The sequence below is a fragment of the Lonchura striata genome, chromosome 3, assembly GCF_050655825.1.
Source record: "Lonchura striata isolate lonStrDom1 chromosome 3, ASM5065582v1, whole genome shotgun sequence".
NCBI lineage: Eukaryota > Metazoa > Chordata > Aves > Passeriformes > Estrildidae > Lonchura > Lonchura striata.
Genome location: NC_140705.1, coordinates 55,860,148 through 56,145,096, shown reverse-complemented (window position 1 = coordinate 56,145,096; position 284,949 = coordinate 55,860,148). Strand labels below are relative to the sequence as shown.

Here is a 284,949-nt window from a genome sequence, read left to right as displayed (position 1 = left end):
AGCTTAAAATAATCAGGGCTCAGACTATTCATATTTTGCAATATTTTTAGCAACCAATAAGTAACAGGCGTGTCTTTTTCCACGCAACCTTGATGAACAATTCTGAAAAGTAAAGCTGTGTCATAGATTACACCGGACCCAATGAGAATGCAGCAGTTGTGCAGCCCTGAAAGCTGTGGATTCTCTAATACTCGAACCACGGTGGGAGGCCAGACATTCACAGGATGTCCTGGAGCCTATGATTTTTTCAGTCAAACTTTTTAAGTCCTCCTGAAGAAGATGGCTGCGACACAAGTTGACCAAGCATTTTGTCCAATCAACATGGACAGCTGTGGCTTTAAACAATGACAGCCATTGTTAGGTCAATTTTAAAGTAGGTCCTTAAAGTTAATGTGATTATGCAAATGTTTCCCTAACTACCATGGCTGTCTTATATCCTTCACAAATGAGTGCATTGTCACTTTTCATTATGTGCATACAGTCCTGGTGGTTTGGTGGTATCATTGTATCTCTTGGAAATGGACCATGTAAAGGCCATTCACTGTTGGCACTGCATTGTGCTTTTCCCCAGGCAGACCAACCTTGACCCACAAATGAGGGTGGTAGAGTTTTTCAGGCCAAAACCTGCGTGTGTTATTCACATGATTACTCCCATTGACTCGGCTGGAAACTCTGGCAGCAGGCATGAAAGAATTAGGTTAAAATACAGTTGTGAAATTAAGTCCAGTCCACTCTAAACCACAGTGTATCTGAACCAACCTCTGACAACCTTACTTCTAAGGTAAAAGGTTTTGTATTAAATTACTTGCAGCATAAATTGAAAAATTAACACATTATTCATTGGGGGAATAAAACCCCAAGCATGTCAGACAACTTCTGTGTATGATTTTTTTTCCATAGTGTCTATATGATTACTATTATTAATTTGAATTGTAATAATGAAATACGCTTCTACAGAAATCTGTGATCACAAATGAGGAAGCTGAGAATTCTCAGGATCTGTGTGATCTGGAAGGTGGAGGATTTCAGACGACTCATCAGTTGGGGGACATGACTGATTTCAGACTCTTGGTTGCATTGCTTTCAATGAAAACCAGTGACTTGCAGTTTCAGTTCTCATCACATAAGATGTTCTCACAGCAATCTGTTGTTTGGATGGTTTTCTCTTTTTCTAAGTGTGGAGTCTCATGTTTGTCTGAGCTCTGTCTTTTGTGAGTTTTTGTTCCAGTGAACAAGAGTGTCCACAAAGCAAGCACATGATACTTAGATTCAGACTGCTGGTTGGGATTTGGGCCTCCTCAGTAAAATATCCTCTATTGTATCAATTATATATATATATATATATATATATATATATATATATATATATTTTTTTTTTTTTTTTTTTTTTTTTAATGATACAACAGAGAGAGAGATTTGCATTCACTTACCTAACATGAGTAAAGGTTCATAACCCTCCCAGGGAAGTCCTTTGCTGACTTGCAGCAGCTGTCTTATGAACACAAACTTCCTCAGCAGATTCAAGGGCGTGGAAACTGCAAGGGCAGCACACTCTGTTGCTTGGTTGTGTTATTCTACATGCAACTTCTCAAAACATCCTCATAACTGAAACATTTCAACATTGCTCCAGAACTTTGGTGTCCTTGGCCATCCTGTGTGTTCAGTCCAGAGAAATCTGGTCAGTCCAAATGTACACATGTAGCAGCTGGGCTCTTCTTCTTTCACAGAGCCTGGTTTTACTGGAAAGTTTGGATTGGGGTGTGGAAACCTGCTTTGGTGGAGAAAGGCTGAAGCTGTAGCACCCTCAGCATGGTCTTCAAGAGAGTACAGGGCTGCCTTTGGGACATCGAGCCTTCTGGAAAACTTGTGCTCTAGACAAAAATGGATTTCTGATATTGTAAATCCTTTGGAAAAAGACGAAAGAAGAAGAGTTTGTATCACTAACAGGAAGGCAAATGAAGGTATCAAATGAATTGCCACATTCACTCTGCTCAATCTGTCACATAAAAACCAAGTTGCTCCATTGACGAGCTGCCAGAAGGGATGGTAATAAGTATTTTTTGGATATCAGACAGACAGCGCAGCAAAACTTGGTAGTGACAAAAAGGAGAGGGGACCGCTGGAATAATCATCATCTTATTTTAGTCATCATGTTTTGCTGCTTTGTGATTTCTGTGGCAAAATTGTTGTGTAGGTGTATGTACGTTCAGTCCTCCCTGATCACGCTGGGTCTGGCTCGGAGATTCCAAGAGTAGCTGCTCCAGCTGGCTGCAATGAAGGTTTGTACTAGAGAGCCCTGGGTTCAGAGCAGTGATGGAGGAGTGACTGTCACTTCGGTTCTGTAGCTTATCGCCACAAAAACAGCGTTTCTATTTTCTATGCTCTTGTTAAAGGATGTGGCCACAAATCAGAGGTTGGCAAGACAAGGATTACTCCAACCTCTTTGATTAAAGAAAGAGTGTTTCTGTGTCTATGATAGCAGCTGTGAGTTGCTGCTCCTGGACTGCTACAGTGGGACCTTCATGAGGCAGCAGGAGAACTCATCCCCTTCCTGGACAGGTGGAAAGCTGCTGAGAGGGTGCCAAAGCTGGGTGTAACATAGCCTGTCTTACCTACTCCTGATGGGCCTTCCAGTCAGGAGCATATCACCTCAGGTGAAAGGAGGTGTACCTCCTTTTGTGTATCTCCCTGACTGGAGGATGTTATTTGAGATAAAATCAGAGCTTGCCTTTCAGTGAAGATGATCCTGAACCTGGGGATACTGAGCAAACCATTGTGAGTGTGTGGGGCCTCTGCTGAGTGGGAGAGGCAGGAGCACATCAGCCATGGGCAGGGAAATGATCCATGTCTTTAGTCCTGGGGCTTGGGTTCTCTGCTGTTATGGAGATTAGAGATTTTTATCAATTCTTTTGAAGCAGTGTTTGGGCCTGAACCCTATCAGGAGCATGAGCCTTGATGAAACAGAAATTAAGTGGGTAGGGGTGCAGAGGGGTGGCCAGTATGAGCAGAGCAGAATAGAAAAGCAAAGTATCATCTCTTTTCTTTATTATTTAACTGAAGGGTACTTTAGGCCTTTTTGACTACAGCAAACCACAGATGTTTCTTAGTTTACTTCTTTGGTGCAGCAAGGCTTGGCTGAGCAAGTAGGAGCTCTAACCTCTTGCAGATTTCTATTTCCCAGCCAGCAGCACAGGCTAGCAGCAACTTTATCTGTACAGGAAGGCTGAGCCAGCACCTCAGAGGTCTCTGCCTTGAGCTGGTAGGAACACAGATATCAAAAACCCTTCACTGAAATAGTGATAGCCTCCCTGCACCTTCAGATAACTCCTGTGCTGATGTACACTGATGAGAGAGTTAATCAGACACAACAGAGGCAGCAGGCAGGAAAGCACACCTGCAGGCACCCTTTCAGCTCTCTGGGGGCTGACTGTATCGGGAGGGCCACGGCAGGCTTGCAGCTGGGCTGGCAGGAACCGGGAGATGCAGAGGTGGTCTCTATGGTTAGTGTAGAAACCTGTCTGGGGACAGCTTCCTGAAACTTTCTTCTTCGTCTTCTTCGTTTCTCTGACAGATGTGTGCACAGAGCGCGTCTTGGAGCTGTGGTGATGAGTAGTGATTGAATCAAGGGGTAAAAGTTATTTTCCCCATGAAAAGAAATTTCCTTGGCTGTGAGTCGAGCTAGGCTGTAAATGTGGATTTGTGCAGTCTGAGAAGTGGAGGCTCTTTTACAAAACAACTGAAAATTCAACAATCATTCTGATACCCATATGAACTGGAAAAATGCCTTCTAGAAATGTCATGTATCAAGAGGGATTATAAAAAACATAAACAAACTCAACAACCCGATCATCAATAATTTATGGAAAAATAATAGCAGAGTGAATACATTTTGCAGCCCTTAACAATGAGCTGTTTAACCACTGCCAACTTGCAAACACAGCTGAAGGCGGAATTTGGACCTTTCTGGTATATCTTCATTATCTCACCTCCAGCAGTCACTGACAGCAAAAAAGTCACAAACAAGTTTATGCTGGTAGCGGGGTCTTCAGTGAAAACCACTGAAACATCAAAGTCACGTTCAAAGCAAAGAGGCAAACAAAGGGAACAAGTGCATTTGGTCAGGAAGCATGACTTCCTTTTGAATTAAGACATTAGACTGGAGATTGAAGGACGTGACCAGTGTCTTTCCTTGGCCACCCAGGCAGAACTCCACCATTGCTCCTGAGCAACGTCTGCTCCCATGACTGACTCCACCTGTGCTAGGAAACAAGGACACAGGCAAAATGCAGACCAGTGCCTCAAAACCATTCTTTCCCAAATTGAAATATTTTAACATGCTTATTAAACACAGAAAACAAAAAACAAAAACAAACACACACAAAAAAAAAAAAAAAAAAAAACTCAACACATTTTAAATAGATTTCTAGGAACAAGTATTTTATTTTGTGCTTTGCCATCATACCTGTCTCAGATCAGGAATGAGGTAGAAATAAAATTAAATGTGGCAGGAGTAAGAGGAGGTTATGGTTATGATGTCCCCATCACAATGCTATAGAAACACCCTTAGCCTGTGTGCCTGCCTGTGTGGGCTTGAGGGAGGGGTGATTGCCATTGACTTAGCTGGCATGGATCAAGATTACAAAAACAGAGAAAAAAAAGCTGGCTTTTTTGAAGGATCACTCTATGCTACAGAATAGTCAATGCTGTACTTGCTCTCTGCTTTACCATCAGATTTATTTTGGCTGCTAACTACAAAGTCTGACTCTTTCATTCAAGCTCTAATTTTTTTTCCCAAAACTTCAACCTCTGGCCCTTTTACAGTTTAGGCTTACAGATGTCACATGGGTCAGACCAGTGGGAGCTGAAGCCCCTGTATTCCCTGCACAGAAGGCTGAAGAATGACAGGGAATTAGCTGGGAAACACCTCACACTCAGGTACTTTACTTTTGTTTTCGCCCCGGTTCCTTTGCCTCTTCATTTCTAATTAGTAGCACATGCTGAAATGATAATCTAAATTCTTTTCAGAAATCAAAAGAATTCCCACTGACAACATTATTAATTTATAATTACAGAGGACAAAGAGGTTAATAGGAATTTGAGCCAAATATCTACTCTCCATTAAATGAGAACTTGACTGAACCTGCTTTCCTTTCATTTTGGTAGGTTACTCCAGGCTTAAATGTGTCCAGGATGGCCATACACCCGTGCAAAGAGCCACTTCTAGGACAGGTTGCTGTCACCAAGACCATTTACACAGACCCGTCTCAGGACAGCTCTTGCCTGACCTGATGGAATTCAAGATGGAATTTTCCAGAGAGGTGGAACTCCTCTTGGGCCTCTGAAAGATATGTGTTTCAAGCAGTGAGAAGAGCAGGGTCACACAGGGACATTTGTGCGAGAAAGGCGTGTAGGAGGTGGCACTTTGCTGCTAGGGAAATGCAGTCACTATTGGTGGAGGGAAAATAATCAGCTTCCTGGGTCTAGCATCCAAAGAAAGCCTCCTCCTTCACCCATGCTGGGCACCACATGTGTGCAGAAACAAATGCAAATCAGCCTGAACTACTGAGTGTTTTGCATTTTCAGTGAAATGAGAAATGGGGAAAATAAACAAATAAAAGTTTTCTTCTGTATTAGCTCTAAGTGTGCCCATCAAGAAGACAATTATTGTTATAATTTTACATGTTTAAAATGGATTTTAAAGCAATTGAGTGTGTAGGGGAAAAAAAGCCCACTCCTTTTTCTGGGCACCTGCAGGCTGAGCTTCCATGGTTCCCAGCACTGGGATAATGGTCTGTTTAAACTCAGCCAGGATCTGTGCAGCTACCACTGGAGCCATACAAGGCAGGAGTTTTGCCTTGAAGCCCTGTTGTAGGCTTGGCCTTTCTTTTTCCTTTTTAGCATTGCCTAAGCTGTGTGGCAGGCCTTTCCCAGTCCCCAGGGAGTCCCGCAGGGCTCCCACATCTTGCACAAGCGGTCTGAGGCGCGAGCCGGCAGCTCTGGCACAGGCTGGGCTCCCGCACGCTTCCCCTTCTCCGTGACCCAGGCCTGGCCCGGGGTCCTGCCCGCGGTGACCCTCCGGAGCGGCCCCGGCGCGGGCTGAGCCCAGGCTGCACGGGGGATGGATGTGAAACACACTGAACACTTGGACGGGGCTGCTGCAACCACAGTCCCGTCTCACGGTGGGAGCCAAAAGCACACGAGCAGGGAGCTGTGCAGAGGGTGGAAAAGGCCTTTTGGCTCCTCCTTTTCTCTGCACTGCATGGTTTGAGGGCCAGCTTGTGTGGCTGCAGCTGGGAGGGATAGGCAGGTGCTGGGGAAGGAGTAGAAAGGGCTGGAAGGCACCTCTGGGGCTCAGCACACACATGGCTACTCTTCCATCGTGGAGCTGAAGTCTGCTCTCACGAATATCAGTATGACTTTGAAGCACTTGCATCAACTTACCTTTCTGCAATTTATTTTCAAGCTGCTCAATAAAATGCTTTTTTTTTTTTTCTGACAGGATGCCTTTTATTTGTTTGTTTGTTTTGTCAGGAATTGCTTTTATCTCTAGCTTTGCTAGGGCTGAAAGACCCTCAGCATGTTAGCTGTGTGAGGCTCTTGCAGGTCTCTCCAATTATTTGCTGTGAAGCAAAATGCACCAGGATTTCAAAGTATACTCTCACCTCTGTTTTCTTAAAACAAGCATGAAAAAAACCTGTTCTACACTTACAAGAACTCCAGAATATTTTTTTCTTATTCAATTGGTTTCTGACCTGGTTGTCCTTAGATGAAAAAATAAATTAGCTAGCACTGTGGGATGAGGGCAGTTTTGCACAAAAGGTGCAGTGAGTCTCCCACTGACTGAAGCTGACCTGGACTTCGATGTCAATAGAGATGTGCCCTGAGACCACAACATGCTCAGTACTCGCTGTTTTGTGCAGTGTTCCTTCCACTTCCTTAACAATCGATGAGAACCGAGGATTTTGAGGCTATGGTCTGCAAAACTCTATTCCTTGCTTATCTAAGTTGGCTGGGAAAAACCTTCTTGGCTTGATTGTTGCCTTTAACACTACCGCCAAAAAACTGAAGACAAACAAGATTAGGAGGCCATGCAGGTTTAAGTAAAAAAGAACACACTTTATTTATCTACAAGGCAGTACATTGCTGTATAAAAAAATTAAGTGCAGATAAAGTTGCACCAAATGCTATTAAGGCAGCAAAGTCAGAGGCTGTTATAAAAACACAAAAAAAAAAAAAAATAAAATAAAATCAGTGTTTTGCCATATCAATAAAGATCTGATATGGCACTACAAAGAACCATGTATTTCTAAGAACCTGATTCAGTACACAAGACCCAAGTTAGGGAACAACTAGCTAGACATGGAACAAAAGAGACAACATGAACAAGACAGTGTTCTCCCAAACATATGAAGGTGCAATGCATGCTGTTACAAACCAATGAGAAACAAAACAACACATCCACACAAATAAAAATCTCCCAAGAACAGTGTTCAAAAATATTGCTTATAAAAAAGGGGAAAAATATAAATGATGTAAAAAAATTAAAACAAAAAGGTCTGAAATGCTAGTGCATAGTCAATTAGCTAACATCAACATTTGTTTTTTTCCATATAAAGCTCTACTGCTCCTTTTACACTAGCAGCATGTCTACACGCTAAGGTCTGTAGCAGCAAAACACAGTATTCATTTGGCATTTACAAAATTAAATTACTGAATAAAAATATATTTTTTTCTCATAAATCTATGTTTCATACAGTAATATTTTTTAAAGCAAGCTAATTACCCCCCCAACAGAAACACACAACGTATAATGGCCTAGAACCAAAACAGAAAGGAGTATTTCAAGAGGCATGGATGTTTGAGCATTCACGATCTTGATCAGCTTTCCCCTTTTACACAGACAAGCGTTTGTAGTAATGCTTTTCACTTCGGTATTTTACACCAATTCATTTTGTTCAGTGATTTAAAATATATCTGTGTGAGTACCTGCTCTTTTATTATTAAAAAACAAAGTAAAAAAAGAAACAAACTAAACCCCACCCCTAACTAGCACATCACTGAAATAACAATACTGGTGTATTAAGTCTGTTTGATCTCAAAAAGTACAAGAAAAATTACCTTTATTATAAGACTGCACTTAAGATTATTAATTACCGATTCAAACTCAATACCTAATAATTTAGGCAAGTATCATTAAAAAAACAAAAACTCTTAAGTTGGGTGAAATCCAACAAGAATATATATGCTGAGTGACTAAATGCACTTTGTGCTGCTCCCAACTGTTGTACCACAACAAAGATAGGCTCTTCTCCCATTCATGAAAAGTTCTCATGCAGAGGAACAGGAATTTCCCAGTGGAGGTGAAGTGTTCTCAAAACCATAATGCTTCTCTGTGTGTCGACCCTTTCACATCACCAGAGTCCGTGTGGGGAAGGTGGCCATGTATTTGCGTGCCTGATCTGCCAGAGCCATCTGATCCTCAATCTTCCCGCAGGACGCCGACTCCCAGGTGTTGTTCAGATGCTAAATTAGCAGAGAGAGAGATTTAGTTTGAGTGCTGTGTGATTTATCCATAGTTGTCCTGTCCCCTGAGAAATTGAAATCTCAACACAACAGGCAAAAACATGTCACCCTGACTTCTCAGTATTGACCACAGGGGCAGATAGACCAGATGATCTGCAGAGGGGACACCACAGGAGATCCAAATTTTCCTGCTTCTCTCTGACAGTGTCTTTTCTATAAGGCCATAGCTACAAGCCTTGCCTTTAATCCTTTAAGAAGGTCTAAATTAAAATGTACTTAGCAGGCCAACTTTATGGTCAACAGAGCACAGACAGGCTACAGCGCACAGTTAAAATATTCAATGTTACGACCATGAACAAATTCCTGCTGAACCTACATTCTAAAAATGCAGCTGCTCTGTCCTGGAGCTCCCTAAGGGGACCTGACAACCTCGGCAGCCTGCCCAGTGCTGCCGAGGATTCCCGCGCTCCAAGCTGCTTTCACCTGTGTGAGCGATCAGCACCCGCCCAGCAACTCGGCTCCTCTGGCAAAGGAGGAGGGAGGGGGGCTCGACTCTCGGCAGAAACAGCTTTTTAATTATCGTGTAAGCCATTTCACTTCTTGTGGTATTTATGGAGGTTGCAGACACCATTTAGTATAATGGTAAAATGAGATAAACCTATCTGCAGAGGGCTGTGTGTGCTGTATATATTTACTCACTACACATGTGAGACATTTCTCATTGCCTTGAGCTATAAACAGCAATGAAATTTCAAAGCTCCTGGAATTTACCAGGATACACACTTTTATTTTTTTCTATTGAACTTTCTCACTTAGTCAGTGTGTCTGCTTTTCCACACTGAAACTTTCTCTAAGACCTGAATAAAACCTCTATTATCACACAGTTAACTGTACAAATAGTCTGCATTCCAAAACTGCACACAATTGTGCTTATCTTTCCACAAGGGGATCCCAGCACTGCTGAATACTGAGAGGGTGCATGCTCAGGATTCACCAGTAAAGACAAGTCAAGAGAAACCCTTCTCAGTTCTCCATTGCATTTGAATAGGATCATCTTTGCAGTACAATAACTACATTGCTCAAAGAGACGTCCAAAGCTTTCCCAACCTCTAGGACACTGGATGAATCATAATTAGTGGACTGCAAAGCATCTGCAGAACTGTCCTGGCATGCCCATGGCTCTTTCTGCCAACTTCTAGTTGCTAACTTTGCAAGAGGATCCTTAAATTATTCTCTGGCCTAAATACTTACAGAATGCTCTTCTGACTGCAAACAGTGTTATCTGACACATACAGATAGTAAAAGGCTGGGCAACTATGAAATACAGATAATTTCATGTAACATGCCCTAATCAGGGTACTACTACAAACACAAGGGACCGAGGTTCCTGCCTTGGAGGGCTTAAAGTCTGAAAGGGACAAACCCAGTGAATAACTAAACAAGTGTGCTAGTCTTCTGCAAATTTCTGCTGGGCTTCCCTAGACATAGCTTTCTCTTCTCTGTAAGGAAGTTCCAAATGCTGCCTCTTCTCCTGGATGCCATTTTGCAAGCAAAACTGCTGAACTTCAGCAGGAGTTCCCTTTCTGAAGGAGAACCAGGTCAGACCTCAAATCATTATATTTCTGCAGTTTTTGTGGGAAAGCTGCATCTGTGAAGTGAACAGACATGCCATACACCTCTTTTCTAGAGCTGTGGACCTTTGTGCTGTGGCTCAGCTGTGGGCATATGCCAGAAAGCAGATGTGACACACTTTCTGCGTGCCACAGACCCTCATGCAACACACCACAGCTCCTTTCATGTTTTGGTTAAACAACTTCTAGTGTAACTTTTTCAAAGGCACCTACACAAGCTGGGAACCTACAACTCCCTATTGATCCTCAGCAAGACTCAGGCACCTGTGCATATTTTCCCCTGCTGTTTTAGAGGTATTTGCGTAAGGAACCAAATTAATGCCTGGTATAAAGCCATTGGTTCTACTTAGAAGTTGGATTTTTTTCTGCACACCTCAAAAGCAGCTGATAGTTCTCATATATCCATGATTTGCAAGGACAGAAATATGTGTCAAACCAGTATTTCCCCCTGTGATCCCCCAAAGCTTCAATGGACCAGTCTAGAAATTAGAGATCAGCAGTACCTTAAATAACTGAAAATATGTAAGGAAAAGTTCATTTGTCACAGTATGTCAATTTCTGAAAACTATAAGTAACTTCAGGTAAGGAGTGTCCCTATTTCATAAATTAGGCTTCATTGTTAGTATCTACACTGAGCTCTTTGTATTAACAGCCATGTGCTTAGTAGGAAAAAAAAAATCTGTATCCTGGTATCACCAACATCTCAGCAGGCTGCTACATGTCACTCATTCCATGGAAAGCCTGGTCTTCATCTTTAGCCTGATGTCAGTGTGGCAGAAGCTGCTCAGGCAGGCAGTAACCCTTTGCCCTCCCACTGGGCTTGGCTGCCCCAGGGAGCATTGGGCAGCAAGCAAGGAGGACCAGCTCCACCCCTCACTTGAGCCTGCTTGAAACAACTTCAGCTTTGCTGTAGGGACATTAAAGTTTTCATCCATGTATTATTTTTCCCAGTAAATTACACTACTTACACTTTTTCCCTTCTCCCTATTGTGACAAATTTATAACAAGAGGCTAACTTTGCATCTGGGTGATGATGGTGAGAGCTCTGCTCCAGTGAAGAAAGAATTGGACCCAAAGTAATATGTTTTCTGATGCAGCATATTTACTAACAGTTTTCCATTCTACCCTTGGGGAACTCAGATAACATTTAAGTGGGTATTTTTAATAAACATTTTCTGTCTGAAGCCCTGACTCTCGGCAGCCAACACAAAACAAAGCACAATGCCTTGCCAGCCCTGCAGCACAGTGCCAGAGGCACGTGTAAAAGTCATCCTGATGGGATCAGTTTTCCTTCCCTCCTTGGCAGGGAGTGCTGGGTCCTACAACCCAGGCAGAGTGCCTTGCTGGGCCTGGTCACACACAGCTATGGGATCTGTTTGTAAAAAGGAATGCCACAATGCTTCCTTCCACACCAGCATGGCAGCAGTACCCAACACATGTATCAGAAGCAAAGAGACCCAAGGCAGAAAGCTAGAGGCATGCAGGAAAATAGCACAGAAACACTCCTGTTGCAGAATGCTCATTGCATCCTCCTGACCACACTTACAAGTCTAACTCTGCAAATCAATGGAAGGAAACAAGATCTTTGTAACCAGATGCCAGAAGGTCTGACCCATACCTCACCAAAATTGATGGACATGTTTTCATTAATCCAGTGGATTCATCAAGCCTAACTTCAGTCAGTGAGGTGTTTGTTTTGGCACCTAAATTCCTAGCCAATGGGGAGTGAAAGTGATTTCCAGTGTAAATTCTTTCCACATACACAATTTTTTCATTGCCTAACAGGGTAGGAGACCAGTCTTAATTTTGCTGTCAATTAGAAGAGTTTAAACAATTTCAGCCACTACTTCCACTGTATTTTTCTCTTCCAAACACAGCAGTTTCTCTCTTTAAGTTAAATCAGGAGTGGAGGGGGAAAAGAAAGTATAGTGCTACAAGTTCTCATAGGATTAAATTACAGATCAGGGTACAATTCCAGCTATGTCATTCTCCCTGTCCCTTTTCTTTTATTCTCTCTCCTTTTTTTTTTTTTTTTTTTTTTAACCTCAACAATCCTACCAGCACATCCTTCTCCTGGCAGCAAAACTACTTTATTTATCCTGTAATATGCCTTCAACTGCCCTCAGGCAAATGTGAACTGTAAACAAACTGTCAAAGACGTAACTGGGATATCCAGTTAAAGCACTTTAAATAAAAACTTGGACCATCTAGAGAAAACAGACCAGAGTAAGGGAAGAAAACAATATGGAAAGGTGCTTTTCTTACAGAACTAGTCATTCTGCTCTTGTAGCCCAGACTGCTTTTTCATGTACTGTCTCTGTAGCTTAAGAAACCTCCTGTGTTACAACACCTTTTGTGTTAGAAGCCAATGCCAAAACCAAACACTGCTGCAGTCCTGCAGTGCCGAGCTCCTGAACTGATCAAAGTCCAGTAGAAATCCTTGGGCAAAGAACTCTGTTAGAAGACACCTTTTACATCTCTGCTCTGCTGGCAGGTAGCTTCAGCAACTCTAGCAAAGCTAGTGGTGTTACAAACATTACCACTAATTTAGCCAAGCTTTGCTGGTATTTAAAAAAAGCTACTGTATGTAAAACATTTTAAATGCTCAGACTATTAGAAGGTCTCTTATTGTGTTTCCCTGCTGCAAAAGCTGGATTTCTTGTCAGCTTTCCCTTAGATTACATGGTATAGATTGCCTGCAGAATGTGCCACTGAAAAGAAGGCTTGCAACAGAAATGCAGCACTCCTGAAACAGTAAAACAATGCACTAAACAAAACAATTTCTAGCAGAATACAATAGACAGGATATGAGTAATATGGCTTTCTATTCTGTAAGGATGCAGAACTGGTACGACAGTAAAGACTAATTAAAAACTAAAGTGACCATAAATTAATTTTTTATCTCATTTGACAAGACAGACCACTATTTCTACCCCTGCTGCTGGCTTTCCTCTGGGGCACAGGACAGACTTCTAAACTCTGGGGCTTTCTGAGCTGCTCAGAAATACAGCTTCCTAAATGTGAAAGAATAAGATGGTCTAACCTTTCAGGTTTTATTATAAGCATGATACCAGAGCTAGAAAGAGCTATTGATGGCATTTTTAAGAGCTTAACCCTGAAGTTCTTGCTCAGCTAAAACTCCTGCTTAAGATATATGAACTTCCCAAGTAAGATGAATGGATGAGATATGGAAGTGGGCTAATCATCTGCAACTCATACTAGGATATTCTTCCTCTTTCCAGTAATCTTTTTTTTTTTTTTCCCACAGATCAGAATATATTGCTGCAAATGTGACTAATAGTTAAGCTGTCACTTTTCTTCTTGAGAGACCATCGCCAAGTCAGGGCAGCTGTAACTTCCAATCGGTTTGCAACCCAAATTCTGCTGACCTGGGAGGAAAACATGCAATGACTGCCTGTAACTTTGAACCTTCTCTGGCTCCCTCAGCTGTGGCAAGCATATCTTTTTCCTGTATATCACTCACTGGGGACAGAAGGGGCAACACAAGTGAGAGAAACCTCTGGGGCTACCTTCCCCTGCTGTGCAAATCTCAAACACAGCATGCTTCCCCCTCTCCCTTGATTAAACAAAGGAAAATATGAGATTTTAGGACCTTTTTCCCTCAAAAAGCCATGGAGCAGAAACAGAGAAAACTTGCTGCTGTTGGAGAAGACCATGCTGCCCTCCTGGCCATTTTATCTTACAACCAGCTGCAAATAAAACAACATTTCACTTTTTAAACTGAGAAAATTAAGCTTCATGACAGCTCAAACACTTGAAAAAAGGTCAACCAAGTAACTGTTTTAAAATCCTTTAAACTTACTCTTTGAAGAAAATGGCTACATAAACCGCTGAAAGTCAGGAAATTCAAGCTGAAATGTGTCAGTCTGTGGTTAAAAAAATGGAAAGTGACAGGAGCTAGGGGTTGAAGAACATTCTCTTTAGCTTGCAGGGCTTCTACCTTGTGTTGTTTCCTTTGTTACTGGGGGAAGAAGATATCAAAGCAGTGCTATTTTCTTAAAAGGCTCCATTTCATGGTGTCTTTTGATAGCCTGCAGGGTTAGGTGGAAGGTCTGTGATTTAGCCTACTTTTCTATCTGTTAAAATGTCTGTGTTAGGATAGTTTGAATTATGTACTGCTACAGAACATAATGTGAAATAAAATTTAACTTTTACATAGGAAGGGCCAGAAACAGAGGTGTTTTTATGTAACCTCTTACAAGGCAAAATTCGAGCACATGCTCAGTACAGATCATCTTTTTGTCTTGGTAGTGGAGTATGTTATAGAGACCAAAATCTCCCTGACACGCAATTAAGTGACAAAAATATAGGGTGCAAAAATACAGGTTTTAACTCATCTCATGAATACAAAGCAGAAATATTAGAGATCCATGCAATGGAGAGTAAGTCCACCCCAAGGCAACATGTTGGTTTGGTGAGATGTTCCTGTTCCTGCCAGTCTGACAATACTCCATGCTCAACCATGAGATTTGACACATAGGACAAAAGAGCTGGCGGAACCTCCACGCCTTGCCGGAAAGATCTTAGACAAAACTGCCTTTACATCCTATGTCTTAGGGAGACTTAACAGGGGATTGAACGAGGATAAAGCCCAAACTCTTCCTGGGTCTGTGGCTCTTTTCTCACTTTGCTCTGTACAACATGGACAGCACCAAACTCCAGTGGTGTTACATGGAGCTACCTAACTTCACATGCCAAATGATGCAACATGCTGTTCCTGCTAAGTGATGATGAATCATATTGTGCTATCTGACATGGTCATCAGCTGCTATTTACTAAGTGGCATGTGATCAGTTGGGTATCCAAAATGCAGTAAAAAAATATCATTAGAGATGGGTTTGAACATTTGCTACTCTTGCCTTCTTTGGAACTTAACAGCAAGACAATAAGTAATCAAGGATTTTGATCAGTTTATCCCTATCTAAATATCTTTGTGTAAATGTAGTGCAAATTATTAAAGCAATGGAAACCTGTGGGCTGGTAAATATACTGCCTCCCTCTTTTCTAAGTTCAAATTTAAAAGAAAATGGAATTTTAGGAACCAAGCATATTAAAACCCCTAAGTTTATTGCTGCCTTTGTTTCTCTCTTCCCTTTCCATGCACAGATCCCAAGGCACAGAGATTGCTGTAATTCTTTCTTGGACTGAAGTCAATGAGAATTTGCCTAAGTAAGAACATTTGGATCAGGCCCAAAATATTAACTGCAGCAATGTCAACATACACAGACACAATTAAATTTCACCCACATGAGTTCCCTCATTCTTATTGTCTGCTTTCATGGGATCAGTGGATTTAGTCCAGTTACTTGTTTGTGTCCATGCATGTGTTCATGTATGAGGGTGAGACACCAAACTCTAAACCAGGAAGGGCAGAAAGCATAGGACAGTAACGTGCTAAAATCTGGTCATGTGCAAAAAGCAAACAGTAAAAACAATGACAAGAACAAAGGCTAATGTTTTCCATGGCTTTGCACCCTTTAGACAAGCTATGCCCAGGTCATAGGAGGCCATTTACACTGAGGTGGAGGAGGGGAAGCATTAGGGACAGAGCAGCAGCAGTTTCTGGTGTGAAACAGAGCCAGACTATACATCCTTTCTGAGCTGCACAGGGCCACACTCCTCCCCTCTGACATGAAGCCAAGCAGCTTTACCATTAGTTTTAACCATGATACCAAATCCAAACCAGGGAGTGCAGCCATTGGCAGACAATACTGCATTGTTATAAAAAGTCTGTATTTCATTCTGAAAAAGCTGTCTGTGCCACCATCACAGAAACCTCAAGCATCATTCTTCATTTAAGATTACATTTCAGCTGAAAACCTCAGTGTTCCACCAGCAGAGAGAACAATTTTACCTTCATACTAGTAAACCAAGAAGCTGCCTACTAACTATTCATTTTGGGGCTTTTCACAACTACTTTTTCTTTTTCACAACTACTTTTTCCACCAGCAGAGAGAACAATTTTACCTTCATACTAGTAAACCAAGAAGCTGCCTACTAACTATTCATTTTGGGGCTTTTCACAACTACTTTTTCTTTCAGTTCAACACACTTTAAACACTGAGAGGAGTTGGGAAGTCCTTTTTAACTCAGTTCCTACTTAAGAGAAGGTCCTCTTTATCCAAACAATGAACACACCTGACTTTTAACATGGTTTTCCTAAGCAAGAACTGAACAATTGAATCCAGAATGATCCACAAATTGACTCATGTAAACTTCCTGAACAAAATCAGCATGAGTGAGGACAGAAGGTTAAACAAGCCCTTTCGTTTATAGCAGCTTGTAAAGAAAATATTTTTAGATAGCAGGAAACATAACACCGGTACACCAAAGATCAAAAGATCCTATTTTACAGACCTCTCAGATCCTTCTTTTTTATTACAGCCAGAGTGCAGGAAACTACCACTAATAGGACAACACACAGCCCATGCTTAGCTACCTGAAAATCTTGCTCTAAATCTGTGAAGGAGCCCAGAGTTTGGCTGGGGTCATGGTTGACAGGCAGGTGTTGGGATGCAGTAGGGCTCGTGGGGACCAGCAGCCTCCTCCCACACACCCACTGGCAGCTCCAGCAACCCCCTGCAAAGCTGGAGACCCAAGCTCCTTTGCCATGAGGTGGGTCTGAATTCAGCACTAAATCAGGGGCAAATCTGCAAACCCTTCTCCTGGCTGTCTACCACAGTCCAGCCAAGAAACACAGTTCATGAGGGAGGAGCAGATAAACACTGAGTGAGTCTTTGGCCCCTACAGATGCCCCCATGCCAAGGGGAGTCCTAGCCCTGCTCTCCAAAGATGTTTTTCATCAAATGATTCTGCAGGACAAAATACAAGCCTACTCCATGGCAAACTGTGCCAAATGGGGATGTGTGTAAAGTTTTACTATCTCCTTTTTTAATGCCTGGCTAGAAATGCCTAATCAAAACCAGCCTGTATTTATTCCTTTCTACTGTAAATAATCCCTAATGTAAATTCTAGAAAGAGGGAGGAAAGAAAGGATTAGCCATGTGGACTGCCTGAAAGTCGGGAACTATGGAGTTGCAATTTCCTTCCTGACAGTGACTCACCCTGGGGAATGAGACACTTTCCTTTATTTCTCCCATGTGGAGAAGGGCTACAAAATCACTTAGTCATCTTCCTTGGAAATACAGAAATTATGTTTTGTTTTCTGAATGACTTACCATGAGTTTTACCTGCAGTACACAAGAGCTGCCAAACTGGCTTCTAATGACTTTGGTGGGCTTTGGATCAGCCCCTGTGCAACAGCTCTGTTTTAAAGTGCAGCAAATGTCTGTGTTTGTTAATCCTTGGCAAAAGCACAGACACATAAACCCCAGCCTCACATCTGACTTACATTACAAAATTACACATTTAGCCTTCACTGGAAAAAGCCATCCTGGTGCTGGGCTGAATGGGCAATACTGGCCACACCTGTGCCAGCCAGGCAGTGCTAGAGTCTCTCTTTTCACCCCAAGGCCAGTTACAAGTTCTGGCCACCACCACACCACTCAAATCTCCAAAAGCAGTGCCACCTACAAGAAGTCTATAGAAAAAACCCTCTGGTCCACATTAATTCTTAGTCCTACCAATTCCACACTGCACCCAGCTGAGTTACAACACCCCACAGACAGGGCACTGCCCTGTTTAGCTTCCTGGTTCTGCTGCAGCCACTGTGCCCTCATGCTCCACAGGCAAAGTGAGATCCTCAGCCACATCTGAACATTTCATTCTTCCACACTCAAAACTTAAAATTGCTCTGTGAGAAAGCAATATATATAAATATTTATATATATATATATATATATATATATATGCATGCATATAATGCATATATGTATTTTTATATACAGAGGATACTTTTATCAAAGAATAATTACCTGTAGAGGACTAGCTAGTGGCCTGTTTCTAGGTACTGCAACTGTTTTGTGAAAACTATCATCATCTTCAGACACAGGCATCTTTAAAATGGAACTGGTAAGAAGATTCTGAACAGGAAAAGAAAAAAGAAAAAGGTTTTCAGCAACTCTTGAGAACAACCTGAATTAGAATGCATGTAAGTAAATGCAGGCTGAGTGCAGAAGTTGCTACACTGGGCACAGCCACAGATGAGGAGCAGACCTCAGCCTGGTGTCCCTGGGACTTGGCTTTGCAGGAGCATTGTCCTGTGCAAAGGTTTTCCAGTGAAAATCCCAAATTCAAGAGTAACAGTAATTGAATAGTCCATGAGTCCTGGCAATGCAGAGGGAACTGTGCTCGTGCAAGGTCCCTTTGCAAAAACCACAAGAGTTTCTCTCTCTTTCACCACTTTTTAACTCCATGATCTAGTAATTTCTACACACAGGTGCAGGCATCCTCCAAGTGCAGGTTCTTCAAAGTCTGTGGGCTGCAAAATGACTGCAACTTCTGAAACCTTCTATAGGTATCAGAGTGATAATTAAGAGTAGCATTTTGCTTTTTATGCTTAGTAGATGAAAATGACAGAAATAAGGAATAAAGCCTACTAGTGAAGAAAAACAGAAAAAATATTCTCTTTCTCTTGCATTTAAGAATTGAACAGATGTAAAACAAAGAATGTAAATGTCAAACAAAGAATTCCTTTGATGGCATGAAAACTTATACTTACTGGCACATCTTCCATAGTAGAGCCAGGTGTAAAGAGCTGAGTGTTCAGGTTTTCTCCTTCCCAGTGATTTGAGCAAAAAAAATTTCCAGCTTTATCTGTTGGGGACTCCACCTGAAAGGAGAAAAGGCACGATTCAACCACCACATAACTAACCATGAGATTTCTGTCAGTTGCTTAACAAAATGAACAAATATTCTTCACAGAGGTGCATAATGCATGTTTACAGTAAGATCTTTTACAGCAGCCTTGCTCTTTGCAGAAGAAAAAAGTTCAAGGTTCTCCAAAAACCTCCATCTAATAAAACTTTGAATACTTGCACTCAGTGTTCTGTCAGTATTCAGGAGTTTAATCTCCTAGAAAGGATTGAGAATAAATGTATTTTTAGAACTTTAGTGACAAAGTAATATAATGCAATGTCCTCAAATGTTCAGGTTTCTAAGTCACTCCATGGAGCTTGGTCCCCATGGGGTTTTTCTATACTTTTCACCAATATTTGAAAGATTCAATCCAAATTCATGTCTAATTTTTCTTTTCTTTTTAAGTTTCAAATGAAAACTGCATTAGAACGGCCCAAGCAAACCCCTGCTGAAAACAGCAGAAAGACTTCTATGGAAATCAATGGGAGATGAATTAGACATGCTTAGTGTACTATATGGAACCGACACTAAGATCTTGGGGCTTACATGAAAGAAAAACAGACACAGCTATTTAATAGAAAAGGCATTGCTATAAGTTTCTCAGCAAAGAGTTCTGAATTAAATTGCCTCAGGTAAGTTTGAGATTTACCTCTTGTTTGATTTTCTTCAGCAAAGGGGGTCCACTTTCATGTAGCCCAGCCACTATTGCAGATTCCTCCGACTCCTGCTTGATAACATCCTGCAGATCTTCTACCAGATGAGTTGGAGTTTGAGGCTGAAAGAAAGAAACGTTATATCCAAGTCCCAGAACATCCCTCTGCACTAATATCAAAGCAACTTTTATCATTGTTTCCTTCTTACCAGCATCTTCAAAGGACCGTATTTGATTTCCTGAGCTGCAAGTGCGTTTTTGAATGGAGTGGGTGTTCTTGGAGAGCTTTCTAATATCGACCTCTTGATTGCTGGAGTCCTGAAACTTTAAAAAGAAGGAGAGGAACTTTAAAGGAAGATGCTTGGAAATACTAGCTCTTTACAGAAATGCATGCATAGAGACGGCATTATTGTAAGACTTTGGAAAATATTTCCCTGCCATCCTATAATTCATTTTGCTTTTACAGCAGAACATCCATTTGACTGTGATAAGGTGTAATGGCTTTATTTTAAAAACTGGTGAACCTATATGCATGGTATGATAACCCATCAATAGTCATAAAGTGCAAGTTTTACTCCCAACTAAGAAAAATCTGAATGTGTGAACGAACAGCTCTGCAGGAAGCACAAAATCATAGAATGGTTTAGGTTGGAACAATTCTTGAAGATCATCTAGTTCCAAACACCCAGTCACAGGCAGGCGCACGTTCCACGAGATCAAGTTGCCCAGGGCTTCATCCAGGGATAGGCCATTCACAACATCTCTGGCCAACCTGCTCCAGTGCCTCACCACCCTCTCAGTAAAGGTGAATCGAAACCCACCCCCTTGCAGCCTAAAGCACATGCTGACCCAGCACTTTGGTTGCATGCAAATGTGAAGACATGGACCCTCGTGAGTTCGACAAGACAACAGACTTACACGTGGTTTTCCTTCTGAGCTTTGAAAGTCTGGTCCCTGTGGAACGGGGTGGAAACTGCCATCTTATGGCCACACACCGGCGTGGAGGTAAGTGCAGGGTTGTCCAGGTTCAAGTTTTCGTGATTGGATGAGGTGTTTAAGAACTGCACATGTGGAAAGAAAAAATTAACAGGAACGTCCAGATTACATGGCAGACCTCTTAAGCTGACTTTATTCAACAAAGGAAAAATAATTTATTTTCTTCTGATTGACATGAGTCACTCTCCTGATCCTATGATGTGAGTAGGGGTATGTGGGGTACCTGACTACATTGTGAAAAAAATGGTTTGGCTCAGGAAGCTAGAAAGGGAAATTCTAAAGGAAATGGCACTCTGTTCCAATGAGAAAAACTTTCCATCACTTTCACAGTCTGATTTGGATTTTCTCCAAATAAATTTTAATTAAGAGCAGTGTGCCCAAGAAACTGGGTGAAAATGAGCAAGGGATGTTTCAAAAACAAACCCACAGGAAACAGGATTAAATTCCACAAATATTTATATGGGGCATCTAGGGGCTATTAGGGCAGTGAAAGTGTTGATGACAGGAAAATAAATTTCCTTTCACCTATCTCAAAAAAAAGTTCTTCATTTTCAGAGTATAAAATGAAAGCTGCCACCTGTGATGGGAGCGTGGAATACTTTGGAATGGAAACGGCTGACTGAAAAAGAGGCAGCATTATTTGTTTGGAGAAGATTGCTCTTGCATATGCTCTACCTAGTAATCTAAAATATTGTTTCTATTTCTAGTCTACAAACCTGTGAGCATAGTGGTATCCTATATTCTGACAACAATTCAATGTTCTTCTAGATTCTGTCACGTTATAAAAATGTGGCATGTAAGAAAATCTGGCTTTCACTGGAAAAATGACATATGATTAAAATAGCTGATAAGTAATGGGAAATACAGTGGGAAATCATTACATGAAATCTTTTACTATCCTTCATGAAATAGTATTTCTTTGACATCAAAGACTAAAGGAAACTAACACAAACAAACAAAAAATCCAAAACACTTTTAAATAGTGCTACAGCTGTGAAACAAAGCAACCATCATCAGGAATTTCAAACTGCACGCCAGGCCATTTTAACAGGCCATTTTCCTCCTCATTCCTATTCCACTCCAACTCTCATGGCCTGGGCAGAGGATGGCAAGTGTGATTTGAATTTTCTGGTTGTTGTCAGTTTGTCTCACAACCTGAATGCTATTTAAATGCAGTTTGGGGTTTTCTAGGTCAATGAATCATACTGTAAGTGGACAGAGATGGAAAGTATCACAGATGATCAGAAATGTTGAACTCTAGTAGTTGGAGTTAGCAGCAACAGTAAAGCAAGGAGTCACACTCCCCTAACAAAAAAGAGCCAAAAAGGCAAAACCCCAAAACACAAAAAAACAAGCCCCACAGATGAATTTAAAAGACAAGAATCAACAGTTAGCGTGCTGATTAACTAAACTCAGCAGTGAAGACTAGGAGCAGTGAGAAGATTCAAACACGGAATGAAATCAACAAGCACAACGGTAATTAGTCATTTGTTCCAAAGGATTAGTTTCTAAATTGTTAAGAGTGGGGTGACTTTTGAGAATTAGTAACATCTGTGCAGAAGTCTTGATCTACCTGCGAGGGAGAGAAGGGCAGGCTTTTGACAGGGGAGCACTTAGGAGGAGTTGAGCTGCTGACGTCAGCTAGGACCAAGGTGCTACCGTGGCCACTGGCTGAGGGGCTGCAGTGCCCTCTCCTTTTGCGAAGAAGGACCCACGGAGCCGCACTGCCCTGTGAGGCAGATAAGGTCTTTGGTGAGCCAAGAGAGCCCTGACTCAACATGACTTTGCTCAAATTTGTGGTGGGCTGTCCTTGAGGTCTACAAGCACTGCCCCCTCTTTGCTGAAGCTGAGCGACTTTGCCTGAGGGAGCTCTGCTAGCCGGAGTGTCTGTGTCTTCAAAGAATTCAAAACTGCTGAGATCACCCCATGATGAAGGATCCTGAAACAACGTGGGAGGCACGGAGCTATAAGACAGTGTATAGTGCCACCTCATGAAAATACAGCGCTAGGATATGTCTGTAACCAACAACAACAACAAAGACTTTCCCAGTTCAGTTTAGCCTGACCCTGTTCATAGGAGCAGCAACACTGTGAACACAATTTGTGTTTTCAATACATACCTTGATCTTATCAAACTGTCTGACATCCTAATAGTGTTGCTGGCAACTGAATCCCTAACGAATGAGTCAAATTATGTCCTTATTATTTGCCTGCCCAGTGTTTTCTGCTTGGTATGATGATGGTGCCTTTTGTTACAAAAAAAATGTGTGCTGTAGACCAAGACCGGCTCCTCCTAACATGCAATGCTGCTCTGGATGTGCTGAAAGGGAAATGATACCAAACGAAGCAGACATCTCTGCTTCTGAAGGAGGTTGTCACCAAAAAATGTAATTCAATGTACTACTTCTTTACATGTAGCATCCCAGAGACTGCAATGACAAGAGGTCCTTGTCAATGTCAGTCATATACTTGACATTTAGATGTGTGTTTACAATCCTTCACATAAGTCAGGGAAAGTCCCTTAAATTTTGAAAAGCAGCTATAGAGGCTACAACTAAAAATTCTAAAAAATGATGCAGATACATGAGCAGCCACACCCAAACCTATGGCATGTACCACTTCAAATATCAATAAATATCCAAAGCACTGTTTAAAATTTTTCATGGTATCTCTGATTGTATTATAAAGAGACTTAAAATTGAGAGATTGTCTCAAGCTCCTACTGTGCACTTGCTGAAACTCACACTCCCATTCCAAGATGTAGCAGGAAAGGGAGACACCCATAAAAAGCATATGCATCCATGCTTGAGGGCTTTGTTTGCAAGCAGCTGCGTTTTGTCATGTCAGAAAGTAAGTTTCAGATCCTAGAACAACTTGAAGTTACTCGGGGGGGAAAAAAAAATCAACGACCACATTTAGGACAATCCCAGCTCCTCACCCCTTACTCCTTGACCATGCACAAAGCCACCTGAGGCAGAGAGTCTACTTACGGAGTCTATTAACTGGAGTGTTTCAGCAAATTCTAAGAGATTCTTAACATTATCCAGGATGTTGCTCTGGTGAACAATCATGCACCGTGCAGGGGATGCACTTTCCTCAGGTAAGCAACCGTGATCCACTGGTGGAGATGGAGTACAGTGGTGATGCTCCCCCAAACAGGAAACAGGTGCACTGTCACCACTGGTCCTGGTACTGTCAGCAATTGTGGTGCTGTGCCAGCCGGGGTAGTTTGATGTGTGGTTCTGTGTCTAAAGGAAGAAGAAGAAAAAAAAAAGAAGAAAAGGGAGGGGGGAAAGGCAGAAGGAACTTAGCAATGAAATTGCACAAGGTGTCAGATGCCACTGGAAGAAAGATAAAAGTAGTTGCATCATCATCTAAAAGCTTATGCCTATGAAACAATTGTCAAGATGTTTCCTTTCATCAGTGCAAGATCTTGTTTTAAGTAATACTGGCATTGTATTTGTTATCCCAAAATTACCTCATAATTTACTTCCAGGATTATAGGCATATATCATTACTAGCACATAATCAATTCATACTTCGTTATTCCAAGTGCTCAAAAAGTGTCTGCAAGTCCTTTTCTGTAAGAAGCAAGAGGCGTCAGGATTTCCCTACTGAGCGCTCAGCACTGTAGAAGGCTAAAAGGTTTTAGAGTTAGAGTTGCTTTTGTCTGGTTATCTCCTTTTCTTCTGCTATCCCTGTCTAATGCTACAGCTTACACCAATGCAATGAAGGGGCTGTCAAATCAACGTGGTTAGGAAAGCAGAAGAACAAATTAACAGAAGTTTCTTTCCAGTGTGATCATGCAACAGAAGAAATTGCAAAACATTAACTAAAGTTAAAAAGTGGCCAAACTAACGTATCATGCATGCAATTCTTTTACTATTCTTTTAAATATTACCCAAAAAAAAAAAAAAGAAAAAAAGAATCTGCTGGCTATCACCTATCTTCAAAAATGATTTTCGGATTCTTGGCTTTGGTGACAGTGTTAAGTAGTTACACAAGGGTTTTCACACATTAACATCCAATGGCATATACAATGAGAATTCAGTAATAGCCAGCACTTGCTCCACACATGCAGTTATGAAGAATCTAACATTATTCAGAGGAGTAAATCAAATTCTCAAACATGCACCAAGTCTGAAGCTTACAAAGTGTATAAAACACAGCTGAAGGAAAGAATACAACAGAGAAGAAAAATCTAATGCACAGGCACTACATTTTCATCACATGAAGCATTGCACACTTTCAGAAACACAGATCCTGTTATTGCTTAAAGGTCTGTAGGATTTTCAACTTTTGTACAATCATCATGTTTCCAATATTACATCAAGTTATGGAGCCCAATTCTGCTCCCACTTTACAACGTAATATACATGCAAATTTTTTTGATTTTATTTTCCATAAAAGAATTTACGAAGCAGATACAAATTACATATGTGCTATGTTTCATCCTTTAAAAACGGAAATATAGAGCCTTGATTAGTACTGAAGGCAGAAGGGGAGTAAAAAGTTAAAAAGACAAGCACTGGGGTAAGGCTGCTATCCCTCCATCCAAGCACACAGTGACAATCTTACTGGTAATGCCTGCTGCCCTTTCAGTTCATTCTCAGTCGACATTAGTAGCAACTCTAATTCCTTTATTCGCTTTTCTTTCTCAGGGTCTTCATCATTATAGTGTCTCTGAAATTAAGAGTTAAGGGAAAAGAAAAGATAAAGGTCTGATAGGATGTAGCAACTAAAATGCTCATGGTTTGCCGACCTGTGGTTATAACAGCCAAATTAGATTCCAAGATGAAACAAATGTCAATTGTGTTTTTCACTACCAAAGTCTCTGCTGAATTTCAGTACAGACATTTGAAATGGAGAAAGTGAAGGCCATCACACCAGATGTCAACTACTGCATTTAAAATCCGCTTCAGAAGGAGCAATTATTAGCCATGTTAGAATTCCCTGACAGAGCATACCATTTAACTAAAATTCAACACCACACCCGACCTTCCCCATTTTCTCTTTTCATCACACTTAATACATTAAAATGTTCCCTTAATGTACAATGTCTGCATTTTAGTTTATCAAATATTTAAGAAATTGACTCTTGAAATAAGGTTCAAGTTATCTACCTGGATAGCTGCAGCAGCTGGCTGAGGTACATTGACAATATTTACATGCAGTGCTACTGGATACGGGATCTGACCAGGAACCTAGGTCAAAAAGCAAAACTCGATTATTTCCATCATTTTATCTGCTTGCAATTGTTAATTTGTATTAAACATACTTTGATGTTAGGTACTTAATATTTCTAGTCTGTGGAGATGAAATAGCAAAAAAAAATAATAATGTTTACAAGAAAAATAACCAGGTTTTTGGGAATATGACAGGAAGTATTAGAGAGAAAAATTAATATATGAAATATATACCCTTTCTGAACTAGAAAAGATGCATCATTTACAGACACATTTGTAAAGATTTTCTAAATTGAAGTGAAATAGCAAAAGACACAATTTATTACCATGTAAAACTCTACAATGCAACTGTCTGAAGCAGGAGCCTATTTCATTATTAATCATTAATGGAAAAGAAATCTGATTAAAAACAATACTTGTTCACTTGGTTCTGACAGGCAACCCACAAACAGAATACTACTAAAGAGAATGTGGGAGATTTTGATATGGAACACAGAATTAACGAGATTCAAGTTATATTCAAGAAATTTAATATTCACAACTCTAAGGTATATGTTAACTGCTCCCAAGACATTAAACCACTGTACCTGGTTCCACCACCTGAATCCCACCAGTTTGAAATGTATTTATTTTCACCACTGAACAAAGTACAAGTCAAAGAAATCCTCATCTGACATCAAACACATCCAAGTCCACCAAGACGAAGAAGATCCTTCGTGCTGAAACCAGGCATAGCTAAACTGGACCCATCTGTTCAATGAGGCAAAACAAACATCCCCCCTACACTGACATTTTCAGGCACTCACGTTCTGAGGCTCAGGGATGTGGTAGTAGGGGTAGTCACTGCTCAGCGGGGGCTGGCTGGCCACCGGCAGCTGGGCGGGTGGCGATGGGTTGTGAGCAAAGGCCATCAAGTGGTTGTTCTTCTGAAATCCAGCAGCTGCTGAGGAATGGCAGGCTTTGGAGGACTCCTGCAGGTAGCCCTCCTGCTCAACCTTCCGGCGCATGGTGGAGTTCCAGTGGTTCTTGATAGCATTATCAGTTCTGCAACAGAAATACAGATGTTCAAATATGAGCATTTCCAATTCAGACAGGTCAATGGGCAGGGAACTCCTGTTGACATTTCTGTTTAAATCCTGAGCAATTTTCTGACCTTCCTTCTACCCCCATCACTACAGATGCTATTTCCAAGAATGCTAGTCTCAGGAAAGATGCTCAGTATAAAAGTTAGAGAAAAAGAAAAGTGGGCTACAGGTGGTTACATACTTTTTAAAGCAATCTCTCATGACTTGCATCCTCAAATTGTAAGAAATTACTAATTTCATCTTCACCTCATTCCCATGAAGTGAGGAGAAAACAAAGGCTAATATCCCTTTGAGGTTATCCTAAAGGAATGCCAACATCATCTTCCTTTATCTTAATAATTCAGTGCAGTCTTATTGTGTCTCATTGCTGGAAAGAAAGATTGTGGAGAACAGTTGTGAATAGACTAACTTCCAAGCAATTTTCCAGCTGGTCACCTTGACAGCAACAACAACATGCTGCACACACAAAATCAGTAAACAAAACTGTTGGGATTTTTCTTAGATGCAGAAAAACTGAGATTCAAATCCTCACATATGAGTCAGGAAAAGCAAACTTACCAACTCTGTGAGATTTTAAAGAGTATGCTTTAAAACAGCTCTGCTATTTGAAAAACATCACCACTGCATGTTATCATTCAAAGTAGTATCTGATGTGTGGAAGCCACGAAAATATTTCCAAGGGCTAATTCCTTCTTTGTTATCTTCTAGAAGGTAAAAGCAGCCCAGGGAATGACTGTTTTAAGGGCTATCATGATCTTAGGCCTTATATTTAGGTCTATCAAGTAGCAGGAAGAAAAGTAGGAAGGGAAACCTCTCCCTTGCTTACATTATTTGCTTGCCCACATTTTGAGTCACTTTTAATCAAGCCAGTAAGACACTGAATCTTTGAGTTTATATACAAGCTGTACAAAAGGTTTCAGTGAGACAAGTATTTCCTAGACCAGAGTTTGACAAGAAAGTTTGTCCTCTTTTACACATGTTTTTTTAACAGGTCAAAATCATCTGGATGGTTCAAGAGCAAATAAAGAAGTTGAATAAGTCTTCTCTTAAATAATTTTGAATAAACAGACTGGACTTCATGTTGAAGGCATACCCTTAGCTGAGTGTAAATTATGCTCCACTTGCAGAGCCTGATCCTTCCCTGTTAAATTGATTTAAATTTTGATAGTCATCACAGACACAAATAAGACTGCATAGACATTTGGGAAACTGTTATGGTCTTGCTCCAGCTATTGGCTTTTTAACCCATGGCAAACATTAAAAGCCTGTAAAAATAACACACTGCTGTGTGTACTGACCAAACAGAGAAGTTCCCCACTGAGAAAAACACACACTGGTGTCACTGGCTTCCCAGGTTTTGATTCCAAAATTTTTTTCCATTTATACATTGCAGCCTGAGGCAACCAAAACAGACTACTCAGACCTGCAGCTTTTTCCTTTTTTAGGAGCTAAAAGCATATGTCATTACCGTCCAGGCAGCAACTTTGCAATCTCTGCCCATCTGTTTCCCAGTCTCTTGTGTGCCTGGTAAATAATTCTATCTTCCTCTTCTGTCCAGGAGGTTTTCTTCACTTCTGGATTCAAATGGTTGTGCCATCTCTCCCTGCACTGTTTTCCAATCCTTCCCTTCAAATGCTTAGCAATGACAGACCAGCGCTTTGGACCGTATTTCTGCACGAGCTCTATTACCTTCAAAGAAGGACATAAAAACTGTCTGTATTTAATGATGCATGATGAATCAATGAAATTATTTTCTGTGGTGAAGCAGTATTTTCAACAACATTTCTCAAAACTGCCAAAGTAAAACTTACAGCAATTAAAGTTCCCCACTTCCCATTCATATTTTTACCCAAAAGGAAAAATCTGGTAATAGTTAAGGCATTTCTAGGCTGCAATTCCACATTACAGTGCTGTAAAGCAACAGTAATTTATTTGCATAGCAAACTTTGAAAGTACTACACAAATACAATCTGCCTCTGGCCATAATAATGTTGAGACCACCAAAGTTTCCAGGAGTTTTGCCGCAGCACTTGAAATCTGCTTGTAAGGTATTAATCAAACAGAAAGAAAAACTGATTACCTACCCTTTGATCCTCCTCTTTAGTCCATGGACCTTTAATAAGTTCTGGGTTTAGTACCTTCTGCCATCGGTGCTGGCACTGAACATCTGTCCGATTCTAGTGAAATGTGAAATACACAAAGTGGACAACTCTTTAGAAAAGAGCAAAGTAGAGTGAGAATGCTCTTATTTACATACACTTGTTTTAATGTATTTCACCACCAGCTGAGACTACTAAACAACACAAAGTGATACAGTAAGTCTGAGAAGAAGGTGGTCAGCTAGCAATTTTCTCACGGAACAGATAAGGTTTCCATCACTTCTGCATTGAGGACTCCATCACCAAAACTACACAAATTTTATCTTCCCCACCTGCACAATATCTGGCATGCTTTCACATGCAGTATTTCAGCAACAGCCAAACACAAAGCTATTTTCTTCAAAATCATACTTAGAATTCACCAAAGTGTTGGTTTTTTTTTTTTGCTGTGCTGAGACATTTTGTTTCATTGTCTTATTGACCACCTACTGTGCAAGTCCTCACCATCCCCCATTTTTGCTTGCTTGATTTTTTCCAACCTTTTCTGAGAAGTACAAGGAAAAATAAATATAAGGGTTTTCACAGTAATCCAACTGAATTTCTAAGTCTCCATTTGTGGAAGTTTTATATCTCCCCTGAAAATGTAACTATAAAGCAACCACTCCCCTTCCCCTTTATCAAGGAAACCCCTTGATAAAGAGTTGCTACTAAGCCTGGAAACAGAAACCAATATCCACTTACAGGAAGGAAATTGGCAATGACTTTCCAGTCTTCTGTGCCATTCTGCTCCACAAGCTTCTTCAACTTCTCATCCTGAATCATAAATCCCCCCACAGATACAATTAATATTGCAATCTCTTATTATCCAAAAGAAATATCTTTTAAAATTCATTCTTGTAGCTTCTTATGCATCTACTTCTGCTTTCTGAGCATCAGGGAGGGTGTCTGTAGACTTTGCATGCTAATTCCTAAAACATAAGATTTTTCTACTCCTTTGGATTTTGGTAGGTTCTTTACTGCGTTGCAGGAGAAAGACTGACTTCTTCCATGCTGTTCTCTGACTCACAATATACATTCCCCTTTTACTCATCAAAGCAATGTAACTGTTATTCTTGGACTGGATTTACAGGAGGAAATGGGTGTTTAGATTCCAAGCATCAGAAAAACCTTGAAATTCAGTAACACTCAGGCACTCAGCTACCTGGGAACCTCTGAAAATCACAGCCTTAAGCTTTATATGTCTTGCAAGTAATGGGAGTTCCAGTGATTTGCTCATGGCCTATCCACCTACAATAAATGCACAATAAAACAAACAGCTCCTTTTTGCTCCTGCATTGTGTGAGGGAATTTTGCATACTTGTAAATAGCAAAAAATTTGGCCCAATCTTTTTAATATTAAGGCCAGAAATACAGCCCCTAAAGACAAAAGAAACCAATCTTATGTACTGGGAAAGATCAAGATAGAGTAAAACAAACCAGAAATGCCCGAAGAGATAAGAGGAGAAGAGTAACCCTCTCCTTCCCCAGTTAGCACCTCCCAGTATGCTCCCACTTCATGCAACAGGACAATCAATGGCCATTGGACTTCATGGCCATCCTTTCTTCCCTGGCCACATCACAACCATGTCCACCTTTGTAAGGGCAGGCTGTGGTTTAAAATAAATAAATAAAAAGCTTGCAAGGGGTGACCTGCCACTGTTTTTACATCAATACACATTGTTAGAGAAGAGAAAGTCAAAACATAACTCAAGAACTGTATTAATGTATTCCACAACAAACTCAAACCAGTTAAAAGGCTAAAGGAGAGCCACCTGGCAAAGGAGTTTGATACCACAATTTTCCCAAAAAGTGAGCACAAGGGTATCACGACTAAAGCACATTCTGACCTGAAAAGCAAAATACATCTTGAATTCCCAGTTTTGGTACTGCTGGATTTCTCTCCTCCAGCTTTTTCTTCGCTTCCACTTGGAATCATAACAGTTCAATTAAAGTGCAAAATTCCAGTGGTACAGAAGGACTGCAGCAGTTTTTGCCACAGTGGTTTGCTGCTGTGGGACACTGAACACACATTAGCTCTCACATAGCAACAGTTTCCAAACAGAAAGAGGCAAGTAGCAACAACAAAGCACTGCTACAGGTGATTTGGAATCTGCTTCTCCAACAGGGATTACAGTTTCACACATCACATACTTTAACACAGAGCATGGTGGAAATTAAAAGGTTGTGTTTATATATTTTATTTAAAAGTTAAGAACTATGCTCAAAGTTAAATAAAACACTGAATGTAGCTAGTGGGTCAAAAATGTTGTCCTCAGATATGGTACTGTCACTGAAGTAAGTTTGCAGATTAGCAATATGGTGAAGAACATGAAGTAACTTGGAGAAGAATGTGATCCATGCTCTCTCTTATCTTTATACATGCAGGAGAAGAATGAACTTGGATTTACCTCTTCACGAGTCCACCTGGTTTTTCCTAGGTGACGTTTTCCAGTCTTAGGAAGCAGACCATCATAGTCGTGATCATACACCTCAACATCTTCTTCATCATCATCACTACTATATATACTGCAAAAGGAAACACAGTGAGACAGAGTGGAGCATGAGGACTTGAGCTACTTAATTACAAAACACAAAAAGCCCCCCGCTACAATCCTTACAAAGGTTACACAGATAAAAGTTTTAAAACTTGCACAACAAGATTTTGTTCTGCATTCTGTTGTTCTAGTATTCTGAACTGGTTCTGCTGTTTTTGGTATCCACAGATACCGGCAAAGGGCTGGCAACCTTCGTATTACTGTGCATGTTTAGACCTGCTCCTAATGTTAGATCAGTGGTGAATTACATACACATTTGGCAAACTTTCAACCAATGAAGGTTTCAAATTAAAATACAATGTTTGGGACAATAAAGACAACTAGAGGCTGTGTCCAGTATGTGAGTACATGTTTAAGATCTTTAACTCGTGCCATACATTCTGAAAAACATTAGTGCTTTTGTGTTCTTTAATACAGCAGATTGTTCTACTGCTCCAAAATAAAACTGACCGTGTAGCAAAACAAAAAGCTAAACAATAACCTTGTCTGAGAAAATGTTTACGGGCCCTATATGAGAAGGCACAAGCTTTTACAATAAGCAAAGACAGTAAGTGGCAGCATTAACATGCAATAAGCTCTAATATAAAATATGCCCTCCATTTATGGGTTTGGACAGATAAGGACTGAGGACAAGTTTAATATCCTGCAACCAACAAATGAATGAACCCTTCTATATTCTCCATTTCTATAACTTTATTACCTCTACTGTATTTCTAAATCCCTCATACTGTTTTTGAAATACTTTGCTCACCTAATTCATGACTAAGGGATTTCCCCAGAGGCTATCTATGGGTAAAAAGGACTCCATGACTCTTCACAAACAGCACTTGCTCTACCTAGCTGACTAAATCTAAAAGAGAGTGTTTTGCAACAAGATGTACCTTTCTGGTGGACAGTATTTTACCTCTAACTTTTAAGGTATGAGCAGCAGTTCTGATACTTCAGCTAAAAGATGCTAGCCATGAGTGTTAGAAAGGAGTCAGTGTCATTAAGATTAAAAACTGTGATATATCTGATGGTATGGTATGGTATGGTATGGTATGGTATGGTATGGTATGGTATGGTTGGTATGGTATGGTATGGTAGTTAAAAGTATGACTAAGACATTAAAATAAAGTTATTTTGTAATAAAGTTAACAGGCACTGTTTATGCTGTTAACCTGTTTTCAGGAGATGACTTTCAATTAAGTTGCAGTGAAGCACCATGACTGTCAAGATGTGAACACCTCCAAAAGGCAAGCTACTGAACATAATTCTTTAAAGTACTGGACTAATCACACCCTACATCTTCCACACAGTTTTCTGGCCTGTGTAATGAAAGAACATGCTTACATGCTACATGTAAAAAGTTTTCCACAGCCTGCTGTGATGTGTGTGGTCATCCTGCAGCCTCTGCCGGGTGCCCCTGACTCACCCAACCAGCCCATCGCCACTACCCTCAACTCGTGCCCATCGCGCCACAGTCCTGCAGCCCCACGATTCGCTCCCTATTTCCCAGACCCCGGAACCTCTGGGAGTAAGCCCCGATGGAAGCTCCCACTTCACACGCACCCCTCGTTGGCAGCTGGAGCCTCCCGTGCTTGAGCAAAAGCTCCCACGCTCCAGCTGCCACCAGCGCGGCTCCGGTCCCCAGCCGCCGCTCAAAGCAGATTCACTTTTCTCAGTGACACACACAGACAGCTGCGCCGCTGCCCATATGGCAAAGGAAGTTTTTGTGGCACAGTTTCCAAGTAGCAGTTTGAAAATGAGTTTTCCGTAGAAGGCAACCGGCAGGACCGCATCCATCCGCGGCGCTTCCTGCGCGGCGGTGCGGGCCGGGCGCCGCAGGGAAACCCCGCTCTGCAGCAGCAGCAGCACAGCATCAGCGGCCAACACGTTTAAGGACTTCAGTGTGGGGCCAGTTCTGTAACAGGGTTATTTAAATGACTGGGGCCTCGCTGGCACCGCAGAACTGAGCAAACTCCACTGTACTGCCTGCGCTCTCCAGCAGGAGAAAAGTGTCCGGGGATTCCGGGACTCTCGGCTGTTTTTTCAATCAACTTGGCCTTCAGCGGTGCTCTAAAACTTTATTTTGCACCTCCGGCTGCAGCCCTGAAGCCTCCCCCCAAGCGGCTCGGCACGGCACGGCGCTCCGCCCGGCCGGGACAGCGGGAGTCCCCCGGCCCCCCATCAGCGCCGCGCTGTTCGCCGAGGCAACCGGCTTGTGCAACAATACACGGGGTAAAAAGCAGAAAAAAAAAAAAAAGGGAGAGGTTAAAAAAAAAAAAAAAAAGAAGGAGGTGTAGAGGAAATGACTCGCTGCTGTTACCGTGATTGAAGGAATTCGGGCACCAGCCCCGCGGGGCAGAGCCCGCGCCCGCCGGCGCCGCGCCCGCCGGATCAGGCGGACACCGCGCCGTGCCGCCCCGGCCTCCCAGTCCCGAGCGGCGGACGTGTCCCTGCGGGAGGCGCCCACGAGACAGCGGTAGCTGTCCCTCTCTTTCGGGAGAAACGGGCCGGGTGATTCACCGCCAGCTCAAGCGACAGCCCCGCTCTGACACTGAAAGTACAGCCCGGCGCTCGCCCAGCGGCTCGCCGCCTCCTTCCGCACCGCAAACCCCTCTTCCTTAGAAAGAACCCACCAAGCCCCCAGTCCCACCGGACAGGACCGGCGCCCGGGAAGCGACAGGCAGGGCTGCGACCTCTTCCCCTGTCACAGCCAGCCAAAGGGGAGGGGAGGAGGGGAGGATGCCAGGCTGCAAAGAGAAAAAAGCCTCCACGTGTCCGACCCGCCGTCCCTGGCTAATTAGACAACAACTCCGCTCTGTGCGCCCGCGCGGCAGCGGGGCCACGGACGCGGCCACGCGGCGCTATCGCCCTGTCCGGTCCAGTCCACCGTCTCCGGGGCACCACTGCCCCAGGGGCACCGCCGCCCCCGGGACACCGCCGCCCCCGGCCCCTGCGCGGCGTGGCAGGGATCGCCTTGGCCCGGGTGCGCGGCAGGCTGGCGGCCACGGGTGACAGCTGCGGCCGAGAGCTCCGTCGGACTCGCAGCCCCCCGCCCGCGCTGCCGCGCTCCTGCGTGTGCCAAGTGGCGTGTACCTGGAAAAAGCTAAGCCACTCAGGCCAGAGTCGCGCTTCCAAGGGCGAAAGGGCCGCACGAATAAAGGAAACAAAAAGTCGAGGGAGCGAACCGAGTCCCCGCACCCGCTGCCCACCTGTCGCCTCAGCCGGCCGGGAATGAATGAATGAATGGGACAAGGACGCGCTACCTGCCGCCGCCGAGCCCGCCAGACATTGTCCCGCCTCGCGGCTGCGGAGCGCGCAGCTCCGTCGGGCTCCGCGCTGGCTCCTGCGGGCGGCGAGCACTGGCCCCCGGCAGGCGTGCAGCGCGGGGCCCGAGCGCCCCGGCACCGGGGCTCCGCGGCGCGTCCCGCCGGGCTGCAGCTCTCCCGGCGCCTCCGGAGGAGGGGAGCGCCTCGGCTCCGGGGGCGGAGTAGACCAGGTGCACGGAGAACGGGGGACTGCCCGCCCGTCCGCCGGGCGAGCCGGTTGCCTGCTGCCGCTTTCCCTCTCTCCCGTCCCGCGCCCCGTCTGACAGGCGCGGAGCGCAGCCGGCCGTCCGCCGCCCGCAGACAGCGGGTTACCTGTGCCGGGGTCTCCGGGACATCCTCGCACCGGCCGCTGGGGGAGGAGGACGGGGGAGACCGAGCCCGCGCCCGCCGCCGCGCCCTGCTGCCGGGCTGCGCCTGGGCGCTCCGCCGCCGCGCACGGGAGTGCCGAGGAGCCGCGGGAGGAGGAGGAGGAAACAGGTTGAGATTAAAGAGTAAACTCTGTAAACAGAGATGCCATCAAACAAAGGGCCCTTGGACACTCCCCCTCCCGCCAAATCTGGCGCCCCTGCAGTGCGCAGGCGCCTGGCGGGCCCGTGCCGCTGCGGCGGGGCGCGGGGCGGGCGCACCGGCGCCGCGCGCCCCGCGGGGCCCTCCCGCCCCGCCCATCCCGCGCGGCAGCGGCGGGAGCCACCCGCGCCAGCGCCGCCGCCGCTCCCGCGCCGCGGGCCCTCGACGGCGCGGCCGCGGCCCCCCCGTGCCCTGCGGCTGTCGCCGATGGAGCTGTCGGGGCGGGGGGCAGCCCCTCTCCGCCGTGCACGGCGGGTGGGGAAGGTGAGGCTCGCCGTGGGGCGAGAACTCTCGGGCGAGACCCCGCGACCGACCCCCGGCCCACGCAGGTGCCTCCCGCCGACGGGGGGAGGGTGGGCCTCGGCGGGTGCACCTGCTCCGCTCCCTGCGTGGTGCGGGCTGCAGCGGCTGCAGCCCTCGGGGGCAAGCAACCCCCGCTGGCAATAAGGGAACTCGGAGGGGCCCGGGGCTGGACTGCGGTTGCCTGCCCGCAGGGGATTTCTGCTATAGTTCCCCTTGCTGCCGCCCGGCGTGGATGCTGCCTGCCGCCGCGGCGGCGGGAGGGGCGGTGGGTGTCCGATGAGCTCCAGAGAACACATTTTTTGATACAGAAATGAGTCAGGACGTGAAAAATGGTGAAACATGCAAAGTTCCCAGGCTGCGCTGCTGCTTGAAAAATCATGGCTTTGCAGCGGTTTCGGCACACTCGCCCTTTCCTCAAAGGCCCGCGGCTCATCAATGAGCTGCCGACGGGGCGGGCCGGGCCGGGGCGGGGCCGCTCCCGAGCCCGCGGCGCCGCTGGCGGAGGGCGCAGCGGGCTGCGGGGCGGGCCGGGGCCGTGCGCTGGGCGCAGCCCGCGGCAGCCCCGCACGCCCCGCCGCGGCGCCTTGCTCCCGAGGGCTCCCGCGTAACGCGAGTCGCCGGCTCCGGCCCCGCCGGGATGCATGGACACGCAGCCGGGCTGGATGGACACGCAGCCGGGGCTGCCTCTCCGAGCGGACGCATCCTTTCTCGGGATCACACCTCGTGCTAAATCAGCCGCAGGGTGCGCGTCGTTCCTGTTTTGCCCTACCCTCGGAGCCTCCGGTAGGAGGTGCCGTGCCTACCTGTGAAATGGGTCTGCTGCGCCGGGGACCAGTGTTAGTGCAGAGTCGAGGGGCTTTGTACAGTGCCACGTCTGCAAAGCATTCCTCTGCGAGGAAGTGGTGGGGGGTAGCACTGGTCCGGAAAATTGAAGACTAATTCAGCTCTGTTCTACACCTTTGTATAAAATGCATTTTGGCATCAGCTGAGAACAAGGTTGCTCCTATCCATTGGATTTTGAAGTTGTTTTCTAGTTTTGGGTTTATTTTTCCCCAGTAAATATGTATTTATCCTTTTGGGCAATGAAGGAAATCAGGAGGCCAGAGAAAATACAGAAAGATGTCTTAGTGTCCACAGTGTTGCTAGGTGTTTGGGATATTACTGTTGCAAAATCAAAACTGATAATAAGCCACAGGAGTGTAAATCCTGTGTGTGTAAAATGTTCCTGAACCCTTTACTGAAAGCTGTTTAGAAGCAAGAGACTTTTCTGAGTACTGCTCCAACAGTGAGTGTTGCTTACATACACAGAAGGCCCAGAGTTGGGCCTGTCGTCAGTGGAGCTCTAAGAAAATGACTGAATTTACTGGATCTGCTGTTAAGGATATGTACAACTTCTCTGTCATGGAAAGGGAAAAAAAAAACCCAAAAAACGAAAAAACCAAACAAAAAACCAAACCAAAACAACAAAAAACCCACAAAAAAAAAAAACCCAAAAACTAAAAAACCACCACCCATGTTTCACTGAAGCAGTGTGGTTATTTTGCCTACAGTATCCCAGAGAGGTACAAAAAAAACCTTCTTCTGCAGGAGACATTGATCAACATCTCTTATTGATTCTTGCAAATATTTCAGTATTAACTGAGATAAATCAAACGTCTTCCTGATTTGGATGTAAATTTGCTGAATAAATGCAAAGAATGTCTTTTATTGCTCTCAGGAGAGTTGTTAATATGCACAATTTTCTTCTGATAGTTTTTTTTTTTTTGCAAGGCTACATTTCCAGTGACTGAAGAAACACATTTTTTCATCCCAGACTGAGAAAAGAATCCTCTACATTTGGTTTATAAGATTACATAAAATTGCAAATAAAACACTTCTTACTGTGTTCAAAACAGAGAGAGAAATGACACCTCTGTTCCAGGTTTAAAGGTCAATCTTCCACATCTCACTCTGCATATATAAACCCCACTAAAATCAGTAAGGTGTGTGCATGCACTGCACTGATGTTCTTCATTCTTAATGTTTAAAATTTATCTAGAAACAAGCCACAACTCTACTATTTTGCTTTATTTCCCAAGCATCTGTAGCTTGGGGGACTTTTATGTGTGAGGGTTCTTTATAATATATTCTTGCCAAAACCCAAAAGAAAAATCACCCTTCTACAACTCAACTTATATATCATATGCCTTAGCAGATTTTTTCTTACATTACCCTTCCAACTTTATTAATTAGTGATGTCTTTGAGCCTATTTATAGTAATTGCATCAACGACAGAGTAAACAGTGTAACTGCATGTTCCAGAGGGTTTTTTTTTTCCCCCTTACATGAATTAGATAGGTAATTTAATAAAAGTAATTAAATAAATGGTAAATACAAGTTGAATTACTTGATTTCCTGTACCTCCACTACAAACATAAACCTCAAGATGAAGTTTAAAAGCATGTGAAGAAAGTTTAAAGAATCCTGGTTAAACATCAAATCTGTTGATGTCAATCAAATATGTGTTGTCTTCTTCCTTACTGTTTTCCTGTTGCTATCTGCTGTTCAGCTGGCATGGCTTGGGCTGAGGATTGCCAACGTCAGTTAACTAGGCATAACCAAATAGAAAAGGAATTATGAAGGAAGTTCAGCTGTGAGAAGAGCAGTAAGCCTAAACACCAGGATTTTCTGAATGTATAGGAGATAGTTGCATACTTTTTTTTAGGCTTTGGAAAATCTCAGCAGCAGTCTCTACCTACATGTTCCTATTTTTTTCTGTGTTTGTCACAGAATCTGCGAGGAAAAGAGTGTCTAACAACTTGTATGATCACACTTGTTTTTTTCCTATCAAAAGTCTTATAAATTGCCACCTTTCCCTCTGGTGCAAATGTATCTTAAAATTCAAGATACATTTTTATAAATATATGTTTACGTGTGCTTTTTTTGTTTACTTTCTGCATTTCTTTCAGCCTGTGTATCATAAAACAACAAGGAACTTTCACTTTTTTAGTTTCACTTTTAGACTGTAGTTACGGTAAAGTTTCAAATTAAATTGTGGTATTTTTATAATTAAACATCAGGTGATTTTTGGTATTTTGGCCAGAAATGTTTTTAATAAATATTGTTAGCACATCTGAAGCAAAATAAAAATGTATGTTTTCCTTTGATGTAGACTTCCTCACAAGTTCCTCATAAAAGGAGATAAGAAGATTGATTAGAGGTTATGGGGAAGGAGGCAGGAGACTGGGGTTTGGTGCCTCTTTTATCATGTATCGGATTATGTCCAACAGTGTGCATTAACATTTTTGTTACAGTAAACTGTTCAGGTGTGAGGGCCAGGCAGGTGTCTTCCTGAGGGATACCTGCCTCAAAGGTAGCTGGATATGTTAGCACCTAGATTTGCACGTGTCCTGGGACTCCAAGAAGAGCAAACACTTAGGTGTGAGTGGCAGCCACCTCCCCTGCTGAAAATGGGCATAGCCTCGTCCTGTGTAAGGCCGAAACTAATGGCAACAGATGTGGGCCAGCAGGAGATGCAGCTCCCTCCACACCATCACACTCACATTTTCTTGCTGCCAGGCTGGAAAGCAAGAGAAAGGGTAAGAAGCTGACTGGAAACAGCAGCTAGAAACAAGACCTCTCCTAGGATATGCATCCTGTGCTTAGAGCGAGAAGTGCTCAGCGGGCTCCTACCCCAGCAGTGTAGATGGCGTGGCATAGACCTTTGTCTGTAACCTCTGGTTTGTGCACATGCACATTCAGAGCCCTCTAGATCACTATTATCCTGTTTGTAGCAGAGCATCTACACTGGAAACCCACTGTGTTCTGATGTACAACAGAAATAGCAGTAGTTCAGACTTAACAGTTGATTGCATTATACCTTTATTTATTTTGAAAGTATAGTTGACCTTAGGTCAGGTAGCAATAAGAATTCAATGATAAGGTGAAACTGAATCAATTGAAATTTTATAGAACTTGATGAAATAAGGATCTTGAGTGAGCGAGCAAAAGTAAACCTTACACTCATCAGCAGAGGCTCTTTTTTGTGGTAAACCCTCTTTGTTTGTGTATGGCTTGAAAGGATAGTAATGCCTGAGGCCTTCCAACTTCAAAAATAGCTTACTATAGGAGCTGAACATATGTTGTACAAAAGCTGTTTTTCATTCATTCTGAAACAGGATGGTACAGTAGGTGCAAAAGGAGGCTTGGGGCAAGTGACACCAGATCTTTGGACTCTAGCAGAACCCCACGTCCAGTTGGCTGCCCAAGGATGGTGGGCTCAGTGGTGTTCCAAGTGCAGGGCCTCCTCTGAAAACTAGCCTTTCCATGTAATGCCCTGCAACATCACACAGAACAATCTAATTTATTTTTAAAACACACTGCTAACAATGAGAAGCATCATTGCACATATTGCAGCTTCATCTTAACCTGCAGCAGAGCACTGACATTCAAAGTAATAGAAAATTTGTGATATGGTGGGGCATTGACATTGTATGTTACCAGAATACCTGGAGCAACTTTTAAACTACTTTTATCACACATAAGACTGTGTGATTTCTTGACTTCATTTTATTGCAAGCAACTACTACTTGAAAGGCCATAATTATCTTTGTTTATTTCTTTTTTATATAAAACATGATGTGATAAAAATATTAAACAAATTTGATTAATAACAGGAGAGGACAAATAAGTGAAAACATATGCAAATAAGCTTATTTCCTTAAATTATTCCTTTAAGCATACTAATATGTCAAAGAACAGCAATATGCATTTCAAAATGATAAAGTAAACCCTATTCACAAAATAAGTGATTTGCTCCATGTAGATGTTTACCTACAAGGGTGTGGTTACTATAATGTATGCCTGGCTGGCAAGCAGAGAGGCTTTTGTTCCGTGGTTGCTTTTAAAAGTGTCCTCTGAGGGAGGTGCACCTTTGCACCAATTTAGCAGAGAATTCTGTCTGTTCCTTCTCTCCTGTTCTTGCTCTTGTAAATGCAAAGCAACTTGGGTGATGTTTCGTAAGGTTCTATAGATACACCTTGCTGTACCTGAAAGCAGAGTTTAATCTATAAACGGTAGCAGTGTAGTTGAGACTAAACGCATGTAAATGAGTTTAGTCACTTATTTGTGCAATGCACAACACAGCAAGCTCCTATGGACACCAACAGCCTACATTTAGCCCTCTTTCACCGTCATGCAGCTGGAAAGGCCTGGTTCCCCATTATAGCAGTCTTTCTTCCCTCTTGTTCTATTGACTTGATAAATTGGAAGGAAATACAAGGTGATTTACACCAATTTAAATAAAAGCATGAGCAGACACTTGTCAAGTCCATTGTCTCTAAAATTCATTACTTTCTCCTATTACTGGAAGATATGTAAAGGAGATTTATCCTGTGGTTCTAACTCACTGGTTGCATTCATTTCATACATGTTTTCTTTTAGATGTTAACCCATTATTATTCTCATTTTTTAGATTTGTCTTGGACACTTACACTTCTCACACAAAGCCCCATTTCTCATGTAGTCTTTTATTATCTTATTAAAATATTTTGTATTTTATATGGTTATAACCTTGCCCCTTTCATACCTTTCCCCATCATTTAACTGGCTGTATACTGCAAAATGGAATCAATCTCTTCTTTTTCCATTCTCCTATATACTTGCTCTATTGCTGTGGTAGACAACTGTAGGCTAGCTACTAGAGCTTTCATTTTCACCATATCTGTTTTACATCCTCAGGCCCTATGTCACTCCTTTCTGTATTAGTCAGTAGGAGATGCCAAAATATTGGCAAGAAAAGTAATTTTTTCAGGCCAAGACAGAATTAGTCACCTCCATTTCTGTGTCTTGAAACCCTTGTTACTCACTGCTGTTTAAGAGGTAGTCAAATTATGTTTGCAGAAAAGCTGTGTATATGAATACAGCAGTGCTCCCTCCTCTCTTCCTTGTGCCCATAAGGAAGGCCATTCCCTGTGCTGTCATTTAATTCCATGAAGTTACTCCTACATCACACTGTTAGCTTTTAAAGAAGTTTTCTGGATCTTAGAGGGAAGACCAAGTAGTTGAATAGGTGATTGCTATCACTTAGATAACTCTGAAGCCATCACTATGTTATTACTAAGTATTTGTGTCCAACAACGTTTGGGTATGAACTTTGAAAATGTGTTAACCAAATATTTTTTAGCAATAATTCTTCAAATTGCATGTTTACAGGTGCTATTTTTTCAGCACTGGAAATGACTTCTGTGACCTGCAAAAATATTTCCCAAGGTATCATGTAAATGTGAATTGACAACATGAGGGAACTTGTGGTTTGAGAGCTTAACCAGATAAGAAAAGGATAGTCAAAAATATTGAAAAAGGTTGTGCTCAGCTTCTTGAGGAGAGGGTACCTCAGCAGTGCTGGGTGCCCTCTAAGTTTTCTTTAGTGATTTGAACCTTTATAGGGTTTACATGGCAAAATTAGCTGGAAAATGATCCTTGGTGGCTAATTATAAAATTGAGGTGGTTCAGTAGACCCATAAAGAAAGTGAGTAGATCACCAGGTCTGTGGCCAGAGTGAAATGCTGGCAGTGGATGGCTTTGGGTTCTCTACTGTACAGTAGCTACAAAGATAAATATTGAAAATGAAATCAGCTTTGAAAGACAGGTGTCAAAGTGGAATTTTCTGTGCTTTCCTTTACTTCTCCCTTTAGTGAAACCTGGTGAGTTATATAGAAAATGATACTTGGAACACTCTTTCATACATTTAGATACCCTGTTCTTTTTCTGTGCACTCTCTCACATGTGTAAAAGAAGCCATTAACTTTCACATTCACGCTTCCAGTGCTTTCATTTCAGTCATTACTAATGACTGCACTTTCTGGACATGATGGTGTTTGTATCCCTATTCTTTAATGTTTTATTACTTCTGTTTTGTGCTTCCCATATGTTTCCGGGGAGAATTCCCTTCTTTCTTTTACTTGTCTTGTTTCTGCTTGCTCTTTCTGTGTATGCCAATTAATAATGAAGGCTATGCCTGTGTTTCCCCTCCCTATGGCACAATGTGGTTTTCTCTAGCTCTCACTTTTTGTGAAAAGTAGGCCATCTACTGTTGCTTTCTAGTATGGATTACAGATTCCCTAGCAAATGGCCATGCCATGCATATAGCTCCAAAGTGGACTTCACAAGTGCCTATTCTCTTGTTTATTGGCACTTCTTATTTCACAGACATATTGTGATGTAATAGTTTCAATAGCAAACTGAAATATCATTTCTTTTTTACTTCTTTTGAATAGTAACCAATATAATTGGTTCATGTTCATCTACTATAAACCAAGTTTTTTATTTTGTAATCTAGATAGTATTTAGTGTTCTGGTTTGCTAATCTAAAACTTTTCCTGAAATGGACATTTTTCATACTTATACATCAAGCACCTTTCCTCTTTCCCACCCCACTGAAGTTAGAGGGCAAGAGATGACCACCTATTGATTTAGGCAGCTATTAATGACAGTTTTTGTCAGTTTAGCACATCTTTGTTGTGGGGTTTTTTGTTTTAGTTTGGGGTTTTTTTCTTTTTTTTTTTTTTTTTTTTTCATTGTGGTTTTGAACAGAAAAGTGACTTTAAAAATTGAATCTTGGTAGTACACATTCTCCATATGTCTTCTGAGTCATATCTGGATAGTACACCAATGAAAACAAGTTCCAGTGCTTTCAGCACCGTAAAACACAAAGAGCCTTTTAAGGGGAGCTGGCCCATCATCTGCCGTACCACCAGATCAGCATTTTGGTTCTGCATCTGATTTCTCAGCTATATTTGGAGATGCTACAGAAACTTAGCATTGACAGCATGCTCAACTTTTTATCAAAGGTGAACTTGCTGTGGGGGCAATCATTTGGTCTTCAGTTTGATAGAGATATTATTGCTTGATTAGAATCATATGCAGCCCAATACAGCTTTTCTGGTCTGTACTTTTTGGTCAAAGTTAGATATTTCTTCCTTTCCTTCCTATGAAAACTGACTGAGGGGCTTATCATACAACATTACTTTTGTCAAAAAAATTTCTTTATCTAGTAACCTATTAGTCTTAGTTCTGCAATAAAATATTTACTGCTTGGTTCATTAAGAACAAAATGTAAGTATAATAATTTTATTATGCTCAGTTAATTTTTTGTTCACTTGCAATTACATATTGTTTTTCAGTGCCTTCTCTCTCTTTTCACATTAAACTGTCATTAACTTCTTTGCAGTTTTCAGGGATGTTCCCTTTTCTCAATTAGAAATATAAGGAATTGCAGTTCCTCTGGGAAAAGATTTTTTAAAAATACTCCTACTTTACATAAGCAAAATTACAGAACCATTTCATCTTCTCAAGTATCTGACTCTTTAAACTGGTCACTAACAGAGATGTAGCCTTCCACTGGGTGCAATTGCTGTGCAAAAAAAAAAAGGAAAAATAAAGCAGGTAAAGGCACCTTTAGTAGCTCTGAGAATGATAAAATTAGGTAGATCCTTAGTGCTTTGTGGGTAGAAATATAAGACAAGTGGAGACAACTCACGTTTCTTTAACAAGACAATTAGGGAACCAGCTTTAGTTATTCATTGTATGAATAAATAAAGCATCTGTCCTTACTGATCTATCACATGTCAGATGTTGTTTTAATTTGATGAAGAGACCAATATCTGGTTATGGCTCTGCTCTCTGCTCAAATATAACTGGAGAACAGGACTCAACTCTTAGGGTGAGGCACTAGAACTCAACAATGGCAACACACCAGCTAAGTGCCACCATGGAGCTGTGACAAATGACATTTTGATAGACACATAGGAGCTATTTGATTACACTGGAAGGACCATTAAAATTAACCTCAGATGCTCTAAATCTCAGTGTTGTAAGCTAACACACAGGCACAAATTCTCTCTTTCCAGGAGCCAGTGCCTTCTAGAGGTTGAGAATGAAGTAGAAGGCATTTACTCTGGGTTAAAGGAAATCTAAGTCTAGAGGAGTTTGGACAGAACTGAGAAACATTTTTAATATTTCCAGTATAAATGGTTAAGTATTCAATGACAATTCCTAAATGGTCTATCTCCAGTTTTCAGACTTAGTCAAATGAATGTCATGTGCTTATCACAGGAGCTGCTTCTTCAAACTGCTTTAAAAAGAGGTATGAATCCCATACCAGTTCATGCTGTTCAAATTAAACACATTGAAGCAAATATATATTAAACCTTTTATTACTCTATCACATGTTCCTTTGGTGTCAAATCATGTGATTTTTTTTTAACCTCAGATACCTCTTTGCAAGAAATACAGGCAATGTTGCTGTTTCTGTTAAATATACAGTTTCAGGTACTCCTGATAATAACAGACTTCAGCATTTTTTGTAGGAAAGTACTCACATGGTTTTGCTGAAACATACTGTTTTTGCTCCTCACATAAATTCTCATCTAAATGTTTCAGAAACAGCTGGACATTGTCAACATGGTCGGTACAGCCTCTATCTTCTGTAAATAGGTAGGTCGATATACAGAGCTTCTTGTGGTGTCAGTCACTGGGATGGCAAGTGCTTCTCTGTGAAGTCTGTTTTATTTAGCTGACATAACAGGAGCTGATCTGTACGTAACTGTGCCAAGGAAGGATCATCTTGTCTGCACATTTCTTCCAGTCTCTGCCTTTGCTTCAGGACATTGAGGGCTGGTGATAATGCAGTAGAAATTATATCTTGCCAAAAAAGCTTTGAAACCTTGCCCTATAAACCCTGTTGCTTTTTTTTTTTTTTTTTTTTTTTTTTCTTTTCCAGTAATAGTTCCTCTGGAATTCCCCAGTAAGAAAACATACTCTTAACCTTCCTAGTGACATCTTAGTTGTACTTGACAATCACACAGTTCATAAGTGTTTTGGCTAATATTCTAGCCCAGCTGGCTATTTCTCTCCCTCTAGCGCACAAAGATTGATATCCACCCTTCTAGTCTTCCTCAGACAAAGCTGGTATTATCAGAAAATCACCTTTGTTTTTTTTACTGCCTTACTAAAGTGTCAGAATTCAGAGATTCTAATACTTTTTTTACATGCTGTAGGCCACTCTAGAAATAGTGAGGTTTTCAGCAGTCTCTGAAGGCCTCAGGGCCATCCTGTCTTCTATTTTCAGCTTCCTCTCCAGGTTTTAGGGATTACCCATAAAAAATATGCTTTTTTTTTGCTTGTAGCTAGCAATTCACTACTGTTTGAAAAGGCAGGCATGACTGTTTACTCTGTAAGGTCCTGGTCAGGCAAATGTAATTCTGTAATAAGTTGTTTTTGACTTTCTCAAAGTTCAATGGCCCATAGAATTCCCTGACCCTCTTGTGTCTGTGCTTTCTTCCACACCATAAATATGTGAACATTTCTGTTTCTGTACCTGGGTGACAGGTTGGGATATCCATAGTTATCAAATCTTTCCACAAGAAAAGCTTTGGAGTACCAATACTGTATCAACAAAAATTTTTGTGTAAGGAACAAGTCATAAAAGCTTCACATGATTTCATATAAGAGAGGGAGGGAGGGAGGGAAGGAAGGAAGGAAGGAAGGAAGGAAGGAAGGAAGGAAGGAAGGAAGGAAGGAAGGAAGGAAGGAAGGAAGGAAGGAAGGAAGGAAGGAAGGAAGGAAGGAAGGAAAAGAAAGAGGGCCATTTTACTTTTATGTGGAAAGGACCAATACCATTCTTTGTGTTACAAGAAACATTTTCAGGCAATTTGCTACACTACAATTTTTTTTTTTTAATGGGTGTTGGAAAGGCCCCATCATTCTGGATTCCTTTGCTTTCTGATACAGATGAGCTGACTGTGCAGAATGACCGCAGGGTTACTGTAGTTCAGCAGTGAAACTCACAAAAGATTCATTTGTAGAATAAGTGTCTTCCACTGGTCTCATATCACACAACAGCACAAAGCCCACCAGCTACTTCCTTTTGCAGGAGGAAAATGCTCTCTACTTGCAGTTATCTTCTCCATCTTGAGAAATGAGATATGATCACTGCACCACTACTGCATCACTCTCCAGTTTTTCATCCTTGACACTTTCAAGAGATCCATATTCTTCAGATGTTCCCTTTACTTTTGTATCAGCTACATTGGTATGATACTACAGCTTAACAGACTGCAAATCTCTGTCTGTCCTGTGCACGGGGTCTCAACCAACAGACAAGGTGTGTTGTCTCCTCTGTAAACTGCCCTTTCCCTTCCAGCTTTCCTGCTGAGCTTCTGAGGACAACACTGGTATATTTTAGCTTGGAATGGTGATGAAGATGATTGTATACTGTCTCTGACAGTAGAAGTACCAAGCCTGTTTTAAAGCTCGAACTTGACACTAAGTAGGAAACATACTTTCCAGGGTTCATCACACTTAGAGATACAAGTAATAGAGCCTCAGAAGAATGGCTCTGCATGCTCCTCTTGGATGCCTTTTGTTCAGCACACAACTGAAAAATGACCCTTCTGTCATTTCCTACATTTTGCATTTCTAGCACATCTGTGATCAAGATCATTCTTTCAGTACTGCCTATTGATTTGATCACATGTGCTTGCTACACTTTTCTGTGTCCTTTGAGTAGCTTCAAATACTTTTGTAGCATCTGTCTCAAATACTTTGTTAAATGACCAACTTCCTATTTCATAGGATCATCTCAGTGGTGTCCCTTGAGTGCCAGTGGCATGTGACTAGAAAGCCATCCACCAATTCTTTTCAGAAACAACAATTACTAGGTTAGTCTAAAATTTAATTACTTTCACAGGGTTACGTTTAGCAAGAACTTTGCACTATCCTTTTGTCTGTATTACCATCTCATAAAGCTTTATTTAGACATTAAGCTATAGCTAAGTTTCTTGGTACTTTCAAGGCTTTCATTTTTTTTTTCTTTCCCTTCTCTTTGACTGGGAAAGCTGTGACTGGCAAACTAATATTCTCTTCCTATGCTATTGCAAACTGATGAATCTGACCCTTACATCTAACTCTCAGTATAAAAACTTGGTACCTGCCTGTGAGAACTCCTTCTATTTTGGCTATTCTGTAACTTCGTCAGCATTTTAGTGCTTTGGACTACAAAGGCCAGACTTTGATTTTTATCTTTACCAAAGTTAAGGTTGTTCATCTTGAAATCACACTGGAAAGGAAGTGAAAACAGGGTGAAATGTGGCAAAAAGCATATTCTTTTTTTTCAGCATGACTCATATTAATTTAGTTCTAACTATCCATTTGGGATAAAATTGATATGAATTATAAATTTCAATTATTTTTACTTCATCAGTTTAACTGAAAATGCTTTTAAAATATATTGTTTTTCATACAGACAAACCTCACTTGTGATACACAAATAATACTATTTACTTTCATTTAAATTTCCTAGCTACATACACTTAATGTACTGAGTTAATAAAACCTACAATCTGAAGCTCTTGGAGAAGTTACTAGATAATTATTAGAGATAATACATGGCCTACCTCAGTGTTTATTGATTAGCTGCTTCATTCCTGTATTGAGGTTTGGGCATACAAACAGTTTTTGGCAAGCACTCTTAGATTGGCAAAGATGGAAGGTGAAGGTAAGAAATCAGTGAGAGGAAGTAAAAATGTAGTCTAAGGAACAGGTTGTTAGATATCAATAGAAAAATATGTGTACAAATATAACTATATACATCAATTTAGACAGAATTTAGACTTACTGAGATGCAGCCCTGAATTTGGCTCTTGAGCAGGCTCCTTGCATATCATATTCCTGCTCCTATTCATAGCAGAGTCAAAAGGATTTTTCTGTTCATCTAAATGAGAAAAGGACAAAGCCCAGAACATAACATGTGAAGGTCAGTCCCTATTATAATGACTGCAAGAGTAATGGCCAACAAAAATTCACACAGGTACAACTTCCTCAGGTGCTCAGGTGTAATCCTGGGGCTGCTGAGCTCATTTGCCAGAGCTTAAAGGACTGCATGCTACAATTGATATGCTGCAGGATTCAAAGCATATAATCTATCTTCAGCAGGTCCATCTTAAGGAATCTTACAAGGGTTAATAACATCTCCATTCTTTACAGGACATTGCAAAAGTGAATCCATTAAAGTTCATGACAGTGACTGAAATTATTGCAATGCAAATCAAACGGAAAGTTACTGAAGCAAAAGAGGTCTGAGAGATATCCCTCTTTTAAAACAGTTTTGTTCTCCACTTTTTTTTTTTTTTCCATGCAGTGGAAGTCAACAGAGACATTATTTTTTCTGATATTTATAGATTTTTATTACACAGTTTTTAGGCAATTTTCTAAAACGAAAGCAGTATTTAAGCCTTTTTTTTAAGGTCTTCCACATCTCTGGCCTGAGAAAATTCAGCTTGGGTTTTTCTGTCAGATACTAAGGTCTGTTTTATTCTGGAACACAATGCAACACAAAGGGTAATGGTACCACTGTCACCCATATGAGTGAGACCTGATTAAATGTGGTGGGACTTCTTCTTTCATCTGGATCATTCCAAACTATTTTTTTTTTCCTTTAAAGCTTAATCACCACAAAGGCCTAAACTATTTGTGAGAAAAACTTCCTTGTTGATTTTTAATATTCTTATCTTTCTGTTGAGGCTTGAGAGATTTCAAAACATGGGGAGGACCTCTAACAAGGGCACATCTGATACATAAAAACAGCAAAGAAAACAAAGCAAACAGAAATTTGCATTAAAATAATGTTCTTTTGAAACAGCAGAGACAAACATGCAGTGCCATAGTTGTCTCCTAGTCTTACAAAACATCACTGCTCAGAGCCTCCGTTACAAGTGATAATGACAATATTAGTGTGGGTCCTTATCTGGGACTTGCTGAAGTCAGTTAAAGGCCTTCCATTGATTGCAGGGAATATTAGATCAGGCCCTTTCAGGACGTATTTTGGTCAACTCTTGTCCAACCGTTATTTCACATAGGAGAAATGGGGTTTATCTCTCTTCTGCACTCTGGGCTTCTATCAGCAGAGTGACATCCAAGTGAGAGATCCAAGCATCAGAAAAGTCCAGGCTGTCCCAGTGGTGAAATACAGAGAGTGTGGAAGTTTTTAAAGAGTCTCAACACAATGACACATGAGAGAGAAAGGGAGAGTGAAAATAAATCATAGAGCAAGACTGGAAGGCAAATATGTAGAAAAGTATAAAAGCAGTTTTTTCTTCAGCTTTTCTACCAAAAATAGCCCTGTCATGTTAAGACGTGAACAGGTGGGGGAAAGTACAGCTTTGCAGCTTTAAAATTGTACATTGTTTTCATCTGTAACACAAAAGGGAGTTTGAAAAAAGTGAAAAACGTTCCAGCAGGTTTTGGAGCAGGAAGGAAATCATGCCAAATTATTGCTGATGTTTAGTCTTTACAGGTGTGCTTTCTGCTTCACCTTGATGGGAAATCCCCTCATTTAATCTCATACAATGTAGCAGAATGTCTGTAAGCAACTTCCTACTTGGTGTCCTTTTCTTCTGCTATTCAAACCACAGTGAGGCAACAGGAATTAAGACCCTGCAGGTTATGGCATATGGATGAAATCGTATCAGCTTGCACAGCATCTCTGGCAGTGGGGCTCTGGAGGGATGCTGGCAGCCCTGTGCAAGGAAACACTGAGCAGAGCAGGGGCCAGCTTCAGCTGTTTGCTGTGGCTTGGTCTTCTAGCTCCCATACTTTCACACAAAATTTGCTTTCCTCCTAAAGGGTGTTGCATTTCAGTAGGGAAGTGTTTGCTTTCCATAGGTGCAATAAACATTTATTTGATATTATTTCAAAATAAAGAGGATTCATGGGGAAAAAGACCTTTGAAACTCTATTCTGTCATATCCTGTCACCATTATGCAAACAGAACTAGGTACTGGTGCATATTTTATTGTTCAAAAACCAAAATGACTAAAAATAAAAGGAAAGGACAAGCATGACCCAAATGTATAATTTCCTTAAGATCGTCAGATTCTTTAAAAATATTGAAAAATCAGAAGACACTGTTAAAATGCAAATATTTAAAAAGGTTTTATTTAATTTTTAAGTAGTTTGAATCTTATGACCATTATCTGCTTCCATGTATTATTTTTCTCCTGGTATTTAATTTTTATTCAATTTGTATTTTAAGTTTTTATGAACTTCTACATTAGTATTACTATGATGTCTGTATTCTGTTAAATATTAGAGAGAAAAATAACATTTTGTGCTTCTGAGTTGACATCATGTAGCAGAACCATTTCAAATGTATACTCTTTTGATACAGTTGCTTTGATGCTTTTCCAGAAGCCTTTGGGAATTTTTTTTTATAAAACATATTGCAATATTTTGACACTTTGCCCCAAATTTGGAAATGCACTTACCTGGCACTAAGCTGATCATCAGCACCATTCTCTTCTCAGTTTTCATGCAGTGCATATGAAATCAGATATTCTTGTCCATGCTCATTCCCACACGGATTGTAGAGCCATAAACCCAGCACTACTCCTCTTCCTGTGCACTCACCCGACCACCTGGGACTAGAGCTGAGACATTTTTCCCTTCCCATAGGAGTACAGACTCTGGGACCCTGATAAATCCGGAGAGCTGGAAAAAAACAAGGCCACATTTTATTCCACATCTTTTTTAGTAAGATACTGTATTTTTTTCTTGTTTTGTGATTTATTGGTATAAAGGACAGAATGGGAGATGAAATACAGCTTGTATTAATTTTGCAAACATACCACAAGAAAATGTATACCTCAGAATATCTGATAACAACTCACATATACATTGCTACTTCTGTATGTGAGATGAAAACATAAAGAATGACACTGTAATTTAGAAAATGTGAATTGTTGGAAAGATTATTATAAGTAGAGATAAATTTTGCATTAATTTTATTTTTAATCATTATTGGTTTTCACTGTTTTTTGAACTCAATAAAGTGTTATAAATTACAAATTTGGCTAGAGCACATTAAGCAACAAGTTAGAACAAGACTTGAGAAAAGAAGTTTATTCATTACTTTTGATCAATTTCCATATTGTTAGATTTTTGGTGTGATGAGAGACATAATTAAACAATTTTGAACAAAGGCCTGATCCAAAACTGTGAAAGGTAGTAGGTACCAGCACAACTTCATTAAAATTAATTGGCAAGCCTCCTTCATTAGAAGGAGCAAGATTTTGAGCATGGTAACTTGCCTGAGTTTTGAAAATTTAAGCTTTATGTTTTGAGATTAAAATTCCTGTTCATACAAGTACAGCTCCTAAAAAGGTAATGAAGGGAAAGTAGGGTTGAAATCTTGAAGTGCTTGTTCAATTAAACAAGGAAAAAGTAATGTTAATTACTGATTTTTGTAATACTTTGGTAAGAAATTACAAAAATGGTTGATCATTTCAATTTTCACATTCTGTATATCGATATACTAAACTGATGTTCAGATGAAATATTATAAAAATAATTTTTCACTGAGAGAGTGGTCAGGCACTGGAGTAAATTGCCCAGGGAGGTGATGGAGTCGCTATCTCTGCAAGTGTTCAAGAGGTGTCTGGATGTGGCACTTGAGGATATGGTGTTGGGGTGATTATGGTGGTTCTGGGTTGATGGTTTAATGAGATGATCTTGAAAGTCTCTTCTAACCTTTAGCATTCTGTGATTCTGTAGGCTAGCAGGGCATTCTATACCTACTATTGCAGCTTTTACTATTCATAGCATTAGCCAAAACCTCAGGGCCTAAAATAAATCTTGTCACATACTGAAAACAAACTATATTTCAGAATATAACAGAATATTTCAGTTTGAAAATAAAATCAAATATTTATCTTGTCCTGCTGATTTGTGATGCTCCGAGCTGCTCTGGGAGAGACACTGAGTTGCACTTGGGGGGCCACTTTCTGCAGTCACTGTCATGGGTTGCCAGTCCTTTTTCTTGAAGTCAGTGGAAATTTTACCATTGCATAATATAGGATGACAGCTTAGACTTTTATTGTCTTTTGGACAAATATCTTTCCCAGCATTTCTCTTCACCTCACCACCACCTTTTAACTCTTCCATCCCCACAACTATATTTTATTTTATATGGCTGCAGCCATTTAATCTCTGACAGACCACTGTCAGTCAGTGGGCTCAGTCCAGCTGGTTATGTGCCACATGGACTTCTTGTGATTGAAGTGTCTCCATTTCAGGCAGAGCTGTCTAATTGTGATGCCTCTCACAGCCTCATCTCTCTGTGATCAAAATCTGTTCCTGTTATGTGATTTCTAGCTGATTCTGACCAGCCAGGAGGAAGGAGAAAAGAGGAAGAACGTTGGTGCGGTTATGGTGTTAGCCAGAGCCTCTGGGGATGAACGTGTATTTCCCTGTTCTGCCACAAATGGCTATCGTGGCTTCAGGCAAATGACTTGAACTACTATACAGGTCCCTAAAATGTTGCTTAGGCAGCAGAATAATGCTTTAAAAGGCACAGTCCTGAAACCACTGATGGTTGTGGCCTAAGCTTCTGCATCTCTCTGCCTGTGTGGGAAATGCCTCAGTGAGAACATGACTGAACAATTCGGGGCCTGGCTCATGCTTGAGCTTCCCTGGCCAAAGAGCTTTGGTGCTTCTCTGCCTGCTCCTCCCGCTGTGACAGGGCCTGGCTGGTGGGTGTCCCTGCTCCCATCCCACCTGAGTGTGCCCCGGGCTGCACCTCGCAGTCGCAGCTTCCAGGGCAATGCCCTGCTCATCCTGCCCTGTGCCTGGGGAATGCAGAGGCTGGCTGTTCTCTCAGGTGGAAGCGAGCTCGGGATGCCTGGCAGGAGCTGTCAGCACCTGTTGCCAGACTTCAGCTACTCACAAACTGAAACCTCATGTAACATCCAGCAGGTGGGCATTGGGCCAGCAACATCAACATGCCATGCAGCACATCCATGCTTGTTGCAGCACAGGTCCCCACTCAGAAGGGAGGATTTCAAGCTCACTTTAAGTTGAATACTATCTTGCTTGAGTGAAAATTTTGTTTCAAAAAGAAATAAATAAATTCTCTCTTGGAACAAAAAATACTAGGCCAAATCCTGTGCTTAGTTAAATACATATAATAACCAAGATCCTGGGAATTTTCTTCTGCTATCTTTGTAGAAGGGTCAGAGAACCTCTTAATCTGCCCCGATTTCCTTTACTAAAAGGTAGACAAATATTGTCCTCTATTATTTTAACAAAATGGGTTGGGAAGGATGGGAAATGTAAAAGTCTGTAACAACCTGTTTTCAGTGTCTTACAGACTTTTACATTTCCCTATTTTTTCTTATGTGAACTCTTCCCCACACCTACTTTCTCACAGGTGTGAGAAACTGATGTACATTTGACCTCCTTTCTCCCCTCTGTTTGCACTCCACCACTGTCAGGTGATTAGTCTAACTTCTCCAAAACTGTCTTTCTGTCTATATTGTTAAAATCTTTTATTTTCATATCCTGACACTCCTGGTGGTAACTTGAAAAAAAAATTAAAATACAGACTTTCTTTCACTAAGTAAAAGGATGCATTTCAAGCCATGTTAATTAATCTTTGACAAAATCTTAAGGAAGACAAGACAACTGAAGTTTTTAAGCCCCATTAGCCAGTGAGGAGGGGAGAAAGATTTATGAGAGCTGGAAACACATACCAAAAAAAGACTAAAATATTTTGAGTTTTTAAATCTTGTGCAGTCAGCCTTTGAAGGAGATGAAAACTGAAGAAGAAATCTAGAATACTTCAATGGCTTGTATCCAAGAGACAACAATTTTTCAGAAAGTTTGAGATAATTAAAAAAACTAAAACTAGGTACGGTTTCAACATACTAGTCAAAATAACTGGAGTATGTTCCTCAGGCACTCCTTGACTAGATGAGAAATTATTAAAGATTGGGTTTTCTCCTTGGTTTCAGGATTGTAGTATAGATCATGAATGAAATGGATCAAAACCAACTCTCACTTTTTTTTTCCCCTTCTTCATTTTAGAGGAGACAAGGTCTGTACATATGGAGCACATACCAGATGCATACAAAAGCAACACATAGTTTCAGTATGAAAACTATCACCTCAGACAGGTGCCTCAGAATCCTGTAACATATGCATCATACTGCTTAATCTGGTGTATGTTATGATTGCCAATTTCAGGAGCATGAGAACACGAGAGTAATACAAGCCGACTGTGTCCTTCGGTCTGTTTTGGATTGGGCCCTTCGTTGTCCTTTCTGAATTGAGCACAGGCTCACTCAAAATCCTTGTACAAACCACTTGGGGAAATATTTTCAAAAAAGTCCCCCACATTTTGAGTTCTTCTTTTTTTTTTTTTAATATAGCCTAAATTAGACACCTGCTGGTAAGTCTTTAAAGCCAGACAACCGTAAACAGAGGCATGCAAAGTCAGTGAATACTTTTGAGTCCCTTCAGCATTACCTCTGTATGGCTGAATAATTTCTGGTGTGATTTGGGAGGCTCAGATGAGTTATATCAGGGCAAAATTGTGAAGTTTATGTTTATATGTATAAATTTTGTTAAGTTTGTTGGGGTTTTTTGGGGGGGGTTGTTTTTTTAATAATTTTTTAAATTTTGTTTTGTTTATTGGTTTTTTCCCTCAAAAAGCTGATCAAGATCTTCATACTATAAAGATTAAAGGTAAGTCTTTTGTCTACTTGCATACCTGTCTATGCAATATGGCCTGCTTGATGAGATGTATCTCTTGATCAAAGACGAAGGCAATGCATATCTAGATTCCATAACTTTAGGCACTTAAGACTGAGCTGAACCTCTCACTCCAGTGTTATTGCCAACAAGAAGACATGATTTGCAACTTAGTTCAAAAATGCAAAGGAAGGTATCAGGAGAAAACACATCTGGTGGTGACCTTTTTACTGCTAAACTTATCTCTGTCACAAGGAATTCAAAGGATAATCAATAAGCAAAACACTGAAAACTGAGAAATCCACAATAAAAAAGAATATGACTCATGAAAAGTATGATCTTACTTTCCCTTATTGGTAAAAATGAATCACAACTGTGTATGAGAGCTAAGTGAAATGAACAACTGTAAATACTGCTTTCTTTTTCCTACCTTTTATCATGTTCTTGTACCTATGAAAAAGAAATTACATTTTCTGAAGCACAGAAGGCAGAGGCAGAGTCTTCACAGCACTCAGCCAGCTAATCTGGAAGTTAACCTAGGTTCACTCATTTTGTTCAGTTGCCCAAGCTTTTGGTCAAAGCGAATGAGACCAATTTTTAATGTTCAGCTCATCTGCTCTTGTGCTTAAAGCCAGTATTTTGCTTTTTTGGGAAGCTCCTGTACTCAGCTAAGATGGAGAGGTGGTGTTTTGTCTGAGCATTCTTTTGAAACTTTGGTTCTGAAATCTCGTACTTGCAATTTTAGTTTGCTATGTTTAATCAAACATTCTTGTGTCTTGGATGCCTGTGAATAAGCCTGGCCTTTTTTCTGGGCAGTCTGTGATCAAAAAATAAAGAGAAGGAAGAGTGATTTGACTTTGAAGTTAAGAAAAAGTATAGGTATCATTCAGTAACTAAAAGAAGTCCTGCCCCTAAACTTGACCTTAGTGATTATTTGCCTTTGATATAAAATCCTGAGTATGTGATATAATACCAATGTTCAGTAAAACAAAAAAAACAGTAAAAACAAAAGTAAAGTCAATTCTATTGAATAGTTAATTTTTTTACAATAAAAGATGCCATATAAACCAGAAATGTGTGTATATATATTTTTTTCTTAAATTTTCTTAAATTCTTAATAAAGTCTCATAATACTCCCAGGTAAAATATTCACAGAACACGGATGGATACATTAATATTTGAACAGGTAGAGACAGATACATGATCTCTTATAAATCAGACAAACTTACTTTTCCCAAGTAGTGCTGCATCCATTTTTCTCTCATTGAGGATCAGTGCTACTGTAAATGAATGATGTAAGTGTGGAGCTACTTCCAGAAGATTACTGCCACTAGAGTAAAAACAATTGCAGTTGTGAGATTATCCTCCCACCTGATCTTTAAATACTTCAGTCATTCTTCTATGGAAATGAGTAAAATCTTTCAAAATCTGTCCAAAAGGCTTTTATCACCCATCTGAATACCACTACCACTTGTATTATCTGAAGTGGTCTTTGAGTCAAATCCATAGGTCCATTCATCAACTTCACAATGCCGTATGCCTCTTCAAAACTATCCAACACAATCAGTATCCTTCCACCTCTGATTTAACAGGAGAACCAGACTGGATTCCAGGCTTGGCAAGAAGGTTGAGAAGCAGAATACATCTAAATGCAAGATAGATGTGACTAGAATGCTTTTAAGGGCCTATAGTATTACACAGGTGGTGAAGGAACCATCAGAAATGTCCCCAGCTCAGAATAAACCAGTATTTCATTTTTCTCCCTACCCATGTAATATGTCATCTCTCTGCTGTACTAGGCAATTTCTACTGTACTGTCCTAGTCACTACGGAAATATGGAATACAAGTGGATTCAGTAGACCCAAAGCAGAATCACTTCCACTTGATCTACTGTTTTTGTTTGGTTGGAAGTCACTGATAAACAGATTTGAAACTAATTCAGCCAACCTTATCTACCTGATGGTGACCAAATCAAGATTCTGCTTCTCTCCAGGAATACCATGTGGACAATGACAAACATTTACTGTAGAAATACAGCCTTCTGCTTCTTCCTTCTGCGCTTCTTATGTCTATCACCTGTCAAAGAAATGAATTAATTTGGTGTGAAGTGAGCTGTTCTTGACACACCCTTGTTGGTTTTTTTTATCACTTTATTATCTTTAAGGCTGTTGACATGGATTGTTCAACAATTCATTACAGTTTTTTTATAGACTAATTAGTTTATGATGCTCGACATCTTCACATCTTTCTTTCTCCCTTTGTAAAAGACTTCTGTGTTGTAAATGCAGGAGAAGCTGGTGGGAAGAAAGGATGATGTTTGACTCCGGTTCAGAAGGCTGAATGATTTCTTTATTATAACTATACTATAATACATTAATACACTATATAAAGGAGATACTAAAACTACCTACCTACTTTTTCTATCTACCATATGTAACTAACCCACAACTCGTGACCCTCTCACTTGAGTCCAGACACAGGTGGATTGGATTTGCCATCAGGCTCAATCCTCACCAGAATCCAATGAAGCAATCACCCCAGGTAAACAATTCTCCAAACACATTCCACATGGGAAAACAAGGAGCAGAAATAGAAATTGTTTTCTCTTTCTTCTCTCTGTGCATCTCTATGAAAAATCCTGAGAGAGAGAGAGAAGAACGTGCCTGCCACACTTCTGCCTTTTCTCATTTAATAGAACTTCCCTTGTTCTCCCCAGGTTCCAACATGCAATCACTAATGTTCCAGAAAGTATCTTGGTTAGTTCCAAAATCAGCTAGTTTGGCTGCATCAAACTTTTTCTCGTTTTGTCTAGGGTAAATTTCATCTACTTCTGCTGGCTAAAACATTAATTTAAATTTGTTCTTTAACCTGCTTTTTATGTATTCTGTAAGGTACTCTTCTGTCCTTCTTAAAATATATTTTTATACATGTCTGATTGCAATGTATCTTTCATGTTTGTGTGTATGTGAAGCCATGCTTGCTTGTTTCCTGCCTTATTTAGTGAATCTATACATAGTTTTCTTCCTCTTTCTAATACATTAGTAGTTACTTTGTTTCCTTGAATTTTATGCCTCATGATAACTTAAATATATTTTCTATCTGAGATTTTTCTGATTTTTCCCACTTGATCATACTTGGAAATAACACTTATAAAATAATATGCCTTTCAAGAGTGCTTGTTGTAGAAGTAGAAATCCTAACATAAAGGCCAGGAAATACAAGTTTAAGTACTTAGCTTGCAAAATAAAATTCCCAAAGAATGAGAATTTAAGCAACTGGGAAACAGGCAGCAGTTGTTGTACAAAAAGAAAATTACTTCTTCTTTTCACTCAAAGATTAAAACCAGTAGCTGCATATTATATGACATTATGAACTAACTCAAATATATTGGATAAAATATTTGTAATATCAGGAAAATATAGAAAAAGATGACTGATGTTATTAGGAAAATAGTGTAAATATTATATAAATATTCTATTTTTAATATAATAATCAATATAAAACTTCTAATTTTTTTCCTATAGAAGATTGCATTTTAGGTTTGATGTACAGATTCTGTAGCTGTATCATGAGATGTATTGTGTTTATCATCTAACTGACCTAAAATCTTTGAAAAGTATCATATGTACTTCTCAAATAGCTTCTATGAGTACACATTGTCCCTTGTATGGTCATGTATCTTTCTCTCTTCTGTTTAGAAGCCTAGGCTTTTATAAAGAGTCTGTGTTTTCTTTTAAAACCTGCTGTGATATGCCTTTGAGCATGTTTCATTTGCTGTTTTGACTGGCTTGACTTTTCACTTCAACAATTGACTGAATTACAAGTCTTGCATTAATTTTAATTCATCTTTTTGATAACATTAATAACAAAGAAGTCAGTCTTATCAGGGGTAAGAATCAAGAAGGATTAAGAAGCTGAAGCATGATGGACAGAATAGAACATGAATCAGGTGTGCCAGATGGAAAATGAAATGATGAATAGAGAAGAGTAGCTCATGAAATAGAGAAGAATGAAATTGGTGTATTTTGTGGGAGTTCACAAATGATCAGATTTGCCTTCAGACATCCCAGCCTTTTCTGAGAGACACTGTGAGTACAGACACTGCAGTTCTGGTATTGATGACACAGAGAAAGGTGGCTGTCCATGCTCCTGTACTGCAGGAAACTGGGAGCAGGTCACATGTGGTTGCTATGGTGAGATCACATGTGATGAGCCTGTGCTGGGCTGGAGTGCCAAGTGTTCAGGGATGCCTACAGTGAAAAGAGGGAAGGTGCATGACCTAGCTCCAAGCCCTTTCCCACCCATTCCAAGAGGCAGTGGTACTACAGATGAAGGAAAAGATGCTTCACCTCCCACCTGTCACCACATCCTCCCCAAGATCCCTCTGCCTGTTCTCTGGAAATACATGCTGACCTTCTTGCCCTTGGCCACAAGGAAATTTTTTTAATTGGCCTGGAAGAAATAGAATCGGCCAAAGGAGATGAGTATCATACAGCCAAGGTCAAAGACTAGCTATGAATTTCTGGGTGCTGTTCTGGCCACATTAACTTGAAATAGAGACTGAATTTTTAACACGTTATTATTCATAACAGAATTTTCAAAACACTGAAGGGCAGTTAGTGACTAGTCCCCAGTGAACATCAGTGACACTCAACTCTCAGCTGCACCTCCCTTCTGCATCACTTACAGGGCTGACAGAAAGCTAAATCAAGGAAGAGGTAGACTAAAGACTGTTGGTGGTGTGAGTAGAAATAAGAAAGGGAAAATAGCAACAGCAGAACATACCCAGCTCTTTGAGTTAAAGGACTATTATATTTACAGGGGTTGGCAATCAGCAATGGAGGTATGGATGCATGACAACACTTCTATGTGGTTCTGAGAATAGAAGTAATTTTTTAAACAAAAGAGTATTTAATGTAATTGCAGGTTTCATGTGTTGAAATCAGTTGTTGTTTCATTAGAGTGTTTGCACTGTGGCTGGTTGCAGATATATAGATATATAGCTGCATACATATCTATATATCTATATCTATATCTATGTATCTCCTTGGGAATCCAAGTAGCTTTTCTCTGACTTCTAGTGTTATGTTTAAAATAGCACGATGGCTGTTACTATAATAAAGCTTTATAATGTGCACTATTTAATTCTGCCAAAATAAATGGGGATGTAAAGGAAAGAGAGGGATGGTGGCTGACTGAGTAATGTTCAAGCTGTCAAATTTCTCATGAACAAATTAGCTGATCCTAATCTAGTTGACATTGGGAAACCATCCAAGACTTTTTTATTACTTGGAGTTTTTGATACAACTTTTTATTGGAACTGAAACCATTGCTTCTTTGGCTCTGATTACATCCTTCCTCACCACAGAGTTCTTGGTGCGGCAAGCAGAGAGAAGTCTCATTCTTATGCATCCTGCCTGTGCATCAAGACAAAGGGTTTGAGGAATAGGATAAGAAAAAACTCTTTGCTGAAGGCAGCCTGGAGAAGAAAGCCTATGGTAGGCTGATGCACATGGGAGCATGCCAAAGCTTTGCAAGAAGGTTACGCTAGAGCCAGGCCATTCCATGATATAAAAACAGTCACAATTTTGTCATGATCCTTCTGAAACTGGGCCTTTCCTTTCCCATCTTCTTGAAATATAGTTGGGAATGTAGAAAGTGCTTTTACTTTGTCCTTGAACATCTTGGAATCAAAACCATGACAACTAATGCATAGAAGATAAGTTCTGTTGTAAAAGACTTCTGTTGTTATGTGGGTGAGCTGTGCCAGTTTTAAATTGTCATGGGAAATCTCTGGATGTGCATATGATATGCTTAAATGTGGTGCTTGGGAGAGCTCTTCAGAAGTCTGTTCTTCAAGTTTTGTTCCAGTTCCAGCAGGCTGGTCCACCAGCTCAGCTTTCTGGTTGAAGAATGAACAATTTGTTACTTAAATACCTTTGGGTTACAGATTAAAAGTGAGGTTTGGCCAAGTATCAGTGTGTGGTTGCTGGATCTGGGGAACTAAAAGACGACAACCAGAGGGAAAAGAAGGAATCTCATGTCTTCTGTTCAGAAACAAAGACAGAAAAAAGAAAACCCCTAAAAGGGGAAAATTAAGAGTTACAGCAACCACATATTAGAGCTAATTGCCCGGACACTTTACGAAATTTGATTTCAGTGTGGGGGAACTTAATTTGCTCTTGGCAACAGGGTAGAATGCTTAATTCAACTTAACAAAAATACGTTTTTTGAAAGAGGAAACAAGACTGACAGAATTTTGGCATGTCAACAAAAACCAAGAATACAAAAAGAAAAGGATTAGTGAAAAGAAGATCAAGAAAGGATCAAAAATATATTGGCTAGAGTCCAGGAAACATTTGTTACATTTTATAAGCAAAGCTATTCTTCCAAAGTGTGTAGAACAGAGGAACTAGCTGATCTTTACCTAAAGCAATATTGGCCACCCTGTGTGCTAATGAACAGATGTCTCCATAGGAATCAGAAAAGCGTTGATCTCCATACTGTAACTGAAATGGCATAAACGGCCAGGTCTACATGCATTTTCCTAAATGGAAAATTTATTCTGGACTTGGACATTTAGACTGATTTATAAGTAAACAACACTCCCCATATATTTAACATAATACAATAATTTTACATTTAGTAAAAGCTTTCTTGTTTTTTACTTCTATTTCTTGCAACATAAGGACCTGAGCCACTCCATAAAATGGTCAGCCTAATAGAAGGAGAATACCTTTTCCACATGATGTACCAGTATACTGTGTTAAAACCAGTGCCACAGGACAGCAAGAAAGTCAAAATATAGAATAATTAAAAGATGTCAGTCAAATCAACACATGATGGAACTATCAGGAAGTTTCAAATTGAGAGACCCCTCATTTGCTAATGGCCAATGCAGGTGTGGAACACTGAGCTAGATCAGTCATAGGTCTCACCCAGAACAAAAATTTTTACAGTCCACTCTTGCACTCCTAAGACTTGATTTTGTATTTGGCATATTTTTCTAACAAACTTGGGAAAAATTTACTCTTAGCTGCTATTTCCAGGTGAGGCTTGGTAACTAAATAAATAAGCATTCTGTTATGAAGTCAAACAGATTAGCTCAAGACAGGCTCATATTGGTTCAGTTAGTAGCCTCTTCAATATTGCACTGAAAGGGACTAGGAGTGTTTACAGGGTCAGCAATAATACAAGCAGCAAATAATCCCAAACCTGATGTTTTGTTTTTTTTTTTCAGGTAGTTTCAATCACTGATGTATGCCTTGAAGTAGAATGAAAACATAGTGCAGAATTACTGGAAGAATTGTCTGACTGTTGGTGCTGCCCAACCAAAATTTCAATGTTACCTTTGTATAATAAGATATAGAATGAACAGAGTAAAAAATTCTTCCTGTAGTATAAACTAGGAAGGGCATAATTTATTTTATTCAAATAATTTCTCTGCAAAGTAGATTAAACTTGAATGGCTTTACAAAATTATTCAAAGCTATTACAAAACTGTGTTATGTCAGTTTTCGAAAGTGTTGCCTGCAAAATTTGTCTGAATACCTTGATACTGCTAGGATACATTTTTTACCTTGCTTAAATTCAGATCAGCTGGGGAAAAAACATTTAGGACAGAAGACTGGGAACTGCCAAGAGGACTAGTAATTGTAGGTCAGAGCCTTTCACTACTAAACTGTATTCACATGGACACTGCTAAATGCATCATATTACTTTGATTTAGCTAAACTCAACGTACAACTGTCTCTTTCTGATATGGAAAACTTTTTTTTTTTTTTTTTCAGATTGTATTACCTCATTTGGAAAGGGATTCATGCTTGACTGGGAAGAACCTTCTCATACCTGACAGAAAGTTCAAGCTATTTTTATTTGAGCAGTGATACTGGCATAAGCAAGTGACTCAACCTTCCTGTGCAAGTAAGGCAGGAATCACAACTCAAAGGCCATGGAAGTAACCAAAAGTCATAATCTGGTGGCATTCTGGTGGTCTGCTAGTATGGGTTCTGTTCCCTTGGTCCAGTTCCTGGCAGATGACCATCACCACCAGAATTCCAAGTAATTTACTTGGATCAAGAAGAGAGTGAGATAGAGCAGTCAAGATCAACTCTCTGCAAGAGAAATGGCCTTCCAAGATAAGGGGAGCAAATAATGTAAGCAATCTTATCCACTAGAGCCCACTGATATGGCTCTTTAGAGGCTTAAAAAGAAGAAGAAAACTAAATCACAGGTTTTTGATATGAAAAGTTACTCCAACTATTTATTCACAAGAGAAAAAAACAGTTTTTGAAACAGCTGGATATTGTTGATTGTTATCAGAGTTTTTTAAATGGCAGTGAATCATCAGAAGTCACATGCAGTGACTCATACTGTGGTCAGAGCTTTCATATGTCAAACAGGTATTTTTCTCAAAGAATACCTTCTCATGTTTCTTTGTTCATATTCAGTTATTCAGGATATTGTCTTTGTCTTTAGTCTTCCCCACGAATCCATACAATGAACACATTCACTTCAGTCGGTCAGACTAGCTAATTGTGCAACATGACGTTCTGTAGCTCTTCTGGTTCAGCTATGGTAAGCCTTGGATGGGCAAAGACAGCTCAGCTTGCTTTTGGACTGCAGTGTGTAGGTACACAAGAACTCTCTTGCTGATTCCTAGCGGATGGGTTGTGTGGGCTTCTGCCCAAGCACTGAAAGCAGGTTCTCTGCTTCCTGCAATCTGTCCCTAAATCCAGTGTCCACTGAAGCCCACTCATGTTTGACTTCACTGAGCTTTGGACCTGGATACTCCTTTAGAGTGTAGCAACCATATTGTTATTTGACAATGCCCTCAACAACATCTTCAGGATGATTTCAGTTGTCTGGAGCAATGCTAAGACACTAAAGAAGAAGGATACAGTTGTACTCCAGACTTTCTTCCTTAGCTCCTTTACTAATGACGTATGCTATGGCAGTTCTTAGAGGTTCAACAGCAACTAGGTGGGTAGGATTTCATTTTCCTGTAATGCACTATTTAGCATGGTACCATGCTACCTGCTTCCTTCAGGATATACACCTAAAACCACTTCAACTCATTTTCAATAACACCTGTTAGTTATTCAGTAGAATTTTTTATTCTGACTGTACTCAGTCTCTGGGGAAGAGTCTTGCTGCTGATTTTAAACATAACTTTCCATTTGGCTTGAGTTTTAGTATTCTTTTCTGTATTGTGTATAACATGTCTGTCTTTGGAATTATTCATTATTTTTACTATTAGTGAAGAATTGTACCAAATAAATGTGATATATTAATGTTATTCCTTACAGACATATTTGGAAAATATGATCATATATAATGAAAAGACCAGAGTTTCTCTGAATACTTCCTTAGAAATTAAAACCTTTTTAAAAAAACAAGTTTTAAAAGTTGTTATATAAATTCTAAAATAAATTCGTTATTGGTTAATTTTAATGATGTTCATAGCATGGACTTGTGGAGAAGACTAAAGACAAAGAAATATCCTGAATAGCAACAAAGAAACAAGAAGGTATTCTTTGAGAAAAATACCTGCTTGACATATGAAAAGTCTGACCAGAGGTAATGACTTCTTTTTAGAGGAATTTATTTCTTGTTTGGTGATTAGGGGAGGAATATTCTTTAACAGTACAATACAGTGTTTTACATACGAGGCCTGATAATTTATAAAGGTTCCATTTAAAATAAAAAAAAAATACAGCTGTAATGCAGTTTTGACAGCAGTTGCCCCAACACTTCTCCCTCCTGGCGTTTTTGGAGAAATCAAGGATTTGTCACAGGTGGAGTAAGGGTGTCTTGGAAAAGGTTCCTGAGGCACCTCAGTGTTCCAGCTGGGCAGAGGAGTCAGGAGCACTGGCTAATCTACAGCAGTGACCAGGCTGACTCCCATGGCCCTTGCTAATGCTAGTCTTGTTTACAGTTCTGTCCTTTGTTCAACTCCCCGAAGCTTACATAGAGTAGCACTTGAAGAAGTGAGGAAAAAGTAATTTTGAGACTTCTCTTCTGGTATGGTAGGAAAAAAAACTGTGGAGGCTTGTAACAGTGTGGTCTATGGATGTGTTATCTCTGTTCTGGTGTTTGACAGGCTTTTGATGCTGTGATGACTCATAAAAAAAAGAGTTGGCAGAGAAGCCACGATGGGCCATGTGCCCCACTGGTGATAGCAATGAAAAAACAATGTCTTGGACTAAAAGTTTGTCTCAGCCTTTGTTTCAGAAGATACCTTTTGTTATCACTCTTTGCTTCAAAACATATATTCGTATAATTAGTTGTGCTCAATTTTGGTCTCGTACTAATATATTCATATACTTCTGTGACAGTTATTCTTTTATAATTGAACTTAAGATTTTTGTCAGTAGTCTAGAGAAAATTAAGAATGCTAATCAAACTGAAATGATAATCAAATTTTCTGTGTGCCTATATTACAAGTGCTGTAATTGTACATTGTATTTATTTATGCAAGTAAACATTTGAATGTTTAGAACTGATGGATATACATATCAACATATTCCTTATTATGTACACATACTTAATTGCATTTAAAGATGCATTTGGGGTACTTGCATATGCTTATTGAATAGCTTACTGCATGCTGAATATTTCTGATTGCAGGGAGGTTTTGTGTTTGTAATTAATAGGTGGTTCTATAAGCAAAGGAATTGATGGCTTCCTTCAGATTTGAATCTTTTGTGCCTTAGCCATTTCAACCTGTCTCAACAATAATTTTTTCATGGCTGACCTCTCAGGATTAATGTGCTCTATGGTCAGCCAGTTTGTGTAGGTTCATTGGACAACAAGGCAAATATTTATTGGAACTGCTGAGTTCTTCTTCCTTTTTCTCTTCTGCAGTATTAATGTATGATGGTTTTCCACTAAGGAGTTCAGTTCCAAGAAGTACTTAAGATCATAATTATCTTTGAGATACTAGCCACATTTTTAAATGTCCAGAAACTGGCTAGTGAAGTCAGAAGGTATGGGGCAGGAGATATGCAAAGGAAGAGATAGACCTCTTGACACAATCAAATGCACAATCAAATGCTCATCACCTCAGGAATTCAAGTTAAAAAAAGAAGAGTAACTTTTATGACATTTCACTTACAGTATCTATTGCAAGTTTTCAACAGCTCTAGGGCAGAGTTTGCCCCAGATATATGTTTACCCTGGAATCCATGTCCTGATATTAGCTTCAGCTGAAAAAGCAACAACTAAAACAACAAAGTGTTGAATGGCTTTACTGTTGAAAACAAAACCTTCCAAATAAAGAGCAGTAAATCAAAGGTTTTTTCTACTTGGTCCTAGAGAAAGCCTGATGTAACAGAGCAGGGAAATCTTACATGATGATATGGGCTATAAATACATTACTCTCACACAGTAGTTCCTCTGATCTAGCCAGAATGGCCTATAATTCTCTTTGCTTGGGTTGTTTTTACCTTGAAAAATTTTCAAAATTTCTGGTACTTTTGTATCTCCTTGGCCTAACTTTAGTCTTTTTTTTCACTTTTTTCTTGTTTCTAGTATTCAAGGTCTCTTAGCACCTGTTGACTGTCTCATTTCCCACAGTTTGTGTCATCATGTGATAACACCAGCTGAAGAGCTGCTTCTAAAACAACAACCACAAAAGCAGAATGTGGTTTTGAAAAGGCATGTTTTGCAGATGGTGACATCCAACACTATCATGATGCCACCTGCATCTATATTTGAAGTAGTCTCAAAAGTAATATGAATCATGTCCGATTTTGCGTGTCAGAAGTCCAGTGTATAAATTTGAAAAGAAAATTAGCTGCTTTTATAAAGAAGTTAAAGCACTGAAGTCAATTACCTCCACTCAGATAATTTGAGGCCCTAACCATATCATCACATACCATGACTTCTACTCCTTAGCTTTTTCCTTAGTACAACAGCCCCAAACTCTCTACCACATTTCCATCCTACCTTGTGATCCCAGTAGCAGCTGTACCCACAGAAGGTCTTTTTTCTTGGACTTGCCCCTTATTCAAGTAGAGTGGACATCTTGTTTCCTAAGCCTTCTTTCCCTGCCTTCAGACATATTGATTGAAGCAGGAAGTCACACCTGCTACCTGCCTGAGAAGAAAACTCACCATCCTTAGGGAAGACTTATGATTGGGCAGCAACAGTCAAAAACTCCCTCTTTCCTCCCCAAACAGCCAGACAAAACTGGGATGGTATCAGCAGGTGTCCTTCAATGTTCAAATACTTTAGCTAGAAGGGCTGGGTCTTTTACATCATTGTTTTCTCCTAGAGGATATGATACCTTTTGAAAGAAAGATACTGCCAGAAAAGCCCCCAGGCCATGAGAAATACTAAAAAAACAAACCAAACCAAAAGATGCATGATGACTATTTAAAAAATACTTTCTATTATGCCCTCACATGAATGGGAACAATGAATGGCCTCCTCTGCCTACCTGAACCTGTGAAGAAATTCAATGCCATAAAAATTAATTCTATACTTGAATCCATATTGAATAGGCACCTCCATAGTAGGCTTTGATATGCCACTCCCCCACCTCATAGTTCAGAAACAAGTTTGATTCTAAGACAGCTTCAGAAGACAACTGTGTAGAGTTGTGACAAGAATCATTCAGATCAGAATAATTAATTCTCCTGTAAATGCTCAGGATTTTCAATTCTCAAAATGCTACTTTGTCATATTATTACAATTACATTGATCCCACTGTCAATTGTACCAGTTGTGAATGTTTTCTCAGATGTTACTTTCCCTGGGATGGACAACAGCTCTCCTTTTCCTCAGCAAGGAGAGTCAGCCCAGCTAGCTGCTAGCTTATTTTTAAGGATCGCTACCACACCCCATATTTCCTTGGGAGAATAAACAGGAAACAAAATATGCAAGAACCGAAATGCAGCTTGAAAACATGAAAATACACATCTTGGAGATCCTGAGGCTATGGTATATGAGCTGTGCTTATTAGATATTCAGTAGTCAAGACAAATAGATGGGAGGAGTGGAGTATGTGGAGAGGGGTGTTGCATAAATGGCAGAGAAGTAAACTGTAGATGAAGAAGCCTAAGAGTGGCTGCAAGCTCAGATAAAGGTCACAGAGTTTTTCTTACACATACAAGTAAAACAGGGTCAGAGCACACTCATGAACCCTTCTGCAGTTTCTCTACAGTTTTAGCACACTTTGATCCTTGACAACTAGCACTTCTACCCCAGAAAATGTGTGGGTATCACTAAGTGAACAGCATATTACACAAACCTTTCCCATTAGTTCTGGATAAAATAAATCTGGTTGGGATAGGGTGGTGGGGATTTTTTGATCTTAATTTAGGCCATGTCATGTGTTTTCCAGGTCAATGCACAGTTTCCAATCTGGTTTACCTATAAATGTAGCCCAAAAGACCTGTTGTAGAAAGGAAGCCAGAACAGACTGGTCAGGGGCTGTTGGCTGCAGGCCTCAACCTCTTTTTCTGTCTTTCAAGTATTTACTCGAGATCAGGATAAAACAGTACATCTAAAAGCCGTGAGTCAATTCAAGTAATAACTGCTTCAGATAGTATATGTAGGAAGCCAGGTTATGTGATAACATTAGACACTTTTTGATTTAAAGTATTTAAAATTATCTGTATTCCTGGATAAGACAGAAAAAAATGTTTGTCGGAAAGGAACAATTAACTCACACAGAAACCAGGTAAATAATTTTTGTGAAGATGAAACTTGTCTCAAGGTTAAAGGTAGTTAGTTCCATTATTACTGAATGCTGGAGTTAAGTTGTAAATCAGCAGGAACTTGTGTGTGGGTTATAAATGAACATAAAGTATTGTCTTCCAGCTCTCACTGCTGATACCAGGAAAAGCCTTACAGTCTTCTCTGGCTGTTGAAAGAAACATAATGAAGTGTAATATTTCTTGTTAAACCAATCACACATGTTATTTTTGGTAATTAGTTGTCCTTTGCACACAGACAGGAGGTTTCATTCAACTTTTTGTAAATGTTTTCTTGGTTTTGCAGAGATCAGTGTTTCATTTTGGGATTTTTTAAGGGGAGACATTTTGATTTTTCAGAATCAGAATGGGGTTTTGAGAGAAGAGATGGAAATACTGAAAAATACTGAAATTAACTCATTTTTGTTTCTTAGTGGGAGGCCCAAAGGAAAGAGAAAAAACAAGTTTCCTCAGCCCAGACAAGTTTAGCAAGACAGTGTGAGCTGGGAGCTCAGACATATACACTGATCATCTGCAGGCCATGTATTTGATGAGCATAGAGCCCTTATTGTTGATGGTGTACAAATCCCCCCAGGAATTATCGCATAATATTGCATAACCAACCACTTTGTGCTCAGTAGAAAAAATTTGCGCTAATGAATGGGAGCACTCTTTGAAAAATATCATCTGAACGCTCATGTCCACAAATCAAACAATGAGAAAAAAAATACATATAGCTTTAAAAAAAATTTTATTTACTGATGGTGGCTTTGCTATAATTCTTTACCAGAAGGGACTGTCCTAAGTCATGACTGCAGCATTAAGGTAATGGTGTTACACAGCTGCCTGCAGATCACCCACATTTGTGTGTCTGTGTCCCTGACAAACAAACCCTGAAGGCCACACTTACTTCTTCCCGTGATCCTGTCTGCCTCTCCTGTCACTGAGTCACTTCAGCATTGTTGTTCTACCTCTAACTACTTTGCCACTTGAAAGGCAAAATGGGCTTCACTTCTTGGTTTTCCAGGCTAAGTTTAGTTCATGAGAGGCTGCTGAAGTACAAACAGGTACCATGGAACTGGTGCTCACTGCAGTTGTTAAGGGTGAAACCAAGGTCACTGACAAATGACAGCTTAAGTCACAATCACCATTAATATAAGAGATTTGTAACATATAGGAACGTATCTGTAGCTGGTTATACTCACAGAGGATGGATGGATGGATGGATGGATGGATGGATGGATGGATGGATGGATGGAAGGATGGATGGATTAATGTACTATACAATCCCCAGAATAAGCATAGCAGTACAGCTTCCCTTGCTGCTCATGCCTTCCCTAACTCCTATCATCAGAAAACCTAATAAAGACTAGTTATAATTTAGCATTTGCACACTCTGGCAACTGAGATCTACATTTTTAAGCACAAGCTTACTTTTCTTTACTCACCTGTTGACCTGTGGTTATACAAGTCTCTCCATACTTTGTTTTTCATCAGACATCCCTCAAGTAAAGAGGAAAAACAGAGTAAGCAACTTTGTCTGTGCTGCATAGAACTACTAGAAATGATTGCTCTTTAAAAGTAATTATTAAATCAATTTGCTTTTAAAAAGTTTTAAAGATTTGGATTTTTTATTATTACAATTGCCTCTTTGCCTTGAAGATCTGGTTGTGGGGAAAATGTATATAGAAGAATCTATTATTCCCTTCTTGCCTGGGGCTGCAATTATAATGCTAGGCCAGATAGTACCTATTACCTGCCTGCTTCCTGTTATTTTTGGAATGATCTTAAAGAAGGTGAAAGTGCTTATTCAGGGTGCGGGAATAGGAAGGTTTTATTTCACTTATCCAAATATAAACTCTGTATTTAGCCAGTATTTTACATGACAAGCTAAGGACCAAAATCAATTCATCTTTATGTGAATCTTACAATAATGTCAAATAAATTGGATGAGACCCTGAAATAACAAGAATTACACATCCTGTGGGAATCTGCAGATGTTGCATTGTTGTTCTCAGCAAATGCTGTACACCATGTGGCAGTGCCTGCAAGCAGCTCTTTTTTCACTTTCTAACCCTCACAAAGTATTTACTGTTCACAGTCAAGTGTGTTATGTCTGTATTAGGCTCAGCCTATAAATAGTCACATTGCTTATAACTGGAACAGATTGTTTGTTTGAACATTCTCATGAAATAAATCTTTTTACATCAAAGCAACACATTCACCCTTTCACCAGCTAAAACTTTCTCCTCAATACTGCTGATGCAGAGATCACATTTAAACTATATTGAAACTCTGTCTGTGTTTTGCTTTTTGTTGCTGGTGTAAAGTACTGTAAGAGACAAATTTAGCTTCCACAGAGACAGGATAGCATAAAAGTTATCAATCTGTTTGGGTAAAACTGAATGTAGACCTAGTTTTACAAATTTTGCCCTAGCTGAAGGAAGTATATGCAATCATTTTGAGATTTCTCAATTATTATTTTCCTTTCTTCATGTATATATCTTTTTTATGGCTATATTTTTCCTCCATTCTCAATTGATTGATTTCTTCCTGGTAATTTACAGCAGAAAAACATCACAACAAGATTCCAATAGCTCATTTTGTGCCTTGGAAGCTCAGAAGCAGTGACTAACCATGAATTCTTTAATTTACTTTGGTAATTAATACAATTTTGTACTATTTCACACATAGCTTAGGATTCTTTTCAGAATGAGAGCATGACATAAGAGATGGAAAAATCAGTTCCTCTGGGTCTATACCTGAAAATAATTTTTTTAGAAAGATATGGTAATTACATACAGGTTATAAAGTGAAAGTTTTAAATACTGTAAATTTAATGTGTAATCACATTACAGGTGTCTGCAGAGTAAAGCAATGATGTTCATTTGGACAACATTAATTTAGTTCAGGATCCTAGAGAAATCATGTAACATGTACAAGTGAAACTCTATTGTAAGACTTACAAATGGACTTCCAATACATTGACAGTGTTTTGACTGGTCATAAATACATATGTGTTTATTTTCATCTTTGAAAATATTGCTGCTATTGCTCTTGTGTGTCATTTCTGGAGAAGAACCATGCTGATATCAATAGGGTAAAAATACAGGAAAAAATACAGAAAATTCTTTTTCCAAACAGCCTACAGCCTGAGACAAGCTGTTTTTTTCTGGTTGAAGAATAGTGACTTTTCAACAGACAAGTTTTCTTTAAAATTTCAAATCAATTGGTTGCAAAATACCTCTTTTTTCCTCTTTGATTTGAGAAGTGATGTTTTCTTGATATGCCCTCAAATATAATATGTCAGTCTGTTTTAAAATACTGGAAATTGTCATATCTTTATTGCAAGGTGAAGTGCTCATACAAGCACAAACTAGCTGCTAAGTCCCCGTATTTTTGTAAACTACCAGACTTCCTCACCTGCCAAGGAAAAAAGTCCAGTACCATGCCTAGCCTCTTTAAGGCCCTTCCCTAAGGCTCAGTTCATTACCTGAAATGCAAACCCTACCAAGCAGCAAAACACAAGACATCTCCCTGGCTAAGGCCCCTACAATCAGGAGTCCCTGGACGCAGTTGAGTGTCTTGGTGCTTAGCAGAACTCACTTGATGCCTTCCCCTGTGGTCAAGTAAAGGCTCAGGACTGGCTGGTTCCAGTGCTCCTCTCCCACCTCCTCAGGCTCAAAGGGGCCCTTGGTTATTTGCTTCCTCTTTGCTGTATTTCACTTTTTTTTAAATCTGATCCTGTGTTTCCACAGAAAACATCCATTGACATTTTCTCACTGCCTGAGAACATAGATAAGAAATTTGCTATACCTATTATTATTATTATTATCTTCTGTTGCTCAGCTCATAGTTTCTCTAGCAGTAATAGGGTGTCTAATACAATTTACTCCACTGGAACTCAATGCAAAATTTTGTGCTTTTGTTCTACCAAAATTCTCTTATTTATATATTCTTTTGGTCTGGTTAGTGTCCGTTTGATTCATGAAAGCCAATCCACCTATCTCTTTTGACTTCCTGAAGGTTTGGACCAGGCCTCAAATGAATTTTTATAAAAAGATGATCAGTTTCTTGTAGTCAGACAGTATTAGTAGCATTCTGCTGTATCTTTTATTGGGAATGAAATGTGGATTTCCTCATGACCACAGATGAACTAAAGTGAAGTAGGAATATTTTTTCTGTTACTATTGCAAGGGCTACCCTTACTCATCCTGATGGTAACGTTTCCAATCGCTCTAAACTTTCCTTTAACAGAATTATGTAACCAACACAGAGGGCTGGCATTGCATCATAGCTGTAAATTATAACCTTGAATTTTTGAAATCTAGCAAATTACTGATGCATCTATCTAATGCTTCACCAGAATAAGGATTTTGAGTGGCAAGTAGACATTTTATTATTAAATTTATTGCTACAGGATTAAAATATATTCTTGTTTAATTCCACTTAATATGCTTTTATATTATGCAAAACAGATGACAGTGACTTAATTCACTCACTCTATATCCTGCAGAGGGTCAATTATTAAACACTGAATAGAAGAATTTCAGTAAGTCCTGAATATCCTACCATCAATTGAAGCAATGTGGATAGTCTTTGACTATTTCTATTAAATACTTCAGACAACAGGAATAATTTATGTTAAATAAAAGAGCTATTCTACAACCAGTGAAGGGATGAAACATGAATTCTTTTGCACTGTATCAGTTTTCCCCTAACTAATCTTCATAGCTGTAACCAGAATTGTCTCTAGATCTCTGACCCATCACTGGGCCCACACTATGACTAATATGAAACTCTGTGTACTCACAGAGCATGTAGCATTCACTTTTTTACACATTTTTTCATCTGAGGAAACACTAATTTGAGTCCCTCTCTTGCATCTTGCCACTGAATTTAGGATGATTAAATATATGAAAATTGTTATTTTTCATAAACTTTGCTTCTATAAAAGTTTGCAACCCCTCACCCCCCACCCCAAAAAGCCTCCACAAAAATCACTAATGTAGAAGTGAGATTTGTTTCATTCTTTATTTCCATGAGTGCAGGGCAAAGAGAGACTCTGTTGCTGCAGGGATCTCCTCCATTCCAAGATGATATAGTTGATATTGTAAGTCAGAGGTTTAGCCTCTGGTGTTAGACAGGTATTGTCTGCAGGAATGGTTGATGCAAGGTACCAGTATGAAGTATTGTGGGAACATATTTTATCCACAGCAGAGAGACAGAAAGAACCATTGTGTCTATGCATGGTTTGGGGAAAAAAAAATTAATGCTAACTGAATTTGGCTTACACTGCAATGCTGTTGTGTCTTTCAAGGAATTCATTCAGTGGATACAAACATAAAACACACATGGACTTCAATACAAAGATGAAGTCCACCACATCTGCAATCAGCAACAAAATCAATTTAAATAAGTATAATTTTAAGCACACTAAGCAAACATTTGTATAGTTAACCTGTCCTCAGAGACAGCTTAGAAAGTGACAAAATATTATTTTCTGATTATTTTTTTTTTTGAGGTAGCATGATGTTTAATTAGAACAGCCTCATCAGTTTGGCTTTGGACACCAGTATTAAAATACTGATTCATAAGGCCTAAGCCATGTTTGCTTTTATAAAGCACAGATATGAAAACTCTGGAGATGAGTAAGATATCTCCAGTTAAACTGAAATCATGCTGTCACCCATGAGGTAGCTGCTGCAGCACCCTAAAAGCAAAAGCTTACATGCTGCTGTTCATAATATATGGTGTACAAACTTGGAAATTTTGGACTGGTAATTTTATTTTTTAATTGGTGCTTCTCCTTTACACTTTGTGGCTAATGTTTTCCTATTATCGAGGTCTTGCATATTTTAAACACCCACCCAATTCTGTGGTATTATGCATTTTTTTTAAGGTCTGAGTGACAAGTACATTGATATAAGTGAATCATCATTTTGCAGGCATAAATTTTTATCAGATCGGTTTTCTAATAGATTTATATATTTAAGACAGGGCATCTGCCATAAAAGATTAGCTCCTGGAAGATAGGCTGTTGTTCTAATAGCAAGTGATAGAATTTTATACTTTAAATATGTGAAACAAACTAGATAGTAAATGAGCATCTTGTTAAGTAGCTTCTGGTTATCAGATTAGAAAAGAAAAGAACTAAAAGGATATAATTGTGCAAGATTTCCATTCCCTGCTTGAGTCACTGCTTTGTGGCAGGACTGCATTTGACTCTAGAATACACCAAATATGACGACAAAGCAAAAAAGGCAAAATAAAAGAGCACCCGAAGTGCATTATATCCTGTGATTGCAGGATGAATTAGCAATACCTGCTATGGGATTCTTACATGACAATAATTTGAGAGATAAAGAGAGACTTGATAATTTCTTGAAGAATCAGCCTTTGAAAGTGAAATCTTTGGGGGGAGAGGAAACAAAATACTTTAGTTGAAGACTGACATATAGTATCAGTATGAATGAAGCCACATTTCTTATTCATCAAATGATGCTCCCTGACACACTTAATAACACCGCATAAATCTTTTCAACCTGATGCATCCCAGTTTTACAGATTCAGTTCTGAGCCTCATGTGGGAAGAAATGTGACTCAGAATAACCATGGAGGTAGTGGATTTCTGAGAGAGGCAAGTACAGGGCATTTCCCTGACTCAGTGACCCAAAATATATAGCTGGGTTTGTCAAAAGCAGGTCCCAAAAATGTAAAAATGCAGAACACAGAAAACAAAATCAGAGTAATTCTAACAAAATTCTTAGACTTTAATAAACTGTCTTCCCAACAAGCTAAGTATTACTGTGCCTCCCAGAAGCACATATGTGTAAGCATTTGTTTTTTATTTTAAGTCTATAAGAAGAGATCAGTAGTGGAATCTCCCAGTCAGAATCATGTCATGAATTACTCTATATAGGAAAGTGATGATTTCCTAAACTATATTTACCCTGCTTTGATTTGCAGCTATAGATACTTGTGTAATGTCTCTCAAAAGACATTTACCAGGATCTAAGTTCCTTTTGGTGCTTTTTTTTCTACAGATGTAGTAGAAGAAGGTCCCACTGCTGTTACTGAAAGATTGATTGCATCTATAAGTCCTATCATTACAGACAAATTGATGAAGTCATTGTTTATGGTAGTAGCCAGGATCCATGACAAACTTTTAAAAGTGCTTGATAAAATGATGTATATAATCATACACAACGGAATGCTGCTAATATGCACTATAAATATATATATGTGTCACTATAAATTGCTTTAGTGTGGACACATGCATCATATTCAATCAAGTCCTAATGACAGCCTTCTGTTTTGCTTCTTCCTTAGGTCTGCAGTTCTCTTAATTTATCCTGTCAGTCACTTGTAACAAGAAAAGTAGATGGAATCTCTAATATGAAAATTTTCATACCTTGTAGGATTTTATATAGACTTTAAATATTTGCTGTGATCATGTTTAAGTATTCTTGTCATCTACACAAGGATGTAAACTGTTTGAATCCTGCTAATTTTTTAGCCATGATAATTTATTTTGCTCATGAACTTTGTAGTCTAATTCTGTCCTGAATGAAAGTTGTCTACTTTTATCAGTTTAAAATTTGCCTTCTTTCATGTTCAAGGAAATTGAGAAAAACTGTTACTATGAGAAAAACAAACCACAATGGTTATTTCTGAGCGACTCCTAGTATAAACTTAGGTCATGTTCCATTTTATACATCTTCTCTGTAAGACAAACTCTTAGTTCTTTTCATCTTTCTTCGTGTAAGATAATTCCCATACCCCTGATGATTTTCATCACTTATCTCTCTGTACCAACAATAAACTTCATAGACCAACTAGAAGTGAATGCCACTCTGTTGTAATAAAATATTGTTTTTATTCAGGGGTAAAACCAATAGATAATAGATTTTCATTGAGTACTTCACAGTGGCTTTAGCTACCATGCTCTTGGCAACCATGCTAGAATTTGAACTCCTTCTCTCCCAGCTGTGTGCTTCAGGCAGTTCCCCTCCTTCCAGAGACTGAACTTCCTTTTCTGGGCCAATATTTGGGTCACTGCAGATGAGAAGTATTCTGAGTGCCAGCAGGGAGGCAGCAGGGTGACAGAGGAATTTGGGATTGAAATCCAAGTGTTACAGAAAGTGTAGATTTACCTAAAGCCACTGAAATATTTTATTCATTTTTGCAACAGAAAGTTTACATACTTGTAAGGAACAAAAATGTGGTCAACTTGGCAGTGTTAGGTTTATGGTTGGATTGAATAATCTTAAAGGTCTTTTCTAGTTTTAATAATTTATGTTAAACTATACAAAGAACTCACTTTTCTAGACTGAATTGCCATTACATTACTGTTTGCCATTAGCTGCCATCTAACTTAGCTGTTAATAGATCCTGTTGAAATTGTGTAAGGTCTTGACTTAACATCAATCACTCATATGTGAAACTTGTTGTTCTGCATTGATCCATTCCCAAAGAAATAATAAATATATTTAACAAGCTCATTCATACTATGGAAAATTTGAGACACTTGCTATTTACCATATGTACAAAATGATAATTTATTAATACTCTTTGTTTTCTAACTTTTAAATCAGCTTTTGACTACATGGCATCATTTTAGACAAAAATAGACATGTATTTACATGTCATTTGAACTAGTCAGATCATTTAGCAGCTGGAAATGTGTTTACTGACCTTGATAATATTATATTTTAGAACTTAACAGCCACACCTGGTAGTGTGGTAAAATATCTGGAATTATGCTGTTTTTTTCCTAGCCTTCCTTCACTTTGGGTTAAAACGACAACACAATATTGAAATAGGCTGAATGCTTTGTAACTAAGACTATTCAATCACTAAAAAGCTTGGCGGTATCACTTGAAGAAGAAATAACATTATATGAAAGACTTTCCACTTAGCTAAAACGAAATTATTAAGTATTTTATTAACTGATTCTTACACTTATAAAAAAATTCATAGTGCTGAGGCTGGGAGTGCCCAACAGATTGCTGAAAAAAAGAGGATTATCAGAAATGCTGTCACCTGGATCGAGATCGGTGATCTTAGTTCACTTCTTAAGGCACACACCTTAAAGTAATATATAATTTCAGTGGGCAGGAAGCAAATGGATGCCACAAGTGACCTGGTTAGTCATTCCTTGGAGCTGCTGGAGCCAGACTGACAAGATTCTCTGATGGTGCTTTAATTGCTGCTGAAGGAATAATGTTTAGCTATAGAAGACTGCTTTGCTATCAGATGAATACTTTTCATGAACTTCGCATTCACACACAAGTAGCACTAACTGAAGTATAGCTAGCTAGGGCTTGAGGACTAAAGCTTATTATTTCTTGAACATCTTCCCCTAAAACATTTACATATGTCTCAGAATTAAGAAAAGGCAAGGAATAATCACAGTGTATTTGTGACTCTTTGAAGATACTAGTATAATATGAAATAATTATGCTCCTGTAAGAAATTGTTCTCTTTGGGTTCTTTTTTCCTTATATCTTATATAACTTATTACACTTTAAATGAAGAAAAATAACAACATTTTAAGTTCACTGTTAATACCATGGAAAGACTACATATTATATAATCTCATCCATTTGTCTTACCGTTATATTTACCTTTATATTTTACAACTGTTATTTTCCTGTTTTGAACTAATTTTGAAATCTTGAAATCAATCCTACATTTGATTATCAAGCAAATAAAATGAGCATCCTATCTGAGGAGGTCACAGTCACTGAAAATCAAGAGAAGTAATGAAAAAAAATTCAAGCATGAAAACTTTATTATTTGATAAGCAGCTGGTGATTTATGTAAAAAGCATCAATAAGAAGGATAAAAGAAATATCTTTGCAACACAATGGTCAGACGTGAGAAACAAGAATTGTCACTACCTGAAAGAAAAAAAAAAAAAAAACTAAATGTACATAATTAATATTTACTGGAGTTTTTAACATTTGAAGAATGGGGTTGAAGTAATTTCAGAGGCTGGAAAGTGTCTTTTCCAAAGTAAAGCCATTGGAGGCAGACTGGTATATATAGTTGTAATGATGAAGTGGCTCAAGTTACTTCACTGAAGGCCCAGAAAGCAGATGCTGGAATCAGGTTTTGAATTTAGAAGTGTGCTACCCTGGCTGTAGTAATAATGGATGATAGCAAGTCTCCACTTTTGTATCTTTGACTCAATGTCAAGAGATTGGGACAGGTAAGGATTAGCTCAACTACTGTCAAACCTGTGCTGCAGAGAACATTTGGGACACTAAAGGTCAACAGGACACAAGTATTGACCAGAAACCTTTGCTTCCAATTCTGTTTTAATCCTAGCACTGTATGAAAGTCATTATATAGAGCCTAAGCCTGTTTAGCTGCATGTGCTTCTCTGTAGAAATTAGTTAGAAATATGCAAATAATATAAGGAAACAATCTGCAACTTTGCATACTATTTGTATATGAACACAAACTTTAGGCTTATAGTTAATACTGTCAGTATTAACCTCTGGCAGTGGCCAGGAAGGATGTGGAGTGGTAGATAGTGACAGTTTTGGCATGTGGCCAAGGACAAGACAATAGTCAGGTGACAGGTACAGAAGCAGGGCATGTGTATTCGTAGGGATGTGTGGCTGTGTACTGGGGTATCAGAGGACAACCTGGAGCGTGCAGCTGGCTGGAGGGGGACTCGATTTCTGGTATTCTCAAGACTGGATGAAAAGATGGTAAATAAATTATTGAAGGTCTTAAAGAAAAAGACACCTGACTTCAAAAATATTAATGGTGTCATCTGCCTAGCAGCTCCCGAGCCCACAGATGAACACAGGTATCTGCAGGGGAACAACTGCGCTGGCAGATATGTAGACAGATTTTGCCACAGCTGGAGCTCATGAACTGGGATCTCTATCCCAACTCTCTCACCAGACCTTAAGGTCTTGTCTGCTTGTCCTCAGTTGTCTGCCCCAGCAAGAGGAGCAGCTGTAGGACATGCCTCGGCTATGCAAACACTTGGCAGTGCAATTGCTCCTGCAGGCTGAAACTTGGCATTAGAAAGTAATGGCACAGTAATGTGCCAATATAGTCAGATCAAGGCTCCACGTAGCCTAATGCTTTGACATTTTGCTTAATGCTGCCAACAGCAATGCTAATTATTACAGCTTGCATTTACCTACAGCAGCTCATTCAAGCCTGGCCACTCATCAGTCCCTGGATTGTAATGGCTACTTGTCATCAAAAAGCCAGGTCAGCTGGAGCTGTTTCAGATCCAGAAGTGAGAAAGGCCTTGTACTTAATTTCAAGCCCTGTTCCTGTGGTGGTACACACATCACAAACACTTACCTCAAGTGTGTTTAAATAAGCCTACCCTTAGTGAATTCAGGCCTATACAGAATACTCCCTTTTCATCAATGATGCAACTGCTTTTGAATAAACTTCAAACCACTTGCTTACATGTGCGCATGTAAAACTTGCCACTTTTGGCTTGAATCAAACTCATCATTAACAGAAAATGGGCATCTCACATCTAGACTGTCCCTGTAACTCACAATACCACACAGACAGCTACTACAGACAGGCTCCATGCTACCAGACCCTGCAGAATCGCAGCAACGTTTATTCAGGCTGGAAGACGCCTCCAAGGTCACGGACACCAAGCTCCGGCCGGTCCCCCCGCGACAGGCACCCCTCAGCCGCAGGTGCTTTCCCAGTCCCGCCGCCTGGCAGCCCCGCACTCCCGCACTTCCGCAGTCCCACAGCCCCGCACACTCCCGCAGCCCCATAGCCCCGCACTCCCGCGGTCCCACAGCCCCGCACACTCCCGCTGTCCCGCAGCCGGGCAGCCCCGCACTCCCGCGGTCCCACACTCCCGCAGCCCCATAGCCCCGCACTCCCGCGGTCCCGCACTCCCGCGGTCCCACAGTCCCGCAGCCCGGCAGTCCTACACTCCCACACTCCCGCAGCCCCGCAGTCCCACAGCCCCGCACACTCCCGCAGCCCCACAGCCCCGCACTCCCGCGGTCCCACAGCCCCGCACACTCCCGCAGCCCCATAGCCCCGCACTCCCGCGGTCCCACAGCCCCGCACACTCCCGCAGCCCCATAGCCCCGCACTCCCGCGGTCCCACAGCCCCGCACACTCCCGCAGCCCCACAGCCCCGCACACTCCCGCAGTCCCACAGCCCGGCAGTCCCGCACTCCCACACTCCCGCACTCCCGCTGTCCCGCAGCCCGGCAGCCCCGCACTCCCGCTGTCCCACAGTCCCGCACTCCCACACTCCCGCAGCCCCGCAGTCCCACAGCCCCACACACTCCCGCAGTCCCACAGCCCCGCACACTCCCGCAGTCCCACACTCCCACAGCCCCGCACACTCCCGCAGTCCCACAGTCCCGCACTCCGGCTGTCCCACAGCCCCGCGCTCCCCTCCCCGCTCCGCCCCCCCCGCCCGCCGCGCGGGCGGGGCGCGAGCGCCTCCGGGCGCCGCCCCCGGCCCCGCGCGACCCGCCGGCCCGAGCCAGGCGGGACGGGCCGTGCGCATGCCCAGCAGCACACGAGGGCGGAAGCGGCGCCCTGCGCGCCTGCGCAGGAGGGGGCTCCTCCAGGCGCCGCCGTACTTCAACATGGCGACCTAGGCCGGCCGCGCCAGCGTCACCGCGGGCGGGCGAGCGAGGCCGTCGCCGCCGCTGCTGCCGCTGTCGCCGTCATGTCCCGGCACAGGAACGTCCGAGGATATAACTACGACGAAGGTAGCGGTTATGGCGAGCAGGCGGTGGTGGCGGAGCTGCGGACCCGTCGGTCCCTCGGCGCTCCGCCCGGCCCCTGCTACCGGCCGGGCCACCCGTACCGTGGCCGCGGGCAGGAGGGTGTGGCGGGCCTCGCACGGCGGTAGGGGAGGGTCCGGGGGGCTGTCAGGGGCGGTGGGAGGGGAAAAGCCGCGCCCTCACCTCCCCTCGGCGGGGGTTGGTCGGGGCTCCGGGCGAGGCCTCGCCCCGCCCCGTTCCCGGCCCGTTTCCCGCCCGAGTGGGGAGGGTCGGGCACACGTGGCTGCTCTCCTGCTGCTGCCGGGGGCTCCCGGGAGCTTCCACACGGGGCGAGCGTGGCCTTGGTACGTGGTCCAAGCCACGGCTGCCTTGCCTTGAGCTGCCCAAATTTACTCTGCTTTTCAGTAGCGGCACTGACTTGAAAAAAGCCTCAGTATGGTTGAATCCATCCATCTTTAGTCTTGAAAAACTTAAAAATTTGTATTCAGGGCCAAAGTCTAGCCAAGTGTTGCTGATGTTAATAGAAATGGGTTAACAGCTGTTACTTGAGGAAGAAGTGTAATTCTTAAAGATGGAGTTGTGCATTTAGGGAACAACCTCTTTTTCAGGCACCTGTCTCATTTTACTTGTGCTTCTTGCATGGAATGAAGAGTTCTTCCATAAGAATATGGCTTGTATCTGCAGTACGGCAGCTTTCTTTGTGCCTTGGCCCCCTTAACTTACACAAACTGTAAATCAGAGTATTTTTTTTTCCCTGAAAGTCTTTATTTTTGTTGGTTTGGGCTGTGGAGAAATGGACACACTTTGGCTCATACTGATATTTTAAAGAGCCCTTTGCTGAGGGAGCAGTAATTTTGTTGCTTCACTTTGTCATATTATTACAAAAATGCAAGGAAAGCTTCAGCTTGCCTCTGGTCTTCTGTTGAGTAAACAGACTACATGGTTTTTATGTATTATAGTAGTACAAATTGGGTTTTTCACTCTGGTATTGGAATTTCTTGGAAGTTGTAAATTCATGTGAGCTGTGCTGACTGTGTTCCCACCTTGCAGTTTCTGCTAGTGTAAATTTTCCTAATATAGGCAAAGCCCTGAATTAGATTGGGAATTCTACTGCTTGATTTTTCATCCTCTAGAGACCATTTTTCATCACAGATTGGTTGAAACGTTGATTTCAGCCGAGTCTCTGGCTTTTGAAAAGTTGAGTGTGCAATCCATAGAGTCTTGATGCACTCATCAGACTCTCTTGTAATGAGTTTGTTCATTACTGCGTAATGAGATACACAGTAATCTTAATAGCTACGCAGTAGCTAATAAGGCACATTTTGCTATTGGAAATGTGACTGTGAGGTTATGTGTCAGGTCTTTACCCTTGTACCATATGTTTCTTCTGTAGTCACACAGAATCATTTATGACCCAAATGAATGAGACTTTGTGTCTTCTTACCTGTTAAATGCAATATGCTTTTTTTATACTGCATCTGATTCTGTAATGCCCAAATACAAATCCCATTTCTAAGCTGAATATTTACAGGTTTTTTTTTAGTTTCCTTTCATAGGAAGACTTCTGAGGCCTTAGATCTTCTGGGCTTTATTTGACTATGTTCTATGTTTTTCCCCTCTCCTTTCTGAGATACTGTGATCATAACCAAATGTGATATTCCATCTGCAAGTATCTTGGCAGTGCAGCTGGAATACTTCAGTAGCTTCTACTCTGTTCTCTGTAATTTATGTAATTTTTAAATACTAATTTTTATGGTCAGTGCATACTGGGGTCTGTCTTTTACAATAACAAATAGAGGTTACTTGTGAAACTGCCAAGTGTAGTAGTGTCTTTAATAATAGTTTGTTACTTTTTTCATGTATTTCATTATTACTTAGTGAAAATTACACAATTTTTTAAAGATTGGCATAATACTAGGATTCCTTTTTTGAGAGGAAGGCGCATAACTTATTATTTTTATTTCTGCGTGCCTTTTTTTTTTTTTTTTTGTGAGGAAAGAATATTTTTAGCTTTAAGTAACTGTATAAGATACCTGCTTTTTACCTGAAACAATTTTGCATATTCAGAGGGAATTGTGAATTTTTTTTTTGCTTGCTGAACTTAATTTGAAAGGTGGATAGATGTGAGCATAAAATAGAGAAGAAAGGTGAGAAATGTATAGGAATGGAGTAGAAATGCTGATCCTTAGCTGTTGGACTAGAAATTGTAATTGACCTGCCTGTCTGGGGTGAAGGCTGAGAGGTCAAGCAAAAATATCAAGAGAAGTGCCATGGGTAAAGATTTGTGGAATGTAGAAAGATTTAGTCGGTGAGGGCAAAGGAGATGCTGAAGGAGGAGGTGTGAAGTGTGGCAGCTCTTGAAAATTTTCAGCCTAATGAATAGAGTATTAAATGTTAAATTATATTATTTTAAGAAAATTCTGTTATTGGAGCTTGGAAGGTTATTTCTCACATAGGAAATACACAGAACCTAACTGTACTTCTGGAATACAGGAAATGTATTATTTCATAAAACCTTGTGCAGAACGTATTTGAATTATAATATTATTTAGAAATTGTGTAGATTAATCTTGCTATTTTTGCTTCATAGACTTTGAAGATGATGATGTGTATGGCCAATCAGTAGAAGATGATTATTGCATTTCTCCTTCAACAGGTTAGTTCAAATAATTATCAAGTATTATTCATTGATGCCTGTTTTGATATTTATTTCTAAATAAAATAAATTTTAAAAGCTAGTGACACTTTTGAAAAGTGCCTAGTGGCCATAATTCTGTTACAGTCAGTTATGTAGTGTTAGACATTGGACTTTTGAAAGTCCCCTTAGACAACTGGCCACATCTTGAGCCCTGCATATATATTACCTTAGATGGTTGGAATGTACTTGTTAATGTAAAAATCTGCTCTGTGGGAATGTGTTGATAATCTTGAAGCATTTGGTATCTTTTCCTATGGTTAGTAGGATGTACCTGGGCTTGACAGTTGTTATTATGCACCTGGTAGTTGATGTCTTCTACACACCCTTGGGTAAATATGGGACAGGGAGTCTTACTCTGGGTTGCAGTGCTGGTCCTCTCATGCAAGATCATGTGGAGCTAATCAGCCTTCCACCATTTGCAGTGCTGCAAAGTAGGTTTAAAAATAGCAATGGCTGTGTGCTCAGGTAAGGCATAATTGGAGTGGCTCATCCCAGCTCAATTCAGCCCAGCTGTAGAACCATTAAGTTGTGCTGTCCAGTCAAGTCTCTGGCAAGGTTATCAGTTTAGGTTTCCCTAGGTTTGGTGGCATTGTTTCTAGAGCTGAGTGGGCCCTGGAAATAGTACAGCTGGTGTTGATAGGAAGCTGTGCTACTGCAGGTAGCTGGTTTGGATCTAATCCACTGTGATGTAGGGTATGACCTCTGGCCACAGGTACTTGAGATAATTAGGTCTTTAAAAACTCTGGTGTTCTCCCATGCTGTTGATTTCAGTGATGAAAATGTGCAATGTGTACCTTTTGCTCAAGTGTAGAGTGATAAATGGCAAAATAAATTCCTGACTGCACACTAATTTTCCTAAGATCTCTTTGTGTGGAAGCTTCAATTATAAACTAATCTGATGTAGATTGTATAACAGTCCTAATAATTGCTTCAGTTAATGGCAATTGAATATGAAGTGTGTGTATGCATTTGGGAAACAGTTGCTAGGAGTTGCTAGTTCTGGATATACACCTGCTTTCAGTATGGATTTTAGAGCTGGGGAGAATATTTCATGACATAAGGCAGTTTGTTTATATTATGCTTTGCACATTTCTGAGAGAGTATAATGACTGGGGCTCTTGTTCAGCAAGGAGTTTTATCTGTATATACCTTAATGTTGCTAAATCAGAGTGAAACCACACACTTGTTTAAAGTTTTGTGTGACTATGTGTTTTTACTCATGGGCTGTATTTCTAATGAAATTCCAAGAAAGAAAGGATGTTTTCAACTCCATTTAATTCTTATCAGTAATTTAACAGTTACATACTATAAAAGCCATGCTAATTTCATGCTAACTTTTTAAAATTCAAAAATGGATATGGTTGAGAATTCAAATTCACAAATGATTATGTAAGGTTCTGAGGACATTAGGCCATAGATTTGTAGAGAAAATAGTGTTTTTTGAACCTGGAGTATAATCTTTTTTGTAATGCTGAATTTTGCAGAATTATTGCATTCCATGGATACAAGGATATTGCCCAGCCTGTAGTTTCACTGTGATGGCGATTTTTTTTTTATCCTAGCATGAGCTGTTGTATGCTCTGTGCAGTCCTCAGTTAGTAGTTATTACACAGTAGTGTCTCACTACCCCCTTGAAACCACTGCAACAGTTCAGCATCCTAACTTATTTTACCTTGAGTTATGTTTTGCTTTTGAAGGAGAAAAAAAATTGACTTGATTTTTAATACTTTGTTTTTTACCTAATGCAGCAGCTCAATTTATTTACTCCAGACGAGACAAACCAGCCACATTTGCTGAGCCATTAGAAGAAGAATATGGCTGTGAAGGTAGTGATGCTGCTGCTGATTGTTTTACACCCACTCATCAGTTGACTGAAGTTGATAGAGGTAATTATGGAAAGTAACTATCAGAATAATCTCTTACATTAATTAAGGATTTACTAGAATAGTCTTAAATTAATGTTTCTTACTTGACTGACATTGCTCACAATTTTAGAATCTTGTTATAAAACAATACCCTTCAGGGAGCTACCTTCAGTGGTCATTCTTCAAGTTCACAACAACGTTTTGTATACTTCTTGTAACTTGGATACTTGTAATTTGGTTGGATACATTGGATACAATGTGTTCTTAGTTTCTTACTAGAAATAATGAGACTTTATGTGAAGTGGAGACATTAGAGCAGCTGTACTGGCAGCTCAAATCTTGACTCTTGAATATTATTAATTGAGTATTAGTATTAAAATGATTTCTTTTTGTTTTGCATTCCAAAATACAGCAATTAGCAGTATTTAAGAGGTTTTCAAATTCTCTAATTTCCTTTTAAATGTAGCAAATATTCTGTACAATCTTTCCTTACCCTTACCTTTTTAAGTTTGTAAGACTTTTGTTTCCATTCAGTCTTGCAGCCATGAACTCCATGTTACAAGCTGAGTTCTGAGCTGAGTGGTTGGGGAAAAATACTTGCTTTTGTTTTTTAAACTTGCTGCCTATTTGCCTAATTGCTTGATTTCTGAAAAAGATTCACAAGTCTCTTTCCTAACTATTAATAGCTAATATAGTTTTTAATGATTTGGAAATAATTAGGGTTATTTTAAAAATGTTGAAAAGAACAGACTAAAGTGTGTTGAAATTTGGTACTTAAAGTTGCAGAAAACTCAACAGTTAATTAGAATTTTGATTCCATGTCAAGTAAATTGGTAGAAGTTAAGCTAATGCTTAGAGATATGGGGAATAATATACATGTTTTTACAACAGTAAATAAAGCTGTGGAGGGCAATTTGAAAGAATGAGCCAGTATAATGGTACAGGTGATCTAGACAATGCAGTCTTCTGGCTTTGCAGAATGCTTTTGACAGACTCAATCAGTTAAGACCTGGTATTGGTGCTGGAAGGAAAGTATCATTTTGGACTAAGAAAAGAGGGTAAAGAAACCTCAAAATACCCACTTCTACTGTGAAAACAGCAGTGATCTCACAAGACCTATTATGTTTCATACAGTATGTAGTGTTGGCCATTAATACAAAATTATTGATGTAGCCAGGGTGGCTGTGAAGAGTTTCACAAGGTTGTTCTTCTTGAGTATTAGATGGTAAAATAACAATCAGCACAATGTGTAGGGCTCTGCCTGCTCTTGTTTTGTAGGGCAAATGTCTGGGGGACATTCATTGCTATTTGAATTACAGGTAAAGGGTGCTAACCTCATGGAGGTAGGAATTCTGTAGTGTTGAATTCCCAAACTTCTTTAAATATATTCCAGGAAGTGTTGAAATACAAGTATGTAATTGTCTTCTTGTTCTTCATTTCCTGTTTTCTAAAATCTGAACTGGCAGAAGCTGGGATTTTTAGGAAGATTTTATTCTTTGTATGTTTGTATGGGTTCCAGTGAGTGGCAACCTGGTTAATTTTCAGTCTCTTGTTGTGCAGCAGGTATCTTAGTAAAGGCTTATAGTAGTTGCAGAAATATGCTCCACAGAAAATTTATTTTATCAGCCAAGAAATATATTACAGTTTTAGAAATGGTAAAAATTAGAAGTAGTTTCAAACCTGGTGTGTTGATCCAGGTTTTCAGTTTTTAAGGCCTGAGGACCCTGAAAATGCTGTTATACTTTCAGTGTTAATTGTGGCATCTGTAAACACTTAAAATGTGCTGTTCAATGGATTCTACGTTGACTTACTCTATTGCTTTGGATAATTTTAAGGTGATTGTATTTCTTCTCTGTGGTGAGGATAATTATTTTGCAATATCAACATATTTCAGTACTGGGACTTTCTAGATGAATAAATAGTCAGTAATATGTTCTTTATTGCTACATCTGAAGTAGGTTAAATATTCTGCAGAGTGTGGGAACAAAGCCTTTCAGGGCAGTAAATGGGATTGAAATTAATTTCTAAAGGTTTTAACCCTTATTGTAATGTTTTGTCCTTCTGTTTGCTAATCAGAGGTGCGGTGCTAGTGGTTAGGCCATTGGAGACATATTTTTGGGCAGCTTATAACAGTAATGTGTTTCTTTCAGCCCGTCTTAATTCATGCCTTGATCAAATGAGAGAAGTTTTGGCAGAGTCCATACCAGAACAAGCAATGGTGCAAGCAGTACTGGATACTAAATTTGATGTACAGAAGGCTTTGGATCTTGTGCTTTCGCAAGGCAGTAAGCAAAATGCGAAGACCAAGAATAAGGATGCTGTGATTTTAGCAAAGACTACAAAAGGTATACTTATATTTAATTGCTTACATTCAAGGTGATTAATTTCATTTCTAACTATGGTTTAATTTGGGCTTTACAAACTGTAAAGACGCTTATCATTGCAATAGTCATTTCTAGGAAAATGAAAGAAGACTAACTATATGTGTATTCTAAAACATTTCAAGGAAAGAGCTTTTCTTGAGGAGAAGTCAGAGTAACACCTCAGTGTCAGTTTAAATTCAAGCTGTGACCATCTGCAGTTCATGATAGATTTCTGATTTATAATATATTACTTAACTGAATTAATGCATGCCCTTAAATTTGGAAAGTATCTTTAAATTATTAGTGCTGTTATTTATTTGGTAAACTGACATCTTCCATTCCTAGTATTTCCTTTTTTGGGTAGTGTCTATACAGTAGCTTTCTTATTCTGATTTTTACTTAAATATTTGCCGTCTTTACTGGCATTCTCTGCTGATTCTTAAAGTTTTTTATGTATTTCAATAGATACCTGTGATTTACATGTAGAACATTCCTTACCTTTGGATGACACTTAATAATTGAATGCCTTTTCATGTTTCTTGATTTTTTTTTTTTTTGTTGCTGCTGTCAACTTTTAAAAAATGGGATATTTCATTGTGACTGGACTTCCATCTGAAAATTATTGGCTATTGTAAGGTAAGGAGACTTATATTGTTATCCAGAAATGTGTGTTGGTACAGACAGTTTCTCTTGTGCAGTAGACAATTTTGCTGACAACACCAACAAACCTGGGTTTGGAAACTTGACAGCCAAAAGTGATTCAGCTCTTAATTCTTTAAGTACAAATTTTGAAAAATCCAATATACATTCATGTGAAAGGAAAGGATTGAATTCCTCTTCACTGGTTCTGTCATCTGCGTTCAGTGATGATTTGTGTAAAGGATCATTTTGTGCACCTGTGAACAAACAAGCAGAGAAGCAACTATCAGAAAGTGCTAATGCAGTAAGTTTGGTTCCTGGCAGTCAAGATGTTTACTCTAGCATAGGAGGTAACCCATTGGAGTGCAAGGAAACACAGGACTTGAAATCCTTGATGATGCAGAATATGGTTTGTGATTCTCTGAGTCCTGAACACAGCATTCCTCTTTTTTCCTCAAAAACTTCTGATTGTAATAGAAATGCAAATTTTTGTAGTCCTTTATGTTTAGCAAGTGCTTTAGGAAACTCGGCTCTTGAGAATGAAATCAGTCATACTATAAATAAAAAGAATGAACTTCTTGAAAATTTTTCTTCACTTGCACAAAGTAGAAAGCAAGAAAGCCTGTCTTCAGACATGGCTGCTTTGCCAGTGTTAAGATCAGGAAGTACATCATTGGCTGAATTGCTTCAGGAGCACCAGGAAAGCAGTTCTAGCCACTGTTACTCTTTGGCTGATCTTTACACCCAGTCAACAGCAGGTCTCACTGATAGGAAGTTGGGAAGCTCATCATTATCACAGCTAGCAAGTCAACCCCAAATTTCAGGTGGGATGCCAGAGCTAACAGGATCTTTGTCTTCTCTAGCCCTTTCTGAAGTTTGTCCAGTAAAGGAGGTTGAGAATTTATCACTCTCAGATTTAATAGCAGAGACTATTGAAATAGATAAAACTCAGCAGAGGACGGACTTGCCCATGCACAATGTAATTGAATTGAGGCCCACCCAAGGAACCAACATTGATTTAAGTGTCCTTGTAAAAAGTGCAGATGTATCTACAGAGAAAAGTGTGGTAGGACAGTCAAATATCTTAAGTCCTGAAACGAAAATTATAAAAGAAAAACAAGGCAAATGTTCTGGTTTTGCCAAAACAAACAGAAGACCCAAAAAAGGGCATGGTTTTAAGAGGCAGGATTTGTCCCTTTCATGGATAAAGGCTCTGCGTGCAAGACCTTCAGCTTTTGCTTTAACCTTGTGCCTCCATTATCCCCCAAAAGGGTATAAGCGGCGCACAGTTGGGATACACAAAACTTTCCTATACAGTAGACAAGTACAAGATGTAAAACCCAAGGAAACTGGTCCTACAATAGCTATAACACCATTTGACTTCAAATCAGCATCTCCTGATGATATTGTGAAAGCTAACCAAAGAAAAGGTTTTACAAGACAGTAATGAGAAACAAAAAAAAGGCATCAGTGTTGATATTGAATTGTATTAAAAAAATTAATATAGGACCTACTTATGATCCAGAATTTATTTTTTTATTATTTTTTAAATTGGCATATTACAATTCTTGCTGATAGGTAGAAATTTGTATGTGAACTTTTAAAGTGTTGCACTGAATATCCTAATTTTTGCATAATTTTCACTGACAGTTTAATATTGTTAACTTTTGGAAAGTCTTGAACTCCACTATACAGATACTGCATGTACAAAATTCTGTAAACACCATTAGACTTCTTGAATTATTGCTTTAGGTGTTGAAGATACAGTTCACTGGGAAGAACAGTGAATTATTATTTTGTAAAGTAATTTACTTTTCCTATATGGTGTATAGTTTGGGAAGCAGGAGCCTCAGTTTATATTACAACTGTTTTATTAAATGTTCTTAAGGTTAGATTTTCTGATAAAGGTATGTTATTAAACTGCCAGTCTTGTAATGGATGTTTCCAGTCAATGTCATTATTCTATCTTTATACTGATCACACTATTACAACAGAAATGCCTTTAGTTTTTAAAAGCCTCAAGGACCTCAGGTTTTGACAGTTCTGGTTGTGGTTGTACATATGTAGTTTTTGATAGGACCAAATTTGTAGGGGAGCAAGCAATTAAATTGTTGTTGTGCCCCACAACTCCAGTTAGCTATCAAAATGTGATATCCAGCATTTTAAACCAGCAATTTTATATGTTTGTACATGCTGCATGTATTTAATAAGAAGTTTCTGTAGCATTCTGTTGTTTATTCTCAAGCTTTTCAGAGAAGTGCTGAAATTTCAGTACTTTCAACTGTAGCATGAGAGTCTTTGCTCAATGGAGAAAAAAAATAAGGCAAAGCCTAAGTGCTGTTTGTGTCTGTCTGCCTCTTGTGTTTTTTGATGAAAACTTCCTTAAGAAATGGAAATACATTCTCTTCTGCTGACAATGCAGAATCTCATGTTATCTTTTGAATAAATGAAATCTTTAGGTGAAAGATCCAAATCAGAACATTCTGGACTTACTATGGTGCCCTGTTATTCAAATTAGTAGCTGCATATATGTTTTAACTTTCCTTTTAATACACATTATGACCTCTAATGTATTTCCAGTTCATTGACAGTGTTTTAGATTCAGAACAGCAATAAGTTCAATAGAGATACTGCTGCAACTAGAAAAATGTGTGTTCGTAAACTTATGCTAAACTTGGCAGCTAGTATGAAACAGTAGATATGACTTTCATCTAGTTTTAATCCAATTTTTTGGAGCATATTAGATCAAAAAAAAGGCAAAACCTTCAGGTTTATCCCTGACTTTAGATTGCACTACGATTTTGTTTCTAAATAAAATAAAACAAAACATGTTCCAGTTTTCTCAGGTACAAATTTAATGGTCTGTATATTTTGCTTGTCTAGTTGATGCATCTGTCACTTAGTGCTAAGAGCTATGTGAACTTCAACCTTGTGAATGAAATGGATGTTTCTTACCCGAATTAATAAAAGTTTTATATAATGAGTGCTGCAGTGTTTATGTTCTAGTTGATTTGTTAATTTATCCTAACCTATTTGGAGTTCCTTTAAAGGATTAAATAATACAATCCAGTGTATATACTATGATTTGATAAGTTAATTAGCAGGAGCATAATTGATCTCCTGAGAAGACTTTCTATAAAAGTCTGGTGGATACTGATTGTTTTATTGATTAGTCATAATAGCAAATCCTACTATGTCAAAAATACAAAATGCTTTTCAGTGATCTTTTTCTCTGCAGTTAATCCAAGCTTTAACTTCCTCCCCGCTTAAAAATCCAAGTCTGTTTTTCTTACTGACCAAAGGGTCCTGTTAGCAGAGTTTGTAATTAAAGCTCACTTTTCCCCGAAATTGTTTGTATTTTTCTAGTAGAGAAATTCTAATTTTTCAAAATAAAATATGAGTGCAAAGTTTGGCATTGTCATGCCTGTTGTATTTGTAGGTGGTTTTGCTTTCCTGTGTTTCAGATACTCCAGAAGACTTCATTAATGTCAGTAATTAGAGATTTCTAATATGTGTGGGTCTTTTAAAATGGAATACATTTGCTTTACCATATAAATATTTTCTCTAACTTCTTATTTGTTCTGGTCTGTTTTCTCATTCCCCTGGCTGGCCTTATTTGCATAAAACTCCTTAGAATTTGTTATAATTTTAGACATGAACTGGACCTACAACTAAATATAGGTCCTGTGGATACCATTGGAACAAGTAGTAGGGGGCAATGTGTAGAAGCTCAGTTTTGGCATAGTTTTAGTGCTGATTAGAGCTTGAACAAGTGTCTGAAGCCAAAGAGCATCAGCATTTTATGTTTATCATGGATCTTACTGTGGGACTGTTACCTTAGTAAACAACTTTGGTTCTTGTTAGGCAGCTAGATTTTCATATATAATTACTTTCTCATTGGCATTTGACTCTGGTATTAGTGGTCATGAAGGAGCAGTATATGCTGCTCAGTGTGTAAATAGTAGGGGAGGGGTTTTTCCTCAGTTTACAATCCTGAATTCTGAAGTGAGCCTTGAATTAATACAGACCTGCAGGCTGAACATTGGAGAAGGTACCTAAGTGGTGGATTAACCTGAATTCCAATTTCAGCAGAGATTTATTTTCATGCCTAGACAATTTTATAGTTTTGTTTTTCTAAACAAAAAGTATTGTGACACTATATTTGCTTTTAAAATTAAACTGGTATTTTAATAATTTCCTGAATTATTCCTTTAATTATTTACTGAGAATGAGATATATGGTATCAAGGACAGGTTTAATTGTGTTAGAGTACTGCATGATATGGCATGTCGCATTTTTGTGTAACAACTGTCTGGCCTTTGCACTGAAGGATTTGTGCCTAATGAATATTAGAATTCTAGTAAACGAAATCCGCCTGTTTTATGTTTGACATGGTGAGCTTACTTTCTTAATTTATGTATATAATTCCCCCCTCCCCCTCCCCCCCCATTTTACAGCTACTGTCTATCTTTGGCTAATATGGTTTAATTGTGTTACTTGGTTTGGAATTCACATATTAACATTGCAAAGTACTTGTCTGTTTTTGCATATAAACAGAAAAAGATAATATTAAATTGCATAGACGTACTACTAGTGTGTACTCCTAAGGCATTTTGTACATCAAATCTATTCTGTGCATAATTTTTAAATGTCTGTTGATTATTTTTAATACAAAATTGACTTCTGGATGTTGCTTCATGTATGTAAATAAAATGTATATTATTAAAGGACTGAGTTAATTACAATTTCTTGTTAACTTACCTGATAGAAATAGAGTTGAATGTTCTGCAATGTTTATATCTATTGTGGAAACAGACTCCAGTTCTTGTCCAGGTTGACATAGGCATTCTTTGCACAGAGGATTCCTTTGGAGGAAGTAAGGCAAAATCTATTTGGACAGTTCTCAAGATCTTTAGTTTCATATGCAGCAAACTGCTTGAATTTCTAGAACTGTTGCACAATACTATTTCAAAATGTTATTTCTAAGAGACTACTTGGTGCAGGGAGTTAGTCTTTGCTGTCTTGTGTTTTGCCCAATTTCCTTACTGTGCCATCCAAAAACATTTTTCTGTAATCAGCAATTTCTAAAAATCTGCACTTATGCAAACTAGTACTGGAAAAATCAATATCTGGGTGAAAGATTTGTCTGAAGATAGGATATGCCTTGTATTTTTATGAAGCATACATACTTAATTACAGTGCCATTATACAAGGGTAGTAGTTCATATACAAGCTAGGGTTATACAGACAGTCACGTCTTTTTCCAATCTGAAGTACTCGATTTCTCAAATTTTTAAAATTGTTTTGTATTAGGTTTCATTATGGATCAATATCTCAAGTAAATATTTAATGCCATTGTAATTAATGTAGTAAACTTCCTTAAAGTGCTGAAAGGGGATGCTTCTCTGTTAGATTGTTGTTGGTTGTTTTTTTTTAATATAATTGAATTTTTTTGGTTATCTTTTTGTTTCATTTTGTTGACATGTAGACAGCTGATAAACTTAGATTTTATGTTCAATTTACTGCTTCCAGACTTCTAATTAGATGATAGGAATTGACATTAGTCCAAGTTACCTGTCTGCACTGGACAACAATGTGAGGAAACAAAAAGCCAATAGTGATTTATTTATTTATTTAATCACACTCTTTGTCTTCCCAAATTGCTATCTCATTGCAGTTCAATGGGAATATGTCTCTATTTTAGTATTGCTGTATTATGCATCAGTTGCTCCTTTGTGTGATCTATTCAAGTACACCATATTACCAAAAAGTAAAAGCTAATTGCAGTTTGTGTTTTTAGGTGATTCTTGAGATGAGCAATCTGTATGAAGCTGCTCATCAGCTTCTAGTTGTCATCATGGAAGTATTCTTTATCTGGTTTGTGGATTTCTTACATTGCATGCTTAAAAATGGCCCATTAGAAACAATTGTCAGTGACTTCTGAGGTATGTCAGTAGTTCATTGCTCAAATAATTGATTAGTATGCTTAGTATTGGTAGGATTCCTTTAGAAAATAACCCATTGCCCTATAAGTTTCTGGAAATAAGACCAGAAGAGGACTAGAACCTGTAAAATGGTTGTAGTCTGTAGAGATTAAAATTGTATTTGAAAGAGAATCTTTGAACCATTTCTTAAAAATTAGACCTAGGAAAATAGTGAAAATTATTTTACTCTTTTTATAATGAGATTATGGAGATTTTAGAGAAGAGTTGCTTGTGAAGTATTTACTCATCATCACTGAAGTCCCAGCTGACTAGAAGCTGGTGAGCATCATCCTACTTTTCAAGATGGGCATTAAGGAAGACTCCAGAAATTACAGGCCTGTCAGTCTCACTTCAGTGTCTGATAAAGTTACGGAAAAGATTTTTCTGGGGGGTATTGAAAAATATCTGAAATACAACACAGTTGGTGGTCACAGCCAGTATGGCTTCATGAAAGTCCCATCTGAGTTTTGTTTTATTACAAAGTAACTCATCTAGTTGGGCAAGGGAATCCAGTTGATGTAATATTTTTGGATTTCTGTAAAGCTTTAGATGCTGTCTCTCACAGGATTCTTCTGGACAAAATGTCCAGCATGCATCTGGATAAACACATTGTGAAATGGATGAGCAGCTGGCTCATGGATCAGGCGCAAAGGTGTATAGTGAGTGAGGTGACATCAGACATCTCTAGTGAGACTCCATCCTTGGCCCTGTGCTTTTCAACATCTTCATAAATGACTTGGACGAAGGACTGGAAGGGATAATGAGCAAATTCAGATGATGGAAAACTGGGAGGAGCTGCTGACTCCCTTGAGGGGAGGGAGGCCCTGCAGAGAGACCTCAATAAATTGGAGAGTTGGGCAGTCACCAAAGTGAAGGTCAGCAAGGGCAACTGTCAGATTCTACACCTGGGGTGAGACAACCCTGGAAGTACATACAGACTGGGGAATGAGAGGCTGGAGAGTGGTGCCATGTAAAGGGTCCTGGGGGTCCTGGTCAGTGGCAAGTTGAACATGAGCCAGCAGTGCCCTGGCAGCCAGGAGAGCCAACCCTGTCCTGGAGGACATCAGGCACAGCACGGCCAGCCAGGCAAGGGAGGGAGGGGATTGTCCCGCTCTGCTCTGCTCTGGGACAGGCTCACCTCCAATGCTGGGGTCAGTTTTGGGTGCCACAACATAACAACATTCAACACTGGAGAGCATGCAAAGGAGGGCCATGAGGATGGTGAAAGGGCCAGGAGGGGAAGCTGTATGAGGAGCAGCTGAGGTCACTTGGTCCGTTCAGCATGGAGGAGACTGAGGGGAGACCTTATTGCAGTCATGAGAGGAAGAGGAGGAGCAGACACTGATCTCTGTGGTGATTAGTGACAGGACCAAGTGAATGGCCTGAAGTTGTGTCAAAGGAGGTTTGAGTTGGATATAAGAAAAAGATTCTTCACCCAGAGGGTGGCTGGGCACTGCAACAGGCTCTCCAGGGAAGTGGTCACAGCACCAGCCTGACAGAGTTCAGGAGGTGTTTGGACAATGCTCTCGGGCACATGGTGTGACTCTTAGTGTTGGTGCTGTGCAGGGGCAGGAGCTGGATTTGGTCCTTGTGGCTCCCCTCCAACTCAGAATATACTCTAATTTTGTGATTTTATCTATATGTGGAGGTAATAGCTGATGAAGATAGATATTATTTTGATATTTTGAGTCTTTTTATCCATAACATGAAAGAATGAAAGCTTAATAAAGATTTCTCTTTTTTGACTGGTGGCGTATGTTCTTGACACGTGTAGCATTTCTCAGGTGTCCTTTGTTCTGTATTAGTGATATTCAGAGATTGCAATTTGAAGCACATTCTTGTAGTAAGTTGTTTTCAGTATAGTCAAGACAAGCAAAGATTTTTGTTTCAGGAAATGTAGCTGGTATTCACAGGTTCTCTGGGAAATCTTTCTTAAAATTAAAACTTCGAGAAAGTATTTATGTGAAAATGGTACCCTCAGTGAAAAACATCTGCCTTTTCATTTAATTTCTGCATCTTATTTTTCTGTCTAAACTACATTTTCATTTCTTTTTGCTTGCGTTAGTGTTACAGAACAAACAGATACTGGTGATTGAGGAAGGTTCTATTCCATTTTAGGCATCATTAACAGAATTGTAACCACTTTATGACACTAAGATTTTTGATTTTAGTGATGCTTGAGCAAGAAAGAAGTCAGATGTCTGTAAATGTGCAGTCCTTGCAGGAAATTAAAAGCACTGCAAACTGAATCTGGTTTGGTTGTTGTTGGGGCAGCAAGGAATCTAGAGTTGACCTGTCTTTGTGGTGGCACTGGCTATTTTCTTTTATGGTAGTTTCTCAAGAATAGCACCAAGAACAGGTCTATTTTTATAAATATTTAATAAGAAACAAACTTCACAGTAGAGAGTCAAAGTTGAAAGTAAGGCACAGGAAGCTGAAAAGCCTTACTCATGACATGCCAGATAATTTAGGAATAGAGCATGTGTCTCACATTTAAGTCTAGGTTTGTAGCTATTAGGCTTTACTACTTCCTTTTTCTTATAGATAAGCAGTTAATAGATGTTAATAGGAAAACAGGTATTTCTTCACTGACATGTATCTTTGGTTTATGCTTTTTATTCTGCATTTATTCAGGATTTTGACATAACTGGTAATACACTATGGGCAGTTTCAAGAAAAGAATAAAATCGGCAGGTGCTTGCCTTACATTTTGTTTTCATTTTCTGATTTATTTTTTTTTTGCCTCTCCTGCATAAGTGTTTTCCTTCCTTTTTGCTTTATACGAGTAGGAGTTAAAAATGAAAAATTCATATAAACATCACCACAATGTGACTTGATACAATTAGCTCTTCGGTTTTACTCAGCTGAATGAAGCAAGCTTTGGTTTTTGTTCAGAATGATACGTGTTTCTCTTTCCATGGACAAATACTTGCTTTCTGTCTTTTTGTTGCCGATGGTCATTGTGATAGTAGTTACTTCTTAGTGCAGAATGTGAGAATGCAGATTATTGTGCTTTGACAGATAACTTTTATCACTTCTGGTTGTGGTTAATGGACAAATGAAGTTGGGAGCCTTCAGTGACCAAAACAACCCAAGCAAAACCAGACAAACTGATACTTCTGGATTTTATTTATAGGGAAAATTCCAAAGAAGACCAAACTTTCTGAAGTTTAAAGGTGACGTACAATATATTTTTATTAGCTTTAGATTTCCTTAGGTTTTACTGCCATTTATCATATTAGGCTCTAGACGCTTTGATTTTGCTCATTGGAAAATCCATTATTCATACACTGGTAGCTGAGAAGAAATTTTTATTCTAAACTTCAGTTGGATGTGGTAACTTTTCTGTAACATTGCAATTCTCAAATGCCTGCTGCAGAGATGAGGACCTGTTGTACTTAATTATACTCAGGTATGTTATGCATTCTGTCTGTGACAAAGAAAATGTGTTCTTTTCTCAATGGAAATGTTTGAAATCTGACATGATATATCTTAAATCATGGAAAGTAAATGAGAATATAAGACTTCTGTGTTTTGGGTAAGAAAAATATACACACAGACTTTGCAAAGTTACTGAATCTTGACACAGAGATACTGTGTGGGTTTTAGAAAGGAAGTGGCTTATTTCAGGGAAAAATGTGTCACCAGCAATGAAAAGCTTTTTAAAATCCTTTGAAATACATTTTTGAGATTCTCCTCATACACCTACACTGGAAAAAGTGACACTCCAGGCTTTTTCTGAGTTTTCCTTTATGGTCCTCTAACACTAGTTTGGTTTACTTTTGTTAGGACAAAGTGTAAACCAATACAAAGTCAGTCATTTCCATAGTTGATTGTATCATGTATGAAAATTGGGTGTTGTGCTTGGAAACTAAGAGAACTTGGATGAAACTAAAAATTATGTGTCCTTTTTAGAACTTTGGGATTCCAGAAGAACCAGATATCCTGGGGAAGCCGTAGCTCCACTTTTTCTTACAATGTCCTATCTCAGTCCATTTAGGTCATGGTAAAGATCAACTATTGCTTGGTTTTCTCAGTGTCTTTAGAAGGTAAAGTGAAGAATTTACTAAATTCTCAGATGAGATTGCTGGATTGTTGGGAGTGTATGATTGGAGTCAGATTTTTTTTTTAAATCCTGTTTTAAGGATGAATGAATCACTACTGCTGCAGTGCTGTCATGTATCAATTTAAAGATTCAGTCCTACCTGAAGTTGTACTTCAAGTTGTACCTGAAGAGTACTCAAAGCAACAGAATGCTGTTGGGAATCTGACATGGTAGTGTTTTGCAGTTGAAAACTAATGCATTTCAGCTTTAGAAACCAGTGAGACATCTAAACATTACAAGTGGCATATACAATCCAAAATAGTGGGAGCAAAAGAAGCAGGCTAAAATACATTACCTACTGATAAAAAGGAGCTTCAGTGCTAACAGGAAACCTGGGAAAATTCAGAAAATAAGTTAAAAAGTAAAAGCCAGGATGGTGTAAAAATGCAAGCTTTAAACACAAAATTGTTTCGCAACGTCTGTTTATGCTAACAGTTTTTCACTACAAATACTGTTCCCTAGAAAATTTGTGTCAACAATGCAGACTTCATCTCTGTACAGTCTTTTGGATGTGCTTCTTCAGTTTTGTGGATTCAGAATTGTTACAAAGCACATTAGTTGCATAGTCTAATGTATTATGGCACATATATGTTAGACATAACAGAAATGCCACCACTTGTGTGCCTCTAGTTACACCTGAGCTGTTTTCTTCTTGGGTGATTATGACCCATTTTTCATCATATCAGCTTCTGTGTTTGCAGCCTTTCAGTCTTCAGCGAGGACACTTAGAAATATGTAAAGTACCAGTTTCCTCCCTTCTGTTACATCTGTGATGATTGAAATGGCCATTATAATAAAAACTCATGAGTCCACTGTCAGAAATTAATGCTAAAAATGCCAGAAGCCTGGAAAACTAGCTGACTTCATTGTGGAAAATACTTATGTCTGCAGAAGTTGTAATGCCATATTGTCAAAGACATGCAAGAGCTTTGGCTGTTGCTTCAGTTCTTTTTCTATATTTTTACTGCCTATATAGAAGCTCACCCTAAATGGAAATTTTGTATCTATTTTATTCCAAAATACGAGTTAAAGTTATTTTGGGTACTCCTTGCTGGAGTCCCTGCTGCAGCTTTTTGTGGTTTAAGAATCACATTTTCCTATTTTAAATGTTTTCCTCTTCCCTATTGCTGACCCACATAAACAGGAAAATGACTAACTTTGCTTGTCCACTAGGCAAGATAGCGTAACTGTGTGTATGCCAAGTGCTGTGCTCAGTTGAGAAAAAAGTGCTATCCAAAGATCTTAAATAAATGCTTTTCAAGGTAGAAATGTGCTTTAAATTTGATTCTTTTGATGCTATTTTTATGATAACATGTATGCAAACAAACTATTGCAAGATTGTAGATGCTATATGTGTACTTACAAGTGCTACTGTAAATGTGAAATGTAGAGAAAAACATGAAGCAATGAACTTGAGTCCATGTGAGTTCTCTTCTAAAGTCATGACAGAGTGAAATGCACTGCTTCAGGCTGGCAAATGAGATTTTTCTGGCGTTGATCCACCTCTGATAAATATTCTAAAGCTTGTCTAAAACTATAGGCTGTACTTTACAATATTCAATTTTGCTTCTTAACTCAGATATGCATTTTTTATAAATCAGTTTGTGTCTCTGAACTATTTTGGCAGAATAGAGCCTCCAGTCTTACGTTTCACGTTACATCTATATATAGGTTGTTATTTTCTAAATATGGGTCTCTCTTTTTCAGATTATAGTAATATTAGGTTTTAATTTTTTCTAGTCTTACTAAGCAAGTTCATCTTTGATTATGCTGGAAATTAGATAACCTTGGCTGACACCATATGAGTTCCTAGGAAAATGTGGAATAAATAAATTTTCAGAGTAATAATATATATAAGTATTGCAAGTGTAGGTAAGTAATGCAGATAATGTAAAACATGTATCAGTTAAAAAGAGAAAACATTTCTTATGCTGAAGTGTGGTGCAATTTTTGATTTTTTCCTAAACTTTAATACAGAACAGGTAGGGTTTTTAAAGTTGAATTTCGTGTTTCTCAAATGTGTGCTGCTATGCATGTCAAGTAGCTTTTTTGTGTCTTGTTTATTTCAGCTTGGCCAGTATCTGTGCTCTTCCTTGCAGTGATTTCCGTGATAAATACAGTTAGAGCTTAATTCTAGGATTTTGTATCAGTTAGCCATTCAGAGGTCTACTGTCAAATAAATCATCAAATTAATGGTAGAGTCTCTAAATTCTCAGCAATGTTAATTGTTGCTAGTAGCATCCATAATATATTCCTTAGGGAAATATGTATTTCTGGTATATAATCTGTTATAACTAGGTGTTTCTACAAACTACACAGCTGTGGTCCAGGAAAACTTCCTGGCTTTTCAGACAGCTTAAAACTAGTCTCTATATTTGTAGTAATAGTTGTATGAACTTTTTTCAGTTATATATAATATTTTTTGCTAATATGTTGGTTTTGATACTGTGGAGGTTCTGGACTGCAGATAAATCAAGTACCTTTGATCTGCCTACTGCATTGATGTAGCTTAAGTTTGTTTTCCAAGTTAAATTCAGAGAACTTTAGCAGTTTCACACCTAGCATTCAAATATTCTTTGGATTACCAGTAAGATATTTAAATTAGAAAGAATGCTGTATTTTTTTCTTTGTATTTTTATTAGCCATTGCTTCCTTTTAATTTCTGCTCTTCCTCAAATGTACTCTATTTATGAACAGGACAAGATGACAGTGTGGCAAGCTAATTCTGTTTATTTAGGAAATGTGTAAGGTGCTTTCCATTAGAATTAAAGGAAGCAGCAAAAGTAGATGTCGAATTAAGCCTGTTGATCTTACAGTGAAGACATACAGAAAATTTCACAAAAATAAACTAGAAGTAAATAATGTGACAGTAAAGTATGACTTAGGAGTATCAAACTTCCCTATCTGGGAGTTTCTATCTCAAGCTTTGAGAATGTGGTCATCCTCTCCTGTAGATGTATTTAGTTATTACTTATCTTTTATTAAAGATAGCTGCTGTTGAGTAGGTTTATGTGTGTGGTAATTGAGCTTTTATCTGTGTAGCACTGAGGCCAAAACTGAGATTGCACTCTTTCTTTCTAAAAGGTCAGAGTTGCTTGAGTTTAGGAGGTACATGCAAAAAAAAGAAGGTGTCTTTTACAGCACAGGAATATCTGGAAAGTCTACCGGCAAGGGATACTAGTGGTGGTGTAGCTAGTTATATCAGAAAAGCTGAGCTTTTAATGCCAGTAGTAAGATAGAATAAAATACTGGTTCACCAGCATCGTTATGAGCAGTCAAGGTCTCTTTCAGTTGTAAGTGGAGTAGCACAACTTCACGTGTCCCATTATGTTATAGATAAATTACCAAGAACTAGCAGATATGTGTGTGTCTGGACTTGAAACCTCATTTCCCTTTGTTTCTCTTCTGATGTTCCACCATGAGTGTCAAATAGTGTTGAGAGGGGAAGATGTTGAAAGTGGTATCTAGTAAAAAATAGGGAAAGCATTCTGCTAAATAATAGCACATTGTGAAATGTAATCACTAGTAGTGAATCATAGGTTGTGAGCATATTGTAACATATTGATGGTGCACCTGCAACCTTTGGTTTCATGATGTAAGAACACTGAAAATAAAACTAAGCTGGAAGGAGGAAATCTTAAGTGTTTTCTCCTGGTATTATGTTTTTAAAATTGAATGCCTCTAGAGTACTTAAACTGTCCCATGTACATAGAAATAATTTGTAATTCTAATATTTTAAAAATTATTTTAGGCTGAATCTGATATAAGAAAAAGTGTTGAACTTTACTTCACTTTTCTGAAATTTTTAGTGAAAAATTGTGATCCTGCAGTTATTTTTTTTAAAGTCCCCCACTTAATATGTTGATGTTGAGTGATAATGCAAAAATGAACCAATGGTATGACACGTCATCCCTTAATCATCCTTTAATCCTGCAGTTATTTTTTTTAAACCCTCCCACTTAATATGTTGATGTTGAGTAATAATGCAAAAATGAACCAATGGTATGACACGTCATCCTGTAATCAGAAATTTTGGAACAGTTAATGTGGGCAAGAATAGGTTGATCAATATTAGTCTCATTGGAGAAAAAATACAAAGGAGAAACGGGACCTTGTTAATTACTTTTCTTGGTTCTCTTAAGTGTTTTTGCTTCATTATTTTACATTTAATCCTTGTACAAGAAGCACTGTCAAAGGGTGTATGTTCACTCAGATTATTTCCTTTGAACAGATTGTGTGCAGTGTTTAAGTAACCTAATTCACATGTGCAAAGATCAATGTATTTTAATTCCTTTTGTTTCTGATTTCTTGTTTCTTAACATTCACTCTTTCTGAATGGTATAAATTCAAACATTTAACATTTAGCTTTTAAGTAATTGTTCAAATGGCTTTTAGATGTATGAAGTGAATCTATTTTTTAACTTTTTACAAGGTTATACATTTTCAGTAGCTGCCTAAGTTTTGGATATTAACAGATTAGTTAGAATAAGAAATTTTGGATGATAGATTAGTTGCAATAGCAAAAGAGCTAGGAGTTTCAATTTACAGTGCCTTTGAGCTACTCTGTTTTGTAAAACTGCAAATACCATATCTCCTACTCTATTGTATTTGATTATATCTCTGGTAATTAGGAGTCTATCAGCTCCTAGGTCTGCTAGTTCGGTATTGGCACATGTCACCTGTCAGAAGTACCTTTCCATTATTCATGTGTATTATTAGTTAATGTAAGCTATTTACAGTTGTTAGATATTTACCTGATGTAAAGTCTCTCTGTGCACTGCTACAGATACCTGCTCTGAAAAAAATTCCCATTTTCTTGGGGACATATGGGCAGGCCCTGTTCTTCTAGGTTGCTTTAAAAAGTGACCGCAAATATTAGGTCCTATTTAATTTCTTATTCTTGGGTTCTCTGAGCTAGCAGCCTTGCATAGAACACAACTGTTTCTGAAGGCAAGCTTGTTAGAATGTCAGTCTTGTGTTTTACTGGGTTTATCTTCACTGGAGCCTGCCTTCCAGCATCATTACTTCCATTCTGGTTAATACTGTCAGCTTTTTCCTTTTCAGTTTCCTCAATTTATTAAAATTGCTCCTGATCAAGAAACTCAAACACTAAACATTATTTTTTTGACAGTTAGGAAAATGACTGTGTCTAATTTATTTGATCAAAGCAATACCTTTTAATGATTTTTATTTTGGGATTTAAAATAACACACTTGTTTTCACTGTATTGGAGAGAGGTTTTTTTGTTGGCAATGATTTTTTTTTTTGTGTGTTCTTGTATCTAATTGTAGTTTTCAATATAGGGAACTGTAATACTATTTGCTACATTTTTTTATATTATGACTATTTAGAATATTATTTATGTTTCAGAAGAAAAGGTTCTGGAACTTTATTCATCTTTGTTCCTTAGTATCTCTTTCCTCTGTAGCAGTTTTCTTTCTTAGTGAAAGCAGCACAATGCCCTGAAGCAATTCTTCTTGAGTTCAAATCTCCACTATGGCTGTGGACTGTGGAATTCAAGAAGCATTTAAGTATTTGTAGCAAAAATGCAACTTATGTTTGCTTGAGTTCTTTATATGAACAAATATTGAACACAAAGATGGTTTTGAACTGAGGTTCAAACCCAAAGCTGGTTAGTAGTTGCAGTGAAATGCTTTTTAGCAGGAAGGTTGTCTCTTGCCTAAGTAGAAGAAAAAGTCCCCCAAAACATGAGTCTGAATGTTTGCTGTGGTATGGGGGATACCCATATAATCTACAATTTCTGTCAATTGTAGTAAAGACTTTTTACTTAGTTTTACCACATCCCTGAGAAGTACCCTGACTACCAGCTTGGGAAGATGTCTCCATCTATGTTGGGTAGGAGGTGGGTGGGCATGGCAAGGATGATCAAAAAGTCAGTTTCATCAAACCAAAGCAAAACCCCATGAAATACAAACTGTTCCACAGAGTGTGCTTCCATCTATTCAGTTCCATTTCTGCTGGCAATCCTGTACCTCCTCTTCTCTTTACCTTTAATGAAGCTCTAGTAAATACTGTCTCTTCCTTTATCTTTATTGTAGGTAAAGATTTCAAAATGAGGGTATTTGGCTGACTTTTTGTAAAATATGTAAGTACAATATGTCTATTATTTTGTCTTTTTAAGGGAAAAAGCCCCACAAACTGAAAGGGGACGTCTCTGAGAATTTGCTGCTTGAGTACCATAACCTTGCAAGGAGAAGTGCAAAAGTCAGTGTCAGTGAGTTTCTCCCTTGTACTCACGAACAACTCCTAGTTTTTTTTTATTGAATGAATTTGCATTTCAATTTACAGTGTTTGTGTGTACACGGTATTATGAGTAATTGCTGGATCTTTTTGTTTTTTTTTCATTTAACCTATACTCAACCTGTTGAACACTTGCTTCTTTAAAATCACATCTTGCATAAGACCCTGAACTGCTTTTTTCAGTAAGTGAAAAAAATTTTGATATGTGATTAAACTTTTGGCCTTCTGAAGCCACCAGTCTTCCCCTCTGAAATGTGCCTCGTGCTGTGGCATCGCCTTATGCTGTCTGCATTGCCATCCCTGAAGTCATGGAGAGGATCTAGTGTGATTGTAATGTCACCAGCAGAGTGAGAGGGTTGAGAATTCAGAGAACCAAAATTTAAATAAGGCTTTAGCTAGTCCTGCCTAGAAGTTCTCACCACACAAAATTTTTGCATTTTTTTGGAACTTAAAAATGCTAGAAATATTTGTAGCTTAAACAGTTATGTAGGCCTAGTAAATACATTTTCTTCTGCAACTTTAAAAGGCTGCCTCATTAAGCTTCTGGAGAAAATTTGTAGAATAGTTGTGGAAAAGTTGAAGAAATGTAAGATGATTTTACTCTTTAAATACTGTCAGTTTGGTTCTATGTTTTTCATGTTCACTGTTCTTAACCTTCTCTTTCATACTGAAGTAGTTTTATTGCAGAAATAAAAGTTGTGGATCAGGAAAGCTTTCCTTTTGTAAAATGCCTTGCACTTCTTCAGTACAATCAACAGGAATGTACTTGCATAAATAATATCAACATGTGAAGGGTATGATGTTTCTTAATTACCTGAGTGATGTGCAAATAGCACCATCCTCTGGAATTATAACATTAGTTATGAATTAAACCTGAAATTGCTATTTGTTATTTTTGGAAATTTGATATAATTGTAATAGAATGTACATACTGTACTTTCAGTTTTACATACTCATTTTGGGCCAAGGTTTAACAGAAATTCTGGTAATTTGCATGGACTCTGTGTCCTGTTCAATTAAGTTACTGGCTGAAGGGGATATATTTTTGGGGTTATCCTGCCCATAGTGCTGACTCTGCTCTTTACATGACCATTTATGGTAGGAAGTTGCACTTCAGAAATATCAGATTGAGTTTTTTGTAAATCTCAGTGAAAGACAATTCACAGTCATTTAAGAAAAATTCGTTGAGTTAGAAAACACCACCAACGACTTATGGTTGTGTATCTGGGGAACAGTAAAGGTGCTGTTACAGAGCAATTACAAATATCTAATAAATTATTTTTACAGGAGATTGTAGCTTCAGTTACAGATTGAGAATGGGTATCACTGGCATTGCTAGAGTGCAGAGCAATACACCTCCCACAAATTAGGTTTCAGTAGTTACAGGATGAGTTGTGCTGAGTTACGGTCATGTGAAGGACTGAATTTTAGTCCATTGAACTATAAGCAGTAGGTATGAGAAATATCACAGGGACATAATTTTGAAAAACTTGGTGGATGAGAAAGTTGCTGTTTTGATAGTTGAGTTCCTATTGGACCTTTACGTGTCGGAAACATCAAAAGGAGACAGCTGATGTTTGGGTACTCTTGAAAAGAAAACACGCACCACCCCCCAGTCTGCCTTTCTGTACAGGAGATCTCCGCTCTTTTACAGGGGAGGTGTTGGCTTAGTGAAACTGGAAATCTGAAGAGTTTTGCTGTAGCATCAGTGCCTGTCTCTCCCCTAGCAGATGAACCATGAATGCAAACCACACTAATTATCCATGTTTCTGGAAGGACTGTACCAATGGTCTACATAGAGAACTGGTCTGTGCATTTCTTTGCTGTCATGTGTTGATTAAACATAATTTCATAAAAATTGGAATGTTGATTTAAGCATCCAAATATTGAGACATACAAGTGTAAGTTGTGAAAATACTGAAAGCTCCCAGTTGTAATAGACATGAGTAAAATCTTTTATATAAAAATATACTTATACACTGTTCTCTGAGATGTGTTTCTGGCAACATTAGATATTCTAAATAAAATGTACATCATTCGATTGAATGATTGCAGTAAGGAGTCACTTGGAAAAAATAGTTTTAATAGGTAACATTAATTTTGTGCTGCTTGCAGGCTTGACTGTGTGTAAATTAAATAAGTCCTGATGGTCAGAAAATTCTCACAGGAAGATGTTTCAGGTGAGAAGAGCAAGGGAATGCAGCTATTATTGACTGCTGGGTTCTGTATTATTTGGCTTCATTTGGGGAGGTAGTATTAATGGCAAGAGACATGGTGAGACTCTAGAAATTTTGGCTATGTTTCAGACAGGAAAGAAAATGTGTTGTTGCCTTCTTTTAACACATTCCTCACCATCCACTTCAACCTGATCTAACATCTGTGTCTGTGTCCTTCTAATCCTCTGTGTTCAGTTTTTTTGTTTAATTTGTCTTTGTGCCCTCAACACAGTATTTATTTCCTCATGTAATTCCACATTTTTTATTGCAGTTGCATTTTTTCTACTTCATACTTTTAAACTCCTTATCTAGCCATTCCCAGTTTCCTACCTATTTTTCCAATAGTTGGCCATTATTATTTTCTATGTTTGCTCTTTTCCAGACATACTTTGCATTTGCTTTCAGTTCTGCTCATTTGCTGCTTCCTTTGTTCATGTTTAGCTCTGCATGTAACTTGTCATTGAGTATGTGGCCTTTTACTTTCTCCTTCTCCTTATACACAGTTTTTCCCCAAGTTAGGTTGTTCACTAATACTACCTTTTTTTTTTCCCATGGTCACTCTATCACTCTATTTCATCTTCTCTGACTGTTTTTTATTCTTCTAGTCTTCATCTGTTCTTGATAATCTGTCTGTGTCTTGCTGCTTGCCAGTTCTCACTATATGGTTTTCTTCTCTTGCCCTCCAGTTTTGTTTGTTTTTATGATTTATCCAGGACAAATTTATGCCTCCAGTTTATTGCTGTGGTAGGAAAGTATGGGGACCAGAGGAGAAGTAGAATTTGAGTTTAGGTGACACAGTTGTGTCCAGCCTGGACAAAACCAGTTGTAGCAGCTACATACTATGTATGAATGTTGATGAAGTGTTCCAGGGATTTCATTTTTAAAACTTAAGCCATAAGAGCATGTGCAAACTGTTTGCTAAGGCAAAATCAAGTGGGTTTTCAGAATGTGGAAAGATCACTTGAAGGATTTAGTTTATGCAAATAATACCTTCCTTTGGTGCCATTTTTAAAACCTTCTGTTTTATCTTTTATCTTCCAGTTTGTTTGTTCTCCCTGTTTGGAAGTAAAAAAAAAAAGTTAGCTCCAGGCAGGAGCCTCACTTGAACAAATTAGTTTTTGGACTAGAGATGTCAACTTGCTGAAAGCTGCAAACATTGAAAGGAAAGCCAGAGAGATGAGGAATGCCAGCTGGCTGTAGCAGGCTGCCAGCCCCTCTGACTGTGTCTGCTGCACACCCAGTGTTGCAGCTGCATGTAGTGAAGCAAACTGTTTCTGGAACTTCAGTCTTGGGATAGCAAGTTGTGCTGTTTGTGTGGTGTGGATCCCAGAAAACTGGTCCATGATGGAGAGACTCAGGAATATCACCACTCAAGACTTGCCATATCTCTCTTCCCTCTTATTGTATCAAACCTTAAGAACAAACCAAAAAATTTCTTGTAGTTAGGTGCAAGTGAACATTTTTATTTTCAGCATTTTTCAGTGAAAATGCCTACTCCCAGTTCATGAAAAAAAAAAAAAAATCATATTCACCCTCTGAAACTTTGCAGAGGAGGTAATAGTTGTAACAATGAGACCAAGTTACCTGGAAAGCCCTGACTGTGGTTTCTATTAGGAAATAACCTTTCTTTTAAAAAGAAAAAGTTCAGTGTTCTTGTTTGGAGAATTGTTTTCAGTAATATCTTTAGAATGGCTGTGTCTTATCACTGGGTGGTGACTTAGCAAGTTATCTTTTCTATTATTTTGGACTGTTGCATTGTTTTTGGAAGTGCTATAGATGTTCAGTAGCATCCTCTTGTATATTGTGATTCACAGTAGCACAATGTCATACGGTTTTCTAAAAGTGGCTATTTTGAACCAGTTTAATTTAAGTACTAATGTTTGTATATGGAAAGAATTCTGTAAGCTGAAGTTCTCACACATGCAGACTTTGTCACTGCTGTTGCATCAAAAGACATTTAATTGATGACCTATAGGGATAATGCACAGCAAATTATATGCAGGCAGAATGTTTTATAGGTTAGGAAGCTGTCTAAATTTAGGAAATCTAGGATGTCCTGAGTTCCATAGTAATATTATGTACTGATGGTACATTGTTGAGAGTCTTGGACTTCTGATATTGTTCTCAGAGTTGTGATATATTGATAAATACTAATAGTATTTATTAGTACTGATAAATACTAATAGTACCAATGCCACTGATGATAGCGTACTGCATCCCAGTGCATACTTAACTAAACTGCAAGTTACCACTATATCCTACAGCATTTTGTAGAATTAATGAGTGTGAAATAATTCAGTTTAATTATGAAACCAAAACAAATTATTTTCAGTAGCATCTCTCTAATTTGACAAATTTTGATACTTTGTTATTTTTTCCCATGTATCGTGACATTTGAAGAGATAAAAATAAAATGACTGTTTTTAAGGCAAATTAAAAAAAAAAATATTTAAAGGCTTAAAGCTCATGAGGTTTGTGGCATAAATAGAAAAATATAAACAGCTTGAAGTTTTTTAGGTGGGTTATGTGACAAGATGGATTTATTATTAGATATTAATATAAACTCAGATATATGTGGGCAAACAGGTGATACATGGTTCTGAGCATGAAATTCTGTGTAATCTTGTGGGTGTCTACATTTGGTTGACTCATTCCTGTGTAGTCCATATTTGAAATATTTTCACAGTTACAGGGTCTTAAAATTAGTTTAAAATCATAGCAGAGCATATAGGAAGGGAAGTGTATTATCTTGAGAGGAACCTTGGTTATTAATTCTGCTTTTCAGACAGAGCTGTGTCCTCTCATGGCATGTGCACCGAGCTCATGACATGGTGCCCCGTTTTCTTTTATGTAATTGGTGACTATTGCTGTATAATCAGCAGACAGAGGTGTAAGTGACTTGTTTGTGGTTATATAGAAAGTCTGTAGCAGAGGAAAGCATGCAAACTGTACCTTCTAGATTAGAAAGCATGGTATTGCATGTGTGTTTTTTTTCATTGCAGTGCTGGTTTAGACAGCATTAGGAGGACCTGTTAAAGTTACTTAACTTTATTCTGTCTACTAAGTGTCAGTTAAATGTAAGATCCTCAGCCCTATTCAAAATTGAAATTGTATGTAGCTGCCTTAAAGTGCACATCCAATTTTGAAAAGAGAAGGATCAGTATAACCAATACAAATATCAAAAGCATGCAACTGAAAAACTAACTGCAAGCTGCCTACAGTTAATTGGAACATAATTCCCTTGAAGGTGTGATCCTTTGCCTGTGCTTCTATAACAGTAGTTGGTTTGTGAGTAGACATTGATTTATTTAAATGGGATTGCTATCTGAAAAAGCATAGGCTTAAGACATGCCTGGGTTGACATTTGTCTTTGTTGTTCAAGCTGAATTCAGGCACGTGAAATGTTCTGGTTCATCTTTTCAGAAACGGGCTTCTCTGTGCAATGGGCTCATTGAGTGTAGAGTTTCAGTACCAATTTACAGTTTGATGGGTGAAAGACTAGTTGGGAGGAGAAGCTTCTGTGTATAGGATTTGAAAGCAGTGGCATTTTGTTTCTGCTGTTGGAGAGATATGGTCACCTGAGCAGTCAGTATGGATTTAAATACCCAGTGCTAGTGTGCATTTCTCCAAATACGCCGATATCCATTTAGTATCAACGTGTCTTTCTTGAGAGAGTGGCTGTTTAACAGATTCCTCTTTTCATTTACCTCTAAACTACCTAGGAACAGACTAGACTGTCAATCAACTCTCCCATTTACTGAAACCTTCCATAGCTCCAACAGAATTAGAGACAAGATTAATTTTTATCTTCTTGTTGCTTTCAGTGTTAAGTATATATATGAATCAAAATTGAAAAAAAGGACTTATCAGGCCTGTTATGTTTGATAATTTAGCCAGAGTAATATTTTGATTTGTTTGTACAGATCTTCTACAGGTACTGCTTACAACCAGTTTTAGAAAAGAAATTCATGGGGATTTGCTCACAGTAAAGGGAAGTGGTTGGCTAAATCTATGTACTTCTACTATTCCATCCTGAACATCTAGAGAGACTGTTAATTTTTAAAGATTGTCCCAATGTTTTACTTCCTTCCTGCATATGTATTTGTCTGTGTCATAATCATCATCATCGATTTATCAGACTGCACGTCAGACACAGTTCATTTTGTCATCAGATTTTGGGTTTGTGTTGCTAACAATTTTGGAGTTATATCAGCTGTCATTTATAATACTTTTTGAATAAGCCTTAACAGATTTTTTGGGTCTGTTAAGTCAGAAAACCAACTGGCAGTCACAAGAAAGGTAAAAACACAGCCAAGAAATATAGAAGAGAACTTTGTCAAGGTATCATGCACTCCAGTTGTATTGGAGTAATGGCTGTGCAGGCCTGTCCCCTTTGGTGTTAGGCTGATCTCAGTTTAATACTGAGACATGGTTCATCAGTACACTTTTAGTTTTGTAATAGTGTTTGACTTGTAGCTACAGTGTGCTTTAGTCTGGGTACTCTGATGTCTATGCAGTCTAAGTACCAAATACCTCTCTGGAAGCTACTTTGCTTAAAATAGGCTAGAAGTTTAGGGTTCTGAACATTCTGAATTGTGAGAATTATCATGCTGATGAGCCTTTAAGATTTTACTTTTTTATTTTCAATTTTAATTTTTATGATTTATAAATGTATACTATGTGTTTCTGTGGAAGGGAGATGTTTACATTTTCCTAGTGTTATATCAATTAGTGCATTTACATGTAAGGATACAAGAAAATTTATATTTATTTCATTGCAATGCTTGAAGTAGTGAAATGTAATGAGGTATTGGAACTTCTTTTGGAGTTTGTGAAAGACATATCTGTTTTTATTTTATCTATCTCTTGATTTAGGAAACGTATTGCCTTTGAATTACCTAGGCATGTGTTCGAGAATGTCCAAATGGCAGTAGGTATGAAGGACTTTATCAAGGCCTTCTTGGTAAAAATCTTTATGTCCTTCTAATCCTTTCCCTTCATAAGATGATTTTCCACAGCTGCTCTTGTCCTAATCAGATTGGGATTACTGTTTGTATGTTTTTTCTGGGTTTGTAGTACCCTTCAGCTGCTACAGGGTACCCTGCTTATAGATTAAGAAGTGTTTTAAGAATTGTATCAGCTTTGTGCATTGACTTCCTTTTAGTTCCAAGGTTCAATTTAAGGATTTGCATGCAATCTGTTAAGTGCCGAATAGCTTTTGCTTTGCCTGCTATAGCAGATAAGAATTTATCATGCAGTTTTCTCCGGTTCCCTATAGATTAGATAGTAAAGTATACTCCTTTCCCAGCCTTCTGTCCTTTGTAATGAAGCCATAATTATTAATCTTTAATGGCGCCTGCAATGCATAAAAGACAGACTTGGTCTTTATCTCAAATGTTCTGCTTGATTTTATTGTACTTGGTTATAAAAATATTGGAGGCTGAAAGTTGTATTTGATGCTTCTATCAGTAGTGTTACTAATAATTCTTGCCTTGCCTTTTCATCTGTTTGAATGTTGCCATTCTTGGATTATTCCTATGGTTTGATTTGTCTTTGTGTGATTGCAGTCTACTTCCTTGCTCCACCTATGCTTTAGTATTTATTTATTCATATAATTATTTATTATTGTTATTGTTACTTCTAAAGCTAAAGTATCCATAAATAAAGAACTACCCAAATGGTCAGCTTTAATGGACTTTTATTTTACTTTCTCTTGTTCTTTGTGATATTAGTTTTGTATCTTCTTTCAACTTGTAGTGTTTCCTAAATTCTAATTTTAAGGGTTTTTTTCTGTCTCAAATATTTCATTTGTTGAATGTGTTAAGTCTCCTTGTACAATGTAACTTCGAGTCTGTGTCAAACACTGCAGCATTATTTGTACAGAGTAAAGCTTAATTTTGGAATTTATTAGAGATGTGTTTTGTAAAACCTTTGGCTTTCAGACTAATAGATTGTAAGTTATTTTCAAGTTACATAATACTAATTTTTGTCTTTCTTTCAACTAGTCTCATTTCAATTTAATTGTGTTATTTGTAATTATCAGTTCCTTGTAGCCAGATTTCAAACATGGTATTTTCTGAGAATTCAGCTTTCAAATGACATGTAAAGCATTCATGTTTACATGTTAGTTGAAAATGATGTGTGCTTGAAAATTGTTGGAATTGATGCAGAAAATATCATATCAATTTGGCAACAAAAGTAATGTAATTTTTACTGTAACTGAAGTGTTTCCTTATTAAAAAAATGCTGTAAGCCATCTATTTAAGAGTTCAAAGATGAAACACAATCTTTATGCTTAACTAATAGTCCCTGTCCAGTGAGAATTTTATATTCTGAATATTTATATTTGTTAGTTACATGATTTGATATTCTTTAAAGCCATGCTTTCTGTTGCATTTATTTCTCTTAATTTTGTTTCTTATTTTTATGCAACTATTCATAAACCACACACAAGACTGTCTTGCAGAGAGCTGCAGGTGGCATATAAATAAAATTAATATCAGCAGATAAGGCAGATAAAGGAGATGAAGACCAAGTTATCAGATAAATAAGGTTGTCTCCATCTATATTGTGATTGTTTACTATTTTGGTTTGCTGTTGTAGACATGTCTGTGGTGTTCTGCTTCCTTGCCTGAAATCTTCACCAGCCTTGACCGCAATCATTTATGTAACCTGCAAACCAATTTGATCTTGTGGTTGAAAGGTGTAACCGTTGTGCTTTAGAAGGAAGTGCAGCATTAACATAAATGAGTATGGCCAAATGGCTCCAATAGTTCATCCTAATGTAATGTATCTAAAATACTTGAAAGAGTAACTTGGTATTCACCTGACTCTTGAGTATTCAAATTGGTCCAATACTGGAAGAGTAGTGGCGTTTTTCTAGTTTTCAGATACACTTGTAGGTAAACTGTATTTTACAATTGCAGCTTAATTCTGAATTTGGGTTGCTGTTCTGCTTTGTCATGTGTGTAACATCCTTCACAACACAATGTGCAGCAGTTGTCACAAATGCTGTAATGCAGGAAGTTTTTTTCCTTGAAGGAGGAAGGGATCCTGAAATAATAACAAGGGAACTGTGTAAAGAAACTGTTTTACTAGTTTACTTCTTTTATGTAAACCCTTCCTCTGCAGAGTAAATAATTTATCTTTTATTTACAGCTTGACAATAAACTAATAACACTGTAGTGCTATTAGTTGTGCAAGTAGTTTCAGAGAATTAAGAATAAACTTTTATTGTGTTTTCATTTAAATTATGGTAAAAGTTAATACTTTTAAGTAATTAAGTTACTCAGTTCTGGTAATTATTTCTAAATAATCTTGAAATTAGCTAGCTTTGCTTGGCTTCTTGACTGTAATTCAGTAGGAGACAAGTCTGTTTTCAGGTTTCAGGGAAGGCCTTGCAGCCCACACATAGCTACACATAGTGCTGCTGCTAGAACTGTCTGAGTTGGACATATTTTTTTGTTTTACAATGTTAGCAAATGTTAAGGCAAAAGAAAAACTCTGAAGAAAAATTAATCCAATCATCTAATGAGCAGCTGCAAACTATTTCTTTATCTCATGCATGAAATGATTCTGGCATCCTGCAGAGCTGCTTCTAGTAAAGCTGTTGTGTAGTGTAGGTGTCATGTGAATGCTTGGAGATAGAGGCTAGATTTTCACAATAGATCTAACTACGCATTATTTTCATTAATTATGTAATATATTCACATAAGACACTGAAATGTGAGAGTTGGTCATGAAGGACTGGTATTGTTGGGTTGGAGAGAAGCAATGGGACTTGTTAACTTTATATTTAACACGTGTTAGTCACAACCTTAAGTTCAAACTTACTTTTTGTCTATTACTAGGAAAAACAAGGGACTCCCAGTCAGCCAGAATGGAATCTGAAATTGTGCCAAAAATTACCAAAATGACAGTGTCTGGAAAGAAACAGTCTATGGGATTTGAAGTTCCATGGTAAGCCAAGCACTCATACATCAAGGTACATCAGCAGCTCTTCTTTCAGACTGATGCACCTGTAGCAAGTTTTCTTATTATTTTTTCTATTTTTTACAGCAGTTTTAGTGTCACTCTTCAGAACTAACCATCTCAGCTTCTTGTTTGACTCAGAATTACTTTCAAAAGATGGTACCTCACGTTTTGAGTTTAACAAATCCTTTCACTATGAATAGTGCATAGAGATATCAGGTAGTCAGATTATTTAAACATCCGCTTCATAGAATACTGAACTTTCTTGGTGTTCGTTTACTTTAAATTTAGTTCTCTAAGTGGAATTATGAAATCAATATATCTTAACTGTAATTGCTTGTTCTTCAAAGGAAGTAATGTATTTAAGAATAGTTGATGGGGAAAACAATCACTTATGGCTAAACCATGCTTTCCTCTGCAGCTTTTATTAACTTTAACAGGTGTCCAGGGTACAACTGTTGTAGACTTTGGTCCTACTTGTGCTATAGCTAAATGAGAGTGGTTCTAATTTTATCCTGACTTGGAACTGTTGAGGGGGATGTCTCATGAGAGCAAGAAGACAGACATCTGAATCAGAGTCTACCTACAGCAATAGCAAGCAGTGAATAGTTAAAGAAATATATAAGGACAGGCCATGTATGTTGGGAATATGGTCCGTGAAATATCATTGTGTAGTGTTCTATGGCTAGGTTTTGTCTATTTTTATTAAGAATGGTTAATGTATTTTTCTTACCCTTACTTTGTTTGTGAACCCAGTCTTAAAAGAGCTATCTAATCTGGGGCAAGAAATCCCATAGTTCATCCTGAGGTCAAAAAATTCTCAAGTGTAAATGCCAACATCCCAAGCTCATCCTGCAGTGTTTTTACTTCTGTTCTGGAAAGCATTTTTGGGAGTGAGAGGGGAACATAGTCTTTATCTTTCAGTATCTTGTGCATGTTTGATAACTGAGTGGAAAGCAAGCAGTTTCATCTACCTAAGCACATTTAATGCAAGGTGTGAAACTGATGTCATTTTTCATTTATGCTGCTGAATGTCATTGCTAAAAGACATCACCTTCATCCAGTCTTGTTAGATGCAATAAGCTCCAAATGAAAAATTGCTGGGACTTCCAAAATATTTTGTCTGTACTGTTTGAGATTTGCCATATATAAATTAAGTGTAATTTTTTCTTCCATTTGCTGTCTACTAATCAGTGACTCTGGGTTTGACAGCTGGACTCATGAAGTTCCAGGCACCTTCATCTCTTATGTTCTTATTCAACTTCTTAGAAGTTGGAGTTTTTCATGGGGACTTCTGTGTAGTAATTTAATTTGTAGAGAAGTTTAGAAAAAGAAAGGAATATTAAGTGAGTGAAGAAGGTCTGTTAGCTCATTTTATGTAGTTGTGATTCACTTTTTTTTTTTAATCTGTAATAATGGCTATTTAAAATGTTTCTTTCTAAAAAAGAGCAAATACAGAATTTTGTATCTCTGATACTTACTGAGCATGTGTGCCTGCTCCACAGGGAGCAGATAAGATGACTGCTTCCTCATCTGTAGACTAAAGTAAGATTAAGCCATCAGGACCTGTGGGTAAATCCTCTAGATAAATCCTTAATATTGCTCTTGTGAGACCCCATCTGGAGTGCTGTATTCAATTCTGGGGTTTTCAGCATAGAAAAGACATGGACCTTTTGGAGTGGGTCTTGAGGAGGCCACCAAGATTATTAGAGGGATGAAGTGTCTCTCCTGTGAAGACAGCATGAGAAAGCTGAGGTTGCTCAACCTGAAGAAGAGAATGCTTTGGAGTGACCTCATTGTAGCTTTCCAGTACCTAAAGGGGATGTATAAGAAAGATGGGGACAGACATTTTAGGAGGGCTTGTTCTGACAGAACAAAGGGCGTAATGGTTTTAGACTGCAAGAGAGTCTAGATCGTATGTAAGGAAGTTATTTACAGTGAGGGTGTTAAAACACTGGAACAGATTCCCCAAATAGGTGGTGGATGCCCCACCTGTGGAAACATTCAAAATCAGACTGGACCAGGCTCTTAGCAACCTAATATAGCTGAAGATGTCCCTGCTCATTGCAGGGGGGCTGGACTACATGACCTTTAAAAGCCCCTTCCAACCTAAACTATTCTGTCATTCTGTGATTGTGAAGATGTTTTTTAATTCATCTCACTTAGTGATACTGCTGAAATACTAATTGAAAACAAACTTCTTTTTACTGTAGAAATTGGATATACATTAGGTATTTAGCTTTAAGTGGGAGTAATAGGTAAAAAGTGGAATGATTTGTAAAAGAGCATGAGATTTGGAGCACAGCCAATCAATGAATATAGAAGAAGATACAATTTAAATGGTAAGGTTACCTGCATGTCTTAAAGACCCCTTCTTCAAGGTGTCTGATGAGGGCCTCCTTTTGTCTAACAGACTGCTGTGGAGGCAAGGCCTATGACATTGACTTTATAGAAGCAGAGAATCATCTGTTTCTAAACATGAAAAACAAAACATGAACCTCCACCTCAGTTCAATGAGTATTAGGGTTGGTTTTCTTCCTCTGCATTTACCTTCTGGATTAATGGCAAGGTAAGGATAACCTGTTAAGGCACAGAAAGAATCTGTGTTTATTAACACCTGTTCCTTTGACCCTTTTTATAAGTTCTTTATGTTCTTGTTTCATTATTAATTTACTTCAGGGTGTTTATAATAATATAGTTTTTTTAAGTATATAGTTTATGTCACTGACCAAAAGCACCAGTATAAATTATTCAAAGCATTCTAAATGGATTCTAAAATATCTCTAACTGTGCCCCCTACTTTTACTCCAAAGTATTTGGATGGTGCAGATAGCATTAGAAGGCAATTGTATAGTACATATGAACTAGTTTTTGTTGTTACCTATATGGGATCTTAAAGGTAATTTTTGGACATGTTTTTAAAAGCAGCAGGCTTGCATTAGCAAAAACCCCCATTCTTTGACTAACTATTCAGTCTATGATTCAGTCTTGTTTTGAGGTATAACCTCATATTAATTAGTGAATCTTATTTGAAATTCATGGATTATTAGAAATCATTAATTGCTTTGAGCATTGATTGCCTTTGTTGATAGGTATTAGTGGAATTTTCTACAGAAAATGGAGTTTGCTGGTAAACTGATGCTCTAGCAAAACTGTTTACTGGGCTTTTTCTTTCTGTTAAGTAATAAAGGAAGCCAGAAGAACCTGTGACCAAAAGAGGTTTGATTATTTTAACTAGTCTGACCAATATTTTGTAATTAATAATTTTGAAAGGGGAAATAAATGTAGACGTTTCTGTAATGACTGTAAGTACTCCAAAAGAGTCAGTTGTGTAAAAATAACTCACCCAGCATTGAGACTAGAAGATTGAAAATAATGTTTAAAAGCTAAATTCTGAAGAGTTAATATTGAGCAGATGAGCTTTCAGGTTCCTCTTTGAATGTGTGGTGGTGTGAACCTTTCAATACTTGTGGGAGTTTGAATGCCTTCTAACATGTCTTATAACAACATATGTTGTATTTATTATTTCCCAGAAAACAGTAATGTGACCATAACATTTTATTTGGTTTACTGTTATGTAAGACAGCATAAGAAGTTTCTGGCCTGGCAGTTTTAATTTTGACTAAATGTTGGTCTTTACCAGGCTTTGGTTTGTCTGCTGATTTCCAAAAGACCTGTGATAGGCTGTTTTGATATTTGTACCTGAATTGCTGATGTTCAAGCTTCCTTGAGTACATCATCTCAGCATGCATGCAAAGTTCATAATATAAGTTCAACGTAAGTTCTGGCCTTTCAAAGAAGTTGAGTTACATAATCAGTCAATGGCTCCATGTTACCAGACAGCAGTGGTTGGCAAACTGAGACTACTTTTGGTAGTTCCATCAACTTCTCAAAATGATTCAAGCAATGGTTTAGGAAGTGGCCTTCCTTCAATATAAATTTTTCTTCATATGGTAGGTTGTCATGGCTCAGACCAAGCTGGAACTTTGCTACTGAAGATGCTTTCTAGTGCAGTTGACTTGGTTATATTCTCAACTGCCTGCACTAGTGACACTCTAGTACTGCCTTCTGACAGGAGTTATCAATTCAACAATTTTATAAAATGTCGTGGGAAGAGGCTAGCTGAAGAGCATTTCCAGTGTCATTAATTTTTGTTTGACTGTCAGAAATTGAGCTCTTTAGCATTTTTCTGAGCCGTTATCAAGCTTTTAATAAACTACTCATTTGGTTGCCATGAAGCATAACTGTCATGGTCTTACTGTTGCTGTTGTCATTTCTTTTCATGTACTTCCATAAGACTGAAATTTAATCTGCATGCTTTCCTGCTTAGGTACCTAGCAATAAACTTGCTTTCCCTTTCCCTGACACTGGTCAGTAAAAAGCTGAATTGTGTTATTAGGGGTACTCTGTAAGTAGATCATATGCTCTCTCCATTCTGATGTTTCTTTTCTGAAATAGCAAGTCTAGGTTTATTGTGGTACATGTTGTTTCCAGGTTTCCAAAACATAGTAAACTTTTAAACTCTAGCAGTGTACTGACTGTACAAATACTGTACCCTTGAGAAAGTAGCAAGGCCTAATGATGGATGGAGCTTTATTTCACTAATTTATTTGTATCTAGCACTTTTTCTTTGCACTACCCAAAATAAAAGCTATTTGGCATCCTTAAGCAGTAGTGGTTGCAATAAAAGCTACATAGAAATGAAGGCATACTTATGGTCTCTGGCAATAACCATGGTTCTTTCAGATGCTGTAATTAGTTTGAAATTCTACCACACAAAATCCATCCTGCTTTGGGGAATTCTTACAGATGTAGGTTTTGGCCTGCAGGAAGATCTTAACATCTGGGATTACAAAAAGAATCATTACCTAGTTTAATGAAAAAAAATTTAGAAGCTTGCAAATAACCTCTCTATGAAAATACCTTCTTGTCTGTTAATAGGCTGATATGACAATGTTTGATATATATTTTGGAAATATATTTTGGAAAGCTATAGAAAAATAGGAGATTTATGTTTGTGACTCACATCTTCATCTAAATAAGGGCCTTTTAATTTTTTTTTTACTTTTGAAAATTTGGTTTGGGAAGAAATGCATACACTGAAAAGGAGAGAAAACTATTGCCAGCTGTAAAGGCTGTCTTGACTTCTTATACAAATAGTTTTCTCCAGAACTTCAAATATTAGACTTTCAAGGAAGAAAACTTGATACCAATGTAAAAGACCATATTTGCATTTCAGTGTGACCTTTACATATTGGCACTAGTCCTGATACTTCAATGTGAACATACTAAATATTATGCGGAGACTGAACTGGTATGTCTGAAGAAAGGGAAAAAAGATGGAAGAGTCTTAATCTTGATGAAAGTTGTCTAATGCAAATTAATTGTAAATATATGAGGCTTTCTTAAATGATTGAGACAAAAGTTATTTGGTATACTTGACATCATTCAGATGATTTTTATTACCTTATTACAGTATGTAGAAAACTTTGTTATCACAATTCTCTTATATTTACCCTCTATCAACTTGATTGTTTCCAGTCTGTTTTCATGAAGTAAAATTTCCCTGCAGAGACTGGCAAAAATAATTGTTTTGTCATTCCAAAGTAGGTTTTCAGCTAAAACTTAATGTACTATTTAAGGAATTTTAAAGGCAGAGCCTTCTGTTCAGCCTTATATAAATGCACTTACCTTTTCCAGTAAAAGAAAGCATAAATAGTTGTAGTGACTTTTTTCCCTGAGGAATGATTTGTGAGTAATCAACTTTCTTCATTGCTACATGTAAAGCAATGATGACCAGCTATTGCTTTGGTTTAAAGAATCAAGTGTTATCAAGGTTATTCAGGTTGTCAAACTGCAATGCTATCTGTAACATGGGAGTGATAGCTAGTGATACAGAACAGTTTGTTTTGTAGTGTGAATTCTAGAATGTCAAGATCGTGTGACCCAAGGCAGTAGTTTGATAAAAGCTTCTCCTTCTCCTACAAGTGGTTTAGAATATTTTGTAGAATAACTTCTTTTTAGAAAAGACTTAATACAAAAATAGAAATAGACTTTTTACATCTATATTTTATTTAATATCAAATAGACTTTATACAGAATTGTCTATCCATTATACAGAAGCACAGGTACTATCTGTACCCTGCAACCATCATGGCTGGCATAAAACAGGTTGTTTGCTTAGCTAATTTGGGAAGCATGCCTAGGTATCCAGCCTTGAGGCAAGAACCTGACCTTGGGTTTTGGGAAAAAAAATCTGGGTATTCAGCCTTGAGGCAAGAACCTGACCTTGAGTTTTGTAGCCAAAAAAATGAGTGTTGGAATTTTTGCTTTGGTCTCACAATCAAGAGAAAAACTTGGCTTTGGGCCTTATGAAAAGGGTCAAAATCAATCAGTCTGCTGCAGTACTGATAACTCGGGTGGGTTCTGAAACTTTGGGGAAGAAGGGGGAGCCATAAAATGTCCCATGTTACTTATTGAAGTAACGAGAGGCTAAGTTTGCATTTGATCTGAACATTTATAATGTTTAATTTTTTTAGATAATAACTCTTCAACAGCTTTCTTTAGTAGATTAACATGTTTAGGCTGTATTGGTCCATGAGATCTATGTAATTGAAAGGGACTAATGCAATGCAAATACTCCTACACAGACAGAAAATGGAAGTAATGTCAAATAAAAGCTGAGATGTCACAATGTGGGATTCTAAAGTACCAAAACAAATAGCTTGGTTTGTAGAAGTTGAAAAGATTAAAACTGGGTAGCTAATTGTTAGTTAATCTAAACAAAGTGGAGAGTGAAAATATCACTGTGGATGTGGAAATGCTTGACTCTTAAGAGCCTGCGTGAAGCTATTCCAGAGAAAGCAGTCTGCAGCATGATGGTACTAAACTTGAAAGGATTTCCAGTTTTCCAGGGGCATAAGCTTCTTCCCCTTGGATAAAATTTTAAGTATAATGTTCTCTAGGAATTTTCATTTTCTGAATAATCAGTGGTTTGTATATTGACATTTGCTGTGATAGAATGTTGGCAGACCTGTAATAACTGCTTCTGTTCCTGTCTTGTTTCTTACATTAATGCCTCACTGTGCAACTCTGTTAGGCAGTAAAAAAGCTTTTACTGTCTTTAAAATCTTACTTAGTGTTTGTTTTTAGTGATCATCTTTGTTATGACAGATAAAGAATAATATTGTACATTCTCAGAAAGCTTGTGTCAATCAGGAAAATATTTTCATTTTTAAAATGGAGATAAAAAGAGGAAGTAAGAAAATAATATGTTTGAGATTATTTACCATTAGGATTAGTATGGTGATTTGTGGGAGAACAGGGTGTTAGAAAAAGGGAGTTTGAGAATCCAAATCTCTTTAATCCTGGGTGTCTTGTTTGACGCATGAAACAATTTTTTTTCAATATTGATAAATCTTAACTTGTCTTCTGTATAGTTCTGTATAAGTATTGCACTTTGAATTGCAGCTCACATGTGCTTCATATCAACTCTTTATGTTGCTGTTCTCAGAATAAAACATTACTATGTTCAACTGTAGTAATGGTACTGTATGTGGAAACAGTTTCAGGATCTGTGCTTCAAAGTTGACTTGGGCTCTTTGTTCAGAGGAAACCTGCTCTGTGGTTGTTCTGCATAATTATCCTTTCCCTTCCTGTTAAAGGAAGGTCTATGGAAAACCTGTTTATCTGTTTCATATATTTTACAAGATTTCTTCTTATCTTGCTTTTGTAAACAGACAGCTTTTCAGACAAGATGTTCAGAGCTGGTATCTGTACAGTTTTTATCCAGCTGCTTATCAGTTCCACCGTAATGGGCTTATCACATACTTCTTGGGGCTTACATGATAGTGAGTTGAAAACTCAATTTCTCTCCCCTGTTCCCATTTGCATTTTTTGTGTTTTCTTTTTTTCCCCTAGTGCAATTGCTGAGGAAAATGGCCACATTAATACACCTCAGAAAGGACTGTTACCTGAAGACATCAGTGTTGCTTCTGGGGTACTTGAGGCTGTCTCAAAATCTACTCCTTCACCGCAAGTAGCACAGGTTTCAGAAGAGCAGAATATGGTACCCACTCCAGCAAAAAAGTCAAGCAAGGCAAAACCACAAATAGATGTGAAAGCAGAGTTGGAGAAGAGACAAGGAGGAAAGCAACTGCTGAATTTGGTGGTAATAGGTAATACTGTTAAATTACATTTCTGATAAACATAAAGTTTAAAAACTGCGTTGATAAAATCTGGAAGTGTTATAGAAGCAAAACTATCCACACTTCAGGGAATGGAATTTCATAAAGTCTTCAGAGGGAGTCCATTCAGATGTCTTTGACTTGGACAGTGAGGATGAGCATACAGAAGATGATTGGTTTGGTTTCATTTTTGCAGCATGTTCTTTTTAGCATGAATTTGGAGGTGCTCTATGGCTGTTAAGCTACCTGGCTGTTATAATAAGCTGTCTTCCTGTGTCTCTGTCTCACAGGATTACGAAGTTCTATGGATTACAGAAGCATTATCAGCGCATGTAATGTTTATATGTTTAGAATATTTCTTATGCTTTACCTAAATTGCATAAATGAATAAAATAATTGTAATATTTATTTTCTTCCACAGGACATGTTGATGCAGGCAAAAGTACTTTAATGGGTCATTTGCTCTACCTTTTGGGAAACGTGAACAAAAGAACTATGCACAAATATGAACAGGAATCTAAAAAGGCTGGTAAAGCTTCATTTGCCTATGCATGGGTCTTGGATGAAACTGGTGAAGAAAGAGAAAGGTAGAAATACATTTTGATGGGAGTTACCTTTTTTCAAACAGCATTTGTTAGAAAATATTAGTCTGATAAATGAAACATTGAAATGTCAGTTCATCATATGTGACTTACATTACTTTTGAAATAAAATCTACAAATTAATTAACAATTATATTTGTATGCTTTATAAAAGGCTTTATTAATTTGAAATATGAAATTCAAAATTGCATTTTTATATTGAAGAAGTGAGTTTTCTGAATTGGTATTTTGGTTGATTCTATTTTCTCTCTGCTCTGAGTTTTTTAATTAAAAAAAAACCTCTCTGGATTCATCTGTAAATGTTTGGGATTTTTGGGGACTTATTTTGTTGTTGGGATTTTTTGGTGATTGGAAGTAGCATACTAGAAGTCTCTTCTACTACAAGTTGTTTTGTCCCTTGAAAGTTCCTGTCTGTCTTGATTGTCTGTAAAGGGAGATGCAGTGCAGATGACTAACCCAGATACAGACATGTGAATGGTAGGTATTTACATTTGGTGAGATGGATCCTATCAGAACATGTGGAGGTTAGTGGGATGTGGAACTGAGTCCAAGTGTGTTGTGATCCTTCCTTGGTAATCAGGAGTTCTGACTGTGGACTTTGTAAAAGTGTAACTGCATCTTTGTAGTCCTATACCACCTATTTTTTTTAACTCGGCTATGTTTCTCTTATTCTGATACCTTTTTCTGAAGAATTAAATATCAAAAGTATAATTTGTAATGATTTAAATATGCAGTTAAATTTTCATATTTTTACTGTGCTTGTTTGGACATGGTCTAAGAGTGCATGGTAATACTGGGAATCCTGGGAATTTTTCTTCTCAACAGGATTTACTAAATGGCAGCTTTAGAGGTCTTCTCTTCCAACATTCAGGTATCCCTATGGTGAAGGCCAAATCAATGAAAGATATGAAAGGAATAATTTCATGGTTGTGTTTTTAATAGCTTACCTTATATCTTTGAAGTTTTAAAGCAGTTTTAATGGTGGACTGCATGTATGTTTTATTTAAGGGGAGTAACAATGGATGTGGGTATGACCAAATTTGAAACACCAACTAAAGTCATTACACTGATGGATGCTCCAGGCCACAAGGACTTCATTCCAAATATGATCACAGGAGCTGCACAGGTAAAAATGGTCTCAAATGCTTTCCCCATTATCAGTATTATTTGTAACTTCTTAAATATTTTTTTCTTTTAAAATCTCAGCTGGAATGGAATGGAATTATTGATTGTATTAACCTATCTTTGCATTTTCTAAACTTAAAAAAGAATGTGTTAAACATTAAAGGTAATTGCTTTTTTGATGCTAATGTTTGGGAGGAGGGTTTTATTTAAGTAACTTAATAGTAAGTTGCAGTTTGATAAAATCACTTGAGCTTTGAAAGCTATTCAAATGTGATATATGACTACTCAATGAGTAGTTCTGTGAAAGTCACATTTTATGTTAAGATTTTAAGTGATTTTGAGCTTAAAGAAAACGGATTTATAGTTCAAGCAAAACACATTTTTCTGTTTTACAGTGTATTTTGTAGGGGATGAGAAAACAGATAACAAAATTTATATAGAATATATTTATCTTGTCAAGAGGATATTTGCAGAGACTGCATGTCACTTGTTTTAGGAACAGTAGGTGAAGTCAGTAGCATTGGACACTATCCATTGAAATCAGTATGGCATTTACCATAATACATGAATAAGTATGTCACTTACCAGTCTCCTATAGATTATTATTTGTGGAAATAATACCTTAGAGATGGAGAAAAAATAATGTGATATAAAATAACATGATATAAAATGAGTGATTTTTTTTTTTCATTTATAGGTACCCTTCTTTAAATAATAAAATTGATTCTCCAAGGTAGAGCTTTAATCAATTTTTTTTTCCAAAGCTAAGCTGTGTATAGATTTTTGCTTTGCCTCTGTCATAACTGTCTGAAATATGGGTTATATCTGAAGATCTTTGTTGAGTACTTGGATGAATACTGCTGGTATGATCTAGAGAACTGCACTATAGGAAGACTGGTTTGTCCCAAGTTCTGCTTTAGCTCTGAAGCAGAGCCTGGTTGAGAATTCAGACCTTGTGACCCAGTGGTTAGGCTGCAGAATAGTCAGAAGTTTGCAAATTATGGTGTAGTGTTTATACAGCCGTCTATATGGGGGAATATGTATTGTAGTAATTTTATGAGTTTTAATTAAAAGTGACTCTTTGGTTTCAGAGCAGTGGGAAATACTGAATCAAATGTGCTATTTTTTTACAATTGTTGTTTAAATAGGTGGTTTTTTTTTGTTTTTTTTTTTGGGAGAAAAGTAACACAAGCAGAAGAGTTTTAAGTATTAAGTATTAAGAGAAGAGTTGAAGGTCCCTCAGCAATTGTATCAATTCAGCAGAAGACAGGGCTGACTGAAAGAAGCTTGGTATCTCTGTGTTCCAGCTCTCAGGGGATGAGGGACTGGTCTGTTCTGGAGCCTTATACAGAATCACTGAAACTTTGCAACTTTCTGTTGCCTGTTAGAGTAGGCTCAGTGTCTTATCAAGCCTACGAGCATCTGACCTTTGATACACATTCCATAAGTCCTTGAGGTACTGTTTTTATAATTTAGAAAATGCAGGATGTCTTTTTTTTTTTTTTTTTAAAGGAGTAATACACTGCAATGCACTTCTGAGACTGGGAGCTCTGAGGAAATTCATCAGTTATCCTTTTCCCATTCTTACACTCCTGCTGTCTCTGAGCTGTGGGGATTTCCTGCCTAGGATGAAGCCAGGGACATTCAGAATCAGGACTGTCTTCCTTTTCCTGGAATTCTGAAGCATAATAATTTAAGGAAAAGGGAAAAGTATCACTTTTTCTCCTCAGTACTCTGAAATTGTCTTACCCTTGCCTGTTGACACCAGTACCTTTGTTGTTCACTTCTGTTGCTGTCACTTAGTACATGACGATGATCTAACTAGCAATTACTTACCAAAGCAGGAAAAGGACCAGAAATATTAGCAGCATTTAAGGCTAACAGCAAGATCTGTGTTTTTCCCAGCTTACATGCTGACTTTTGTGCAGTACTGTAGACTGTTTGCTCTTAATGCTTTGGCAGAGGGTTTGTCTAGGTGATAAAATAGGCTACTTTGTCTTTTGCCATCTTGTGATTTTGGCATGCTCCAGTATGTTGAGTGGACTGTGAAGCATTCACATCCAGCATACAATCAACAGTACAGGAGAACTGGTTGTCCCAGTTGTATAGTGTGGTGATTTGTTTGTAATTTTGCAGCTTCTCACATAGAAAGTGTACAGACCAAAGCAGAGAGAAGTGGACATTGTGCTCATACATTGTGTTCTGAAGATTCTGAGCATAGGCTGCTTTTGTTTAGATCTGGGTAGATTGAAAGGGACAGGTTCCCCAAACCAGCAATTGTCCTATGTTTAACCAGGAGGTGCTGGTTTATGACATAATGCTGTAATATCTCACCAAAGTGGTACGATACAGATGGGACTGAGAAATTTCAATTACGTTTGGAGCACATCAGGATTCCTTCTGTGTAAAGTATGTTTTGTGTGAAATGTTATTGTTTGAGGAATTTACCCAGATTCTTTCTACATCAGATTCTTTCTACATCTTAACCACTTTTTTATTATTTTTATTTTTTTTATTTATAATGTAGGCTGATGTGGCAATTTTGGTTGTGGATGCCAGCAGAGGGGAGTTTGAGGCAGGGTTTGAGACAGGCGGACAAACTCGAGAACATGGATTATTAGTGCGCTCTCTTGGAGTGACGCAGTTGGCTGTTGCAGTCAACAAAATGGACCAGGTACACATTTAGTTTCTTCATTTAAGTGAAGGGTTTCTGTCTAGATTTGTAGATATTAAGGATCAGTATTGTGAAAGTTATAATAAAACATTGCTCTTTGCTTTCTAGCTCTGTCCCTTATGTTTAGACTTTACAATGCTCTTCTTTTTATTTATGGGTGTATTTTCAAAGTACACAGAAGGTTAATTTTGGTGCTCAAATGAGTATGGGTTGCTTTTGTACTTGTGGAAATCTGACATAACAGCTGATCTCAGTGGCATCTCTAAGATCATCTTGGTGGTCATTTAGGTCAAGACCTCAGTAGTTTTATTTAAATGTTTAAAGTGTGTTAAAGATTACTATTTATGTTTTAAGTTACTAATGTAGTGACTATATCTTGCTGAATCTGAATTTTGTGTAAACTTAAAAAAAAAGTTACTGTTCAAATTAAAAGGGCTTGCAATTTTAGTGGTGTTTGTGATCAGTAATTGCTAATGTGTATCCTCTTATATATTCAAGTATGAATGCACCTGGAAATCTCATGTTTATAAATATACACCTGTTTCTACTACAGAATTGATGACATGCAGCTGTATGTTCAAGTAATGGTTAAAAATCTATCATTTTATTATCATATCATAATCTGTACTTTATTTTAGGTCAATTGGCAACAGGAAAGATTTCAGGAAATTACGAGTAAGCTCGGCCAATTTCTTAAGCAAGCTGGCTTTAAGGTAACATATTTGTGAGGGCTTTGTTGCATTGTTCAAGCATTTGGGTGGGATGAGCTTTTTCTACAGTCAGGTTATTTTGTGTGACTTTCCTGCTACTGCTACATGCACATAATGTAGCAGATGCCTTTTCTTCCTGGTAGGGTGACACTGAGTCCTGCATAAGAGTAATCAGTTCTTTAATACCCTTTGTGTCATCATCTTTGTTTAGGTCTGTTGAATCTTTGGGGTATTCATATCACTTGTAGTTTCTTGGGATTATTGTCAACAAAGCAGAAGAGACCAAGAATTGTCTATCTTAATGTTCAGGATTACATGAATGACAGTAGAGTGTTTTATACTGGAGCAGGTATTGGTGTGGATTATGAGCTCATGAGAACTCTCATGTTTTCTGAGTTCCAACTACTGTTCATTCGGACTGGCTGTGGTCTTCCTGCAATCCCTATGCATAAAGTAGCAATTCAAACCAAAGTTTTCCTGTCAAACATGGATGAGTTTATTACCTGAACTCAGTGTCTAGTTGTCATATTTAATTTACTCCAACTCTTTGTTGGAGCATAGTTATCGGGCAAGAGGTAACCACAAAGGAATCCACTGAGTACCCTGCCTTCTCCAGGGGAAATACAAATGTGACAGCTATTCTTTTAAAGCTGAGATGCATAACATTGAAAAAATGCACCTCTCGCTTCTCTAGGAGAGTCTGCTGTTCATGTATGCTTCACATCTGTTTGTTTTCTTTATTAGGAATCAGATGTGGCTTATATCCCAACAAGTGGCCTTGGTGGTGAAAATCTAGTCACAAGGGGTCAATCAAGTGATCTCATACAATGGTATAAAGGAAAGTGTTTGTTGGAGCAAATTGGTAAGTGCACTTTTCCTCATTTAAAATAATACCTCTTAGTCCTGTGTGTGTTAAAACATATATGTTAGGGAAAACATGAGACAAAATCAATGGAATGCAATATAATTAATTTCTCTAATGGAGAAGTTGCTGAAAGAGTTATTGCATACAGACATTCTAAAAGATCTTACCAATTTATTTGCAGATTCTTTCAAGCCACCACAGAGATCAGTGGATAAACCATTTAGACTGTGTGTTGCTGATGTTTTTAAAGGTTGGTTGCTTTTATAGTGTTTTTACCAATCATTTCACTGATAGTTAACACAAGTATTAAAAAATGCTGTCAAAATAAGACTTAAAGTTGGAGCTCATGTGTAGTCCTAGACCAGAATATGAGGTTTTCAAGTTCTATTCCTTGCCAAATTTTAAATAGTAGTGCTGAAGGTGAAATACTCTGGAAAGAAATTGAAGAAGCTAATCTTCATGACCAGTTATTTGTCTGTGTAATGAGTTCATGGTTCTGTGGGACAGAATGTGGGACTTTCCCAAACTGGTTCTGCTGGACTAAATCAATATTTCTCAAACTTTTTATGAGTGTGGCTTTGGGCTGTTTTGCTTTCCAGTCATAGATTTTAAATAAGTTTGTCTTGTTCCTTTTCTGTTCATTGTTGTAGTTGTGAATAATGATACGTTCCTTAATTTTTGCATAAAAATTTGGGCAGATGAGGTGGAAGAAAATAGTGGTGGTGGTGAGACTGTTACAACCAGCCAAGGATTTCAGGCAGTGAGCTATTCCCTAACATTAGTAAAGATAGGACAGCAAGAACTATAAGTAGTTCTTACTTTGATTGTCTGGTGAAAATAGAGGGCATTGGGCCTATAAGATTTTCATGGTAAACTTGATATTTTTTTTTCCATTTAGTCATTTTCAATTGCAGGTAAGTTAGAAGAAATAAGGCTTCTAGACTCAGCCCATTTGAAACATTCTGTAGGTTCCTTGAGAAATGTTGCAAATTAAATGACAGCATGATTTGAACTGTTGGAAATATTTGTAATCAAATATGATTATTGAAATTCATATTTTGAGGAATTTGGCTTTCTATTTATAAGATGTTTAGAGATGAAGTACAAAAAATTCAGATTGAAATACTGATTATAAGTAATATAAACCTGGAAATACCAGGGTGTGCAATTTTTATGTGGGCCTTTGAGAAAACACTAGATATTGTGCATGCCCTTAGTTAGCTGATTTAACTGAAGCCATAATGCTAAATATTGAAGAGTTGCATGGGAAATTACTCTAGTGGTAATGGTAGTGGTATAGTTTTGTCATCTATGCCATTTCTGTGTTTATTTTTTCCTCTTTATTTTCCTGACCTGTGGGAAAGTGTGTTAGGATTATTGATTGAGATCTTTCAAAATAATATATCACAGCTTTTCAGCTGCAATAATAATTTTTTGGGTTGAGCAAAGTTTCATAAAATGGGCAGTTTTGACTACATCTATTTTGCTAAAGTATGCAAAAAAATAATGACTTTGGAAGGGACTCAATTTACATATAGAGGGTTTATCACTAAATGCGTCCTTTTAGGTGTTTTTTTCTGACTATTTTTTCTTACGTTATGATCTCAAAACTTAATCAACTTTGGTGCCACCAGAGGAAGTAGCTGCAGATACAAGTACATGAAGCAACAGTTGTTCTCATCTCTGTTGCAGTACCTGTGCATGCTCAGGAGGAGCTGTCCATAGAAGTGTGTAAAAAGTGAGAGTGCTGAGTGTACTCCTATACAGTTTGGAAAACCCCTTTCTCTATTAAGGATGCTTACATATATGATTCACCTGCCTCAGCCAGCTTTTAGCTGTTATCCTCCACATATCCTCCTAATATTCATTCTCTCCAGGCTAACTATACTATCTCTTGATCTGAGAAGTCCTGTAAATCCCTTTGCTGCTGCATCAGTCCCCGCTTACCATATTATATAATTCTGTCTAGGTTATGACTGTTCTGACCCTAAAATGCCTTGTCTACCAACCAGATCCTGAATACAAACATGTCCTGGCAGAACCCAATACCTTGATGCACAGAAATTGGGCCATTTTTTTATGCCCTGATTCTGTCCCCCACTGTCCATTTTGCGCTTGAACTGATTTCAGGGGGAACTGAAGAAACTTGACACTTCAGGAAGCAATCAGCATAGGAGCTGGTGAAGCTTCAAAGACCACATTGGTTTGCCAAGACAAACCTGGTGATGATGTGAACAAAAGATAAATGGTTCTTGATTTTGCTTGGGAGTGGTTGAGAATGTGAAATCAGCTTATATTTTTGGTTGCCACAAGTACTTGCAATACCAACTTCAGATTGTTTTGTGTACTGTATTGAGGTAGTGTCTGTAACATGACTTGGGTATTCTTTTTCTAGCCAGTACCAGCTTTGACAATTTTCTGTTTGACATTTGATGTCATCTATTAATTGTCTGTGTTTCATCTCATTTGCTGGAATGAATAGAGGAAAATTAGCATGCAGGCATACTGGTAATATTTTTCCAGATAGAAAGATTAATTTCACAGAAGCATTCATCAGTATCTGTGGTGAATGCAAAGAGCAAGTTGGTTGTAAGAGACCTCAAAATTTGAGATCAACTTGTTCTTTTAAATTCAGTTTTTAATTAGAGTCTCAAAATACTAAGATGCTTGCTTATATTGCTGAATTCTGATGTTCAGCAAAAGATTATTTTTTGCTTGTATGGATACTGAAAATGTCATTGTAGAATCAGTTCAGGGAGTTGTTTTTAAACACCTGCAAACATGTGCTAAGAAGATGGAGCATTTGTTAAAGTGTATGTGCTTAAATGTGTAGCATCTGTTGAAAGTAGCTGGCATATAGTTCAAATGATGAACAGACTGTTAGGATATTGAAGATTAAAACTTTGCAGATCTTTTATTCAGAAATACTTAAATGAGACAGTTATAACAGTTTCTCATATTTATTACTATATTAAATAGTACAGAATAATTCTTTGATTTTTCCAGGAGTAAAAGTAATATACAGAGTGTGTAGGATTCTGACTCAGTTAAACAGTAAATGGCATAGGAATTTGCACCTGTATGCATGAGAATTATTATGAGAGGTCTGTCATATTCCTTTTATCTGTAATCATAGTGAGAAAGTGATGAATTAAATAATATTGCTAGAAATTAAGGGGTTTAGTCTAATACTGAAAAAAGTAAAAAATACTTCTTTATGTTCCTACATTTGTTTAAAGAAGAATATTTCTTCCTTAGTTCTGAAAAACATAAGATCTAGACGTTTTGAATTTAATGTTTCATTTTCATTATGATGCACAGCTGGCTAACTTGCAAGTATTGAACATTCTGCTGAGAAGGGAGAAAAATCTTCATAATATTAAAAAACTTGTCCATGCATTGGTGAAGGGCTAACTTCTGATGGGAAATACTGACTGTATTATGAAGTATTTTAAAATTGTTGCTGTGTTTATTGCAGACCAAGGTTCAGGATTTTGTGTGACTGGTAAAATAGAAGCAGGCTATATTCAGGTTGGAGAGCGACTTCTGGCAATGCCTCCAAATGAAACTTGCACTGCAAAAGGTACAGTCTTCAGCAGCATGTTTGCTTTCAGGTCAATACTGGGCTAGAAACAGTTACTGAAATGGTAACAGACTGTCAAACTGATACTAACTGTCAAACATAAATTGTGAAAGCATAAAACGAATTTCTTTAGATGTGACTGTGTCTGTATAAATATGTCTGTGAAGAGTATGTGAAATCTTTCATGTTTTTTTTTACTGTATCACATAATCCAAATGTTATAGCCTTGTGGCTTTTGACATTGCTTTATAAAGAGCCTGTAAAAGCATTTGAGTTCCAGCAATGTCTATAAAGATATTCAGTACAGGAATCATTAGTATTCAGCTTTACTGTGGAGTGTTTCTGCTGTTAGGAGGTGTGAGGATGTTGAACAACCTTTAGAAATTAATCTTATTAATTGGTTGTGAAAAAGCTTGAGAATAAAGTCATCGCTCCTGTTTGATGTTGTAAGATTTGTCACTGATCCTTTCATAGTATCAAACTTTCAGGATATAGGTCTTTTGAACAATTAGAAAATAGAAGAAAATTTGATTTAAATTTCAATATGTTTGATTTCTGGAAAGAAATAGCTAGACTTTAAGTGCTGAGCTGTTTCCTAATTAAGCTTGCTGTCTTTGTACTCCAGTGTTGGTTTTGCTTCATATGCAAATAGAAAGATAAAATTATGATTTTCCTACATTGGCCAGTGGATAAAAAATTGAGTCCTTGAGATATGAGTAGGTTTTTGTATCTAAGTGTTTAGCCTGAATACAGCAATGTGTTGGTTTGGTTATTTGCTCTGTTCCAAACCCAGCTTGTTCAATGCTAATTTGGGAAGCTCTTCAGTCTATCAGCTTACACAGTTCTATGCACATCCACATGCACAGGAATGTTACAATAATGTGGATGAATTTGGGTAGCAGACCACTGTAGGCACTCCTCTGTGTGGGGAGTGGAGGAAGTACCATGGAAACAGATGTATTTTTTCTGAGTATCTCCTGCAGCGCGATTATATGGGGGTTTTTTTTTGTACTGCCTCTCCTATGACTGAAATGCAAATGAAGGTTGGGCATGTAAGTTCATTAAGCATTTACTATTTATATTCAGTGTAAAGAAGTCATAATTTAATTTAGCATACAGTATTTACTTAAGGCAGTGTGCACATTAGGATTCAGTTTGTTCATTTCAAGAGGCTGAATTTCTTTCATTCTGTGATAATGACAGATACATCACTGCTTAAAAAATGTTACTTAACATGATTATAGTTGAATCATGCTTTCTGGCATGTTTTTGGCAAGTGGTTTTGGGAGCAAATTTGCAAGTCAAAAGGTACAATCTGCAGCAAAATAGAACTAGATCCTATAAAAATATGCCATATTTCTAAAAAACCAGGTTTTTTCTTTCTCTCTTGGTGTCCACCAGAAATCTCAGGATGTTCAATCAGAGCTAACTAGCCTTGCCCTCATCCATCAGGCAGGTTGTCTTTTAAAGAAATTAAAATACATTAAAATCAGAATTAAATTGCCTGTAAAGGTGCTTTCTAATAGACATGATGTTGCAAACAGAAGGCTTCAGTTACGCTTTTTTATGAAAGAGTCAGCAAACCCACTCAAGGTAAATGAAAGTTGACACAGTACCATTAAAGTATATGAAAGATGCGGTCTAGGGTGTGCGTGTGCCTCAAAGGATGGGTGGGGCAGATACGGAGATATTAGTACTACAGCATTTTCAGGATTGCGTCATCTGTGCTGGTGACAAGGGCCAGGTCCCCTCCTCTGGCTCGAATAAGGCCATGTTATGGTGCAGGGTGCGGTGAGAGAGAATAGTGAATCCTTACCAAGGGGAAAGAAATGCTTCCTCAGTCTTCTCAGTTAAAAAGCTTTTACTCTCAACCCATTCATACTGAAAATTGATGAGTAATGGTTGATGAAGCACAAATGGCCCAAACAGAGCTGTTTGTTTGTAGCTCAGAACCTAGGTACTTCACTGTGAGGTTCTGTTCTTACTCATTTCCAGGAATCACACTGCATGATGAACCAGTTGATTGGGCTGCAGCAGGAGATCACGTTAGTCTCACTTTGACCGGCATGGATATCATCAAAATCAAGTGAGCAAAACTGGGTTTCAGTCTAAGTAACGGTTTGTTTTTAATGAAAAGCTGTATAACTATTATACTGGGCTATATTACAGCGGTTTACTTGAAGAATGATGTGGCTACCAGGATATTTAAAACCAAAGTGATGCCTATCACCTGGCTTGCATGTACAAACGTTGGAAACATCTGCTGCATGTGCAACGGCAGCCTCAGAAGAATACTGTCAGTTTCCATCCTTTGCCCTAGTGCTGACACCAGTAACCTTCCAAGCCCTTTTCTTTTAGACTACCCCTTGGACATTTTAATTGCCAAATAAATTAAACCCATGTTGCTAAATAAAACAGAAAATTGTTAAAGAACTTCTCAAGTTATCAATTATTCTAACAGGACACATGCAAACAACTGTCATTTTGTACCAAGTTAATCTGTACAAGTGGAATTGATGGAACCTGTTTATTCAACACATTTAGCTACTTGTAAGATTTATTTTCTTAAACATTTTACTAAGGGGTGGTCTTAATAGTGAGGTGAAGCGAATCTCTTTATGTCTTTCCCAGTCTGTAGGACTCATTATAAGCATTAGCCTCAAGCTTTTAAGTAGTTTTAAAGCCAGATAATTGGATCCACAATTTGTTCACCTTTTTTACATTTCAGTTGGACTTTAGACAGCAAACTTTCAAGCTACTCTTTGAAAATCTCCTTGCATTGATAGTTTTTCAAATCTATGCTCTGATTTAAGGGAAAAGTACAGGTATTCTCTGTTGCCATTTCATAGTGGGGTGGGAGTCTCAATGGTGAAAGGTTGAGGGAAGTCTTGTTCTAGTTGATGAATGAAGTCTTGAGTTAATATGTTACCTTGCTGTCATTCGTCTTTTGGAGATAGGTTAGGGTTGTCAAAAAAAGTTGTGAATTTTCAAGTCCTCTTGATACTGGTGAAATCTGATGTATATGTTTCATCATGCTGTTTTTTTCTCTTCTGTAATGTTTACCTGTGTGGAATTAATTTTCCTTTCATTTCAGATGGCTAAAATTAGCCCCTGTGAAAAAGCTATGTCTAGTCTACTTTAGCAACTTGTAACAAGCAGCAGCTTTCTTGTGACTCCAAGTAGAATTTTTTGGAAATGAGTGTTGCTGAAATCTCAGGTTTTGAATGCTGATCATGATGTCCGCTTATTATCCAGAAAATAGTCGAGCCACCGGCAGCAGTACTGCAATTTTGGGCACCCTGCAGTATTTTCTGCTGTTGAACGGAAACCCTGAATCTCTGAATGAAAGTCTAATTCTTAAAAATATCTACGCACAGGAAACAATGACATTTTCAGAAACTGATTAGCAATGGACGTAATTGTTCACTGAACTAGACAGAGCCCTTCATGCATACACACAAAACAAGGTAGACATTGTCTAGGAATGCATTTTATTACAGGCTTCAATACAGTGTTCCTGGATATCCACGCACCTACACCCCTGCACCACCCTTCTTATGTTAGTGTTGCTTTTCCTTCGCTTGTCTTAATCACTGCCCTGGAAAGGGATAATTATTTAACACTTCTATGTTAAGAGATATCTGTTAGATTTTTTGTTTTTTGTTCTCTCTTCTAGTGTGGGCTGTGTATTTTGTGATCCCAAGGAACCTATAAAAGTTTGTACTCGGTTCAGAGCTCGGGTTCTCATCTTCAATATTGAGGTTCCAATCACTAAAGGATTTCCTGTAAGTCTCTGTGAAAAGTGTGTTCATGGTAGGTTGCTCAGGGCTTTTCCTTTCTATGTTTGACCTCCTGAATACAAGATGCAGTCAGAATCCAGAAGTGGTTCTGTCTGTCCAGAGGAAACAGATTCTTCTGTAATTTGAAGAGGATGGAAGGAGCTACTGTGCCAGTTTATGTATATTCTTACTGGCTTTTAATTCATAGCTGAGCCATTTCAGAGAATGTGAGTTCCACCACAGCTAGGCTTTAGAAGCTTGCATCTTGTGGAAATATGGTGATGCACTTAGGTGTAAAATACCTTTTAAGATACTTTTTAAAATAAATAAAATACCAGTTCATGCTACAGAACTGCACTGAGGTGGCAAAGGCATAACATTAAAGGATGAAAAATATATTTATGATGACATAACATATGGCCTTTGTGTCATATCAGTTGTGATCGCAAAGTTCAGGAATGTGGATGTGAGGCACATACTCCTGTGAGAGAAATTTTATAGGTATTTGTTTTTAAAAAAATCAGTCTTAAAGCAAGCTGCTGTTTTCAACTATTAATATCTAGGATTGCTGATTTTATTATATGATGTTTAATAACTGCAAAAAATATTTTCAGGTGCTTTTACACTATCAAACAGTAAGTGAACCTGCTACTATTACAAGACTGTTGAGTGTCCTGCACAAAAGTACTGGTGAAGTGACAAAGAAAAAACCTAAGTAAGTGTTATGAATAGTTAATAATTACTCAAGAAATGGGTTGATGTATATCAGACAGGTTCTACTATGAATCAATTGTATGTTATAAGAATATGCTTTTATTGTTTTAGTTGGTTTCATGTTTGGATTTCAATGTGCTTTGCAAACTGAAAAATCTCCTGCCCCTTGATAACTGCAGAGCACCTGAGAAGTGTAGTGATTTAGGCCTAAGGTCACTTGCATAATTGGGAATGAATCCTAGGTCAGCAGTGCTTAACTTAAAGGATTTTTTTTCTCCCTCTCTTTTTTATTTGTTTTTGAAACAGTAATTCTTTTTTTACTGTTAAAGCATGGGATCCTTATATAATTCTGGAGATGGTTAACTGCCTAGAACACACTTGGCTAGACAATGTGTCATTGCAAAAGAAATTTAGAGAATCTTCCCATACAACTATAGGAACAGCCCTCTAGTTATTTTAAAAAATATTTTTAAATTAATATAGAAATGCTATTTGAGACATACAGCATTTTCAGAATAATCCTTTTCCAGAAAATTCATGGCTGAAACTGCTGGAGACTTCTACAAAGTAATGAATGGGCTCTTTAGTTGTGGGTTGAAACAAGACTTGATTTCCACTTGACATGACAAAACAGGTGTTAATGAGATAATTAGCTTCAAAACAATTTGTTAAATGCTGTGTTGTGCCAAGTAGTTTTTGAAGAAAACTTAGATGCCTTATTAAAATGTATACTCCAAGCAAATCAGTTTTCAGTATCAAGACTTGGGTTATACTTGAAATCAAGTTTGATAATTGTACTCTGGGCTTTCTAAAATGATTTTTCCTGTTTGTTCATTGTTTTTTTCTTCATTTATCTGTGCATACACTTCTAATAGAGTTTTCTGCTTTTCTACCTGCAGGTTCTTGGCTAAAGGCCAGAATGCTCTAATAGAACTACAAACTCAAAGACCTGTTGCTCTAGAGTTGTACAAAGATTTTAAAGAACTGGGGAGGTTTATGTTACGCTACAGTGGTTCCACTATTGCTGCAGGAGTTGTTACAGAGGTATGGCATTTTTGTAATAGACTCTTTGTACTGCAGAGGAATGATGTTATGGTTAAGACCTGTATTACACCCTCTAGCCCAAAGAGTGAATTTTTTTCTGCTAAAAAAGAGACAGTGCGGCAGGAAGATGTGAGGAAAACTTGTCATAATTCTGTTTAATTTATTAGGAGTAAAAATTACTGTGTTTAGAATTTCCCCTCTTTCCCCTTGAGTTGAAATACATCAGTCTTTTGAAATCTGCCTGCATGAATATACTGGAAGCAGTTTCTAAATAAGAAGTGTTGGCCATTTTAACTGTGTCTAGATTGGGTCCAACATCTTTTTCTGTTGTCATTAAAGGCAGGTGTACATTTGATTCTTACTGATGCCAAAAAACATTTTCTTATTCTGTGCGAGAGGAAGCAAAGACTGTGGGGCTAAACATAAATGTTCTATCTTCTACTAGAAGCAAAAAATGTGAATGTCGCTCTATCTGTCCCTTTAAAAAATCTTGTGCATTAACCAAGTTCTGGTACTGAGAATTTAAGCCTGAGTCATTTAATGTCAAAACTTAGAATTTGGGCATGAACTTTTCTGGTTTCTCCTTGTATGCATAAGGAATGATGTGCTAGGTCAGTCAGAGGCCTTATGGATGTATAATGCTCCTAAAAATCTGTCTGGTCTTAAATAAGATCCAGAAATGAGATGGATTTAACCCATTTTTCACTAAATTTTAGATGAGCGGGATTCTATTTAGATCTGCAATATTTAGAGCTAGATTAATGTTTGTAGAATTGAGACTAAATAACCTCTTTGAGATGTTATTTGGAATTTGATATTTTAGTAATTGTCTTCTTGTTCTGAGAATTTAAGTGGAAAAGGAATTATTTTTTCCACAACTATAAAATTCTGAAAAACATTGAGATCATTTTACACTCAGTACTTAATTTTCCATTTGCTTATATTTTTAGATTAAAGAATGACAGTGGTGACAGAATTTCCACCGTCCAAGCAAAACTCAATCAGATATCCAAACTTCTGTATAAGAATCTAGTTATTTCAGTTGAAGGAACAAGTGCAATTAACTGGGGAGAAGATAGTGGTGACAAAACTCAAATTGTTTGAGACATCTGGGGATCCCTTCATCAGGCTCTCCTGCTGCAGAACAAGATGCCAACTGACAAGGAACTGCAGGTGTTGCACTTCTTGATCTCAAGAATCTCATGAGTTTCTCCATGTGGAACTTAGCCCTTAGAGAAGTTGATCGAAAAACATTAGAAAACTGAATTAGAGAAAAAGATGATGAATTATCATGAAACAAGCTCCTTACTTCCAAACATAAATTGTTTACATGTTTTCTTTGATTGCTTTTTTGCTGCACATCAATTCAGTAAAATAACTTTATTGGTCTAAAATATTTTTAGGTTTGTGTTGAATGCATATTCAGGGAAAAAAACCCAACTATTTACCTTGTTTTCAAGAGAATGGCATGTAGTATTATCATGGGATTGTTTTCCGTGTCCCAAAATTTATTTAAGGAAAAAGAAATTTTCTTTTGCTGTGTAGTGGAAGCTGTGCCAACTTTGGCTAATTTTATTTTTTAAACAGTAAGAATAATAAAATTAATTTGTCTGAGCATTTTTCTCTCCCTCATCTTTTGTTATTTAAACACTCCTAAATCATGTTAAATCATTCTTCACTTACCATAACTGAGAAGTTTCAGAGTAAACTTATGACTTAAAATGCGAAACTGGCATCCAACTGGGCTTTCTGAAGAAATAATTTCAGTTTTTCACATGTTATTCAGTGCAGCCACTGCACATACACATCTCTTTCATCCATACTTAGGGCTCTTTTGAACAAAGGCTGACAGTTTAATCTTGTGGTGTCTGCTAAAGCCAAATTGTGCTGACTTATGCCTGTAAGTCCTTCCCGCTTTTCAGTAACGGGGCAGATGAAACCTCCCAGCTGAAAGGAGGGTCCTTCTGCCACCTCCAGCTCAGGACAGACACACTTTACTACAACTTGGAAGTTATGTTGGTAGGAATTTTGAGAGGACCTCAGGTATTTCAGGACCTGAATGCATAATGGAGACAATTCACCTTTGCCCCGAGTTAGTAGTTGGAGGCAGGAACTGAAGCACTTGCTCCAGAGCATCAGTCTAGGGGGATTAACTGAAGTAAAACTGTGTCCAGAGTAGTGAACACCACAAAAATGCTATAGTTCTTATTTAGTTCACAGGCCTTTATGGCCTGTACCTACTCTTCCCACGTGATTTTTTTTGGTAGATAACTTTTTTTGAGTTTAGGTACTTTAGCCTCAATTCAGCAGCTACCTGCACTTGACCACATAGTTGAATTGTACTGTTGACAGCATGGGTATTTGTAGAAGTATCAGCAATGCTTTATGTGGAAATGACTTCTGTAAAAGCTTATGAAACTGAAATACCTGCAAACTGTTACTGACAAGTTTATTAATTACCACTATTTATTATGTCTTTTTATAGACCAAAAATTGCATTTAAATATTTACCAGTTTCAACATGCCACTGTGAAGGTTTAGGTGCCCTTGTTGGATTCCAGAGGTTTATACTGCCAAGCTCCTGCATTGAACCGGTTCCACTTGAGCTTGCCTTTCAAACTTTGAAAATGTTTAGGTCGCCCTTAAGTCAGGGGGCAGTTACAGTCTTCAGTTCTAAGACTTGCATAAATTCCTTACTGTTTATGGACAAAGGCAAAGCTCTGATAACTCTTCTCACACATGTTTGGATTAAATTTTGAGGCTCACTTTTCTATGATGCCTGAAAAGCTACTGCATGCTTTCCTAGTTTGCAGCTTGGGAGAAGCAGAGGTATTACATAATCCAGTTGCAACGTGACTGCACTGCCTTTCAACACAGATTTGAACTCTGCCCAGAGGTGCCACTTGGTTGAAGCATAAATGATCTGTTGTTGTGCAATAGAAGTGTGTCACCTTTCTTCAATCAAAATATGATTACATGTTGATCCATGTGAAACTTGGTGGCTTGCCAGTTGTCTAGGATGCAAAATCTTCCTAAACTTCTGACTGAGATATTCACAATCTCCTGGTGAGAACATACTGCTCTCTGGGTGTAGTTTTTTGAATATCTCTGGAGAGCAAAGAGGTGGCACACAATCTTAAAGCAAGTTGATAATCCTCAGCATTGTCTTGGAGAAAATATCTTTTACACAGCTCTTACCGGGCAGTTTTGGGTCTTGGGAAGTTAATGGAAAAATTAATTATATGTAACAGGCTTCTCTATAGTAAAGTGGCTTCTGCTGGAATATCTATGGAAGGGAAAGCATGATAGTCAGTGTCTTGCTTTCTTTGGGAGAAAAAACTTGATGAATTTCTGACAGCATATAAGAGTGTATCAGGTAGGATTGTGCTTCTCAGCTGTTTGAATTGAGGGGTCATGAAGCTGTTGTTTCATGTTTGGTGATATTAGTGGAAAAGAGTTTCTTGTTACTTAAAATCTTTTGGTTCTTAGGTGCACTGGTTTTGGGATACAAGGAAAAGTATTGATGGAACAGTGAACATGAGCTGCAGACATGCTGGTCTTAAGTGTCTTTTGTCTGCTGACACTTAGAAGCAGGTTCCTGGCCAGATGTTTGAGTGATGAATTATTTTGTTCAGTTGTTGCAAAATATCTTCAAACTGTAACTTCAAAAACTGATACAGGTAGAAAATGCCTCAAACCATTCATTTTCTCTCTTTTTTTCAGTACTTCATTTCTTACAGACAGAGAAAAGCCGGCTTCCAGTAACTGTGCTGTTTTTCCCTCTTTGGTTCAACTCCTAGAAAAGAACTTATGTGTCACAGTAATACTAATTTTTTCCCCTTTGCTCTTTCCTGCTGTTGTTGCCAGGATTTGTTCCCACTTGTAAACAAGTGGTGCAGGGAAGATGGAGATGGGGAGGAGTTTGGACTCACTGTGCAAATACCTACAGACATATTAATCTAAATTGATGCCTCGTTGAAAAAAAAAATCACAGGTGAAGTAAGCAGCCAACAATGGCTCATTCAAAGGCTCTCTTAGTGCTGGAAAACTTCATAGGTGGCACATTTGTTCCTTGTTCCTCCTACATAGACTCCTATAATCCATCCACTGGAGATGTCTATTGCAGGGTTCCAGACAGTGGCAAGGGAGAGGTGAGTACTATCCACATGTACAGAAAAGTGAAAAATGTTAAATGCATGTAACAATAACCTTTTGAGTGAGAGACGGTGGAGGTGAGAGAACAGAAAAATGATGACTCCAATGCTTAAACAAGTAAATTCTTGATTATATTGTAGTATGGTGTAATGCACTGCTGTGGCAGCAAATGCTGCAATTTTTGTCACATTTTGCTATTAGAAAGTTATGGTCTGGATTCTAAGCTGGTGTGAATCAATAAAGCTTCAGTAATTTGTGTGGATCTCCTTTAGCTCACATGGTGGGAGATGCCTTGTGAGTAAGTTCACAATAACACCCAGACAGGCTGTAAATATAAACAATCTGTGAGAACAGTGTTTATTGATATCTTCTGTAAATAAATTTAGAGGCACCATATGCAACTGTGTTCTCCCTTAGTGTCTTGAAGATTTGCAGTTTTAATTTAAAAGGGTTTTTGGCTTGATGTCTCTTCTCTGAAGATGGTAAAAATCTTTCAGACCTCTGTGGTTTTGATATTAGCAGTTGGATATTCAGTAGCTGTGATGAGTGTGTTTCCTTATAACATACCTTGTCCTCTGCATCCATAGGGTTTCCTGGTCTTGAGCTCTCTACTGGGCTGAATGTTTCCTGGAACATTGTAGGTGTGGATAGGCAATGATGTTCATCAGGGGAGCTGCAGTTTCATTGATGCTGCTTTATAGGGGACCTACAAGTCTGTGTCCAAAATATTGTTTCAAACTTACTGAAGAGGAAAGTGACTGGACAGGCTTGGATAGCACACAGGGCTTGGAAAATATTGTCAAATAGCAGACAGCATTTTGAAAATGTTTTTTAAAACAGACTACTACAGTGTGTAGCTGTTCCCTTTGCTTGCATTTCAGCCTTATTGACAGCTTCTCTCAGCAGAAAACTTTGCACTCTAATTTCACCTGGGTAAATATTTGTTAGATGCTGATGACCAAGGGTTAAAGAATAACAGGCTGGGTTTGTTGGAATACATCTGTGTAAGTTCATTCCAATCCTAATTATGCCTGAAAAGTTTGCTCTTTGATGTGCAGGTGTAAATCTTCTTGTCTGTTCATTTGCAAAATCATTAAAACCAGAAAGATCTGAGAATGCCAGAGGCTGCTGGCCACTCTAGAGATATAGTTCAAGCATCCTAAGAGCAAGGCTTTTCTCTTTTAGCTATCTCAGTCAGGCTTTTCTCTTTTAGCTTTCTCTTTCTCTCTTTCTCAGCAATGGGAGCCCAGTTTAAAGACGTATAAATTTGGTGAGTGCTTTAGTCCTGCCTTCAGACAACTGTGCAAGAGGGTTGTGCTCTGCAGAGCTGGCATGTGCTGGTGACTGATGGAATATGCTGAAGAAAATGCAATCTCATACTATTTGAGGTTATCTAGAGATACCAAATAAACATGTAGACCAGAGTTCAGCGAAGGACTCAGGGTGCTGGTTTCTAGCAAGGCTCAGTGTTCAGTTGCATATTATCTTGGTAAATTTTATTGGGAACTTAGATGAAACAAGGGGAGACAGTGAGTTTGTTGCTGACCCCAGAGTTTAACACCAGGTCAGCTGTTGTGGCCATTTTAGCAACTTTCTGCCAAAAACACTGAGGAGTTTTGTTCCTAGGGGTTAGTTTGTTTCCCAGCTAATACCTTAAATTCTACATAGCAATACCACAGCAAGACAAGCAAGTGCCCTGCATATCCAAAAGACAGGCTGATGAGGACTAATTAGTCCTGGTAAATATCTACTTTAAAAACACTTCTCTTTAAAGAACCTGGCTACTGCACATCCCCTGCAAAAGCAAACATCTTGTCCTGAGGGCAGTTCGGCATGGGGTATTTTGATAGGAGCCTTCTATGGTGGGTCTGGATTGTGTGTTGTTTCTGTATGTCTGTCTCATGCAGAAGAGGAAAGCAGAAGGAAGTGTTTCAGACACAGGAGTTCATAGTTCAATTCTTATGTGTGCTTTCTTTGTGGCTTTACTTTTTTTGCTGGTTTTTGCTAGTCAAACTAAGTAACTGTTTAACCTGTGTATGCTTAGTTCTTCTCTACAAATCTCTCTCCTTTTTTCCCCTTACTTTTTATTTGATGAATCTACTGCCACCTAATTCCTTCCTTTACTGGTTTTCTCTTCTGCTGTTTGTGAAAAAGCAGTATTTTTGTCCTTCTTCTAAACCCACTGAAGGGTCAAAAATGCAGACAGTATTGACCGTCTCCTCTCCTGGCAGCAGCTGGTGGAAAAGGCCACAGAAGAAAGGACAGATGAGCAGCAGCAGCAGCACAAGATGGGAGGGTGGAAGAACCATTAGGTGAAGGTGGTATGGTTTCACAGAAGGTGAACATTTTTAGGGTAGCATGGTATCTGCATTGGACTCACTCAGGAAGCTGCAGTTCCCCTTTCCCAGGCCTAGTTTGGTCCTGCTTCAGGTGCTCAGTGGCTGACAGCCTGCTGCCATCGGCACATGAGCAGGAGGTTGTTGAACTACAGTCGAAAGAGAAGAGTCTAGGTTTCTGAGCTTGGCCAGTGATCCATGTGACTCTCTGCACGTTGGTTCATTTCCCACCTTGCCCCCTTAGTGCTGGTCTGGCTTTCAAACTCTGGGTGTTATTTTTACAGGGCCCATAAATTCTGATGTGTGTGGGAGGGGGAAGAAGGGGTAGATAGATTTTATTTTTTTGCTTACTTGAACTTTTGTGCCCTCATTAGTAAGAAAGTCTTTGGTGTATCTGTAAGTTATTTTGTGATGTTTTTTATAAGACCTGTCACAATCTGAAGGAACAAATTTTGAAACTCAGTTTTGTGGAATTGGTGGAAAGGAGCCTTCAGTGACTTCATGGGAACTAGCAATATGGGAACATTCAGAGAGGTCATAATAGTCTGATCAATATTACATCAGCATCCTCCTAGTTAATGATTTTGGGAGATTTCCAAAACTGAAGAAATTGTACGAGCAAAATTTTAGAAACTCAGCTAAGGCAGCTTTGACTAAACCATCACTTTGATACATACATTAGACATTGGGAGTATGGCATAAGCATTACATAGGAAGCAAAAGTAGGGAAATGGGGCAGTTAATTAAAATATGGAAGGATATTGATGACCATCTTTAGTTTGTGTGAGACTGGTAAACATGAAAAAGGAATTGCTTATAAATCAACAGATGAACGATGCAGGTAACTTCATTTAAGAGTCCAGAGGAAATGACTGATGGGACAGAAAGCCGCCTGCTGAATTCAATCCTTTGAAGATAGGTCTGCTTCAGAAAAGTGCTGGTAATCTGCCAATGTTCAGAAATGTCAGGCTGAAGGACTGTACAGCAGTCATGTACATCTCAAGCAAAATCCTGACAGGAGTGGTGTGTCTCTGTATGAACACTTACAATAATTCTTACCTGTAGGCTTTATTAGGTGTCTAGTAAGAGAACTCACTAAACCCCAGAGTTGAAAAAGGACCTTTTTTTTTTTCTGTGAGGGCATTAATGACTTTCTAACTGTAATCAGGTAAGATAAAATTTTCCTCTGAGTGTCCATTCCCTAAATACATTCTTAGTCCTTGCTTGATCCAAATGGTGGAAATCAAGAGCTAGCAGAGGATCCAGCCCCTTAACTTTCATCACTGCCTGCTGTGGCTGAGGTCTTATGTTGCAAGGGTTATGCATGGTTAGACTGAAGCTGCATTTGCTCTGGGGAGATTCTTGCTCTTTCCTCTATGAGAAAAAAGATACTTTTTGTTTTGGCCAGTGGCACCTGCTGGTTCCAGTTGACCATTCCAGCATTTCTTTCAGACCTGGAGGGTGGCCCACAAGTTGCTGTAATTTGGAGAAAAACAAGAATTCCAGATATTTTCTAGATATTCTGATTCAGTAATACTTATTGAATTATGAGGTAGTGTCTTGATAACAATGGAGAAGTTCTAAGGAATTGTCATCTCCCCAGCAATGTGGTTTGGATTATTAGTCTCTGAAATATGAATTTATCTGCTTATTGTTTAATATTTTTTTAATCTTTTCATTAGCATTCACCATCCTTATTTTGCTTTTTTAGGTGGAAGCTGCTGTCAAAGCTGCCAAAGATGCCTTCCCAATTTGGTCCTCAAAAAGTCCATTGGAAAGATCTCAGATCCTGAACAAATTGGCAGACCTGATTGAACATGACCTGGAAGCATTCGCACAAGCAGAGTCAAAGGATCAGGGTAAGAACTGGAACTGTTGATCTCAAATAAGTGTGCCTTGCTGAATATTGCAATGGAGGATTTGGATGATTTTTTTTTTTTTTTAAATTTTTTTATAGCATGAACTGTTGCAGCAGATTGGAGTAGATATGGATGAACCTTGAGGAGGTTTTGAATTTGGGATTCCTGGGCGAGTCTTGCTTTTCAGAATTGCTGACTTTGACTTCAGTTGTCAGATATTTGGAATTACTAGAGGGGAGCTGTTATCATTGACTACGTTTGTACTGTGCTTACTGTGATTACTTGGGCACAGGACAAAAGACATTTCCCAAAAGACACAAAAATCAACTTTCAGAGCAGACTATAGAGCAGTGTTTCTCTCCATGATGACAGCAACGTGTTTGTTTTTGTTTCAGGAAAAACTATTACATTTGCCAGAACGGTGGACATCCCTCGGGCCGTGTACAACTTTCGATTCTTCGCCTCTTCCATCCTTCATCACGTCACAGAGTGCACTGAAATGCCAGCCATGGGCTGTGTGCACTACACCTCGAGGGCACCTGTGGGAGTTGGTATGATGATCCTCACATGCTGAAAAGCTTGGCAGAATGTCTGCCTCCGTAGGGGCTCAGCAAAGATTTTTTTGAAAGCATTTATTATCTCAGAGTCATTTGCTAAACATGGGCTTGTCTGCTAATGCATCGGCAACTCCATGTAAAATCAGTTATGTAACTTCATGGTAAAAAAAAAAGAAAAAAGACTAAAAAGCTTAATCTCTTGCTCTCACCTTCACAATCTCTCTTGTATTTTGTCTCTGTGTGTCTGTGGGTGAGCATTACAGCTGTGGATCAGTGCGATGGGCAGAGCACTGAGCTCCTGCTTCAGTGGGGAGAGTGGGATCCCCCTCTCCTTTGGGAAAGCAGTAGGTAGTCTGTGACCCGAGTCCACGTGGATGAAGAAACCACTCTAGCTGGGGAACTGCTGAACTCGGCCACTAGATGCTGCTGCTGCTTCAGAAAACAAAGTGGTTGTCCTGAGCTGACAAGTAACCGTGTTGTAACGATTTCATTATTAGGTTATGTTATACATACAGTACACATAACATATAACATTAAATATGAGAGTTCTCCACATTTACACTTGAATTACGTTTAACATAAAATTGGCTATCTTAGAGGACCCATTAAAACTTCTCTTGATCAGTGAAGAACATGACTTTTTCTGGTAAAAGTATTCTCATAAGGAAAAGTCCTTCACTGAATCTGCTCCATCAAACAGAAAGAAATCATGTGGCTTTTGTAAGGAGTCACACATGACAATTACAGATTATTTTCATAATTTTCTATTAATATATAAAGTGAAAATATTCCTAAAGGCAATTACTGGAAATAATTCTGATTATTCAGCAATTCATAGGAACAACAGTTTATATAGAGATAAATTCTAACACTCATAAGTTAGACTAAAATTTATCTGGAAAATGTGTATTATATGTTATACAGAGTTTGTTTAATATTAAAACTGAAAAATAAGAACTAGCTTTAAAGAGCAGGAGGAAGCAGGAATATGATCTGAGCTGGCACATTCAGCCTGGAGAAGAGAAAGCTCTTGGGAGACCTGCAAGAAAGCTTAAAAGAGAGGGACTTTTTACAAGGACATGTTGTGATAAGACAAGAGGTAATGGCTTCAAAGTGAACAAGGGTAGATTTAGATTAGATGTTAGGAAGAAATTCTTTATTGTGAGGGTGATGAGGCACTGGTACAGGTTGCCTGAAGAAATGGACAATGCCCCACCCCTGGCAGTGTTCAAGACCAGGTTGGATGGGGCTTTGAGCAACCTGTTCTAGTGAAATGTGTCCCTGGGGCTTTGGAACCAGATGATCTTTAAGGACTCTCTCAACCCAAACCATTCTATAATTACTTTCACTTGCTCTTTGTTAACATAAAGTATTACCGCAGACAAAACTGTTGTAAATTATTGTTATGGCTAACCTTGCATTAATGTTCCTGCAAAACACGAAAAACTTCCTGAGAATATAAGATTCTGTCCTGAAGAAGCAGCAAAACTTATTCAGAGAGTTCAGTTGATCTCTTTTAGGATCATTTGCACAGGTCTTTTAAGAAGTTATCTCGCTGTGAGGAATGCTGCAAATTTATTGTACATTTGTCTGGAAATAAAAGCCATGGCTTGAATTCCCTTCATAGATCTGAACTGGTGTATAACTGCTTGAGGTCAGAGAAATGAGTTTTGTATCCCAGCAGACTGACCTGTCTTTGTGGTTTTATTTTGTAGCTGGTTTAATCAGTCCTTGGAATTTGCCATTGTACTTGTTGACTTGGAAAATAGCTCCTGCCATTGCATGTGGAAATACTGTGGTTGCCAAGCCAAGTGAGATGACATCTGTTACAGCCTGGATGATGTGCAAACTCTTGGAGAAAGCAGGTAAGTACTGTAGCATGCTAAGGAACAGGAATAGAGTGGAAATGTTTGTCTGTGCACCAGTTTTTTTTTAGTTTCCAAAATCAGGAGGTGCTCAAAGGCTTTGGGAAAGACTGCTGTAGCTGAATGTTGCACTGGAGAACAAAAGGCTTTCTCTGTCCTCATGCTATCCTGTCTTCCCCAGTCCAGCTGTTGCTTATTTTTTTCCACTATCTTCTGATGAAAAGTTTTGTGCCTCCTGCACTCCATTTATGGATGTCCTAAGTCTGTGGTGCAAGCAAAGGAGCCATGAGAGAATAAAGGAGTGAGAATCAGCTCTTGGTAACTGTGTCACGGCTGTATTTGGTGCACTGTTAATTAAAACTGGGAGAACAATTGCTTATTCCCTGAATGACTGTACACTGCATCTCTGATGATGCACGTCAGACAAGCTTGATTCGTGGAAGTGGTTTTATCATTTAACCCATGTCACATAGAGCTGTCTAACAGAATGGATTTCAGCTACTACTGAAGTTAAGGGTTAGTATAGTTCACCCATGAGCTGCTGGTAACTTTCTAACTTCAGGGACAAAACAAAGTGTAGTGACACCCTTGGAGCGACAGGAGGGTACAATGACCGCGTGCCTTTTTTCCCATCAGGGGTGCCTGCTGGGGTGGTGAATATCGTGTTTGGCACAGGCCCCAAGGCAGGAGAGGCCCTGGTGTGCCACCCTGACGTGCCTCTCATCTCCTTCACGGGCAGCACGCTGACGGCCCAGCGGATCGCAGAGAAGAGCGCTCCACACTGCAAGCGGCTCTCGCTGGAGCTGGGAGGCAAAAACCCCGCCATCATCTTCAGTGATGCTGACTTGAGCCAGTGCATCCCCACCACCGTGAGGTCCAGCTTTGCCAACCAGGTGCCTCCTGCTCCTATAACACATAAACCCCGTTGGCAGCAGGATGGGACCGTGTCTGAGGGCTTGTGTGTGTGCTGCGCCTACCTTTGGGTCTGAATCTCAAATTGTCAAGGTCTATTTCAAGATTGTGTTTGAGAAAGTCCTAAGTAGAAAAATATGAAAAAGGTTTCATTATTCCACAAGGAGGAAAACAAAGTAATAAAATGCTCGTCTTCGTACTCTCCATCAGAAGATAACAAGGTGTTATTGCTCCTCTCAAAGTACATTCGTTTCTTATCTCTCAGGGAAGCAGCTGCTTTAAGTCCCACTGTGTAAGTAAGTGGGAAGCTTGTTCATTTGTTAGAACTAAATTAGGGGACTTCCCACAAAATTTTACCAACATTATTCTTCCCTCACCATCACCCTCAGGAGAGAGCACCAAAGCCAGGAAATTGTATCTGGGCAAGTGTTAGAAAAATAGCTTAGTATCAGAAAATGAAGAGAGAGATCATTCAGAGTTACAAATCATGCTTCCTATAAAATATGTTGGAGAAGTAAACATGTAATTGATAAAATTAAATTTACTTATGGCAGTGATTGCATGATACTGATAGTGTTTTGCCTTTTCCTTCTCTCGTTTTTTATCTGGAAAAAATCCCACGTTGCAGTGCTGGTTAACGTAGTTTGCGCTCCTGAGGATGCGGGGAAACAAGTAATTGGGTTGTAATTCCTAATACATGTCAATAGTGCAATGTTATATGAGCCAATATAGTTGATATCTTGTTTGTTTCTTTCTTTTTGATAGGGTGAGATCTGTCTCTGCACCTCCAGGATCTTTGTTCAGAGGGAAATATACAGTGAGTTTTTGAAGAGGTTTGTGGCAGAGGCCAAGAAGTGGAAGACTGGGAATCCCTCAGATCCTACAATCGATGTGGGAGCACTAATAAGTAAAGAGCATCTACAAAAGGTGATGTTATATGGAGTTTATGTGACTTCATCTCATGTTTTAGAGTGCTACAAAAGGGAGTTTCAGGACTATGCAGGAAAGAATCTTGTCATCTCCAAGATTAGCTCTGAGGGATGATAACTCAAAGCCATTATAAGGTATCTTTTTAATGAAGTTTATTTTGCCTGTGGCTTGGGATCATGTGATTGCTCTGAAAAAAAGTCAAACTCCATGGGGAAAATAATTTAAAATAGCAAAAGAATATTTCCTCCTGTTTGAATGTGATAATTCTAATGGTTGAATTTATACTCACAAATAGTCCTGAATTTATACTCACAAATGTTGTTCAACAACATTTTCTTCAATTTTAATGATGCATTTGCTAAGATCACTAATTGGCCTAATAAGTTGAACTAGTTGACAAGTTAAAAGTTTTATTTTTATATCACTCTGGCAAATTTTGGCTTGTAGAAAACACTTTCCTAGAACTGCTTGCAGTAATTTGCAATGTGTGGAGAGCAGCTGAGATGGTGCACAGTTAGACACAGTCTGCTTTAGTGGCTTATATGAAATGAAAGTTGTGGTGTCAGAGTTCAGGGAGAGCAGATGCATATATCCCAGAAATCTCTGACGCAAGTAGCAGACCCAAAAACCACAGAGTGAGAGAAAGCCAGACCTTTGATATGCTTTCCTGATGCCTCTCCAAGTTCTGTTGCTCTGAAGTAGAGTGGTAGAAACACCCACTTCCTGAGGTCCTTAGTCTGTAGCACCACAGAGAGCTTCCAAGTTTTACCTGCCAAGGTGCCTAAAAGAAGAAAAAGCTAAGGAAGTCCTGTGGTATCTCTGTGGTCTTTCTGTAAGGAGAGAAGCCAGGCAACTGCAGAACAGCAGAAGCAGATCAACAGTACATCCAATGTGTTCAAGGTAGCAAGCATATGGTAGCAGCAGCCACGGAAACATCTTTAATCATTTATTGATGAGATTTTCTGTAGCATTCATAGCTTCATCATCCTAGTGGCATGTAACCATTTAAAAAGCCTTGCCTGTGAGGCAGGAAAATACTGCTGATTCCTTGGAGTAAATGAGTGAAACCATGGTGTGGGATACATGGCAGACTACCCAGGCTCCTGAGAGAAGGGAGGGAGGCTCTGGAACCACTTATATTTTCACCAATGGTCCTACCTTTTTGACAATACTTAGTGGGAAGGGCCAGCAGTGTTGTCTGCTAGGCTAGAAAACGTTAGAAAAGAGAAAACAATTACTTTTTTCAGCAAGAAATACACAGCTTTGCATACAAAGAAGCATAACAATGAAACTTAGGGAATGCTGCCCTCTATTGTAAAAGGGCAGCATGTTCCAGCTGGAGTTGTTCAGAGGCTCCTGCTGATATGTAAACACTTGGGATTTGGTGTCCTTTAGCAGTGATGTTTTTCTGCTGCTTCCCCAGGTAAGGAACTACGTGAAGAAAGCCCAGGCTGAAGGAGCCAGAGTCCTCTGTGGAGAGGGAGTGGATCCTTTAGCCCTCCCACCTGGCAACCAGAAAGGCTATTTCATGTTGCCCACAGTTATTGCTGAAGTCAAGGATGAATCTTGTTGCATGCAAGAAGAGATCTTTGGTCCTGTGACATGTGTGGTAGCATTTGATACAGAAGAAGAGGTGATCAGAAGAGCCAATGGTGTGAAATATGGCTTGGCAGCCACGGTGTGGTCCAGCGACGTGGGACGTGTTCACAGGGTGGCACACAGGCTTCAGTCTGGATTGGTGTGGACCAACTGCTGGCTTGTGAGAGACCTGAACTTGCCATTTGGTGGGATGAAAGCCTCAGGCATAGGCAGGGAGGGAGCAAAGGATTCATATGAGTTCTTCACCGAGGTCAAAACCATCACAATAAAGCACTGACATATGTCAACTGAAGTATTTTAGAGTGCAGTAAATGACAGCAATTTGAGTTACCAAAATGGCTTCTTAGAATACAGGCTGCTATTGTGGCAATTCCTTTCTTGAACTTTGGTCAAGTAATATCAATGACAGCTGAAAATGATCATCCCAAATGCTAATGTTTAAGTCAGTTTTTCATGTTGGATGAGAAAGTCAATGTAGACCTTGATATTTTTGACATTCCTGCCTTAAAAATCTGTCCCTTTAAGGCAGATTGGAGAAGGAGTAACATATGACAGTAACTCTGGTTTGTGAATTACCTTGAGGGACAAAGTAGCAAGCATGTGGTGAGACTGATATTGTAAAGGGGAATCAGCTCATTTTCACTCTAAACAGTGGGGTCCCATCCACCCATATTGCACTTCACTGATAATCAAGGATTGATATTACACTGAAAGCCTGAGGAACTATCTTCAACCTACTAAGTGGTTTTAAACTGTGGGGTCATTATATTCTCTTGATATTCATGATGACAATAAATGTTTTAATTATAACCTTCTTTATGGTAGGGAGCTGAATCATCCTAATACCTGTTCTCTGACTATTTTGAAATGAAATCCTTTTGTCACTTCAAGACCTCAGTGATGGTGGTTTTGACATCCCTGAACAAAAATATTGGCTGCATCACAAATAGCATCACTCTTCACTAATAGAACCCAGAATTTACTCCTGAGAGAATGAACTGTTGGAAATATTTGTCACCAAAATATAAAAACACTTCCAACTCTTCCTCACTTGTTTGCAGAGATTTTTTTAATCAGGTATATCACAAACTTGTTTGCTTTCAACAAAAAGAGAAACAGAGTTGAATACACCTCACATCTCTGGATGCCACCTGGTTGCAGAGCAGACCTACCAGCCAGGCTGGAACTCTGGGAATTTGATGGATTTGGTACAAGAACCCGAAGTTGAAGGCATGTTAGGGAAATATGTAAAAATGATAGGCTTAGTGAATTTATGCATTCTGAGGAAGCATTTTATTTTAAAAATGCCTAGGTCTATTCATGACCATGTGGTGGCAGCAGAACACCTGCTTTGGTGTTAGCTGGGAGGGGAATAAACAGCTATATCAGCGTGTGTTTCATTCTGCCAATTTCTTTTCTATTTACACATCCTGTTTGGAAGAGCATAAGAACTCAAAAGCTGTGAAACAGTTAAATAGTTGCGGGGTGACATGGGCATGTGGGGGGCAGACATTTTCAGCAACAGCAGATGGGATATTGCACAATTAGTAGAAATAAATGGATACATTCCCCCACCTGGATCTGGTCTAGGTTCAGTTTTAATGAGATTAATTTATTTTCAGGGGTTGATTTTATCTTTGCATTAAATGTGATGGGAGATTTCCAGATGTATTTCTCATGCTGGAGACAAAGGTGTGTGTGTCATCTACGTAATTCTGGGCCAATAGGAGTATTGGGGTGGGGACAGAGCTCTGCAGGTCTGGTGTGGGATATGGAGGTGGTGGCCCTGTGTCCAGCACGGCTGTGAAGATTTCTGAAAAGTGAACTTCTGGGAAACCCCATTCCATCATCCCTGTGTCAGCACCTCAGAGAGGTAAGGGAAGTCTGCTGGTGCTAATGATGCTGCTAACTTTTGGGCAGGAGAGAGAGCCCATGCAAAGATACAAAATATTGTCCCTTTCTGCATTTTCCATCTCTAATGGGTGGATTCCTTCCTTCTACAGTTAATGTGCAGTTCAAGTACTTTGCTTGTTCTGCTTTTTCTTGCCCTTTTAGATTCCTATACATTTGCACATGCACAGATGTGAGGGTGTTACCCAGTGGGGACATTTCCTGTCAGTAGTAATGGGTAATTCTTGCATTTCCCATGCCTACCTCTAGTCTCAGTTCCTAGCCCCAAAGGGAGCTGCTGGTGCTTGTGGCAGTGAAGCAGGTGCCATGGGATAGCTTACCTGCTTGTACCAGGAGCTCTCTGTGGGCACACAGAATTTTTCTGTATACCAAGAGTTACAAGCTTTCCCATGTATTTTATTCAGACTGACTTCCAGTGTAGCAACATGTATGAATAACTCTCTCATCTTACAGATGAAGCAGTCCAAGGACTTCTTCCTACAGATAATGAAGGTGTCTATTAGAGCTGCTTTATTTCTGAGTTTTCTGCTCTCATTCTAAGTGGACAGTGAAGAGGATATCCTGGAGGACAAGGCAGGCTGATCCAAGTTATAAAGCTGATGGCTTTTGCAGAGCTCTTCAGGCTACACGTTTTGGAATTTTCCAACATGACAGTAAAGCTTTTTTTTTTTTTTTTTTTTTTTTTTTTTTTTTTTTTGTAGAATGCACTGGCTTGAGCATGAAATCATGTGGCCATTGTGAGCATTTGTTTAATTACTGTTATGTAAATCTCAAAGAGTTGCTCCATCTGTTAATTCTTACTGATGGAGTGAGTACAGTTCAGTTTAACAGTAGCAGATTATCTCACTGGTGTGAGATGATTATTTTACATGGGGAAGTATTAATAAATTTGCCATCCTTTACAGCTCTCAATTAGCATAGGGTCATTTATGTTCTATTTCAGATCTTTCCTCAGCCTGTTTATGTCTGTACCCAGTTATTGTATAATGCCTGAAAGCAGCTTTGCTTAGGGAGACACAAAGATGCTGATGTGTCCCCTCTCCAGAGGGGACACATCAGCTCTAATGTTTATATTCAAATCAAGCTATGTCCATGTTCCCACAGTGTTTGTAACTTAGGCAAAGGAAAACATATTTGTAAAACTCTCAGGGATGAAAACAGACTTGACTTTTTGGGTCAGAGAAAGTTTCAGGCTTAACTTAACTGTGCAGATCAAGAATGTAAGCTAGACTAGTTTTAAACCCCAAGCTTTGAATTTCCAAACTTCAGAAAGCTGTACCTAAAGATTCAACTTCACAGATAGAGTCGGATACTTAAGACTTTCCTCTTAGTAACAACAACAAATAAAGGAAAAAGGGGGAAAAAAGACAGTGGGATTGTGAGGGAACTGTGAGGAGTTTCTTTCCAGGCTTGTCTTCAGGGCTGAGGTTTAAGTTTTTGCTCAGACTTAAAGCTTGAGCTCAACACCTGTCTCAGCTCCAGAAAGGATGCTCGCTGAAGTGTCCAAATACTTGTCCTCAAGCTTCTTATTAAATTCTGTGGTGGGAGAGAGGAAAATGAAAATGGAATTCAATTTTCTTAGTCTAAGACCAAGTTCTCATTTTCCACCCTAGATGGTAATTAAATATTCTATAGAAAGCTAAATATAATGAATGAAGGAAACCAACAACAGTTGCAGGAAATTCTGGGACATTTTCTTCATTGAATTCTGTTCCCCTCCTTTCCAAGCATTTGTTTTTGTGCTTGGAAGGTGATGTTTGTACTTAAGGGACAACAATGCACAAGGCTGTTTTCTAGAATATATCAAATCTCTGCTGGTAATAGCAGAGTAATTTAGGTGAAGATTGGGGTATGATGAGAAAAAGAGGGAAGCCCTGCAAGATTATAACTGGTTAAACAGAGTGCATCTTAATGCAGCTGAAGGCTAGTTATGCAGCCAGATGTACATCGTGCTGCCTTCTGAAAAGGAGCAGCTGAAATGGATTTGGAGATTATGAGGGAAAAGTGCAATCAGTGTGAGAATAGCAGTTCAGCCAAAGCAGCCTGACAGTATAGAACTCAGCCTGAGCTCTGCCATATCATTGCAATTAACAGGAGAATGACATGATGCTGGAGAGAATAAGAAGAACTGTGCTAAATCTGCAGATAATCTTTACCTTTGTATAAAACATTACTGTTATGCCGTGCAGCTGTTTCTGTTCTCTTCAACAGAAAGATTTGGAAGAAGAGAAATTGCTCCAAATTCTGAAAAAAGTCTTTCTAGTGTGGGATTTGGATGATGTGTTTTAACATCTTTTGCTTTCAGAAACATCTGTTTTACTAAGGCAACTAGTGTGTGTGTGTGTGTGTGTGTGTGTGTGTGTGTTCATGTGCAAGAAAGCAATTGCAGGGGTCAGTGATGAGTCCAGAGGGGCAGATGCACACTCCTGGGCTTCTGTGTGGAAGATCAAGTTTTGTCTCTTAAAACATAGGAGGTGGTGGAGAGCACCTGACAGGTGTGTTCTCTGGTGGGTGACGAGTTAAACACAGCACAGCCTGCCTTGTGGCATTTCTCTCTGGCATCACGTGTCCTTAATAATATCCTAGAAAATGCAGATGCCCCCACAGAAGGGAGCACAAGGGTCCTGGATGGGCAGTTGTTGAAGGTGGAAAGAGGAAGATGGAAGTTGTGACCTGTCAGGTGGATCAGGCCAAGGTTTCTCAGCTGGATGCTACCACTCTGGCTTTGTCCTGTGCTTTGGGAAGGTGTGCTGGACCTTGTAGCTTGGCTCAAGTGAAGGCAGGAGTGCCTGGTCCAAGGAGCCCAGTGGGGCATGAGGTGACAGATGCTGGGCTGCAGTGGAGGCTGAGGCAAAAGCACTTGTGCAGCTTCCCCATAGGTATGTGGGGCCTTTGTGCAGTTACATGAAAGAAGAGATAAGAACATTTCTCTGTGTGTAAGAGCTTCTGTGGGGTACCCAGATATGCTAATGAAGGGGTTTGTAATATTACTCAAGCTCACAAAAGGCTTCTTCCAGGGTATTGCTAATGAGAGCCATCTCCTGGTTTCAGAGAAATGGAAGTAATTACAGAATATTTATTGTGAAATGAGGACACACATTCATTCACAGGGTGCTAAACTTGTCCAATTAACTCTGAGCTCCTGAAATAATAATGAAAAGATGATGCTACCATTTTAGTAATTGGATTTTCTCTTCCTTTGGGAATAGTGCTTATTAAAGTAGTAGTCTATCCTTGGTTACAGAGAGATTTCATGTTTTTCTTCAAGTTTGGCTGACCCAACAAAAAAGTCAGGCAAAGTCACATTTTCTGCAGCTGTAAAATGACATTTTCAAGGGTTGATTTATTTAAAAAAAAAAAAAAAAAAAAAAAGAAAAGGAACATTTCCTAATGTTGCCTTAATTTTTAAAAACTGATTTGTTTACACTTACTTGGCTGCAGTGAATTGACTGTGTTTCACTGATGAAAATAGGATGAATGCCAAAATGTTTGTTGGTGGAAACAGCAGAATGTCTGTCTGGGATTCTCTTTGGGATTCTTGTCGTGAAATATCCATGTGGTGAAATACCACATGAGTACATATTATCTGAAAGAAGGTAATTTCAGTCCTGCTGAATGGCTGTATTTTAGTCACTCTTTTCCAAGGAGACACTGGAGTCAGTTTTCCAAGTAGAGGACATTGAGTAGGTTTGATAAGATACCCTTAAAAGTTTGATTAGGAAATTACCTCCTTCCTGTGCTGGTTTGCCTCCAGAACTGCACTAAGCTTTCTGTGGATGGAAAGGATACTTTTGTAACCCATAATTATATTCCTACAGTTAATAATTTTGTTCCAGAGTTGTCATTTTGCCTATTCAAGTGCATAGTGTGGAGAGGTTTTTTGAATGGTCAAATATATCTCTGGCCTTTGTGGCTTTGAATCAAATGGGACAGGGGTGAAAACCAGCATCCTGCAAGAGCCAGATTCACCAGAGTTTGTTGGTGATTCAGAGAGAAATTTGCTGTTACAGCGCTGTGAGATTCTTCTAATCAGTTGACCCCTGCAAGGAGCTTCAGGCTGCTTCCTCTGTTGGTGATATGTTTTGAAACCTTTGCTTTATGTTTAAAAAATAAGTGTGTGTATGTGCATAACCGTTCAGATATGCAGTTTCCATAGTGTGGTGCTTCAGTTAGAAGGGCAAGATCTAAGTACTTCCAAAGAAAATGTCACTCTGGTCTGAGACCTTATGTCCTTGTTCACTTTCTTTCCATGAGCTGCCTGAAAGAAAACAATTTTTTTAGATTCCTGAGCTCTCTATAGCACAATATGCTATATATTTGTAGTGCTTAACACCATCTACTCATCCAAATAATAAAACTACCTTATTTTGAGAACAAGGGTTTGGAGGAGGTCACATTCCTCTCAGCTGATACAAATCAAAGTCTACCTTTGATAGTCAGCTGGTGGTTTGCTTCTGGTTTTGCTGTCATCCTGCCTAAGACTCACTTTTCTACTCAGGGTCTCATTAATGCCTCTTTTCCACAGTGGAATTAAAATATGGTTTACCAAAGCAATTTGTGCTTCTTTGCCTGAGAGATGTAGCTGTTCACCACTGGGGGAGGAAAGTAATTCCTCCCATCATTCTTCCTGAGGTTTGGCTAAGTTATTGCAGTTCATGCAGTTTGGATGTAAGGATGGTAAGGACAAAATACAGCAAGAGGTACATTTCAGTTTGATTTTTAAATATGCTCATTCATTCCTTCCTAATTAATATTTAGAAATGTGCTGTCATGTACTCAGATTCACTTGTTTTGCTACTACATACCACTTCTCACCAGTGTTAGTCAGTGACATGAATTATTTAATGGGCATACTGTGCAACAGAAACAGCATTTTTAGCTGGGCTGTTATGTATTTGGACAGATACAGAAAAAATTACTTTTTGAGGGAGCTGTCAGAAATCTGCTTTTTAAACATCAAAACTATGAGCCCTGAATGCTGAAGAAATGTTGTAATGTTCCAGCCATATTGACTCCAATGTCCCATTTGGGTTACCTGTCAAAAATAGGTAGTGAAATCCCAACTCTGACTGAGAGACAGCTGTGAAATGCCAGTTTCGAAGCAACTCCTTAGGCCCTAAGAAAACTTAGATGAATAATCCTACAAATGGACAATTTCTCTGTTGTATGTGTTCTATGCAGCATTGATCTGCTTTTTATGAGGTTGGAAAAGATGGATTCTGGTTATCTGTTCTTAACACTTCCTTTGAAGGTCTTTCCACCTTCAAAGCAGTATATGAACTTTAGTTAATTAACCTTCTTTGCACATCTTACATCTGGAAATGTGAAGCATTTTTCTTCTTGCTGCTGAGGATATTTAAGGACAGACTCTACTGTAATGCCTGCAAGACATTTCTTCAAAGTGAATTGAGGGTAATTTTTCCATTATGCAGTCATGTTCTGAACAGTTTGACTAATCTCAGCAGAGAAGGAAGTTGTTTTGTACGGGAGAGGCAGAATATTCCTGGCTGAAATTGTCTTGCTTATTCCTTTATTTGGTGGTAATATGATTTACGTTGTCTTCAGGCATCCTGGAAAACTAACTGCTGGAACTCAAGGAAAAAGGTGTCAGCTGGTGTGTACTCTGGCTGCTGGATGTCTGGTGGGGATGAGTTAGAGCAGAGCTGAGGTAGAAAGAATGAAAAATTTCAGTGTGCAGCACTGGGAAGTCAGACAGTAATTCAGGTTAGTTCTTGCTCCACTGTAGATGAATCTTGTAAATCAATTTTTATACCTCTAAAGAATAAAGATACTAAAAGTAACAGCAGATGTAAAGAAGCAGAATATAAGTGAGGACGGGACTTGGGTGAAGCTCAGACAATTAAATAACTTTTATAGGGGGTGTTGGCTTTTGCCTTTGAGATCATTCAAATCATGTAGGAAAAAAAAAAGCAACTGCTGACACTCATCTGTGCGCAGGAAAATAATAAATCTATAGCAATATTCTGAGCAATACACAATTTTCTTTTGGATTTCACTGCCATGAAATAATATAAGAGCTTGATTTATTTTAGTTTTAGGAAACAGACATTAAGAGCTGGAGTTGTACTCCATGGAGTTGTCACTGGGATGCTGTTAGATTTTGAGTGCTCTTGAAAGAGCTCTGTTCCTTGAAGCTAAGTCAGGTAATTTTTATGATTAATTCACAGCACTCTTTCTCTTTCCACATGTGGCTACTTAGCTAACCTCTGAGTTAAGTTTAAGAAATGTGAACACTCAAAGTGTTGATTGTGCATGGGCTAAGCCCTGCATGATCAGAGCAGCAGGTGCATTAGGTGTGCCAAATCAGGGTTGTTTAGTTCTTAACTAAAGTGGAAGTTTCCTGGGGTTTCACAAATGAAACTAATGGGAAATTTGGTTTGGTTTTATTTTATGTGGCCTTGAACAATTTATTGTGCTTTAAATAGATATGATTTGTGGTCCTGTAGTTCTCCATGCAGAACACTTGGTATCTGAAACATCAGAATGGTAATAACTCTTATTTCTTTGTAGGGGAGACAGATACATACTTTGTTGATGGAAAAATGTGAATGAGGAAAGTGCTCTCTATTCCCAGGAAAGATGGTGAGTGCAGCATTTTGTTCTTCCAACATCAATGTGTGCCTTTTTACCATCAGGGACAGTTTTGCTCTGGATGGGTAACATGCAGAGCTGGGGGGACTCAGCCCATTCTCAATACTTGGCTTCTGGTCATTGCAATAGGAAGTTTGGCCAAGCTCAGCTCCATCAGCTCTTAACTTTCCACTTAGAGCAGCAATTCTCCCTGAGTGGGATGGAGCAATGGTAAAGAGACAGTCAGACTGTGTGACCAAAGTACTGTTTAAAGGTGACTGTATATCTCAGATCAGGGGCAGTCTCGCTTCCCCCCTTTCCTCCCAGAAGGTTAATACAACTCATGGTCTCAGGCAGCAGTCACACAGAGTGGCTCTGCACCCTTTCCTCAGGATGCATTTCGTGCAGTCCTGTCTTTGTAAAGACCAGATCTTGAACTGAGAGGTGAGGGTCATGTTGCCACACCTGGAAATGAGAAACCTTTTCTTACAGTTCTTCTAAAAATCAAGACTAAGTGATGAGCCCTGGGCAAAGGTGAGGGGAATCTCCCCACCCTATCCATGGACCTTTTGGCACAGCGTTGTGCATTGTGAAACCCTGGGTGATAAAGGGAGTGCTGCTATTTCTGTCTTTTGGCACTGCTGGGTTCCCACTGCAGGTTCACAGTGATAAACTGGCTGTGAACTGCTCCTACAAAATAGTTATGGTGATGGCTGTGCTTTGTCCTTGGTGGCAAGGCAGAGCTTGCCATGCTGGAATGAGGAGTGGCTCGGGTTGGTAACAGTGATTTGTGACACATCCCCACCTATTTGGGAGGATAAATATGGGCAGGGTCACACAGTCTTTCCTCAACATCCTCATTACCTTGAAATGACACTTTCCAAAGGGGTATTGCTCTTGCCCTGTGTATTTTAAAATGATGGCTCTGTGCCACTTTTAGGGTGGTGCATTTTCCACTGTAAAATGTTTGCATTGTAGTCATTATTTAGAGCTGTTTCCTCCACCACCCCTAATTCTGAGAAAACCATAGGTAAAATACGGAGAAATGCTGGTAGAATTTCCAGCGCAAGAGACAGACAGACATTCACTCCTCCCCAGATGGAGGCAGACCAAGCAGTGTCTTCTGCAGTAGTGCCTCATCTCTGTCCTGCTAGGACTAAAAAAATTCTGTGTGCCCAGAAACTACCAGCAAAGGTGTTGGCAGCCAGGTTAGTGCCAAGGCTGGGATCAAACCCATTCACTTTGTGCTGCTCCTCAAAAAGGCACTGGGCAGCTCAGGCTTTGAGCTACTGCACTAACTTGAATCAGGACTGTAGTGATAGCCCAGCTAACAAAAAACTCTGCAATTTATAGCTGCTCTAAAGTCCCTGTGAGCTTTCAAGGCCAAGTTGAAAGGGGTTCTGAGCAACCTGATCTAAATGCAGGTATCCTTGCTCATCACAAGGGGTTGGAATAGATGACCTTTAAAAGTCCCTTACGATCCAAACTTCTCTATGATTCTTTGATTCTGTTATCTGGAAAGTGAATAAAAATATTGTTGCTCCGAGCAGAAGGAGGTGTGTGTACACACTCACCACCCTCCTCCTTGTCCTGCACAGCAGGATTGCACCAGGGTCTTGCAGTCTCCCTTCTAATTATGAATCTGTTTTAACCCTTTAAGTGGCAGCATGTCTTTTGCTCAATAAAGTGGTTAACTGCTGAGGGATGTGTATAAACATGTTTACTCTTCCATAAATATCATTATCTGGCAATTCTTCACAGTAGCTGGAGCCTCATTTCATGCTGTTTTTTCTCCTATTAGAGGTCAGAGAGAGTGACTGAGCATATAAATAAACTTCCCAACAATTTTACACCCTGCTGTGGACCACCCTGAGAGCACAAGCCTGCCATTTGAACACTCTTTTCTTGTAAGGCAGCTGGAAAGCAGTAAAAATCCCAGTTCCCTCCTATAAGCCCATCACATTATTTTGCTCTTTTGTCCCTGTACACCTCCAGTCACATGTCTGCAAGTTCTTGTGAAGCTGAGGTAGACTGACAAAGCCAGCTTTGGATGGCCAAGGCAAGACATCGAGTAACTTTTGTTGCAATTTCCTGGGCTCCTGCTTAGCCATCGTATAAACTTGGCATCCTCAGTGCATTTAGCACCTGAATGTTCCAGGCTTCTCAATCCTTTCACATGAGTGTCTAGAAGCATTATGACTTCTGCCTCATGCCAACCTCACTGGCAGGGAGGGGGCATGGAAGTCCCTGATAAAGATTTATTTTTCATACATTCCCTAAAGGCAAACTGTGTCACAGTGGGAGAGCTAGGTACTCAAAACTCCTGTTTTCTTGCTGTCAGGACAGCAATTTAATGAAACATGAAACCAGTTTTTAATAGAAGTGCCTGTAATTGGTAGAATAATAAACCAGATTGGCTCTTCCATGGAGCTGTTGGCCACGTTCACCTTCTCTGGCCTAGTATCTATAGATCATAGCACTATGGATATTCTTTTGCATCTGAAAATTTGGAGTTATTATGTCTAGATTGTATTGAGGTTGTGAGTTTTCACATGGCTTCTTGAATGTTTTTAAAAGGTTAAAGCTGAGGGAGAAAATGGTGTCATTGTGGAGGGAAAGGAAGGTCACACTTTCCCTATCTCTCTGTATCTGATTGCCTGCTCTCTCCTTCCTCTGCCCTTCCCAGCCTATGAATAGGGAGTTTGGAGGTGTTTCCTGCAGGCCAGCTGTGGGATCACTGCTGGAAAGTCTCAGCTACAAGTGGAGAGCACGGGCTGGATGAGAAGTGATGAGTTACTGGTGACTGATCTCAGCTGATGGGGGAAAAAATGACTCCTCGGTGAACTGGGCTTGTTCCCAAAAAAAGAAATCCATCTCTTTGAGAAAGAGACTAATGGAATACATCCAGCAGCTCTGCTGGCCCCTGGACAGCAGCTTGCACTGAAGCCACCGGATGAGGCATTTCGTGGTGTCATCGTGCGATTATTTATATCTTCCCTTGATTAGCACATTTGTTTCCCCAAAGCAGAGTGGGTGTATGATTTGCTATTTTTTATTCTTTATTAATTTCTAAATATAAACCAGTCCTGAAGGGTGTGTAGAGCTGATTGATTTGTATGGGATGGGAGGAGGCTGAGGAACTACCCCTACCCGCAGAGGTCTTCTCTCCTTCTCAGCATTCACAAATTTCTGAGCCAAGAAAGGAATTTTCCTTGCTGCCTGGTGGATCTTTACTGGAGGAATCGTTTGACTTAGTTTGCAAGATTAAGATGGTTTTGTATTTCTTACCTTGAACGCAACAAAAATTTTATGAAAGTAATAATTTGCAGGGAGTGGTGGTTCTGTATTTTTTTGTTTGAACAAGACTAAATTCTGACAGTTGTAAGCTTCTGTGCAAATACATAGCAAGGAGGACTAAGTTTAGGGGCATTTTAATAATGACAAACTGCAAATGAAATGCTCTTGAAGGAAATTTGTTGATAGCTGTAGAAAACTTACCTGACTGAACATATATATTAGGAAAGTATTCTCAATTCTTTCCCTCCTGCTTTTGTTACGTTTTTTTTTCCTAAGTATTGTATGAAGTTACATTTCAGGTTTGTAGTAATTTAAATTTTAGAAGTGCAAAGTGATTTTTTATGTATTTAGAAATCTAATATTTATTTAAATTGAAAAGAAGTGAATGAAACTGCTCTTCTATTTCTGCAAAAGCTGATTAATGTTTAAACAAAAGGAACACCAAGTTCTCATACTGGGTCATGTATACTCATTTCAAACGGTAGAAGGTGTATGGCTGGAGGGCCTCCCTACTTTTGAGTTTGTGAAGAACATTTTCACAAGGCTTTCTTATGTGCCTGTCAGAGATGATTTCCCAGCAAGTAGCTCACAGGCATTTCTCTGGACATGGAGAAGATATTGGTTTCCATCTCAGAGCTTATTTGTCTTTATCACTGGGGTCAGTGTCCAGTGTTAAAGGCAGTGAAAGACTTCAAAAATATTTAAAAATCATAAGCAAGATATTTTTTAATTAGTTACTGAAGCTCACCAACTTCTAAAAATTAAATTCTGTTCTGATTATTAAAAACTCCCTTTGTGCTCATCTTTTTACAGTGATGTTTTTCTTATCTACTTTACCTTTGCCTCTGCAAGTTTGAAGTACAGTACAGCAAAAGGACAAAGCACTAAAAAGTTAGCAGGAAAGTTTTTCCCGTGGGGAACCCATGTACCTAAGGCTTCAGGTTCAGGTACTAGACCAGATCCAGATGTGATATACTTTGAAATAACAAATCTTTTGATATTTGCCTGAAATGTATGTCAACCTATGCCTATGAAAAGGTCCAGCCACTTCTAGTGGCAGATTCTGTTGGGGTTTTTTTCAGCTTGCACTTTCTATGCTGAGACTTAAAACTAGTGTAACGTGTAAATGGAAGGTGTCAGACATGTACAGTTGTGTAAGACCTGACTCTGACATTATTGAATGGACCATAGAGACCAGGCTTTATAAACCAGAGTTTAACTGAGGTAAGGTAAGCTCAGTTACTGTGTATGAAAAAGCTTATCAGTATGAAAGTATATAGGGAAAAGCAACAAGCATTTTATCAGCTGAAAACTGGAAAAATCTAGGTGATATGTTTTTGACAAGTCCAAAAATAGGTAGCAGAGGCAAAAAAGTTTTCCACTGATGTATTCCCATTTCAGAGCCAGCTGAGTTAAGCAGAGATAAAGTGGCTTTTCAGATCCACTGTGAAGTAGCTTTTACTAACACTCCTCAGTCTTTTTACTTATTTACTTTCCTGTATTGACATGTGGCCATCCTTTTACATGACAACTGTCAGAATAAATACAGATTCCCTGGGAACATGCTAGGAAAGTACCCACCTTTTTTCTTCCAGATATAATCTCAATGGCTTAGTGTGCATTTCTTGCTATCAGAGAAGCATTTGCATTGAATTTCAGGGATGTTGTGTGTGCTTTACTTTTGAAACAGAGCATCAGAACCTCCTTAATCCCAGGACACCCTTGGGACCTCACTGTTTGTGGGGATGTTGTCTTTTGTAGCAGCTTGTATTCAGATTGCATTTAAAGACCATGAGCCTTTGTGGTGGGTAGGTAGCAAGACACTGGATCCTTAATTATCCTACAGTGACCTCAAGGAAGGATATCTGACTTTTTTTATACTGGGCATGGTCACTGAAAGGGAGGAAGGAATATCTGGAAGTTGCAAAAGTCCAACTGTGCTTCAACTGAGTCATGAGGACACTGTTGGGGAACTGAGTTTTCCTCCTAAAATTCCCAAAAATTACCTCAGGAGCAGCCTTGAGATCACCTTATAAAAGCAAGGTAGTTTAAAAGGTCTCAGGTTTTTTCAACATAGCAAATAGTTTCAGAAATTGTTATGATCTTGCCTGTGATCTTAAGGCTAAACAGCAACTTCTGTCTTGCTAATCTGTCTGCTTTGATATTTTTTCATTTATTCTTTCCCACATATCTATTTTTTCGTCTGACTAGTTGGGGATGTTCTTCTGTTCTTGGTGGACAACTTGGTACTATATTTGTTCTTTGCTCCATAAAACTCTGATAAAAATTGAATACATACTGTGCACACACAAGGAGACTACAGATTTATGATCAGGGATTGGATATCCCTTCTTAGAAGTGCTTTGATCGTGATTAGCATTTGCGTAATAGAGTCCATCAGGTGTTCTTTATAGAGGAAGTGAATTAAAAGCTTTCCTTACCAAGGAAAAGGAAGAATGTTGTACATTAAACACCTGTTCTGTAGTATCATCTTTGGGGTGTTTGTACAGGGAGTGAAGGCCTTGTTAATTCTTCAGTGCTCAGTTACCTTTCCAGAGCAAGTGGGACAATTATTGTCTTGGTGCTGCTTATCAGAGCTAATAAAGACTCACTGCTGAGTCTGTTGAGCCAGCAGGAGGAACAGCAGCAGCTAGTAAAAGAATTGAATTCTGGAGGTGTGAATCTTCACACGACAATCAAAACATTCTGCCTTACACCACAAGTGCTCTGCTACTGATTATTGCCATAGCAACTATGCTGTATTGAGTAAAAGAAAACAAAGTCTGTGATTTACTTTTAAACAGAATTCTGACTGCTGTCAGGGGACAACTTGCATTCTTAAATTTAAATATATGTTTAAATACTTACTAGAGCTGAACAGCTCCCAGAGATATTATTATGCCTGGAGACAAAATCTTGCATTTAGCTGGGTAGAGATGCCTCTTTAATAGTCTGTTGTGGCAATGAATAATGGAAATCATAATCTGGCATTCAAAGTTAATAACCCAAAGTTAAGGCTTCCTTACTTCAGAATTATATTTTGAAACAGTGGAAATCAAGAAGCTTTGCTGGAACAAAACTATAGGACACAATTAAAAAAGATATTGCACTGCTCAAGCAAGAGCACTGCTGTACTGTTCAGTGGAAGCTGTCCTTGCTTGATACCCTCTCAGCTATGGGGAAGTAAACCCATGACAAATCAAGCTGTCTAGGGTCAAATGGCATCAAGAGTTGAGAGTGAGGACACTGACCCAGATACCCTTGGTAAGTTAGTGGCCATTGCCTCACACTTCCAAATACCTGGTTTGCAAGCTACTTATATGTGGTCAAAGGTTTTAAGGTTATTTGTTCATGCCTGGAACCTCGGCTTTTGATAGCCACAGCTTCAGGATGTCTTGCTTTGTCTTTGTGCTAAGTCCGATAAAGTTTGCTTTATCAGCTCCTGGCATATGAGTGTCTTCTTCCTGCTTAGTTTACTCACACTCAGCATTTATCTTCAAAAGTGGATTAAACATGAAATTGCACTTGTTACTCCTAGCATAAGAGTGTCCACACATGGACAGTTAAATATTATCACAACTACAAGGGATGATGCTCTTCATGCAGCCAGGCAGACTGTGCATCCCCTTTACCCCGAAGAGAACATATTTCCACCCAGCAATAGGTGATATTAGGCTGATCCTTGTCAATAAGTAAATTACCTCAAAACCAAACTGACTGCTCACCCTCCACTTTAAATAGGAAGATACTCCTGTGCACAATAAAAGCTGTCTATCCATGTACAAAGGGGCAGACCAGATTCTTGGGAGATGCTCGTAAGGGAAATCCACTGGGAGAGGATGCAAATGCAGAAATAGAGGTACTTCTTGGAGGGTGCTCACTATATCAGCAAGATCTCAGGCTTCCTGTAGAAAATATGGGTAATTATTAGCTGATCCCATTCCTACTGAGGCTGCTGAGAGATTTATTTTCTAGGCTCAGCATGGGCAGTCACACTGGCTGACTGTATATCTCAGAAGAAAAAACACAGATCTTCCAGTCATTTTCTGCATTCTGTCAAAAGTCCAGTAAAAGGAAATTAATTTCTAATGTAGTGTTTGGATTATCTGCTGTGATCTATTTTAATAACTTGGGAATATGCAAACCACCCTACAAATCTTAATGAATCATACAGCAGATGTCTGGGGTGAGAAAACTATGATCTCTCTGTTACAGATGAGCAACTGGTAAACAGAGAAAACAGAAGATTTAGCTAATCCCTTTGGTTTACTTTTTAATTAACACTTTTCCTGTAAAAAATTAGCCAGTTTAAAAAAGAAAGTTGTGTGAACCTGTTAGCCACAGATGGCAGAGAAACTGGTTTACTATGTAGAGTTTAATAAAAATAATCTATTCAGCTCCATTCTTCTATTTGTGGGTATAAAATATGGTGCAGGGGCATCAAATCAACTTATCTTTCTCTATCTAATATTTTTTCCACTTGTTACACTACTTAGATACCAGGGCAATGAGGTGATCATATCATTATTGCTATAAAACCCAGAATAGAACACAACAAAGAAACTAGAATATGTACAAAAAAATATCTAGAAATTGCCTTTTGTTACAGAAAAACCCATTAGTTTAATGACCTTAAAGGCCATATTTTTGGGCTTTATAGCAGTGTAATTCCAGTGCCCCTAGTTTAGTACCTCCTGATTTACACCAGCTGGTGTGGAATCAGGCTGTACTTGTATTTTGACCCTGCATTAATGGTTAGAAGGAAGCTCATTTTTTTCCCCCCTAGGCTAGAATTTTAACATCAGAAGTTCATGGAACAAGAAGGGTTTGAAGAACCTCATGAACTTGTCTAGGCTGTGCCTGTGGCCAGAGTAATTATCCCTGTATTTCTATTAAATTTGTTAGTAAGGATGTTGAAGGGAGTCCACAGCCTCTCAGACACCCTTTTCCCCTATCTCTACCTCTGCTGCTCAAGTGCTTTTTTGCTAGCGTGCAACCTGAATTCTCCTAACTGTGAATGAAGGACATTACATCTTCCTCCTATCTGTGATGGGCAAGAAAATTTTATTACTTCCCTTTTCAGTAGCTTTTAAATATATTTTTTAGGTGATATTACCTCATGCAAGCTTTCCTTCTATGCTATGCTTTCCAGATCTCTCATTGTTCACTGCTTTCCACGGAATCTCTTCACACACATCATGAAAGTGGCACCAAATCCTGGGTATAATATCCAAGTGAGAGCTTGCCAGGACAGAACAGGGCAAAAGTATTATTTCCCATGTGCCATGTAAATTGAAAATTACATGTTAGTGGTAAATATAGATCATCTTTGAACTATTAAAACTCTCAGGGTCTGCTCTTCTACTATTCTAGAAGCTTGCTCACCATTGTTTTTAATGCACCATCTCAGACTATGTATGTTCATGGTGTTGTTATAGCCTAATATGCAAACTATAGTATTCAGGAAAGTATTTTGAGTTTAAGGAAAAAAAAAATATGTTATCTTTGGGAAAAGGTAACTGCTGCACCAGTGCATAAAAATCAAACATGTGCAAAAGTTTATCTTTGGTTTTGCATTATGAATTGCTCTTTCTCACTGAAAGAATATGGAAAAAACCATCCGTGGGAAGCTATGAGGTGTATTTGGCACTTCTAAATCCCAGGCTTGTTGTCTGGTCTTCCTCTCACTCATCTTCCTTTCAGTCAGGAATAAGGAAGATGAAACATAGATTTGCTGGTGAGGGATGGCAGTCCCATATAGCACCTGCTATGGTGGTCACCTGCCAAAGTCACGACCATGAAGCTGCATCCCATTCCCCACCTTTTTGTGCAGCCTGCAGCTGTCTCCTGGCCAAGGGCAGCTCCACAGCAATACAAAGGGATGGGTGTCTTCAGGCCAAATGGGAGCAGAAATGAAATATGTGGAATTTCCCGGCATGTAGCCCAGCACTTAGCTAATGGGAATGTGTGGCTTCTGGAAGGCACCTGAACCTGAACCTCAACTCACAGGATGGGGATAAATCAGATTTAGAGTAACTGCCAGCATCCAGAGATCCCTGTATTTCATGAAGTCTTCTCTGATGAGAAATTCTGGGTTTATTTTCTTTTCTAAAAAATGTTTCCTTACTGTTTTTGTGGTTTTTCTCATCTGTGAAAGAAATATTTTGGGTTTAGCTGTAGTTAATTATCAGTAGTTGAGACAGGTAAGCTGCAGTGCTGCAAAGCTCATGGTAACAATCAGGACAGCTGTCATTTGGTGCTGCAGCTGCTGATTGCACCTGCCCTACCAGGAGGGGTAATGTAGTTTGGGTTTTTTGTGGTTTGTTTTTTTTTTTTTGTGGTTTGTTTTTTTTTTGTTTTTTTTTTTTTTTGTTTTTTTTTTTTTTGTTTTTGTTTTTGTTTTTGGTTTTTTTTGGTTTGTTGGGTTTTTTTTCCCTTTAACATGAAGGTATAATTATTGTGGTTTTCTTTTTTCATTTTTTTTGTTAAAGAAAGGAATCAGTAGGTGGCACTGCATTACCGCAGGACAAGCCACCTCTCTCTGTCTCTAAGATGGATGAAAGATATTGCCTACCTCTGAGTTTTCAGCTGTCTGCTTTAATCTTTACCATGAAATAAAAAAAAAACAAAAAAACCCAAAAAACCCCCCAAAAAACCAAACCCAAGCCCTCACAATCCCACAGCCTGGGTCTGTGTCACTCAAATGTGTTTTAGCACAGTTTCCCCTCCTCCGTCTTCAGGGTTGCTAGCCCTGAATCATTTCCCTGTGGGACATTCTGGTTAGAATAATAGACTTTATATGCCTTCATTTTTGTACTCTGTTCTTTTAGCTTGTTTGTCTCTCCCTGCTATCACAATTGTAAAATAATCAGAAGACACAGTGAAAAAAAAGTGGGATCAGATCTCTGGCATAAGACTAAGCTCCTCTAACTGCAGGTGATGTTTGGGAATGCTGATCCCCATCTAGCCTTCTAAGTTCTTTAAACAAGTGAAAATAAAAACTAATTAATGTGTTTAGCTACATGGGCATAAATGGCTAATAAAGGGCCATCCACTGACGTGTGAATGGAGATAGCATGTTCACTGAGCCATAGTTTCAATAAATTATTGCTATTATGTGCTGCAAATATCCTTAACCAGAGGCTTGACCAAAATTACCTTCAGCCACCAAGCTTGAAAAATTGATCTGTCTCATGATTTGCAGAGTTGCTTGCAAGAGCTTAACATTTTTATACATCCTTGAAATTCATAAATTCACAGTTTAGTGGGAAAAGAGAATAAACTAATGAAAAAATCATTAACATGTATAAAATGTTTACTGAGGTCTAAATGAAACATTTTTGGTCATTTGCTGTCAAATCAACAAACCTTTATATAGTAGTGTTTCTTTCTTTAAGAAACCTTGCTGAGTAGTAGCACTTGGAAGGAGCTCTTCTCTGCAATCTCACTGTGCTGTTCTTTTTAGTAGCTGCTGTAGCTGCAACAAAATTACAGAGGGAAGAAATCTAATTGTTGTGAGGGAGACCAACCTATTCAAGGAATTTGCAAGAAATTGCACTGCACATAAAAATCTGATTTCTGGCTTAATGCTGCTTTAATCCATTTTTGTGTTGCAAGACCATTAAGATGAAAAGCATTTGAATTTTGAATGTGAAAGTCTTGAAAGGAATGGTGCCACAACTGTGCCCAATTTCCTCTCTTTTCTTCTTAAGAGGTTTGATTTGGGTAGAGTTGCAGTCTGCTGATAACAAAGGATGATAGATTACCTTTGTCAAATAATACATGTTTGTTAGCAGTCACTGGACATAGATTTTCATAATTATTTCATTGTATTCCCCCTTTAAATTCACAAATAGATATTTATTTCCATGATATCTCATTGCAGTTGGAGGAGTGATAATTCCATACACTTCATTCTCTCCATGGCAACTGTAAATGGGTCAAGTACGGGCGCAGCCTGGCACATGGCAGCCGTGGGAAGGCAGCTGCAGTAGTCTTCCCCCACAGTGCATTATCCTCACCTGGAACTCCCATGGATGATAATTCCTAGGGCTGCAGCCAAGAATTATCATGGAAGAGAGCTTTCTCAGTGGTCCCTGAACCTTGAGCATCCCCTGGATATGCTGCAGGTTGTGTTGGAGACCATGTGCTTGGACACAGAGACCTGTGCTTCGTGTCTGTGTGATTGCTGCAGGTGCATTACCGTGCTTTCCCATTCCAGTGCAGAGCCTTTCTCAAGCTGTGTCCCAAACCCATGACCAAGAGAGCCTGGGCTAAGGCAGTCTGTGGGAAGTATTCAGGGGAAAAATTGTTGATGATAAGACTTTCATGTTGAACACAAGAAAGGAAGGAGAGCATGGGCACAAGGAATTCAGACTTTGCTCAGTATAGCCATATTCAGCACACTGGGATGCAGGGAGAACTCAGGATAGTGAACACAGAAACAGCAGCAAGGAGGGGTATCCTAATACTTTGGTGAAGAGGTACCTTGGCATTAGGCAACCCTAATGTTTGGATCTTGCATTATTTGGTTTGTGAGGCTACTTACCTTGCATGTAGATAACCAGTTACATGGTCTGAAGGTGGCATGATTCAGTGCTGCAGCTAAGAGGGACAAGAGGAAACAAGAATCAGAAATGACCCAACTTTGCAATATTGTGAGAGTAATTCTAGACTGGTTTTTGAGGGAGAAAACCCAGACATGTTTAGCTATAAAATTATAGTAGTGCTAGGCAGATGAGTTGGAGACATCCATTAGAGTTTTGTAACAGGAACACTGAGAATTATTCCCAATGCCAAAATGCAGCCTACATTTCTGAACATCTGCCTGTGCAAACTGGGATGGGTAACTCAAACATGGTCTTTAGTACCTGCAAGTTTTGATACCATATCTTTTAATTCTCACAGCAGTCTTGATCATTCAGTGTTTGGAGGCTGTCTGAAGGACAAGTCATCAATTTAACCACTTATTGTCTCCATTGCAGACTGGGGTAAATATGATGCATGGGTGGATGGAAAAGAGTTGTTGGGTGAGTTTCTTGCTCAGATAATCTAATTTGAATATGCTAAAAACACACTGCAAATCCAACTGACAGATGGTGAATTAGGACAGTCGAGGTATCACTTCAACACTGAACCAGAAGGGCAGTATGGGCACGACCTAGTAAACATAGCAACAGTGGGTTGTGAGGGTCAAATGCTTCTGGTGTCTAAATGGAGATGCTTTTGTTCTCAAGTCATTGAAAACTCAGCAGGGTAGTGGTTTTTTTGTCTGCAAATGTCTAAAGGATCACTTACCTCACCATGGCAGTTAATATTTTTTCCTATTAAAATACATGTCATGACACAATTGTTAGATCATTTGCCCTCAGGATGTTCTTCATGTAGTTTTTCAAGCCCTGTTAATTCAAATCATCTTCTTTTCTGAGTCTCAAAATACATACATGAACTTATCTGAGCCATACATACTCTTGCTTTTCAGCAGCATGCTGAAAATTGTTAGATTTATTAATTGATTTAAGGACCATTATTTCACATGCTTACAATTCCCTTGAGGTGCAGGACCTGAGACACATAGAAGCTGATTTTGGAGGAGAACGGAGCAGTCACAATTGCATCGACACCAGTGCAGGCGGTGTGGGTAAGAAACAGGAGGAACCAGAGGCCATCGTGCAGCAGGAAAGCCATGATATAGTTGCCATTAGGGAAATGTGGTGGGGTGACTGTCATGACTGGAGTGCTGCAGCAGGTGGCTACAAGCTCTTCAAGGAGACAGGCAAGGAAGAAGAGGGAGGGGGTGTCTCTGTACCTCAGGGAGTGCTTTGACAGCACAGAGCTTGAGGATAGTGGTGATAAGTTTGAGTGCCTAGGGCCGAGAATCAGGGCAAAGGCTGGTAAGCCAGATATCCTGGTGGGAATCCACTACAGACCGTCCAACCAGGATAAAGAGGCAGATGGAATATTCTATAGGCAGCTGGCAGGGAGGTCCCAAATGACTGGAATCTGGCCAGTGTGACACCCATCCACAAGAACGGCCAGAAGGAATATCCAGGGGACTACAGGGCTGTCAGCCTGACTTGGTGCTGGGAAAGGTTATGGAACAGATTGAGTACTCTCATGGGCATACAGGACAACTAGTGGATCAGACCCAGCCAGGATGAGTTTAGGAAAGCAGATCCTTCTTCACTAACCTGATCTTTTATAACCAGGTGACCCATCTGGTGGATGAAGGAAAGGTTGTGGATGTTGTCTACCTGGAATTCAGTACTGTCACCCACAGCACTCTCCTGGAGGAGCTGGCAGCCCACGGCTTGGACAGGTGCACTGTTTGCTGGGTTAAGAAGACTGGATGGCCAAGCCCAGAGAGTGGTGATGAATGAGGTTGCATCCAGTTGGTGGCCAATCACAAGCGTGGGTTTCCCAAGGCCCCAAAGACGTTAAACATCTTTATTGATGATCTTGACGAGGGGATTGAGTGCAACCTCAGTAAGTTCACAGAGAAAAATTATCAGGTTAGTCTAGTTGATAAACAGTTGCCAAAGGCAAGTTGCACTTCATTCAGGTTTGGTTTCACTCCTCCATCTTTTAGGGACAGATTCCAGAACCTATACCTTGACAAAAAAAAAAAAAAAAAAAAAAAAAAAAAAAAAAAAAAAAAAGTGGTGAGGTTCATAGGATTGTAGAGGAAGAAATTTGTATTGGTGGGCAGGAATGAATTAAAGGATGACATTTTTGCATCAGATCTGCAGAATATGGTTCAGTTGATAATCTATAGGGACTTTTTGGATTTACTTTGTCCCCCCAGTATTATCAGCAATAATATTATATCAAATTAAAAGTTTTTTAAGCCTGGCACTTAGCTTCCTAATCCTTACGTTTGGAAATTGGATTTTTTTTAAGAAGAAGGAATGTAGTTTTCATCTAGAATGAGTTTGCAGTGTAGAATATATATAGTTTGGGAATGCCTGAGAAAATAAAACCTTCCTGTAGCTTCTCTGCACTTATTTTCATTCCACATAAAAGGCTTTGAAATAGATATCAAGAAAACATAATATCTATTGTCTGCTTGGGGAAATTTAACATAAAAGCATCTGTAAGAAGGAAATTACATAAAAATGAGATGGCAGAAGTAATGGAGATTTAAATGAGAAGAAACCATTATGAGATAAGAAGATTGCTTATCTGGCTGTGTATTAGAATAGAGTTCATCTATGAGATTTCTGTTGGTGAATCTAGATAATGGAATGAAGATAATTTTCTTGCCTTTGTAGCTGGTAATTTCTATTGCTAGTGAGTGTAATGTTCATGTGTTTCAAAACATTATGCATATCACAAATAATACAAATATGGAATTCAGTAAACATGATTGATATAAACATTTAAAAAAATCAAAGTATATTTAAATCAGTTTAATGAATCACATCTTGACAAAAAAAGAAAGCAACTTACCAGACAACTGGGACTCAGAAAAGCAAATCTTCAACAATATTTTATGGAAATTATCTATTCTGAGATGCACAACATACCAGCTAAATAGATTGGATATACTAAAATACAGTCTTAAATATGATTCTTTGGCAATACTGTGAACTGTACTGGAAAAGCTGATTGTGGGGACACAGTCTCTGATCCTGCAGATGCTTATGGATGCGTTTAACTCTAATCACTGATTTCTGTTGAAGTCAAGGCTAAGACACATGCTTTACTAGGCCAAATTACATTGGCATTTGTGAGAGAACTTTTCTTCAGTAATATAAAATTTTTGTAGTGCTCATTAGTGGTCAATTAAAAAAAAAAAAGAAAAACGTGGATGACTGCCATTCCCTAGCATTATTTCCAGTGGACACATGCTGTGATTTTTTTTTTTTGGTTGGTTGGTTTTTTTACTACAACTGTTATCTCTGCTTTCATAGATTTGGAAGTTACTCCACAGTACTCTCTCAGTAGTCCAGTGTCAATTGAAAAGCATCATGTCAGTAAGCAACTTACCTGAGAGGGAATATGGGATAGATACCCTGCCCTCAGAGCTGTTCTGGCTCCCTGTAGTCCTCTGGGTGCACTTTGGGGCGTTGGTTCCAACACTAGTTCGACTGGGAATGGAGCCATGTTTCCAAAGCTGAGCCCTACTCTTGATTTCTCTTCCTGTAAAAGAAAAGGGATGGGAGAATGGGCAGGTGGGTCTCTGCCATAAACCCTTTGTTCTGAAATTCACTTTCTACTCAAGGCAGCAGCAACTGCTAACTTTTGGGGCAAGTTGCATGTCCCTGCTTGCTTTCCAAAACAGAACTTCACTCCCACCCATCTTCCCTTCCCAGTTTTAAGCTCCTTGTTTCCTTTAACACACCCTTAAGCAGAAGTTCACTCTGGCTCCTTCCTTCCCTTATTTTCCTGTCTGCCAAAATGAGGAATCCAATCCTATCCTTCTTCTTTCCTAATTGCTCTTCTTCTTTCACCTCAGGGGTAAAGACGATCTAGCCTTCCTTCCATCCTAATCCAATGATCCCTATCTCATTCTGCCAAGTTCTTGGCATTTACATTGTCAGTAAAGGCATGGATGTGTTGGTTGCTAATTGTTTCAGCTCCCAATTGCTCTGTAAGAAGCATGGGGGAATTACCCAGCAGCTCCTGGGGAAACATCCATACAGCTACTGTCAAGAGCTGCTGCTGCCACCCGTCCCATATTCACCATGGAAGAGTTTTCAACACCACTTGTGGCATGCAGACCATGGATGACAAACCTCAGATCTTGACATCTGTTGTGGGGGAGTGCCAGGAATACTGAAGGACTGGAGCTTTAGGTGGGATAAGTGCATGCTGTAGAGTGCCTGCATAAGCTGAAAAAGAATATATGCTTGGTTAGAGAGGTGGAAAGGAGGATTTGTACATAAGTTGCCAGAATGTGAATTGGGCATCCATAGTACTGTAGCTGTGCCTCACAATTTCCAGCATTATATTAACTTTATCTATGAAGCATGATTCTCCATTTAAAACTAATTCTCTGGGACCACAAAAAAAAAAAGAACAACAAAAAAAAAAACCCAAAAAAACCCAAAAAAACCCCCAACAAAACAAAAGCCAGCTATTGTAACCTTTTATAGATGCATGGATCTGTAGCTTGAAATGATCACTTTCAGCATCAAGATTTACAACTAGCTGGCTTCTCATTCCAGTGGCAATTGTACCTTTAACTTAATGGTTTGAGAAAGTCAAATGCACTGGAGATAAACAGCCCCAAGAAGAAAGAGTCTAGATGTTTAGTAGAGTCTCATTCACATTTGAAAAATTCCAAGTGCTTTGTGTTTAGGCCATGATTAGAATGGCTCAAGTAAACAATCAGAGGACATTTGCATAATCAGTTCATGGATTGTGAGATCCCTGTTGATTCTGTTACATTAGTCTGCTGTTTACAGCCATTGCCTATGCCTGCACGGAAAGTTTACTGCTAATGTGCTTCTCTGGCTCAGGAGGCACACTTGTCCTGTCAAGCTTTTATAAAGAAAGCAGTGTGTATGATGTAGAAACCTGATTGAAATCCGGGGCCCATTGTGCTGTGATGAGCTGCATTCAATGCAAAAACTTTCTGATACCGTAGTAAAACCTGTCCAAATAGCAGGGAAACATGATTTTTTCAGATCAATCTCTGTAAAAGCTCCATCACTATGTGCTCACAGAACTATTCATAAAAATGTGTCTGTGACTTGAATGTTTATTTACAGCCGTATTTCATATGTAAGCAGTATTATTTTTAATAGCTTTGAAAGAAAGGTATTTTGGAAAAGGCTGGATGATCAGTTTTTCAAACTCGATGATACAGGCACCTCGGGTCAAGGTACAAGGCATTGAACTAGGTGCAAGTTAGTTGAAGCTCATCTCTTCTCTGTGCCATTGTTCTCTTGAAAGGTGGAAGAGACATCTCTTCCTATTCATTGCTCTCCTTTTTCATGTTCATTAGGTTTCTTTACGCTATAACATCTTGGGACAGAGATTCAGGTCCAATCCATCAATATTACCTAAAATCTCAAATGACTTTCAGAGAGGCAGACCTTCTATTCATCCACCCTATCTTTTTAGACTGAACATGAAGGGAATCTAACTTAGATGACAGTCAGTAACAGTCAATATTCAGGTTTGCTGTAGGTGGATAGTCATTTGCTTTGTGTGGGCTCTCTAAGGACATGATTGCTATGCCTAGAAGCATAAAGCATTTACTTCCTAGAATATATACTAGCTCTAATTTGTTTTAGACTTTACTGCCGATTAAAGATCTTAGACAATATAAATATATTTATTCAAAAGACATCTGGGTGTAGACTTAGCAAACAACTCTAGATGACCCTGTTTGAACAGAGGGTTTGGACAAGATCACTTCCAGAGTTCCCATTTAATCTTGATCAGTCTGTGAGTCTGTGAAATACAACAGAAATCAGAGACTAGAATGCAGAAGGGGGAAAGCAAACCTGTAATATTGTGGTGGAATAGACAGAAGCGTTTGCTGCTTTCTCCTGAAGTGCTGGCTTCAATGTAGAGGAAAAAAACCTTTGGGGTTTATGCTTAGCTGTGAAATGTAGCAAAGTAGCAAATAGGGATGACTGCAGCCCATTTTGCCTTTAGGTGGGAAAGATGCAGGCAGCAATTTGGGCCTTTAATGTTTTTCACCTTGCATATACTGGTCCAGAAGTTGAACCCCGTCATCTCTGCCATACACTTGTCCTTTATTTATGCCCTTTTTGAGTCTGATACTGAAACCCAGACAAACTTATTTTACTCTAGCAATATATGTCTTATTGGGAGCTGTAAGAGAAAATAGGGCTTTTGTAAGTTTTAGTCTCTGCATTAGACTAGTATAATAATTGATAACCATCACCATATAGAGCAATTTCCACTCCTTTGGATTAACCTAGCCAGTTACTTTCCTTACTTAATTTTTATGCCTTCCAAATACTTACAGCTACCTCTGTCTTGGAAGTTTTTTGGCCAAGTCAACCATGCTTAATGATTTTATTCTTTCTACACAAGTCAGATTCACATAGCTATATACTCTAGGTATCAGTTGGAGGAGGTGAAGGAAGACAGTGTCATGGATTAACATTCCCAGCCCATGTGTGCTCATCTTGTTGGCAGATGGTCGAGAGAATAAATTTTTTATATAATTCTGGATAAAAACACTCCTGGTTGGTCAGGGCAGGAATGCTTTTTATCTCCTTTTAAAAATCTATATGGCCCAACAGTGAGGATAGTCCAGGACTGGAACACCAGAATTCACAAGCAAAGTGAATGGTTAGATTTATATCTCTGCTTCGTTTTCAACCACCTTTTTCCTATTACTGTTGGCAGACCTCTCAGAGGTGCTGTACTCAGATTTGCTCCTCAGTGCTGCAGGATCTGACTCCTTCAGGGCCACTCCAAGCACTGTGCTGAAAGTGCAGGTGCCCTATGCTGTGTGCCAGTGGATACTTCACAGAATTCCTATCTGTTTGCACCTTTTCCTGAATTGGTCTCATTGCTCAAGCAATATGCATGAGTAGCTGCTGGACTACATTGAAAATATCCAAGATGGAAAAGAGAAGAATTTAGCTCTTTGTATAACTGGGAGCAAAGACTCAAAGTCTTCCTCCTCTGGTGGGGTATGGATAAAGTCTCCTGCCACTCTGCTGGATGGATGTTGCTCTGCCCTTGTTTGGTCTGCTCATGGTGAGTTCATGAGGGACTGGCATCCCTTCATCAGTTCACCTGACAGATGGGGATAATAGTGCTTTGCTACTCTTAGGGGTGCCATAAGGATAAATAGATTAAAAGATTTTGAAGTGCTCAGAGATGTGTAATGGGAGCTGTGGAAGAAGTCAGGATCAGTAAGCTGGCAGCAGAACAATAAAAGTTCTCCTGTTTAAGAACTGCAATATTAATGCTATCTTGAAAGGAGTATCTATCTCTTCCTAACAGAAATATCAAAATATCTTTCATTTTTGGAAAAGAAGCATTTCTGCCTAGCTGAAACTGCATGTCTTTTTCTTTTTTTTAATGGCAAACTTATGTTCAAAAGCTGGGATCTCAAAACTTTAATTTCCCTCTTTTTGGGGACACACACAAACACACACACAAAGAGATATCTGAACTAGTCAGTATTTGAAAAAAAATTCCAATGTTGAGTTTTCCCACCCTGATATTCCCTTAGAATATGGGGAATTATTCTGAAGTGTTGATTGTTTATTTGATGCCACCTGACAAATTAGTAGGAGTATGCTTAAGAGCTTTGGCTTGTGTCTTTCAGCTTCACATCTTAACAACTTATGTGAAGAGAGCTACAATCCTCAGAAGATTTACCAAGAGGCTTGTAGTCACTCTGTTTTACACAGTGATGCTATTAACAAGCAGTCAATTTTTACTGTGTCATAGTTGCATTTGTAGTAAAATGTGGTAACAGTTAAAATCCTTTCTTGACTCCAGGAAAATAACTTTGATTTTCTATTTTTCTCTTTCAGTTTTATATTAACACCTGAGAATAATTAAACAAATAATAAAATAATAATAACAGTACAAAGTACATAGTTGGGTAAAGTTGTCAATTTTTCCTTAAGATCAAAACCTGGACTTTTTTTTCCCTCTTGTAATCTAAAAACAATGAAGACTGCTAAATCTTTTCTTGTTTTTCCCCTTGTGACCTTGATTTATTCTAATTCTCAGGGCATCAAACACCTGTGTTTGTCCTCTGTCACTCACTGGTATGGGTTGGATAAGAATCTGCAAGCTTTCTTTCCTTGAGAACACAATGTTGTCTTCCCCAAACTTGTCAAGCTTATGAAAGTGTTGATTTATTCTAATGTCATATGTTGAAGTAGATAAATGATGAACATCACTTCTCTCTTTTCAGATTAATGAGCAATTACACAGACATAATTAATGTGCTGTACATTTGTTCTGTTTCTCCTGTAGTACCCAAGCATAGCATGACTTTCGTTTACTGACTTTCTGCTGCTAGGCTCTCAGTAGTGTACTTTTCATGGTACAAGTCAAATTCAATTCAGCTTGTTCTTTTTAGCCCTGAGGGGATGTCTTCAAACACTTCTAATTCTCATTCTGGTTCTTTCAACAGCATGCCTAACAAGCAGAGCTCATTGCCTTAAGAGTGCTTAATATGGCTGTGTGGCTTTATTTTGGCCAGCATATTGCCCATCAGGTTTTAACGTTCACCTTGAGAAGAATAAATTGTCTCTTCAGATATTTGCAACAAAGATTACACTGGCATAAGGTGAAAGCAGAAGTGTTCTCAATTTTTGTCCTTCAGTGTCTTGGGAAGTAACTTTGCTCTCAAGTAGAAAGCTCCTTGCTTTATACAAATTGTACTATTTCTGTATTTTAGCAGCATAGATTGTTCCTAAAACTAAAATGCACACCTGAAAAAGTGAAATGCAATGTGAAAGAAGGAAAGTGGATCATCTGGAATAATGTTTTATAGGACTATGGAAGGGAAAGAAACAGAGGAAGAAAAACTGATAGAGCTCTGTTAGTTGAGGCTTTTCTTTATGATCCAAAGTCAAGTCAAGGAGCCTGAAACTGAGCTAGTGCTGGTTATGGCAAAATGCTCAAGAAGCCGGACGCTTTGGTACCATTTGATGGAACCTTTATACCATTATATGCCCCAAAGGAAAAATGGCAGGATAAATTCTGGACAAGTTCCTGTCTTCCACTACAACTTGCCTAAAATTTCTTGGTTTTGACTGGTCAATAGTCTTCAATAAAAATCTATTTTGTTGGGAAATTCCCCCGCAAGTGTAATAATACCCACACTGAATTATTGACGTGACAGCATATGAATGAGTAATAGCTTATTGCTCAAGTGGATTAAAGGACTGAGAACATCTAGAAAAGGCTGCATTGGACTTTGTTATTCACTGGACATATGACTTGAAGAATCCCAGTGTTGTTAGTAAAGACTTGCCGATTCCATTAAATGCAGATGAACAATTTTGCCTAAATATCTTCACAGTCCTTCCTGCTGCTTTTTGTTTCTTTTTTTTATTTACACTGATTTTGCAAGATAGAATAGGTTTTGCCCATGAATTCATCTGCTTTTCTGTTTGGTCACTGTCTGAGCTCATCTCCTGGGACAGCATTGTATTCCTCATTTCTGTTGTCACATGCTGGGATTAGAGGGTATTTTATTTGTCCTCTCTGGATCACACAGGTGGAAGAAAACTACAGTACCCTTGCAGAGCCTGTTTTCTAACTGAAGTGACATTCAGTTCTCTTCTGACTAGCTCTGGAGCCCATGGAAATAAATCACAGCAGTAGCTGTAGTCATTGTTAAAATCCTGACAGTGAATAACATGAGGGGCTAAACAAGTCTCACCTGTCTGTGCATAAACATCCTTCACAATATGGTGAGCCAGGTGGGGAGAAATCAGACAACAGGCAGGACTAACCCTGCAAGAAATGCCCTGAAAATTAGGGCAGCAGAGGTATAAATTTAAATGGGAGTCCTCAAGATTAGGAATGAAAGGAGAGGATATGGTTTTTTTCTGACAAAGTTGAAAAGAATTTATGTACAGTTTCATGCGCTCCTATGTATAGATATTATATATATATATATATATATATATATATATATATATATATATATATGTATATATATAACTTGAGTATTCAGGTAGGAGAGTTTCCTGTTGAAACATCACAGGTACCATGTAGTTTAACTGTTAAAAAGAGGGAGATTAAAAGGATTTCATATGTAGTTCTTTTCTTTCTAGCTTCCTTACTGATAAACAGGAAATAAGAAGTGTTGTTTTAAGAAATATTACAAAGATAATATAAACAATCTTTCTCACAATGTTTTAATTTTTCTAGTAAAGCCCCAGACACTTGCAGAGTCCTGAAAAACATGATAAGGAGCTCCTTAGCTCCTTCATGGCAGAGACATGGAGCTGCCTAAGGAATTCTCCAGCAAGTTAGCTGTGTAAAAAACCTCAGAGAAGAATATAACACAGGATAAGTCAGCTTATGGCAGCTTTTTTTTCCCCCCTCCTGGTATCTCTTCTGGGACCATAAGAGTTTGACAAGGAAGCATGAGCTTAAACCCTGAGTAGATCTGTATCTTCCCAAGGATCATATAGCCATGGCTTTGCCTCCTCTTTCCTTTTCACCAAATGGATTTGGGGCTTGGGAAGCATTCAGGGATGCTGCAGTTTAGAACAGAAGACTGTTATTTCAGACCTATAATGTGATTTTCAGTTGTGTAACTTTGAATGAAGAGAGACTTACGCATATTTCACAAGGCAGGAGCTGTGTTACCACATCTGTAGAGCAGTGGGTGATTTGGAAGTCACTAGTATAAAATAAACTAGAGTGTTTAAAACTCACCTCTTGAATCATGCAACATATGGCACTCAGAAGAGTTTAAGAGGTTATGAGCTGCCCAAATCAAATATTCACTGCTCAGTAGCCCTGGAGTGCACTACCTGTAAATACTTTGAGGTTTATAGGCATGCCAAGAAGGCAAAGGGGATGAAATGTACTTCTGCCTCCGGAAGGGGAATTAATGTAATAGCATTCATTCCTTTTATAGATAATACTGCTATTTAGGAAGTCCTAAAGTACATGATGTCTTTGCTGATTAAATTTCCTGTGTAAGCAAAATATTAATAAAGTTACATAAACGCATTTTTCTTACCTCTGGCAGCAGCTGTCTGGGTTTCTGGAGCACTGTGATCCTTGCTTTGCCTCCATTTCTTGGTGAGAAAAGAATGGAGTCAGAGCAGAGAAACTGAGAAGAAGTGATGCTGTTACACTAAAGCCTTCTGGTTTTCTGTCTGTCTACCTAACTAAAATCCTTTATTCCATGTGTGTAATTCATGCATACTTCCCACATCCTTTAACTGGTCTAAGCTCCCCATGGCCTGACGGTTCCCACCTGAGGTTGTTCAATACAATCTTGATGAACTAAGTGGCTGAAGTTATTTCCCTTTTTATCCCAGGATAGCTGAGCTGAAAAACCAAGACCAGCTGTTCTAGTGGGCTTGAGCTTGCTAGAAAACTCCTTCCCTCCCTCTTATGCCACAAATTCTCTTTTTCCACACTCTGGGACTGCTTTCCCATAATGTAATTTTCACTGTATTGGTGAGTCACCTGTCAAGTTGTGAGATAGATGTTTGCCAGAGGGTGTCAGACAGGCATCCCTTGCATCATCTTCTGCAAGCAGTTCAACAGAAAAAAATTGTGGTGGGGAGCATTGTGAGCATGTCCTCTAAGGGAAAAAAATAAGAGGGTAATTTTGCTGCCTCTGGAATGGCTTATCTGACTTTTGTATTCCTTCATTGGAAAGCCAGCCCTTGCCCTGAGTTTTCAGTCAATTTAAAGAGTGAGTCAAGGCAAGAGGAGTCTATTTCAAAGGTTCCATGTTGGAACTCAAAATGTCTCTCAGACATTTTTAGAGGTTCCAGGCCTTGGTCAGAAGCATTTTAGACCCTGGCAGGCAGCTGGAAACAGCTGTGATTTTGAGTTTGAGCCATGGAATGAGTTACCAACTTTGAAGGTGGAACAAGCAGTCACAAAGGGTTAGATAGTATAGTAAAAGTAATTACAAAATAGAGGGGAATTTTTTTAGTATTGTACAGGGGGGTTTTAACACTTGTACAGGGGGGTTTTTACTTTGTACATGGGGGTCAGAAGTTCTAAGATGGAGGAAAGTGGGCTGATCCTGTTCTTCCTCCTTCTTCTTCCTTGCCTCCATGTTCTTGGTGATTTTGGCACTCACAGATTGGTTTAGAGTAGAAAAGCACTTTGTAATATAGGTAGTAGGTATTGGGGGAAAATTATAAACATGTAATATGTAATATATCATATAAAAGATGGCAGCAGCTCTGGGCGGGGGGAGAGAAGAGGAAGACAGCAGACAGAGAGGATGTCAGGGTGTGTGTGTGTGCCTCTGCCTGGGCCACTGACCAAACCACAGCAGTCTGCAAAGACAATCTTTTAGATAACTCGCAATAAACTGCCTTGAGACCAAACAGCAAGAGCCTGCTCAGTTTTTCTTTGGAAGCATGGGTTGGAGGAGGAATTTCACCACCACATGGGACCCCAGAGTAAGCCTGGGGTTCCCACAGTTCCATATTAATTATTATGAGTCAAAGTAAAAATGAATTTAAGGTTAGTTGTTTTGCCTAAGTAATAATGTCTGGTATGATCAGTAGGTATCCTCTTGCTGACCTTCTAAATGTAAAACTTCTTCAAGATTAGGACCAAAAAATATGTACCAAGACACTTCTGCTGTTCGTGTATTTGTTTATTGTAGCTCTTCTCCAGTTTCCTTTTCTGCTAACAGCCTTTGAATGCAAAGGACCGAACTGTGAATCAAATTAATGGAAAGAAATAAAAGATTTTTAAAGAAAATGGTGGCAGTTCAGCTGTGGAGTGTATACAAAATCAAAGTTTTGCTGTGTATGGTTTTGAAATACAATTCCCTCTTAACAGATGGATCATTTTCCTACTATTTATAGAGAGTCAATGTCCTCAGGGCTGAACTCTTTAAGCGTTCTAGTGCACATAGATAGGAGAGCTTAAAACATCCTGTGCAGGGTTTAATAAGTCAAAATCAAAAGCCATTAGCACCAGAGAACTTTCAATCTGGAAATTAAGAAAGGGAAAAAATCTATGTGAGCAAAGGAGAAGCTTAAAAGACTCTAAAATTCCCTGTTTTTTACCAGTATTCTGTAATTATTATATTGCTTTTTGAGTCACATAAATGAGGCTAAACTGAATCTGCTGCATGGCTCAAGAAGCAGCTGGGAGTAAAAGGCTCGGCACACTCTGGCCTTTTATTCTGGATGAAAGGTAGAGATACAAACTGTGCTGCAAGCCCTTTGGCCCAAGAATCAGAAAAACTTGCTCTTTTGTTTTCCCTCTTCACAAATTAGCAGCAGCCCCCTTTCAGACAGTGCATGATGGAAGGGTCAATCACCTCGTCTTCAGTCTAAGATTTTCTCTGTAGTGCCATTTGTTTCATTTTTGACAGCAGTCATCAGTTTTGCTCAGTGTATGTGGGACATTGCTGTAGACAATTTACAAACATCAGGGGAAAGAAGGGAGTTGGTGGTGGTTTTGAATTCACAAAAGTTCTTAATCTTTTGTTGTTTATAATGAGTAGCTGAAAAACAAAATGAGTGTTTTGTTTCCTGATGTGCACAAATATTTGTTCAAAATAACTTAAATTGTTTGCTGAAGTTACTCCATTTGAACATTTCTTTTTTAGGCATCATGTGAAAGCTCTTATTTCTTCCATGATAGATATTTGTCATCAACTCATGTGAATGTTTTTACAAATCAAAGGATGGATTGTTCTGTTTGCTTGGATTGTAAAATAGGAATATCCATAACATGACAGGGCATGAAAGAGCCTGAAATGAATTAAAGCTGTACTTTAATGAATGGGTTTTTAATTTAGCGGATTCCTTAGAAACAAGTGTGGTAAATCCACTTCCAGTAAATCCAAAGGATGGTTGACACATATGTTTTGTATGGGTGGGTACTGGCAGACAAGAGCTGATGATTCATTATTCCAGATGGACTGTTTTTCAGCAGATGAGTGTTCTAGCTATCATATTTCCATTGGGAGAACTGCTCTGGTGTAGAGCCAATAAAATGTGATTATCTCAGCTCAAAACCTGGACACATGAAAACATTCTCAAGTTGGATACTTGAAATCATCCAACAAACAAGTATCTTTCAGCCTTCACTGTAAAGTAGGCAGGTTTCTACCTGCTAAATTTTTTGCTCAGGTTGGGCTGAATGAAATTAAGTCAATGGATATTCCATGATGAGCATGGAAGAGCTGAGCAGTCATATAAAAGTGAAACATGTGATAATACTTAGTGCTTCATTCAAAGCTGTGTGTTAATTCAAATGCTGCTTTTGGCATATGTTGCACCTGAGTGTTTTTTTAAATTTTAAACCATAAACAAAGATAATATCTATCATCCATTCTTAAGAGAAAAGTAGTGAGATCTGTATCCAAATGTGTGTATGATGAAAAATGTGACTGTGCATCTGTACTAAGTATTTAGAACCACTGAATTTTGTCAAGACAACTGTGCCAAAAAAATGTGAGTCTTTAGAAAGCAAGACCTGTAAGGGAGCACAGGAAATAAATTGGATCATTTTGCTCCCCTGATCTTTTCAGGAAGTACAGGTTAAATGTACTATTTGTTCCTTAAGGGTTTAGTAACCCACTAACAGAACCTGATGTACCTCTAACCAGCTGACGTCTCATGATGCAGGCTTGCATCACTTTTTGCTTTCAGATGCATCTCAGAGAATACCACCATGTCCATGTGCCAATTTGCATGGGAAGATTTCAGGACTACTGACATTCTTTGTGTGCTCCCATTCAGAAAGCACTTCAGAGAATGCTGGAGCTGAGCTCTGTAATCACAACCCAGAATAAACATCTGGGAGTCCTGGTTGCCAACAGTTCCCTCAGAAAGCCATCCAGTGCTAGTCTGGAGAAATGCTTTTGTGGGATATGTGACAAGAGCATGCTTAGGGACATTTGTGCTCTTTTCCTCCAGCAACTTTTTGTTGTTGAAGGTGCTAGCATGATTTTTAGTCCTTGGTGATCCCTTAGATTTTGTATTAACGTGCTGTCACTGACTCATCTCTGTGGAAAGGCCCCCTGCTACTCAGTGAGGCAATGTACTGTGAACAAACTTACCGTCATCAATCACAACTATTTCACAAACTGTTCCTAGCTTTTGTTGACCCTATGTTTTCAGAACTGAAAATGCAAAATGCAAACTCTGTAGTTCAGGACTGAAAGTTTGGATAGGATAAGACACACTGTTCTTTTCCACTCTAGTGTGAGAGAATTATTGTAACCAGGTCTCTGGTATGATGACTTTGTGAGGTAAAAATGTAAAACCATTGCATGTGTAAGCATGAACTCTATCTCTGCAGATGTTGTAACCTAATTTAATAGCTGGTTGACTACTTCCAGTAAGAATTTAGAAGATGTGAACACAGTAGTAAACAACTTTTCTTATACTTTTTAAGAGGAGCTAAGATTTTTACCCTAACATTTGCACAACTCTTGCTTACCATAATAACAGCAATACCTAATGCCACTGTAGGTTTACCATGCATTGAAAGACACCAGCCAGTGCATCACATACATTAGAGTGCTAGTGACTCAGTGAGACAATTAGTGTGCAGTAAACAAATGCCTGGAACTGGTAACTATCATGGAAACATTCCCATCTCCCCAGCTATGTTGTCATGTCGTGACAATATTTAAGGGGCGGAGATACAGAACTCAGCAAGGGGTTAACCTGGAAATTAGATGCCAGGGTAGATATGATGAAGCACTTTATCACATTTAGCAAGACTGTCCATTCTGGTCTGAGCATGATGTACACTGGCACCAAACTGGAGGTTATTGGCCTCACCTTGTTTGCATCTGACGTTGCTGCTTTTGAAAGCAAATGAGTTCTGGTGCTATGAGCTGGTAGGGCTGCCACTTTCCCAGCAGATTAACACTGGCTGACCTTCTCTTCCAGACTAGCTTGTGCAAACACTCCCCTAAGGATTCCCATAGATCATGTAAGTGGAATGAAATGGACTGATGGGAGGTAGTGAATACTGAAATGTAGCACTGGTCCCTCTGGTTGAGCAGGATGTGATGAGCACTTGCATATGCACTAGGCAGGCAAGTGCCTGCTCCTTCTCAGTCTAGGAGAGAAGAAGGCTTTATGCAGAAGGGCTGTGTGGCATTCTGGGCTGAGCCGTTGATTCTTTAACTTCTTTTCTGCCTCTGTCAAGGTTGGGATTGAAGGCACTAGAGATGATATTTCATGTTCAGATTCAGATGTTTATTATTTCTTATCTATATTACAATCTCACAAGTGGTGAGTTCTACAGCACTCTACTAACAAGCTACAAAATGGCTATCTTTCTCTACAAGGTCTTTTAAGGCTAAACTCTCCAATCAAGAAATTACACCTAAATTATTTTCACTTTTAACCCAATAACTGATCCCTCGTGTCCCACAGTGTGGACATTTTCTGTTCAATTACAAAACACCACTCAAACCCATGAAGAAGAGGTGAAGAAGAAGGGCCCACCACTGCCCTAAAACCTCCATCTTAGCTTTATAGATAATACTATTTTCTAAAACCTTAAACTCTAAGTTTTCTACCACATGATATTACACACTTCTATTCAAACTGCACATCTGTAATCCCAGTGCTATCAATCAATTTTGGAAGCCTTCTCCACAGCCTCAGGTCAAATGTAGTAGTCTCTTGTGGGTCTGTGCCTTTCAGCATAGAAAGTTGAAAATTCTCATCATCCAGGGTTCCAACACTGAGCAGTCCTGGAAGTCTGAACTGCAATGATCTTGAAATATAAGATTACTGCTCAGAAACAGAGCCAACTGAGCTTGGTTTTTCTAAGACGTTGATCTGCTTTACACTTGATGTAATAGGGGTATCCTTACATAAGCAAGGCATCACTGATTGTAATTAGAAGGCAAACAATCGTGTTGAAAATGCCCTCTTGTAACGCTGTGAAAATCTGGGGCAGTTTACTAGGGACTGGCTACCTTGGTTAAATTGCCAGGTGATCCTAATTGAACCCCAAACTTCCTGAAGTGCTGTAATTCTTCTTAGAATATGCATATTTTTCTGAACTGTTTGGGAAGTGCTACATGTGTCTGTTCTCATGTGCTTTGTCTTCCTCTCTTCTTTACTTTTTTCCCCTACCCCACCCTCTTCCGTCCTTCCTGACAAAACAATGATAGCTTATGTTGTGCAAAATGGACAGAATTTTAGCAAAATTTAATATGGGAAAAATAAATGTGTGCTTTCCTGTGCTGCCTGGTTCAGGGATAAAAATTACCTCCACCTTTTCTTTTCCCTGCTACCTTTTGCCCAAAAACTGTTAATACAAGGCAATATATTCCCATTTGTTAAAAAACCTCTTTATTTTTCAGATGCAAAAGCAGGGTCCTTTCCTCACCCTCCATCCTCCCCTGTACCAAAACAAAGCACAAACCAGTGGGACTGGAGTGTGCAAATTCCACTGGCTCCCTCCTCAACCATTCACCCCCATCCCTCCTGCTGGGAGGTGAACACCATCCACACATCACTCGAGACAAGAGCAATATAACACAATCTGTTTTCAAAATTTTTGAAATATTTCCCAACTACCATTGCAGGCTGTTGTCTCCACACCATAAATTTGTGCCAAGAACTCCCCAACAGCATTCTCCTCTGCCTTCCCAAATCACTCAGAGAGCAAGCAAACCTTTCCCTAGTCATTGATTTTTGCAAGAGAGCATTTTTATTTATTAACAATGAAGGGAGAATGGCTAGAATGCACAATTTACAGCTCACAGCTCTTCAGTGAAAGCTATAAGCATGATCTTTGACAGCACAGAGATGCTTTCACTTCTGTGTACTTCCACCCGTTATCAGGATTTCTCCCTGCCCAGAGCAGTCAGGGTACAGCGTGCTGGGGAGGAAACAACTGTCTGCCAGTTTTCTAGCCTCTCCAAGCCCAGAAGGCCCTGTTCCATCTACAACTGTTTTAACAGCCTGAATGAAAAGCTTTTGAGGTAGCAAACAGTATGCACAGGATAATATGATTACCTGTACTGCAGTAAGCTATACTGAATGGCTCAGCCGAGCTGGGAATGTGTTCAATTAGTACTGGAACAATTTAGTGAGCACTAGAATTAATTGGGAGGATTGTTTTCCTTATTTAAAATAAAAAAGATTAAGTTATCTAGCACCTAATCATTTCAGTACTTGTGATTAGAAGTACTTAAAATGATTTAAGGGCTAATATTTGTCTGTGAGGTCCTATACTCATGAGGTTGTGTACTTGTGATAGGAGCAATTTTTACCTGGACATGACTACATTTTGAGCAGGCATATTCCTTCATTGTCTTTATCTGTTTCATAACTGTTCTAGTAGTGTAGCATGTTTGTGTTTCTATTTTATCATCTGGCTCAACCCACCATGGATTTCTGCTTTTTTAAAGTGCCATTGGAGGAAAAGTCCTATCATTTGGTGTTTGTGTTTCAGCCCTCCCACTCTTCACTGAGCTATTCCAATACAGAAAGCACGATCTGGTGACTAAAGCAAAGAAAGAGGCTTAAAAGAGAGAGGTTCTGTTTCTCAATAGGACATTGGTGACTGTCACGTAAAACAAGAAAACAATTTTTTCAGTTCCCTGAGCCATGATGTAAAAGACTACATCTGCACTGTGATGTGACTCAGTCTGCAGGTGCACAGCATCAGGCAAGTAGAGTGAGTCTCCTTTCATTCCATTCAAAACTTGTGTACCTGAAAGATGTCTGGTCTTCTGTCCCTAGCTGTATCACCTGGTTTAAAACATAAAGAGGTCAGTATCCTTTCTGAGGTGTGGAGAGCTTGTATTTTCCACAGGTCTGAAACCATCTTGCCACTACCTGGTGCCTGAAGCCTGAAAACCTGTGTTAATATGTCCTAAATTTGGCACCCAGATTATAAGGCATCCAAGTTAAATGGCACCTGATAATTCTGACAATTGGTCCAATTGCCTAATAGAATAGACTACCACAAACTTTAATCTTTCATCCTTACAAAAATGAGTCAGGGTGCCTCTATATGGCTGATGTACTGATATGAAACATCATCCCTATTGCTGTGGTGTAGTTGTTTTGCAAATTGTCTATTACAAAATTAAATCACTGAGCTTTGCATGTTTGCTTGTTGGCTGGCTATTTGCTTGATCCAGCTAGAAGCAGAACAGTATTTCTGCCTGCTTTGGATACAGCTTGAGGGAAAGTCTGATAGAACCTGAATCTACATCTACACTGACAAGATATGGTTTGAGCTGGAGATATTTCTTCATACTGAAGTTCTCTGTTGCTGTTCATGGCACGTGTTTCACTGCAATAAGGCCTATTTCTGATCTTCATTAACAAGAAAATTTCACTATGACTGTCTGCAAAGGTGTGAGAAGAACAATAGGAAATGCTGTTATTTTACCTCAGGGAACTGAAGACCACCAAGCGGGCAAGTGAGACAAGAGAAGCATGGCAGGAGAAACAGAACATGTTTTTGATAACTTCTGGGTGTGTGACCAAGGACTGCATCTGTTCACCACATCTGCACAACTTAAAATCTATCCCAGTCTCTGGAGATCCAGAGCATCAAATATACTGGAAATATGTTGCAGACCCGAGTCTACTTGTTTAGGCAGTCTGGATGGATCAGAGGCATGGCAATCATTTCCAGATGTAATTTGTTCTCTTGGATTCAGGGGATGCTGCCACCTTTTAAGTGTTTGAACTCAGGTTGTGAGTTGCAGGTGCATGACTTAGGAGGATTTGGGTCAAACAAAGCCTGACATGTGGGCAAAAATTCCACATGCTCCTCAGTCGTGAGGAGCAAAAATTTTATGTCTGTACTTGAATCTGTTCCCATTTCCACTTACCAGTGTGTGATGGCCTTTCAGCAGAATTCCCTTCAGATTTCTCGCTCACTATGAGCTAAAACAGGGTTGTTGGCTTTCTGGGCCATGAAGACAATTCCTTTTGAGGCAGTATACTGCTAAACCTGCTCAATAGCTCTCAAGAGGAGTGTGAAGACTGTTTTTACAGCTGAATATGGTGTATGGCTTGAAATGCTGGCCTTTCATCTTAAAGGCTCCCTACCACATGTTTTTGTTATGAAGAACAAGGTCAAGTCTTCTAAAGTTTAGTGCTACGTAGCTAACAGTTTGCATAGGACTTTAGAAAAAAAAAAGGAATCTACATTATTATAAAAACAGAACTCGTACTTTTATGTAATGAGCTAAAGTAAATGTATTGCAGTTTAACAGCTGATTTGGAAAATCCTTTTCACAGTTTCTGTAGTCTCAAAGTCCAAACCCTGGGAGTATGAAGAATTTTTGAATACACTAAACAGCTCTAACCATGGTGGACAATTTCATGCAGATGATGAACTGACTGTTCAGAATAATTCCTGTGTTGTAGGAATATTTGCTTCTCTGTTTTCTATCTCCTTCAAACAAATTGCCTGTGTTGAGCTGGGACAGTTCTGTCAGGGCGTGATCAATATGCTGCCACATACCATCTGCAATTCTGGAATTTGCTACTCCCACCCACATCACGGTGGTTTCACAATGTGCTTTTTTGTACTGTAGCAGGGACAGCCTCCTCAGGACGTGTTTTTCTTAGTCACATGGATTTGTCAGCCTTTTTTCCTAATCAAATGAGCTTTTCATTGGGTAGGCAGCATTGGATAAGCACAAGGGCTTGCGGATGACTCTTCAAGGAGACTTTCAGTGTGTTTAATTTACTGCTCATGATTTCCTTTCTTGAAGCATATCTTACTTCCCCACTTAGACTGAGCAGTAGCTCCCTGGCACCTGTCCTGGGTGAAAATGACAGTGTGATCCTTTATCAGCAGTGAGCAGTGTTTCATGTGAATAATTGTGCTGCAAAACTGTACTGTCAAAGGAGTTGAGCAGGGGTGGGTAGACTGGGAAAATCTGTGGGACAGCATGAGGAATTACACGTGGGCAGTGTGGCCCACTTACTTGTTGTAGAGACCTGACAGGATCTGGTCCTGTCAGACAGAGCCTGAGCTTACATGGACCAGTAGAGCTCTGCTACATTCAGTGGCACTACAGCAGTTTGTGAATCATTACTTGTTTTTCTTTTTTAGTATCCTGCTCCCTAGTGACCACCCTGACTCACAATCCTTTTCCCAAGGGTGCATTTCCTAGCTGTTAAATGTCAAATTATTAAGATTTTAAAAACCTGCCAGTAAGGCTTTAGTTTGTATTGCTGTTGGTAGGTAATGAGCAATGGTTTGTGGCTGCACCATCCTCAGGGGCTTCATCTCCTCATCATGTTAATGGTTAGTTACATAACAGAGACCCAGTGAATGAATTTTCCTCTTGAAAAATTGCTCTCTTCTTGGTAATAGAGGATCTGCCTGAGAAGAGAGGCATTTTGTACAGCTGGTCAAATTCTTCAGAAGATCTTGAATTTTGGGAGGACTATAACACAGCATGTTTACTTTATTGGTGTCATGTGGGGACAATACCCATGTCCTGGGGACTGCCAGACTTGGAGCATCACTATGGACAGCTTCAGTCTGTGAGCAACCATCTTGCTGCTGGTATTGTGACCCAATGCTGGCAAGCCTGACCTCTCCAGAGTGGGAGCATGAAGTGCAGCACAGCCAGTTGGACTTGTTGGGCTGCCTGAGGAAGCTTGTTCAAAGCTGGAGGCATTCACTGCTATGCTGTGCTCTTGGCATGTGCTAAAGCTAGAAGAATACTCAGAAGAGGGAACTCGAGGTAACAAGAAGACAATACTGGTCAGATACAGTTTTTAACCAGTTTCAGTTGGTTTTTCCCACTTCTCCACTAAAATTCTGTTTGAGGGGGGAAAAAAAAGCAACACTCCAAACCTTTTTTTAGTTCTCCTTCTGTTTTTGTGATTAAAAATAAAAATGTAAGCATGTATGTGGCCCTCTGGAATCACATTTTCTTCTTAACGCTATTGAATTGGGCTCTTCCAAACACCAACAAAGTCTTTTCAAAAATATCTTTTTCCACTAATGTTTCCCATCAGACTGCTGCAGGCATTCAAAGAGTGACTGTGTAAGTAAAGGAGATAAATGACAATGCCAAACAATGCTGAATTGCTGGAGGTTAAAAAGAGAAGGATTTTGACAGCTAGTTGAAATCTAAGTGGTATCTTTCTGGTATGCCTCTTCCCCATTTGTTCTCTCTTCCCTAGCATTTAACAAGCCTTTTTTGATTACTGTGGCAGATTTGTACTGCAAATGGAATCTGAAGGTTACTTTTTGGCCCATAATCACTGTCTATATATATTTCATACCTATCTATCTTACATTTTCACAAATCAGTGCCTAGGAAAATCATGTTCTGGTATAGCTGTCTGTGAAGGTGTAATAGAATTAGTTATTTTTTAAATAATAAATTTCAACATCACAGTAAATTCTTCACTAAGATATGCAGAAAATCTCTATTACTGCTTCATGACCAGCATGCCTGAATCTAGAGATGAACTCAACTTCACAAGTGTTGTAAGTTCCCTCTGAGCCTTCAGTCAGGTCAGCTGTCTCTGCCCATCTGAAGAGGGAGTACTTCAAGTCTTATCTGTGGAAAGTCTCTTTCAGATTCAGCTGGCAGCTGCAGTTCTCTTCTGGCTTAGACTTCTCAGATTCCCATCTCCAGGGAGCCAACCATAAGGTCTCGTGTATCCTCTTGTGTCCCTGTCCCAGTCCCACATGGGGCTCTTTCCCTCTGAACCACCTGTGCATTGAAAGCTAATTTCCCAATTGTGCCTCTAAGACTTTTGCTTATTAGCTAAGGGTGTTAGTCAAAAGGGGAGAATTTATGAACCTGATAGAATCTGACAATGTGCGTATCTTCCACACAGTTAATTTCTTATCAACCAAACAATTACTATAAAAAACTGTTAATTTGCAATTTTTGTCATATTTCCCTCCTCCTATTTTCTTTCTTATGCTATTGCCAGATCTTCTATGTCAATCTGAACTTTGGCATCAAAGGCCATTTCCCTACTCCACAATACTCTTAATTTTAAAACCATATGAAACATCACATCCATACCATAAAGAGTGGCAGGCTCCCATTCTGGTCCTTAGTCTCCAAACTGAATTTTCAACCCAGTTCCACAGGGCATGTAAAACCACATCTATGTCACTCCTCCTCTGACAGCCATGCTATTGCCTGTGGGGCTGAAGGGCTACAGGTGCACTTCCTTCTTTGCAAGTTTGTACTGCTACTTCTCTTGATTTTACCAGAATTTTCTATACCAGTGCTGGGAACTTTTATCAAACAGAAGTGAAATCTCACTGGAATGTGAATTATTTTTCCATTTTTCTATTGCACTCCAATCTTGTTAGTCATAAACTCCTGGCCTAGTTTGCCCTAATTCTGTCTGAAACTTATGTCAGCTATAGTTAAATGAGTTACCTCAATTTTTGCTTTAGTAAAAAATAAAACACTGACAAGCATCTGAAATTTTCAGAAGTACGAAAATTTCTCAACAGCTAACACCTCATCCATCACTTTTGGCACTCCTTGGTATGAATTGTCTTGATCTACTCATCCATTTCTTTCTAATTAAAATTCTATCATATTCTTCCTACTTGGTTGCAAACTGGAAGTATTTCATCATTATCAGTCAGTTGATTATCCTCAAAGTAGCTATTTGAAAACAGAAGTGTGAACACTGTTGGCTGGGACTTTCTCTGATTTCCTTTGATTCAGTCACGATTCCTGCTTATGAAGCAAGGGTAAATAGTAGAGGGGGAGATGACCTGTTCATCCATATGTTGTACCCAAAAAATGGTTGCTCTCTGAATTCAGTACTAGTTATACATATATTGCTATAATAAGGTCAATAGCCATCTCTATTCAGATTAGAAAGTTGTCATCTAAGGTTTCAGAAAAACTGATTTATATTTCACTAATGGCTGCATGCTATTTAATAGCACACTCTGAATTTTCAGATTCGTTTCATTATAGACTGACACATAAGGAATGAGTTCTTGTTTTGGCTTGTCTTAGCACAGAGGACCCTGCCTGAACCCTGTACATCAGGATGTTGTTAAACACTCATGGTTTGAGATTTGCCTGAAATGGATCTGTGTGTGTATTTTAGAGTGCTAAGAACAACCAGAAATGGTAAAAGTAAGGAATATGGTACCACATGACCTGATGTTTCTTGGGTGATATTCGTCTCTTTACTTTGTCCCTCATCTCCCAGTGTGTTTTTCCCAGACTCTTAGCCTCTCTTATACACATTCCCTCTGCATTTTCTGCTCCATCAGTCTCATACAGTGCTGGGCATTGTAGAGTGGGATCATGGAACTCACCTCTGCTGGGAGCACTTGCTGCCCCAGTCCATATGAGTGCCCTAAACTCTTAGGGCACTTAAAAACTCTTACTGCCCAGCAGCCCAGGGCCACAGACAGGTTGCAGTGGGCAACCTGGACACTTAATACCAGGCATCAAATGACATCTGCAAGTGGGAAATGTAAAACATGTTGGTGTTCATTCTTCAGCTATAAATAATAAAAAATCCTTCAAAAACTGAGTATATCCTCTCTGTCATTGTTCTTTATTTCCCCTGCAAATAACTTGCAACAATAAAAATGAAGGGATGCCAAATTTATGTGGCTCTTCAAAGTAAATTCTTTACTTGAAATGAAGTTCAGTTGAAAAGCCTGACCCTTCTTCCAGCAGTTTTGCAGGCCAGATGGGTTACTGCTGTCCTTCAGCATGGAGCCATCCTTAGGGTGTGATGCTCTTTTTTTCTCATTAATCTGAAAGAAAGGGATGAGAAACTTTATGTCTCCCTCCTGTCTTGCAGAAACTTTCCCTGCTATCTCTGGGTGGAGTCCCTTAAGGCCATATACATAATGATCTGTTCACTGTTGTTGGCTAATATCCTCCTCTCCAGAGCCATTCAGTCATTGCTGACTTCCCTTACAGTTCTGTCCTCAGGTTCCTCAGACTTTTCTTCCTTTCTCACTAACAAGAGCTCATTATTTCTCCCTTAAGCTTCTCAGTATCCCACGGTGGATTTTTGCAACTTTTAATTTCCCAGGAGGGATATGAAAGGTCTACAAGTAAAATGCTTTGCTTGCTCTTATCTGGGAGATTACAGAGGGGAATCAGATAAAAGCAGGGGTTGAATACTCAATGCTTTGCCATTGTCAGCAGCAATGCACTTTTGGTAGAAAATGCCATTATCCTCATGCAGTAAAATTTTAAAAACTTTTAAAAGGCATAAAAAATTGAAGAATCAAATTCTTCGGGCATTATTCTCTGCTGCCCTGAAGTTCCTTTTCATTGCATTGGAGGTAGAGGAAGGAAATGGAGTGCCTGGATCCCTCCATTCCCATAAAATATTCAACAAAGAGAGGCTGTCCTTATTGCATACCTGTTTCCCCCTCATTGTGAGAGCTGGAGGGGGATGTGGGGAGCATGACTCCCCATCAGCAGCATAATGAGGTGAACAGGCTGGTTTGGTCTGCTGCTGTTCCAGTGTTGTGCAGCAGGAAGATGGGATTCATGCTGATGTCTCAGTTCCTCTAGCCTTTTTAAAATTGATAATTGTGAACATTATACACACTAATTATTTTTGAGACATTGCAATAAGCATTCTTGTAAGTGTTGGACTGTATTGACAATTAAGGGCTGCCTAGATGATAAAGATGGCTTTTTCTTTTTCAACAACACTGATTGAACTCTGACAAACCACTTTTTTCCTGTTTCTCTTGATGTTCCCTTATGCTATGACATGAATAAATACGCAGCGGGATGTAAATGAGAAGATTTCATACTGATAACCATGTCTGTGCTTTAGTTTTCCTTGTCTTACTTAACCATATTCCCTGCTCTAAAAGAATATGTGCAGTTACACATCTCTATTCTTTCACAGTATAAAATGGCCCTTCTTTTCCAGATGAAATTTTCTTGTCCCATAAAGATGATCTTCATTCTTCCTTCTGGAAAGGCTTGAGAAATGCAGAATTATTCTTAGAAATCTAGAGATGGTAGAAGAAATAATGTTAAATGTCTCTCTCAAGTCCCTGTACTTGTACCCAAAGCTAAAAAAGTTACAACTTAACCTTGGAATTTCACTGCCACCCCTTTTATGTATTTTCACACTTTCCTCTATTAAATGTTATGGATTTTGGGTTGCATATCATACTAACCATTATGCTAGGGGCTGAAATGGGTTACTGTGGAAATCACTTCTGTGCTGGTAGCAAGAATGTGCTGGTTGCAGGCCAGTTGCCTAACTTGCCATGAGGATCCTGCACATCCTCCTCGAGGGCGTGAGAAGGTCAGGCTGTGCTCAGTAATGAACTGACTCTGTGCCTGGTGTGCCCTTGCCACCACCAGATAGCCCCAGCTGAGCTTTGCTGTTTGTCTGCAGTTGGCGAGGGAACGAGAAGCCAGAGCACTTTGGGTGACCCAGAGGAAGGAGGGTATTGCCATTTGAGAGATGGGTGTATTACTATAAGGTGTAGTCTGAAGCCTTGTAGCATTTTTCATTTTGTTTCTGCTCATGTTAAATGGGAAGGCAAGGCTCAGATTGAACCTCTGCATGTAACATGCATGCAAAGGACTCTGGTTACCCCGGTCCTGTTTCTAGCCTGACACTGAGCCTCTCTGCTGCTGTTGCAAGGTCCTGTTACCCTCTGTGCTGGCATACAGGGCACAACATGCTGTCTTCACCAGGGAAGTGGCACTAATGACTGCAAAGGCATGGCAAGGCTTCACTCACTCAGATTTGCAAATGGCTTTGCTTATTTCTCAAGGAAAAAATAAATACTAAAGCTAAATATTCTTAATAGTCATAACTGACACTAACCTTTATAACCCAATTAATAAACAAAGGTTTTAGTTTGATCACCCTATACTGCATGTTAGAGGCATATATGTCTTACTGATAGTTAAATCAGGTTACCCCCAAACAACCTTCTGTGACCGTAGTTAATTGCATAAAAATTTTAAATTTGCAAAATCAGCTTTTGAAATTAAAAGACAAAACTGCCAGTCATGTCTCTGAGGACTGGCTTTTTTTCTCTAACTGTGGCTTGATGGATTTCAAAAGCTTCATTTCTTACTTAGCTTGATTGGTGAACCTAGTCATCATTTTGATTTTTTGTCTTATTGTCTTGATTATTTCTAAACTTGCAGATGCTTCCAGGAAAACAAGTTTCCTTAAAACAATGTGCCTCAGTAACAATATTTTACCATAGGAAACTGTAGAAAGCTTGTGGGTTTGAAGCAGAACTGATTTTCTTTTTAATCATCTTACGGCCAAACATTATACATACAAAATGAATCTACAAAATTTCAATTGTTCCTGTGGGACTGGAATTTTAACTAAAGGAAAAACATTTCTATAATACCTGCTCAATCATAATGCAGTTCAGTGACCTGCTTATGATCAGGTTAATTATCCTCATTCTTCCTTTTATCTTTCAAGGACAATCTTGCGTGAAAGTCAGCCCTGCTCTGGAAGCTGGCAGCTTTTTCACTCCTAGGAGGGGGAACCAGGCTCTAACAGCCACTGCCTGCTGGCTGCCAGCCAGAGGCACAGCATCCCATCTGGCATCACCTACAGAAGTGCATATCCACACGCACATATGCATATACATAAATATATGCATATACATATATCTCATAAGATTCCTTTTATAATGCTCCTTCTCTGAGGCTGTGCCTCTTGATAGAAATTCAGCTCCTCTCAGTTTGGTTGCAAGCATTCCAATCCATGTTACCACAGCAGAGTGACGCTGTGGGTGACATTGCTGTATGAGCATCATTTTGCTTTCTCCACCCCTCCAGCACACCTCTGATGTGATACACTTGTCAGCAAGGAAGGTGTAATGCTCTGGAAGATCCCTGCAATCACAAGCCTGATATATAGATGCTTCCCACAGAGAAACTAAAATATCTCTGTTACCTCATTGCTGGGGATTGCACTTGCAATAATAATTTCAAAATGAGAATCAGAAGTAGTCCAGTGAGTGGATTTCTCCTGACAGTGTGTGCTCAGGAAGTGGCAGCAGTAGAGTAATACTGCAGCATTACTTTATTGTGCACCTTTGTTTCATAAGCTCACTAAGAGAGCTGTTCTATGATATAGTTTTAAAGACTTTCTGTTGTCTGCATTATCACAGATTTTCTGCTTATATCATTAGGTATATGAAAATCCCCTAATTTGTTATAGCTGGCATTTGCCATACAATGATGTAGCAGAGCCATAAGAAAACCAGCATCTCTCTTCTCTCATGAGGCTTATGCTCATTTTCTAAGGGTCTCTGTCACAGTGTGGGTGGATCATGCTTCCTCAAAGGCTAAAGATTGATCACCTCTAATGCAAAGGCTGAACACTTAGACCTGCAGTTTTTTTAATGCTAGATGTCTTTATGAGACGCTGTGGAGAGACGGCAGCACTCAGGAGAAGACAGGCATTTCACAATTATATTTGCAAAACAGGGGTATTTTGACAACTAAAGAAGCCCTGGATATGCTCTGGCTCCCTTCTGCTATGCAGAGGGACTCTGAGGTGTAAGGGAGAGGGGTCACAACCATGTCTCCTTTCAGCATTGAGCTAGGACACAAATAGGGAGAGCACATGGTCCCATGCTGGGAAGTGCTCATTCATCCCACATCTTATGTCTAAAAACTTGTCTGAGCTATATAATTTATTTCCATGTTCACGATAAATTATACCTGGAGTACATTCTGATATAGCTTATATTAGGATGTGTGTAAAAACGCTGCCATTCATTCATTGCTCTGGCTGACAGGCCTGGGTGTAAGCAAAATAGAGGAACCTCCATTGTAACTTAGACAAAGCCAGCAGCGGCCAACACTCATCTGTGTACAGTTTAATGCTGTGGCAGAGGACTGTCTTGTAGATGTGGTTTTAGGAAGGTTATCTGTACTCTTATTACCGCTAGCAGTTGGGAACCAAAATTCAATTCTGCTCCCAGAGTCTGGGAAGTTCTCAAAGTTTTCAGCATCTGATTCACATTTTGGTTAACCATCTACTTTTGGATGTGTCTCTTCTTACTTGAAATGATGTGGATCAAGTATTTTTCTCTTATTATCGGGAGTACTCTCTCATCAAAACTAACTCGTTCATAATTTCCTGATAGCTCTGGGGGCTGCCAGTGTGGTGGGAATAGCAATAGTCAGGATGGTTATGATGTTCTTCAGAAAATGTGCCCTTCTTAGGCAAGGAGTGCTGTATGGGTGGTGAGACACTTTCTGCTATTGTATTTGTGGAGTCATGTCACTCTCATACTCTCATGAACATACAGGGAGGCTCAGCAAAATCATCAGAGGACAGCTGCTGTGAAAATTACCAATGTGTGGAATTAGAATCAATTGGACTTTTAACCCTGCTTCATACTGCCCTGTGTCTGGTAGATTGTGCAAGTACATGAAAGGCTTTTTGTTCATCTATAACTGTAGTCATTAACCAAGGGACGGGTAATTATGGTAAGCAACACAATAATCTTAAATTCCAGAGATGATTGCATAGGACACTAGAGAAGCACTGGATTATCCATGTTTGTCTAGTAGAAAACAGACCACTGAGAAATCAGATAGCAGTGAAACAAAAAAAGAAATCTCTGTTCAAAACCAGCTGTTATGTTTCATGCAAACCTAGGCAACAGCTCTTGGTTTCATATATTCTACTGACTGCACACTGTAGAATTGATGTGCATATGTGTCTGCTTTCCATCATTAAAAACTGTTTTTAAAAGAAGAGAGCAGAAGCCGTTCTGATTTTTCCTTTGAATTAACATGCTTTTGTTCAAAATGCTATATAAGAGCCCAGATATCAAGTTGGAAGTTAATGCCTCTGCAAAGTGCTTTTATAAAGTGCCTGTATCAGTAAAGCTGTCTGCTAGGAACAGACTTCCAAGGAGAATTGTAATACAGGAGGATCAGAGCAAAAAACGGTGATGTAAATGTTTCTTAATTGAATTCAGTTTCTCAAGGCACTGCAATAATTTGTAATTTATGAAAGGATGAAATGCACTTCTATGCTATTTGCATATACATTGGGCCATCCTTTCTTCCAGGATAGGAGTGTATATATAACCTCTCTCCTTTATTAAAGGGTGACATCTGCTACAATGTCACCTAGACCCACTAAGAAGGCTTGAAGCTGGCATCAGGGAATGACAGTGCTGGCAGCAGCTGCTGAGTGTGAGGGTAAGATGTGAAGCTGGCTCAGAATGAAAAGGTTGCAATATGCAAGGGCGGGGGTGGACACAGGGCTCAAGCAAGGGAACATCTGGACCTGGTTTAATGGAACATCACAATTACTCAGCACAATTTAAATGAGCCATTAAAGCCAGCACTTAAATAAAAGGTAAAAGTGCTCCATGGAAAAATAAAGCTTTCAAATCACTACTCTGGTTGGTCTCCAACAATGCTGCTTAGTTCATTAGAGTAGTTTGTTAGCCAGGGTTGTGCTGCCTGTCAGCCCTATGGGGTGGCTGGGGGCTGTCGGGGAATGGGCAGGTGAGGCAGCACAGAGCTCTCTAATCTGCTGTTTAAGAAGTGAGATTAGTGATTGCAGTGTAGGCAGAGCATTGTTTTAATTGGCAAAGATAGGAGATGTTCACAAATGCTCTGAAAAACCTATGATCAAAGTTGGTATAGAAAATTTTTACCATTCACTATACTTCAGTGAAAATCTTGCCTTCTTAGTTCAAAGTTTAAAGTTCCCTGCACCAAATTGCCAGAGTGGTATTTTCCATCTGTAATATATTGACCAGCAGAAGACATCAGAGGAATCTTAGGGCAAGTGAATATTATGCCAGCTGAAGTAATCTTGCTTTTTTTTTTTTTTCAGAAAGAGGCTTTCATCGTAATAGGATGAATAATATAATTAATCTTTTGGCTTGTTACCAATCAGAACAGTGAAATTTCATAATCTATCACTATTTTGGAAGGTGAATGACAGCACCAGATGTACAACATTGGTGACTCATACCTTAGGAAATAATAATGTTAGCTGAACAATTAAAAACCTGGTGTTAAGAGATGCTCGAAAGACAAAAGCACAATTCTTCACAACAGAAGCTCAAAGAATTGTAATAGCTATTGACAGATGAACTCTGCTCCATGGGCCTCTTGAAAATCTCTGAAACAAATGGTAGACCCCATAGCAAAACTTTTAGGAAATACAAGAATGTATTAGACAGATAACATTGTCCAAGACTCTGACTCAATTGCAAGTTCTGGAGCACTACAAATAATACCCAGAGGTCAGATTCATTCCTTTTCATGTGATGTAGCTCAGGAAGTTCAGCAGTATGAAACTAAAGCATTCTATTCACAGACCTGACTGAATAGAACCCGTTCTTGCTGTTAACTTGCTTCTTCTTTAATGCAGTAAAGCACTGGTTATCAATCAGTTAGCACTACCATATATTTGCCCCTTAAAATTGCCCCTCTAGCTACATCCCTGAACTATGAATATCAACTTTGTACTGTCAGAAGAGAATTAAGAGATGAGACAACTCATAAATTCTGTCTGAAAAGAAGTGCTATCCTATGTCGCTGCATAGCACCAGCAGCTGAACAAGTTTGAGCCCATCTTCAGAAGGGGTGTCTACAACCTCCTGTGTCTAAGAAGTACATCCTCAAAGCCAGTGGCATTGGCCACCAAGACAAGAAGATGCACTTAAAGAGCTGATACTTTAGGTGAGGCAGGTAATGCTGTCAACTTCACAGTTGTAGGTACAAGTTATGTCAGAAACCTTCGCATTGAAGACATCAGAATTCAGATTTGTCTGAAATTGAAACTGGTAATTAGATCTCCAGAAATTAAAGTTTCTGGCAACTTCTCAGCTTTGCATCATTTAGGAAAAAGAAGCCAGTCTTGGTATCAGGGAGCTGATTATTTTAAAGGACTTTCAGTTGAATGAAGCATTTATGGACTGGGCTAGTTTATGTAGCCAGCTATATCCCCAGAGCAGAACTGAGGCTTAGCACAGATAAAGGATTGATGTAAGTCCTCAGATGAATGAAAGCATGAATTAAAAAAAAAAAAAAAAAAAAAAAAAGAAGAAGGAAAAAAGAAAAAAATTAGTCTATTTGAAAAAAAGTTATCTGGGCTAGGAGAAGGGATAAGCGCAGGGAATTAGATGGGCTGGGGAAGCTCTGCACATGTGACCCAATCATGTATGACAAAATCTGCAACTGCTATTATTGAAAATGAACTATCAGTGTAACAAATGTCATGACCAAGGCAAGTTTGCAACACAAAGGTTAACAGAGACAAAACCTAAGTAAATTGTTCTAAAATGCAGTTAGAGAAAAATCTGTGAGAAACAGCACTATCTGAACAAGTAGAGCATATGTAAAACAATCTCCAATATCCATAAAAGATCTTTTTACTTCTCTACTGCTTACTTTTCAGATGTTCTCTTTTATGGAAATATAAAAGATATGTATACTGCTGTTTAATACATTTAACTGGTGGTCCTATGACCTATAATTGTCTCCTGAGGGAAAGTAGTTGCATAAGTTTCATAATAGTAGATTAATTTTTGAGTTAACACTCTAGTGGTTAGTTTTGTCACTCAAGGTTTTTAGTTTTGTCTTCTTTATTTGGGGCAGCAGGGGAGGAAGGAGGTGTGAGGTGGGTGTAATCTACTGAGTAATATAATGAGTGTCTAATATAAAATATGTAATAATTTCTGCTGTACTGCCCTATGGTTTTAATGTGCTGTGACCACTGATAGCTATGGCTGACGTAGGCGTCGCTGTCCACAAGTAGTATTTATCACTAAATTCAATATAAGAGTGGATACATAAGAAAAAACCATGGCAAAATCACAAAATATTAGAAATTTGTCACCCATTGAGAACACATCACCGCCTTCTGGACGTTATGCCTTTGGCAGCTACTATATGCACTTACAAGGTCTTGTAACCAGATGATCAGAACATACCCTACCTGGTTTATCTTAGGAGCAAATATTATTTTCCTCAGCAGGACTTATTGTTTGTTAGAATGTCCTTGCTATTATACCTGTCTGTCATAACTCAGCAGGTATAAGGTAATGCCTCTGCAAAAATAATGTAAATTCTTTAACCACTTCTATAAAGTATTCAAAAGAATGTCTTTATGTCTTTATGTTAACCTTATATTTTCCTGATACTTAATCAAATTTCCTAATGCAAACTGTACATACAAATTCTATATAACCATAGAGACAGATATATAAGACTGTTGCCTTATGTACTTAAGGTAGGAATTAGCTGGAACTTATCTGAAAAGATAAGCAATCCTGCCCTGCGACTCAACCTTGAATTTGATAATATTTCTTTAGAAGAGCAGAGCTCCCTCCCTGAGTGAATATCTGAGCTCAGGAATGTGGGGTCAGGTGCCCTGATCTGGGAAGCCAGGCATTTTGTGCTCACCTCAATATTGCCATGGCTCACACTTGAGGCAGGGAAATGCCAACATTGCAAAAGGCCCAGCTGAAAAACGAGGCCATGAACAGAGAAGGAGGTTTGTGTATGACAATCTAAGTTATGCAGGATAACTTACCTGGAAGTGCATGCCCACCACATGTGCCTTGAGCACTCTGACAGGATCAACAGCCCCATGCTTGCCCTACCTGGAGAACCCCACACCCTTCTTGTCCAGAGCCTGCTCCATGCAGGATGCTCTGCTTACAGGGCAGGGAGTGGGGCTCAAGTTCCCCTCTTAGGCTGCATGTGGTGCAAAGTGAAATAGGAACCCTTTCACATCACCCAGAAGGTGAAGCACTCTCTTAGCTGTCAGTGTAAAGGCCTGGGTGAGATGGTGAAAGCCAAAGTCAGTAGGTCAGACAGCACAGGGAGACTTTTAGTCAGCAACAACCTGAATAATGTGGGCACAGAGCTTAAATTTTTTTCATGCCAGTCACAGAAAAGTAGGAAACTGCAGAGAAGACTTCAAATAGAGGGTCCAGCAGAGGAAGAGTGTTAGTGATGCTATGGCCCAGCTGAAGTTTGAAGGAGAGACTATGTAAAAGATTAGCAGAACAACTCAAGAAACTGGGGACTGTTGAGTTTTGAAAGCTCTTATTGTAGTTGGAGTTAGCTGGAAATCTTCTGGCAAAGCACTTTAACCAAAACATGTCTTCTACCTGAAAATACAGTGTGTTTTTAAAAAGGTTTTGGATTCAACAGATTTCTACAAGGCAAAGCTCTGCGTCCTCTTGGGTTTTCCTAGAGATGTGGCAGGGGGAGGGAGTCCTGTCCCTGCTGTATGCGGTGGGACTTGCTCTGAGGCAAGGAGCCAAGAAGAGGTTTCAGACAGCAGGCATCTTCCACTTCCCACACCTGTGTGTCCCGTGTCACAGGTCTTTCTGGTCTTGCAGTGGGCACCATGGCAGCTTCCATGTTGGCCTGGTGGCAGCTCTGAGCTGTGAACTGTCTCTATAGTGCTGGCACATCTGCCAGACCAACTGGGAAGGTGCAGCTATGCTCACACTCCTACACTCTGTCCTTTGGGAGTTTGCCTCAATGCAGAGACATGGTTCTTCTTGTAGAGAAAGCAAAGCAATATATTGATGAAGGACTTTGAATCAATTAACATTTGATACATTTACTTGAAGATGTAAGTTTATCAAGATGCTTTCCAATCCTGTTCACAGCAGCCCTAATTTGTATTGGTCACATATTTTTCAGAAAATAAGGTATGTGCTTCTTTCTGTCATGCACATATAACAAGAGGAAGAGTGGGAAGTGATGTCCTTGTGTCTAATGGGGCTCAGCCTTCTCCTCTGATACTTTAGAAACAGCCATCAACAAGTCTAATGCTTACCCTTAGGTAATAAAAGAACTTTTAAGGGCACTGTCATGACCTTCAGCTGGGTGAGATTTTACTGACATCAAAACCCTTTGCTGGAGCAGACACTCAAGCCCTTACACAGAAAACTCATCACCCATCTTAAGTGTATGCTAAGGAAAAGTTGTGTTCAAAGTGAGCAGGAACTTTTCCATTGCCCTCTGGGACTTCTTGGCAGGGCCCAAGGGTGAGTGAGCCTTTCTTCTTGTTCCACAGCCCTAAGAATACCAACAACAGCTTTTGAAGTAAGCATGAGATGTAGGCACCCCACAGAAACACCCTGGATGTTAGGTGGAAGGCAGAGCTGTGTTGTTCCAGTGTCAGGCTACAAGTTACAGGAGCGTTCAGAGTTTTGCTATGCATTCCTGAAAGAGCCCTACCCCTGCTGCCTCTTTCCTCAGACTCTCTGTGTTCTGAACATATCCAGTGGTACCAATTAAATGCTTACAGATTATTAATTAACGAAGCAGCCTGTGAGGATTTGTGCTGCAAGGCTCCCTTAGCACTAAGATGGCTGTTCCAGACTCCCTGTCGCCTCTGAGGTTTTTGTTCAAAAATACTCCTTCATGTGTATGCTGAAATGGGTTAGAATTCGTTATATAGCTCAAAGTAGCAGTGATAAATAAATGAAAATATTTTAAGAAGTGGGTATCTGTAGAATTGACATTTGCAGGAGGAAGGAAAAGCCAGGGGGAAGTCTGGCGTTGGGGGAGCCACCTTCACGTGTCACGGGTGAGCGTTCCACAGGCTGGAGCCAAGTGCTCCTGCCTCACGTGTGTGAGCACAGGAGCAGCCAGCTTACATGTGACTGGGCAGGAATGTTGAGCACAGCTTTCAGTGTGCCTTAATGCGTGCCTGCAAAGTCAATTTCTACAGCTGTTGTATAGTTGAGTGGATTTCTTTTATGAAGTGCTTGTAAGATGTCATTTAACAGGGTTGATATTGAAAAACAACTCATGTTCTTTCTCTTCTTTCACGTCAGCAGGGGTTTTGGAGCAGGTAAGTTTTTGCAGGGTACAGCTTGTGGGTTTTTTAAGGGTCATTTCCTAACCAGGTCTTGAGTGCCTTTATCTCTTAAGAGGTCCAGAGGAAAGTCCAGGCTGCTTCAGAAGTTTAACATTTCCATATTTTCATCAAAGGAATATAGGAAAAAAAGCTGAAATCCTCTAGACAGAAAGCATCCTAAGTGTACACATTTGTCTGACTGCTCTCTGTCACCAGCTGCCTTTATTTTCAACTGCAGTTCTCTTCTGAGAAATGCTGGAGTTAGCAAGAGGAAGTAATGCTGGTTCCACTGCACAGGCTAGGCATGTAAAGGTTTGAATTTCTTTCCAAGATCAAGTCTTCAGAAGCAAATTTTCTAGCAATTTAATCTTTATTAAAAAAGAAAAAAAAAAAAAAAAAGCAGCATACCTGAAGAAATGCCAAAGGGATCTCAAATTGCATTTAGAGGTACATTTACTGTAACGATCAGAAGTTTCCCTTACCATTGTACGTAGTTGTGGGATTTAATGTTGCACTTGGCAGTGCAAAGCTCTTATAATAGAATAATTACTTTATGAACTCTTACAGTGAAAACTTTGCAGAGGCACTGGTGGAGGAGGTCCCACAGCCAGACATCAGACCGTGGTGCATGACAGCCAGCCTGGGGTGTGTGGCTGGGGTGACAGACCACAGCATGGGGTGGGTGAGCTCTCCATTTCACTGGAACAGGAGCAGGTCAGGTTTCCTACCACCAGCACAGGGCTTCTCCAAATTAAGGCAAAGCCTTTGCTTTCCTAAAGGAGAAGCAATGGGGCTGAGCTGGAGGTGTAGAAAGTGGATTTTAGGAAGGAGATGAGAGAGGGCATCCCTGAAGAACAGGACATAGCATGTGTTGCTGCAGGACAAGGGAATGGGAGAGAGGGAACATAGGTCCTGGCCTTCTTTACATGTCAGTAGAAGAAAAGCCTGATTTTCTTGGGTCCTGGTATAACAAAACTAGAATATGGTTTCTTACCCTGACATAATAGTCAGGGACAACTAATTAGGCCTATGGATAGTCCTGAAGCTCACCCATGCCATTATGCTAACATTTTGCATCACGCAGCTGTGCCTGATGAATTTCTTTTCCATGTCCTTTATATCCTTCTGCCTTTGGAGACTTTCAATGCAACAAACAAATAAACAAACTAACAAATTTCCTAGTGCGCAAGTGCATTCTGTATTGTCACTTATGGCTGCCAGAAACAGGGCTGAAACCACTGCTCTGCTTTGCACATGATATTAAACAGCTAAAAGAGATTAGTCATTATTATCTTGAGGCTAGTGTTTAATTAGTGACCTAGCAGCAAAACCTTCCTGCCTGATCATTCCAGCAGCTCTGAGAGCTCTCCTAGAGACTTATTCTAGGCACACTTTGCTGTGTAAGAGCTATTGGCATGCAGACAGTGTGCACACCAACTGGGAAAAATGAAGTGGTGTCAAGAATGCTTTGGCTATATTAACTCTGAGTATGTCCTTGCTGCTCTGAGATTTGGGGTTTAAATATAATATTGTTTGAAAGTACTTTGTAGCTTTGAATATCATATTCCAGTGAGAGGAAAGGTTTATATCATGCTGAAAAGCCATGATTGTACTTTGAAAGAAGGTTGTAAAAAATGTATTTTGTCTGGTTTGAAGATGTAATCAAGGAAATTTGAATTTTATTCTTGAATCCTGAAGATCATCACAAAGATCTTTATATATGCACTCAATGATTTATTGGCAAATCCAGTCAGCTGGCTGCCAAATATCAAGATTTTGGTCATGTTTTCATATTGATTCACCTGGTAAAGATCAGAAATGCTGAAAAGAGCACAGTCCATTCCAGCTGCCGAATTTATCCAGCCCTGACATGGACTGAGTTCTTCATCTCTGCATTTTAGAAAAATGTTCCTTTTCCCTCCTAAAAGTTTCAATGTTTCTCCTCCCTGATGCCCAGAGATAGATGATTTGGGAAAGTACCATTCAGGATACCAAGCTGCTTTTCCTTGTGTGTGGTCTTTGTTGTAGGGTTGTCCCATCATCACAACAAGTTTGGCACTATGCTTCAGAGATGGAGCTGAAGTCTTCTGAATAGCACTCTCTGCAGAGAAAATATCCTTAGATTGAAAGTGTGGTCATCCATTATTGGATGAACAACATGAAACCTTTGTGCAATAAGAGGATAAATATTTAATTGAAAGGCCTTTCATTCCCTCCATTTCCTCAATGCTCCCCGATTGTTTGCATTTATACATATCTGTTTTTTCCACATTCAAATTAGAAAAGAGATTTTTTGGACAGACAGTTCTTCTGCTTTAGGAAGATTCTATTTATATTCTTCCAAATGACAAAGCTGTCTTTGATAAATATGACTTACAGTTAGCATTGCATGCTCTGATTCTAAAATCGATGATGTGGTTGGTCCAATGAAATACTCATCTTTTGATGACTAAGATGATTATTCCAGCTTCCAGTTCTTAAGAAACCTCAAGAAAACTCCTTGCCTTGAGCTCTTAGTTGTGTCTTCATTCCTCCTGAGTAAGGAAGAATGTGAATCTGACTGGAAAGACATTTTCCACTTGTTCTGTCAGTTCCATTAAGAGTATTATCCCCCTAGAGGGTATCTTTCCTCAAATTAACAGAAGATTTATAAATCCCCTAAGGGATAACTTGGGACTGTATCATGGTCCAGTGGATTTTGATTTTCACTGAGAAAATGTGCTCCTCTAAATTACATACTTCATTTTCTTTTTAACAAAATATAGAAAATTCAAATGGCTTTCATAATTTTGCAAAAGGCTTGCCCCTGCACTTTCACATCCAACCCCCCTCCCCGGCCCCAGCAACCTGCATGAAGTGTAAAGAAAATTTTAAAAAACCCAAATGGATTTGGATTATTTTATATTTCAAAATCCGGATTAAATGGGCAAGTGATGTTCTCTAATATCTGGTGTAAAGCCAGCAAACAACCTGCTGGCAACAAGAATGAGTCTAATGAGGTAGGACAGGTTCTCATCTGCTATAAAGCAGTACTATCCTAGTGAGGTAGACTAAGATCAGGATGGCTTCATGTTTTGCAGTAAATAATCCAGCCTATTTCATCTCAGTGCATTTAAAGAAGGCTGAGGAAGGATCATGTAACCTCCAGGCCCAGGAGTCTTTGAGTGAGTCAACCTTCTGCCATCCACGTTCTCTGGCAGGCTCCTCAATCCTCACTTATTTTAATTTCTGTTTCCTTTTAAGAGCATGTTAATCTTGCTGTTATTGCTGCCTTTCTGTCTCTGCTGCTTTTCCATTCTTTGGGGAAATTCTTGAGGACACAGTACTTTCATTAAATTTCCTTCATACAATGAACTCCAGCAGAAGCCTTTGTTTATAATTTTTTTTGCATTTATTTACCTAATATGATTTTGATCACAAGGAATTTATTTAGAATTTGATGAGACTTCCGCAGCTAATTACTATCACATGTTATAATTCATTCTCAAGTGAATGAGCCTTTCAAATAAAGCAATGCAGAAATAACTGATGGGACCCTGCTGGGACTACTTTGTTTGGAAAACCTGGAATTCAAAGACTTGAGAATTGGAAAATACTTTCCAGCCAATTAAAACTGTACAAAATACACTGACCCTTCTTGCATGAGGCTGTTCAGATGAGATGCTCTGCAGGATGACTGCTCCAGAAACAGGAAGCAAAGAGTGGTAAAGCTTTGAGGTTTTATTTCCCTGTGCACTGCTGCCAGTTTTCAGTCTGGAAAAACCTCCCTGAAAATTTTAAGACTTATAATTGTGATCAACTGGACAGAACTTATTACCGTGGTTATTATTGCTATTATTAATGAAGCATGTTACAGATTGTTATGAAATTATGGTCTTGTAAACCTGCTGGCAAACCGTATTCAAAGAAAGGAGAGCATCGAACCCTTGCTGCTTCTGCTCTGTGCACTAATGACCCTAGTCTCACCCTCAAGAGCATCTGTTCTCCCTGACTCGTTTGGTCAGTCAGCATAGACATCTTCAGAGAAGTGTGTGTTCAAGACTGAATGACAGTGTGCCCATCAGGAAAGAATGTTAGCAGCAATAATGGACAGAGAATTAAAAAACATGGGACAAAAGTACTGGGAAAAGCACAGCAAAGTAGTTTGTTGGGATATGTGGCTGGGAAGAAGGGGGCATAACAGATGAAAGCAGGGGATGTGGGGAGGACCACGAAGGTGAGCAGAAAGAAATATGCAATGAAGGAAGCTGGATGAAGGATCTAGAGACATGAAGGGAAGAAGATTGTCAAGAACTCCTATGTCTACAGGATATTACTGTCAGTACGTGAAACACATTGAAAGTTTGAATCTGAAGATCCCAGCTGAATAGGAGTTGGCAGACAGATTACAGAAGAAAAAAATCAGAATTTTAATATATTGCTGCTTATCATGGGACCATTGTGCACTATCAGTATGTGGGGAGTCATGGGCTTTATTTTTAGAGATTCATGAAAAACAGTTGAGTCTTTATTGGCATCTGACAAACCTGGATGTAACTTGCTTTTTAAATTTTTATGAGAGTACTCTTGGAAGCTTTGAGAAATTTTTGGTAACTGTGTGGAAATGAGTACACCAAAAATGAACAGGAAATGCGCAACAGGAGCAAAGATTTGAATGCTCTTGTATTTTCCTGTTATGCTGTTGTAGTTACAGCTGCTTGGTTCTTTCAGCTGGAAAAAAGGAAAACAATGGCAAACTCAGTTTCTTTTTAACTGCTGGATGAAAGCACAGGGCATATGTTTCCTAAAAGACATACATGTTGACCTTGATTCCTCCTAACCATATCTGGGCAAATAATCAAGGTTATCCCCTCATTGACTGGCAGCTCCTTCTACAGCAAAGGGAGATCAATACCTCCAGAGACCGATTCAGGTCTTACATCAGGAATGTGCTAGATAAAAGCTATTAGTATTCTTTAATTATAATGCTAAGAGTGAGTTAAATGAGGATTTGGTAAGCTAATGAACTGTTGCTGTTTATGAGGACATTAATTTCTGCTTTCCTGAGGAAGAGTTTGTGAAAGTATGCAGCTCCGGAAAACTCACTAAAGGTTTAAGCTGCCTTAAAAGCTGTCCATGTTTACTTCTAATCCAGAGGAATAAACAGGTGAAGTTTGTTCCACTTGCAGCCATTATACTGATAACAACTTCTGATAACTGCGCAAGTCACATCCCACCGTGGGAGACCACGAACAAAATCTACTTAATGGAACAAACAGATCTGACACAGGCAACTTAATGCTGGAAAGATTAGATACTCTTAGTCCTTGGAGATTTTGAAAACGTAGCTTGAGGAGGTCTTCAGTAGACTCACTCTTGCTGTGAGTGAAAGATTGGACTGGATGACCTCCAGAGATTCCCTCCAACCCAAATTTTCTTACACTTTTAGTAAAAATTTATTTGCTGAATAGTGCCAGTAACTTCCATACCTCTTTCTGTTTTTGCAACAAACCTGCAGGGAAATAGCTAAAGCTTTTAATTAAAATTGATTTAATGTTATTTAGTCTAAATTCCCTAGGATAAAATTGTGCTGCTTAAAAAAAAAGTAATCAGTGATTAAAACCAAAGCAAAATGGAAAAATTTAATCAACTTTTTGTTGTTTGATTCAACACAGAATGCTTCAGTTTAAAATTGAATGCTTTTCTTATTACTTTCATTTGGAGGAACTTTGAATAAATATTACAGAATTTTTAAATATTTTTTAAATTTTTTATCATTCAAAATAAAATTCTGCTTGTTTTCTTGAGCATCAATCTTGCAAAACATTTCCTGTAAATGCCTTTCTAGAGATAAGATTTCTTGACCTGTTCCCATTCCCAAACCCAGAAACCTGATGTGGGCTGTGAATAAGGCAGCAGGCTGCTGTCAGTCATCAGAGCATGTCCCAACCAGATTCTGAACCTTTCAGTGCCAAAAACAAATTAGTGTTTTTTCTTGGGAAATAAATCAGAAGAGTGCTGGGAGGGATAACTGGCGAAGTGATGTATTTTTATTGGTAACATCATCTGCCTGTAAAGAGAGAGGACTGAAGCCCCTTCCCCCGCTTTACTGTGTGTGTTCAGCAGCAGCTCTCAGAGCATGCATACTGCACCATACAGAAGCTTTACACCAGGTAAATTGGCAGATGTGTTGTGAACACAGATCCTGTCCCAAGCATGATGACACTGGTATGGTTCTGTTTGCCTTCTTCACTCAGGTTGGAATGCTCAGTGTTCAAGACTGATTCTTCAATGGCGTCCCCGCTGTATAATTCCTCCTCACACTGCAGACATCAAGTGACTTTCTGTGAGCCAGCATAGAATCACAGAACCATTTAGTCTGGAAAAGGCTTTAGAGTCATTGAGTCCCACCATTAACCCAGCACTGCCAAACACACCTGTAAACCATGCTCCAAGAACCACGTGTGCACGTCTTAAATATCTTCAGAGATATTGAATCCTTGTCTGGGAAGCCTGTTCCAATGCTTGACAAGTCTTTTGGTGAAGTATTTTTTCTTGATATCTGATATAAACCACTCCTGGAACAACTTGAGGCTGTTTACTCTTGTCCTTTCCTGTGCTACTTGGGAAGAGACCCACCGTCACCACCTACCTTTTTTCAGGTAGTTATAGAGTGTGATAAAGCCTCCCCTTGAGCCTCCTTTTCTTCCTTGCATTACTATGGTTATTCTTCTTGTGCCATAGAAACTGCTGAGCTAGGCTTATTTGAGTAAATCTCAGATGATTCTTCTTTCTTTGACCTTCAAATACTCATTACAAAAGTTTGAAAGCATAGAAATACTGAATTTATTCATATGTCAGTAGGGACTCTGTTTAGGAGTGTAGGCACCATTTCTAAGCACTTGGCACATGTAGTATTTCTGGTAGTTGAATCACGAGAAGAGGCGTCTTTTGGTAATAATAGTTGATATTACTAGTCACTGAAGTAGATGCAGGAAAGTAGCTGCTACCATAGAAATGTATTGCCAAAGCAATTATAAGTTTCAAGTTGCAAGTTTTGTGTTGAGTACAACACTGTCAACCTATTGCCTTGCCAGCCTATCTGTGAGGGAGGTGTGTGACTGCTGCTGGATTCCCTTTTCACTGCTCAGCACTGACTGAGTCTGACCTACATAAGTCAATCAAACAACCAAAGAGATAGGCTTAACACAAAAGCAGGCTGGTTATGAAGTTCATTATTTGGTATATTTTCTCTCTTGATTTTGGGGCGCTGAATTTACATCTGTTAAACCCAGCATGAATTAAAAGTACCCAGTCATTGGTGTTCTCCTCTCTGAATTGCTCCTCTGGCAGCTCTCACTGCCACAGTGAGTGCCACAGCATATTTTTTTTTTTAAAGCAAAGCTGTAATATCAAACAAAACCAGAAGAAACCATCCCCAGTGCTTTTTAATAGCCTGTGATAAAATCTCAGGTTGCTGCCACAAGAAGACACTCTGAGCTGATTTGTTCTCCAGGGAGAGATACAGTGTAACCAGGATCTCATTACACTGTCTATACAACACCATGAACAGTTTGTCAGTAACTTTTCTTCCTTCATTTATAAATTAGAGTGTCTCAACAAAACAATAAAATAGTAATTTGGATAAGCTTGGGACAGTAAGATCAGACAGCACTATTGCTTTGAACCACTATATGAATTATGACCTCACCTAGATAAGTTTTATGGCAGAAAGGTCATTAGAAAGTTTGTCATCTATAGCTTTCCCAACTGAGTGTGTGAAGCTACCAGGAAATATGTACAAATTGGTTTCAAAAGATGCTCATTTTATTCCTCCTTTTGCTCTAATTTTCTCAGATTCTCATGAGGCATGAGTCAGTCTTTTCCCTTTTGGAGGAAAAGACCACTGGTTGGGATACTAAGCTAGTTGCCTTCTGATCATTGTCAGAAATTACAGAGATTATGTGTCTTAATAACTGGCCTCAGTTTACTTTGTTAGTACTATGGCTTATCCCAGTCACATCTGTGTAAAATAAAAATTCTCAGGAATTCTGCCATGTGTGGCAGTACCTTTGAGTGACCCAGACTGAGTGCATGACAAAGGAGTCCAAAATCAGGTCTGCTCAGCTTCTTGATAAGTACTTTAAAAATCCATTTGCATCAGTGTTGTCTTGCATTGCACGGTGGTGCTGTTATGAGTTTCAAGAGGTGAGGATCAAAGATTCCTCTCTCCTCATTCTCTACATTCCATTTTCTCATTGTTTTGGGTCTTAGACTGAGGGTGAGCTCAGAGCTGGGCAGATGTGAGCCTTGGATAGAAGCACCTGGATTTTGAAATCTGTTCCCTTGAAGAAAGACATTCATTAGCCACTGACTTCTTAGTGACAGATGGTTTGTACCAAAGGCTGGCCCATGACACTGGATTGCTGTCACCAGTAAATCTGGCCTGTGGGTTAGTGGCAGAGAAATGATATCTTGGAAGCCACTATCAGATTGAAGAAGATCTTCCCCCAAAGCTGGCCAAGACAAAAGTGATCAGCATACAGGGACTGGCTGATAGTAGTGGAGCATTTTTCACCTCCTGCATTTCTTTCAAAGTTTTGATGCTACCAGCTCTGGTGGCATTTTTCACTTGTTTTGTGCTGATGCAAATTGCTTCCTGAGGTGTACAGAAACAAGTTCCTATTTCTTCAAAATAAAGCCTTCATTTATTTGAAGATTTTCTTCCCTTGACAAGGACCATCTCACATGCTGGGAAAAGGAAATCTCTTGATTCATGTAGTAGGCTCAAGAAATTTGGTGGATACATGGCTCTTTCTCCCCATCATGCCAGTGCTGCTTGGGACAGGAGCTAGCAGCAAGGGATTTTGCAGGACATGTGTGCTCAGGAACAAGCTTTTGGATTCTGTTTTCTTCGTGTTGCTTTGTGGGAACACAAGTGATTGACTTTGTGGATCTGACTGCCTAGAGTGATGATTTATTTCATATGAACCATTGAACTCTGCTCATCTGGAAACAGCTTTGATTGCTAGTGACCTTAAGCTGAGTGACTGAGAATGAAATGTTCTGGTTCTCCTTCTCACCCTAGGACCTTTGCATACCTTTCTTCTTTGTGTAATGTGAAGCTATGCACAGGAGTAAGCACTTTTACAAATAAGAGCACTTGCACACCAAATATCAGTTGAAAACAGGCCTGCTGAAAGTGTTAATGTATGAGTTTAATATATGAAGCAAATTTGATAGCATATAATCATAATGTTATATCACTATTAGTTCAATATGAGAGCTTACAGGATTTCACTGCAGCTTCTTCTACAGTCTCTTACCTCTCCAGAAAAGCTTCCCTTCAGGGGTTTTACAGTTTTTGAGGGGGACTCACTTGATCTTGGAAAAATGTCTTGGTTTTTATTAGCATTATAGCAGGATCTAGTGGCAAATTAACCAGAGCTGTGGCAGATCTATCCATATAGAGGAATATTTTTTGGTTAACTGGGCCCTGAAATCTAATATAGTACATGGTGTAGGAACATGGCAGAAAAATCCTGGATACACAGAATAGAAATGAGCATGAGAAATGAGTGAATTTTCTGCTCACAAGTCTCTGATTTCTTTGCTTCTATCCACAAACTCTTCTCCCTTCGAGAGGACTCTCTTTAAAGACAGTCATATATTTGAAAGGAAAGCAAAGGAAGCTCAATCTACAGGAGAAGCATCACCCTGCTGCCGCCCAGTGTGCCACGCCTCCCCTCTCTGAAGGGCATAAACTCTTGACCCGAGGACAGATGATGAGCAGCAACCTAAAAATAATTTGCTTCTGCTGGCTACTCAGCATCTGGCACCTGTGAGGGGTAGCTGAAATGCTTTTGTTAATATCTCTTCCACATGTTTCCTGAGTATTTTCCCAAAGCAGCTTAGCTCTGTGCAATGAACTCTCATTTCCTAATGCCAGTGACTGAAAGTGTATATCAGGGGATAATTGCAAATCCATGTTACTTCATCCAGTCACATCATCTGTACCCACTCCCTGTAAATCCTTGAGAATGACTGGTGCAAAATGGTGACACAGGAGCATTGCATGATTTATAATGCATATTAAATAAAACACAGGGTTGCAGGGGGAGCAGGCAGTCCTTCTTTCAAAACAAGACTTAGCTTTTTAGATAGTGAGTTTACACAAGGCTCTGGTCAGATTAGGCATTTTTAGAAAGGACAGACTGTAATAAGGCCAGCTGACCCGCTCAACTTTAATTTAGCAACTGTGGGTAGTGTTGAAAATGACTGCATAGATAAAAAGTGACTTAATCTGCTGAATCTCTGGCACACTGTACAACTCTAAAATTCTTGTTGTCATATCTTAACTACTACTGTTCACCGTGAATGAGGGGTTGGAGCTACTGGAATGATGTCTACCTGTACTTCTAACACACCTTCATTTGCTATACAGGAGTGATTTTGACTGTTTCTCAGGCATTGAGAGATAGGTCAGGGATTTTTCTTGTGGATCTACAAAACACTTGCTTTGGGGAAGAGCTTCTGGGCAGAACTGTGACAACATAATTCTGGTTAGAGCTGAGACATAAACAGCAAAGTCGCATTCATGCAGCCACTTTGGGGTGTGAAATCTCATTGATTTTCCCCCTTTTAACATGGAAGACATTTTGCATTCTGACTTCCCCGACCTGTCTTTGCTCAAAGCCCTCAAAAATCAAAGTATGAAAATACACAAGTCCTTTAGAGGAGGAGGTAAAAAAAGAGCCAAAAAAGTCTGTTTTCAGATGAATCTTGTGGTAGTTCTGCTGGAAGAGTTCCTCCTTGGACCACTATACTAGTTATTTATGAACAATGAAAAGAAAAGTAGACAAAGGGGCACTGTTGCACCTGGCCTTGCTATTAACTTATCTCTTGCTCTTCTAAATGTCAAATCTTTATGTTTGGGATATGGAGCTTTTCATCCTGGTGGCGAGTAAGAGGGAGGGTTGGGAAGAAATTCATCATCCTTTTCAAATACTCCACTTCCTGATAATGAAGGCAAGGCCAAAGACCAAACAGAATAAAGACATTTCTTTCATGATTAATCCACTGCTTTCTTCCAAAAGCCTAAAATTATTTTTTTTAACTGGATTTGTTTCTGAAAAATTTGACAAATATTTGAGGTGAATGGAGAGGTTTGGCAGAGGAAGCTGAAGAGTGGGTGCGATATTCATTGCTTGTATTAGTAGCTTCTGTTTTGTACAGATAAATGAGTATGAGACACTGATAAGTTGATAATTGACCTGATAATAGTTTCCAGTATTTACAATATATCCTTCACAATTGTCTCCCCATGCCTTTATTTTATCCTGAGTTGAAATTTGTGAAATATTCTGTGCTTCTTCACTGGATGGATTAACTCTCCCCTGACAGACTGCAATACTTAAAAACTTGCTTTATTGGACACATTATCTGCACAAGGAAGAAAGTGACTTGTGTCTATGAACTTTATACTGGCCAGGGAATGGGTTACTTCAGCTTGGGTTTTGTATTTCCTTTGGCACATAAGCAAAGGCTTTATTCTGCTGCCTGTGAAATGACTTCTGAGCAGTTAATGATATTTTTCACCTCAGTTTCACAATTTATAGATCTTAAAGGTCTTGTGGATGTTGGTTTTTTTTTCCTTTTGAGGTCTCTCTTCCTGTGTTAAAACACTTTGTACAGTCTTGCAGACTAGCATTGCTTTGTAAGAAGGTCTTTGGAAGTGCCTGGCTGCAAGGAGAGGGCATTTAGAGGAGCAAGAAGAAAAGGGAATGCCTTTAGCCTCCTCTCTTGCTGTCTTTTGTAGTTCAGGTTGGGCCAGCGTATTGCAGTCCTAGGGAACTCTGTATGTCGTATTCTGGACTAGGAAATTGAAAATTCATGCAGTCATTGAGATTCGTGATTTTGTATCAGAGGTAAGGCTTTGCTAAGTCTGTGTCAGTGAAAACGTGTCCCTTGTTTAAGACACTACTGCTTTCTGTGTTCTTAGTACAGCTGTACCACTTGATAGCCCTGTGAAGTAGTAGTGTGCCAAAAGTCAGAAAAAAAAGACTTCATTACTCAAAGATGAAGTGGAAAAAATGTATATGTGCATATATATGTATATATATATGCACACAAAAAAATCTACAGAATTATATAGTAATCAAATAAATGGCAAGTTATGTAAAAGGAAAAAAAAAATACTAGGGAAATAAAATAAATAAGAGAAAAAATAAGTTTCATGAAAACAAAGGATTAAGAACATAAATACCCAAGCAAAAAAGTAAATTTTGAAAATTAGGTGATACATTAGTAGGTGAATATTTGGAAAGGGAAGAAAAATACCCCATTAAATATAGCTCTCTGTACCTGTAAAAAAGAATAATTAATTTTCACCTGGTGAAAATTACAGACCTTTAGCATCTGAGAAGGATGATGGCAAATATCTATGGCAAATCTTTTAAAACTGGTAGGCATAGTTAACTTGTATTAATATAACATGGAAAAGTTGGCTAAAGAGCAATGGCTGATGTACGTCAGTGTGATCGGTGACTGTTGAGATGCTCTGTCAGCAGTGTTGTGTTCTGATTTATATATTAGTACTGTTTTGTATAGAAGTGGTGTTATAGGTCAAAATCAAGGTAAATGAAAAATCCTACAACTCTTTGCAAATGAGGAGCCCTCATAGATTAAGCAAGATATCGTCAAGACAGTCATAAGACTGAAACTAGTGCTTATTTTTAGCAACAGTCTGAGTTCATTACTGAGAAAATGTGGAGATAATACAGGAATCAGCAGACTGTTAAATTGAAGGATAGCAACAATGTGATAAGCAAGGCTGTTCAGCCATTTTCCAATGACAGTACAATCCAGGACCAAAGAAAGCTGGGCATGACTGCAGACCATGGACTTTGGACCTGGAGAGGTGTCTGTGCAGATATTTCAGCAACAACCCTCTGCAGAGAATGCCAGCTAAAGCTGTGCTGAGCTGCTCCAAACAACAGGACCAGGGAGACAGCTTCTCCCTCTGTGACAATGCTGCTCGGCTTTGGCAGTCAACACAGAGGCTGTTTGGGAAACAGGAGGATGAGAAACTGAAGACAGCAGAATAGATGCATTCAAGTGATCTGAAGGCTGCAGAATACACCCTCCAGGTGGATATAGAAGTGTCTGGGATGTGGTTCGATTGAAATGTCTTCCTAAGCACATGCTAGCTATAAAAAGGCACAGAGGAGGAAGGGAGCAGAGTGAATGTTAGCAGCTGATCCTGCACAAATTTCAAGGTGGAACAACTCATTAGTGAAGTACATAAGCCTTCAGGACAAGCTAGGAAGTGGATTTGCTGCCCTTTAAATTCTTCAAATCAAAATCCAATGGCTTTCTTTTGGCAGGTTCATGAGTTTAGCACAGGGACAATTGGATGAAACTTACTCACATGCGATGTATTAGAGGGAACAACAAATAACCGAGTAGTCCCTTTAGGCCTTAAATTTTGTGAATAGACTATGTGGAATTTTCTCACTAGTTGGCAGCAGTGGAAGAGGAATGATCATATCTAATCATATGAGAAGTCTTAACTCTTTATTTCATATCACCTGAGATACTAATTTGAATAGTGATGGCAAATGGAGTCCTGGGGACTTATTCTGCTCCTGGTTCCAAGTGTGAATTTTTACCATCTTATTTTACATTGATTACACTAATGGACTGGTACAGCCATCTCTCTCTACACATTTTTTTTTTAAGAATTCACAGTTCATGAGGATTTTTTAAGTTTCAGGAAGCTGCTATTGTTTATTCTGTATATTTGCATTCACTAGAGTAAAATAATACTTTGTAAACCAGCAACCAAATAGTATTATATATTAAAATTTCTGGTCTCAACTAGGAAAGCAGTCAGCAGGAAAAGTTCTAAGGGTTTTTGCAGAGTAAAGATACCCTATGTTCCTACATTTTTTGGGGAAAATGCAACAAAGATTGCAGGATTTAGAAGGGTTTCTTGGTGCATATACTTATAAGGAGAGCTGAAGAATTACATTAATGATGTTAAACATTGACCTGAGGCTGAAAATTTCTGCATCTGATTCTATTTAAGTACATTGCCATAACATTTAATCTATTCAAGACTTGCATGGCTTGCTTTTATACATGTCTGTATGTATGCAGTACATAGACACATGTACCTGCAAATAAAGATAAATGTGCTACAGCCAAAGAAGGAAAACAAGAAGAATCAAACAAAATGTACAGGAAAAAATAAATTTCCAGGATGGCAGTGGGGTTCTGTAGTTCATTTCTACAAGTACATGGAACTTATCTCCAGTGCTGTAATGGACATACATAAAGCCTGTAATCACTAGGGTGGGGTTTCCCTACATTATTTGGGGGGTGTTTGTGTGAACAGATATGAAATGGTCACCTGAAAGATTGACAGCAGCAGTATAAAAACATGTTTTTTCAAAAATGTCAGGAATGTTTTGTGGTCTGATATTCTGGTACATTCCATGCTACTGATTCAAAGAAATGCAAACAAACAAGAACACCATCATGCAATTGCTTATCTAGGTAAAGTTAAAGGGTTTCTGACATGCTTCCATGCTAATACAATGGAATTCATAAGGGTCTTTTTGAAGGTAATTGTCAAAACAGTAAAATTAATGTACATATGTGTGTCTGTTGCATCTTCTATGGTGTAGCTTTATGCACCATATGTGGGCACTTCACTGTGATATTGCATGGCAGAACTACAGCTTCTATGCAAAGAGAACTTTTCTCTTTTCCATTTGGTTTTCTATACTAGAAATCTCAGGTCCTGGTTTATCCTGACTGTCCTTGTCAGCTTTTGCAGAAAATTTGCAAGATAACTTCACTTGTACGCAAACCTTGTGATATACTTTTCTTATCATTCTCGAGGACTGACAAAAGGGAATGAAGAGATAGGTTCCCACTCAGCGAAGCCACATGTGTTTCCCATGCACAGAAAGCACATCTAAGTCAGGGGCTTAGGTAGGGTAGGAATGCAAGGTATGTCTGCAAGCACTCTACAGCACACCAAACAGACACAAAGACAGCTTTTGTCTATGAGAATTTGGTTATTAATGCCGCTGTGACCGTGCTTGCATATGCTGCTGTGGAATACACACAGGGCCTAAAGCAAGTTGTGCCATAATTGTGCCAGTGCAATCCAAGTCTGATTTTTAATGGGCTTCATTAAAATGTTGGTGTTTGCAGCAGTATTAGTCTGAGGCTGTGAAAAAAAGCCTGTATGATCTTTCCAAGCAGTAAGAGGAAAGCAGAATCTGTTTTTATGTTTGAGATTGTTTACAACTAAGCATGCTACAGTCTTTCTGTTGGGTGCTACCAACTGTGTTGATGGAGTGTTTTTATTGGGAGACCACAGATCCCCAAAATATTAAACACACAACATTCACTGTCTTCTGGCAATTTTAGGCACCTGGGTGTGTTTAAGGGCATGGCCCATATACGATAGGTCATTGTGTGCACAGAGACTTGGGCACTGGTCTCTTTAGCGTTGATGTGTTTATTGAATAATTCCTCTATTTAATTTTTTTAATTTACTTATGATTCTGTGTCAGAGATTTCAAAGTAGTGGGGAGGTTTAAATCAGTGAGTGGTCAGATTTCTGCTTGTTTATCCAATAACTTTCCAATAGAAAATGTAAAAAACTTTAGTAGGTACAAGGATTTCCTTCTTCCCAGATGAACCTTGAAGAATAACAGTTCCAAATTTTTCCTTTGTCATTTCTGCCTCAATAAATTTTGACTCTTTCGTCTCATTGTTGCAGGGCTTCTGTACAGAGTTGGAAAGGTTTTCAGCTTGGTGCCAGGAGATGTGGGTTTGCAATCTGTTATGCACAAAAAAATGAACTAACCCTTCAAAGTGAGCCACAGAATGCAGAACTGAGCAGAATCATATCTCTAGAGACAACTTGAAATAGTTAGAAATAGATAACTCTGTCTCTGAAAACTGCAGACTTTCTTGATTTACCCTGCATAATTTTCTCAGTAAGTGGGTAAAATGGTGCCTAGTGGCGGAATAATGAATTCACTAAGGATCTTCAAAGTTTCAAGTGAGTGCTGTGAAAACTAGGCTATTTTCTCTCAATCCAAGACAGGTTTTTAATGTAAGTATTCATGGGCCAAAGTAAAGCTCCTCAGTATCAAAAACTTCATTTGTCTTTGAAATATTAACTTTTGGCTCTACTCTTTTTATATGGTTTTCTAAGATTTATTGAACAGTGTTCCAAGCTAAAAAAAAATTACCTATGCATTCCTGAATACACTAGCTGTGTAATTAGGTAACTGAAACTTCATAGCACATAGCATTTAGGGTAAGTCCCTCATAGCTCAAAATTAAACATTGAGGTCTCTCTGATGGAAGCAATTATTTAAACTATCCATTTTTATGCTTATATAAAAAAAATGTTGAGAAAATGCTGTGCTGTTTGGGGTTTTTTGTTTGTTTTGATCATGTGGCAGGTTCTCAGTTCTACCTGTCTTCCACAAGAGCTTTTGTATTTGAAGTATTTCTGGTAATATACTCCAATATTAACAAAACTCCTCAAGTTTTATACTTAATTGACTCTATGAGAGATCTGAGAGAGTAATTTTAAGCCAATTAACTGCTTGCTAAATCACTGGTTACCACCTTTGTCAGGCCAAATTTCTTCAAGCACATTTAATTATTATTGTTTTACAGTGATGCAGAGAATTTGCAGGGAAGCTTAGGATATCTTTCACCTGATAGGACTCATGCATGAAATACAGCCCAGAAATGGCTCCAAAGAATTTTCAGCACCTATCAACAAGATAAATGAAGAGGAAGGGAGAAGCATCACTACTTACCCACATATGAAGTCAAGAGGTGAGTGACAGAAAAGAAAAAGAAAATTATTTGTTTCAGATTTGTATGATTAATATGCTGTATTTAAAATCAAACTGAATTGCTTTGTGATAATCAAATAAGTAACAGAGGTAGGATGCTGAGTATTATGAACTTTATATAACAGCCACCTCTCATTATTCTTTTAAAACATGAACCAATTTGTCTCCAACACTCCCAGCACACCCCTGGATGAATAACTGCACTGTTGTTCTAAAGGGTGGTAAGCTTGAAACACATAAATGTAGGGGTGAAATAAAAGCCCAAGATTGCATAGGAACTGTTTTCCTGCGTCTTGTTTCACTGTGGTTGACAACAGATCACATACCTCCCCTTGCCTGCAGCCTACAATGAAAGTGGCTTTTTTAAAAAAGTCTCTGTTATTAATTTTCGATAAGATGAAAATGTCTATAGAAAAGCCAGTGTCACAGATGAAGACTGGACTGACCAAAATACATGAAGCATTATATGATTTATATTTTATACTGTTCAGCCAGTCACATCTTTCTTCTTCTTTGAGACAGATGCATTTTGAAAGAGATATACTAAGTTAAAAAATCTATGCCTTGTCTTAACTCTGAGTTTTATATCCTATCCATACATGTGTGTGTATGTGTGTCTGAGATTACTTTACTAACTACTAGGAAAAAATCCTTTAGGGGCTATATAAAATTTTTTATTTTGCAATCAGTGAGAGGGCATTTCAGATGATATTCAGTGATACTTATAATATGGCTTTTGCTGGTCTATCATCTCACCTATTCTGCTCCCAAACAAGAATAATATTCTGGCAAAAATAGACCATATCTGTGTTACAAGGCAGTCAATGGAACAAAGAAATTGTCTGGCTAGGACCTGGAACTGATGTGGAAAGCTTTTGTGTAAGCTCCATGTAGGGGAAATACTTTGCTGGCATATGACTCATTTCTACTAAGAGAGTTTTCCAGGATCGTTTGGCTAGTAAATCTCCTCCAGGGTATGTAAGGACAGTAGTGTGGGCTCTTTACTCTTGTCGTGGCTAAAAGTATACAGACAGCAGTGAGGCTTGCAAAGTGGTATTGCTACTGTGCTGTGGTGCTGCCTTCAGCTCCGTGAACACTGTATCTCCAAAGAATTTACTAATGGGTAAGGACTGGGTGTACTAGAATGATGGAAGGACAGAGAGAAGTAGAAAAGTAATTCACTCTGACTATAATTATTTCTGTTCATATAGAGATCATGTACAGATTAAAAGTCTTTTTACCAAAATCAATGTGTACAGAAAAAGTAAAATGAAGGATTATAGGGAGTCTGAAGTCAAGGCAGAGCTGTTGCATGGAAATTCAAGACTACTGTGCAGTTGATTTCAATGGAATTAACTCTGTACCCTTTGTATATGGGTTACAGTAAGTTCAGCTGTCAAGACACTCTGCCTTAAGGATGCAGGTGGTCCCATTGACATGGCATATTTATGCAGCTTAAACTGAGCATATTTCTTAGGCTTTTCCAAGCCATAACTTTACTAGGTGGTCTGTCCACCAAGAAAAACATGGTTTTCCATCTTAGGAATTAACTGTCACTGAGAAGGTGGCTATTGGATGTCCAAATTCTGCTTAGTTTTATATGGAATGACAGTGTGTTGGTTTGGGTAGCTCCTGTCCTGATGTTCTGTCTGCTTGTGTGTTTGATTTTTGTGTCTTTCCACCACAGCTTGCTGCTGCTTTAGTTGTGCAAGTACAGCTGTTTGTGAAGCTGCCTGGGAAACTGAATCACTGAAGTGATCCAGGAGAAAAAATAGTGTTCTGTAATAAGAGCTTCTTCACATTTCTCTTTGGTATTTTTCCCTGTGAAGCCACCACAATAATGCCTATATAGCTCCTTAAAAGCCACAGAGAAAATGATAAATATTTTTTTAAATTATTTTAAAATTTAGTTGGCAATAGAACTGAGACTCCTCCGAGAACTGAACCTACGCTGCAGTACGAAGTATCTGTAATCATACTCCAAAGATAACAGCTATATCCTTCTACCTTGAGGACGAGTCTAACCCATTTCCTTTAACAGAGCCCTTCCATCCTTCTTTCTTAGGATTTAAGAATAGAACAACTTGCACCCAAGAGACATGGGTTTTACTTCTGTAGATTCAAGTTTTCCATGGCTTTTCTGCCTTGCATTTCTTTTGCCTGAGCATAGAAGGCGCTCTGACACTGCTGTCTGCAGATGGGAAAAGCTGCTCCTGCAGCAACATGCTGTTTCAGCTGTTGGTTTTGGCCGACTAAAGCAGCCAATGGTCCTGTCCCAGGACACAAGGCAGAGTTGATAACAAATAAGCAAACACATTAATCTGTATTTCTGCAAAGGTAAATACCTTTCTGTAAAGGTAAATAAAGTTATTTGCATTTAGGGAAAGAAAAAGTCCATTGAGACCATTGCAAAAATGGTAAAAAATATTATCGTAAAAAGCTGGGAGTAGCTCTAACCCAAGATGTCTTATCCATGTATGAAATCCTGCCAATCAATCTATGTTTATTGATAGGTTTTCAGCTGTTAAAATTGGTTCCCTTGCACTGGTTTGAATTGTCTGAAATTGTTTTGATAGGCATGTAAGAATGCAATGTAATAGGTAGATATAAGTGCACATGCATATGTGCATGCACATGTATATACACGTGTGCAGATATACACATACATATGCATGTGTATGTATATCTGTGTATATACTGATAAGTAACTCTTCCTTACTCTCATGTTAAAAGCAAAAAAATTTAAAATTGATTTAGAGCCAGTTCTGAATCTTGACAAACATTGACTTGGTCTTAACTTATGTGGGTTGGAGAAGCAGGTGATGAGGCACCTCCCACTCTGCCTCCTGGCCTCCTGGGGCACATGCTGAATATGCCTGGAGAGCAGGACATACCCATGAGCCAGATCATACTAATGGAAGATATATATATATATATATCCTCTCCTCTCCTCTCCTCTCCTCTCCTCTCCTCTCCTCTCCTCTCCTCTCCTCTCCTCTCCTCTCCTCTCCTCTCCTCTCCTCTCCTCTCCTCTCCTCTCCTCTCCTCTCCTCTCCTCTCCTCTCCTCTCCTCTCCTCTCCTCTCCTCTCCTCTCCTCTCCTCTTCCAAAGTGAAAGACAAACATCCTTCTATGTGCAGAAATAGTATGAAAAGATCAGTGGGAGATTATTTTATTCCTGGGCTGTCATTTCTGAGGGAGCTCTAGGCCTCCCCTCTGGTCTTTCCCCCCATTAAGCCCTTATTACCAGTTCTTCAAGAAAAGAGGGTCCCTTTTTGCTTTGTAGATTTTGCCTCTGGTTTCTCTCAGGACTAGATGTGAAGGTAAGAGTGTATCTTGTATCCCATCCACATGGGGAAAAATCTGAACATCTGTGGGCCTTGGCACTGAGAGCAGCTACAAACAGAAGAGTCATTCTGTGCACTGGTGAGCTGTATCACTGCACACCATCAGAAGCTGGCAGGGAAGTAATGGAAAATGAGTTAAGTGTCATTCTGCCTTTCCATAGCTTGTCATTATGTTTTTTCGTCAGAGACATTAGGCAAGTTTAGCATTACTCAGCTTGGTAATAACAGGGGCTGTGCTCAGGTACACTGATCCTTTCTGGTTTGTTGTCCTTATTGTTTAGGAAACTAAGAATGTAACACACAGATTAGCATCTTGGAACATATCAAGTATATGCATCTCTTTGGACCATCAAATCTTTTTACATGTATTTGGAACCTTTGAAAAGAAAGTGGAGAATAGGACAATGAGCAGTTGAATAATAGATTCAGAGAGAAGCTGCTTGTGAAATGAATACAGATCTACATAAATGAAGAGAAAAACAATATGAAAGAACAAAACAAAAGCATCTACTGCAGAAAGACAGTGTTGTGATTATGCTAATGAAAAGTATTGTAATTAGCTCTTCCACTGGTCTTCTATAAGATATTAAACCAAATCAAAATGGACCTCTCTCCTTCAGCACTACTGAAACGAGGCAGTTTTTTTGTATAGTGACATTTTTTTGATGTCACAAAGTGAGGAAATTATAAGGATAGCTATAATCTCTTGCACTGTCAAAAAGGCATGGAATACAACAGGAAGTGAAATCTAAACATTCCAAGGCATAAAAAAAAATTGCTTTAAATATTAAGATCTTGTGTGTTTTCTGATCATTTCAGAACTTTTAACTTCATCTTCCCAAAATGTGGGATGAAGATATGCTTTCTTATGAAGCAGGAAATCCAAACAGATTCATATTGTTCATATGACTCCAGGAGCTGGTATTATCACAGAGAAAGTATATCATGGGATTCGTAACAGCATTTGCAAAGCTTAGTCACACTGGGTCATGTGAAGTTGTGATCTTGTCACACAACACAGATTGGTGGCTGTTGAGTGCAAAGGAAGCTGCCTGGATGTTTGAATCATCAACTTTTTATTATAGTAAAAGGTTTTTAAAAGTTTAAAGTGGAATCTAAAGAAACATAATAATTAGATAAACCTTTTTGTCTAAGAATATGCATTTGTACCATGTGCTTAACTTAATCTACATTCCAACAATGCTTTGATGATATATTAATTTTGCTCAGCTGTCTATAAAATATACTTTTAACTTGAGATGTTGAATTTCTTGTGCATCATGTATTTTGCCATTAGTGTAAAGACTGGGAAGAAAATTTTTAAAAGGTACTAGTGATAGCTAAGAACCTCACTATCAACGTTAAACTTCTGAAAATTAGGCGTGTAATTGCCATTTAGGTTTTTTGGGAATTCTGCAGAGATTGTAAAGTGTGCAGTAGTTTCTGACAGACATCAAGTCACCCTCAATCATTTTTATTTTGATTTGTTGTACCCCATATTCCAGCCTAAAGAGGAGTTTAAACTGTGTATGTTCTTTGGGTGTCTTTATAAATAGCAAAATGCAGCAAGGTAGCACATGAACGATTGTGAAGCACATCACAGCCCCCGCAACAATTGTTAGCAGGGTGTGTTGTAAAATTGATTGTGTGATCTTGCTGTCAAAGGAGATGTCTGCATACTCCTGCCTGACAGATGCAGATGGACCCTGAATTATAATGCAGTAATATGGAGGAGGCTGTGGGCTGTGGAGACAGACATTATTGTCCTTCAACAACCTCCTACCAAAATATTCTGCATTTACTAATAGTTCTCCGCTACTATGTGTTTGTAACTGGAAAAAGTGATCTGTACAAGTGCTACACTCCTACTCCCGTGGATTTCATAAAGCACAAAGTCCTAATGTTCATCAGAGGTCCTGGATTTATTAATCTTCTTCTGGCTTTCTTGGAGGGAAAATCCTCTCACAGTGCTGTGGGGATATAGACACTTTTCTTTCTGGCTCCATTTCAGCAACTGGCTCTGTGCTCAACAGCTGATTTTCTTCTTCCTCCAGTGTCTTGTGTGTATTCATCACATGATGTTGTTGGCTTGTTTTCCTTGCTGTGACTCCTCTTAAAGTAAATGCCTAAAGAATTGTTGTATTAAGGACCTTTGATATTGCTAGATTAGAAAAATAAAAACTGATATCTAATTAAGAGGTACCATTTTGTTTCTCCACCTTCAGTGTATGGCAAGGATGCTGTCCACTTTGTGGCTTCATGTGCTTAGAACTCAAAGAGTACAAGAAATTTTTCACCCTTCGGCTGTGTGTCTGTCTATGGTCTTTGCGAGGAGTGGGAGGTTTGGGCCTCCCAGAAACAAAAGCTGAGTTTGATTGAGGCAAATGCTGCCTGCATCACTAGCTCAAAGAGGAGACATTTGGCTCCAGACTGGCGGCACAGGTTAAAGTGACTAAAACATCCTGAAGTGCTAGGGGAAGTTCTGCTCAGCAGCGGGGAGGCGATGGAAGCCGTCGCTGACCTATAAACAGGATGAGGGAGCAGCAGCAGCAAAGTGCAGAGACAGTCGCTGGCGCTACGCTGACAGGCAGACACATAAACAAAGGGAGGGAGGAAGCGCTGTTTATATCTGGACAAGAAACCCCAAACTATAGGATGCAAATGATGGACGTACGTGGCTATAAATAGCTACAAAGCATAATGGGACTTAAAAGATTTAGTCGTGACATAAAGACTCCATGCAGAATGGACTACGTAAACTCACTACTTTTTATTTAAGTGATGTGCTTTTTTTTTTTCCTTCTCCCGTATTTAATATTACTGATTATGCTTAACTGGGCTTTTTAAAAAGGGGGGAGAAAATTCACATAAATCAAATAAAAACATTGTGTTCTTTTGTAGAAATGAAGCAGCTAAAAAAATTTGGGAAACTGCCAGACTTTTCAGTCAATTGTCTAAGAGATCCAGTCAGCAGTAGTTTTGTGTTTGGGTATGAAATAGTATTTTATTACATCATTAATAATACTTTGGAAGGCAAAGGGTAAGGACGAAATAGCAAGATTTTGTTGAGCTTTTAACTGTGTTATTAATCAGAAGGCAAGTGAGAGTGTCATGCACCATACATTATCCTGCCAGAGGAAATGTGGATGGGAAACAATCTGTACACAACCACTTCAAGATGCAGATGAATATTGTCTTTCTACCTACTACTTAGGTAGTTAGGGAGCTTCACCTGCAGCTTTTACTGGACTAGCAGATTCAGTTCAGTGGTTTTAGTGCCAGTTGTGGTAGTTAAAAAGGTTTTGAACAATAATAGGTAGAGATAATTTTATTACAAAAAGTTTTTCTGCTGAACTTGGTGACATAATGCTGAAAAAGTAGGTATACTTAAAAGATTTGTGAAGTGGTTATTTGTTTCTTAGTGGAATTATTTGTGCTAGAAAAGAAGAATTGTATTTTAAACACAAACAGTTACTTGGAATAAGATTCCTGCTGGCACTTTTTTACCAGATAACGATTCTGTGACCTTTGAGGAATTTGTCTAGAGGTCCTGCAATGGGCTATTGTGCTTGTAGATTTTAACTTGCCATTTTCATTTGTAACACTCAAACTGCTTTCACAATGGCTTTTCTGGCCTTTCTAAAAATCTAACAAGTATTATTTTTTATATACACAACATAAAAACCTGTGTTTAATAGTTTCTGGTATTGTCTGCAGACATGGATGCACAAAGAACTGAAGTTTGTCTCTAAAAGTCGACGAGAGGTAAACCTTTTTATGCCCTCAAGCCACCTGCCCTAATAGATATTGTATAACAACATCAGTTTCATTCAGGATGGCATTGTAATTTCCAACATGACTGTCAGATTAATTTCTTTCACAGCAGGCCATGTTGTGCTTTCTGCACTGTGCAACTTCCACAACTGAGTTTCTTTAGTAAGGTTCAGAGAAAAAATGCCAGAACCTCTAGAGCAATGTGCTCATCCATCCTACAAATATCCTCAGCCTGTCAATTCTTTCTCTCATTGTTTCAGGGTCAGGCTAGGAAGAAGTAAGACTTCCATTGTTTGATTTCTACAGGAGGTGTTTATACCCAAAAAATGAATGTTAAATTAATGTACTTTCTTTACCACTGTCTTGTCTCTGACTGAAGGGGAGTTTTTTGCCCTCTCCTATTCTTAGTTCCTTGCTCTGCAATGCAGCCACTGTAGTTTAAGCCTTCTGCTTGTTTGTGCTCAAGTGCTGTGTTCCTTATGACATTCTAGGGATCAAGCCTTAGGCTGGGAAGTGGGAGACTGCTGCCACAAGCAGCAGAATTCCCTACTAACCAAAGTTTATCAAAGACACAAATTGGTAGGTGACTAGGAAGTGCTGGAACTTTTCAGGGTGGTGTAGACTTTTGGGACTTCTTGGCCCAACTCAGTATTGGCCAGGTTCTTTTCTGAGGAGCTCACATGTTGCTGAGCATCTTTGAATGGTTCTGACATGGTTCTGACATGTTTCTAAATTGCCTGCTTGAATAAGCCCGTGATTGAATGACTGCCATTAAAATAATTTCTGTTGCTCTGCTACAGAAAGAAACGATGCCATTGCAATGCACATGTAAGCTGTGGCACTTGAATCATACTTAGAACTTATTTAAATTCCCTCTTTGTCATTTAATTTATTGTCTTAAGTAGTCTTAAAAAGTTAAAAATATGAGAAAAGAGAAAGCGCAAATAGAATGTTCTGAGAATTAATTTAAATTTTCTCTTCTGTTTTTCTCAGATGGAGGAGTCGGTGGTTACATGCTGCACTGCTTGGTGGATACGTGCCTGGCTATAGTAGGTTAAAAGGAAATCAAGGGTGGTGCTGCTAACATTCCACCCTCAGCTCCCTATTCACCTCTCATCATCCACCCTTGCATTTGAACTCAATTGCTTTACCCACCCACCTAGTTTTCATGTGAAATTGTGCTAATAGATGTCTGTCCCACAGTCTGCTGGGAGCCTTGAGTTGTTTTTTGTAATTTGCAACTTTCTTCTGAATTTCAAGTGTTTTCAACTTGTGAAATCCTGATTTGGGTCAACATCTGGACTCCATCCATGTGTGTGTAATTCAAGGATCATAGCACATAGAAGTAAGAGGTTGATCATCAAAACTTTTTTGTGGTTCAGGGACATTAGATACCAGGATTTTGGTATTATTCTGTGTCTAGCAGGAAGGAAAGGGCCAGAAAGGGAACTGATAATGACTTGAATGGAGTAGGACCTTGGGCAACTGTGCTTTGCATGTCCTGCAAGCTCTGCACAGTCATTAACACTGATGAAGCATTAGAGACATGTGGTGCCAGATGGAAGTCAATCCTTCCAGGAACAATTGCCATATTTTTATGTCTTCTCATCTCCTACCCGTGTCTTGGCAGAGCTGGAGCAACATAGTGGAACACCAGACATTATACACCTTATCTACATTACCCTCTTCCAAAGGCCTTTCTCTTACCCTTCTCAGTCCAAGTTTCCCTTTTACTTTGTTTTGCCTACTTCTTTCGGTTTCCCTCCTTTTTCTTCACTCCTTTGCTCCACTGAAAATCTTCCTCATGCCAGGAGAGACCAAAACTGAGCTAGTATCAACATGGCATCTTTCAGGAAAGCTGCATTGTGAAATTTCATGGTACTTGGAGCATAACCTGTTTTTACAATCAACTGCTGAGAGAAGATGTTCAAGAAGATGTGTTCGGCATCTTAAGTGAGATTCCTGGTGCAGAGCTGGCCAAGTCTCCCTGCCTAGGGAAAGAGAAACAAGTTTTACTCTGGGCCATAGAGGAGTCTTCAATTCTGACTGGATGTTTTCTGGTGTCAGGGCCTCACTTAAATGTGTAGGAGAGGAGCTAGGCAGAGGTGACAGCATTGGTACATTTGTATCACGGGTCAGAGCAAGCCTGGGTGCATATGGAGCAGCAGGGACTGGGCTCCGTTCCTTTCCTCTGTCTACTGTGAACTCACATTTTAGCTTGTGTGCACTGCCAGAGACTGTCCCAGCTCCTAGGCTGTAGGTTTGTTTTCTCTCTCTTTCTGGTCTAATAATTATTCAACTGGTCTATGCAAAGTGGATTTTCTTCAGGCAGAGCTGCCCTTCTGTGTCTGTTTAGAGAGTTCACTGAACATATGCTGTTTTAGGTATACTCAGGCTGAGCAAAACCCCTAAATTTAAGTGCTGTTCAGATGGATCAAGGATCTCAGCTACTGGCAGGGAGTTTAGGACAAGGACAATATCCTTGTGGGTTCACTTTGAAAACTCTTGCCTGTTCAATTTTTACCCTATTACTCTCAGGGATCCAGAGGATTGTTTAGGCACAGGTAGTCTTGGTCTTACTTTGATTTATATATATTTGGAGAATTTAACTTCTAGAGGTGTAGCAAGTAGCTGGAAGAAGCACCTGGGGACTCAAATGTCTCCAGGCCCAGGGCTGGGATCTTGAGAGAACAACAGACAGACACTTTTGTATTTTCAGTGCAGGGTGAAAGAAAAGTCACATAATCCCTTCACATTAACACACATCTCACTAAACTGCACATCCTCCTATTTCTGAGGCAAAGCAGAAGAATATGAGAGAACAGAAACAATGGAAATGTTAACAAATGAATAAATTTTATTCTGACATAAGGCCTAGATTTCAGAAGTGTTTACTCCATCCTTAAATCCTTCAGCTTTCATCCTGATCCTCTCCTATATTTTACCTAGTAGAGCCCAGCTGTATGGAGTAAAATAGAACAGTAACCTGCACACATAGAAATTCACCATGTCCTGTGACACATGAGCTCTTTCTGCAGAAATATCCAGTAATTTTTAATTGTCAAAAAACTCTTAACTACAAAAACATTAACTTAAGTGCAGTTTCTTATTCTAGCACTGAACTTTGGCCAAGTGTTTAATGCTCATAGCCATAGGAGGTTGTTTCTATCACAGGAAGCTTTTAAAAACATGACAAATAATAAACCAAAGAATGTGACAGAAAAGAACCAAGAAAACAAAATTAAAGAAGCAAACACCTAATCTAGAAACTGTAACACTGTTTGTTAAGTTTTGGTTTAAACTTTAGCCTCTGCATTAACAAAGTTAGAGTTCAAAATTTGCTTGTCATTTCTTTCTAGCAAAGTGTGAAGTGTTTATGATCCTCCTGGCTCATGTATATTATAGACTTGGCACATGTCCTTTTGAAAGAGTAAGATTTTGTAAAAAACCAATTTTCCATTGTTTTCTGTAAATACAATGTTGTTAGCCAGTCTCCTCAGGCATAAAAACCTGCTTTTATAATGTATGTTGAAACTATTAGGATAGAATAAGAAACCAGATGGGTTTTTTTCTCAGAACAGCTGAAGCTATATCAAGGTGATTATTATTGCTGTTAGTCTCATTTTGCCATAGACTTTGTGCCTCCTGACTCAACAAATATGAAAGACATCTAAAAGTCTCTAGGAGATGGCACTTTACAACTTCCAAATTTCCGGCAGCGGGAGACTTTCTGTAGTGACTAGAGTAGTAGATGGACATCACTGACTGCAGCAATTCTAACTGACATCAGTCACTTTATGCAAACTCAGTTACTTTGCATAACTGTGCTAAAAAAAAAGTCACAACTAATTGGCTGTAGCATTCTCTCTCCTTTGGCCACAATGACATGATTTCTTTTTAAAGATGGCATGCACATTTTGCTAACAACAGCAGAAAATTGTACTGTCATTGTAATTATCTGTTGTCTGGCTTCTTCCTCTTATGTGCTGAAGTTTTTATCCACAGTCTATTGTCTATTTTCAAAAGCCAAAGACAAAACCACAAGGACTATGTTCTATGTTAGACATGTCTTGCTGCAAAGAAAGCCAGTGGTATCCTGAGCTGTGTTAGGAGGAGTTTTGCCAGCATGGTGAGGGAGATGATCCTGCCACTCTACTCATCACTAGCAGAGCATAAGAGCTCTTATGTTCTACCACAATAGATCATCCCTACTTGGAGTGCTGGATCCACTTCTGGGACACCCAGTACAGAAAAGTCATTTACACACCTGAGAGAGTCCAGTGAAGGGCTACAATGATAACTGAGTGAGAGCATCTCTCCTATGAGGAAAGGCTAGGAGAGTTGGAACTGTTCATCCTACAGAAGAACAAGTTCAATGGGTCCTTAATATAATATAGCTCAATATATATTAATACCTGAAGGAGGATGTAAAAAGGATGGAGTCAGGCTCTTTTCAGTGATGACCAATGACAGAACAAGAAGCAATGGGCAGAAACTGAAACAATGGAGATGTCATCTGAACATCAGGAAACATTTCTCTATTATGAGGTTGACTGAGCACTGGCATTTATTGGCCAGAAAGACTGTAAAGACTCCATCCTTGAAGACATTAAAAAGCCATTTGGACATAGTGTAACTGACTCTAGAAGACCCTGCTTGAGCAGAGGATTTGGACTAGATGACCTCCAAAGGTCCTTTCTAACCTCAGTCATCCTGTGTTAAAGAACCAATGAAGGAACAGAAATTGTGTTTTGTATCTTCAGTGAGATGTGCAAGCATATGTTAGGTATAGGTTGAATAAACAACTAAATTTATCAACTGTCTTCATCCATACATGGGTACCAAGTTTAAAAAAATTCCTTTCCCTTCCCTTCCCTTCCCTTCCCTTCCCTTCCCTTCCCTTCCCTTCCCTTCCCTTCCCTTCCCTTCCCTTCCCTTCCCTTCCCTTCCCTTCCCTTCCCTTCCCTTCCCTTCCCTTCCCTTCCCTTCCCTTCCCTTCCCTTCCCTTCCCTTCCCCCTCACTCTCCCTCTCTCTCTGTCTTTTTACATAGGTTGAGAAGAAGCTTCCTGAAAAGTTTCCTGACACTCCATCAAAAAAATCACAGGGAGAAGCAACTGGTCTTTTCCCTGTTTCACTGTGACCTGATACTTATCTCCCATCAGACTTTTGTACTGTCCCATGGAGACCACAGTTAATTTTGGGAAACTTGTATCAGTGACTCAGTCTGCCCTGGCCCCAAATCAGACTAGAAACAGGAATGTCAGGCCCCTAAATTAGAAATGATAAAATGATGAAAATGAAGAAAGGAAAAGGGTTAAAAGTATTTATTTTGGGTAGGAGTCAGAGAAGCCTCTGACCTTGACCTCTTTGCTTACTGGAGAGGACACTGTACTCAACCCAGTTATGAGATACAGCTGAAATGCAATGTAAAAGTGATTCCAAATATCTGTTGCCAGGAAGCAGATGACACACTAAATTGCTCAGTAGATTGAGTACTTAATTCAGTGATTTCCTGCTGCAAGAGTTGCCAGTATACAGCCATTTTGTCTTTTTTGGCAAGGCAGCTGCTTTGGGACGGCTGTCTCCAGGAGTCTTTCCTATGCTTCCTGTTGTAGGAAGGCCTGTTTCCTGCCACGAGATTCCTGATTAGCCTCTGCACTATTTTTGTCTGCAAAATGCCTCTGTAGCAGGTTGCTTCTCTGCATTTGATACTGATTTGTGGGAAGTGAAGCCAGATCACAGTCTGGCCACAATAGAGCATCCAAATCCTTTGAGAAATCTAAAACAAAATGCTGTCCCTCAACTGAAAAGAACTGATGCATAATTAGCATTCAGAGGTACAATGGAGATACAAGTATTTATTTTTGTAGTGAAGTTTTACTCTGTTTGTTTCTTTTGGTATTGGAAACCAGGGCCTATCAGCTTCACCTTGTCTTTTTTTAAGCATCTACCAAGGTTAGTTTTCCTCCTGTAATGTTCAAGGACCTCCTGGTCCAGGTTCTCTGTACTTCTCTAAGGATAAAGATGTTTTCCATCACCTGATCAGTATATTGTAGGCTTAAATTTTTGTTTCTGCTGGTGGGGAGGAGGGCTGGGGAGGGGGGAGAGGGAAGAATAAAGTCCTGACATAATTGGGAAAATTTGGTAGCTAAACTTCTTTTGATATGGGAATATGTACTCAGTGTCAGTTATTAAAAAGAAGTAAAGAACCTTTTATCCCTCTCCTTAAGATCCAATACTGAGGTCTGAACAATCTATGATATAGTATTGCTTGAGTCTCTGAGGTATTTCTACTACACAGTTAAAAATGGCAAGAAATAAAAAAAGGCTTTGGCCTGACTGCTAGTGGTAACATGAACATAAGAGGGGAATTGTAAAAACAAAAATAATTTACTTTGAAATATTGTTTCATTCCTACATTTTGTTAATATACTTTAGTCCCTCCATGTTGGAAAGTTTCACACACAGGTACCCAGCTGCTGCAGCTGACTGTAGGATAAGGGTCCTTGATATCAAAGGCAGAGAGAAAACAGTTCAAGAGGACTTTATCTTTTCTTATTAATTGCTCTTCAGTGCAGATCCTTCTTCTCTATGCAGTCATGCATGCCTGCTGCTTGCTCTTGACCTCATGTTTTCCATATTTTGATGTGAGGACATAGGTGCTGACTTCATGACACTGGAGTTCATGCTTACTTGGCTTTCCAATGTAGGAAAGCAAGGTATATTTGCTGCCCTCAGTTGCAGCACAGGACATTCTTTCTCTAGGTTTCTTCCTTCTTCCAAACATTCACTTTTGTTTTTTGTTTGTTTTCATAGAATCATAGAATTGTTAAGGTTGGAAAAGACCTTCAAGGTCACTGGGTCCAAACACCACCATGCCAACTAAAGCATAGCAGTGAGAGCCACATCCACTCATTTCTTGAACACCACCAGGGGTGGTTCCAACGCTTAACCACCCTTTCAGTGAAAAAGTTCTTCTTGATGTCCAGTCTGAAACTCACCTGGAAGAGCTTAAAGGAATTTCCTCATCTTGTCACTGGTTGCCTGGCAGAAGAGGCCCACCCAACCTGGCTACTACCTCCTTTCAAGCAGAGATTATTATTGTAGAGATTATTCAGATCCCTTGGAGCCTGCTTTTCTTCCAGGCTATACACCCCCCAGCTCCCTCAGCTGCTCCTCATATGATGTATTCTCTTGACCCTTTGTCAGCTCCATTGCCCTTCTCCAGCATTCCAAAGTCTTTCTTGTTTTGTGGAGCCCAGCTGGGCACAGGATTTGAGGTGTGGCCTCACCAGTGTCAAGTACAGGGGGACAATCCCTGCCCTGGTGCTGCTGGCAGCACTGTTGCTGATACAGGCCAGGATGCCTTTGGCCACCTGGGCACAGCTGGCTCATGTTCAGCTGCTGTTGACCAGCATTCCCAGGTCCTTTTCCAAAGGGCAGCTTTCCAGCCACTCTTCCCATAGCCTGTAGTGCTGCACTGGGTTGTTGTGATCCAAGTGCAGGACCTGGCACTTGGCCTTGGCCCATGGATCCAGCCTGTCCAGGTCCCTCTCTGCAGCCTTCCTGCCCTCCAGCAGATCAACACTCCTGAAAAACTTTGTGTTGTCTTCTAACTTACTGAGGGTGGCCTCAATCTCCTTGTCCAGGTCATTGATTAATATATTAAACAGGCCTGGCCCCAATACTTTTTGCTCATTATTATTTTTCTTCATCCTTTTATTGAGAATTCCAACCTCTTTTTGCTTTGCCATACTTCAAGTCCCTTCACTTTCCAGCTCAGATTATGGAAAAATACAATTCTTTTCTTGGTGCAAACCTAAATTAAAGATTTTTTAATTTTATTGAAAAAATATGAGGAAATTAACCTTAACAGCCCTTATCTGATATTTTAATAAATGGGAGACTTAAGCAGAGGCCAGGAAATTCAAAGTTAATTTAAGACTGATCCAGACTGTTGTGGCTGTGGGAAATTCATGCTGTTCTCTGGCCCTGGTGGAACCCTACTTTAATTTTAGCTTTTCTGAAGCCTTTATAATGTTGTCTGCAGAATTGACTTGGACAGTTTTGTTGGTTAAATATAAATATTGGCTCTTGCACACCTTTGTTACTACAAATTACTTTTGTCAAGAAAGGATTAGGTTATATTTCAGCAGTCTAATGTAGTCACAGCCTGAGAGTCCCTGTGGTTGTGTCAGGAGCACACAGACACACGCACTCAATGATTTGCACTAACTGCTGGGCTGCAGCCTTGTGGCTTTTCTCCACAAGTCCAAGCCTGTTTCTGCTCCTGCCTTTGCAGCTGTCTGAGGGCAGCATGACCTGGACTGCTAACAGCAGATGTTCTCAGCTTGTCTGTGATAGTCTTTCAGTGAAAAGGTGTTGTCTTTGCAATATAAATGAAATCCTTATACATTAGAACATCTGAGTGTATATTCTTCTAGGATGAGAATCCTTGCAAAAAGAGCTAAAAAATGTATGCAGTCAATAACTCCAGGAAGTCAAAAGGTAAACAGCAACATTCTTTGCCATATGTTGTAGCTCTGAGCCCAATACACTATGTGTGAAGAATACAAGAAGGCCTCTGCATTTGTTCTGGTATTTGGAAGAGCAGACCCTAAAAAAGGGGTTCTAAGCTGTAAACTCTCAGATCAGCTGCAGAAGTCACCATGATTCCAATCTGATAAACTAGAAACAACTTTGCTGCTTTTTTCTGCTCTGCTGTTTGAGTTACCAATGTGCTGTTAACACACATACATCAGCGCATATGCTATCCCAGCAAGAGATGCATGTTGTCCAGTTGATCCATCCTATACTGTATGAAGAAGTTCTGGATAAGATTACTGACACAGACATTTCTCTTTTAAAGTGAACAACTGTCACAGAGCTGAGAGGACTTCAGCAAAGTCATTGATGTATAAAGTCACAATGAGACAAAAGTGGGAGAAATTAAACCAACAAAAGATTGAAGGGCCATGAATACATGTCTGGCTTGGGAAAAATGTATTATGAAAAAGGCAATTATTCTTACTTGCCAGAGAGGAAGAAGGTAACAGGGTAAAATTGCTGAAATGACTTAGTGAAATTGTGAGAGGAAAAATACAGCCTCCTGAGTCAGCTTAGTGCTCTTGCTTGGGAGTACAGTCCTATACTAAGCAGCAATCAATATTTTCTGTTTGCTTCCTTCATACGCCTGCCTAATTTCTGCTGCTATCTTAGGCTTGGCTTCCATCTCCCCTCCTATCCATCTCTATTAACGTCACTGGCATCCACCTGCAGCTATGTCAATGTTAGCTCAAGCAGCTGTGTGCTTGTTAGAGTAAACTACAAACTACCTGCTACACAGCCAAGGCTGGCTCTGCAGAAAATGTTCATCTGAAGCACTTTAGGAATTGTGGATTTGGTCCTCTGGTTCAGGGAAATGGATCAGTGGCTGCCTCCTAAGTGACTCATGACAAGACAATTTGATAAGTTCATCTCTTCACCTAAATTTTGACCTTTCATCTGAAGATAGAGTTATACAGTTAAGTGAGCTCAGCGTGACAGTGCAATTACAGGGGTTTCCATTTTCTTTTTTTAAATGCAAGGCTCAACGTTTTTGCCTTTTTTTCCACATTTCCATCAGGACCACCAGTCATGGAATCTCCTGCAGGATTGTTTCTCCCTCCTGTTGCCTTCCTCCATCTGTACCCTTTGCTTCCTGACAACTCAGAGCTACTCTGTCCCTTGAACTTACTATTTTGACACAACCCAGTCCTGACCTCTTGAAGAACAGAACATGATATTTGTGTTCTGTTTTTGATGTTGCTCACTGTTACAGCCAAAGTAGGTCTCAGTCTGGATTATAGCGCTGTGGCTACTTGGCACTAATTGTCCTGGTAGAAAACCATGCCATAGATAGGAAATAGTTGATTCTACTTTCACTTAGGAGACATGTCGTGCACGGCTGTGGTTGGGGAAGAACTTGTGCACGTGCTGGTGTTTTGGAGTAGCAAGCAGGCAAAGGAATTGCAGCTGGTGCTTTGATTGACAGGGCTAAACAGGCAGGCGTTTCTGTTTTTAATAACTAAATCCTGTGCAATGTAAAGACAGATAAACTGATTTTCTGTGCTTCTGAGCAGAAATGACAACTGTATCTTTTCTGCTTCAGAGAAAAAAAAAGTTTCTATGCATCTCCAGAGGAGCATTTATATCTGAATTATGAGACTTCTGCTATTTAACAGTGGCTTCCGGGCTTGTATTTTATAACCTTTGTGCTGGAACAAAACAAGTTTAAAAAATTCCAATATTTGTAACAAAATTAATAAAAACTATAATTCCTTCCATTAAAAAAAACAAAAAAAAACAAAAAAAGCAACCACCCAAACCAAACACCCTTATCAATATTTTAAAGAATAAATGCAAAACAAGAACAAATCTTTTGGTGGAGGTGCAAACCATGCTGTGTTAATCAGTATTTTCTGCTTGCTGCTTTTGCAGTCTTGGTACCTGCCAATATCTCAAGCTTTGCTTACATACACACTCTTATTCTTTCTCATTAACGTCACTAATGTCTACTTAAATTCCTTGCAAGCAGAAAGACAAAGTATCAGTGTGCACTGAGTGCAAAGAGTACTTGTCACCATGGCCAAGTGTTAACGTAAATCAGGAGAGTTAATACGTAAGCTTATCTGTTGGCTCCAAATGTGAATGAAGTCCTAGCTGGAAATACTGCTGCAGATCAGCTTCTGTATATTGCTAAAACACTGAGGAAGCAAAGAATTTTCCTACTTGATGTTATTTCTTTTTTTTTTTCAGGGAGAGGTCATATATGACCCAGATTGCTTTTTCTCTTTCTAGCCTTCAGAGGCTGAGGAGCTCTGGCAGTCATGGTAGAACAGGTATTTCTTCAGAAAAAGTAAAGAGGAATCTTTTCCTGGGTTTTAACGGGCTGCCAAAAGACAACAGAGAAGCCTGGATTGTATGCATGTTTGCTGGTAAATGGTGTGGGCGAGTTTATTCTCCTGTGCAGCCCACTGGGCTTTGAGAGTAGGAACATTAGTTTCGAGAACTGACTTTAAGGGAATTGTATCACCCTTGATCGCAGTGTGGTGTGTTTCCTAATGACCTCAATGTACAACTTTAGAGACCTCAAGGTAAGTATTTGTATGTATTTTAATAATTATAAAGGTGTCAGACCCTCAGTTTCATTTTTTTCCTCAAGAAAAAGCATTTTTTTACAGCAGATATCACAGGCCCTTTAAATGTAGGTTTTTGTTCTGGGTGCCATAATTCATAGTTAGGAACCCCCATTATTAATGAACTGGGTCGAGCATCCAGTACTGGGATGCATGGGAGAGAGGAAACAATGCAGGCAGCACTGAAGTAGGGCAGTGAATGCTGAAGGGCCAGCTGCAGTTCCTACTAAGCATTTTACTGTTAATATGGGCCACAACAAAGACCAAAGGGCAGGCTAGGAACCTAGTGACACTCTTCAGCTCTGGCTTAAACAGATGGAAAATGAGTTTGGGAAAGCTCATCTTCAGGTGGGAGAGGACACCTGGCAGATCCAGGGCTGCTGACATCAAGCTGTCTGCTGGGGATGATGGTCAGCAGGGAGCTAGGAGAGGAGATTGCCACACTGGACACTGCTCCGGTAGCTCTGGAGAGGATGCAGTGACCTCTGGGGCTGCCTGCAGCTGAGGGAGCTGAACATGAACAAAGCCTCAATGTCTCAGACTGTGGTATGGAAAAGCTCCAGCAGGACAGGACCAGAGCTAGGAAATGCAAGATCTTGCTGCCCAGTTATCTGGTTAGTTGCAACATAAATAACATTTAGTGCAGGCTTGATTAAAAAGTGGCATTTTAAAAAGGAATCCTGATGTGTAGATCAGAAAATGACATTCAAGTATTTTTGTTTCATACATACTTTTTCTCCCATGGTACTTGTTTATCATTTCTAGGTACTTTATTATCACAGTCTTACTGGTTGACACTGATATGTGTTTAATCAAATCAAAGCATCATTTCAGTGCATTTTAAGCATCCTCGTTTTCTCTCTTTCTTCCGGGTGCTGTAAAAGGTTGCACAAAGTTTAGAGATCAGCAGAAGGAAAAGTGCAGGAAGATGTTAGGTCCACTGTAAGCTAATGTTGAATGGTAGCTGAGTATTTTAGAAATGAGTGGAGATTATATAGCTATTCACATCATTGATAATGTCCAGCTTTCCCTAGACCTGTGAAAAAAAGATAGGTGCCAAGAATAATTTTTTTCCTCTTTAGATGTAAATAAAAATAATTATTGTAGTGATAAAGAAAGTAAGTTTCCAGTGAGTAAATCTCAACAATGATGTTATTCTGTTTGTAACATTATCTTTTGTCCTTCAGAGTTGTGGAACCATTGCTGAGACACTGGCATTTGGATCTTACATTGAAGCACTCATTCTCTTTTGCAAAACTTAGCTCACGTTTAAAAGTAATTTTGTTCTAGCACTGCAGTAAATTATCTTCCCCCAAACATCAATAAGCCAATGCTTTTTAAAAAGCTAAGAGAAATATTTATGACAGATCAAACAAAGAAAGTGCTTAAAGATTATAAAGTGAAAACAGCTGATTTGAGAATTTATAGTGACATACTTTTTGTATTTTTCTTGTTGTATCATGAATAATTGCTTACCCCCAAGGTGTGTGTGTTAGAAATCTGGGCATTTATTTGGGGCCTTAGAGAAAAATACAAATTCAAAGGTTCCTTGGGAGCTCTCCCAGGCCAGACAGGAGAGGTGGCTTCCCAACTCCTTTAGACATAAGGTAAAATAAAATACTCTGATCCATGGCTAAATACACACAGACTTTAAACATTGTTTTAAAGCAGTGTGTGATTTGAGACCAGACTGCACTCTGGAAGAGAGTAGAAGAGGAGTGTGACACAGTCATCTGTCATTCTCATCTTAAGGAGTATACTGAAATCCTCAAAAACAAAGATGATGCTACTTCTTCCCAGCTGGAATGTCAGATACCAGTTTAACAGGACGGTAAACCAGCTGAGTCAAATGCTTACCAGGACTAAATCTGGGCCTTTCATGAAATGCAGATAAAGCCAGTTCCACATGATTCTGTTTCTTAGAGGAAGGCACTGCCACGAGGTATATTCAGGTGAGTTCTTTTTGCCTGTAACTCTGCCTTGGATTATGTCACCCAAGCTGACAGGGAGCTTGAGCTGTTTTGTTTTTCAAAGAACATGTCTGATTACTAATTACATATTTTGCAAGCCATACATTACATTTCAAACTCATATGACTTGTGCTCTGTATGCAAATCTTAGAACTTACTCTACCTATGCCATACTTATCCATCTTTGATCTGTCCATGATGCAACTCTCCACTCTCACAAAAAATTGGGTTGGCAGGAGGAAATGAACATTTCTATCTTTTGGTCAGGGAGGTCTTCTAAGGAATATGGATATAATGCAGTGGGAAAGGGGTTGATTTGTCTTTTATTTCTGTCCATGCAGCAGGATTGAGTAAACGTCTTCCTGGAGCAGTGTAGTGTTCTACAATGTAGTGTAGACTTTCAGTATGGAATATTGAAAAGAGAAAAACATAGGCAGGGAAGTTAATTCTGGTGACATATGGCTCAGACTGCTACATACAGATTGAATTTTACACATATGTGTATTTGCCTTTAAGCTGATCCCATGAAACATAACAAAACCTCATATTACATGACACCATAGGTATTATGTCACTCCAATATTTAGCCAAAAGCAAGTAAAATCTTCTGCACATCTCCTGAAATCTTAAGAGAACATTTTATTGTTCTAATCAAGCTACTAATTTTGGTCCTTAAAAGCTGCTACAATATTGTTTTTGAGATAAATGTTCCAGCTGCTGCTTTGTTTGAATAGAATCAGTATGAGACAATGACAAGCATTGTCATTGGTTTTGTTGCCTCAGGACTGAGTTGACCACTCTCATCACAAATGTCAGTCTGGATTTCTTCTGATGCTTACAGCATTCCTTTTGCTGTTTGTACAGATATCAATAATTATAGAAGAGGGGCAGAGTATTAATTGCTTTCTGCACAGTTGGTAAGGAAGTACAAACAGCAAGAAAGATCTTTCCCAGACATCCTGCTAGATAATTGCCATGCACAACTGCAGTTCTGCATAAGGTCTTCCCTCCTACCCTTGTTGAATCAAAGAAATAGGACAGCAGGATGTATATTTCTAGTTACAATCAATGAAGTACCATCTCTGCTGCCAGTGAGAGGTAGAAACACATGGGAAAACAACTTCTGCTCAGGCATTAGGCTCAGGCTGCAGTGCATGGGGTAAGTTGGAGGAAAAGTGTCTGTCTAGGACCTAGTGCCACCCCATTTGATGGGAACAGCTTCAGAACTTCATCTTCATTGAGACTGCCTGCCTCATTGCACTCAGTACACCACCATTAAATAAGGGGAGAAGCAGACCTCTTTGTAGAGGAGTCCAAGGATTCAAAATCCATCCAACAGCTATGCAAGTGGCTGACTGAATGACCCATCTGTGAAAAGTAGAGATTTCTGTTTCTAGCTGCTCCTTATTCCCCACTAAATAAAGTCTGAGGCATCTTTGTCACTTCATTTATTACAGTTAGTCACCATAGTAACCAATAAAGTGCAGACTGAATTCCATGGAACTGGTAAAACTGAAACGAAATAAAGAAACAAATAAATCCTTCAGATTCCAGATACTTTACAGTTTCTGTGTGTTTGTAAAAGCAAAATAATCCCTTAACACTGAAAATAGTAGTTAAGACCTTTATTTTAATATTGTCCCAATCTGAAACATACTGTGATTATTCTGGGGTTTTCCACTTACTTTTTGTTTGTAATGAGTATCCAACAGTCCTATTTATGTACAATAAACAGCAGTGGTAAGTGCATTAAAAACCCAGGTGTGGTTTCTGTCCCAGGCCTTTTACAGCCTGAATTATAAAGGGAGGAGCAGACACAGAAATACAGTTGGAGAAACAAGTAGAAACAGCAACTCTCTACCTCTTGACAAATTCCTTTTATAGGCTATACAGATGGCAAGAAAGGGTTTTCAGGAGAATCCTGAAGAGGAAAGATTTGCACAAGTTTATAGGGTGATTTCCAAGATGTGGGAACAAGTTTGGAAATATAGCTCCTAGGTGTCATAACCTGATAGATACAGTTTATGAAAGGAAGAGTCATCAAGTCAGTAATTAATGAGATGTGGTCCTCAAGATGATTGTATCACACAAACACTGAGGTGGGAAGTGTCCTCCTGAGGTCATCTATTCTACAACCCTGTTCAAGCAGAGTCAGTGAGAGCAGTTTGCTCGGCGTGATGCCCAGGTGGGTTTTGAACATCTCCAGGAATGCAGCCTCCACAACCTCTCTAGGCAACCAGTTCCAGACACAGAATAAGAAAGTTTTTTCTAATGTTTGAATGAATTTTCTTGTATTTCATTATGTTTCCATTGCCTCTTTTGCACTTGATGGTGCTGAGAAGAGTCTGAGAAGAGGTGTGAAGGTCTGTGAAATGCTACAAAGATAAAAGAAACCTGTGTCTATTTCTATGTTAGAGGAAAACAGTGCTGAAAGGTATCTCAGATGAACACAGATTGTAGGACAGCAAGCTGTATGAATAGAAATGAGTGGAACAAGAAATACCTGTCCATGGCAGTATTCTAATGTGGGATGTGAGAACTACTGAGATGTGAGAATTCAGAAAAATATGTTAGCTATGTGAATAGACTGAAAGACTATCCCTTAGGAAGCAGTCTGGACCACATGGCAGAAAGGCATGTTAGGTTTTGATCAATCTGATTCAAATTAACTTGTGAATAAACTTGCCTATTCTTCTACTATGGAATCCACTATATAATTTGAAGATGGATATTTGGATCCAGCTCTGTGACCTGATATGGCAGAGCTGCAGGATCTCTGGCATGCAGCATTGTCTTCTATTCACTTATTGCTCACTGTCCAAGTCACTTTGGCTTGCTCTTTCCAGCTCACCAGTGAATTGTTGCACTGCCTCCTGCATCAAACACAGCCTGTGAGCATACTGTAGGAAGCCAGATGCCTTCAGGTTACTTTCTTCCTATCCTGGGATATGTGTCAGCTTCACACGGTATACTTAACCATCTGGAACATCTGGGAATATTAAAATCTGAGATAAATTTAAGATTAAATTAGCATCAAGACTATTCATATAGATGTATATGTATGTGCATGTCTGAGTATTTGTAAATATATTCATACATGTTGATGAGTGTAATAATGCATTACATATTAAAATAACTTTTGCATATTGAAAAATATTTTTAAGATAGTCTTATCTTGGTATTCATGAACCTCATTAGGCCCTTTCGACATCATTTCTTTATTATCCTCACTCCCAAGTTGCTTTTAAATGCAACCTGTTTTCTCTCTATACTGCTATTTAGCTGATTTAGTATAACTCATCTTCTTTTCCCTGGAAGTTGCTGGTCAACGGCTAAAGCACTAAAGAAGGTGAAGGTAAGAATGCCTCCCCAACACAGGATTTCATTAATTTGCTTTAAGTGATGTTTCCATTGTAGACAACTTTCTATGTTTGGATTAACTTTTGGGAAGGGAAGGGAAAGGAAGATGTATTGAAGAGGGCCCTGAATTAGACCATCTATGTGGACGAGACAGGTTTTCCCCCTAGTTTCCATGAGCAGAATCACTGTTACATTTTCAAACTCTTCATTAGTTGCTGAGCAGTTGGTCTGCAGACCCAGATGAAATGGCACAGCCCTGTCTGATGGGCTTTTCTGCTCAATCTGATCTGCTCAGTGCCCACATGACCACTGGCAGGTTATCAAGGTGCTGTTCATGTAACCAGAATCTGAAGAGAAATGTACCTAGGGCTGCAGATCTTCATAAGCAATACTTCCAGCAGGAGTTTAAATATCACCAGAGGAACCATGAAAACAAGAGAACAAGCAGATAAAAGCACCTCAAATTCAACATATACCTGTCAGAGCAGAAAAAGTTGGTCCACCAATCTCTAGTACAGTAGGTATGTAAGCTTAGTTATACTGCTTTGAATGAGTTTTTTTTTTCCTGTTGCCATTTCATAAAACTCTGTTTTGACTGTTGTGAAAAGTAGTTAAGTGCAGTAGCCTCTTTTGTCTTCTTTCCAATAAAAATATCACTTTTTAAATTGTTCCCTGTACCCACAGAAAATCCTAGTACACAGGAAATATAGAGGCACAGAGAGCCTCTATATTTCATTTTAAAAAAAGAAAAATTACTTTTTCTTTCATGGTCCTCCACATGTCTTCCCCAAAGATGATGGAATTATGTATATTCATGAAGGGCAAGAAAAATGACTACTTGTTATAGAAAGAAAAGTGAGGGGTTTTTTCTTCTAAGAAAAAAATATCAATCTATTTTTGTTTTTATTCTTCAGTCTTCAAAGGAAAAAAAAATGTAGCTAAGCTGATTTAAATTAAATTTTACAAAGCGTATGCTCCTGGGCAGAAATCTTATAAATCCACTTTCAGCCCAAAGCACATTTCTATGGTTGAGTTATAATAAACCACACAGAAGAGGGATTCCACTTGAATTGCTTACAGAATATAGTAGCACGAAAGGTATTATTGTTATAAAGCTTCCCAGTAATGTTTGAATTTAGTTGACAGAACCAGCAGGGCTGTTATTTTTAGTTTGACCTCTCATCATAAGAACCTACTAGAATCTCAGTCTACAGAGAACAAAACACCACCAAAAATTCAAAGCGGAGAAATGATTGAAATAATAAAGTGGAGGCTAGATTGTCCCAATGCTATAAAACATTTGATGCATGAAAGCTGCTATTCTGAGTGTTTTGGCACTGAAAAATAATGAAAAAAAATCAAAGCATCTGTGAAGTTCCCATTCATCAACATTTAAAAGCCAAGGTGATCTGCAATGGACATGGCTTTATTACAGACTTAATTTATCAGATACATGTTAGCTTACAGTGAAGCTCATTTTGCAAAATCAGGTAATCTGTCTAGCAACAACATAAGGTTGTATGGCTATGCACACATATAGATGAAAAAGAGTGTTTGAAAAAAGAATAAACAGGAGAGAAGGCTGGGCATTATGTGATAATTATGCAAAGAACATATTAAAGGGCTGTAAACTATTGGAATGAAATGTTTACATAAAAATTAATTTTAACTGTTCACTATTAGAATGAAATGTTTACATAAAAATTTCCCCATATAGGTACCTCTGTATACCCTTGGGGTATGTTACCAGGTAATGACCTAACTGCTCTTGTATCAAATGCAAAGTCTTTATTTCACATAGGGGAAATATGAATGCTACTAAAATTGGAAGATTTTTTTCTCTGTTATCAAATGGAAGCATCTTAGTCTGGCTCTTGGGAGGAGGCTAGGGTCACACAGGAAAAGGTGTCAGAGGGAAAATGTAGACCGTGTGGCTGCATCCAATAATCCCCTATGCTTGCCATTCTCCAAATTAGAAACAGTGCAACTGGTACAGCTCCAAGTATCAACAGCAGCAGCTTGAAAATAAAAGGTTTGTCTTGCATTTCAACAATAGCAAATCTCTGTTTTGGTCTCAGTAGTAAAGACAAGACAATGCTTACTTTTTTTCTATAATCATTGCTACATGCAAAGCAAAGCATTGAATTTGGGTGAAATTCACCCTAAGCAATGCCTCATACCTGCCAGAAGATAAAGATATTGTGATCAAAATTAATTTTAGTAAAGGAAATATGCTTGGGATAGGTCACACACAGGGTTGGAAATGAAAGAGAAGAAGGGGATGCTGAGGTGGATGGAGAAGTGTTCTTTTGTGGACACAGTGGCAGCTTTTACTAGAAAGCCGGATTCTGACTCACTGATGTGATAGGAAATGGGAAACAGACAGCAAGTCTGAAGGTGGAACAAGAATGATAATTTGATCACAAGGAAAGGATGGGGTGTTTCCTTGCTTCATGTCTGAAAAACCTTTCAAACTGCCAAGGAAATAAAGAAGGCACAAGAGATGGGCAAAAAAGTGTCAGGAGAGATGTACCAATGTCATGTCCTTAACTGAGAACCAAAAGGGATAATGGGATCAAAGTGTCTGAAACCAAAAATGCATGAAGTGATACAGGAAGGGGCTGTCAGTCATGTATGCTTCTGTGATAAACTCTTTGAACAACTTCTTTCCGCTATTTGAAATAATTCCAAAGTATCACGCCGTAGTAAGGGTAAAATGACACAGTGGTTATTCAGGAAGTCTGCTTGACTATAACTCTTCTGCTAATAAGTCAATGAACATGCACAATGAATAATTGTGAAAGAAGAGGATGATTGCTGCCTGCAGGATGAAATACTTACTCTTCATTAGGGGAAAAGCTAGCCAGTTCTGTTTTCCTGGTTACTGAGCCAGAGAAAACTGATGGTGGAGACTTTAACTACTCTACTCACGGGTGACAATTTAAAACCTACTCCAACCAGCATGATATCTCACTCCTTGTCATCAGCACCTATGATAAAATCATAGTATCAAAGAATGTTTTGGGTTGAAAGGGGCCTTCCTTAGAGGTCATGTAGTTCCAAACCCCTTGCCATGGGCAAGGACACCTTCCACTAGACTGGGTTGCTCAAAGTGCCATCCAGCCTAGCCATGGAATCTTCTAGGAATGGGGCATTCACAACTTCTCTATGCAACCTATTCCAGTGCTTCACCAAGAAAAAGTCTGCTCTCCCGAAGGCCAGGTTGGGGAGCTTGTTGTGCAACCTCCTTGTCATCCTAAGGATTTTGGACTTCACCAGTTCATCATCACTGCAGCCTTGGCTGCACTTGAAGTTCACATTGCCCACCAGTCTTGTCCTGTTGGTGAGTACAAGATCCAGCATAGCACCTCTCCTTGCTGGTTCTTCTGCCACTTGGAGAAGGAAGTTATAATCAATGCAAGAGCTCCTAGACTGCTTATGCCCTGCTGTGTTGTCTCTCCAACAGATTTTGGGGTGGTTGAAGTCCCCCATGAACACCAGAGCTTGTGAATGTGAGGCTGCTAATGTCTGTCTCTAGAGATCTGCACTCACTTGGTCTTCCTGGTAAGGTGACCTACAGCAAACCCCTACACTTCACCTGTCCCTGCCCTCCCTTTAATCCTGACCCATAAACTCTCAATCAGATCCTTATCCCTCCCCAGGTGGAGCTCTATTCTCTCCAGGTGGTCACTGGCATAGAGGGCAACCCTGTCTCCTCATCTTCCCTGCCTATTTTTCCTAAAGAGCCTGTATCCCTCCATTCCAGCAGTCCAGTCAGAGGAGTTGTCTCACTACATCTGTGATGTCAGTAAGTCTTAGCCCTGCAGGCATGCACATGTCTCTAATTCTACCTGTTTATTCTCCATGCTGCTTGCCTTTGCATAGAGGCATTTAAATTTGGCCACCAATGAAGATGACTAACTGACCAGAGTGTCTGGGATTCTTCTGTGCTGCTCTTCAGATGCCGACCTATTTGGCTCCTTTGAGGGAATTCTTGGTACTTTGGAGTCATAATTTATATGGAAGGATTTCAGGTCCTTACCATTTTATTTAAATTTCATTATTTAATTTATTTTTGTTTCCAGCTCTCAGACAAAGAGAAGCCAAAGTACTTCTATAGAGTAACACATGTTTTTTTAACTAATTAAGTTTCTCTGAAAGTGATTTTGAACATCTTAGCGGTATTGTTGGCTGAGTCAAGTACAAGAATAAATCCAGGGGCTTGGCTTAAGTCCATAAAATATGCAGCTAATGTGAAAACTAAGTCATTCAAGTTATTCAGACATCCTCAACATGCATGATTATTGTCAGAATCATCAACAGACTTTTATATAATTTCTTATCAATTCTTTGATAATTTCTAATACTCCTAATTCTATTTTGGGATTGCTAGGAAAATACTACATAGGTAAAAAATTCATTTTTGGTATGGACAGATAGAGATTAGATTTTTAAAGTGTTCTGGGCTTTCAACATGTTTCTTTTATTCACTACATGTATTAAAATTAAAATTAGAATTTGTTCTTCCTGACTTCCTGCCTTCTTCAGAAAGATACTAAATGAATTGGTAAACTCTGGGGGAAATCATACTCCCGTAAATCACACACCTTTCTCTAACAAGCTTTCCTATGTTTTGGAATGAATGTGGTGGCTGAGATGGAGCATGTGTGCAAGAACAATAAAGTCCTAGTCACAGTCTAGCTTGTGTTTTCAGCCCTTTCAAAGCTGCTTCCTTGCTGTCCCAGGAGCAGGACAGAGAGGCAGCAGCACACAGCAGGAGATCGACTTTCTGAGACGTGGATGCAAGTTGGCAGGTGAAAAGCAATCAGCTGTGCACTCACTCCTGCTCTTTGCTGGGGCTCTGTGTGGTCAGAGCTGGTTCAGGGAGTGCTGCAGGCTGGCAGAAAGCACCAGCTGAATCCAAGAGTCTTTGCAAAACCCTGAGAGTTGGTTTCCCAGACTCCTTGGGACAGCAGGTTTTTCATATGTGCTCTACAAGCCTATAAGTGCAAAACTCTTAGGTACTTTGTGCTTCTGAATGGTTCTAGGGTTCATCCTCTGACTCTAGGGTAAACCTCTGTGATGAGTCTGTGCATTCATAAAGCTTATTGCAATGCTTTCAAGAAGTACTGGGACAATCTTCTGTGCTTAAAGGCAGAAATTCAGTGAGTGGTTGTCTGAAAAACAAGACTTTTAAAAACCTGAACTACTACTGCAGATAACAAAAACATACTTACAGCCATTTTCTTCATTATATGAATATTTGATTACTTTGCAGAAGGTTATTATTAAGAATATGCCTTAATCTGAGTGCATTTTAATGCAATGAAAAGTTTTAAAACATCTATAGACTGCTTCAGAGTTTTCTTGAATAGAAGTAAAGAAGACCATTATAATCTCAGGGAGACAAAAAGATACATCTGCTTGCTTCATTGGCTTTTGTTGGGGTTTTTAATTTTTTTTTTTATTCACTAATTAAAACGAAAAAGCCTTCTGTCTTTTGAGATATTTCATGTTTTGCATTGTGTGCATTTAGGAATGGGAACTCCTTGCACCCACTGCCCAATAGGCTGTCTGGAAGTCTGTATTCAAAGCAGAACACTCAAACAAGCTGAGCTGACTCATATCCAGTCTGCTCTATAAATGTGATTTAGATTGCAAATATTTCCACCATTTCCAGCATCAGAAACTATGCAGCATGTATACACAGTCATTGAACCTAATCTTTGCTGTGTCTCACTCTCTTCTCTCTGTACATCTCTTTTTGTCTCAGGCGAACAAATTCATTGACATATGGTTTATTGGGCAAGATGGAATTTGGTTGAAGGTCAGATGATGATATTGGAGGTCTTTTCCAACCTTAATGATTCTATGAGTCTATGAAACAGGGAAGGCCTCTCCTCAGCTGTCATTTAATTTCCATAATTTGCAAAGACTGCAAATTCATGTTACAGCAAATTAATATCTAAGCTTTTTTTTCACCACTGGCAAGCCTAAGTGAAATTTTGATAGCAAGGCAATGTTATACCTTGTGCAGGTGTTGGTGATGCAATGCAGAGAACCAATACTGGCCGCACAAAAAAAAAAAAAAAACAGCTGAGTTTAACTTTTCAGCTTGAAACCCTGACGAATAATGAATCTTTTCATTGGCAATAGCAGGCTCAGTGTCCTCTGCAGCACATAATGGCTTTCCTCCTCTCCCTCACTGCCTGGCTGCAGGAGGAGGAGAATCAGTAACACTAATCTTTGAATCTGTGTTAATTAGTAACCAGTTTCATGACACAGGAATCAAATGTCCTTAAGAAACTCTAAAGAGAAATGAATATGACCCCTGTGTACTTGGAGACCAGTTTTGTACATGAAAGGCTCCTGCAGGTGCTGCCGGGCATGTGGGTGCCAGCAGCCAAGGGTCACATTACACTGCTCTGAAGAGAAGGAAAGAGAAGGAGACAAAGGGGAAAAAAAAAAAAAAAAAAAAAAAAAAAAAAATTACAAATAGGCTGTCACAAAAATAATGTTTCCCTGTCTGTAAAAAATGACTGTGGAATGAAACTGGTTTAGAAGGAAGGCCCAGAGGCTTATTCATTAGATGGATTTTGGCACAGAAATCCTGGCCCAGGTACAAGATACCCAAACCCTTCTGAGCAAGAAGCACCAGCCTGGGGCAGGCACAGCCTCCACATTGCCACTTGTCAGCAATGTCTTCATGGTGTCCTGGGCAAAAGTTCTCCCCTTGGCCCTGGGGACAGGGCCTTTTCTCTGGCCACACAGAAATGCAGATACATGAAGTCACCTTTCCTCTTGACTAGTAGGCAATCTGGTAACAGTCTATCCCATAGGAAAGCAGAAACCTGCAGGCTCTGAACACATTTCTGAAACAAATTACCTGGCTTTTTAGTTTTACAGAACAAACCCTCATCATAATTTCCATCTTGCAGGAAGTATTACTATTCCTTTTAATTGTGACTTGAAGCACCTGAAAGAGAATATTGGAATTCCCTAGGAGACAGAAATTTTGAGCTTATTCAACTTTGCTGTTCATGCTTCAGCTTCTGCAGCAACTGAGGCAGAGAAATTGCAGAGAATAACCTTTGTCATTGCACATTTCATTCATACCAGAAGAATGTTATGTTATGTGCAGAGACTGAAAGAAAAACACCTGTAAGTAAAGAGCAGATGACCAAGCAGCTAATGACATTACCATGATGCATGCAAGAGATGGATCTATATTAAATTTACTATGTTGTCATTTTTTTCTGGCATGGCTTCATTCCTTCTGATTGCTGGTCTTTGCAACTTTAACATTTTAACTTGGGAATGGTTTTTGTTTTTTGAACAGTTCTTTAAAAGCACATCCTAAAGGAATTTTAAGCCATCCCATTATGATACAAAGAAAATGGGAGACAAAAATGGGGACATAATAATGCATACCTCTAAATTAAGGTTTGTACTTGTGTTAAGTACTGCTCAAGAGTTTGTTTTCAAAATTCATGGTTGTGGTTTTTATGGTGGAAAAATGATGGAGAAATAAAAAAGTACCTAATAGAGTAGCACCTAAATTGCAAAGGGGAAAAAATTCTCTTATTGTGAAGTTTTCAGATGGCAACAAGAGTGCTGGTGTCTGGTTGAAAGGATGGTACAGTCTCCAGAATGTGAAGAGCTCAGCACATAACTATGCTGAGTCTAAACACAAAACAGACTAGTTTTATAAAGGAATTCTGAAATAGGGGACATCTTCATTGTTTTGCAAAATCAAGTAAATATGCAATATATAACTTCATATCCAATATAGCCTGACTAACAGAAAATGTTCTTTTGAGAGATGATGTGAGACTTCTGAGATGTATCATAGATAAATTGGTTTCAGCTGCCTGGTATGAGTTTGCTGCTGTTTTTGTATTCATCTAAGCATGACTTTTATGTTCAGTGGAAAGGGGGAGTCTTAATTATTTATGCTGCTATAAATCTTTAATTGCTCTGGTGTCTGTAGTCGCTTTATCATTTGGAGCAGTAGAATAGCTCTTGCTATGGTAGAAAAAAAAAGGGATGTGACTGAAATGAAAGCTGTTCATCACTGCCTTGTATGGGAGTAACCTTGCTTTAGTGGGCCTATGATACATTCAGTGACAAGCAGTCATTTTGTAAGCAAGCAGGGTATGTGCTCAGACTATTTGCAGTACACTAATAAAATACATCCTGAATAGGATAGCATTGTGTATGATTTATTGTGTGTCCCTTAATAGCTGCAAAGGCACATGTCTCATCCCATGAAGACCTAAGACTAGGCAGAACATCATTCAAACAATCTCTCCTGGTTCACTACACTTAGTGTCAGGCCCATAAGTAACTGCCTTTTTGTGCAAGGGCATGTCTTGGTGTTCAGGCATTTTTCAGCCCAATTTTGTATAGGATTCAGATATCATCATCTTCATTACAATAAATGGTGAGTGAAATGAAAATAACAAGCAAAAAAGGGTAGCAAGCTTTGTGACTTGGCTTTTATTTTGCAACTGTAAATGCTCAGCCTAGCTGGGGGCCTGCATAATTCATGCTGCCTATAGCTAAAGATAACCAGGGAAGCAAAGACGGAACACAGCATATTCATACTCTCATTTATATGAAGTTGTTGGCCCTGTTAGTGTGAAATTAGATCTGCCATATCCCAGGTGGTTCTCTCCTGTCCTGTGTTACCCTTTTTCTCATATCTTTGCAATAATTCTTCTGTCTTGCTCTTCCAATATTTTGCTATTTATTAAGGATAACCTCCTTTTCTTCAGCATAGGGTCTCTGCTCAGATCAGCCTTAGCTTTCATCTTTTTGTGAACAAAGAGACTGTGGAGCTACTTTCATGGACATAAGCATTTCTCTGACTCAGAACCACTTAAACAGGGCTCTGGACAAGAGAACCATACCTATTACAAAAATCACTTTTTTTTTCTTTATCAGACTCATGTTGACCCATGAGACAATTTTTGCCTATATGCCAGAAACACCTCAGGATCTAGCATTTTTCTTTTCTTTGGAAAAAAAAAAATATGTTTTCTAGCTTAGATGGTGATGCTCAGACAACCTAGACTGTATTATTGTGATTTATCCTCAGACATGATAATATATGAAACTGTATAAAACTGTTCTTTATAGGGACTCAGGAATTCTGCATTTTTTCTTTTTTGTATTTTTTTTTCTTCAAAATGACAGCAAAGTGCTGGATTAGACTGGTTGGGGAATGACTGCAAGTACCAGGAGGTCCCTGAGGACCCCCTAGGGAAAGGCTCTGAGGAAGCACCTCATGTACCAGACGCCTGCCCTGCCCTAGGAAGCAGGAACAATCAGTGATGTGTTCAGCTTCCTGCCAGACTTTTTTCTGTTAGTTGAATCTATATGTCGCCTTTCTCTCCTCTATTCTGGGACTTCGAATTGAAGATTAATTCCCAGATTGGGATGTGAAAGAGACAGCTATCTTTGATCAGCGGCTGAACCTTGCTGTTGTACCTTACATGCAGATTGTGGTGGCTTTGAGACATCCATCAAACTGAGTTCATCACTCTCAGGTGCACTTTGTTGTGTCAGTGCTGGCTTGGCTTAGTTTAAATATAAAATACTGTAAAAGCAGATTTTTAATGGTATACAAGTGGAACCATTAAATGTGCTAAAATTTGTGGACAATGTTACCTCACTTCACTGAAGTGAGTGAACTCTGATACATTTCAGCTGAGTTTTTATTTAACTACTATCCTGGTTCTGGCCAGGACAGTTAATTTTTGCAGAGGCTAGGACCCAGAGGTCATTCTATATCTCCTCACATCATTGCCTAGGGTAGGGAAAAGGGATTCTCTTCTGTGGAAAAGGGGCTCTGGTCTAGTCAAATGTGGCAGAGGGAGTAATCTGATTTTGTCTATTGTTGGGGGGTGGGGAGGGTAGAATGTTCCATGTGAATTGTTTCTTTCTTGTACTCTGTCACTGGTATTGTTGCTGTTGCTGTTCATTGTCTTATTTTTGTTTCCATTAAATGGTTGTTATCTCAGCCATGATCTTTGTCTTTTGTGCCCCAATTTCTCCTCTCCATCCCACTGCAGAGGAGAGTGGGAGGAGAAATCAGGGGAGTTATAGAGTGGCACATGTTTTGGAGAGTCTCAGTGGGGGCACTAAACTGAGCAGTACCATTCCTAAACCAAGACAGCCACTTATTTGTAATGTAGTTATTTATAACACCACTTAGGATTGAAGTGCCATATCACTTTCAGGAGGTCTTTTGGCTGTCATCATCAGAACATCTTTGTTTATGGCTAGGGAAAGATTTTTAAAATCCTGCACTACATAAATAAGAGTTTGTTTCACAGAGTATAAGAGAAGAAGTATCTCTAGGGAAGATCTCATATCTTCTTTGACAGTTTCTCTAAACTGGCTTTCTTTTTGCCTTCACTCTCCAGTGGTCCTTCATGATTCAATATTGAAGAAAAGTAGTTCCTCATTATTGTTGTAAATATCACACTTGAAATTATAAAGGGAAAAACTTCTTCAAGACCTTGAGAAAGAAAACTGAATATGTTAACTTAGAAAATGGACATGTATTTGAATCGCTAATTAGATGAATATTCATATGTTTTCTTCCACTTTACTTATAAATATGTAATGCTCTATTTGCTAAAGATGTGATGCATCTGTTTCTTCTGTTTGCTGTATTATATCTGTTTGCCAAGCAGGTGGAAGTACAGCTTTGCTTCATATTTTCACATTCCATAACCTATCACCATCTTTTCTTTGTACTTTCCTTTCTTTCACTTTATTTTTATTGTCATCATCTGAAAAAGCCCAAGAAATTGAAAAAATGATTGGTTTATAACTGATTCTTGGGCTTTATGATATACATTTTTTTGCAAGAACAGAAATATGAAATATGACTATTTTTCTTGGTCATCCCAGAAGGAGCTGTCAATTACAGTATCTGAGCATACAAACCTCTCACAAGAACTTTAGCCAGATATATTACAATCTTTTTTTCACATGACTGCATAAATGGCTTAGTGCAAGTACTTTGTGGAGGACATATGCTTGAAAGTACAGTCTTACCTTTGGCTTAAATTTTTGCCATCTAATCTTTTTGTTTTTTTCTTTCAGTGGTGTCTGAAGTCTGATTGCTACAAACCATCTTACTCTGGAGTCATCTTACATGGAGTCTTACATCTTACAAACCATCTTACATGGAGTCTTGTTGCTCACGCACAGATCTTTTCTCAAAAGGATGGTCTCAGTTCAGAGCTCCCTGCTACAGCAGCAGTACATTTCTTGAGCAAAGGCTACATTTACTGTTTGGAGAACAGAGGTACTATGTTGAACATGTGCAAGAGAGTAAGGGAAAAGGTCAAATTTTGTTACAATCATGCTCTGAACCTTCATAGAATGATAGAATACCCTGAGTTGGAAGGGACTCACAAGGATCATTGAGTCCAGCTCCTGACTCTGCACAGGACAGTCCCAAATATCACACAGAAAACAGCGTGTAGATGCTTGGTAATTGTCCAGTAGTGACCCTTGTTTCTTAAGGATTATGGCTGGCTTCTTGAGCATCCCTTATATTTCCGCAGGAATGTAGGCAAACAGTAAATTTTAATTTTGACCTTGGTTTTGTGACTGAAATAGAAATAGAAGACCCACAAATAATTGTCAAACTTACCAACATTGTAATTTTTGAGCAAAAAGGGGAACCCTATTTTACAGGGCAGGATCCAATTTGTTTTGCTGGGAGATTAAGCAGAACATTTCCTGGTTCATTCCTGGCCAAAGTGAGCACAGAAGGAGCAATGGTCTTACATCTTATCTGAATGAGTTCAGCTGAAAGCCACATCTGTTCCTTACGGTGTCTATATTGTTCTGCTCATTCACAGTGCTGAAAGGACCCCTGCTTTTGGGGCTTTTTGTGTGTATGTTGGAAAAACATTTGTCTCTTTCAGTACCTAGACAATGTTATGTAATATCACATCAGCCTATGCAACGTGGTGCAACATTGTGTAAGGCTATTACATTTGCCCCTTGGCATGACAGAAAATAAAAATGGCATTTAAATTGCTCCCTTCATATTTGAAATAACCCAAGGCATATTTTTGAACTAAAATTCTAAATTATGTGAAGAAAGGCTGAGTGGGTATTAGGTAACCAGCAACATCCTGGACATAACAACAGAGAGAAAGGCTTCTACTTTCTTTACAAAAAGAGGAATTTGTGGGCCAAGACAAATCTGTTGTGTTTTAAACCTCGTCATGGACCTGATAGTATGATTTCTTTGAAGTTCATCATGCTATTTTGCACTATTATGCTAGGAGTCAAACTTATGGTCAGATCTGTGTATTTTTAGATATATTCAAATCAATACATAACAATTATTTGGATTCTGCTAAAATATTAATGCATTGTGTATGTATTATTTTCGTAATTTGATATTATATATTTGAGAACTATGAGTCATTTTTAGATGAAGTTTATTTATAACATCTTAATCATAGGGCATAGTGCAATTATGCCAAGGAAATGAGCTAATAAATAGGAAGACTAAGTACTAACCAGCTCAATAAATTCAAATTCAGATTTCGAAAGTACAATTCCTATCACCTCTGTTCTCCCAAATATTTCAGAGTAAAATTTCTCCAGTAAGAACTGAGATACATGAGCTATAAAATTAAGCAAATCTTTCCCCCTATGTTTCTTCTGTATACTTTCTCTGCTGTTTTGGATGAATACTTAAGTCTTTTCCTGGGGTCTGGGTAACTGGCTCTGTTGATGGTTGAACAAGATGACCTCCAGAATTCCCTTCCAGCTCTGACCATTCTGTAATTCCAGGAATAATATGGATGTGTTTATTGTTCTTGCCAATGATTTAAAAAAAACTTCCACCCCATTAGTATTTCAGAAATGTTGCTGCAGCTGTCAGGCTTGACTAAAGCTGGTGAGCTGCTTTGAAAGCATTTGTAAGGACTCTCAGAGTTAATGGCACTGGAACATTTTTCTCAATTCCTAGAAAGTGGAGTCACAAGAATATATAGCATAAAAGAATTAAAACTGTTACAAAGAGATAAGACAAAGGATCCATCTGGTCTTTTATCTTTTTTGCAACACTGGACACAAGTAAGTACTTCAGGAACAGCAGTAACAATATAAACTTCTTTGATAGAGCCTCCAGAATAGAAGGTATCTTTTCTATGTACACACCAAGTTTCCTGGAGAACTCAGCTGATCTGTAGTCTGACTTCTTTGGGCAGTGAATTTTATAGTTCTAGCACCTGCTGCACAAAAAAACACCTCTCATTTTACCTTGTTTTACCTCGCTCCCACCATCTTCAGTTGATGGACCCTTGATTTTTACTGCGAGTGGCTAAAATCCTGATGCCTCTTCACTCTCTCCAAGGTACTTGTAACATTGGTGTGTTGTCATTGTCACTTGTTGTCATGAATTCTCTCTTCCCCAAGCTGAAGGGGCCCAGCCTACTCAGACATCCTTGTGCCAAACCAACTACCTATCTTAGAAAGTACTTGTCCACTTTTAATTTTTTTGGTTATTAAGAAAATAAGTGACATGAAGAATGACCGAGAAAGAGAGAAATGGTAAATAAATCTCATCCTCACATGGGTCTGGCCATGTGTTCCTCCGTGACAAAATTACTTACATGTCTTTGTGCAGTATGTCTGTCTTTCAGACATTCCTTGCACTATTTGAAAGTATGGCTGCAAATGTCTTCTGTGGCACAGAAACAATTTAAAGCTCAACTATTAAATAAATGGGCTACTGAGTGTGTGAATGCCTTCCAAAGCATCTGAGGCATGGCAATGTCTGGGATTTTACACTGAAAATCAAACCAACTTTCCAATATGACATAAATTAAAACATTGGCTGTGCTATATGAACATAGCTGGGAGGAATAAAAGGAAAATTCTATCAAAAGCTGTCTTAATTGATACAAACTCATAGGATGAACATCTTATTTCTTCCTTGAACTCATTGGATTAAATACACTGGATTAAATAAAGCATATGTAATCAAGAATTACTTGAATTTTTGCTTTCAGTTTATCCTAGAGTACTACCAGAAGTGATTCAAAGGATACGCTCTTCCATAAACTGCATCTGTAGTGATTTGATCAGGATTTGGCCATGAGTATGCTTTTGCCAGTGAAAGCACAAAGCTTTGTCTTGGATGATGACATATGGAAACTGACCAACATACTCTGATGTTCACTATAGCACTGGTTAACATGAAGAAACAGCACTAAATGCAGTCATTGGACACAATTCAGACAGCTGAATACCCAGTTTTGTTCAATAAAAGTGATGTATGGATAAAAGGAATTGCTTTTTATGTATGTACACCCTAACTAATTTTGTACCTATGCTGGTTTGCTTCCAAGTCTTTTGCATGAGCACTATAAGCAATAACATTGTAGTTACTGATGTCCTAGTGCCACCCATTAGTGCCACAGATATTACAGGGACACAGTCTTCAGGAGTTTATATTGAGACAAATCAAAAACTTAAATAGAAAAGAAGGAGTGTGAAGGACGAGATAATGGTTATAATAAAACCAATCTCCCATGGTTCTATAATGCACAAGCATACATAATTCATATGCATTTTTCCAGGTCCTGCAATAATGTCTTTGGTGGTTCTTTTTTCACAATAATGAAATTTCACTGATGAAGCAATGGGTGCTTTATAGGAGGGACATGAATAAGAGAAGCTAAATCCAGCATATTTCAGGAAGGCAAAGAATTTGGAATTTGAACTATTTCTTTTAGAAAACAGAGGAGAGTTTAAAGCTTTCCTGCATATGAGGTGGATGATATTCCTTAGTATGGATTTGGGTTTTTTTTTAATAAGAAGCAATTTTAGTGGAAAATACTGATTTTTTTTCCAGAGTGCTTGAGAATATGCCTGTGAAAAGGGGGACAGAACAATATTTTAGTAAGCTTCATTGCTCTGTCTAGTTAAGCTCTTCAAATATTTCTGAGGAACAAAAAGAGGGACTAACTTTATATGAAAGAAACATTTGATACAGTTTCCAGAGCACTGATTAATATCATTACAATTAACAGAATGTGTCAATTAAGGATTTTAGTATGATCTACTGTACTTCTGTGTCACGCAATTATCACCTCTCCCTAAAGAGTCCGCAGGATTTTATTCCCTGGGGCTGATTATTTTTCATGCTGATTATTTTAGGGTGCTGCTGCACATCCATGACTCACTGCTTTGGAATGAAAAATGAATTTTATACAAGAACAATTCATTTTATACAAGACACCCACTATGCAGAGTGGTCTGGCAAAAAGGTAATGTGATGTTTCTGTGTAACATATTGGTGCAACACCTAATTAATGGGGTGCCCTTATAGCTTTTATCACATGAAGTCCGAATCAAAAGGACAAAAAGATGTACAGATGAGGCCTGAAAAACAGACAGATTCAGTGATGAGCTACAAAACACCTTCCAGTTCATCCTACCTGAACAGAAAGATCAGTCATATCAAGATACAGGAGATTAAATTTAGTGAATATTATTGTGGTGTGGTGACTTGACCTTGTCTAGATGCCAGACACCTTTCCATGCACAATTTGTTTTCTTACTTCCTCTTAAGAAGTCAGGGAGAGAAAATAAGATGGGCAATCTCATGGGTTGGCATCAAGGCAGTTTAATGAGAAAATAAAGAGCTGCACATGGAAGCAAAGCAAAATGAGGAGATTAGCAGGCAATGGGAATAGAGCCAGCCGCTTCCTGCAAAGCAGGACCTCAGCACAGGCAGTGGTTACTTTGGAAGGCAAATACCTTAACTCCCCCCTCCCCCAGCTCAACACCCTTTCTCTCAACATCTGTTGCCAAGCATGGCACCACATGGTATGGAATATCCCTTTGGTCATTTGGGGTCAGCTGTCCTGACTATTTCCCCTTCCAAACTTTTGCTCACCTCCAGCCTACATCCTTTGGGGGGAAAGGCTGGAGTGACAGCCTTGGTGCTCTGCAAGTATGGCCGAGCAGTAGCCGAAACACCAGGGTCTTATCAACACCACTCTAACCAGAGATGCAAGGCACTGCTCTGCACAGTGAAAGCTAATTCCATCCCAGCCAGATCTTGTACAATCACAAAAATGTAACTGCACACCTTTTTTACACCAGTGGGCTTACACCGAATGATGTACCATGGTTATTTGGAAACCTAGATATGAATTCAGATCAGACTGGTTTCAACAGTTACAATCTCTGTTCCCAATCACAAAAAAAAAACCCCAAAACCAAAACCAAAACCAAAACCAAAACCAAAAACAAAAGCAAAAGCAAAAGCAAAAGCAAAAGCAAAAACAAAAAAAGCCCAAAGAGCCAAAAGAACCTATATGTAAATATATATATATATTATTGGCAGTTAAATTTCTTTGAACACTAGTTTACTAAATGAATTCCACCCTAGCTTTGAGGCCCTGGGGTCAATAGACAATGTCATGTGTTGTATTCAAATGGTTCTTGTCTCAAGATGGTTAGTGTCTCCCTTGGTACAGAAAAAATGATGAAGCAACCACTCAATACTTGGAATGTGCCTGCAAGGTCTGGAAGAGAAGGTAAGTTTTTAAAGCGCTGTTTACACTTAACCCTACTTGGACAGCATGAGCTCTCTACCTCCTTCAGTGTATCTGACAGCTTCCTCTAACAAATTCATTCTACTTAGGCTCATAAACAGGTTCAACTCTGCATGTGTTCCACTGGTGATATTACAATTGCACAACACTTTTCCAAGCTTTAGAAGGGCTTTAAGCTTTAAGCAAAAGAACCTAGTAAACTAATATTGAACTGTCATTGATGACTACACTTATGATCTGTGTTATTGCGAAGGGTTTTACAATGAGAAAACATTCTTTAATCTGCTGTTAGTTTATTCATGTATTCCCAAGAAATAAATTTCTCAGCACTAGTAGATTTTAGATTTATATGTTGATTTAATTTAAGTATTGAAAGCATACTCTTTTCCATAAGCTAATTCTGATCATGTGGACAACAATCTGATGATAGGACATACAGTTAAGAATATCAATGAGAAATGTATTTTATGTTTGGCTTTTCCCACATCAAAAGAACTAAAAAGCTCATGAAAAGGATATACTTATGAAAAATAAAATGCATTTAGCAAAGCAAATCATACTAGAAAATACAGAGCACCAACTGTAGAGCATGGAAAACCATGACAGAGATAAACAAAGAGCTGCTTACGAGCTGTCATTAGTGCTGGAGAGTGAGAGAGAAGTGCAGCTAAATTCTCCTGGTTTTTACACTAATTTTTATTCAGTAGCTTTATATTTTGGTGACAAAGTTCCCAAACGATATTAATTATTCTGAAGTGACTCAGCTAAGGCACGCATTTTTAAAGAAGATTTGGTAACACAAAGTCTTGTCAGCTATGGTGCAGATATACATGGGTGCAGTGTCCGACATCTCTTGTCTTGCTGTAATTCCTCCCACAGTGGATGATCTCAGCTGCAGCTTGACTTCTGTCACGAAATGGTCCATGTGTGCCCACTAATGATGGCAGCTTACTCTCAGCAAGCTGCTTGTTTGATCAGATGACTGTTATTACACATTACACACAGACAACACCATTTTATAAAAATACAACAAACAATTATTTAGGGAAAGCGTATTTGGGTATATCACAGTTGTGTTTAGGCTCCTTCTTTTTCTCTACAACCCTAGTAAGACAGTTAATATGTAGTAGGTTTAACTTCATGGATATGGAAAAAATCCAGACCTGGTGGCTAAATGGACTAACAGGAAGAGCAGACTGAGCCTACTCACTGCATCAATAAACTGCAATTGCTTTTTGGTGGGCGTAGAGGAACTTCTCTCTGACTTCACTGCACTCCACTATGGGCAGCAGCCTCTGAGTCACTGCTTTGAAGAGATAGTGACTTGTTTTAATTACCCTCAATGAACCTTACATTTGCAGGAATGAGTCATAGCCTAATGCAATTTCATAATAATTATATAAGAAGTATTTTGAAGTGATGCCTTGTAGCTTTGCCTATTTTATTCATTCTCCAGGGTGACTGGAGAACATGATTCATTTTAGATGAGCTAGGATATATTATTTACTAGTAATAATTACTTCTGTTATTTATAGACAGAGAGTGTGCCTGGCTCTATACAGATTGACATTATGATAAGGTTCATGAGCCCAAGGGCATGCAGCACAAGGGTGCAGACATCAGAGTGATTAAAAATATGGTGGGTGAGATTGGTGCTAAGATAAGCAGACAGAGCAGCTCCGTGAAGAGTGTTTTGCTTACCTTTTAATGAATAATGTGAGGTCAGGTTAAGTTCTTCCAGTCCTGCACAGGGGTAATGGCCAGGGGACCAGAAAGGAAAGCATTGCTGTTTGAAATAAAGTGGGGTAAAGAATTTGAACCACCTTTTTACCACTGGCAAACACATCTTCTCACAGTTGAACTTTGTGGAGCACCATCAGGTTGGGCAAAGCATATTTGCTGTAAAGGATTCCAAGAACTTGCTAATTGGAGAGGATGCTTGGTTTCCACTTGGTACTGGGAAGGACATCTTTTATTAAGCAACTGATTTGTCAGTTCTCTGGTAACAATGTGCCACTAGGAGGAGGCATAAAAGGTTTTTAACATGCTATCTAGGGATTTTTGCCTTATACTTTTGAAGGAAAGTGAGGGAATTATCACACAGCAATGCAGCATATATGCTTGGATAAGAGCACATAATTCTTGTAACGAATTCTTGTAAAGAATTCTTGTTGCCAGGTAGAAAAGTCTGGAAGGTCGGGGTGGGGCTTTTTTGAAATGCAGAAAGCTAGTTTAGGCGTGTTTGTGTGCTGCTGGGGAGGAGCTCGTTTATGAAAAAGGAATTTTCTTTGTTTTCTATCCAGTTGCCCATTGCCTTGGGCTACTTTCCTTGGGTGGTGCCTATCTACTTACCATAACAAGGCTTGGTCTTCTTGCTCAGCTGGTGTTTGCTTGCCCAACACCCTTAGCACAGATACATACTTTAAGGAAAGTTTGGTTAAGAAAGTTGCTGTAGATTACTCATATCTGCAACTAAACCTGGTTAATGTCCTTTTCATTATCAAAATGAAGTAAATACTGGCATTGTCCTGGGGTTGTTCAAAAGCCCTGGTGCCATAATGATCTCTTTAGGAGAAGAATCAAGAGAAAAGGCAAGGTAAATAGTACAAGCTTGCGCAGAAATCATGGCTCTGCATAAAGATGAGACTCTGTATGTCTCCAGTCAGAGGAAAAGTATTGTAACCACAACACTATTCTTGGTCCTGTGCAAACAGCTTGTTTTCATTTCTTTCTTGTCAGAAGTTAGGATGGACAGCTCATGCACAATTGTTAGGGGCAGAGAATTTGCTGTAAGAAACGTGATGGGAGCAGAGATTGAAAGATGAGCTAGTCACTGGGTTCACAGCAAAGAAAAACGTTTCCATTTATATGAAGTCTATTATTGCCCAGTATGTCAGTTTTATTTCTGAAAGGATTAGCTTGAGACGGGAAGTTTAAACTGTGAATCAAAATGCATGCAGGTATTGTGAGAAACAGGAATGAACAGACTTCTTTTTAAATCATTCTGTCTATTTGCATATCATTATTATGAAGTAGTTAATCTTCCTTGGATTTAATCAGGAATATTTCTGAATCCTTTATTGCTGTGTTGCCTGCGCAATTGACATGGCAGAAGAAAACACTGGCAAGTTTCCAGAAGGGTTTGGTCTGTCAGCAACTGGTTATGGTTGTGGTTCCAGATTTTTCATTTTGTTGTGAATCCTTGAAGAACATGTTGATGAGGAGTGTCTCTTCCTGTGCTGAGATCAGTGAGCACAGTAATATTTGCAGTTACATGGCATGATATATGTTTTATCTCTGGCAGAAGGATTCCTACTGAGCATTCACTGAGTGGGATGGCGTGTCATACTATTTAATTCACATCTGACTTGACTACTTTCACCATAAATTTCTTGTCTGCAAAGAGATTATTTTTTCTGTTCTTGGAAGTGACATTCAAGGATATAGAGAAGTGGCAAAGACTGGATTGCCATTGGCAAACACTATTGTTTTTAAATCCCATCTGAAGTTCAGGGAAGATCAATATTACAGCGTGCAAAAGTATTTTCTTGCTAAGTTTGCATGCTTGCCCTGAAAATTGCAGTTTCTGTCAGAGCAAGTTAGAATTGCTGCCCAAATTGTCCTCTGACCCTCCCCATGTCCTGGCTAGATTTGATACATGTTCTTTTCTGAGTGTTAACAGCAAACATTGCAGGAATGCTTGTAATAAAGATGCTTGACACATCAAATTAAACTGCATAAACCCAGCCCTGCTTTTGAACTGCTTGCTCCCGTAAGGGGGGCTGTGGCCACTGGCGCCTGTGGCCGGATGACAGCTCAGTTATACAACGGCAGAACAACAAAGTTGACTCCTGAGGAGCCTGGTGCTTTGTTCTACAAAGACTGGGGGGAAAGAAGCAGCTGCTCTGCTGCTTCCGTGCAATAGCTCCATTGTTAGATAGACAATACTTGGACACAAAGCACACATAACATTTGAAGCCTAGGGGTCCGACATCACTCTCTTACTTTCACTGTAGGAAGCATGTGACATGCTTGTAAAAAGAGGCACACGCATCTGGCAAAAGCTAATTGTGCAGAAAAGTTGGGCTGATGTGTAAATAGCTTCTTTGACAATGTCTTTGGCTCTGAGAGTGGCTAAACCACAATGCCGAGTAGATGCAGCCATTTCTAAAAGAATTGCCTTTCCTTTTTCCTTACTATACACTGGGAAAAAAACCTGCAAAGGTGGAGATGAGCTAGAAGAGTTCATGGAGTGAATAAATGTAATTGAATTTACTACATTGATTCTTGAATTTTATCTAATGTTCTACTGCAATGATCCAAAGGGAAGCACATGCCAGAAACAGAGGGTACGAAAGTTTTCAGAAAAGTGAGCACAGCTAATTTTAAGTGCAGTGAATAAAGTGTTTGAAAACTGAAGCCTGAATATGTTTGTCCATTTGCTTGCCTTGGCTGAAGACAAAAGGTTGGTTGGAATACTTATGAACAAACTATGAATGAATATTTTTGTTAGCATATGCCATTTCACCACTGCCAAAACAGCATTGCAAAGCAGTATTGGCAGTGTCAAAGTCAGAGAAAGATGCGAAGAGTTAGAGATGTAAAGTAAGAAACTTTGCTTCTCCTAATCTAAAGAGACCCCAAAGCAAAGCTTTTCTTTTAATCAGTGCCAATCTTTGTAATAAGCTTACCCACATGTTTCAAATTTCAAACTGAAAATAGGCTTTCTGAAGCAAATGTGCTTGTGAAAATAGATGAAGAGGATTGCTTTCAATCTGTGCTTTCATGGAGTTGGAAGATTGTTTTGGATTAATGTGCTGGTTCACTAGTATGGATATTTGAACTGGATCAGTCCTTTAAAATGATGAAATTCTCATATCTCTGAAAGCATCGAACATGCTGGTGAGGCCCAAGTGTCAAGATAAGGAGAAGCTGTGAGAACAGAGAATACATCCTCCAGGGTAACTTGATCCTCCAGTTTCATTGCATCTTGCACTGCAGCTTGTCCTGTGCACTTGGACTTCTCTGTCACAGCTCTGGCTCACACTTCTCCCAAAGACCCAAGCCTGGCACCCACCACAGGTGCTGCTGTAGGAGACCCTGGTGCTGTGTGGCGAGTACAAGCAATGCAAAGCTGGATCATCAAATTGGGATGTAAAGAAGATGATGTTATGTTCAGTCAGTGGGATCAGACTTGCTTGAATATAAGGTTTGTTCCTAAACGCTTGGTTTTCGAAGCCTTTGGAGTCTGACACGCTGTTCTGGGTTGGTTCAGCTTTCCCTCTGGCATCCTTGTTCAAGGTTTGTAATGGCATGTCCTCCCTCATTGTTTGCCCAGGTAGAACATTTACATTGACCTTGGGCAAGTTACAGAGTGACTTAAACACTTCCAGTTTCCCTAGTAAACTGTTTCTGGCACAGAGGTTGCTCCTGAGGTTATTATAAACAGGGCTGGGCTGTGCAAGTGCCTGGACACTTAGAGTACCTTTTTATAAGAACTCAGAGTGCTCCTGCAGAAGAATGTTTGCCTTGTCTGATGACTACCTCAAAAACAGGCAGGTAGAAGGAAAAGAAAAAGGCACAATCTTTCAAACCATGAAAAATGACATCACCATAAACATCAAACATCCAAAGAGAACATAGTACTGTAATGTCATGAATCATTTGAATAAAATCAAAACCTCTCCCTGAACCCAGAGGGATGACTCCTCAACATGGTTCCTTACACAAACAGTTGGAGGAAACCCTCCTGGTCAAGTGTCTCCATCTAATGACAGGTTCTTTGTGTTAATACAGAGAGCTAAGTCTCTCTAGATATTTTCAGCAGCTGTCATTTAAAACCTAGCTATTCATTAAAAAAAAAAAAAGAAAAAGAAAAAAAACCAAAAAAAACAACAAACAAACAAACAAAAAAAAAAAACCAAAGACATGAGTTTTGAGTAGTTTTTTGAGGGTTTTCAATTCTTTCCCTGCTTTTTTTCTCCTCCCTTGCCCCCTTTAACTTCACTTAGGACATGAACTGTGTGTTAGCTTTGCATTGTACCCAAGGAGAACAATGAAACTCTTGCTGTAGGGTATGTTAAGGTGAGAATCAAGCAGCTTGGTTTCTCATGTTTGACGGAAATGCCTAACTAGTAGGCTGTGGCCAACTTCAGTCAAAATTTTAGATGGATCACCTGGTTTGGTTACTTCCCGCTGTTTAAGAAAAATGGTGAGGCCTGTTGCCTCAGTCATTATGGTGGGTTTTGTTCACTGACTTGATATAAGGAGCATGTATATCAATAGAAAATAGAAACTCAGGCCTTATGTTGCTTCAGACAATACTCAGGATGTGAACACAAAGTTCTTGGAGGTGAAAGGAAAATGCTTTATCCTGCCTCTTCAGTCATCCCTCCATGGACTGACAGGAAATCAAAGTACACAACACCCTCCTGCAAAGGGGCCCTTATGTTTGGAAGAAACAAAGAAATAGAAAATATTATCTGTAACATACACTACTGGTTAAGCACACACTAGATTATCCATGGGGATGTTCAGTAAAACCTAAAAAGGCGTTGCAAAATTCTGAGTTGAGTGGCCCCATCCCAGCACTTTTCTAATGATGCTTTGCAGAAAACAGGCCATTCAGTTGCACTTTTTTTTTTTCTGCAAAAGCATTGGAAAATATTAACTGAGTTAAAATCTTTCAGAACCAGCCCAACAAGCAGTTAATTTTGAAAGCTCACTATCCTGAGACTTCAAAATAGCTAAAAAACCTGTACCTCAAATATGACTAATCCTGAAATCCGTGGAATGATTGGAATATTCCATTGTAGGAGTAAATCTTGTGAGATTATCTCCTTCATGTGAGAGGCAAGTCCTAACAGCAACAAAATAAATCCCTCCTGTTCCCTGGGTTGCTCTGTTAATTTGTGTGCCAGTGGCAAGGGAAAAGATGCACAGTCTAGTTCTTGCTCAATTATTTTGGTGCAGTTGTTGGGGAAAGCACCATTTTGCTGATGGTGCTTTCTCTAGGCAAAAAGACTAGTCTGAACTGTAGTTACAATATCCCTTCTAGAAAAGATCCTAGGACAGAAATTACATGTTTTAAAGTCAAAGTTCAACTGTTGCAAGCTTTTAAGTTTTCATGAAAATTGTAAATTAAGTGGCTTGTAAGAAGATATTTTCTTTGTGAGAGCTGCTTAAAATTTTTGCTGTTGCTTGTACGTCTTGTCACATGGTGTTGCCAAACGCCAGCTGTGCTTGTCCTGGGGCTGCATGTCACCCTGCATATAAACTGTACATAGAGGGCCTGGACCTCTGGTTAAGGGCCAGGTTTGCTGTGCACCATGAAGTTGGAATGGCAACCTGAAGTTTTGTGTGAGGGATCTGAGGCAAATATATCCTCACATGTCCTGACAACTCAAACTCACCACTCCCTTGGTCAGTACTCTCTGCAACCCTTGCTGGGTCTCCCAAGTCCACAGATGACGTCTTTGAATTTCTCTGTCACCTTATTACCTTTCTTTGTAGAAACTGAAAATAGTGTTATAACTACTAGCTTTACACACATTGCTCTTTTGGAAGTGACTGGAACACATCCAACTTTTGTCTTCCTTGATGTTCATCAGATAACAACCTTGCTGTGGCTGTGTGTGGAATATTTTTTTCTCAGAGGCCTGGAAATGAATGGCTCTGTATGTTATTACAGTTTTACTGAACCATTAAACATTGCCCCCAGTAAAAAAATCAAAATTCTGCATTGCAGCCTTCATCCCCATAATTATATTTGCATCTTGTTTAGCCCAAAGGGATTACTTTCTGTAGTAATGTGGGGTTCTTTTCTTGGAAAAATTTAAGGGAAACCTCTCCTACATGCATGTTGTATTTACGCTGGTCTATTTGTCTGCACTCTCTTTTTTTAATCAATGTTGAGACTAATTGAATTTTATAAGTATTCTGATGGTGTCATCAAATTAATGCTGCCTGTCAGCTGATAAATTGTACCTTTTATTGAACATACTGCTAATTCAGAAAGAGTGATGCTTAAACAGTATCTCAAAGCAGGTCTGACACCACAGATCCCTGAAACAATGCTAGTCCTTCAATCTACAAAATATTTTATAATGGGAAGGGTTTAATTTCCATACTATTTATATTTGTGTTGAAAGTCATTCTTCCAGTGACCTCTGAATTTAGGGGTAGACATGACAGATCAAGAATCACTTCTGTGAGAAGAATTTGGACTAGATATACACTGCATCAAACCCCATTGGTTAGTGCCAGCATGCTGCATTAAATCACATAAACTCGTGGAAAATACATGTCTGGCTTACAAAATCTGTCTCAGGGAGAAGAGTCTGTTTTGGTTTCATATAAGCAGCCATTCCCACTGGATTAGTTCTTTGCTTAATGGGTTCCAAATGGAAGCAAGGGATTTAACTCCAGAAATGCTTGAGGAACACTTTCTTACCTTAGTGGTTACAAAATTTCATTAATAGTAAATAATCTTTTTACAGATTGCCCATAGGTATTCTGCTGGCATTGCCAGCTGCCTGTGGAGGGGCAGCTGATTAGTGAAGAGGGACTACCCTTTATTCCCTCTTTCCTTGTGGTAGACCAGGATCCTGAACTGCTACTCTTGATCGATTTGTTCTGACAGTGCATGGAAATTACAGCACAGACTTTTCTAGGGCATTCTCCTGTTTCAAAAAAGCATTTTAATAGCTTGACTGGTCTCCATGGATGTGGATATGTCCTGGTAATTGGACTTCTGTGCTCCCAATATTGCATTCTAATGTTCCACTGTATGCAATAGACTGAGAAGTACTGAATAAATTGTAAGGATAATTGGATTAACTGCAAAATGACAGTGATTAAGATCCTAACCTGGGTTCTGGAGCCTCTCTTTTAGCAACAGCTTCCTCTATGATTCAAAGGAAATCAATAAAGGTTAGGTCACTGCATACCCTTGAAGACCTGGCCTTCAGTTTCTCAGTGCACCCTGCAAAGTAGGGACCACAGCGCAGTTTTTAGAGAGCACCAGCTCTCTAAAAACATGTGTTTGGGGGGGTCTGTGTTCACATCCTGATGTTACAGAGAGTATCTCCATCAATCAGTGGGTGAAATTGGGCTAAATGGAACATAAATCCTGTCTTTTCTTGTCTGTTTCATATGGTTTGAGAGAAGCAGGGAGAAGCAAGGGGCTGAACTGGAACAGTTCCTGCTGGTGTGGAGTGAAGTAGTTTATGAGGAATGTCCTCACAGGCAGAAGATTTGATTTTACAAAGGCACAGGCAGGGACAAGAGGACATGATCCTAAGCTGTGCCAGGGGAGGTTTAGACTGGACATTAGGAAAAAGTTCTTCACAGAAAAAGTGATTGCACTGGAATGGGCTGCTCAGAGAGGTGATGGAGACTCTGTCCCTGGAGGTGTGTAAGGAAAGACTCAATGTGGTGCTCAGTGCTGTGGTCTAGATAACAAGGTGATATTAGGTCATAGGTTGGACTCAATGATCTCAAAGGTCTTTTCCAATCTAGTTGATTCTGTGTGATTCTGTGGCTCTGTGATTGCACTTTGACTGCTTGCAACCTCTAACAAAGCCAGCTCTAGAGCAGTCTCTGCCTGTGAAATTCTCTCTGTGTATAAAATTCTCTCTCCTCTGTGCACCTTCTTGAAGTGATTACTGGCTGCTCTGCAGACAGCAAAGACCTGAAGCTGTCATGGAAATAGCCAAACATGCAAACTCTGAGCAAGTGCTGAGGTGACTAATTCCTAATCCATCTCTTATGCAAGATGTAACTGTTTTGTGTGATCTAGTATATTAAAAAAAAAGCCAACAAAACAAACAAAGAACAAGCCACCAACTACCATTCACCAGAAGTCTGTTGTCTTAGAATTAGCTGCTGCTGACTGTGCTGAATGCAGAGCTGCTACCCATGGCCAAAAAATGATTAACTATTTGTTTATCTCCTTTCTGAGACATTTAAGACTCAATGCATTTTGTTTTGTACTGCTGTGTGTCTGTGCCGTATCAAATGGCTGGACAGGAAAGGGCTTACATAAGGTTATTAGAGGACTGGGTAACACTAAGCTACAATTTCTCTTAGGAAGACACAGCAAGGTCCAGCAAAGGTGCTGTTTGTCTTGGTGGCCTCTTCCCCAGGCCATGGCCTAGGTGTGGCAGGTCAGAAGAATGAGGAATACACTGACAAACTGGTTTGGGGTCTTTTGTGTATGTGGGAGGGAGGTTGTATTTGCTTGGATGTTTTTTTTTCCTGTTTGTTTGTTGGTTTTTTTGTTTGTTTTTACTGGATAGTGGGGGAAATCAACATAATTGCATGAAGAAATGTAATGATGAGAACCTAGCATTACGTCTGTGAAATTTTCCTGGTCTGACGATGTCTCTGTGAAATGACACCAGTGCTCACAGGAGTAAGGCCTATGCTGTTTTTGTTTTCTTTCATCAATCCATCCAGAAAGAGTTGCCAATCATATGGTACAGTGCTGTGCTTTACAGCATACTGTGTAGGTATTTTTTTCAAATAAATCACCAGTAAATTAGCTTGATTTTAGTAAATCAATATTACTTTACCTTATCCAGATAATTTATACCATGTGAAGATGAGCATTTGCAAATTCAAGACATTTAAATGCTGATTAGTGTTTCCTGCCTCGTGTCAGTGAATTTATGAGTTAACAGTCAGTGAGAGCTGAGTGCTGCTTTCATTTCCAATCAAGGAGGTTATGCTTGGCAGGCATCATAGTTTTGTTATGTTCAGCCAATGAATACTTTTGTATAAACCTGTACAAAGCAGAGTAGAATATGAAAATAATGTTTTGAAGTAAAAAGTTCTGTCTAGAACTGCCTGGCATATGAGGGAAGGTAAAAAAAAAAGGTTGGTTGAATTACTTTTTCGATCACAGATGTCTGGGTACCTCAGTTTAATATGGTAGCACTTAATGATTAACAGAAAAAACAAATAACTTTCCTCAATTCATCCACTCTGCTTGGGTTTCTAAACTTCTGTCGAAATGAACACATGCACACATGGGCTCCTATAGCAGCAAAATTTGAGGTTTATTAAGACGCAGAATTCATCAGTCCTGTGCTAAATCTTTGGTAAGAACCATGAAAAAGGCTTTTTAGATACTTCAGTCAGATTTTCCAGTAATGTATGTCTAGGCAAACTTTTGCTCTGTCTTGTTTGTTCTCATACTTTTGTTGACCTTCACTTATCAAGAGGCTTGATTTTCTGAAGGTATATTTGAATATCTGCTTCCATTGTTTTATCCCACAGGGGTAACAGAGATTGCATGTTCTATGATATCAACAGAGGATTTGCAATGTCAGGCTTTTGGAAACTAAATTATGTGATCCTTCAAGGTATTTTGCTGAACTGATAATTCTAGTAAGATGTATCAAGTGCAATTATTTACATGTGGGTACTACAGGGTATGTATTGCTACTTGGGTCTATTTCATTTGAGTTTTAAAATTTCTTTTTGTTGTTGTTTAAGGGGAAGCATTCTCAGAATATTCTGAGTTGGGAGGGACCCATAAAGATCATGTTTCAAGCTGAAACCTGAAACAACTAATTTCTACTCCCTGTTGATTTCTTTTCTAACTATTGGCCTCTTTTAGCTGCTCTGGATCACATTTTCTTCATTGATAAAATAAGATAAAAATGAAAGAATGTGACAGAAATTTGACTCTGTAATTGTTATTATTGCTGCTAAATTGGTTAGATCTGAGGATTTCTATGTTACTCAGATGGATGATATAAATAATCATAAGCATTTAGTCTCAAACTTAACACACTGCAGAACACCTTGAAAGTTCCAGATTCACAATTTCCTTCATGCTCACAACAGGCCCTAGTAAACCAACCAAACAAAAACCCCCAACAAAACAACAAAAAAGCCCCCGCAATTAACAATTAAATCAGATTAAATAAAAATCCACTTGAGATAAAATGCTTAGTTTGCCACTAGGGAAAAGCCTGACAGAAATCTGCCCTGGCTTTCACAACACACCTGAGAATGAGTCACTATGTTTTGATAATCTTATATTTCCAAGATATTTTATTTTTAATTGCAACAACAACTAAATATATTTAAAAGAAAGCTACATCTTCTAGGTCTTTTCTTTGGCAGAATTTAGTAACAAGTGTGCCACATGGCTGACTCTCGGATCAAATAGCTTGTGCCTGGGTGCTTCATTCTAGTCCCTCCAAAGCCAACAGGGTCCCAGTGTAGAACAAATCACAGGGTAGCAAGACCAGAACTGGTCTGGCTTCTTCCTTTCCTGCTGACGACTCTCACTTGATCGACCCTCACCTTTTTCCTCACCCAATTTGCCTCACATCAGACTTTGAGGGAGATTCCCAAGAAAGGCCACCAACTGAATGTCTGCTCTTTTCATAAGCTTGCTGTAGTCTTAACAAAGTATGCCTAAAAATAGTAAAAATAACAATAACAGTCATATTTTGTATGTGTGCCATCAACCCTAAGGACATGAAAGCCAGGCACCCATTGTGCTGACTTAATGACTGTTATAATGATTGGCATGAGAAAGGAACATCACAGTTCCTTTGATACTTCAGGGAACAAAGGCACACTTTTCATCCCTGAGCTTACTTACAAGTCTAAGGGATGAGACTGAACAGTGCAAAGAGCTGGCAGTGTCAGTGTGGGGGCAGGTTGAAAGGGAGAAACCCACAGCTTTTGTTTCCACACATAAATAAGGCTTGTTTTTATTAGTTCTCCTCTATGAGTTGAGCCATGTGCTTCAGCACTGTATCACTTCAGAGTGATGTTGTTTCAACAGGAAAAAAAAGGTATTTTGTACCTTTAATCCACTCATAGAAATATTACCACAAAAGCTCCTTCTAATATGCATGCCTCAGGAAATAAACATTTATGATCCCTGATGGTAGAAATGTGCTACTAGTACTGACATGTTCTGCTTTCCCCTGTCTTTGTTTGGATATTTTCCATTTTTTGTTTTGTCCTCCTTGTGGTTATGGGCGTAACCTTATTCTTACACTGGTCTGCTTCATCATGCTCCTTTGGATGAACTTACAAGAGAGCTTCAAATCTCAGCATGCTTCAACTCTTGGATTATGCCAGCATCCATTTGAATTGAGGCAGACAGGCTTGGTCCTGGGGCTTTGGACAGAGTCTAGAGCTGAGATGCAGTGATAAACTAGGACAGGGAGGATGTCACAGGCTATGAAACTCCAAAATGGCATAAGATGTAAGTGGAAATAGATGAGGAGTAGGCTGCAGGTCAGCTGTTGCAAAATTGTAACCAGATTGACTGCTCATCTTATTTCAAAACACTGGGTTCTCCTTTTAGACTTGAAAAATAATTAAGCGCAGAAATCTGTTCTGCTTTCTAGAAATGGAAAGGAACTGGAATATAAGCAAGTTTAGTATCCTTAATAAAAACAGAATTGCCATTAATTTGAGCAGAAGATATTAGCTATGATATTTTACTTGTTTCCCAAAAGACTATGAAACAAAAATATCTTGATGGCTACAGTTATTTCCATATTTTACTGCATTTTATTTTTCAGTTGCCTCAAGGTTTTATTCTTTGCCAGTAGTTGTAGAGCATGGGTAAATGGAATTATTCAGCAGATTACAGATATATTGCTGATTTAGCACTTCAGGAAAAAAAATATTGTAGAGTGAAGATGAAGTATATTGTTTAATTACTGCAAGATCAAATTGCTTCAGTCAATCACTGAGGGAAAATACTCTAAAGCTTTTAAATCAAAGGTATACAGTAATTTTCCATGACCCCACCATGGAAAGAGCTTCCAAATCATCATGACCTAAGATCATACAGCCTGGCTATAACAGACTAGTATCACCTGCAAATTGTGTTTACAACTCAGCTCATTCAGCTGCTTATTTGGAGTCCAAGTGCATCTCACCAATGTTTAGCCATTAGGCCATGAAGGCAACGTTTCTTCAATGCATGTACTGAAACTCAGCCTCTTTAGTGTGATGACTTGATAAATGAGAAGCCCTAGCCAGTCTTCCCAACACCACCCAGGGTCGGCAGGGTGGAAAGACATTGCACACTGGGTGCATATCCTCTCCACCACTACAAGCAGCAGCATAAGTACACTAGCATTTGTTTGAGAATTTATTTCCAAATGAACTCACATAACTTGAATACTAACTTTCCAATTTCTTGGAACCTTCCAAAAAAAGCCCTCACTTAGATGCTATTTATTTTTAATGTTTTAATGATGAGTTTTAGCAAGGAGAGATTAAAGTATGACCTCTGGTATTTATTGCCATTTATGGTGACTTTTGGGAGAGACCTATCTTTTGGAAAGAAAATAGAATGAAAGAATGCTTTACCAATATATTTTCCCCACCTTATCTCTTTTTCTAAAATTCCATTTGACCATTCGCCATTACAATCTGAATATGCTTGTTGCTGATTAAAATAATTAATATTTAATATGAACATTTAAAGTATAATCCCTTTAAGCACCTCAAAAGAGGGGAATGTAGAATTGCAGCAGTCTGCTCTTAGGTGTTTATGACTGTCTTCCTGTTTAATGTCTGCATTTCAGTGTCTCAGAAGGAGAACACTGGAGAGTAATGTTATGGAATACCCAGCCTAAAGACTGAACTTCTTGCTTGGGTTGCTTTAAGGCATTTTGAAAAAGAATACAATGTCATACTGAGCCAGAGAGTTTCCTGGTCCTGACCACTGAGAGCTGCTGGTATCACTGTGTTACTGGAATAGGAATTGTGGCAAAAGGAATTGAGGAACCTCTCTGGTACCAGTACCTGTTCTGCAAAAGTGCTGGACATGGATTCTTCTGGCTTCATGTCCTGTATCCACCTGACCTCAACTTCCCTTTCTTTAGGGCCCAAACAAGGCAAATTGCCCCATTTTTTTACTGAATTGTATTTTTAACTTCACAGGTAGTCTTTGATTTTCATTTTGGGTATGTCAAATAATTTCTACCTTCTTCTTTCCTTCCTTTCCTTGCATTTTTATTTGGAATAGAAAAGAGTATTGCATGCATCTTGGATCTCCAACATTGGAAGGACACCGACTTGTTGGATTGAATCCAGAGAAGGGCCACTAATTTGATTAGAGGGATGGAGTATCTCTCCTATGAGGAAAGGCTGAGAGAATTGGGTTTGTTCGGCCTGAAAAAGTGAAATCTTTGGGATGACCTAATTGTGGCCTCCCAGTACCTGAAGGGAGCCCAAAAGAAAGATGGAGAAGGGCTTTTTACAAGGGCATGTAGTGACAGGAAAAAAGATAATTGTTTCAAACTGAATGAGATAAGGTTTAGATCAGATATTAGATTTTTTTTTTTTTTTTTTTTTTTTTTTTTTTTTTTTTTTTTTTACTGTGAGGGTGGTGAACCACTGAAATAGAGTATCCAGAGAATTTGTGAACATGGATGTGGATGGAGCTCTGAGAAACGTGGCCTAGTGCAAGGTGTCTGTGCCCACGGCAGGGGGATGGAACTAGGTGATCTTCCAGGTCACTTCCAACCCCCACCGTTCCATGATCCGACCGTTCTATAATATCTGGAATACATAATATCACAACAATGCTTGCGCCGCATCCTCGGAAAATCCTGCCTGTGCTCGTCAGCAGGAGGAGAAGGCAGGCTCAGGAGCCCCCGCCCTTCCCGGTGAGCAGCGCGTCCCTGCGATCCCCCAGAGCCGGGACGCGATCCCGGGACGCGATCCCGGGACGCGATCCCGGGACGCGATCCCGGGACGCGATCCCGGGACGCGATCCCGGGACGCGATCCCGGGACGCGGCCGCGGGAGCGTGCGGGGCCGGCGCAGTCCCGGCAGCCGCCGGCAGGGGGCAGGAGCAAAGCGCCCGCAGCCCCGGGGCGCTGCCTGGGCGCGGCGGCTCCTGCGGGATCCCGGCGCAAACCCAGCCCGAACACGGCGTGCGGGAACGGTGCCGTGCTCCGAGCAGCCTGACGGAGCACCAGCAGCGTGGCTGCTAAAAGGTCTCCCTGCTTTCGCTAAACGGCCTCGTTTCTGTGACATTCAGGAAAGCGCGTTGTCAGAATAAAACCAGAAAACATCGATTTTCCACAATCTTCCTTGCAGAGCATCTCCTTTTCCATCCCCACCTTCATCTTCTGCTTGTCATGTCCTTTGTGCAAAGATTGATCATGATGGCATGATGTAATGCTAAATGGGGAGTAAATGGAGTGTCTCCCAAATGAGGTTTGGCTCTTTATTTTCTCAGTGTGTCATCATGTGCCCACTTCCTAAAAAGCAGCCCACAGCAGTGATGTGGATTGCTGTCACTGTGATGAGTAAGACCAGAAGAGAAAGCACGGGGCTGAAAATAATTTGCAGAACTGTAAAAATCTAGGCTTACAGTACTGAGCCAAAATCATGCAGAGTAATAAAAGAAATACCAGATGCTGTAAACAGCCTCCTTTAAACATTTGCAATGAATAATATTTAAAAAACCCAACTGATACTCATCAAAGGCTACTAAGCACTTGCAAAGGCTGTGGAGCAGAAAGCTCACTCCGAGTGACCTTTTCCACTTTGCATTGTGCGGGTTTTCCTTGTGCCAACACTTGGAGCAGCCAGCTCAACTATCTGCAGGGCACGATGCCAGGCTCCCAAAGATGTGCCCGAGGGTACAGGCAGACTGCCCACTTGTGTGCTGCTTCCAACAATCCCTCCAGGGTAAGCCAGGACAGTCTCCGGGCAGCTTGGCACCCGAGCAGAGAATCAGCTCCACTGGCTCTGGATGTGCATGACCTGGGTGACCTCCCATGCCCACAGCGTCCAGGGGGTTGAAGGGCTGGGGGTAGCTGCAATGTCATGTTTGCAGTATTGTGGTAGCCTACCCAAGACTTACCCAGTCAGGCAATAATTGTGGCAGGAACATTCAGGACAGGTCATTACATTTTGCAATTCAGCTTTTTTAGGGGAAAATAAAAATAGAGAGCTTCTGCCTTGAGTACTACTGAGCAAGACAAAAACCAGTGGCTGACTAGAGATTGCCCATGAGCTTTATTTTTAAGAGGGTTAGCAGCACTGTGATGTTGTTCCCATGCTGTGCTGCTATTTAGTACTGTCTGATACAAGGAGGGACAGTTTCAACAGCTGAGGGTGATGTAGCCTGACCCTCTCTGCTTTATGCAACTACACTTCCCTTGTGGAGGATTTTGCCTCTGGAATGCTTCCCCTCAACTGTTTATTTGGTTTGGAAATGCTATCTTTATTGCTTTATGTACTGAAATATAACCTCTTATTCTCTGTCCTTTTCCTCACTTTCTCTTCACCAAATGGAGGTGAGAGCTACCAATCTGTTTATAGCCACTCATTTCTCAAATTCCCATATTTCCTGTTTATTTACTTGAAGAAAGTCTGTGTACACATGTGCAGAAAATGCTGAGACTGTGCATGGCAAGTGACAAGAGCCACAACTTGGAGTGCACCAGGTTATTGGCAGGTCCCTGGCAGGTGAGATTTGAGAACATCCTTAACTTTGAGCCTACCAGGTGGTCTCTGGGATCTCTGCATTGCCATCAGATTGCTCCAGAGGAAATACAGCCACAGGTCAGATGCTACCACCCTGCTGTGTACTGGAGGAAACATTGTCCACTTACAAAAATGCTGAAAGAAAGAGGAGCCAGGACTGAAGATTTTGCTGCTGCTGGTACCCAGAGGCATAGCGAGAAGTCTGGCTGCAGCTTTTGCAGCAGAGAGCTGAGCGGAGGAGCCTTCTGAAATGGAAACCATCTGGTAGCCTGGGAATTGTCTTTGGCGCACCTCTCGGTAAACTACACCCAGGCGTTCCGGTGTCGCTGCGAGGAAACTGGAGATGAGTCTGTGCTCTCTGCGGCTGGGAGCAGCGGGAAGCACGGCGGGAGGAAGCGGCGTGGGGCTGGTGCCTGCTGGCTGCTGGGCAGTGTTTGTGCTGGGCCGGGGGTGCTGCGGGGGCGGCTCTGCTCGCAAGCTGCAAAAACAACCAGCCGGCCCATCGTGCCTGTTGTTATTGGAGCGGTTGGGAAAATGGGATGCGTCTATTTTGGCACTTAAAAGCAAAAGCAATCTTCATAATTCATCTCATTAGTCTTGCTGACATGATTAATTTTCGAAGTTTTGGGCATGATTGTGTTAGATTCTGTAAATATTGGAAATAATTTCCCAGAAATAAATTTTTTCAAGCTGGTTGCTTAAAGGTGTCATAAATTACACTTTTATTGCTTTAATAAACAGGCTATTA

The 284,949-nt window shown here is 39.3% G+C and overlaps 3 protein-coding genes and 2 long non-coding RNA genes across 14 annotated transcripts; 3 read left to right on the top strand and 2 right to left on the bottom strand.

Annotated features, from left to right (window-relative positions):
* Positions 1–7,091: 7,091 nt before the first annotated feature.
* MYB (MYB proto-oncogene, transcription factor) lies at positions 7,092–35,428 on the bottom strand. 7 transcript variants are annotated; one of them, XM_021540548.3, is made up of 16 exons: positions 35,171–35,428; positions 31,398–31,515; positions 29,692–29,763; positions 28,936–29,028; positions 28,320–28,540; positions 26,573–26,810; positions 25,704–25,784; positions 25,159–25,263; positions 23,571–23,828; positions 22,154–22,519; positions 20,503–20,645; positions 19,794–19,908; positions 19,582–19,707; positions 18,796–18,906; positions 18,050–18,157; positions 7,099–8,523 (listed from the first exon to the last, which is right to left on the bottom strand). In XM_021540548.3, exons 1-16 carry the CDS (start codon positions 35,191–35,193, stop codon positions 8,407–8,409), a joined length of 2,295 nt encoding a protein of 764 aa, XP_021396223.2. In that variant the 5' UTR covers positions 35,194–35,428; the 3' UTR covers positions 7,099–8,406. The 7 variants fall into 7 exon arrangements, with proteins under 7 accessions (XP_021396226.2, XP_085431361.1, XP_021396223.2 ...); XM_085575233.1 differs by having other exon boundaries at positions 22,154–22,309; XM_085575231.1 differs by lacking the exon at positions 35,171–35,428 and adding an exon at positions 34,796–34,896.
* A 46,158-nt stretch (positions 35,429–81,586) lies between these two features.
* HBS1L (HBS1 like translational GTPase) lies at positions 81,587–140,748 on the top strand. Of its 4 annotated transcripts, XM_021540654.4 has the most exons (18): positions 81,587–81,732; positions 84,338–84,403; positions 86,194–86,331; positions 88,461–88,655; positions 115,729–115,837; positions 123,770–124,026; positions 124,457–124,622; positions 125,646–125,763; positions 128,290–128,436; positions 129,075–129,149; positions 129,891–130,008; positions 130,193–130,261; positions 133,490–133,594; positions 135,590–135,680; positions 137,271–137,379; positions 137,988–138,088; positions 138,987–139,131; positions 140,082–140,748. In XM_021540654.4, the coding sequence occupies exons 1-18, from the start codon at positions 81,690–81,692 to the stop codon at positions 140,091–140,093; spliced, it is 2,064 nt and encodes a 687-aa protein (XP_021396329.3). In that variant the 5' UTR covers positions 81,587–81,689; the 3' UTR covers positions 140,094–140,748. The 4 variants fall into 4 exon arrangements, with proteins under 4 accessions (XP_021396329.3, XP_085431353.1, XP_085431352.1 ...); XM_085575227.1 differs by lacking the exon at positions 86,194–86,331; XM_085575226.1 differs by lacking the exon at positions 130,193–130,261.
* A 141-nt stretch (positions 140,749–140,889) lies between these two features.
* On the top strand, positions 140,890–154,735 carry ALDH8A1 (aldehyde dehydrogenase 8 family member A1). The gene is made up of 7 exons (XM_021540656.4): positions 140,890–143,282; positions 147,334–147,481; positions 147,877–148,032; positions 149,754–149,903; positions 150,540–150,796; positions 151,581–151,742; positions 153,169–154,735. Exons 1-7 carry the CDS (start codon positions 143,145–143,147, stop codon positions 153,619–153,621), a joined length of 1,464 nt encoding a protein of 487 aa, XP_021396331.1. The 5' UTR covers positions 140,890–143,144; the 3' UTR covers positions 153,622–154,735.
* A 1,563-nt stretch (positions 154,736–156,298) lies between these two features.
* LOC146767906 (uncharacterized) lies at positions 156,299–264,127 on the top strand. Its single transcript, XR_014953769.1, has 5 exons — positions 156,299–161,858; positions 226,280–226,444; positions 234,578–253,435; positions 253,559–253,656; positions 261,211–264,127. It is a non-coding gene; the product is annotated as an uncharacterized LOC146767906 (long non-coding RNA).
* LOC146767907 (uncharacterized) lies at positions 163,140–189,811 on the bottom strand. Its single transcript, XR_014953770.1, has 3 exons — positions 184,807–189,811; positions 177,132–177,976; positions 163,140–175,753 (listed from the first exon to the last, which is right to left on the bottom strand). It is a non-coding gene; the product is annotated as an uncharacterized LOC146767907 (long non-coding RNA).
* Positions 264,128–284,949: the final 20,822 nt, after the last annotated feature.

Excerpts from the sequence above, each read along its gene's own strand:
- MYB (XM_085575231.1), bottom strand. The coding sequence starts at position 34,821 with ATGTCTGGCGGGCTCGGCGGCGGCAG. Across the intron at positions 22,520-23,570 it reads CACTCCAGTTAATAGACTCC|GATCCTTCATCATGGGGTGA; the intron begins GTAAGTAGACTC and ends ACGTTGTTTCAG. Across the intron at positions 19,909-20,502 it reads GCTCAGAAGGAAAACCACGT|TTTCAGGACTCCAGCAATCA; the intron begins GTAAGTCTGTTG and ends TTCTTTTTAAAG.
- HBS1L (XM_021540654.4), top strand. The coding sequence starts at position 81,690 with ATGTCCCGGCACAGGAACGTCCGAGGATATAACTACGACGAAG. Across the intron at positions 86,332-88,460 it reads GTTGACTGAAGTTGATAGAG|CCCGTCTTAATTCATGCCTT; the intron begins GTAATTATGGAA and ends TGTTTCTTTCAG. Across the intron at positions 138,089-138,986 it reads GTGACAAAGAAAAAACCTAA|GTTCTTGGCTAAAGGCCAGA; the intron begins GTAAGTGTTATG and ends TTCTACCTGCAG.
- ALDH8A1 (XM_021540656.4), top strand. The coding sequence starts at position 143,145 with ATGGCTCATTCAAAGGCTCTCTTAGTGCTGGAAAACTTCATAGGTGGC. Across the intron at positions 150,797-151,580 it reads GGTCCAGCTTTGCCAACCAG|GGTGAGATCTGTCTCTGCAC; the intron begins GTGCCTCCTGCT and ends TCTTTTTGATAG. Across the intron at positions 151,743-153,168 it reads GTAAAGAGCATCTACAAAAG|GTAAGGAACTACGTGAAGAA; the intron begins GTGATGTTATAT and ends CTGCTTCCCCAG.